Raw genomic sequence first — 207,895 nt, forward strand, 5'->3', positions numbered from 1 at the left:
CACTAAGCAGGGAGCCTGACATGGGGCTTAATCCCAGAACCCTGAGATGATGACCTGAGCCAAAAGCAGACGCTAATCTGACTGAGCCACCCAGGTGCCCTGAGACAATTTTTAAATATTACCAACTCACATGTATGCACTTAATAAATATCAACATTTTACTGACTTTCTCTAAGTTGCCTTTCTGCTTGTAGTAACTTCCAAATTTATATACGTTTTTAAATCACTTTCACTTACTGTATAACAATTTGTGACATAAGGGTGGTGCATGTAATTGACTCCTAATTGTTACGGCAGCAACACCATATGCCATCCCTATTTTGTAGCTTCCCATACTTGACCATACAGCCTTAAGTAACTCCAGATGTATAGGCATTATGCCAAGATAAAAAAGTTTTTGTTTTAGTGAGTACCCAAAAAGCTAAATAATCTTCTTTATTTGAAGATGTGGAGAGGAAAACATTTTTATTTAAAATATTCAGGGGTGCCTGGATGGCCCAGTCATTAAGCGTCTGCCTCCAGCTCAGGTCGTGATCCCAGGGTCCTGGGATCAAACCCTGCATCAGGCTCCCTGCTTGGTAGGGAGCCTGCTTCTCCTTCTGCCACTCTTGCTACTATGTTCCCTCTATTACTGTGTCTCTGTCCAAAAAAAGGGGGGGGGGGATCTTTATAAATAAATAAATAAAGTGAGCAGGCATCCAGTCTTGGACCATCTCAGTGCCTCAGTTGGTTAAGCATTAGACTCTTGGTTTCAGCTCAGGTTGTGATCTCATGACTCAAAGGATCAAGCCCTGCGTGGGGCACCTTGCTCAGCACAGAGTCTGCTTGAAGATTCTCTCCCTTTGCCTCTACCCCCACTCACTCTCTCTCCTTCTCAAATGAATAAATAAATCTTTTTTAAAAACTGTCTTCCCAATAAGTTTATGAGTGAAATGTTCCTTTTCCTCCTTCATTATGGCTCAGAAAGATTAAGTGATTTCCTAAGTCATAACTGGTAGAGCTGTGTTTTAAACTTTGATAAAATGGCAATGCACTTGATCCTTATCTCTTTCCCAGGAAATAATAACTGGTCATTTTGGTTCAGAAACATTTATTTCTTTAGTTTGTCAAGTGGTGTGAAATATTGACAAGTATTGGTTATCACATTGGTTGTGTGACTTTGGGCAGGTCATTGGACTTCTGAGTGCTGATAGCTTGCATGGTAAATTATAAGATTCAACTAGGTGGTTCCAAAGGTTCAGTGGGGGTTCCTCAGAACTGAGTGTTTGCCTCTTTACATTGTGCCTCATCTTCATTACCCCTTGCAGCTGTTGCCTTTTTTAGTTCTTTTTTTATTATTATTTATTTAAAGATTTACTTTAGAGAGAGAGTGTGTGCAGAGGAAGGGGCAGAGGGAGAGAGAGAATCTCAAGCAGGCTTCACTCAGCGTGGAGCCTGACATAGGGCTCCATCTCACAAGCTGGAGATCATGGCCCCAGCCAAAACTAAGGGTCAGACACTTAACTGACTGAGCCATATAGGCACACCCTTTTATTTTCTTATATAGATTATAGCCTTGCTTCACAATTTCAAACTTAAAGGATTTATGATTGAATCACAGGTCACTTTACTAAAACAAAACCACAATAATTTGGGTGCTTAGTGGGTGCTGCCATCTTGTGCCTACCATTTTACGAGAGAAAAAGTTAAAAATTAGAAAAATTATATTGAATTATTTTTTGGTTTTGGGTTTTTTTTTTTTTTTGTAAAAATTTTAAAAAAAGAAGTTATTTGATTTAGTGGCCTAGCAACCTCGGTGAAACAGAGAAGGCAATGTCAGAAAACAACTAGGGCATTCCTTGATTCCTCCTTTCTGTTATCTCTTAGTGAAATTGAGACATGAAAACTGATCTGAATTTATATCAGGGTTCTAAATTAATTATATTTTAAAATAGTTTTTGAAGAGCTAGTATAAGATGTGAATGGCTCTGTGATGCATGGTTGGCAATATTATTATCTCTTTGTGCTTACACCGTACTATTTTCAATTGTTTCACCTTTAAACTGTACTGTTCTGTTTATTGACAAGAGCACTGTCAAAGGAAAATGGGAAAGCTATGTAGGATTTTTAGAGCTGTTTATTTGCTGTAATAAATTCCTTTGCACTAGAGAAACATAAAATGAAAGTGACTTTAAAAGCAGATGACACTGGGGGCACCTGGGTGGCTCAGTGGGTTAAAGCCTCTGCCTTCAGCTCAGTTGTGATCCTGGGATCCTAGGATCGAGCCCCACATCAGGTTCTCTGCTCAGGGGGGAGCCTGCTTCCTCCTCTCTCTCTCTCTCTGCCTGCCTCTCTGCCTACTTGTGATCTGTCTGTCAAATAAATAAATAATAATCTTTAAAAAAAAATGACACTGAAAGAATTTTAGCACTTCAGATGTCTTTTAAAAATAGTGATTCTACCCTTTATAGACATTTGCTTTTTAACAGACCAATGTGGGTTTCTTAGAAAATGTTAAATGGTTTATTACAACCTTTTCTTCTTTGTACTCTTAAAAATCTAGAGTGTGATCATTACTGAAAATTATAGTCTTCCCGTAAGTCCATAGAATTGTAGCTCTGGAAGAAAACTCTTCTTGGAGTAAAGCATTCTTGGTCACAATCTTAGGCAAACCTTTTTTCCTTTATCTATAAAATAAACAGTTACCTCCCTTACAACACTGACCACATGCTAAATTCTTATTATATATTATATATTAGTTCCCTTGCTTTCTTCTCGTCTCTGCTTTTACTGCTAAATTCTCTAGGTGCCCTGAGTGATTTCAGGCTCACAAAACCAATACATGTCATAACTATTTTCTTGTTAGGACAAGAAAATAATAAATTCACCAATAGTAGCATTTTTAATTTCTAAATTACTAGATAGTGTTCTACTTCTCTTGGCTATTTTGTTAAAAGGTTTCCTTTTGTTTTAACTTTAGGACACTGAAAGGTATGATATATTTGATCCCCAACGGTCCATTTCAGCCCAGGAATCTACAGTGGTGACAAGGACATGGGACTCCTCCTGCCAGATTCCAGATGGTTCAATACACTTGACATCCTGGCTGACAACTGTGAAAAAGAACCTTGGATTACTTTATTTTATTTTTGTGGGACACCGCAATCCCAGTTCCATAGGATACTTCAGGTAATCTGTCTTAACACTTGAGAGAAAAACATATACCTTTTTCTTTCAAAATCTTAATAGAAAAAGCAAAGAGCCAGAGTATTTTAAGAAATGCCCTACCTCTTAGTAACCATATTGTGTTGAGAATAAGCCAATTAACTCTGGTATAGAATATAATTAATGAAGATTTAAATTCCATTTAGTCCGTCTGTGACTTTAGGATCTACTTCTCCCTCTTTTTTTTTGTTTTTTACCCTTTTCAGGTTGTCAAAAATCCATTTTATGGATTTCTGAAATTCAGATTTTTAGATATTTTTTAGATATTATTTAGATGTTTAGATATTTTTTCATTTATTTAGATATTTAATTGTAATTATGTTAAGTGATACATTATGGCAATCATTTCACAGTATATGCATCTATCAAATCATTAGGTCATGCACCTTAAACTTACTAGAAAAAATTAAAGTTGTTGACGTCAAGTTCTCCTTTTAAACATCACATTTCTTACAGGATATAAATTGACACCTGTCCCTCATACATTCTTATCTGATATATCCAGTATAAGGTCCCCAGTGTTTTCTTAACCTCACTAAAGATAGGAAATATATGGATGGAATATATAGGAATATATGGAAATATATGGCATCTTATGGATTTGATTTCCTGAGTGTCTGGCAATACTGTGTTGTTAGGCACTGATTCACATTAGTGAGGAGAGTTTTCAGTGCTTGATTCCTAAAGTGGACTGTTAATGCACAACCCAGCTATGTTTTGTATACCATGTTGCTGTTTATTTATTTATTTTTTTTAAATTATTTCCTTTTGGAATTGAAGGAAAATTCAAGAAATTTAGAACTTTAGGAACCTAAATGAAAGCTATAATAGGAACACATTTTTCTTACAGGATGATACTCCTAACATCCTTTTAGAAAAAAAGATTTCTCATGTTATCTAAGTATGTTTTTTTTATAACTCTACAACATTACGTTTCACTTTGTTATGGCTCACTCCTTTAATGTTTCTTAAGACCCTTTAAAAGTGGTAATGTGCAGGTGCTTACGTGTCTAAATTAGTTAAGTGTCTTCCTTTTTCATAATAATGAAGATCAAACCTGGCATTGGGCTCCCTGCTCAGTGGGGTATTCTGCTTCTCCCTCTCTCTCTGCCTGCTGCTTCCCCTGCTTGTGCTCTCTCTCTCTGTCAAATAAATAAATAAAAATCTTAAAAAAAGAAAAAGGGCGATATGTGCACCAGAATTACCTCGTATCCTTATTATAGCTCTTAGCTTGTTGTATTAGGCTTTTTTTAGATTTGTGTATTTCTGCCACTAAGCTCTATACTCTTTGAAAGCAGGAAACTTGCTTCTACCTATGTAAATTCAATGTTGTTCCTGGACCATAGAGGGCGCTTAGTCAATATTGTACAGTAGGTGAATTTAAGACATGTTTCAAACTGAATTTAATTTTTTTTCCCTTTCTTGCTAAGGCTTCAAGTTCCCTGTAGAATTCTAAAATAACCTTTGCTGATGAGGATGTCTGATACTGTTACTGTAAAAAATGAAACTGAAACAATGAAGGATTTGGAGGCAGAAATGAAAGATACAACCAGAGTTGAAAATCTTATCAAATCAGAAAACTATGGGAAGATTTTGGCAGAGAAGAATGAACGTTGTATTGACAACAATATTGATTTGCAGGTAAACAGGATTTTCTCTTTGGCTACAAATACTAAATACTCAAGATGTAGTTATACTCTTCATACCAAACACACTTTCAGAATTGCAAAAGGGTAAATTGACCCTTTGGGACATGTTGACCAGCTGGTTTTCAGTGTTCTGGAATAGCTTGTTGAGTGTAGCTCTTTGAATTGCTTATATCTTTAATTTGTTTTGTATTTACTTGTAATGTAATTGTTTTTATTCGTATGTGGCCAGTATGTTTTTTATTGGCTTTCTACTTTTTCATACCACTCTGCAACTGTTAGTGTCGTGAGAGTACAGAGTCTAACCTAAGAGCCCTTAAAGGAGAGCAGAATAAGCAAGGTTGAAAAAACTGTAGTTCTCTCAGTAAAAACAATCCTCCAGCGAAGCAATCATCCATGACTAAGAAAAGTGGTTGGTGGGGAGAAAAGAAGTCACTTGAGGCTTTTGTCACTACACATATATGATGACAGAATTAACTGTGGAGAAGGCTTTTAATTCCAGGCATAGATGGAAATTGATGAGTTAGTCAACAGATTCAAGATAGGTAAAAAATTATTTCAAGTAGTACATACATTCACTTCTAAGTGTTCCAGTTATCTTCTTGCTTTAGAAGACATTACTGCAAAACAAAGGACTAACAATTTTTAAACACCATTTAATTTTTTCATATTATATGATTCGTAAGCCAGGAAGACAGAATAAGGGCTTGGCTTACTGAATTTTCTACTGCACAAGGTATCAAAAATGTTTTTTGCTGGTATTTAACTGACAGATGGGCTGGCATAGAAGGTCCAGACTGTTTCACCCACATATCTGGCACCTTGGTGGGAATGGCAGAAATGTATTCTCAGCTGGAACTGTGAGCACCTACCTATGGCCCTTATAGCATGGGAGACTCCGGGTAGTTAGACTTACTGTGTGACGACTCAGGAGTCACAAAAACCATGTTCCAAAAGCCAAGCACAGCTGCAAAGGTTCTTTTGACCTAGGCTCAGAAGTCTCAGAATGTCTCTTCCTCTTTCTTCTTTCAGTGACATATGTCAATAAAGGTAACCCAGATTCAAGGGAAAGGGAATTACAGCCTGCCTCTTAGTAGGAAAGACCTTTAATCTGCCACAAAAACTTACCTTAAAATACTATTTCTAACTCATTTGTTTTAGTTTAGTCCTGTGAATAAAGAATTCTACTTTGGGAGAAAGTATTTTATTATTACTCTTATCACTCTTAATATATCCTGAAGATCTTGAGTGCTATATGAGGGCTATTTTTTTTTTTTTAATAAGAAGGTTCTTTTAAAGGTTATATCATTCCTTCATTCAGTCAAAAATTTGGTTTATTCTCCAGTATGTGCCAGAAATGTGTTAGAAAATGAAAGCAACTCACACAGCTATTAAAAAAAAAGGCATTTAGGCCCCACTGATTAAGTATAGTCAAGTGGTAATTACCTAAGAAATTGGGAGAAATAACATACTTTTTCTAGTCACTTTTAGTAATAACACTTTTTAAAACAAAAAATTGCTAAGCCTGCAATCACTATACTAGGTGATGGCAGTATGCCAGTATCCTAATTAAATCAGAGAAAATCTGCTAAAATTCTGTTGTATTCATGATTGAAAGAGTATATTTCCTTTTAGTCCCTTTTTTATACCTAATGTTCACTCATCTAGGTCATGCTAATAAACAAGTGATTAATTTGGATTATTACATTTCCTGGTATGTCTGTTGTGTTACCCTTGGTAATAGGCACAAGAGCATTTTGATGACCACAATTGAATCAAGGCCCCATTGTTGATATTATAGGAAAATTTCACTCATTCATCAGACGCTTATTGAAAGCCTGTTCTATGCCAAGGACCTACTATAGTAAGCAAAAATGGACATGGTCTTTGATATCATATTCCATATAGAATTATGACTGTAAAGATTGGAAAGAGGAACAAAGAGAACATGAGTATTCATTTTATGTTAATCCATTGAATACTATTTTCATAGTTTATTCAAATGTTTATTAAGAATTTACTATGGGTGAGAATATTTACTCTGCTTGGAACTTTTTGAGATCCAAGGTTCCTCCATACAAGGTGTCTGGCAAGAAGAGGCTTACAGTCAAAATAACTTATATGGGAGAGATTTAAGTAATGGGAATTAGGAATGAAAGTAGATTAATAAGTAGAAAAGGTTTTCCTGTATGTTCACCTAATATAAAGTCAACTGTGTTAGACATGAACAGAGAATAGAGTCTTGTTAAGAAGAATACGGCTAATACAAAGTTACCTTTTAACTTAATACAGAGTTCCTCTTTATGAAATGCCTTTCTTCTGACATAGTAGGAGACATTTCATCTTTCTTTGGTATCTCTAACATCCTGGCTAAAGATTTAATTTTAATAGCAACTATTATTAGGGGAACCATGGTGGCTCATTTGGTTAAGTATGCAACTCCTGATCTCAGTTTAGGATTATGAGTTTGAGCCTTGAAAATAGCAACTGTTTTTTTAAACTCAAATTTAGATGTATTTGCCAACTAACATAGGTTTCCCCTTAAGAATTTTGAATAAACGAGTAATTTCCTCCTTTCTTCTATATCATTCTGAAAGTGAACTACCATGAATAAACTTATGTCCATTGTCTTGCTTCAGCACAGTAACACTTGAAGTGACCTAGGGAAATGAAAATGTTTTCCTCAACAATCATACATTTTATACATCTCCAAGTCTTAATTTCCTTACCATCCCCTTAGTGTTTTATTTAGAAAAAGTCTTTTTTTTTTTTTTAAGATATTTATTTATTTGAGAGAGAGAAAGTGAGAAACAGAAGCACAAGCGGAAGGGGAGGGGCAGACGGAGAGGAAGAAGCAGGCACTCGCTGAGCAGGGAGTTCAACGCAGGGCTCCATCCCAGGACCCTGGGATCATGACTTGAGCTGAAGGCAGATGCTTAACCAGCTGAGCTACCCAGGTGCCCCTAGAAAAAGTCATTTTTAAATGAAGGGATATATTAGCTTCTTTAATACTATAAAGAAATCTTTAAGTTTTTTACTATTTGTTAAAGATAGCATTTACATTAAAATTTTCATCAAACTAGGGAGAGGCCAACAGACATTGGAAGTATGTAATTACTTTATCACCATGTTGAATTGTTTTAAGTAGAGACTGTCTCATAGAGCTTAACCTTTGCTTTGGGAAGTAATTCTCCTTGCATGACTCTCTACTTTTTAAAAATGTTAGTTGTGTTTTTCATTCAGAGTTTCGTTTCAGGTTATAATTTTTTATAGAATTTTAAGGATTACTTCCTTAAGAATACTTTAGTGCTAATTCAAGCAATCTGTGTACATTAATATCCAGAAGTTAACTTACCCATGTAATTGCCATGGAGTTGTTCTGAACTATTGATTATGGTTCCAAATAATGGTACAGAGTTTTTGCTTAGTAACTTTTCTACTGCCATACCTATTCCTGTTTCAAATCTTACAAGTTACATATTGGACTTTCTGTAATTATGAAGTATGTAGAAGTTGGAGTGGTGAGGAGCCAAGTTTCTAAATTTTGTTTGACTACAACTAATCCTTAATATGGGGTGAATGGTGAGGCCAGGGGAGGAAGTGTTTGCTTTGGTCTTCTTTGTATAACTAATTTATATGATGTCTGGCACTTCCTTTTTCTCAGCAATAGAATTTTCAGATAAAAGTTAGGGTAAATTACTTATCTTGATTTTTTGCAATAATTTATTTGAAATGTAAAATTAGGAATCTTGTATTCTGCTTACTTATTAATGGTTCATATTCAGCTTTCCCATTTTTATACAGTTGTATCTTTACTTGACAAATGTTTTGTCTAAGTGTGTTCATCTGTGTACATGTGTATGTAAACACGATCCAAAGCTTATTTAGAGCAGTTTAAACAATGGTCTCTCTTCCAACAAACTATTTATTGAACAATAGTATGGCCAGTTCAGTTTGTATTGGTTACATTTTTTTGTTTCAGTTTTTGTTTCTTTGCATTAAGTTCTAGATCTGTATACTGTACTTGTGTTGTCTTTTGTTAGTATTTAATGAGTTCAACTTTTAAAACTAAAATTCACTTCCCATAGTATACTTTAATTTTTTAATTATTTATATTTAAATTATAAAAATATTTAAATTATAAGGATTCGGTAATCTTTCTGTTGAACCTGGGTTATATGTGCATAAGATAGCTAGCACTTAAAAACATATTAGCTTTTCACGGTGCTCCCATTATTACATGTATAAAGTAGTTCATTTCTTACAAATAAAGAAATCTTTTTACGTAATATTTTACTTTCTTCAGTAATTTCCGTGTGTAGCACCAATGGGATGCTGAGATCCTTAATCTTTAATATGAGGGGTAACTGTACACCAGATAAGTCTGAGTTTCTCCATGGACTTTTCCTTAGAGTCTAAGATTTAGGTTTTTGGATATTTAATCTTGTGTTCTTTTGCCCAGAGTATTAAATGATGTATTAAATTACTTGGCAGTTTATTGATTTAAAAGTCCTGTCTTCCAACTCATTATTCCAGTAGAAATGATCAGCCCAACTCCATGGTTTTTATTGCTGCTGACTGTTAGCTAGACATTTGACACTTTAATTTATTATCTCCTCCAGCATAATTACCATAAATTCTTACTATTACCTTGGAAAGTACTGAGCATTAGTAAACTCTTCAAGATGTATTAGGAGTCTTAGTTGAAGCATTTTAACCATTATAATTTATTTTGTTCATAGTAATTACATATGAAAAGTGATCCCCTTTTTGAAATAGAGTTCCTCTTAATTGAGGGTCTTTAAGGTGGCTATTTTTATGTGAACACACAATATAACTCATAAAGATTATTCTTTCTTAGAGTACTTAATTGTTATGGTGGTTCATCATTTCTGTATTCCCACATTTTGTTTTTTATGTTTCTTTTTTTCAGTTTTCTTTTGTAATAAAGAGCCTTCAAACAGATTTAAACTGCCTTAGTAGTACAGGGAAAGGTAAAGAAAACTACTGAAACTATTAGACCAAAAGAGACATTTATGGTTAAGGGAAAAAAAAAAACCAACCCTATGTAACATTACTTTATATTAAGTTGACTGCTTAGATTTAAGTTTCTGTTTCTTTTGTTGTTAGTTGTAAAACACTCTGGTGTGGCTAAACAATTAAGGTACAAGTAATGTTTTGAGAATCCTTCCACATTCATATTCTGAAACAAATTTTAGATCTGTTTAAAGTTCCTTTCTTGTAAACAAAAGACCAAAGTACTAAAATCATCAATGATGTTTACTTTTCTTTGCCCTCAAAATTTATCTACAGGGCAGTAAATTTAATAATAGTCAACATTTATTGTGATATTACACCTTAACTACTTGTTACTAAATCTTGGTTTTTCTTCAGGCTAGTAGCTTGTAGTTCTGACCCATTTCAAACTGAAGTTCTTTAAGCATATGTCATATTCTGCATGCATTTATTGGCCTAATACATGTTTTGTATCAAATAATGCTAATTATAAATTGGGGACCTTGTCCCTTAGCATCTTTCTAGAGATGTTAAGGTTTGTTAAACAACCTACTAAACTTTTACTGTGCCAATAAAATGCTGGTAAAAATGAAAAACAAAACAATGGAGAAAATCAGTGAAACCAGAAGTTGCTTCTTCAAAAAGATCAACCAAATTGGCAAAACTTTAGCTAGATGGACTAAGGAAGAAAAGTCTCAAATTACTAAAATCAGAAATTAAAGTGGGGACATTACTACCAATTCTATAAAATGAAAGGATTACAAGAGGGTACTGTGAATGACTGTGCACCAACAAATTGGATATTGTAGATGAAATGAACAAATTTCTAGAAACATAAAACCTGACAAGGCTAAATCATGAAGAAACAAAATCTGAAAAGACCTGTAGCTAGTAAGGCAATTGATTCAGTAATCAAAATTCTTCCAGCAGAGAAAAGCACCAGACCTAATGGCTTTACTGGTGAATTTTACCAACCATTTAAAAATCACAGGGGTTCCTGGGTGGCTCAGTTGGTTAAGTGTCCGACTTTTGATTTTGGTTCAGGTTGTGATCTCAGGGTCATGCCATCAAGCCCTACATTGGACTCTGTGCTCAATGGGGAGTCTGCTTGATATTCTCTCCTCTGTCCCTCCACCCGCTCTCTTTCTGTCTCTAAGATAAGTAAATACATCTTTAAAAAGTAGTGCCAATCCCTCTCCAGCTTTTCCAAAAAATTTCAGAGAAGGATACTCTTCCTAACTCATTCTTTTTCCAATATTACCATGATACCAAAGCCAGACAAAGATGCTAGAAGAAAACTAAAGAACAGTGTTCCTTGTGAACATTGATGTAAAAATCTTTTTTTTTTTTTAAAGATTTTATTTATTTATTTGACAGAGAGAAATCACAAGTAGATGGAGAGGCAGGCAGAGAGAGAGAGAGGGAAGCAGGCTCTCCGCTGAGCAGAGAGCCCGATGTGGGACTCGATCCGAGGACCCTGAGATCATGACCTGAGCCGAAGGCAGCGGCTTAACCCACTGAGCCACCCAGGCGCCCATTGATGTAAAAATCTTTAGCAGAATACTAGTAAATTGAATTCAGCAACATATGAAAAGATTACATGCCCTGACCAAGTGGGATTTATTACTGAAATTCAAGGATGGTTCAACAGATGAAAATCCATCAGTGCAAACATACTATGTTAACAGAATGAAGGGAATAAAACATTTGACCTTCTTAATTGATGCAGAAAAGTCATTTCACAAAAATCAACACCCTTTTCTGATAAAAATTCAAAAAAGCTTCTAATGGAAGAAAACTACATCAACATAATAAAAGCCATATATAAAAAACCAATGTTGATCATAGATTTACTTAAAGCTTTTCCTCCAAGTTCAGGAACAAGGCAAAGATGCTGTTTTCACCACTTCTCTTCAACATAGTACTTGTAAATTCTAGCCAGAGCAGTTAGATAAGAAAAAGAAATAAAAGACATCTAAATTAGAAAGGAAGAAACAAAATTTTTGTAGATGATATGACCTCTTATGTAGAAAACTATAGAGATTCCCCAGAAATTCGTTAAAACTAATAAATGAATTTAATAAAGTAGCAGGAGACAAAATCAACACACATACACATGGGTTGTGCTTCCATAAACTAACAGTGAACAGTCTGAAAAGGACATAATAAAAGCAATTCGATTTGTAATAGCATCAAAAGAATAAAATACTAGGGCATCTGGGTGGCTCAGTTGGTTAAGTGTTCAATTTTTTATTTTGGCTTGGATCATTATCTCAGGGTGGTGAGATGGAGCTCTGCATTGGGCTCTGCACTGGACATGGAACCTGCTTAATTCTCTCTCTCACTCACCCTCTGCTCCCCCTTAAAAAAAAAATCAAGAGAATAAAATACTTAGGAATTAACTTCATCAAGGAGGTAAAAGATTTGTACAATGGAAACTGTATAACATTGCTTAAAATGACATAACTAAATGGAAACATCCCATGTTTATGAACAGATTTGATGTTAAAATGTCAGTACTACCCAAAGTCATCTGTAGATTTAATGCAATCCTATCAAAATCCAAATGACATTTTTTGCTGAAATAGAAAAACCCATTCTAAAATTCATAGGGAATCTGACAGGACCGAGAATACCAACGTATTTTTTTTTTTTAATTGTGGATTAGTTGACATACAGTATATTAGCTTGAAGTATACAACAGTGATTCAGCCTTTGTATACACTGTAAAATGTATACCTCAATAAATCTAGTTATCATCTGTCAGCATACAAAATTAATATAATATTGTTAGCTATATTCCCCATGTGGTGCATAATATCCCCTGTAACTTATTTTGTAACTGGATGTTTGTACTCCTTGATTCCCTTTGTTCATTTTGCTCCACCCTGCACCCACCAAAACAATCTTAAAAAAGAACAAAATTAGAGGACTCACACATTTCATTTTCAAAACTTTTGTGAAAGCTACAGTAATCAAAACTGTGGTACTGGCATAAAGACAGACTTACAGACTAATGTAAGAAAATAGCCCAGAAATAAACCCTTGCATTGCATATATGGTCAAATGATTTTTGAGAAGGTACCAACACCATGGAGAAAGGACAGTCCTTTTAACAGATGGTGACTGGGACAGCTGGATAGCCAAAGAAGGAAGTTGGAGCTTTACCTAATGCTGTATATAAAAATAAACACAAAATGAATGAAAGACTTGAATATAACAGCTAAAGTATGAAACTCTTAGAAGAAACAGGGCTAAAGCATCATAACTTTGGATTTGGCAATGATTTCTTAAATATTGTCACCAAAGGGGCCAGCCAAGAGGGCTTTTTCAGTCCCTAACTAACCCCAGCTCCAAGACACCCCAGTTCCCAGGGGTACCTGCTACAATCTGCATATCTGAGAGAGAAGAGGCGGTGGAGCTGGGGCTGCCAGACCTATTAAGAGTTGACTGCTTTAAGGAAGTCAAAGGGTGAATACCACAAAACATAATGAGGAAGGTATGGATTGATATCCCCAAGATTCTGCATCTCAACAACCTCCCAGCTGGTGTCTGTATTCGCTATCCCCAGGCCACTGGGCTTTACTTTGAACAATGAGGACATAAGATGCCTAAGGGAAAAGCACAACACTAATAAAGGAAAATAACCATTAAGCTATGGAAGCCACACCAACCAAATGATTAGTCACACCAGACACCCTGACCCTTGGGTGATTCCAGGAAAACACACACAGCCCAGAGCACGGATACACTGATCATGACCCCACAGACAACAGGAGGAAAGACAGTAGGCTGGTTCAGCATTATGAGAGAGGGACTCTGGCATTTTCAAGAAAAGAGTCAATACTGAGATCTGAAACAAGACTGTATTAGTCTTCTGGTGCCAGACCCAATGCCTGGGAACTGAGAGTATGTGTTCGGGTTCAGGGTGGAATATGGGTTTCCTTTTGAAAACCATGGACATCTGTGGAGGTTATCATCACCACCATTACTCATTAAGAACCTGAGGAAGAAATGCCTTGGAGGTGAGCTGCCCTCTGTTAATCCCATTGACATTTCTTCCCCCAAAAAAGATTCTGAGTTGACAAGAGAAGCTCAAAGTAATGATTGAGCATTTAGAATTTAAATTCATTAAACTCAAAAATTCAGAGCTAAAGTTTCCAAAGTTCATCTGAGCACTCCTTCCATTTTCCAGATAAATGGAAGTGAATTACCCAGGGTCACCTGGAGAGCCAGTGGTATAATTGAGACTCACCTCTAGTCTTCTACCTCCATTTGATTTTTCCAGAGCAGTGATATTCATTTTTGCTCAGCTACCCTAAAAGCCCCTTCTGTGTTTCAGTGCATTTTCTTGTAGCTGTTACAACATAGCAAAAAATGAGGACACTTCAGGGGGCATCCCTGTCCAAGGCTTGGACTTGCTTACTAATTTGTGTGACTTGGCTGATTAGAGTCAGATAAAATAGCCAGGTTGTTCTTAAGATGGATGGATTTTAGAAAGGGAAAATAAAATCCTAAGCTCACATGCATATATGCCACCAGTTGGCTCAGGAAAAGCTAATCAAGGCTAATCAAGGTTTGTTAGGCAGTGTTGGCTGTTGATTTGAAAGTGGTTTGAAGACCACCTTGCTTTCTTTTTCTTTTCTGAGAGCTTCTACTAGTCCATGAAAGGTGTCAACACAGATGATTCCACCCTAATCAGGATCATGGTCACTGAAGTTTGATCTTATACAAACAAAAGAGATGTTCAGTCAGGTGTATCAGAAGACTGTAGGCACAATTATTGCAATTGACAACTGTGGAGATTAGCAAAGTCTCCCTCTGGCCTTTATGGGCCAGTAGGAGGTATTTTTTTAAATGAGTGAAGCCTTCAAAGCTTATCCTTCAAAACAATGACTGACCCTCAGGCACCAGTATCAATTATCACCTAACTGAAAGAGCTTTTTACTAAGGGGCTGTGTCAGAGTAACGGATTTGCACTTGTAGTTATTGCCTTAATTCCAGTGTTAATTTTTCTCCATATACAACGTAAAGTATATGGAGTATTGTAGTATTTATAAAGCATAATTCTCACTGGTCTTACTCTAATCAGAATACCAAAGAGAACATAAATCAAAATCTCTAAAAGGGGGAGGAGAATTAAATTGGAACAAAACTTTGGATTTAGCAATGATTTCTTGATCTGACACTGAAAGTACAGGTAACAAAAGAAAAAAAGAAAAATTGGACTTCATAGAAATTTTTTTTAAATTGTGCCCTAAAAGCCACTGTCAACAGAATGTAAAGGCAACCCACAAGAGAAAACATTTGTAAATTGTGTATCCAACAAGTAATTAATAACCAGAATATGTAGAAAATTACTAAAAATACAACTATGAAACAAACAACTCTATTCAAAAATGGGCAAAGGACTTGAACAGACATTTCTCTAAAGAAGTTCTGTGAATGGCCAATAAGTACATGAAAAGATACACGTCATCATTAATTATTAGAAAAAAGCAAATTAAAACTACAGTGAGTACTATCTCATACCCATTAGGATGCATATCAAAAACCAGAAAACAAGTGTTGGCAGGAATGTGGAGGAATTGAAACCTTGTACACTCTTGGCGGGAATTTAAAATGTGACAGCCACTTTGGAAAACAGTATAGTTTTTCAAAAAATTAAAAATTGTATAACCATATGGTCCAGCAATTCCACTTTTAAGTATATAACCCTCAAAAAACTGAAAGCAGGATTTTGAATATATATTTGTATGCTGGTGTTCTTAGCAACATTATTGATGAGAGCTGAAGCGTTGAATGAATCCAAATGCATCCATCAACATTTGAATAGATAAGTACATTCTGGTATCTGCATACAATAGAATATTACTAAGCCTTAGGAAAGAAATTCTGCAATATGCAATAACATGGATAAACCTTGAGGTCATATGCTAAGTGAAACAACCGGTCACAAAAGGCAAATACCATATGATTCCATTTAACAAGAAGTACTTCAAAGCGAACTTAAGACAGAAAAAGAATGGTGGTTGCCAGGGACTGTGGGGAGAGGAGAATGGGAGTTATATTTAATAGGTATAGAGTTTTAGTTTCACAAGATGAAAAGAGTTGTTGGGGATGTGGATGGTAGTGATAGTTGAACAAAGTTATGAATGTATTTAATACTACTGAACTGTATACTTAATTGTTAAGATGGTAAATTTGTGTGTATTTATTTTTCTGGTTTAAAAAATGGCAAAAAGTTAAACAGTGCTTTAAATAATAAGGTACATTTTTCTAATAATTGTTTTCCTATTAAAGTCAAATCTGGCTGCCAAATTGATACCAAAATATAAATCAAAGGTTATTTACTCTAATAAACAGAACTGATTTTCTCTGCTTTGTTCTTTTGTATGTATTATGTAATTTCAGTTCTTTGCTATTTGAAGTGAAATTATAACTGATTTTTATTGAATAATGCTACTTTGGCAGGTAATAGTAATCTTATGTAGTAGTGTATTAGTTTTCTGTTGCAACATAGCATATTACCATAAACTTAGATCCTTAAAAGAACATCCTCTTGTCAACTCACAGTTCTGTAGATTAGAAGCTAAATTGTGCTCAGCCAAGTTCTTTGTCTAGAGTTTCACAATGCCAAAAGGTGCTGGCCAGCCTGGGCCCTCATCTGAAGGCTTGGGAGAATAATTTACCTCCACGCTCATTCTAGTTGCTGGCATAATCTAGTTCCTTACAGCTAGCTCTAAGTCTGAGATCCACATTTCCTGACTGACTTCTCAGCCAAGGGCCACTCTGCTCCTAGAGCCTACCTACAGTCCTCCCCTGGCCTTTGCATCTTGGAAGCCAGCAATAATAATGTGTCATGACCTTCTCACCTTTGTTTCTGACTTGCCTTTCTGCTCTCAAAGTAAACTTTCAGCTTTTAAAGGGCTCTCCTGATTGTATCCGAACCAACTGAGCTATCTGTATCTTAACATCCATTTACTTGGGACTTTAATGACATCTATAAAACCTCCCTCACAGCCTGACTTAGTTTGGAGTTTGATTAAATAATGGGGGATGGGAATTTGGGGAGGCCATCTTTAGTATTCTGTCACAAGGAGTATTTGATCCACAAAACATTTTTATAGGGCTGATGTAAAGTGCACTTGATTTAGATTCTGAAGGTCTTGGGTTCTGCTTGACTCCTTAGGAATTCCGAACTTGGGCTGTTATGTTCTTGAGACTGGAAACTGTCTTACTCATCTGTGTAGCCCCAGTGCCTTGGCAGTGTCTTGTATGTAAGCAGGAACGCAGAATATATCAATTAAATGAAATCATACTAAGATAATTCTACATCTCTCTTTTCATCTTCATTGTCATCAGAGGTTCCTTCTGAATTAAAACTGAGCTGATGAATGCATATATAAGTCTATGAAAACTCTAAGTCATTACTATAGGAATAACATACAGTATCCTCACTTAATTTTTAAGTTAAATGTTATGACTAGTGAGCAGAAGTAGGACATTGGTCTTCTGACACACTAGATTCCTAACCTTTAATAACTATATATCTCTCTATATAGATATATATTTATATCTATATAGAGAGATATATAAATATATCTCTATATATTTATCTATATATCTATCTATATATATTTATAAATATATAGAGATGTATTTATAGATATATATTATATATTTATATAATATAATATAAATACATATCTCTCTCTCTCTCTCTATATATATATATATAAAGCATATATCTATATTTTTTTAGGTTTTACAAAACCCCTTTTTAAAATATGCCTTTTAATGAACTTATTCAAGAGCCTTTCAAACTAAGTACAAATAGGGGCGCCTGGGTGGCTCAGTGGGTTGAGCCGCTGCCTTCGGCTCAGGTTATGATCTCAGAGTCCTGGGATCGAGTCCCGCATCGGGCTCTCTGCTCAGCGGAGAGCCTGCTTCCCTCTCTCTCTCTCTGCCTGCCTCTCCATCTACTTGTGATTTCTCTCTGTCAAATAAAAAAAAAAAAAATCTTTAAAAAAAAAAAAAAAACTAAGTACAAATAGTATGACCTTTTATACAGATGAGAATAAACTAAAAAATTTGACCAGGGTCATCTACTAATAAGCAAAGCTAGAGATTAAATGCAGTCCTCCTGCATAGGAAATACTGCTTGTACTTGCAAGTTCCTCATCTCTTTTATTTTAAATAAAATATTTTTATTTTTATATCTTTATCTTTATTTTATCTTTATCTTTATTTTATCTTTATTTTAAAGTGTTTTGTCTTAGTCACTTTGCCAGCTCAAAAGAAAACAAGATCCTATCTGTACTTGTGGAAGTTTATGTTAATATTGTGTAACTGATATTAAACCTAAATGTTCTGTCCACCCTGTTGGTATAAAGATATTTTGAGCAGATTGTAAACAAGAAAAAAAAAAATCATGCTTTATTAGCAAAATAACCTAGTATGTTAATTTGCTCAAAATTTGATGTTTGGTTTTATGCACTTTGTCGCTATTAACATCCTTCTGTTTTCATACAGATTTCAATAAATGAGTAATTTTAGAAGCATTATTTTAGAGATATGTACTTGTCACAGTCAACATCTTGTTCTTCTAAAAAGAAGATTTTAAGATATCTTAAAAAATTTTTTTAAAGATTTTAAGATATTTTAATATCTTTATTTTAAAGTGTTTTAATAGGAGTTTTGTACCCTTTATACTTAGAATTTTAAGGTATGTCTGAGGATGGGAGTAAGTTACAAATTCTTTTTTCTTCTAATGCCTTGGAACTCAATTCAGTTTTCTGCATTTTCTAGTATTCATTTCTTGATTTTTCTCCCACTTTTTTGCCTTAAGCCCTCATTCCATTATGTAGCATAACTCTTTTAATTCTATTTTTAGACTATTAGAAATCCTCTCAATCAAATTAAAGGAAGTAAATGGGAACAGAGGTCAGTCCCGACATGTAGAAGCTCTCGTAGGGAGCACTGATATGTGCATCTGCATGCACTTACGTGCTGTTTTCTTCTCTGTAAGACATGAAAAATCACTTTCCTTTATTTTTTCTATTTTCCTTTTATTGTCGCTATTAAATTTGTAGTATGCATAATCCAGAGACAAAATCCCCCCAAATACAGTGCTGCTTATCTTTCAAGAACTTTAGGCACAAAATGGGGGACAGGACACATTGGTACTGCAGATTCTCATTTCTGTTGGTTTTACAGAAGGCTTTCTTGGATATTAGGATGAGGTGGTGGCTTTTTTTCATATGGGAAGCGTAGTAATCTAGGTATTAAGGACTTTTTTTTATCTGTTTCATGTTTGGTACCAAACTAGCTTCTTGGTTTTAATATGTGTGGATGATGGATACCTGTTTGGTATAGGGGTTTGAGTGGTAGATTGGAGGAGGTGGGAGGAAGTACAGGGTGTTTAAAACCTATCTGGCTGTATTTCACAGGCACTTCAGCTGCTTTCCCGAACCAAAGCCCAGTATCACAAACTAGAGCTGGTTGCCTCAGCAGGTGTCCCGCTCATGTGACTGATGATCTTACAGTCCTGCTGAATGAACCTGCACATTGTAACTCTGCTCTCTTTTCTTTGATTCTGCTTCATTGCCTTACCCTAGATCAGGCAAATAGGATTCCGTCACTAATAAACTGGTGAAAAGTGTTGAAAAGATGCCATAGATAGGTGGTTGTACTCTGACTCAATGTGCATTTGAAACATTCTTCTTAGTAAGTTTGGAACTTTTCTAAGCACAGCTACATAAAATGCCTCAGAGTTGTGTGTGTCTGTGTGTTCTTCCTAATCTTAGTTAAAGTGTAATGTGTTATAAAATAACTTACGAAGTGTATTTTATTTTGGTACTACCTAAGAAGTCACCTTGCAAGTTCCATTTAGTTCAGTTAACATGGAAATTCTGGCCATTTGCTGACTTAAAGAAAATACCAACCCACAGAATGATTTTAGAGAATCTTCCTCAAGTGTGCTTCTGGGAGGAATCAGTATTTTTTTTACTTAAAACCAACTTTGATTTCCTTATTTCCAATACTTTGTGCAGGTAGTTTCTCTGTGGTTTAGGATTATGAATTAAGCAACAATCTCTCTGTTTCAGTATGAAATTTAATACAAATCTTTCTTGTGTGTTCAGCGGCCATTGCAGTCATTTGGACAGACAGGAAAAAGGTCTAAGGTATAGTAAATATTTTGTGCTGGCATGCCAAGGGCCTTCCTTCATGCTTGATGAATCCTTGTTTTCATACAGCGCTGCATTCAGTTTAGTTTTGTCATATTTTGTTTGGGGCAGAAAGCTTATTTTGTTTTATTTGGGGTTTTTGCCTTGCCTAGTCGCTTTTGTGCATTGCTTCTATATCTTTAATGGTTCTCTGTAGAGAAAATGGCTTTCTTACCATTCTTTGGGTTTTGAAATTGAAATTAGTCCCATCCTTGCTATTGCTACAGTTTTTGAAACTGCAGTTATTGTTTTCACTCTTAACAGCATTTTATGATATTTAATGATATATTTAACTTGCACATTTCACCTACTTTTATACATGGCCGAAACTATAAAGAAACTTAAGAAACTCTAGGGGGCTTTTGGATATGCCCTAGATTTGTGAAATGTAGTGTTAATTTTAAATACTTTTCTTTAGTCAAGCTCAAAGTTAAAGCTAGTTCGGAGCCTTGCAGTGTGTGAAGAATCTCCACCACCCCCTACAGCAGAGATATCACAGGAGAACCAGGTAAAACAAAAACAAAAACAAAACACAAAAACAAAAAACAAAACAAGAAAATTGTTATTTAAAGACATGGTGCAGTAACCTGCTTCCTGGAGAATATTTTTTCATTAGGTTAAATAAAAGTTGTATATGCATGTGTGTGCATTATGTATGTGTTTTCATTTGTTTGTTTTATTTTTAATGAGTGAAACTGATTTCATAATCGGTGCCACTGAAGATACAAATGAAAAGGTGGAAAAACCTTGTTATTTCAATCTGAGGCTTAGTGCAGTAGCTTCCCTCTGGAAAAATGTAGGAACTACATACCTAACTGGGAATATGGCTGTAAAGGAATATATATTATTGAAAAGTTATAAAATATTAATGTAATACTTAGAGTGATTGTAATTGTGGTGAAATTTGCACTTTTGATTTTGGCTTTTATGAATTTGTTAAACACTTACTGCTTGTGTGTGATGAGGAAACGACCCAGACTTTGGCTTGATGTATTATTTTACTTATTAACCTGAATGCATGGTGAAGCCAGTTTTCTAGTTAGGTTGGCTGTAATAGTTTAATACTTCTAATATCTCTTCTGTCTGTGCTTGTAAAATATTGAACAAGTGAGGTTTAAGCAAATGGTTCAGTTTGCTTTTTGTATTTTCTTTAATGCTATAACTTCACTTTTCTCATCATCTCAGCTATGCCCTGATCTTCGTCTCGTGTTACCTTTGGATATTTATACATAAATGTTTTAGGACCCTCTTACCAGTGTCATCAAGTGTAATAACTTTGCCTGTTGATGGTGTGTTCTACTTCTTAAGGGTTTGAGCACTGACATCCCTTTATATCCCAATAATCCACTTTCAAAGAATTAAAGCAACTTCCTGGCTATTTAAGAAACTGTGACTAAAAAGAGGAAGGAAAAAATGGTTATGGCAGGTTGTACTTTTTGTTTTTTTTAAATAAGTGCCAGTTGTACATTTATTAATTCAAAAGACTTATACTTTACCTTGATTTAGAAGCTGATACCTCAAAACCCTCCTATACATATTGAAGATAGTTGTCACATATTTAGAACGTGTTGAGTTCTTTAAAAACACTTCACTTCTTTGTTTCCAAAATACAAGAAAAGGAAGTTTTTAAAAATAAATTATTTATTGTCAGTGAGTATATACAGATTCATTTCCTTTGAAATTTGTTCAAGTGTCAGGAACATGGGGTTCAAAATTTGCGATTTTTATTTAAAATTAAACTACATGGTTAGAAGACAGTTACATATTCTATAAAGTAGATACACTTCAGTAATAAAATAATGAATGAACTTTCTAACAAGAAGCTAAAATATAATCAAAATATTTTATTAAGAATTATTGCCTGGAGAACATTTTTAAATGTTAACCTTTGGCTTTTACATGGTTGTTGACAAGGCTGAAGAGTTATGATACACTTTGGAAGAAATCAATGAAATTTTTTTGAAATAGCAATTTTAAAAGTTATATTGTAAAAGTTAGAGTAAACACCTTGTACAAGGTGAAACAATGAATATTATAAGGTTTTTTGAAAATTCATTTCTTCATTCCGTTGTCCAATATGTTGCGTCATCTTAGCCTCATGGAATTAATCCAAGGATACTGAGAAAATGAGAAGGGTCGGGCATTCATAAGTCTGTTAATATGGAAAAAGTACATACTTTTTGAGAAAAAGTGTAATGTGATCTTAGGTTTTATTCAGTATATTTTAACCTGATCTGAAAAATATTAGAGGGAAAATTCTCACAGTACTACAAATATGTCTAGTGAAAATTTATAGGAGAAAAAATTAATATCAAGAGTGTATGTTGTATATTAATGTATATGTTATTGATCAGAGATAATTTTTGTGTTTATATAAAGTTCAAGGAGCTGAGTTTATAGCATGTGAATAATGAATAAGGTATTCATGCCAGAGTTCAGTATTCCACTTAATAGATTCTTTCTCAGTTTCTCTTGGATACAGTAATTCTTTTCTTTTCAGATAATAACCCATTATTATTCTCTTAATAAAAGATACTGCTTTTAGTAGAAATTTATCTTCTTCTAAGCCTTGAGTTAACTAAAGTGCACCTAAATGGGTATTAGAAAATGAACTATTTCTCATAAAATGTGGTAGTATCTAATTCTTGGCAGTAGAGACACTTTCCAACTGATAATGCCTGCTTCAGAATGTGATTTTTGAGGAATTAATCCGGAGTAAAACTCATTATTCAAAAGGTTGAGAGGCAATTAAAAGAGAGATGTCACTTGTGTCTGATGAGAGCTTATGAGAGGGAAGTGACCTCAATAACAGATGTCAATGACAGTGAAGAGTAAAGGAATTACCGCTTTCTCTGGAGATGTTGCTATCCTTCCAGTTATTTATAGTGAGAAGAGTTCATTTAAAAGCACTACTGAGTTTAAAATATGTCTCATTTATTTGCTACTAGAAACAAGGCCTCAGTGTATGAAGCCTACTGGATTTTTAAATACGGTTCATCTTGATAAAATAATTTAATATCTGTAATTAAAACGTAGGGCTTTGGGAAGGGAATTTAGAAATGAAATCTGATCGTGGAAGTTCCTTTTAGTGAAGGTCTAAATGTGAAATCTTTTCTTCCAACATGGATTTCATAGATTATTCTTGAGTTGGCGTAGAATGTGTAAATCAGGAAAACTTCTGTAATGTTCTACTTCTGAAACATAGTTTCATTTTTAAATATCTGTTTTACATTTAGGAACAGAATAAGGAAAGTAGATTAGAAAATGAGTCATTATGAGAAAAATGACTTACCAGTTGATAAAGATATGAAGTTGATTAATGTATGAAGTTTGGTAAGCAAAACAAAGGAGGGCATAAAGCCAAGTATTCATCATTCTAATAAAAATTGCCCATGCAGAGCTTTTGCCCTATATTCTAAGCACAAATTTGAACTGTGGTAGGATGAGAAGCAGAAGTAAAAGAAAGTAAACACAGCAGTCAGCAAATCTATAGGAAAAAATGCATACGTATATATATGAGATCTGGAATTCTGCCAAATACTATTTGAAAAAAAAATATGTGCCGGGGCAGGGACAGGTTAATAAAATTCTTGTGGCTATAAGCTCAACTACTGAAACTTATATCCCCTTTGATGTTGACTTATTAGACATATTTCCACCACAGCTATCACTCAAAAAAGTGAAGTAATTGTCTGATCAATGTTTTTCATCACTAAAGAATAGTATTATGTAGTCAACATATAGATCATACTTCTGTCGTTAGTAGAAATGGTCTGGAAGTTATTCTACATTTATAACTTCGCCTGAATAAACAGAGCTTTGTGACTTTTTCTTTTCTTTTCTTTTCCTTTTTTTTTTTTGCCCTCTTAGGCTATGTGAATTCGTTTACAATTACTTGTTTGGTTTCTGAAATTACATGTAATGACACTATTTTTGAAATGAAATGTAGAATTCCTTCTTCTTTTCAGTTTTATAGGATATGATTACTTCCCAATTAAATATTACATATCCAGAAGGAAAACAGTCTTATTTGAAACCTGTCTCAATCTTTGTGGTGATTGAAGGAAGAACAGTAATGTGTAAATCATAAATTAAAAATAATCAGTTGTGTGGATTTGGTTTTGGAAAGCTTTACTTATATATTTATATGGCAAGAGAATGGAGGAATATGAGATTATAATGGATACTGAAAAATTATTTTTTAGGTATTGGCTTGTCAATTGTTACTGTCGTCATGATTGATGATAATTATTATTCTTTTCTTTGGCCAGTGATAATTATTATTCTTTTGTTTGGCCGTGGCTTCTCCAGTACAAAAATAGGTTAAGAAGACCTTGCTTCTGATCCTCTAGAGGTTTCACAAGTAGCTCTTTTCTGAGTAATATGGAAAACTCTCTGAAGTAATTTAGAGGATATGTTTCAATTGATATATTCAACTCAAACATTAATTTTAACATATTCTATCAAGACTTAGATAAAAGTGATAAAAATATTAAGTTGTATTCCATTTTGAAAAATCTAGTTGAATAGCATAAAAATCTTTGTCCCTTTCCTCCTCTGTACAGTTTTGTGTTACTCAAAAAATAAAAATATGTGGTATTAACTAAATTGCTTTATATTTTCATTTATAACCGATTTTGCCTTCCAACAGGAGAAAATTCAGATCCAGTTAACACAATCATTTGAAAAAGAGGAGAAGCCCTCAAAAGATGAAGCAGAAAAAGAAAAAGCCAGTGATAAGTTGCCCAGAAAAATGTTATCAAGAGGTTTGCAATTTATTTCTGTGTTTTCAAACAAAATTTTAATTTTAACATCAATAATGCCATCCTTTACCCCCAGAAAAATTAAAAATAGTATATCTGCAGTAAAAATGCTAACAGAACAGACCGAAGGGGTGATAGAATATTTGCTAATCTGGGCAAAATGACATAACACAAATCTGGACATTAGTAAGATGCTTCAGCCAAAAAACTGCAACATAGGCCAGAATCACTGAGGCAGGTAACTGTTCTTGACCTCTTATTGGTCTCTCATAATGAAATACTGGAATCACTGTAATTTGCATACTTGATTCCACTAAAAATAATATTGCTCTTTAATTCTTTATGATACAACGAGCTGATGCCAAAATATTCTGTATCCAGTAAGAATATTCTTGGAAACCCAGAATGTTTATCTTTCATAATCAGTTTCAAGGAACTCCACCATCATCTGGCATTGCAAGTTAATAAAAATTTCTTTGATTTATAAACTCAGTTACATTGGCCAGTGTTATAAATAACACAAGTATATTACATTTAGGGGGAAGAATGTAAATGTGCAAAACTATGCATGCATAGTCTGGAAAACTATTTTGAAAGCAAGCCTTTGATGATAGACCTGATCAAATCTAACTGAATATTCTTTCAGAAGTAGAATTTCTACCTACCTCCAAATTATTGTCTCTACTTATATTCGTAACTGAACTAAGCTGTCTTAATTTGCACTAAATTTCGATGATTATTTAACTCATTCTAATTTTTCACTCAAGGAGACATTTTTAGTCATGAGAATTGTGTGTATATAAAAGGGTCTTAAAAAGAATTTAGAGTAAACTGACACATGTGAGAAAAAATTTTAAGAACATGCTTGTATATGCAGTTACATAAATCTATGTCATGTTTATTTTATGGGAGTAGAAAGCTTGTGGTCATCAGAGTTCACCATAAATTCCCTTTTCCTAATTTGTCAGCTTTTTTTCCCGTGTGGGGCATCTCATTTTATTAAGATATGCATCATGTGTGAAAGAGAAAGGGATTTGTTTTCAAACAGCTTTATACTGGGTTTTTGTGTTGTTGTTTTTTAGATTCCAGTCAAGAATACACTGATTCAACTGGCATAGATCTACATGAATTTTTAGTAAATACATTAAAAAACAATCCCAGGTAAAAATTAAATTTATAAGGTTTACATTGCTTAGAGTACCATAATTTTGCTATGTTTGTTTTCATTACAGAGTTAGAATGTTAGAATAAGATTGCAGTGTTTGAAGTACACCAGAAACATTTTAGTTCCTTAGGGCTAAGATGTTGGTCTACTATATGCACATGTATAAATAGTTCTTTGCATTATTCATGTCCCATGATATAAAAATAATTCATCCTTTTTATAGGAATTTTTGGAAATACAGAATCACCAAGATATTTTGGCTCTTAATTGAGGTAGAGAGGTAATCATGAATCATGGAAAAGAAGAAGAGAAAACTTCCCTCATAATAATACTCTCAACCACATAAGAGCTTGGTGTATCCATTTATAGTGAGTTTTTGAATATAGCTAAAGGCAGAATTTTTGTTCCTTCTTACATATTAACTTTCAACTCATAGATTTTTAAGGTACTTATGTGGGTCACTGTGAAATCATTTGTGTTGCCAGGGTACTAATGAATAGACTCTAACTTTCTGGTGGGTCATTGACCCCTTTGTGGCATTCTCCCCACAAAAAGTCTTATCTACAAAAAAATCTAACAAACACGTTCATCGGGTAGAAGATTCCAAGGTTGAGAACCCCTCCTCCGGATGTTAGCTTCCCAAAGTGATAGTTCTTTAACATACACTAAAATGAAAATAAAACAGTTTCTTTGGGTATATGCACAAGGAAGAGAACAGGAATAACTCTCTTTATTCTCCCTGAGATTTATGTCATGATTTAACATAAGCTTTATTTTCATTCAAGATTTATTGTAGTCAGCATCATCTTGGTTTTCTATTTTACATTTAACATAAATGCCAAAAAGAGAACCACCAAAATGAAAAGTGGTCTCCTTGTAAAAAGGGCTGAACGAGTACCTAGTACGGAGTGAGAAGGAAGACAAGTCTACGTGACTTATTTTTTTTCTTCAGTTCAAGTTTATTTCTCAGTGGTCACAATAGAAGAATTAATTCCTTAGTTCATTGAACGGGCATTTACTGAGCATCTGTCATGTTCTAAACATTGTGCTAAAAACATTGTAGATAAAAAGAAGATACAGTCTCTACCCTAAAGTATTCACCATCTCTGAGCTGGAAAAAGAAACATGATATATAATTAAAATAGAATTGATATGTGGGGAGCCTGCTTCTGCCTGTCCCTCTGCCGGCTGCTCTGAATGCTTGTGCCCTTGCTCTCTCTCTCTCATCTTTGTCAAATAAATAAATAAAATCTTTTTTAAAAAATTAAATAGAATTGATGTAAAAGAGGTTTTTGAGTTTTATAAAAATCCAAGGAGGAGGCCTCAACCTCTTTTTGAAAGGTTATGGGAAGGCTTCACTGAAAATATATGCCTGAGCTGAGTCTTGAATTCACAGTGCTTTAAATAGAAGCTATCTATATGGAGAAATGAGAAAAGCATTCTAGATAGATACATGTGCATTGACAAGACACGGTAGTATACTTCCTCTCTCACACACTAGTGTGTGAGGTTGTACATTCTGACTCCAGCATGGAGGCATGTGGCAAGTAATTTTAGAAAGTGATGGGGAAGGTGTTGGTTGGGTATGAAAAAAACCATTTCTATGAATGGTTGGGCATCAAAACAACCCATTTCTATTTGTCCTTGACCTAAGATTGTACAAGCATTCTGGGGTGGTGAGTGTGGAGTGCTACTAGGACGGCAGGGATGCCAAAAAGATCTTTAAGATAGTAATGAACAGTGAAAAACAGTCTTCCTTAAAACGCCAATAGCGTACCATTTAAGAAGTATTGAATATGACATGATAAGTTGAGAAATAATTAATGGATTTTGAATAGAGCAATGACATAATCAGTCGTGCATTTTAGAAAGATTACTTTGGCACTGAGGGGCCAATACCATAAACAAGGATCGTGGCTAGGAGATTATAGGGAAGAATAGAGAGGGAAGGACATGTTTGAAAATATTTAGGAAGTACCATAGTGATGGTGTGATATAGTAGAACAGAATATATTCTTGGTTTCTGGCTAGGCTGATAGTCCCATTAACTGAGAAAGTGAGTAAGGAACAGGCTTGAATGGAATAGGGCATGTTCTGATATAAATAAGTATAGTTTGAGGTGCCTGTTGGAAAACTCAGGAGATAAGATCTGTCCAAAATTAAAGAGCTCTGGTTTTCAAGTAAATGAGCCTGAATCAAGTAATAGATTCGGAGTCACTACTAGAAACAAAGCTTGAGGATGATGTGTTTGCTCTGAGAGATGGAGTAAATGACAAGGACAAAATTCTGTGGAAAGACAGCATAGAAAATGTAGATAGACTAAGTCTTAAAAGTGGAACAATTATGAGACCATTTGTGTTGGTTAGCTGGGGCAGGGGGTGGTGGCCTAGATGGCTCAGTCAGTTTAGCATCTGACTCTTGAATTCTGTTCAAGTCATGATCTCAAGGTCATGAGATTGAGCACCTCATAGGGCTCCGCACTGGGTATGGAGCCTGCTTGAGATTCCCTCTCTCTCATTCTTTCACCCTCTCCTGTCATTCCCTCTCCCTGGCTCCACTTTACCTTCTCTTTCTCAAAACAAAACAAAAAAACGGGGTAGCCCCAGGGGTCAGAAGCCAGGAGCTGTTTCATGAAAGATAAAATAACACAGGGATCTGCTCATTAGGTTGAGAAATTAGGAAATTGCTGACTCTTTTAATAAATTGTTTCATTTGGGGTGGGATGGTAGAAACCTGAACTCAGTGCGTTGAGTAATAAGGGGGAAGGTAGAAAACACATAGCTAATTTCCATAAAACAAAATGGGACGCTAGAAAGGCAGAATTTTTCTTTCCTTTTAACCTATAGGAGAGACCTCAGTAAGGACAGCAATTAGAGATCTATTTTTATCCATTCCCAAATATTTTTCTATTTACAATTCTCTGATATCTTTTACAAAAGTGAAAGTTTTAAAGTTATCTGCGTATGTATTTTTAAATGTACAATTTAATGGCTTTATTATACCCACAGATAGGTTACAGTCATCACTACAGTCAATCTTAGAATTTTTTCATTCCAGAAAGAAACCATCTATTCTTTAGCTCTCACCTTCCTATGCTCTGAGCTCTAATCTACTTTATAACTCTATAGATTTTCCTGTTTTGAATATCTTATATGAATGAAATTATGTGTATGTGGCCTTCGTGGACTGGCTTCATTCACTCAACATAATATTTTCAAGTTTCATCCATGTTGTAGCATGTATCAGTACTTTTTTTTCTGTGTATGCATTTATATTTAAATAAACATATAAGTGAATAATTCATGTAATGGCTGGTGTATAAGTTATTAGTAATGTCGATGTGATTTAGATATTTGGAGCGAATGTTAAATTTTGTGAGAAATAAGATTTACTTAATTAATGACTCAGTGTTCTCTCAGTGAAACACACAATTGCCAGATATACATGGTACAGAAGTAGTAGTAAATATTGCAAGTTTCCACTAAAACTTGAAGATTCAGTATTGCTCAGAGTTCTAGATTTTAAGCAGTTTTATTTTTAGTAATATAAAAATTCAGTCAACATTTCATTTCAAAATTTTTCTTCTAATCATTAAATCTTTAGCTTATTCTCAACCAAATAAATAAACTTAGCTCCCAATGTAAACTAATTTATCTGGAATTCTTATTGCAAAAAATATTTGCAGGGGCTAAGCTAGTCATTGCTGAATTAGAACCTAAGAACCTAAAGTTGATTTTGATAGAAATTATATTCAGTGACATAATCTTCTACCTATTTTTGTATTTATTTTATACCCATTTTGTGTAAATTCCACATGTAGTGAAGAAATAGGTATAATACAGGCAACTGTGTTACATAACTGATAAAGGGGAGAAACTTTTGGATTAATCCTGAGAAGGGATATTTTAAAAGTAATGTGATTTGCTCTGGAGAATATCATATAATGGTTCTATTTTAATTTCTAAAATTGCTTTTATTGGAAGTAATGTTTGTTTTATTTCTTATCTGTTGCAAATGTTTGGCCAGCTCATAAGGAATATTGGGAAAGGAGTGGTCATATAGAAGCATTATTGTTTTCTAGTTTTTTTATTTGCCACTAGTATACCAGCTATGTACAGTTTCTCTAAAGTTATTTCTGATAAAATGGCTAGAATACTTAATAAGTAAAAAACTGATGCCCCTTCATTTTAGCTTTAGGTAATAGCTTATTGATTGGTTTGATTGAGATCCCTATTCTTATTATTTTTTAAATAATAGACAGCATACCTTGGTTCCCTTTAAAAGACTATACAATAATTTCAATAACTATGCCTACTTTGAGGTTTATGTGCTAAACCTTATGGCTTAGGATGAGTAATTTGTGGACCTATTAGTTTGAGTCCTATATTCACTACTTCTCTAAAGGTTATTAATTTTTAATTTAAAATCATTACAAAAATATCTAACCTTGATTATATATTATAGGAAGCATGTACTAAGCTATAGTGGACAAAAGGCTGGAGATGTAAATCTTATGAACTTAGGAAGATTACCAGCCTTATTTTTCTAAAAAGTTATACTTCTTAGTAACTAAAAGTTTAGTACACTAAATAGGGAGGCTTGGTTTAAATAGTATATGGTCCAGATAAGGTAAAAAATCCTCTGCAGCCCATAGATACACCTGTGAAAGAAAAAAAAAAAAAAAAAAAAAAGCCTGAATTTTTATTAGTGGCTAGTATAATTGTTAGAATTTTTTCTTTCCTGGAGACAACAGAAATTTCTTTTCAGTGGCAATGTATTCCCTGCAGAAGATTTCACAGATCTTTTGCCCACTGTTCAAAAACAGGAAACCATTTTTTTCCTATCTTGTCTGGTACAAGTATTCCTGACTTGGCTTCCCCTCCCCCTTCCTCCCACTCCAACACCTTCCCCCTCTTCACTTCCATTTGCATGGTAAATGTTTTTACATCCCTTCACTTTCAATCCACGTGTGTCTTTAGGTCTGAAATTAGTCCCTTATAGATAGCATATACATGGATCATGTTTTTTTAATCCATTCATTCAAGCATTTAGTCCATTTACATTACATTTAAAGTAATTATTGGTAAGTATGTAGTTTTAGCCATTTTGTTACTTGTTTTCTGGTTGTTTTATAGTTCTCTGTTCTTTTCTTCTTCTCTTGGCTCTCTTCCATTGTGGTTTGATGAGTTTCTTCAGTGTTATACTTAGAGTCCTTTCTTTTCTTTTTGTATGCATCTATTGTAGGTTTTTGATTTGTGGTTACTATTCTATTCATATATAACATCCTACAGAAGTCTATATGAAGTTGTTGGTCGCTTAAGTTTGAACATGTTGAAAGCACTAAATTTTTACTTCCTTCCCCCATGTTTTATGTATATGATACCACATTTTACATCCTTTCATTTGTGTATCCCTTGCCTGATTTTTATAGGTATAATTTATTTTACCAGTTCTGTGTTTTCACCTCCATATTAGCTTTATTAGTGATTAATCTACTACCTTTATTACATGTTCGCATTTACCTGTGAAACAGAAGACCAACTTGAAAGTAATATTTCATGAATGCTTAATAAATTTCCTGTCTCCAATTCCTTTCTTTTTTAAAAAAATAACTATATAAACTTTATATATATAACTATATATATAAAGTACATCAGAAAAGTTAGAATTATTTCATCTCAATATACATCGTACTCAAAAGGTTAGATGAAAAGTGGGTCTTACAGTTATATAAGTCCTTTTGTGCAGGGAGCCTTCTGAATTAAAAACTTCGTAACCTCCCTAAAAAATTTCAGGTAAAATAGATTAAAAGTTTTTATGAATCTTTTATATCAAAAGACTTTATAATTTGATTAACAGATTTCATGCAGATACATTTGTTGAGCTCTTCTATATAGTCCAAATAAATATACAATGATAATTCTGATAAATGCTTTTAAAGAAAAGTGTGAAAGAAACAGTTTCTAAGAAAGACTATAGGAAGTTGTTCAAGGCAAAGGAAACAGCATGTTCAGGTAACTAGAAACAGGAAGGAGTTTGGCAAGTACAGAGATAAGCCAAACGATAACAGTTTTGTGATTAAGAGACAGAAGATGAGGCTGAAGAGGTAGATGAATGTAGGCCCCATTACAGATGCTTATTGCTTTTTTTTTTTTTAAGATTTTATTTATTCATTTGACAGACAGAGATCACAAGTAGGCAGAGAGGCCGGCAGAGAGAGAGAGAGAGAGAGGAGGAAGCAGGCTCCCTGTTGAGCAGAGAGCCCAATGCGGGACTCGATCCCAGGACCCTAAGATCATGACCCAAGCCGAAGGCAGTGGCTTAACCCACTGAGCCACCCAGGCGCCCCCAGATGCTTATTTCTAACCAAAGAGCAGTGGGAAGCTTATCATAAATATTTAACAAAGGCAGTAACATGTGGTCACACATGTGTTTTTGGAAGATATTACGGATGTTCAGGTAGAAAAGATAAGGTGGGAATGAGGGAAGACAGAGAGAAACAATAGACTATGGTTCTAGTAGTCAAGCCAGAGATCCTGCTTGCTTGGATCCAGGTTAGCAGCAGTGAGAAACAGAAGAAAAAATAGAAGGTTGATAAAATTTGCAGTACTAATTAACTGCATAGGAGGTTTAGGAAAAGGATTATAGCAGACCACAGATGCTTCTAGTACAGTATACTGGGTGAAAGATAGTGCCACTTACTGAAATGAGGAATACTAAAGCTGAACCAGGCTTGGGACAGAATTGAATGTTGCTAGAATTCGTGTTAAAATGTAATCATGTTTTCAGCTTTGGATTTAAAGTCACCAGGTAGGCATATTTTCTCTTCAGTTTTCAACTAATGTTAAATATTTATTATATATGTGTGTGTGTGTCAAATATTACTTGGTTTTATGAGACTTCTTTGCAATCTAGAGGGAAGGTCAAACTCAGTGCTGACGTATAGTATAGACTTTCAAGCAGCTTGAGCAAAAGCACCACATCCTCTGTCCTATTAGAGGATTCTACTCTGTATTGTTTATTTGAGAGGCAAACATTAACCTTTGGCCTAGTTTTCTTGATCTCTAAAAATTGAGGCCTAGAACTGAATGATCTGTAAAGCTACTTCTAGTTTGAAAATTCTCAGAGTGTTTGTTTGTTTCACATGCACATGAAATTTCCAGTGAGCCCAAGAATACTGCTTTGAGCCATGTCCTTAGTATGTGAGCAAGGAGGTCCTTCGGGGAGTAGTGATACTGTTAATATTCGTTACAGCATATGCACATTAAATAGGACCCTAGTGGTCTAATGGAGCACATGCCAGTTTTCCCTAGAGTCCTTATTTATTTTTCATATTGAAAGCCTTGGGTTCATTTTTATTTTTGTGGCAAAAATTTCCAAAGTCTTAAAAATGTATAGTACAAGCTCATCTGATGATTTGAAAAGGCTTCTCCTTCTGAGTTAGAATTAGTAATGTAATTCATACTTCTCTGCCATAATTCCATCTGTATACTAGCATTCGATTCCCATAGGAGTATTCCTGTTGTTACTGGCATTGCATTTTCTTTAGAGTACTGTTTCTATAGAGTTGAGGATAACAAAGTCATGAGCCTAACTAACTAAAGATGCCTGTGTTCCTGCTATTTCTCAGCTTTATTAAGGAAGTAAAGATTAATATGCTCTTATTATCCATGTATCTACAGAACAGACTCTAATGTAGTGATAGTTAGATCAAAATATGTGTTTTAAGTATGGTCACATGTTTGGTAATTGTTGGTGTTGGGTAAAAGCTACATTGAGATTCATTACACAATTCTCCCTACAGTTGTGTATGTATGAAATTTTCCATTAAAAAAAAATTAAACAAAAAAAAAGTCATCTTTTATTTTTCCTAAACATTACTTTTTTAGAAGTCACGTGTATATTCTGGCATCAAGTTTGTGATAGTCTTCAAAGTGCAGTTTTTAGGGAAAAATTTAGTCATAATAATTCAGTGTTTATGATTATTTCAGTGTTAAGTTTTATATTTAAGAGCCTTCATATTTTTGTTTCAGGGACAGAATGATGCTGTTGAAATTGGAACAAGAAATATTAGATTTCATTGGTAATAATGAGTAAGTCCTGACATTTAACAAGAAAACAAATTGTCACCATGGTGCTCCTTGATTTACTAAATTAGTTTTTCTTCTACTTCTAGGTCTCCACGTAAAAAATTTCCCCCAATGACATCTTACCATAGGATGCTATTACACAGAGTAGCCGCTTACTTTGGATTAGACCACAATGTTGATCAGAGTGGAAAGTCTGTCATAGTAAACAAAACTAGTAATACAAGAATGTAAGTATCAACAATGTAGGCATTTGTTAAGTACTTCTGTGACCATACTTTATCTTTCAGCAGCACCTTTCATCTGAGGTTTTCCACGTTTTAGCAGCCTAATTAAATGTTATAGTAACCTTATGTGATAGGGCCAAAAAATACATAAAATTTCTTTTAGTGTACTAGATACAAAATGAACCAGTCTAGACTAAAATAAAGCAGGTCAATGAGGACTGGTTTAAAAAGCAAAAACAAAACTTCAGAAGTCATATCACTGATACTTGAAAACCATTCACTTGGATTTTTTAGTTAATGTATTTTAGATAGCTGTGGCCAGTCTTTGGCAAATTTGATGGGGTTTTGCTTGTTTTGTTTTGTTTTAATTCAAGTCAGTTAACATAGTGTAAAAAAATTTATTTAAGGCAGATTTTGACACCCTCCCATTCAATTAATCTCCCATCATTTTATCATCTTTTCAACCTTTGATTTTGCTTCTTTAATCCTACAAATCTCAAGAAACTGGGACTGTTGGCTAATATAGTATTATCCATAATGTTGTATCCCCCTTTTGAGCTATGTTTAATTGACTGAGGAAAAGTTTTTAAGAGCACCCACTTGTTTTAAAAAGTGATAGTTTTATCAGTCTACACGTTTAACGCAATCCCTATCAAAATACCATTCATTTTTTTTTTCAAAGAAATGGAACAAATAATCCTAAAATTTATATGGAACCAGAAAATACTCTGAATAGCCAGAGGAATTTTGAAAAAGAAAGCCAGAGTTGGTGGCATCACAATTCCAGACTTCAAGCTCTATTACAAAGCTGTAATTATCAAGATAGTATGGTACTGGCACAAAAACAGACACATAGATCAATGGAACAAGATAGCCCAGAAATAGACCCTCAACTCTATGGTCAACTAATCTTCGACAAAGTTGGAAAGAATGTCCAGTGGAAAAAGGACAGTCTCTTCCTCAAATAGTGTTGGGAAAATTGGACGGCCTCATGCAGAAGAATGAAAGAAACCATTTCCTTACACCACACACAAAAATAGACTCAAAATGGATGAAAGATCTCAATGTGAGGCAGGAATCCATCAACATCCTTGAGGGAAACATTGGACGGCCACATGCAAAAGAATGAAACTGGACAATTTCCTTACACCACACACAAAAATAGACTCAAAATGGATGAAAAACCTTAATGTGAGACAGGAATCCATCAAAATCCTTGAGGAAAACACAGACAGCAATCTCTTTGACCTCATCTGCAGCAATATCTTCGTAGAAAGATCTCCAAAGGCAAGGGAAGCAAGGGCAAAAACGAACTTGGGACTGCATCAAAATCAAAAGCTTTGGCACAGCAAAGGAGACAGTCAACAAAACCAAGACAACTGACAGAATGGGAGAAGATATTTGCAAATGACATATCAGATAAAGGGCTAGTATCCAAAATCTATAAAGAACTTATCAAACTCCTTGGGGAAGGTATGTACTATGGTGAGTGCTGTGAAGTGTGTAAACCTGGCGATTCACAAACCTGTACCCCTGGGTTAATAATAATATTTTAATAAAAAAAATTAAAACAAAAAACTCAATACCCAAAGAACAAGTAATCCAATCAAGAAATGGGCAGAAGAGGGTGCCTGGGTGGCTCAGTCATTAAGCATCTGCCTTCGTCTCAGGTCATGATCCCAGGGTTCTGGGATTGATTCTCCCATCAGGCTCCCTGCTCAGCGGGGAGCCTACTTCTCCCACTCCTACTCCCCCCTCCTTGTGTTTCCACTCTATCTCTCTGTCTCTGTCAAATAAACAAAAGAATATCTTTAAAAAAAAAAAAAAAGAAATGGGTGGAAAACGTGAGCAATCATTTATGCAAAGAAGACATCTAGATGGCCAACAGACACATGTGGCCAACAGACACATGAAAAAGTGCTCAACATCATTCAGGATTAGGGAAATACAAATCAAAACCACAATGAGGTACCACCTCACATCAGTCAGAATGGCTAAAATTAACAAATCAGGAAACGACAGATGTTGGCGAGGATGTGGATAAAAGGGAACCCTCCTACACTATTGGTGGGAATGCAAGTGGGAGCAGCCACTGTGAAAAACAGTATGGAGGTTCCTCAAAAAGTTGAAAATAGGGTTCCCTACGACCCAGCAGTCGCACTACTGGGTATTTACTTCAAGATACAAATGTAGGGGCGCCAAGATACAAATGTAGGGTGGCTCAGTGGGTTAAGTCGCTGCCTTCGGCTCAGGTCATGATCTCAGGGTCCTGGGATCGAGTCCCGCATCAGGCTCTCTGCTCAGCAGGGAGCCTGCTTCCTTCTCTCTCTCTCTGCCTGCCTCTCTGCCTACTTGTGTGATCTGTCAAATAAATAAATAAAATCTTTAAAAAAAAAAAAAGATACAAATGTAGTGGTCCAAAGGGGCACATGCGCCCAAATGTTTATAGCAGCAACGTCCACAATAACCAAACTATGGAAAGAATTTAGACGCCTGTCAACAGATGAATGGATAAAGAAGAGGTGGTATATGCATATACAATGGAATACTGTACAGCCGTCAGAAGAAATGAAATCTTGCCAATTGCAACAACATGGATAGAACTAAAGGGTATTATGCTGAGCGAAATAAGTCAATCAGAGAAAGACAATTATCATATTATCTCCCTGATATGAGGAATTTGAGAGGCAGAGCAGGAGGTTGTAGGGGGTAGGGAAGGAAAAAATGAAATAAAATGGGATTAGGAGGGAGACAAACCATAAGAGAATCTTAATCTCACAAAACAAACTGAGGGTTCCTGGGAGGACAGGGGGTAGGTATAGGGTGTTGGGTTATGGACTCGAGCGGGTATGGGCTCGGTGAGTGCTGTGAAATGTGTAAGCCTGATGATTCACAGTCCTGTGCCCCTCAGGCAAATAATACATTACACGTTAAAGAGAGGAAGGAAGGAAGGAAAAGAGAGACAAGCTCAGAAAGAAGAAAAAAAAAGTTTTATAGTATTACTGAATTATATCATCAGTGCAGCTATTTGGAAGTAAAAGGCCCAATCAAAGGCACCTAAAATTTTGTACACAGCACCTTTTTTTGCCTATTTGTAAAACTAATCCTAAAGCAACTGATTCAGCTAATATTTATACTTTGGTGGTAATCTGCCCATCTGAAGCATTTTCTTTATCAATTTTATATGTGGCAGCAGTGGGTCTTTGGGAATGAGCAGCAGTCAGCTTCTGACAACATAGATAATGCTAAAAATTAATTATTTTTATGCTTTTCTTGAAGCTGTATTTCTCTTAGGGTCTTATCTATGAACCATTCTGTTGACATGGTGGTATTTAATTCATTCATATCCCTTCTGTTATAATGGCCTTTACTCTTTTATAGCTGCCATATTGTTTACTGGAACAAACTTGGTTTTCTTCCTTTTCATATAGTATTGTGTCAACCAAATAGATAACGGTGGTGGAGGCTAGTAGTTTTAAATGTTTGTTCCTATAATTAAATTAATGAAGATAGATGTCTTTGAAAAGGATCTTGTCTTTCTTTAGAGATTATATTTTACCTACTGCAAATGTGAATCTAATTTAGTTTTCCTCTACTTGTCCCTTATTCTTTTAAAAATATCCTCAATTAGTCTGTTTCCAATTCATTGTATCATAGATCAAGTAACCATAAGATACGACCTGAAATGAAGGTGAATAGAAGTCTAATTCATTTAACCAGTACCTTTCAGCAATACTCAGAGCTGCTGGATACCCAACCACATGTACATTAGCAGGCATTTTGTCTAACATTTCGACTGATGATTCTCTAAGGTTTTCAATACAGTGTAACCTCGGTTATTTGAATGCTACCAATGATGTCAGAAAGCTTTAGGATTCTCTTAATCAAAGTCATCAAAAGCTGAGCTAAACACAGATGATCATGATATACTTAAAGAAAAATGGATCAGTAGTATAATTATAACTGGACCTTCAGATCATTGAAGTTACACTGTATTCTTATTTTATATCTCCTGGATTATGAAGAAAGTTGTAAATCAGAAAACCTTAGAGATCTGCTCCACATTGAATAAATGCAAACTTACCTTTTCCTCATAGGCAAATTACCCGCTCCAGCCTTGAACCAGTGGTGTTGTGGATGTCAACAACCCGGTGTCCACTGGGGTGTCTCAATGGAGCGGGAAGTTGGCGATTGCAGGGCAGTAATTTCAGGCATCAATAAAAGAGAGGTAAGACAGTCTTAAGGTTAGCTGAAATGCCTGCCAATGCTATTTGGTGTGGGAATCCAGCTGCTCTTAGAAAAGTTGCCAGGCCCTAGGTTAAACATTATAGTTGACTTTGGAATGAGAATCTCTAATCCAAGTATAGACTCCTTCAATAAGAAATGACTTCAAACAGCTATAGAAATAGTTGATAAACTTAAGCAGGGCAGGGACGCCTGGGTGGCTCAGTTGGTTAAGCAGCTGCCTTCAGCTCAGGTCATGATCCCAGGGTCCTGGGATCGAGTCCCACATCGGGCTCCCTGCTGAGCAAGGAGCCTGCTTCTCCCTCTGCCTCTGCCTGCCCTTCTGTCTGCCTGTGCTCGCTCTCTCTGATAAATAAATAAAATCTTTAAAAAAAAAAAAAAAACTTAAGCAGGGCAGTCATGACAGAAGTAACAACATACTGCCATCTTCAGAACTAATAGATAATAATCTTTCACACTCCTACTAAAGAAAGCAATCTTTTTCTCGTCATTTTGGCCATGAAATTGTTTTTACTCTTTTTATTGTTCTTCCTAGTTATGTCTATAGTTCTGTGTGGATATCTCTTTGTTTCACTTATCTGAGTATATTTTAAAATACAGATTTCTTCAGCTTACTTAGATAATTCTTATTTTTAAATCTCCTTTTGCATAATTTGACAGAATGTAGAAACAGTGCTTTATTAAAAATTCACTATGTTAAATATTCAACAGAGTTACTTGACTATTATATATAATGACATATATATGATCACATTTGCTGAAGATGTCATTACTTAGGTTTATTTGGTTTAGAAATTTACTTAGGGTGTTCACAATATATTATGCCACTATATAATATATATTTATATATAAAAATCTACTCGAGTTCAATTAGACTTTGTGCCTCCAAATGTATTTTTATGTATCATGTATTTCAAAAGACTAATTCCAATTTTAAATAGGATGTTATTAAGTCACAAGAATATTAAATAAATTTGTTGAAGTTGATAGTATATTTTAGAAAGTGAAGTTGTACATAGTTTTAATTTTCCACAGACCATAGCCTTATGTCTGTCTTCTGGATCTCATTGGAACTTACAACATTTCTATAGAGAAAAGACCGATCAGCCGTTTAATATATTGTTATGATTTCATAATTATTCTTTCAGGTTATAACTTTAACTTCCCCCAAAAAAGAAATGTTTCTTTTTTAACCTGTTTCCAGTAGTGTAAAACAAAGATATACCCTGTTATAATTAAGAATTCTTGGTAATTTGGTAGCATTTTGAATGAGCCTATTAGGTTTTAGGTAATTAAACTTCAGAATATTTTATTACTTTTAATCATGTCACACCAAACCAGGTATTGTAAGAGTGTACATAAGATGAAGTACCATATACTTTTTCTTTTTCTTTGAATTTTTTTTTTAATTTAGAGGAGGCAATGCAAAAGGATAAATAGACTTTGAGTCTGACGTACCAGCACTCCAAATGTGGCTCTGTCATACACTTGCTCTTGATCCTAGACAGTTACTTAAGCCATTGGAACCTCGGTTTTGTTTTGTTTTGTCTTTTTTCAGTAATATTTATAATAACAAACTTCTGTTGAGTGTTTACTGTTTTAAGTGCTGTTCATGTATTTATTCATTTCCTTTTCAGAGCAAGTCTGTGAAGTAGGTATACTATAATTCAATTTATAAATGAGGAAACTAGGGAACAGAAAGTTTAAGTAACTTGTGCACATCCTGAAGCAACTAAAGGGGTAAAACTGAATGTTTGAACCCAGGCAGTCTGATTCCAGCACCCACAGTGTATTTTTCATAACGGCCTTTAAATCATAACATAAAGTACTTAATATTTTCTCATAAGATTGTTATGAAGAGTAAATGAGGTAACACAAGTATTAATTATTAGTGGCACTAGTGAGTGGTAATTTTTTATTGCTTTGATTACTTTACATAAAATGTTGTATTTAACTTTTCTGTAAGTAATGTGTACTATCTCTTCTGTTCCTTTGGGGTTTTTTTTTTTAGACCTGATCAGAAATTCAATGAACATATTAAGGATGATAAAGGTGAAGATTTTCAGAAACGATATATCCTCAAGAGAGATAACTCCAGCTTTGACAAAGATGATAACCAGGTAATCTGCGACAATTGCAGCTTTTTTCTGGGTGCAAGAATTAACACCAGTAGGTCATTTTCCCAAGAATTAATTGTCCTTGTTTCTTTAGATGAGAATACGTTTGAAAGATGACAGAAGAAGTAAATCTATAGAAGAAAGGGAAGAGGAATACCAGAGAGCTAGAGACCGAATATTTTCCCAAGATGTATGTACTGACTTAGATTTAGATCTCACTATTAGGTATATGTTAATTTGGATTATAGGAACTCATTCCTCCTATCATCTATTGATCATTTAGTTGTAACCATATTTGTTATGTATAAAGTCACTTGTTAGGAATATTGAGGTCTGTCTTGTTCGTATCAATAATTTAATAATTTATAAAATGCTACATTGCAGCAGTTATATAAATATTTCAAAAGTTGCATGCAGGTAGACTATAGGAGCAGTATATCAGACTGAGTATAAAGTTCGTGTAATTTTTTTTTCTTCCAGACTTCTCACAGACTTGAGATTTTAAGAACTTTGGTCATAGTCTACAAAATCATGTCCTCTAAATTCTTCTCTGTAGTAGACTTTCCTCAATAAGTAACTTGTTTCTTCTTCGAAAATAAAACTAATTAGGAGCATCTGGATAGTTTTGTCAGTTAAGAGTCAATCTCTTGATCTAGGCTCAGGTCTTGATCTCAGGGTTCTGAGTTCAAGCTCCACATTGGGCTGTACACTGGGTATGACACCTACTTTTTAAAAAAACCAAATTAAACCAATTAATTTTAGTATTCTATCTGTTTTCTATTTTTAAGTGATTATATGAAAGAAATCTTTCAAGTGGCTAATTATTTTATATATGTATTTGAGAAGAGATTCAGTTTGGCTTTATCAGTGTCTATTCTGTACAGTACTAGGTATTTTTCAAGGATATATGAATGCAGGTAATCTGGGTTAACACTGCCAGAGATAAAAATTTCCTCAATATTATAAAAATAAAGAGTAACATTAAAATTAAACTATCAGTTAATATTCATGCAAACCTTATTGAGCACCAATAGTATGTGCTATATTAGGCCCTGGAGGACATATCCATGAACAACTAAAATGATTTATTCCCCCACACAATCCTATATATGGTAGATACTATCACTGTTTGGTTTTTACAGATAAGGAAACTGAGGTTCTAAGGGGCTAAGTAAAATAGCAAAAGATTGTGTAGATAGACAATGACACAGTTGAGATTTTAGCCCAGGTCTGCTATACTCAGAGCCTAAACTATATGTATTTCTCTCTCTAGTTTATGAAGTCTTAGCCCCAATAAATAGCCAAGTAATGACAATACAGTATATGATATGTGCAGAGACATGAAGGTAAAATAAAAGACACAGCTTAGAAGCAACACAAACCAGAACTGAGGCGTGAGGGAGAGAGTTGGGTTCCAAGAGGAGACCTAAAGGAACCCTCCAAGCAGAGGCTCAGAGATAAAGGAGAACTTGACAGATAAGGACTTAAAAGATTCAGAGAAGCTGGACTATAGCATAGGTGACAAGAAGTGAGGAAAATTTAGAGAAGTAAGCAGGAAGTAGATGACGTGACCATGAAAGCTGGTTAAGGTTGTTGGGCTTTTAGTTAGAGCAGGAGTCCGCAAACTTTTTCTGTAAACAGCCATATAATTAGTATTTTAGGTTTTTAGAGCCATCCAGTCTTTATTGCAACAACTCACATCTGCCTTTCTAATGTGTAAGCAGACCTAGAAAATACATAAATGAATGGGCATAGCTGTGTACCAGTACAACTTTATTTGCAAAAACAGGTGGCTGACCATAGTTTGCCATCCCCTGTGCTAGAACGTCAGGGAGCTATTAAGAAGAGAAGATGTGTGATCAGATTGACATATTAGAGAGACTTCTGTGGCTTCTGTTGTTTAAACTGGATGAAAGGGGCGAAAGTTGGTAGCTGGAAAACTAGTTGGAAGACTGTCATCATAATACAAGGAAGAATGGTGGTTGCCTGACCTAAGTTAATAGCATTAGAAGAGTGGCTATGAGCTACATTGACGTATAGCTCCTTACTCACTGCCACAGCCACAGCCAAACCACAGCTAAGCGAAGTATTAGTTGAGTGAATAAGGTAGAACCTACAGATTTGTGTATACCTTTAATATATAATCATGAAAATGGTTTCACTTGTTTAGAAGAGAATATTTGAATTTCCATTTAATCTGTACCACAAAAATGAATGGCTTCAAGATCTGTTGAAAGATCTTTATCTATTAAAAGAATGCATAGTACCTCCAAGCCAGAAATAATTTCATTATTACTTATTGTGTATCCTTGTCACCATTTTGGATTTTGTGGGCAGGGTGGGTAATGCTTTTTAAATATTATTACATACAATTTTGATTGTCATCATTGGTTTACAGATGCATGATGTATTTGACAAAAGCTCAACTTTTTATATCTATTCTTTCTTTCTAGTCCCTGTGTTCCCAAGAAAATTATATTATTGACAAAAGGTGAGGGAATTTTTAACATTCATTTGTTAACTATCTGACTGATGCTAATAAAAATAAAAATAAAAATGTCTTATTAAAATGCCAACAGAATCCAAGACGAGGATGCTAGTAGTACCCAGCAGAGGCGTCAGATATTTAGGTACTGGAAGCATGTTTTCATGCTGTATTGAAAAATCAAAGCATTATCTTCTCTATTTTTTCCCCTTTTGTTCCTACTAGCTTCTCAAAGTTGTATTTCTAAATTGCAGAGTTAATAAAGATGCTTCGGGGAGATCAACAAATAGCCATCAAAGCAGCACTGAGAACGAGCTGAAGTATTCTGAACCACGACCCTGGAGCAGCACGGATTCTGACAGTTCTCTTCGAAACTTCAAGCCTGCTGTAACCAAAGCCAGCAGCTTCAGTGGAATCTCAGTCCTGACAAGAGGTGATAGTTCTGGGAGCAGCAAAAGCATAGGCAGGCTTTCAAAAACAGGTATAAATATTTGTCTAGAACTGTGCAATCAAACCATTAGTTTCCCTGTTGTGGTCTTACCTCTTTATTTATCCTGTGGCTTCTGCAATTATCCTAACATAAAATTCTTACCAGCAGTGCATTGAGCACCTCCGCAGTACTTAAGAGGCAATATATGTATCAACATTAGGATTCATTCTCTGTGGAGAGAGATTTACAAACATCAGTTAAAGTAAAAATTCTCTGTTGTGACATAAACTTAAATCAAGTTAGTTCAGTGAAATGTCACATCTTATTTGAGTCCCCAGAGGTAGTTGGAAATTCTTCATTGCTTCTTTATAATAGGAAGGCCTCGTTTCTCACCCGAGATTATTTAACATTGATTGCATTTTCAGCTAATGCTATGAAATATTCATTGCATTTTTCATGAGAAAGTCCTTCCTTGCTATTCAAAAAATCAATAAAATTGTCAAGAAGTTTCTGAGGAATTTTAAAACTGAGGAAAAATAATGTGATGTAATTATAGTAAATGAGTAAAAATTTTAGTAGCATCCTCATTTTCTTAGTTTCTTTGCTTTTATAATGCCTTACATTTAGGCTCATACCTTTTCTCTTCACCTTCACCAACTGCATTCAGTACTATAAAAGCTCACATCTCTCTTAGAATCCTTATAGATCTTTATTTTTATCCCTAAATAAGCATTGAAAGTTAGCAAAAATGGCTCTCTATCTTTAGCCTATTTGGGTTAACCTAGACATATGGTATTGTACAGATAACAATCAAAGGGAGAGATTTGAAGGTAGCCAAGTATTTTTTTTTTAAACCTTATCTGTAGTCAGTTCTTTAAATTATCGAGGCTTATGAATTGCCCTTGTCACCCTTTCAGCTCATAATACGGTTATTAAAAATATCTTAGTGTCTATGATAGAATATTGCTAGAGATAGGTAAATTTTATTAATATAAATTATGCATATGCAAGATACACATTTATTTACAAAAATGGCCACTCAGTCATCACAACAGAAAAAAAGTACTATATTTTTGAGTATGTCACTTAGGCATACACTGCTAATTTAAACATTTAAGATCATGTACTATTTGTAATTTATATTATCTTAAGAGATGAAAAGAAACATCACCTCTTTTAATAGGGAAAAAAAATTTTTTTTAAAACTTCATTTATTTATTTATTTGACAGAGAAATAGAGATTACAAGTAGGCAGAGAGGCGGAGGGAGAGGGGAAAGCAAGCTTCCTGCCGAGCAAGGAGCACAATGTGGGGCTCGATCCCAGGACCCTGAGACTGTGACCCAAGCTAAAGGCGGAGGCTAACCCACAAGCCACCCAGGCACCCCAGGGAAAAAAAAAAAAATTTTTTAATATTTTATTTATTTATTTGACAGAGATCACAAGTAGGCAGAGAGAGGGGGAGGGAAGCAGGCTCCCTGCCAAAGCAGAGAGCCTGATATGGGGCTCGATCCCAGGACCCTGGGATCATGACCTGAGCCGAAGGAAGAGGCTTTAATCCACTGAGCCACCCAGGTGCCCTGGGAAAAATTATTTTTGATAGAGTTTGTATCAGTATTCATTTGGCACAACTTAAAATAGAAGTTATCCTTCAGAAGGCAGTGTATCACACATAAACATATTTGTATATTTCATTCATTAAAGATTAATTCTCCATTCCCGAGTCAACTCTTATTCAAAACATAATTAACTATATACATTTTCAAAATCTTTTCCTTTTTTTTTTTTTTTAAAGATTTTATTTATTTATTTGACAGAGAGAGATCACAAGTAGGCAGAGAGGCAGGCAGAGAGAAAGAAGAGGAAGCAGGCTCCCTGCTGAGCAGATAGCCCGATGCGGGACTCGATCCCAGGACCCTGAGATCGTGACCTGAGCCGAAGGCAGCGGCTTAACCCACTGAGCCACCCAGGCGCCCTCAAAATCTTTCCTTTTATTTGATTGTTTTATCCACTTTTTGCTGCTATTTTAAAAATCAGTGACATTTTCAGTCTCTAGGTAATAGAAAAGGAAATAAGATTGCAGGAATGAAAACAGCTAAAAATAAATTATCAAATTTAGTGAGTGAAAAATAAATTTTAAACTGATGCTAATATTAGTACTTGGATTATTTTTCATGCTGTCTTTGTCCCTTGATATGATAAAAAACAGAAAGTTGACTTTACATTATAGGAAAATATTATGATTATGAGCTTAAAATGAAATTCTGCAGTGAAACTTCACGATTATTTCTCTTGATAGAGAACTTATCATTTTTGTTATCTCCTACACTATTAATCTTTCTGTGTTCTTATAGATAAGGGATTTCTGATATAAGAGGTTTTGGGCATTTGGCTGTGCTATGTTCTTTTTCCTGGGAGAAAATTATAATCTGTATATTAATCTAAAGTGGTAAAATGTACATAACCTTGTGCTTTGGGGAATGTGGGTAATGTGCTTTTTGTGGCTGTCTGTGGCTGATGGGGTTATAAACTTGCTTAAGTTGCATGTGGGCTATGACTTCTCTGACAACTTATGTGATCATTTTGCTGTATTAAACTTTTTCATGATGGGGAGGGGAAACAAAATTATACAGTAAATCAAAATACCCAATGCTTTTATGTGGTAACTGCATGTTATGCAATGTGAATTTTATTGTTACATATTTAAAACCTGCACTTTTATATGAGGTTTAAAAAATCCATATTTTTCATTACTCCTCCCCTAGGTTCTGAGTCTTCTGGTAGTGTAGGGTCATCTACGGGCTCTCTTTCTCACATCCAGCAGCCTCTTCCAGGTACAGCTCTCAGCCAGTCTTCTCATGGCGCACCTGTCGTCTATCCAACTGTCAGCACTCATAGCTCTCTTTCCTTTGATGGTGGCCTAAATGGGCAAGTCGCATCTCCTAGCACTAGCTTCTTTTTGCTTCCCTTGGAAGCGGCAGGCATACCACCTGGCAGTATTCTGATCAACCCACAAACAGGTTGGTATCCAGAAAAAGGTGTTTATTTCAGTTGAGATAGCAGGAGTTATTGAAAATTAAAGAATGTGTGTTATTAAATGTATTTTTTGTATATGTATTATCAGCTTTTTATTTTTCATGAGTAATTAGCATTTTCCCTAGAACTTTAATAAAACATTTCTGCTAGAAAATGTTCAAAGACATATTTATATCAGGAAGCATTTTCTCTTTGAAGCATCCAGATGTCATCTTTTAGGCCAAATAATGGCCTAACCATAACTTTAAAAAAAAAAAAAAAAAGTTCATTTTCTAGAAATGAGATAACCACCATTGAAAGATCTTTACCTGATTTAAAAAGAATAAAAATTATCCTGGGGAAAATATTATGCATTTCATGAAGAAGGAGAAAATGAGCAGCGCTTATTCATTATGTAATGAAGTAGGAAGAACCTATAAGTAATTGTTCCTCTGAATATGGTAATTGTTTTCTCCTGAGGAAAAGGTAAGGGGATTATTATTATTATTACTATTAGAAAAAAGAATTAGATAGTCTTTATGAATTAATATTGAACACACCTATTCTTGCAGTTAGGTAATAATTCTCATTTATTCAGCATTTACTGTGTGCTATGTAATGTGTTAGGGGCTTTAAATACATTATTTATAAACATTATAACCTTTTAGGTAAGTGAAATCCTCATACAGAGAATGAAATTGAACCTCAGAGACTCCAACTACAGTCATGATATGTTTTGTTATGCATGCAATATGAGCAAATATAGAAAATATGATCTTTTGAAAGTTCACATGAAGTCTTGGTCTCTATTCACAGTATTATAGCCCAATAATTTTGTGAGATAATGAAAACAATCTTATAAATCATTTGATATCCTTCCTTAGAAATTCTCACACCTAACTGTTGTGGTCACATCAGTATGGTCATAGTTGGGCAAGGTAGGTACAGGTGAGAGTATCAGGGTCTCAGTGTGCTCCTGAACCTTTCTTTTTGTTGGTTGTAGAGAAGACCATGGCTTGGAACTCATTACCTTCAGATTTTTCGGTATCTCTTTTTTAAGATCAAAAGTTGGAACTATTATTATTTCTATTATAAGAATTGAATAACTGACTATTCAGAAATTCAGTTTTTCCTTAATAACCATTATCTTCTTATCCTTCAGATTTATTATATTACTAAACTTCTTGTTTTCCTGAAGCAGGAAAGATGACTTAATGTACTGTTTATTATTATTTTTCATTCAAAACGTCTTAGTTAGTTTTTGATAATATGAATGGTTCAACTGAATAGGAAATCAGGGTGAGCAGCTAACTGATCAACCTGAAATTGAATTGTAGTCTTTATTTTAAATGTGTCCAAAAGTGATCTCTGCTTTTTGAGAACAGCATTACAACATATCCAACTTTTCAGGCAGTCCTTAAGTTACGTTTTTTTTTTTTAAGATTTTATTTATTTATTTGACAGAAATCAAAAGTAGGCAGAGAGGCTTACAGAGAGAGAGGAAGGGAAGCAGGCTCCCTGCTGAGCAGAGAGTCCAATGGGGGTGGGGTGGGGGGCTCAATCCCAGGACCTTGGGATCATGACCTGAGCCGAAGGCAGAGGCTTTAACCCACTGAGCCACCCAGGCACCCCCTTAAGTTACTTTTAAAACACGCTTCCACCCAAATCTTCTCTACCATTTTTTTCATAATTATTTAACCAGCAATAAATACCCAGCATGACTTGTTTTCATATAACTAAATCATCAAGAGACTGATGAAAATTACTTGAATATGAAGGCCCTTTTCCTCTGGTTATCAGTGGAGCAGTATATTCTTCTCTCCCCACAGTTATTTTATTGTATTTCATAAGTTTCAAAAAAAAAATGGGGAGAGGGATTTACCATGGAAGAAAGGATATTATGAAAACAATTTTTAAAACTATTATTCAGTCAAATATCTCTTACTTTCTTCTATATTCCTCCCATTCTAAATGGATATAGCATAGTGTATTTCACACAGTCCTCTTCTTTTGTTTTTTTTTTTAAGTAAAATAATGTATAGGATAAGGAAAAATACTAATTTTTCGTGAATTTATTTACATGTGCATTGAAAAAAGTATGGAAGAAGGTATCTAAATTGATAACTATAAGATTATTTTCTTTTGATCTCTATTTTTTGGTTATTTTCCCACAATAAAAATACTACTTTCAATAATTTAAAAAAAGTTGTTTAGAACATATGTATAGAAAAGAAAATAGACTTTATTTTCTTGGGCACTTAGGATATCCCCCCAGTAATTAGTAAGCAATAACAACAAGCCTCAAAATCAATATTTAAGTTTTCTCTCTTAACCTAAGAATCAAGCTCACTGGAATTAAGAAGAAATTATTTTAGAAAATTCTTTAGAATTCAAAACTTATTTACAACTTTAGAAGTTTTTAAAATAAGGACTCTGGCATAGATCGAGTCCATGATTTGAAATTTGAAGCTGTCAACCATTTTTAATTTTCATCCACTGTTAATTTCACTAATCAAGTATATGCATTGCAGTCTATAAATTAGCTCTTTCTCACCACCTACTACAGGCTAGTTAATAATATTCCAGTATCCCAAAGTCAAGAATTTCTTCTTAAAACTAAAATGTGCAACAGCACTGCAGGACCGCAATCCTGTACCTGAGTCCCATGAGCAAGATTTCAGGATTCAGAGTTTTTCAAAAACTACTACGTATTATGAATAACTTCAGTAGGTTTTGGAGCAGCACCCCTATAGTAAAATGCTGCAGCATAATTTTTACATATTTACACTAAGTTACAAAAATAAAGAGTATTAAAAAAACCTCATGTAAGGTCAGACTTCTCTCCCCTGATGAGAAAATCTTTTGATTTTCAGAAACTTGGGTCTCTAGGATTGTGAATAAGGATTATAGACATTTTGTTATAAATTGTGCATGGAATGACCTATGTTCAGTCTCTATTGTAAGTGTTTTTTTCCTTCCTCTTTTAATTTTTCAGGTCAGCCCTTCATAAACCCAGACGGAAGTCCAGTTGTGTATAATCCTCCTATGACTCAACAACCAGTTAGAACCCAAGTGCCTGGACCTCCACAGCCACCTCTGCCACCCCCACCAACTCAACAACAAGCAGCTAATCACATTTTCTCACAGGTGCACATATCCATGATTATATAGTGCTAAGTTCATCTGCTTTTGCATATTTAAGACTTAACTCACTAATTATAATTGGGGTAGCCCAACTATGTTTTAGAACTCTAATATTCTGTACCAGTGATGTCCTGTTCCCTGCTTGAAGGAAGAGAGGTTAACTTCACAGGATTTTTCAGCTAATAAATACAGAATATATGTTAGAAAGAAATAAATTTTGTGTCTTATGAGCCTGTGTGGTGAGTATGTTCTCCCATTCTACAATAGCAAGAAATTAATTAAAACAAAACTAAGATTATCCCAGTGAGCAAAGTAAGTTGTGCTAAGTTTCAACAGATTAAGAAGATAGAAAAGACTGAGTTGAGTTGCTCAAGTTCTATAAGGTACCCTTCATCCCACCTACCCTATGAAAGAGAGAGGCAAAAACATTCCAAATTAGAATTCGCAGAAGCACTCTTAGTAATGTCTTGAATTCGTATACATGCTTAGAGTTGACACATACGCTTTCCTGTTCTGGCTTTTCCCTTATAGGTATGTTATTCATCCTTGGGGAACTTGATTATACCAGTGTAAACTCTTTTACTTTTATCCTATATTTTAAAGATTATGTAACATCTCAAAGACAGTTTGTACAGTTAGTTGTACCTCTTTTTCCCCTTTAGACTATCTTAATATTCCACTGGTGAGAACTTGCAGAATACTTTCTGATGATGTATGAAAGAAGTATGATGAGAAACTTGAACTGGAGAGATTTCATTAGTTTTGCTCACAAGTCATATTGTTTGTATTCCAAGGGTGAAGAATGTGTGAACAGTTTGATAAGATTATCAAATATTTTGATACTTGTATCGGTAATTGTACCTCTGGCAATGAAGACTCCTAATAGGCAAGGCAGTTGATATAAAGTAGAAGGATTTCTAGATTTTTGCTGTGCTTCTAAGGCAGTACAAATATATGTAGAGGAAGTTGCTTAAAACTGTTTCCAAACAGTTCCATATCTGCTTCCCAGCCCCATTTGATTACAAACGCTCAGGTACACGTTAGACTCTGTAAAACTCCCTCCCTGGCCTTCTGTGCCTTGCCTTGTTTGGTCCTGAAGTGTTTTTCCTTCATCATGCTGTCATGTAGTTGTCTTTGTAGTCCTATGTATTTCACCAGGAGCTTTATAGGCGTGATTTTCATTTTATTCAGTAGAAATAATGTTTGGCAGACTCAAAAAAGTCTCAGGGTTTATCTATGGTTATATATTTCCGACTATTATCTCTTAGAAATAATTTTGTCTGATTCAAAGATGAGATGATCCTAAATGAAGGCAGGTTACTTTAGGAATAGAGCCTTAATGGACTGTGATTTGAATCTCAGGATATGCGTCAAACTACATGGCTGATTTTCCTGGCATTGCCTCAGGTGTTTCAGGTAACACATCATTAGATATCAGGAGAGAGAATTGATGAACAAATGATACTCAGTAACCATTTTTTTCACTGAGATAATCCACCATGAAATTTCACATAACCAAACAAAATAATGCTGTGATTTCCAAAGTATTCAGATGGGCTACATGTCTTGAAACCAATCACTTCAAGTGGATGTTGTTTTGCAGCCAGTTGCAATTTAAGTAGGGAAAGAAGTGCTAAGGCTTTTTCTTTTCTAAGTGGTGTCAGAATTTCACTTTGATCTACCGGTGTTCTCACCCACGTTTGTCTCATGACTACTTGACACCTTGGGAGACATTAATTCATATCATTGGTGCTCCTAGGACTCCCCTTTCTTTTATTCCCCAGCAGTCTAAAGCTTTTGTTTCATCTGACACTTACATAGTAGGTCAGGATGTCTGGAAGAAAGTTATGTCTTAATAGTTGTCTGACTTAATAACAGATAGACTAGCCAGTACTTTGGGAGTTCTAGAGCGACTGAACCTCACTGAGTGTGATTTGTGCTGTCATCCATTAGGAAACTTGCTAATTTCTGATTAAGAGGTTAGTGAGGGACCAGTGGCTCTATAGATCTTTCAGCTTTTACCTTTTGTAGTACTTTTACTTTAATTTTAGATTTTTTTGTAGGATTCTGATATAAGCCTTACATTGATTGTATTGTAGAAATACAACTCATCATTACACATCTTAGTTGTCAGAACAATTTCTTCTTATTTAGATTATTTCCTGGGAAGTCTTATTCAGTTCATTTATTTTGCATTTATAAAGTATTCTTTTAGAAAATACTGTCCAGAGGGAGATTCATGTATGTACATTTTAACCGAAAGTAAGAGTTTTCACTGGATAAAATTACCTGGGTTCCTCTAGTGGTGGCTTTACATGACTATCTACAGGTCACTTAGCCTGAATGCCACCTATAACATGGATGATGAGTCTTCAAGCCAGTATGCCTATTACCCCTTTGGAATAAACTAGGGAATATAAATCCAAGACTGGGAAACTAAATCAGCTGCCAGTGTTAGCATAGATGGCCAGCTGTACTCCTTAAGGTTTAGAAATGATTAAAACATTTTTCATTTTTTTATAACACCTGTTTTTGAGTGTCCCTGGGAAACATAAAACTTATTTTTCTGAAATGCAGGAGTGTTTCATTACCAAAAGAAATTTTAAGTAACTTCTTTTTCAGCTCCTGGCATCCACTCTTTCAATAAAAATTTTTAGTTGTAGGAAAAATATGTTTATCTTCCTTGTGTAGAAGAGATATGCTTGTGTGTATGCAGGTGCCTGTATGTGTGTGTATGTATGTGTTACTCTTTAGGCTGTTATACTTAATGGTACCCACAGTGTATTTTTCTTTAAAAATTCAGGCAGTTTGGTCCCAAAGAGTACTTAATCATGCCTTATCAAAAAGGCCAATTGGTATATGTAGTATATAAATTTTTATTATCTGATAATGGGTGAAGTTTTACTTTTATTTTACTGTCATAATGCTAAGTATAGCAACTCTTCCATCAAATAAGGAAGTAAGAATGAGTGATTTTGCTTTAATGACTTAACCTGGGGGTTATAATAGTATAATAGTATAGTATAGTAGTATAATAGTATATATAGTATATATATATATAGTATAATAGTAGGTTTTAAAATAACTAAATTACCTGTTTCTGTGAATCTAATGAAGAAATATTTTTATGAAAAAATTACTCAATTGTATATTAAAGCATAGGGATTTTTTTAAAATTCTTACTATGCAGTTTCTTCATTTAGCATCATTTTTGTTGTTCCCTATATTGTTGTATAAGATGACTTTGTAAATGTAGTTTAAGTTACTGCCAGAAAAGTGTAACTTTCCATTTTATGCAATTCTTGTAACGTTTTATTCTGACATTAACATTGTTTGCCAACCTGTTATTCCTTAGCCTGTTCGTCCTCTGCAGTCCTCTTCACAGCCTGTTCAGTACTCTACAGCCCCTTACCCATCCCCGCTCCTGCCAGTCTCACCCACCCAGCAATACTCCGTGGTACTATATCTCTATTCACCTCCTGCATTGTTTCTGTGGGCTGATGTGTGGTGGATGGTCATGAATGTAATTAATGTGATACGATCTTCTGTGATTATTTAAAGTCATGGACACAAATATACCGAAAAAGTGTTTCTGACCTATATTAGAAATAATTTAATCTCTACTACATAATATTTGTTATATTGGCATATTACAGTGATGGTATAAATCCTAATCTTTTCCTGCCTTTTCATAATGAAGTGATTTTCAGATTGACTATTCTAGTCCTAAGATGGTTAGCTACTTTTTTCATTGAGATCAGTGGTATCTTTGCAATCCTGGAATGGCAGTTTTCATCTGGGTTTGAGACTTTCTCGTCTTTCCCCAATACATAGGTCCAGTAGACTTCATACCAGTTATTAAGGTGAATTGGATCTTACGGTTACATAATACATAGAAATGTATATTTCTAAAGAAGATCCCTAGATACTTAATCTATGACTGTAAAGAAACTGTATCTCCTTCAATCCAAAGCATGCACCAAGTTATACCTCTCAGTAAGAGCTTAGAAAAGTACCAGTACCATGTGTTCTCTCTATGACCTTCTGTAGTTACTAAGAATAGGAAACAACCGTGTAAAGTACTTCCTGCCAGTGACTAACATGAAATCAGTATTCAATAAGTGTTACTTTCCTTCCCTTAAAATGAGTCTCAGCCCAATATACTTTTCCCAGTGATGATGCTGTTACTTTTCTAGACTATATGGCATCACATTTTAACATTACTTTTCAAGTTAAATTGTAAGCTATATCTTAAAATCACTTGACACTTTTTAGAAACATTTTCTTTTATTTAGGAGTGTTTTTGTTTTGAGCTGGTGGCAACCTTATGTAACAGCATCAGCTCTGAATGATTTTCGAAATGACTTCCAGTCTGAAAGAATAAAATTTTTCCAGCATTGAAAAGATCAAAAGCATCATCAAGAATAGCATAAAAGTCTCAAAAATGTTTTGAAAGATAGTGGATTATTGGAATAAGAAAATGACTTTTTTTTTTTTTTTTTTTTGAGATGACACTGACGGTAGTGTATAGTTAAAATGTTTGGCCAGATTACTGTGTAATTACAGCTACTAAGTATATTTTGGTACATTTTTCCTTTTTGAAAATATTCGTTGAATTAGGCTAATAGTGCTAGAATATGTCAGAGCAGCATTGGGAAGAGTAAACCACATATTTTCAGTCACTGAATCAGGTTCCCCTTTTCAATCACTTGTCTTCTCCAGAGCCATAGTGTACTTTGCAAAAAAACAGCAGACTGTAGAAATTGCAGACATGTCAACTTTGATCTGACAACTCAATGACCACAATTTTTAAAGTAACTTTTTCAAAAATTCTCCTCTTAACAAATTATGGCATATACTTTTACCAATCTGTGGCTCTTTGGGAGCCAAGGGGATGCCATTTTGGTCATTTCAGTGATATTATCTAGACCAGTCAGGCTGTTGAGTCAGAGAAAACATATGTCAGATGGCATGTTAAATCGTAACTGTCTCTTGGCTAGACACCACTGCCTGCTCACTAAGTAGCAAAAGCAGTAGGAAACTGTTATTTGGATTAAATTTGTATTAACATCTTACTTTTGGAAGAGACTGAAAAACATTAGGGAAGAATAAGGTTTATGGCCAAATTATTTTTGAGAGATTAGAAGACTGGGGTAGGTAGATTTTATGTATTTTTTTTTTTTCATTTTATTTCATTTTGCACAGAAACAGAATCTTGTCTTTTAGGAAGAGAGATAAAGAGTGTAATTAGTACCATGCCTGCTAATTACCTGGTCCTTGAAGTCCCTTCAGAAAATGTTAACCGTATAATATAAATATGTCCAGTTTCATTTCCACATCATAATGTGCCTTTAATCATCATTTAAATAAGTGTCTTTCCATTTTTTTATTGTGAAGTGTTGCTACACCCTACTCTTCTGCATGCTATGCACTCCACTAGATACACTTTATAAGTAATTTGTAATGACAGCATTGTAATATTCCTAATATTACTAATTAATATTACTAATTTTATTGGAACTGTTCTATTAAATCATACCTGTTACAGATGTATGATATCCCTAATGCATACACTGCAAATTATCTTAAAATATATGAAGCGGGGTTTTTTTTCGTTAAGCTTGGTAAGCTTTTTGGTAGGTGTGTATGGAAGGCGTACTCATTTCTTACTTTTCCCTTTTTTAGCAGGACAGCCTTGGGTCTCAGTTTAGCCACATGAGTCTTACCCGCCAGCCATCAGCAGATGGTTCTGACCCTCACGCCACCATGTTCCAGTCCACTGTTGTTCTTCAGTCCCCACAGCAGTCTGGTTATATCATGACGGCAGCCCCTCCACCACCGCCACCGCCGCCACCACCACCTCCCCCACCTCCCCTGCCACCTGGGCAGCCAGTCCCTACTGCTGGCTATTCTGCCTCTGGCCATCCTGTCAGCCAGCCTGTGCTTCAGCAACAGGGATATATTCAGCAGCCCTCACCACAGGTACGTCGCTTTTTCATCTTTTTTCTCCCATGGAAACTTTTTCTTTTCAGATCACCTTAACCCTAATTAGAAAGCTTACTTTTAATTTCACATAGAGAGAATTTATGACAGTGTATAAACAAAGCAGGTCATCATCTTCCGTTCTCTGGAGATTCTCAAATCACACTAGACAACCACATGACTAGTAAACATGTCAGTTGGATGGTTAAAAGTATGCAGCCTTTGAGTTTCCTCTTGATTTATTTGTTTTGTTTTAATTAGCTTAAGAGAAGCACAAGGTAAACACACTATAAAAATAAAATGATGCATTTTAGGAAGAAGTAGGTTAGTTTAGAGAGAATTAACATCACAATACTAATAAAGCTTTATTGTTATTTCTTTATATTTACTTAAATATTTCTTACTTTTTCTCAACAGTATTTTTTAGTTTTCATTATATAAGTATTGCATATAGTTTATTAAATATATCTCTAAGTATGTCATGTTTTTAAATGCTTCATGGGGCACCTGAGTGGCTCAGTCAGTTGAGCGTCTGCCTTCAGCTCAGATCATGAACTCAGGGTCCTGGGATTGGGCCCCACGTCAGGCTCTCTGCTCAGTGAAGAATCTGCTTCTCCCTCTCTCTCTAACCCTTCTCCCCTCCCCCCTTTTCTCCTCCACCCCTGTTCTCCCCGCACCCCTGTGCATGCTCTCGCTCTCTCAAGTAGATAAGATCGTTAAAAAAAAAAAAATTCTTAGTGCTCTAAAGGAAATTATATTAAAATTTTATTTTCTGTTCATCATTTGCTCATATGTAGAAATAAGGTTGATTTTTGTGTTTTGATCTTGATCTTGTATCCTGTGGACTTTCTAAATTTAATTATTCTGGTACTTTTTTCATAAACTGCTTAGGATTTTCCAAATTGAAGATCATTTCTACATACATTATCCTTTCCAGTGCATATGCCTTTTATTCCTTTTTCTTGCCTTATTGAATTGCCTACAAGCTCTAATGTTGAATATACACACAACAGGTAGGCAGTAAAATCGCTAGAATTCATTTATTAACTTAAAGCAAAGTTTTTAAAAGCTCATATCCTTCCTTCTTTCTTAGGAAAAGTATTTGGTCTTCCATTATTAACTATGATATTATCTGAGTTTTTTGTCCTCTGTCATGCCCTCCATCAGGCTGAGAAAATTTTCTTAGTTTGGTGAAAATTTTCTTGGTAGAACTGAGTATTAAATCTTTAAAAATCTCCTTTTCTACATCTATTGAGATGATCATGTGGTTTTTCTCTTTTATTCTATCTCTGTACAGTGAATTATTGTGACTGACTTTTGAACGTTAAGTTAATACTTTAAGGGGCTCCTGTGTGGCTCATTGGGTTAAAGCCTCTGATTTCAGCTTGGATCATGATCTCAGGATCCTGGGATTGAGCCCTGCATCGGGCTTTCTGCTCAGCAGGGAGCCTGCTTCCCCCTCTCTGTCTGCCTGCTTTTCTGCCTACTTGTGATCTCTGTCTGTCAAATAAATAAAACCTTTTTAAAAAAAAGTTAATACTTTCATTTGAGAGCACACTCCCACTTAGTCATGATAGAATATCTTTTTATATATCACTGGATGCATTTTGCTTATATTTTCTTACAGATTTTTGCATGCATGTTCTTAATGGATATTGGTCTATTGTTTGTGTGTAATGTCTTTTTTCAGGTTGTAGCATCAAGATGGCAGTGATACTGGCTTCCAAATGAATTGGATATAGTTGCCTCCTTCATTTCCTAAAACAGTTGGTATAGGATTCTTCTAAACATCCTTCTTAAATATTTGCTAGAATTCACTAATGCATCCCTCTGGACTTGGAGTTTTTTTTGTGGGGAAGATTTTAAAATTACAAATTCAATTTTTTAGTAGATATAGAGCTATTCCAATTTCCTGTTCCTTTTTGGATTGAATTTTCTAGTTTGTGTCAGTTTGTCAAATTTATTGGCAAATGGTCGGTCATGATATCCCCTTATTATAATTTTAATATCTTAAGGATCGATAGTGGTATTTATTGCCTCTGTAATTCTTAATGTTGATAATTTCACTCCTATCTTCTTTTTGCTTTATTTACTTAAGAGATTTATCAATTGCATTGGTGTTTTTTAAAAACCAACTTAGGATTTCATTAATTTTGTATTCATTTTCTATTTGAATGATTTCTACTTTTACCATTATTTTCTTCCTTTTGTTTATTTTATTTGTTTATTTTGTTATTATTTTGTTTATATTCATTTGCTCCTTTGTGTCTGACTTCTTAAAGTGGAAGCATAGATCATTGATTTTTTTAGATTGTTCTTCCTTTCTAACATAAATTTTTAATGCTATAGATTTCCTTCTAAGCACCATTTCAGCTGCAGACCACAAAACTGAATGTGTTTTGTTTTTGTTATCATTTCATTAATAATGTTTTGTCTCTTTTTTGTATGTGTGTGACTTTTTTGACAGATGATTTATTTAGAAGTATTATTTAATTTCCAAATATTTCAGGCTTTCTAAATACCTTATTATTATTGATTCTGTTTTAGTTTCATGTGGTCAGAGAATCTACTCTAAGATTTCATTGTTTTGGGGGTGCCTGGGTGGCTCAGTCAGTAAGTGTCTGCCTTCCGGGGATCGACCCCCGCATCAGGATCCCTGCTCAGTTGAGAGCCTGCTTCTCCCTCTCCCACTCCCCCTGCTTCTTTTTTATTTTCTACATTTTAAAAATTTTTTAAAATATTTTTTCCATTTTATTTTATTTTGTTTATTTTCAGTGTTCCAAAATTCATTGTTTATGCACCACACCCAGTGCTCCATGCAATACGTGCCCTCCATAATACCAACCACCACTTGCCCTACTTCGGTTCCCTTCTCTCGCTGTGCCTACCCCCACCCCTGCCCCCGGTCAATTAAATAAATAAATAAATAAATAGAGTCTTTAAAAAAAAAAAAAAAAAGATTCCTTTGTTTCGGAATCTCAAGTCTTATTTTATGTCCCAGTATGTACTCTTTTGGGGGAAGATTCATGTGCACTTGAAAAGAATTTGTATTCTATCATTTTAGTGTTTTGTGATTTCTTTTGGTTTTGTTTTGAGATAAAGGTCACATAATGTAAAATTAACAATTTCAAAGTGAGCATTTCAGTGACATTTAGTACATACACAGTGTTTTGCAACCATCACCTCTCTCTAGTTCCAAAACATTTTATTTTTATCACCCCAGAAGAGAACTGTACTGATTAAGCAGTTACTACCTATTCACCCCATCCCCCAGCTCCTGGCAACCACCAGTCTCCTCCATTCTGTCTCTAAAGATTTGCCTGTTTGGGGTACTTCATATTAATGGACTCATGCAATGTTACCTTTGTGTCTGGCCTCTTTAGCTTAACATGTTTGATGGTTAATCCACATTGTAGCATTTAGCAGTACCTCATTTCTTCTTTTGTCTGAATAATATGTCATTATATGAATATACCACCATTTATTCGTCTTTTCAACAGTTGATAGATTTGAGATGTTTCCACCTTTTGCCCATTGTAAATAGTGCTGTTATGAACATGTAGGTACATGAACATGTAGGTACATGTTTTTATTCAAATGTCCACTCATTTATTTGAGTTTATACCTAGGAATAAAATTGCTGAATTATATGGTAATTCTATTTAACTTTTTGAGAAATCGCCAGCCTGTTTTTCACGGTGTCACTTTATATTCCCATCATAATGTATAAAGGTGCCAGTTTTTCCATATTTTGATAGTAACACTATTTACTTTTTTATTTTTAGAGATTTTATTTATTTATTTGACAGAGACCACAAGTAGGCAGAGAGGCAGGCAGAGAGAGAGAGGGAGAAGCAGGCTCCCTGCTGAGCAGAAAGCCCTACGCGGGGCTCGATCCCAGGACCCTGAGATCATGACCTGAGCCGAAGGCAGAGGCTTAACCCACTGAGCCACCCAGGCGTCCCGACTATTTACTTTTTTAAAAATTGTTATTATCCAAAAAAAAAAAAAATGTTATTATCCTAGCCATCCTGGTGATGTGAAATGGGTACTTCGTTGTGGTTTTTTTAGTAATTTTATTTATTTTTTATTTTTTTATTAACATATAATACATTATTTGCGTCAGGGGTACAGGTCTGTGAGTACAGGTCTTAAACAATTCACAGCACTCTCCATAGCCCATACCCTCCCCAGTGTGTTATGCACCACACCCAGTGCTCCATGCAATACGTGCCCTCCATAATACCAACCACCACTTGCCCTACTTCGGTTCCCTTCTCTCGCTGTTTCTTTCCTGAGATTAAGAGTCTCTTACGGTTTGTGTTGTTTTGACTTGTATTTCCCTAATGATGTGTGATGTTGATCATCTGTTCGTATATTAGACCTTCATCAGGTATGTGATTTGCAAATATGTTCAACTATTCTATCACTTGTCTTTTGACCTTTTGATAATGTCCTTAATGTATAAAAATTTAACCTTGATGAAATCCATCTTACCCATCTTTTCATTTTACTGCCCTTTGCTTTTCTATCATATCTAAGAATCCATTGCCAAATCCAAGGTCATGAAGATTTTATCCTTATGTTCTCTTTTAAGAGTTTTATGGTCTTTAGCTTCAATAATTAAGTCTTTTATCCATTTTGAGTTAATTTTTGCATATGATAATGGGGTATAAGGGTCTAACATCATTCTTTTGCATGTGTGTAGCTATCTGCTCTGGCATCACTTGTTGAAGCTACTGTTCTTTTCCCATTGAATGGTTTTGGTATCCTTATCAAATATCAGTTGGCCTTAAAAGTAAGAGTTTATTTCTGGACTCTTAACATTTATGCTATTCTCCATTTCCACTTTTGTGCCCATACTACACTATTTTATTACTGTATCTTTGTGGTAAGTTTTAAAATCAAGAATTGGGAGTCTTCCAACTATTCTTTTCAACACTGCTTTGACTATTTGCCTATATGACTTGTGATTGCATGTTAATCTGATGATTGGCGTTTCCATTTCTGCAAATGAGGCCACTGAAATTTTGATAGGGATTGCATTGAATCTGTGGGTTGCTTTGGATATCACTGCATCTTAATATTAAATCTTCCAGTCTAATAAACATGGGATGCCTTTCCATTTACTTAGGTCATCTTTGATTTCTTTCATATTTTACTGTTTCTTGCATTTAGTATTCTCTAAGTAAGTATCAGCTGAGCCAATGTGGTTGCTTCATGTCTTTCAGATCTTTTATCCAGTTCTATCAATAAGTGATAGTGGATTTGTCTATTTCTCTCCTAAATTCTGCCAGTTTTTTAAATAACACTGAAACCTATATTGAGCAATTTATATTTATCATTTCTTCCTGATAATACTGACTTGTCTCATTATGAAATGTTTTTCTCTCTCTAGTATTGTTTCTTATCTTAAAACCTTTTATCTGACTTTTATAGTGACTTCAGCACTCTTTTGGTGAGTGTTTCAAGGGTATGCCTTTTCCACCCTCTAATTTGTGATCTTAGTATTCTTTTTTTTTTTTTCAGATTTTGTTTATTCATTTTGAGAGACAGAGAGCAAGAGAACACAAGCCAGAGGGATAGGGAGAAGCAGACTCCTGGCTGAGCAGTGAGCCTGATGTGTGGAAGTCAATCCCAGCACCCTGGGATCATGACCTAAACCGAAGGCAGACACTTAACTGACTAAACCACCCAGGCACCCCTGTGACCTTAATATTTAAAGGCTGTCTTTTGCATATAGTTAATATAGTTCATCTCTGCTGTTCTATCTTGTCTCATTGGAATGTGTAGTCCTCTTAGCTTTAATATGTCTGTTGACATGGTTAGAGATAGGTATGCCACATTTCCATTTGTTTTCTCTTTGTTCTATCTCTGTTTTATCCTATATGCCTCCTTTCCTGCCTTTTGTATTACTTGAACTCCTTCAGTGTCTTAATTTAGTTTTTCTTTGGCCTTTTTACTACCACAGTCCTTTAAATCTTATGTTTGTATGGTTTCTTTAGGGATATGATATGTATCTTCAGGTTATTTCTATCTATTTCAAGTTCAAATGAAACTGCAAGTAAAATACAGTAGTCACATTAACAGTATAATTTTATTTACCTTCAGTTGTTTGTGCTGTTGTTGTCATATACATTATGTGTGTATACTTTTTAAATAAAAATACATCATGGTACAATTTTTGCATTAAACAATATTTTTTTTTTAATTTAAAGGTTTTATTTATTTATTTGACAGAGATCACAAGTAGGCAGAGAAAGGGGGGAAGCAGGCTCCCTGATGAGCCTAGAGTCCAATGCGGGGCTCAATCCCAGGACCCCGAGATTATGACCTGGGCGGAAAGCATAGGCTTAACCCACTGAGCCACCCTGGGTCTCCATTGATGTCGTTTTTTAAGTAAGGGGGAGAAAAGTATATACTCATGTATATATACACATATGAAAAGCATAATAATGATTACGATATGAAATTAAGACATACCTATTGTTTGCTGATACCTCCAGGAACAATTAGGGATCACGTATGTATTGTATCTAATGGTTCAAAAACAGAAGAATGTTACGGTAAATTTAGGAGATTCTTGGCTTATAAGTGATTTAGAAATTCTCTATTCAACTGCTTTCCAGACGAAATAGGCAATCTTTAAGATGTTTACAGATGTCTCTTCTTTTAGAAGAGCAGAACCTGAAAGAGCTTATGAAGCTAATAAAGTTAATTTACCACAAATTTCTACATCACTGAATTAATTGTTTATTCCTTATTCCAAACTAGGTCAGATTACCTTAAGAGAAATGCACAATTAATATAAATAGCTCCAGAAGGAAATAGAATCAAGCTAGTCTTACTGGTTTCTTCCCCAGCTTTGTTAAGATGCAACTGACAAATAAGATTTGTATTGGCATTTTAATTTACATCAGAGATATGAGAAAAAGAATGGGACCAGTGCAATAGATTATAGATAGACTGGCTAATTTGTACAGTGATTGCAGTTCAGCATTCAGATTGGATGAGCTAGCATTGTACATGTTTCAACCAAGATAAATCTTGGAAAAAATATTAATTACAAAATAAGTAGCATGGAGTTGTATATAGTAGAGCACCATAAATGTAAATTTTTTAAATCCTCAACAATTTTCTTTACAGATAACATATATATATAGTAGCAGTTTAAAAACATTTATAGGAATCATATATACCAACTATAGGATAATGTTGAACATAGGGCAAAAGAATGTTAGAGTGAGGCCTTAGCTATTTTAATAGTGTTTGGTTTTATAAAAGAAGGAGAAAAATCTGAAAGAAAAAAATGCCCAAAAACTTTAAACCTATTAAATCTAATTGCTAGTCATATTTGTAGGTGTCTTTTGTTACGTATACTGCATGCTTGAAATTTTTTTTTAATTTTCCAGTTAAATTTAAAGCTAAGAAAATCTGGTTTTGAATGATATTAAAAAGAAGTATTATTTATTACACTCTTTTGTTCCTCAGAGAAGACATTTCTACTGCAAATGAAATTGATTTTTTTTCTCTCGATACTTATCCTAGATGCCAGCCTGTTTCTGTGCTCCAGGCCACTATCACTCCAATCAACCTCAGTATCGCCCAATCCCTTCTGTCCATTACAATTCACATCTAAACCAACCACTGCCACAGCCTGCACAGCAGACAGGTGAGTAATATTTCTGAGGCTATACTCTCTTAGCTGTGGTTATTGCTTTTTTCATTCTGCTTTATTTCAGTCTAACTATCTTATAGTGCCCCAGTCTGTCAGGGGTCTCAGGTATGGCCCATATGAATATACAAACCACTGAGATTGAAAGAGTGGGCAAATCTTAGCACCTGCCAGAAAGTAACTCTGCCAGGTTTATATGATAAAGTGTTTAGAGCCATAAGGAGAAGACTGTATTAGGCCACGCAAAGTGATGATTGGCTTCCTGTTACTCACTGCCATTGTGGTAAAGCCTCCTTTGGGACCCGATAATCCACCTCTGTTAACAACAAAAGAGAGACAGTGAAAGCTACGATGTCTCATGAGCAGCTAACTAGAAGCAAGGACCCAAATGACCCAACTCTGAGAATCTAGCCTGGTGGAGATATTCTGATGTCTTGGTCTCAGTATGCTTTTTAAAGGAATAATGGTCAAACTTTTTTGTGTTTAATTTTTCGGTTTGCTAGTGAAAGGTATTTTTAAACCAAATGCAGTCTAATACTAGGCATATCACATATATTAAAACTCAAAAGATCCTTTTCCTTATGCTCCTCTTAAATTTTCTTTAAGCTTTCAGTGAAAACTATTGTGACCTCAGTGTAAAAACCTGTCTTAACTGAATTCATTTCTTTCTGTGCTTCCCACCTCAATTTGTATTTCTGCCCTAGATGTGTAATAAGATACTTTTCAGTCTTTCATAACTCTAGCAGTTGAAGTGTGATGTTTATTGGTATCTTTGAGGCCTTTTTAGTTGGTTGTCACTGTTGGAGACTCACACTATATCACCGTGACTCACTAAGGCCACATAACCCTCCACTAAGGCAGTTTCTTGCTCTTGATACTATGTGCAAGTTTTAAGGCGAGCCGCAGTTTTAGGAGAAAGACATCTGCACAGGGCAGGCTGGTGAGAAGTATTTTCATTTCTCCCCACTCATGCAGTTTTCAGTGATCATTGTGACTCACCAACTTCCTTAACCAGAGAGGATTCTTACTTATCACCCCATAGGGGACCTTTCAGGTTCTTAATCCATTGTTCCTAGGAGTCATCTTATACTTAACAGAAGATATTCTGATGTCTTGGTCTCAGTGTTACTTGCCCTGTATTGTATGTGTAAGAAATGTTCTTCCAAAGGATATTGAGTACAAACATTGTTCATTTTAGCCAACTTGGAATTAATTGGTCTTCTGTCTTAATTATGACTCCCTTTAGTTCAGGTTTTCCTGAAGTTTGATAAGACAGTGTGCTTCAAATACAGATTAGTACATGCTCAAATTTTGAAGTCATCAGAAGTTCTTTATATGGGAGCATTCATTGTGACACTGCTCATTCAATAGCTTTAGTTAGTTATTTTATTCTAATCGAAATTATTTTCTGAGTTTTCCTGAGCCACAGTGACTGAATTTCATATTGTTTTTGTTTTGATTTTCTTCTTTCAAAATTATAATACAGACTATAGTTAATGTCATGATAACAAAAAAGAAATTTACCTTCATTCTCCCCGTTCAAATATCTTCTGTGTGGCTGATTAACTTAGTTTATTAGTATAGCCTGTTAATGAGGCAAGCAGATATCCTTTGCTCTGTATTTGTGTGAGTTTATTAGTTTTATTCTTTTCCATCACTAGATTTTTATTCCTCTGCATTGTCAAACTCCCTGCAAAATTAAACTTTCACTCACAGGTCGAACCAGTGTGCTTTTACAAATGCATCTCAGCAAAAATATTCCCACTTAACGGGAAACAACTGAATACACCATTCCTCCCAATTGAGGGCCAAAATATCTATGTTACAGATAGTAGGTGTTTTTTATCATCAGTGATACTTTAATTGTGTATTTTTTTCTAATGCCAATTATGGTGAGAAGGAAGGAAACAAAAGTAAGTTAGATTGCATCTGTATAATACAGGCACAGAAGAAAGAGTATGTCTGAATAGATTTTGACATTGTGTTTGACTCTTAAAGTCTTCATAGTGTAACATGTTATATAGAATTTGTCCTTCCAGTTATTTTATGTATTGTCCTCTCAGTTTACAGACTAAAATTAGTGTGAAGAAAAAAAAGAGAAATAAATCCTCAAAGCATCCTTCTTATCTGAAAGCGAAAGCAATGTTAATAAGTACAATAGCAAATTTCTCTTTAAAGAAGAGTTCAGTAGTGCCAGTGGCAAGTATTGTGTTGGTAATTTTAACAGACCTTGTAATGGAATTAGTAGGATTTGAACTACTAAAAAAGTTACAATCTAAACACTTGTTTGTAGTTAGCTAATGGTTATTTTTTATGTTAAAGCATACGGAAAAGTGTGCATTTATGTTTGTATATATCCTAATAGAAAAGTACAATGCAGTGAGAAATGGACAAGGCAACTTTTTCTGATTTTTTTTTTTAAACAAATTTATAGCAATTTCTGTCTCCATAATTTACATTTTGATATGTATACATCATACTTTCTGGATTTCTTTTTTTTTTATTCTTTTCCTTATATTTCCCTACATTCCACCATTCTGGTTTGATTAAAATTGGAAATAATTTGTTAATGTCTCTTACGTTTTTGTTTCTTACCAAACATTTAGTGAAGAAGCATATTTTCTTTTATCACATTAAAGGGTAAAACTAATTGTTGAACCAAATAATGAAAACAATAGATTTGGAACAGTTCTTCACTGGGGCACAAATAAATAATTTTTAAATGTTTGTATATGAATTTAAAGAAATTGTCCCCTAACTTAACAAATTCAGTGGAATTAAGTGGTTGTTTTGAGAGTTTTGTTTTATTTTTTGTTCTTTACCTATTGAATTAAGTAGTCTTAAACCAGGGGATATGGCAAAAGAAATAAAAAATTATCTGTTATTTTCCCTTTTGGGTGCAGGAAGGTTGGGGAGATAACTCAAGGATAAAATGCTTTGGTCTTCTATCCCACATGTGTGCCAGAGGTCCACAGTAGTTATTGATCCTCTTAACAGTAAACCTCTCATCCATTAAGGGAATTGAATTGAAAACAGCACACTATTGCTGAGGAATGAATAGACGTATCTTGTATTATGTATGTGAAGCTGTCATGGTCATTAAAAACAAGGTTAAGTCAACCCCACTCAACAGAAGCAGAAAAAATTCTGGCTACATGAGGCTTTTCAGACAATGGATTGTATAGTGTGAAATAAAATAGGAATAAAATCCTGATGGCCCTTACTCATTTTTAACTGGTGCTAGATCTATCACTTAAAGCTTCTGGGTTTGTTTACTTACTTGTTTAGGGAGGTTTACTGTATTGTCTGTTGAAACCTCTGTGTACTCTAACATTCCATGATTCTGTGTTTCTATCATATGTGAGTCCTTTTTAGTTCAGAAAGGTGGAATACTGGAAGACTGGTTTGCAATAGTTTAGTGACTTACTGTCAGTAACTGGAGTCACACAAGCAACTGTTTCAATAGATATGGTTATTTGCGATTACAGTAGTAAGAATTTGTTATCTTAACCCTTTATCATAAAATTTACAGCTTAAATACTATAAAGTATACTACATGTAAGGAGATTGATATAAAGAAACTGTTCCTGCATATCACTTATAGCAAAGATTTTGGGTTTATGAGGCCCTGGCTGTTTTCTGTGTAGCCGCTTTCATTCTTATGACTCTTTTTTGAAAGGTTTGCAGCTTTACCATATATGTTTAATATTTTGCAATAATTGGCCTTGTTCCTGAGCTGTTGGATTCGGGGCCGTAGCACTGTCTGAGAGGTTTACATTTCTCACAGTGAACCGGTCTCTTTTTCAGCTGCTTCCTGGCTTCTTTTTACTCAGGTTTCCACTGCTTTTTTTCTTTCTTTCTTTCCTTTTTTTTTTTAATGCTGTATTAAAGTATTAATATTTGCTTATATTTTCCATTATAATGCCTTTTAGTCATGCATCATACTCAGAAAGAGGGATTTGAATTTAAATGACAACCTTGTCTTAATATAATTTACCTTTTAAAATTTTGTGAAAGCTATTGCTTTAATTTCTTTTAAAGCAGATTTAAATGGCAGTTTCAGTTTGGTTTATAGCTTTTCTTAAAAGTCTAATGTCTTAAGCATGCCAAACTCATTAGCAAAAGTCAAGTACATCTCTTTCTATATTGCTACATAACTTTTAAAGAATATTAGTGTGCATTAATGCATGCTATCTAATGGACCTATGACATCTAAAACCATCTGAAACTACTTGGGCTCTGACTGGGGATATAATTCAATTTTTTCCCCCCAAACTGTGATATTATATGCATGTGGGAAGCAAAATGACTCTGTAAAATGAAATGTCATTTTAGTTTTGCAGCCAGTTGATAAATTCAGAGAATATCAATGCATTATATCATCCGTGTTAGCTTTTCAAGTAACTCAGAACTATGTGGTTCCAGTTAAGCTTTGTTATCAGCAGACTATAGTAGGTTCCAGATGAACCACACATAGAAGGAATATTTTTAGGATAAACAGTCTGTAATGTGTGGAGAATATTGGCAGCATTGCAGAACACAGATTTAAAGCTGAGTTGGTGTAAAGGGCGAACAAGGAAGAAATGGACCCATTGAATAAGCACCTAAGGGATGATATTAACGGGGACTTAGCTCTCTTAAATAGGGACTTTGGTATAAAGTTAGTTTCTTTGCTGGCATCTTTTGACTCAAGTGATAGGAATTTTGTAATGATGCTACTTTTGATGGCCCTGGTTATCGTTTTTTCATTGATTCTATGAGCTTTCCTGAGTATTGTGTGACCAGCACAGATTCAGACATTGTGTAATACCTACAAATCCACCTATTTCCCTTTTCCCTTCTCCATTAACCTGCTGCCACTGAAACCTGGAGCCAAAAGTATCTGGTAAGTACCCACAGATTTCCTTGAGCTGTACAGACTTTTCCATAGGGTCATCATTTAAATAGCTGTGAGTTCAAACCTCTACGTGGCTGTTTTTATTAGATTCGTTTTTTGTGTGTTTGTGTTCATGATTTTTTCAGGCACAGAAATAGTGGAGCAGATGGTGATACAGGAGAAAGAATAGTGAAGGTGTGTTGGTCTGGTGCCTATGTCTTCTTCTAAATTCACCTAAGAGGCTATCCTTAGTTGAACTTGCCTGCTCACTAAAAATGTGCTGCAGGTGTGTAAGATAGACTCGGATTACAAACTGGAGGTTTTGATGATTTGGAAATAGTTCATCTAAACTAGATACAGATAAACTTAGAATTGGCAAAAATTGCTTATCAAAAAACAACAACAACAACACAGATCTACACTCATACTGCTTCTCCTGTACAAATTTTGTCTTGAAAAACTTAAATGAAATCACCTTAGATTTAGGGCCGTTCTGACAAAGCAGTTCTTCGGTTCTTTTTATTATCTTTCTCATTATATCTAATTCGTATTACTAAGAATGCTTTCCTTTAACAAAAATGCTGTTCAGGTCACCTGCTCAAAGTAACACTAGCCTGTTAAAGCCTGTGCAACACTTTTCTGCTGAGCACTGTGTTTTCTTCTTGCTCTCTTCTCTGTTGAAGTGAAAGAGAGTTAAAAATAGAATATTCTCTGCAGCCCTCCAGGGAAGTGCCTAAGCCATCAATTTATATTGTCCTAGTTCTCTTTGCTTGCAGAATTGATTGTGCTCTCCTCTGAAAGTGCTAGAAGAAATGGGGTAATATTGCAGCAGTGCAGTCCTTTAACAAAGGAGAATGACACTGTTAAATAACACCTATGTTGAGGTCTGGATATTTTTATTCTGTTGTTTTGTATCACTTATATGGCATGCTTACTTTACAAAATGCATGTTTTCCCACAATATTGACACAAATTTCTAAGATGATATAGATCCTATTTTCCTCTGACTCCCAGGTTAAAACCTAGACAGATCACAGGAAGGATTTGTGTTGTTGTTGTTTTAATTTCTGATATACTGAAACACTTATTATTAAAGAAAGAATAATTTAGGTGTAGCCAAGTTGGTGGTATGTGTTAGATTACTGGAAATACTCTTCGCTTAGAATTTTTTTTTCTTCTTCTCCCAAGTTTTTATTTACATTCCAGCTAGTTAACATAGAGTGCAATATTAGCTTCAGGGGTAGAATTTAGTCACTCTTATCAGTTACATACAACACCTGGTCCTCACCACTACAAGTATCCTCCTTAATATCCATCACCTATTTTTTTTTAAAGTTTATTTATCTAAGTCATCTCTATACCCAGCATGGGGCTGGATCTCACAACCTTGGGACCAAGAGTCACATGCTCTTCTGACTGAGCCAGCCAGGCAGGTGTCTCTACCCATCACCTATTTAACCCATCCCCCTGCCCACCTCCCTTCCAGCAACCTAATGGTACTTTTCATTCTCTAGGAATCTACTTCCTTTTTCTAGTCTTCAGCTTTCTCCCTCTTTTCTAGATCACTGGTTTTTTTTCCTCATACTTGTTGATCTTCAAACTATACCTTCTAAACTATCAGAACTATCCTTTAGACTGAATTTACATAATGAACTTGGACCACAGTGCCACTTCTCTACGAAATACTATGCTGTAACAGTTGATGCTCTGCAGCCTGAGATTCCTTTGCTTAAAAACATGTTCAGAGGAATTTGTGAGCAACTTAAATAGTATTTTATTTTATTTTATTTTTTCAAAGATTGTATTTATTTATTTGGCAGAGAGAGAGAGAGAGATCACAGGTAGGCAGAGAGGCAGGCAGAGAGAGAACGGAGGAGGAAGCAGGCTCCCTGCTGAGCAGAGAGCCCGACGCGGGACTCGATCCCAGAACCCTGGGATCATGACCTGAGCTGAAGGCAGAGGCTTAACCCACTGAGCCACCCAGGCGCCCTTGAATAGTTATTTTAAATGTAAATTTTATTTACCAAGTGTGCATAAAGTGAGGCATACTTGTGATTATATTATGTTGCTAATAATAATAAATTAATGACTTTGTCTTGCATGGACAGTGGTAAGGTTCTTATCTTTGATTAGTAGAATGATGTGGTGAATTTTTCTGTTTTTAGTGCTTTCTAACTGAATATTTCTAGTTTTCCCTGCAGTTATAGTAACTTTAACCAACATAGTTCCCGTGGTCTTACATCACCCAAAAAAGTCAATTAATCTTTTTTTCAAATCTTTTTTTTTTTTTTTAAGTAATCTCTACACCCAACATGGGGCTTGAACTCACGACCCCGAAATCAAATGTCACACATTCTTCTGACTGAGCCAGCCAGACACCCCAGTCTTTTTGTAACTTTTAATATCCTGCTCTTTAGAGAATATACTCTAAAATTATATACTTTTGGGGTGTCTGGGTGGCTCAGTCAGTTAAGTATCTGCCTTAGACCAGGTTATGATCCCAGGTTCCTGGGATCTAGCTCCATGGCTGCCTCCCTGCTTAGCAAGGAGCCCACTTCTCCCTCTATCTGCCACTCCCCCAGCTTGTGCGCTCTCTCTCTCTGACAAATTAAATCTTAAAAAAAAAAAAAATTATATACTTTTCAACTATTTACTAGGTTGTAGGTTTTTTGTTTTCATTATTGAAATGAATGGTCAAACATCTCATTGTGACGCCTAAAAAAAACGTTCAGGTACCTCTCCAAATTACCAGTAGAATTTCCCTGCTGGGGAGCTAGTCATACAGAGTATCAAATGTTAAATGATACCTTTTTTCAGCCATGACAGGCCTAGAAAGAGTCGTTAGGTCCTGACAGCTTCCTGCCCAATGTGGTTCATACCTGGTGAGTTTTCTTGCCTCAAACATAAACGTTAATGTAAAGCTACTCTGTATAGAAAAGAATCATTGCTTCACAAGAACTTAAGGCTTAACCTACAGAACATTGCCCTTTGTAACAGGCATCCGGGTTAAATCTAGCTTTTAACACCTGGGTGGTTCAGTGGGTTAAAGCCTGAGCGTCGTGGGATCACATCGAGCTCAGTGCTCATCAGGGAGCCTGTTTCCTCCTTCTCTGCCTGCCTCTCTGCCTACTTGTGATCTCTGTCTGTCAGATATATAAATGAAATCTTAAAAAAAAAAAAAAAAGTGAAAATTGTTACAGTTTAGCATTTAAAAAAAAACTTTACCTACCCCACTAGGTAAAGTCTGATTTCTTAGCAAAACAAGTCAACTTTGCAGAGAAGAGAACCAGGTTATGAAAGTTCTATTAAATCTTGTGTGCACTCATATGGGATATAGCAACAGAATGTACATTTTGAGCAAAGTCAGCCTTTGAAACAAAATAGCAAAGCTAAACACCAACAAGAAACATTGAAGATCTGTGTGAAAGTACACAGATCAAAGGACACGAACCAGAAACATGTCACCATTTGAGCCTCCTTTTCCTCTTCCCAACTGTTTCATATATGTGTGAGATCTAATTATAATAAGGCAAGGAAGTGTAACCTTGAAATACAGAAGTCACAAACTACGCATCTTGAGAGTAATGGGCAAAACAACTAAAGGAGAATACCTTCGAAGGGTAGGGCATTATGGTCTGATTGTTTAAACTCTTTGATATATAGTCTTTTTTTAGCTCCAAGTTTATCTAACTACCATCTGCACTAACTCTTCAACAACTTTCACTCTGATTCTTATTTTGGATAATCACATTTATATATACAAATAATCTTAAATTCAAGTGAAAGAGGTTCCCTGGTTGATTGACTATTTGCAATATTTTTTTCCTATAATTATCATGAAACTTAAGTATCTTAAACTACAGTAAAAGCCTTCATTAACCAACATACTGAAAAAATGGAAGGAGACCAAGTGTATAGTGTTCCACTTATTTGAGCAGTATTACCCTAATACTTTTTCTACTTCAACATTTGTACCTAAGAAAAGTAAATTTTAGAATCAGACTACTATGTGGAAATCCCACTTTTAACTTACCAGGAGGTAACCTTGGACAAGGTGTGAACCTCTTTGTTTTGTTTCTTCATCTCACTTCATATACAAAGTACTTAGAACAGTACCGAAAACCTAATAAATGTCATGTAAGTGTTAGCTACTAATGTTACTTTGTGGTGCTATAAAAAAAAAAAAAATGAACATTATGTAGTATTCTAAATGAAAAGGCATAGGAATTTGGGGCTAAATTTGTGTTTGGTCTGAATTCCAGAGTGGCTGGAGGATACTGACATAGTTGGTTCTAAAATATTTAGTCCTTTTGTCTTGTTAGCTTCTTAACACATGCCTTTTCCTTAAAGTACAACAGAGTTCACATCAGATGACTCCTTTTCTCATCCTTGGATTGTTAACTTGAGGTCTAAATATGTTCTAAAAAATTTCCTTTTCCTTCCCATCTTTTTTTGTTACTGTTTTTATTTAAATTCAATTAACATATAGTATATTATTAGTTTCAGAAGGAGAGTTAAATGGTTCATCAAGCTTATATAATACCCAGTGCTCATTACATCCCCCAGTTACCTAGTCCCCCTGCCCCCTCCCCTCCAGCAACCCTCAGTTTATTTCCTTCTTTTTTTTTCCTTAAAGATTTTACTTATTTATTTGCCAGAGAGATACAGCAAGACAGGGAACACAGGCAGAGGGAGTGGGAGAAGGAGAAGCAGTCTCCCCACTGAGCAGGGAGCTTGATGTTAGGCTCAGTTGTAGGACCCTAGGATCAGGACCTGAGCTGAAGGCAGACGCTTAACAACTAAGCCATCCAGGCGCCCCTCAGTTTATTTCCTATGATTAAGAGTCTCTTATGGTTTGTCTTCCTCTCTGATTTCGTTTTATTTTTCCTTCCCTTCACCCTATCATCTTCTGTTTTGTTTCTTAAACTTGACATGTGAATGAGATCATATGATAGTTGTCTTTCTCTGATTGACTTCCCATCATTTTTATAAATTTGTTAATCTTATCCATAGCTATGAAAAAGGTTTTAAAACAGTTTGTATGCCATTTCTATAAATAATGTAAGTGGATATTTATATCTGCATGGAAATAAGGCTAACTATATATACATGTAAATGGTGATTATCTGTAATTGTCTTACAGAAATGTTTTTTCCATAGTAGCTTTTTCCTTTTTTGTATTTTCCAAATGTTCTACTGTAAAAACCTATAGTATAAATCATGTAAGTAAGCCTTTTTTTAAGAGATGTCTTAAATGTCCAGACTTACTCAGAAATATTGAAATAAAACCTTTTTGTTTCAAACTTTATATATTAAATGTGAATCAGAACCGTTTTGTGTTATTCCTTATCAAGTAAACTGTTTGGGGTAAATGACATGAAATCTGCATTTCAGCTGCAATGCAGTTTCTAAGGAAAGGACTTGTGAGCGACCCAAAATTCATGAATTCACTGAGGTGATTCGTAATCATGCAGTCAACTTTCATTTTAATGAAATGGCAATTAAATGTGTTTAACCTTATTTTAAACACTACCTTAAAACTTTAAGTTCAGCTTTTGCTTACAGAGCCATTTGCTGAACATGGAGAATGAAAAACACCATTCTCAGTCTGTCTGTCAGCATGCGTAGTAATCTTCTGGTTTCATATAGAAACATATATTATTTTTATTCTATTCTGCTAAGAATATGTTTTTCTCTATTATCTATTCAGTGAGTGTAAATATTGAGTGTGCACTTACTGGCTTAGCTCTGCAATAGCTGATAGGGGTTTCTTTGTTTTTAATGGAAGTGGGGAAGGGAGATGTTAAAGTTTCTAACTTACTCTTAAAAAGCCCATCATTTCATTTTTTGTTTATTAAGGCATACACATGAGAAAACAATTAAAGAGATGAATTTTATATAATTAACATACAGTGTCATTAGTTTCATGCGTGCAATATAATAATTCAACAGTTCTGTACACTACTCAGTGTTCATCAAGATACCTGTACTCCTGATCCTGTACTCCTTCACCTATTTCACCCATCCTGCCAGCCACCTCCCCTCTCATAACCACCTGCTTATTCTCTTTATTTAAGAGTCTGGTTTTTTGTTTCAATCTTTCAGTTCGTTCCTTTGTTTTGTTTTCCAGATTCCACATAGGAGTGAAATTGTATGATATCCATCTTTTTCTCACTGACTTATTTCACCTAACATTGTACTCTCTGGGTGTACCCGTGTTGTAGCAAATAGCAGATTTCATTTGTTTTTACGGCTGAGTAATAGTCCATGGTGTACATATTTCATACCACATCTTCTTTATCCACTCATCTATCAATGGACATTTGGGTTACCTTCTTATCTGGGCTATTGTGAGCAATGCTGCAGTAAACATAGGGGTGCATATGTCTTTTTGAATTACTGTTTTCATTTTCTTCGGGTAAATACCCAGTAGTGGAATTACTGGATCATATAGTAATTTTATTTTTAATTTTTTGAAGAACCTCCATACTGTTTTCCACAATGGCTGCACCGTTAACATTCCTCCCAACAGTGTACAAAGGTTCCTTTTTCTCTACATTCTCTCCAACCCTTATTTCCTGTGTTTTTGATTTTAGCCATTCTGACAAGTGTAAGGTGATATCTCAGTGTTGTTTTGATTTGCATTTCCCTGATGATGAGTGATGTTGAGCATCTTTTCATGTATCTGTTGGCCATCTGGATGTCTTCTTTAGAGAATGCCTGTCATGTCCTCTGCCATTTTGTAATTGGATTTTTTGAGGGTTTTGTTGTTAACTTGTATAAGTTTCTTATATATTTTAGGTATTAACCCCTTACCAGATAGATCATTTGCAAATATCTTTTCTTGTTCAGTAGGTTACTTTTTTGTTTTGTTGATGGTTTCCTTAGCTGTGCAGAAGCTTTTTAGTTTGGTATAGTCCCAATCATTTAATTTTGCTGTTTCTCTTGCCCAGGGAGACCTATCTAGAGAAATGTTTCTAAGGCCAATGTCAAAGAAGAAATTAGTAGCCTGTGGGGAGCCTGGCTGACTTAGTCAGTAGAGCATGTGACTTTTAATCTCAGGGTCATGAATTTGGGCCCCACGTTGGCTGTAGAAATTACTTTTTAAAAATGAGTTAAGTAAACTCTTTTGAAAAAAGAAAAAAAATTACTGCATTTTTTTTTCTATGATTTTAATGGTTTCAGGTCTCATAACTCTAATTCATTTTAAGCTTATTTGTGTTTGGGATAAGAAAATGGTCCTGTTTCATTCTTTTGCATGTAGTTTTCCAGTTTTCCCAGGATCATTTGTTGAAGAGACTTTTTCCCATTGTATGTTCTTGTCTCCTTTGTCATACATAAATTGAGCATGTAAGTATTATATATTTCTGGGCTTTCTATTCTGTTTCTGTCTGTGTGCCAGTACCATACTATTTTCATTACTAGAGATTTATACTATAGTTTGAAATCTAGGAATGTGATACCTCCAGCTTTGTTCTTTTTCAAGATTGTTTTGGCTATTCAGGGTCTTCTCTGGTTATATACAGATTTTCAGATTATTTATTCTACTTTTGTAAAAAATGTTTTTGGTATCTTGGTATATAGGTTGTTTTAGGTAGTGTGGACATTTTAAACAGTATTGATTCTTCTAATCCATGAGCATGGAATATCTTTCCACTTGTGTCATTTTTTATTTCTTTAACAACGTTTGATAGTTTCAAAGTATAAGTCTTTGACCTTCTCAATTAAGTTTATTTACTCTTCTTAAAGCAATTATAAGTGATATTGTTTTCTTAATTTCTCTTTCTGCTACTTCATTATTAGTGTATAGTAATACAGCAGATTTCTGTAAGTTGCTTTTATATCCTGTGTCCTTACTAAGCTCATTTATCGGTTGTAGTATCTTTTTGGTGGGATTTTCAGGGTATTCTCTGTATAATATTATGTCATCTCCAAGAGTGAAAATTTTACTTATTCTTTGCAATTTGGGTGCCTTTTATTTCTTGTCTAACTGCTGGGGCTGGAGCTTCCATTACTTTGTTGATTAAGAGTAGTGGGAGTGAACATCCTTGTCTTGTTCCTGATCTTAGAGGAAAAGCTCCATTTTTCACCACTAAATATGTGAGATGCTAGTTGTGGGGTTTTCATATGTGGGCTTTATTATGTATGTATGTTCCCGCTAAACCTACTTTGTTGAGAGTTTTTATCATAAATGGAAGTTGTCCTTTATCAAATGCTTTTCCTGCATTCACTGAGATGAATAATGTGGTTTTATCCTCTCTCTTTTTTTTTTTTTTAAGATTTTATTTATTTATTTGACAGGCAGAGATCACAAATATGCAGAGGGAGAGAGGAGGAAGCAGGCTCCCCGCTGAGCAGGGAGACCGATGAGGGCCTCGATCCCAGGACCTTGGGATCATGACCTGAGCCAAAGGCAGAGGCTTTAACCCACTGAGCTACCCAGGCGCCCCATCCTTTGTCTTAATACGATATATCACATTGATCGATTCACAAATATTGAACCACCCTTCCATCCCTGTAATAAATTCCACTCTACACTGGTGAATGATTTTTTATTAAATGTATTGTTGGATTTGGTTTGCTAATATTTTGTTGAAATTTTTATATCTGTGTTCATCAGAGATACTGGCCAGTATTTTTCTTTTTTCTTTTCTTTTTTTTTTTTTTTTTTTTTGTAGTGTATCTAGTTTTTGTATCAGAGTAGTTCTGGCCTCATACAATGAACTTAGTAACTTTCCTTCTTCTTTTTTTTTTGGAGTAATTTGAGAAGAACAAGTATTAATTTTTCTTCAAATGTTTGGTAGACGGCACCCAGGTGGCTCAGTGGATTAAGCTTCTGACCAGCTCAGGTCATGATGCCAGGGTTCTGGAATTGAGTCCTGCTTCAGGCTCCCTGCCCAGCAGGGGGTCTTCTCCCTTTACACCTACCCTCTGCCTGTGATCCCTCTCTCTCACATCCCTTTTTTATCTTTCTCTCAAATAAATAAAATATTTTAAAATAAATAAATAATGTTTTATAGAATTCCCCTGTGAAGCCATCTGGTCCTGGAGTTCTGTTTTAGGGCAGTTTTTTGATTACTGATTCAATTTTCATTACTAGTAATTGAGAAGTTCAAATTTTCTATTTCTTTCTAATTTCATTTTAGAAGATTATGTGTTTCTAGAATGTATCCATTCTTTCCAGACTGTGCAATTTGTGGCATGTAATCTTTTATAATATTCTTTTATAATCCTATGTATTTCTGTAGCTGTCAGTTATTTCTCCTCCTTCATTTCTGGATTTTATTTAAGTCCTTTCTCTCTCTCTCTGTCTCTCTCTCGTTCTTTATGAACGAGAATCAGCTTCTGGTTTCACTGATCTGTTGTGCTTTTAGTTTCTATATCATTTCTATTCAACTCTATTAATCTCTAATCCTTATTATTTCCTTCCTTCTGCGGGCTTTGGGCTGTGTTTATTCTTTTCCTAGCTCTTTTAGGTCTAAGATTAGGTTTTTTATTTGAAATTTTTCTTGCCTCTTGAAGTAGGCTTGTACGGTGGTAAACTTCCCTCTTAGAACAGTTTTTGCTGCATCCCAAAGATTTTGGACCATTGTGTTTTCATTTTCATTTGTCTCTATGTATTTTTTGATTTCCTCTTTGATTTCTTGGTTGAGCCATCTGTTGTTTAATAGGATGTTATTTAGCCTCCATGTATTCATGTTCTTTTTAGACTTTTTCTTATAATTGATTTCTAGTTTCATACCATTGTAGTCAGAAAATATGCATGATGTGTTTTCTGTTTTTCTCAGTTTACCAAAACTTGCTTTGTGGCATAACAAAGTGATCTGTTCTAGAGACTGTTTCATGTGCACTTCTATGTATGTTACACTGTTTTTTGAAAAAAATGTTCTGAATATATCTGATAGGTCCAACGGATCAATGTGTCATTCAGAGCCACTGCTTCCTTATTTCCTGTCTGGATGATCTATCCATTGATGTACATGGCGTGTTATAGTCCCCTACTATTATTGTATTACTGTCAGTTTCTTCTTTGCTGTCTCTTAATAGTTACTTTATGTACTTAGATATTCCCATCTTGGGTGCATAAATATTTACAATTGTTATATTCTCTTGTGGGATTGTTCCCTTTATCATGATGTAGTGTATTTCTTTGTCTCATGTTACAGTCTTTGTTTTAAAGACTATTTTGTCCTATGTAAGTATTGCTACCCCAGCTTTTTTTTTTTTCACTTCTTTTGCATGGTAACTATTTTTGAATCCCTTAACTTTAAATCTGCATGATTATTTAGATCTGAAGTGAGTCTCTTGTAGACATCATATACATGGGTCTTGCTTTTTTTTTTTTTTTTTTTTTTTTAAGATTTTATTTACTCGTTTGTCAGCGCAAGCAGGGAGTACCATAGGTCAAGGGAGAAGCGGGCTCGGGCTCCCTGCTGAGCAAGGAGCCCAGTGTGGGACTTGATGCCAGGAAATTGGGATCATGACCTGAGTCGCAGATACTTAACCAGATCAGCCACCCAGGGTATCCCAGAGTCTTGCTTTTTTTTTTTTTTTTTTTTCCCTTAAGATTTTTCTTTATTTAGTCGACAGATAGAGATCACAAGTAGTCAGGGGTGGGGGGCGGAGCCGTCTCGCCGCTGTGCAGAAAGCCCGATGCGGGGCTCGATCCCAGGACCCTGAGATCATGACCTGAGCTGAAGGTGGAAGCTTAACCCACTGAGCCACCCAGGCACTCCAAGGATCTTGCTTTTTTATCCACTCATTCACCCTATGTTCATTGATTGATTGGTACATTTAGTCTATTTACATTCAAAGTAGTTATTGATGGGTATATACTTGAAGTTATTTTGTTTTTGTATCCCTTAACTTTAAATCTGCATGATTATTTAGATCTGAAGTGAGTCTCTTGTAGACATCATATACATGGGTCTTGCTTTTTTTTTTTTTTTTTAAGATTTTATTTACTCGTTTGTCAGCGTAAGCAGCGCAAGATTTTGTAGTTCTTCTCTTTTCCTTTCTTCTTTTGCTCTCTTCCCTTGTGGTTTGCTGGTTTTCTTCAGTGAAATGCTTAGATTCCTTTCCCTTTATTTTGTTTATCTATTGCAGGATTTTGCTTTGTGGTTACCATTAGGTTCTTATTTACATCATATGCATGTAGCAGTCTGTATCACATTGATGTCCATTTAACTTTGAACCTGTTGTAAGAGAACCAACCTAAAATCCCCTCGTACCTACATTCTATGTATATGATGTCATGTTTTACATCCTTTTACTTTGTGGATCCCTTGAATGCTTTTTATAGATAGAATTTAATGTAATTTTTTTTGCACGTTAACCTCTGTAATGATTTTATAAGTGATTAATCTACTACTTTTATAGTGTTTATATTTAAACACTTTTATAGTGTTTATATTTACTGATGATATTTTATTCTTTCATAATGTTGTTACTACTGATTATGGCTTTCTTCCCACTGAAAGAATCCCCTTTAACTTGTAAGTCTGGTTTAATGGTGATGAATTCCTTTAACATTTATTTGGCTGTAAAACTCTCTCTCTTTTTATTCTGAGTGATAATCTTGCCTAGGCAAAGTGTTCTTGTTGGTGGTTTTTTTCCTTTCAGTACTTTGATGTGTATCATGTCACTGTGGCTTGCAAAGTTTCTTCTGAAAAATCAGCTTATTGGTCTTCTGGGATTTCCCTCCTAAGAAACTATTTTCTTTTCTGTTGCTGCTTTTAAAATTCTCTCATTATCACTGCTTTTAACTACTAAGTATCTTGGTGTGAACCTCCTTGGGTTGATATTGTTGGGGGCCCTCTTCCTTCTGGATTTAAATATATATTTCTTGCCTCAGATTTGGGGATTTTTCAGCTATTTTTTTCTTCAGATAAATTTTCTGCCTCCTTTCCTCTCTCATTTCTTTCTGGGATCCCAAAAATGCAAATATTATTACACTTGATGATGTTGCTGAGCTCCCTTAACCTAATCTCATTTTTTATTGTTATTTTTTCTTTTTTATTTTCATTACCCTGCCTTCTAGATTAATGATCTGTTTTTCTGCATCCTCTAATCTGTTGATTCCTTCTAGTATATTTTTCATTTCAGTTATTGAATTCTTTATCTCTGACCGGGTTTTTTGGTTTTTTTTTCCCCTTATTATTATTTTCTCTTCGTTGAAGTTCTCACTGAGTTTGTCCATTTTTTTTCTCCAAGTCCAGTTAGTATCTTTGTATTATTACAAAGTACATTACTTTGAATTCTTTTTTTTTTTTTTTTTTTTTAAGATTTTATTTATTTGTCAGAGAGAGCGAGCGAGAGCGAGCACAGGCAGACAGAGTGGAAGGCAGAGTCAGATGGAGAAGCAGGCTCCCTGCGGAGCAAGGAGCCCGATATGGGACTCGATCCCAGGACGCTGGGATCATGACCTGAGCCGAAGGCAGCTGCTTAACCAACTGAGCCACCCAGGCGTCCCTACTTTGAATTCTTTATCCAGGAATATAGCTGATCTCACTTTCATTTATCTCTTTTTTTGCGATTTTGTCCTGTTCTTTAATTTGGGACATATTTTATTCTCCTCGTCTTGTATAACTCTGTGTTTGTTTATATGTATTAGGAAGGTGAGCTATGTCTACTGATCTTTAAAGTAGTAGCCTTATGAAGAAGGGCAGTGCCCTGTTGCACAGTGTCTCCTGTTTACCTGAACCAGGTTCTTCAGGGTGTCTCCTCCATGGGTTGCATGTTCTTTGCTGTTGTATCTGAGCCACATTTATCTTCACTTCTCTTAGCTACAATGGCCCACCTTGCATGCTGTGGGCAGGATTTAGTCCCTGTGCTATTTAGGGCAAAGATTAGGGCCACTGTGGGCTTGTAGTTGGGCATTCTCACCAATCAGACCAGAGGCCTGCCCTCATCCAGTTCACTGTGGCTACAATAGCACCAACCTGCAGGGTCCCTTGAGAGGCTTTTGTAGGTAGGTGGGGCCAGCAGTCAGATTAGATCCCTGCCTCCAATTTGTCTGGCATGGCTGCAGTGATCCCAAACTGCAGGGCTCTCTTCTTGTGCTGCCCCTGAGAGGTTTTTGTTGGTGGGTGTGACTGGCAGATCAGATGTCTGCCCCCATTCCATCTGCTGGGGCTGCAGTGGAGCTAGTTTGTTTGGTTATCTTCCCCTCTCCCCAAGGCAGGAGTCACTTTGGAGTGCCTCCCATCCCTGTCTAGGTGCTTGGAGGGTATAATGCAGCAAAAATCACTTAGGAGGGTTACCTATAGCTTTTAAAATGTCTGGAAATAAGGAAATGAACAAAATTCTGTGAAGATTAATATAAGCTTCTTAGGAAATATATTTTCTTTTAAAGTGTTTGACATTTTTGTTTTTAATAGCTCCACTATTGTTTTAGGAATATGCTACCAGTGTATTTATGCTACTTTTGAATGAAGTACTAATATTTAGACATTGTTCTATTTTCCAAGTCTTTCATATCTAGAACTTTGTGTTCTCACAACTCTTCTACTCTTCCCCACAGATATTATTCATTTTATACTTCTTTTCTATCATTTTTTTTTTTTTTAAGTCCAAGCTCAAATGTCTACCTCTGTCAGGGTTAATTTCTCCCTCCTATTTTCCTAAGTCCTATTTATACTGCTGTTCTAATAGCAGTGTCAGGGCTAAGCATACCTAATTCAAAGATAGGGACATTACTTATATTTATATCACCCACCAGTCACACCCCGGGTTCACAACATACTACCATCTGTTACAAATGGTGAGGTGCTAGAATCAGATATTTTAGATTTCATGTTATGTTGTCATGTTTTGAAAATGTGCGTGATGTTTGTGTGGAGATAATACTGTGACATGGATATTGATTGGGATTTGGTTGCATTAGGAAATCTAAAATACCACTGGAAACTTACTGGTGCAAATTCTATAATGTAGTATCCTGTGACATGGAATCTATAACTATTTATTAAAAGTTTTCTGTTAAACTTTTTTTTCATATGAAAAATTCTCCAATGCTCCAAGGCTCCAATGTGAATCTCCAAAAATTAGTAAATTTAAGTAAAGGAGATCAGAGCCACATTTGCCCATGCATTGACATTTTTTTTTTTTCAAAGTTATATTGCAAAGGTAAGCTATAACTTTAAAAGTACTTTGAATAAACTACAAGGGTAGTATGAGAAATAGTTGAAGTTCCTTGGGGGAATGTGACTGTATAAGTCAAGGTATTTTAAGTCAGGTTATGTTACAGTGAATTCTGCCAGGTTTCTACATTTTTCTTTTCAATTGTAGTGAACTGTATTCTCATAAGACCATTGTAATTTACTTAGAGCTGAGCCCAAATTCTGACACTACAGTTTATGCTTCTCTATGTGTATGTTCTGAGGTAGTGTTTCCAACACAAGGAAAGGTTATATCTTCACATCCTATTTCCATTCCTGCTCTTTATGTTCCTAGGAGTGGAAATGTATCAATGTGTGTTTTCATGGTGTTTGGAAGTTAGGACATGAATTTGAAGTACACGTGATTTGATAAACTGAAAAGAGGGCTGACTGTTAATTGTTAAGACTAAAGGGCAAGAAATGAGCTTCCCCTGGTTCTTTCTCTGCCTACAAGTTTAAGTATTACAGAAAATACATTCACAGAAAGTTGAGGAAATAGCATATTATCAATCACTTCATTACTGACTAGAATTAGAATTTAAATTTTTTGTACTAAGTTCGATTTGTCATTTGTAACATGGCCATAATGCACTACTGCCATAGAGATAGCATAATTTTACAAAACCCTTCACTGTAAATAATAGTTCACTATAACTGCATTTTTATTTTGTTGGTGTTAATATGTTCTTTAGTTAACAAATATGCTTTGTATTTCTATCTTTAGAGAAGGTTGATCCTAGACTTTATTAAATTATTTAGTCATTGAGCAGAATCATTGAGACTTCAAGGCAGCTACAGTGATGCTGTTGTCTATAGTTAAATACCTGAGATGCGATCTTTGCCATTTCTGTTGCTTTGGGGATTAATAAACATAGAAATGAACCGATATTTATAAGATAGTGAGATATATTTATGGTATTACCAGAGAAATCATTTAACTGACATTTAGTTGTGAAAGTTTGTATAGACAATACTATAGTTTTGTTCATCTTTTGTAGAAACTTTTTTAAATACCCTGAAGCTGGATGGTTAGTTATTTTTATCTGATTTCTTTTAAGAAAGAAAAAAATGATTTCTGATAACGTCTAGTAATTTACATAAGTTTTGAGATAATTGGTTTACCTAAAAGGAATCCTCTTGGGGTCAAGAAACAAAATACAATTCCTCTTTTCTTTCTTTTTTTAAATACAATTCTTAATTCACTACTCAAAGCTTATCATTGTGGGTTTTTATTTAAATAAATAATTGCTTTTTATTTAAAAAAGTAAATTTATACTCTCAATTTACTACTTAAGTAACTCTTAAGTAGTAAATACTTAAGTAGTAAATTACTACCAGTGCCTTTAGTTTAGAGAAGAGTTGTCCCTTAGGTGTCTGATTCGTGACTTCAGTCAAATTACTTAATCTCTTTAATGATCTGTTTCTCTGCCAAGTGACCTTAGTAATATAATAAGGAAATAAGCTAAAAATTTGCTAAATGACTCCATTTTCCTTGTGCTCTTGACACATTCCTAATATAAGGATTCCTATTTTAGTGTGACAACCATTCTGTAAAAGTAGTTCTCTTCTTTCCTGCTTTTGATATTCAGAAGGGCCAGCTTCCTGGGCATGCACCCTCTGAGCTAACACAGGGAAGGCCCTGGGTTTGGTTTAATGTTCTGCTCTTACCAACTCAAAATTCTCAGTAATTTTTAACAAGCAGTCCTGCATTTTCCTCTTGCCTAGGTACTAGAAATTATGTAGCCAATACTGGTCCTCAGAAACTAATTGTCTGTAAACCAAATCTGTGACCATATAAATTTCCTCAACTATAAAGGAAATCTTTGTACACAAAATTTACTTGAATGTATTTTAAGTGGGGAAAAATATAGCTGGGAGTTACCTATACAGTAAACCCTTTAAAAGTTAGCTCTCGGGACGCCTGGGTGGCTCAGTTGGTTAAGCAGCTGCCTTCGGCTCAGGTCATGATCCCAGCGTCCTGGGATCGAGTCCCACATCGGGCTCCTTGCTCAGCAGGGAGTCTGCTTCTCCCTCTGCCTCTGCCTGCCATTCTGTCTGCCTGTGTTCACGCTCTCTCTCTCTCTCTGACAAATAAATAAAAAAAAAAAAAATAAAATAAAAAAAAAAATAAAAGTTAGCTCTCATGATAGAGGGTTTTTAAGATTTGTTATTTTAACAGAATTTTGTCATTTCAAAACACAAAAATATTTGCTTAAAACACAAAAACATTCTATTAGATAAAAAAATAAATAAATAAACTCAAAGCAGGGCTTAACTCATTGTGCCATTACAGGTTATCAAGTTATACCCAATCACCAGCAAAACTACCAAGGACTAGTTGGAGTTCAGCAACCCCAGAGTCAGAGCCTAGTTGGTGGCCAGCCCAACAGCATTGGAAATCAGATCCAAGGAGTAGTCATCCCATATCCTTCAGTGCCATCATACCAGGTATGTTGTCACTATTGCCATCTTTGGGTGGAGGAGATTTGGAATAAATAAAATGTATAGCCACAGTTCATCTCCTCTCGTGTTAATATAGAGAAAATGCTTTTGTGATACATAACTTTATGGTCTCAAGAGTTTTATTAGTATAGCAGCTTTGTTTTACCCTCATGTACTGCTTTATTCATTCACTTCTGTAATTTTTATTAAAAATTATATGTGAACTACAATATTAACCACATTGATAGTAGCAAGTAAATTTTATTTGGCATTGTCTGTGTTTCCAATGATATAAATGTATAATAAGAAAGTATCTTATTCTATTCTTCAGCTTCTTATATAGTCTCTTTTGAGGGAAGAGTGGAATGAGAGGGAAAATAATGGTAGAGATAGGTATCTAAAAGAGTGAGGTAGAGTACAAACTATAAATGAGTGTTTATAGAGAAGAAGGTTGTTTTCCATGCTGGAACTGGTCTTTTTCCTCACCTCAGTCCCAAAAAAGAATGGCATATCATGTATATGATATCATGTATTAAAAATGTGGATTTTAACTTATAGTTCTAAAGTGGAAATATCTATTGTTCCATGAATAAGTGAAATATATCTAGTATAATATGGCATATTTTCAGAAATTTGTTTTATTCTTCTTTCATCTTTCTGGAATTACTTTTAAATGAGGGGGGTTTTTTTGGAATTACTTGCAAATAGGCCTCATGGTTTTCCATAGCTGAACCTAATGCTAAGAAATCAGAGACCGTCTTCATTCATCTCAACAAGGTAAAGACAGTCTAGTTAGGAAGATAAATGTACATGTAAACAAGTTGATGATAGTGCACGGACCCATAACTAAAGGGATTATGAAGTAGAGCCATGAATAGATTAGGAACCTAAATGTAGAAGTTCTCTAGAAAAATAAAAACCTTTAACTGTCTCTTAAAACAAAATTATGGGCATAAATTCATTAAGAAGAAATTCTGGGGATGGGAAGGGATATGAGTAAAGATGCTAGCATATTTCGTGTAATTCCAGAAATTTTAAATTGGAATTAAATGTAAACTATGGAACTGTCAGGGACTAGTGAGCTCTAAGGGTATGTCTAGTAAAAAAAAAAAAAAAAAATTATCTATCTATCTATCTATATATATATATATATATATATATATATATATGTTTGTCTAGTTTTCTAGTTTCTTACTAATAGAAAGCAGCTAAGGAAAAAAGAAAAAATGGAGCATGAAACCGGATTTTGCATCTTTGTTTTCTCTCCCATCTCCATGCTTCCTTATCCTCTGTGCTTGAGCCCAGGCACATGAGACTGCCCATTCCCTTCTTCTCCATAGCTAGACATTAGAGAGGATCAGTACCAGGCCAGGAAATCTCTTCTGTCAAGGACCTTGGTTGTGCTACCTAGCCCAGTACATTGAGCACCGGTTAGATGTCCAGGTACTGTGAAACTAAGATCTGCTTTACTTCTAGGGACTCACGGTCTAGTGCAAGTAATACAATTTTTAAATAAATTATAGACTTGTTAATGTAGGGTTTTGGGTTTTTTTTTTTTTTTAAGCTAGATACTGGAAATGTATCAGAACTAAGACAATAATTAAAATTTCTATAGTGTACTTTTTTAATAAGTTATAAATCATTTCTCAAAGTATTTTATATAATCGTCATACTGGGTAAGAGACTATGAGAAGGGTGGCCCTGTAGAGCAATTAGAGCCTGCTTTATAATTCCGGCTACCTCTGGTAGAGAGGCTGAGTGAGGGATAAAATGCTGTCTAAAAACTAAGAAAAATCATCTGTCCTCAGTAAACTGTATTTGGTGGCCATATGTCTCACATACTGTTCCCTCTCTTTTTTAGTTTTTCTTTACCACTAGTTACAGATTTGTTCTATAGCTTAATTGTCTGGATTGAACTGTGTCATTGTCCTTGGATCTGCATTGAGTATATATTAACTTAGATACAATCAGAAATAATAATCTTAGAATGTTACACTCCCACAGTAGGCACAAAAGACTGATATATATTATGTTATACAGAGTTGGATACATCAAATGAATAACTTCCTCTTTGCAATAACTGAGCCAAATTGAAAGTAATTTAGGGATTACTGTGTGTTTTGAAAAGACTAGTTTGCATTTCAGAAACAAGACTTATTAGAAGTTAATCACCTTCTAAATCATGGAAGCCAGGTATAGAGAATAATGAAATGGTTAAAGAGCTGAAGCTCTGGAACCAGAAGGTATAGTTTCAAATCTTAACTTCCCTGCTTACTAGCCATACAACCTTGGACAAGTTACTTAACCTCAGTTTTCCCCATCTATAAAATAGGGATGATAAAAGTACCTTCTTATAGTTATTAGGAAGACTTAATATTATAACATGCATAAAGTTATTAGAACAGAACCTGATGCATGGTGATAAATACTTAGTAATGTTAATTTGCATTATCATCAGTATCATCTGTTATTGCTACTACAGTTGCTAACATCATCATCATAACCATCAGAAGCTTTTGTATTGGCCTTACTTACCAAAATCAGTATAATCTACCTGTAATGTTATAACTCATTTATAAATTAAGAACCCATTGCAATAGTAAAAACAACAACAGAAGAGTCCATTGTGTCTGTGGTTTCTATTTTAGAAACCAGAGACCTGAAAAATCCATTCTGTTCATGCGGGTTCTATGTAGATAATATAGAAAACAGAACTGAAAGATCCGCTGTTCACCAGATGTCTACTCTGCAAGATCCTACAAGCAGAGATTACAGTGGAGATAATGCCTCCCATGAGATGGGGATAGCATCTCATTTTTTCACATAAGGAGTTGTTGGACCTCAAAATAGTTAAGTCATTTGCCTAACGTTTCATAGAAAGCTGAAGGATAAAGCCAGTATCACATCTAGATATCTTAAACTCCAAAACTCAGTCTTTCTGATCCAGTGTATCTCACTGCTGCCCTACCTGAGTTTTATTTAGCTCTGTCTAAGATGTACTGTATTATCTACTCTTCCACGTCAAATGATCATGCTTATTTGGAATCCACTTATTTTTTAAAACAACTTTTACTTAAAGATGTAAGTCACATTTTATTTTTATAATCTAATGCATCTTGCCTACTGTTCAGTTGCTAAATGCTAGCCAAAAGCTAAAGCTGGCTGAAAGGAACATAAATAAAGTGGTGGTACTGTGGCTAACTTATCATGACTATTGGCACTTTAGCTTATTTCTAAATGTTGATACTAGAAGTGTTTATGGAGGCAAGAGACATTATCATTTGCAAGGTTTTGAAGAATCTTTTTCCCTTTAAATTGTCTTTCAAATTTTAGGTTTCACTGCCTCAAACTTCTCAAGGAATTGCCCATCAGACTTATCAACAGCCTGTTATGTTCCCTAATCAATCTAATCAAGGATCTATGCCCACAACAGGAATGCCAGTTTACTATAGTGTCATTCCACCTGGCCAACAAAATAATTTAAGGTGAGTACAACTAAGAAACCTAATCCTATAGCTGCTAATTGTTTATCAGGATTATGATCTGTTACTAATTTTAAAATTGACTAAGGAGCATGACCTGAAATCATTATCTAGTATAATATAGAATTGAGAAAGTGGGATAGAGTCTCCTTTTCTCATAGATTTTCTAACAAAATCAAGATAAGCCAAACATTTCATATGTAACCTAAAAGAGGGTCACATCTTCTCTCAGGTGCCTAAAAGTAGGCCATTCTTCCCTTAGCCAGATGGAATAGTAGTTGGCCATAGACCCTGGAGTTGGAGCATTTACTATTTAAGACTTTTGTAGGAGTTGGGGAAGAAGGTACTTCTTGTATATAACCTCAGCAACAGAATTTCTTTCTGAAAATTTTCAGGCTCTAGAGAGCTCATTTTCCATCATTAAGAGGAAGCCGTGGGAGTGGAGGGGCATTTAGGAGAAGCAAAGATAGTAGTGGCTCTATATAAAAGCAAGTCATGAAGCTACTACTTTAGCTACTTCAAACTGGAGGAGCAGAAGCTCTTCTGATAAGCTGAATGTGATATAGAGTAATCGTCCTTTGAATTGGATAACTTTAGTCAGTTATTCAGAAAGTATTACAGGGGCTCAGTCAGCTCAGGTCATGATCTCAGTGTTCTGGGATCCAGCCCCACCTTGGGCTCTCTGCTCAGCAGGGAGTCTGCTCCCTCTCACTTTCCCTCTGTTCTCTCTCTCTCTGTCAAATGAATAAAATCTTAAAAAAAAAAAAAGAGGAAGGGAAGGAGAAAGAAAGAAAGAAAAGTACTGTAGTCTTTTATTTCATGACATCCCTGTGAGGTCACCAGAGGGACAGCAGTGCTCTTTTTAAGAAGGAAAACCTGTGTTCCAATTGCTGATAAGAGGTTGTCACTGGTTATGGTTCCAAATAATGGTATTTAAAGGTGAGAAAGGGATTGACAGACGTGCTTCATTGAATCTACTTGGGAGAATGGAAACTTGGCTCTTGTTTGTTATCACACACACACAAGAACTCACATATTTCCTCAGTCTTGGTTCTCATCTTATTTGTTGTCACACGCACACATGACTCACATACTTCCTTGTCCTTTCCACCTCTGTGGCTGTCACAGATTGAAATGTGCAGGCTTTTTAAACAGTGAGTTAGTTGTGAATCATAGGCAACTTTGGAGTTTTATATTCTAATGAGCCCCAGCTCTTTAGCGGTAGAGGAAATACACAATGAAAATAGAAATGTGTATTGTGTCAAATTTCCCATTTGTTGTTGAAGTTTAAAATTTCTAAATAAGAAGATACTCCCAATCTGAGCCTCTTTTCCCAATTTCTGTAAATTTGGGATTTGTATTGCCAGTTCAGGTTCAGAGCTATCAAAAGCAGAATTCTGTGCTAAAGCAGGTGAAATGGACAGTTTGAAAATGGGCGCCTGGGTGGTTCAGTGGGTTAAGCCGCTGCCTTCGGCTCGGGTCATGATCTCAGAGTCCTGGGATTGAGCCCCACATCGGGCTCTCTGCTCAGCAGGGAGCCTGCTTCCTCCTCTCTCTCTGCCTGCCTCTCTGTCTGCTTGTGATCTCTGTCTGTCAAATAAATAAATAAATAATATATATATATTAAAAAAAAAAGAAAAAGAAAATGGATGGTTTATCTACTTTTTGAACCAAAGTATAACCTTTTACCTGAGAGAAAATTACCAAAGAAATCATTCCGGTGTAGAACGGAGGCTAAGGGAAGTTGGTATTAATACAGTGACTTGTTCGAGATAAAAAAACACCTGCTTTTATAAGTTAACTTGTGTAGACCTACATGCTGGGTAGACATTCAATAAGCTTGAATTCTTGAAGGAAGATCAAGCCTTAAAGGACCTATATAAAATGACTTAGACTTTAAATTTCCCTGTGTTTGTTATATTTATCAATACCTTGAAATAGAAGCAATCTTGTCTCCTTGATTTGCAAGAGAGGTGACCCCAGGAGTATGTGTAGAGATGAAAGCACAGCTTTGTACTGTCCCCCACGTTCAACTTTAAATATGACAGCAGGCGCTAAAAACTGTCAAGTGTGGACACCTGGGTGGCTCATTTGGTTAAAGTGTCTGCCTTCAGCTCAGGTCATGATCCTAGGGTCCTGGGATTGAGTCCTACATTGGGCTCCTTGCTCAGCAGGGAGCTGCTTCTGCCTCTGCCAGCTCTTCCTCTGCCTTTGCCTCTCTTTCTCTGACAAATAAAGAAGATCTTTTTAAAAAACTAAATAAAAATTAAAATAATAAAAGCTGTCAAGTAGATGCTAATAACTACACTTTGAAAAGAACCATACCAACTTTTAGTTCCTGGGACTGCTTCTGCAAGAAAACAAAAACTTGCTGAGCTAGCCTTGGCCAGAGGAATAGCTTGGAAGCCCAGCAATTAAAAGAGAAGTGAAGTTCCTCTCCAGCTTGAATCTTGAGAAAAAGTTTTGGGAATTATTCACAGGTTATGACTATAACCTAAGAGAATTAAAGAAATTTGAAATAAGCTAGCTGTTACTTGATGGTAGTGATTATTACTGTGTAACAAACTAGCATTAATCTCTTCTAACTATGGATTACCAGTGTGAGAAATGGAATGAGTTGCACATAAATCAAAAATGTGTATCCTGTCAGTCTTGTATTCTGGTACTTTTATGTTAGTTATTAGATAGGAATACAAGTCATACAGAATTAATTAAGGATACCTTTGGGTGAAAAACATTTGTAACTAATGTTATTTTTCAAAATATAATAGCATTCTTTCCAGAAAATTTTTGTTTCTGATTCTGGGCAATATTTAATAAGCAAATTGCCATAATGTTTCACATTTCCGACTTAAAAATCAACTCTTGGCACTTATTAACCAGATCATTACTGTGCAAGGGCCAATACTGTAGAGACCATTCCTTTATAAATCTAGATTTACTAGCTTATATAAATTATATTTAATCATACATATTCCACGGTGTTTACATGCAGAGCAGAGATTTGTCTGAATATTCCAGCATCTAGAGCAGGGCCCAGCCCAGGATAGAAACTTGGTAAATGCATACTGAATGAACATACTTCCTTAATGGTAAAGGCCAATTTACAAATATGGATTGATACAGATATGTTCTTCATTCTTGTTTATGTATAATTAATGGCCTTAATAATATTTTGTTTTGGTAACCTTTATGTACTTTTAAAATTTTTCATTAATTTTTTTACTACAAAATAAATTATGCTGTTGACACAAGTTAAACAGTCAGTACAAAGATGTGTAAAAACAAAGTTAATCATCATGCCCCATTCTGTGCTTACCTCCAGTAAACAGTGTTCCCATGCTAGTGTGTGCATTCTGTCACATTAGTCTCCTGACCAAACAAACATATACACATATAGAATACATGTATATTGAAATTAAGTGGTGGATTCTAATGAAATAGACATTATCTTGCAATTTTTCTTCAATAGTGTATTGTGAATATCAGATTAGTAAAATTTAGTCTAAGACATTCTTGTCTTACGTGTGGCTTTTTTCCTCATTTCTTCACAAACATAATTTTGTGTAAATGAAATCATGTCACACAAGCAGTTTTCTGTTGTTATAACGTCCTTCTCTCCCCCAACCCTTTCAATGAAATTATTCCCCATATACACACATCCTGGGTAACCCATGTTTCTGTCCTGGTTTATATCTTTCCTCACTTTCCTCCTTGTACCTAATCATATGCTAACATGGATAATGGGTATAGAGACACAATTAAGATTGATTAGCACAGACACAAAATGGAATTTATAAATAATTTTTAAAATATGAAATGTCTATAGTTTGGGTTTTTTAAATACACAACCATATCACATTTGAAATATGATGAAAGAATTTAATTTGTATCTACAAATGATACAGATTTTTTTCCTATAACTTCATTTGTTTGTTTATTTTACGACACTGTGCTTGTAACCTCTGCCATTTTCTCAAGAGCCCAAATGTATGCGTTATTCCTTGAACTCTTCATCATGGAATCTAACCGCTTTGATATCAGGTTTTGAGATGGTCTAACTTAGCTGCTTTTTTAAAAAACTGAATCTTGTGCCTTTAGTCATTGATGGGGGGGCATGATATGGTTAGAAAGAAGATGAGATTTGGAATCAAACAAAACCTGACTTCAAGAAGCCTTTGTTACTTTAGGCAGGTTAGTCTTTTTGCACTTTGGTTTTCTCCTTTGTAAAATATGAGCACCTCATAGGACTGGTGTGAGGAATTCCATGTGTAGGACTTTGTGTGTGGAAATTATTCTAGTATATATACTTGCCTGTGTTCTTAAGTAGAGGACAATAAAAATAGCTAAACTTTTTATTGCTGATTCAGAGCCATAATCCTGAGCTTTGGTAATTACAATGTAATTATTGTGCTCCCACAGAAATTTGAAACATGTTGGAGATATCTTCATTTACTTTCTAAACTTAGGATCTTTCATTGTCATTATTGTCAATATAAGTGCTTTAAATCTGCAATGCAGTTACCAGAACTAAGTTTTTAAAAGAAACACTGTGAGTCAGATGTTGGAGGGCTCTACTTTGAAAAAAGATTGATTTAAAAAAAAAGATTGAGGAATTTGTGATTTTTTTTTTCTGTGAATTATTTTAATAGTTCCATGCCTTTACTGCTTACCTGGTTCCAAGCTCTCTTCCCCAACATCATGGTGGCTGTGCACTTTCCCGAAAAGCAGTAAGAAAGCTGGAAGAAACCATAGAATATCATTAGTCTGTCCTTAAGACAGAAAGTATTTTTACGTGTTATTCCCATGTAGACTAAATGTAGTAAAATGTTCATTTGTTTTGTGTATTGTGTTTTCTGTGTGAACAGAATTTACGTATTTTTTCTTTTCTAGTATGCCAAGCCAAGACTTCATAAAGGACACTACATTTCGTAAATTTTAAAAAATTTGTCTCTGTTTACTTCACTGAATTGGAAACCTGTATTTTTGCCAAAACACTAAGCTGAGGAAAGAAAAAATATATTCTCTCTTCAGAGTAACTCACATAAAGAGAAATATGTGAAGTTGATGACACTGCGGATTTGTATTTGCAAATTTTCATGTTCCCTACAATTTATTTGTAATTCCGAAGTGGATATTTACAGGCTTTTTCAGTCATTGTGGATATGCACAAAACAGTGAAAAATTTCAGTCACCCAATGAACACATTCTCAGCTGAGGTCAAACAGGTTGACCCTCTTCCTCCTTACTTTAGTTCTCATACTGTGAATATTCTTTTCAGCCTAGTGTCACAGTTTTGGCATTTTTGTGCTATTATTTGGTGATTTTACTGCTTAAAATTGCCTCCAAGCATAGTACTGATGTTCTAGTCTTCCTAATCAGAAGAAGGCTACGTGATCTGTCTGATGGAGGAAATATGTATGTTCTGGCATTAATTATATTGTTGGCCATCAGATCAATGTTAAAGAATCAACAATGCGGCATATTCAGAAAAAGGAAAAAGAAATTCACCAATCTGTAGGTGAGATCACTCCAGAAAATGCTAAAGGAACATCTAAAGTGTGTGATCAAGCTATGGAAAGGATGGAAAAGCAGAAAAATTTTTGGATTTCTAGGATGACAACCAATAAAAAAAAGCATAGTGACAGCATTGTTCTGAGGCCAAAAGCCAAAGAGATTTATGGTCACAGATAACTCTGGGTCAGGAAAATGTTAAAGCATTCTCAAATAATGTTTCATTAATAAGAAATATTGCATGTAATTAGTTATTGTAAGAAAGCTATTTTAAATAAAATGTCTTTAAACAGAAACAACACAAAAACAGGTTATGTATTGGACAGTTGATAAGGATATTGTGACCAGAGACTCTCAGTAACCTAACCCTGTATTTCCTTCAGGGACAATGGCCCGGTATTTGCTAATTCAGTGTTCATATGACTTTCACAACATAATTGTCTGGAGTAACAAGAACCAACTGAGTCTTAAGCCTAATACAATGTTAGACATTATAAGACATGCAGAATGCAATAGTAATATAGAATTTGTATTGTTACTGAGTTTTAATCATTACTACTGCTAAAGCCTACTTAATCTTAGTAAAGCATGACGGTCAAGTAAAGACTATAAAATATATTTAGATAATGGAAGAAAGATAGGACATAATCCTTGTCCTTAGGGAGCTGTAGTTTTTTATGGAAAGTTAAATTTAGACATAAGGAAAAAGAAATTCGTACAAAATGCATATAAGGAAGAGATCATTTGGGGCACTTCGGTGGCTCAGTCGATTAGTTTCTGCCTGGGGTTCACGTCATGATCCCAGAATCCTGGGATAGAGCCCCACGTCAGAGTCTGCTTCTCCCTCTCTCTCTGCCCCTCCCCACTGCTCATGCATGCTCTCTGTCTCTCAAATAAATAAACAAAATCTTTAAAAGAAAAAAAAGGAAGAGATAATTTGAGAGTATTAACAAAGTATTTATAGATATTAAGCATTTTGCTAACCAAATGGTATATAACCATATTATCATTTGAGCCCTAAATGGTCAACATTTCTTCACCTTCAGTTTCATTTCCTCTAAAATGGTGTTTCTATTACAAAAAGCTTATAAATGCAGATAAAATCTTTCTTCCAAAGTTTTTTCTTGTGTAAACGTTTTACTTGCCTAGAAGCTTGTCCTCAGAGTGTTCTCTGAGAAGAATGTGTGTTTGTTTTTATTTTACATATAGACTATGAAACATGGAAAAGGTTAACCATAGAATTTAACCTGAAGGCATAAACTCTTTGACCCTGATTTCTAGCACCCTACCTTGTTAACATATCTACCAATGATTCCTAATCTTATCACGTCCTAGAATCACTTATAGGGCTCTTTAAAAATACTGGTCATAACCCCTAGTTCTCCACACTACCCTTTCCCTGGCATGGGCCTGATGATCTTAAGCCTGAACATAATTATTTTTTGAAGTCCTCTGGGTGATTCTTCAGGCAACAAGAGTTAAGACCCATTGACCTGCACCTAACCAGCCCTTCTCCACTCTAACCATAGACTTGAGCCGTGTGTAGCCACAACTCAGTAATATTTTACACATTTGCAAGAAAGTTATGTCTGTCACTGTTTATTTGCAAACGTTCATCCAAGACCCAATATTTGAAGATTAAAACTGTAAATTTCCTCATACCAACAAGTATACTCAGTTTTAGATGTAAAGTGATATTAAATTCTGAGCTCACAGGGTCCTCATCCAAACATTCTTTATGTTTTTACTAAATGGACTGTAATGAACGTCATTCCATTACCAGATTATAAGAAGAGATAAGATTTCTGCAAAAACATTAAGTGAGACTTTGTTTTGACTAACGTCTTCCTTAGCTTGAGTTGCTTAGCAACCTCCCTCTCTCTCTCTCTTTTTATTTTTTTTGTAGCTCCTTATGCAGAAAAATAGAATTTGAATTACTATTTTTGCTTTCAGCTCAGCCTTTGAGTTATCACTGAGGAGACTTTGTGTTCAGATTAGATTGTGTTGTTATGTATACTGTGAAGTTTTGGCATAGCCTGATACACCTTACAGGTCTTGCCACTTCAGCAAGCCAAGCAAGCCATATAGTGGTCAGAGAAACTAGTTTTACAACTAATCGTGGGATTTCTCTTCAGTTTTTGGTATAGAGAGAAAATTAGCTCCATTCCTACAGTGTCTTCAAAAGTGGCAAGCTAGTTAGATAAATCTTCAGAATGCCCTCATTTTTGGTGGGTTTTTTCCTCCTGCTTTACCTTTCATTTCTCATTTTTATCTTGAAACTCAAAAGGAGAATATATACCTTTGTTTTTGATCTGTCATCTCAAAGGGCTAGCATACACGAAGAGAAACTTTGAAGAGACTGTAACCTCTATTTTTCAGTACTTGCTAAAAAATGCTTCACAGTATCTTTATGAGATGATGAAAAAGAAAACCTACTTTTAAGTCTTTTCCCTTTTTCCTCCCCACAGTATGTTTTTCCCCATTTTTATATTCTACTATTCGTATGGTATCCCCTTTGTCCTAATTCTGGAACCTGTCTTGAATTCATTTTATTTCTTCTAAACTTCTGGTTTTGCATTTTAATTTCTTCATTTGCCTCAGCCATCCTTTAAAATAATTGTCAATAACAAAGAATCAGTCTGACCCATATCTTTTGGTGAAGTTTTGCTTTTGTTGTTATTAACAAGGAAGTTAACACCTAGCCTAGAGAAATGTAATAAGAAAATGACTTTTAGGGACGCCTGGGTAGCTCAGTGGGTTAAGCCTCTACCTTTGGCTCAGGTCATGATCTCAGGGTCCTGGGATGGAGCTCCGCATCAGGCTCTCTGCTCAGCAGTGAGCCTGCTTCCCCCTCTCTCTCTCTGCCTACCTCTTTGCCTACTTGTCATCTCTATCAAATAAATAAATAAAATCTTTTAAAAAATCAAAAAAGAAAATGACTTTTGGAGCTAAAACATTGCCTTTCCATAACATTCATTTTCTCTTCACTGAATATAAAATCTTACTATTTTTGTAGGCATGAATTTATCAGCAAATTCATTAGTAAATTTTTACTGACGAAAACGATGTTAAATAGGAAGGAAGAAGGGTGCTATAGCTATTTCATTTTTTATGCATTCACCAAGATGACTGATAGTCGTAATATTTTAGATTAAAATAATAGTATTTAAATAATTGCGGGGAGCAGTGACCTTTCATGTAAAAATCTCATCATTTTATACATAAGTAAACTGACCATACTTTTGGCCCTCCCTCATTCACTCAGTGGGTATCTGTCAACAACAGAAAATATTTCTCCTACGTCTGTATTTTGTCTTTAAAACAGTCTTTTCCCTATTTCTCATGATATATGATACATAGTCATTGTAGAGAATTTGAAAATATAGAATTACAAAGTGTAAAAAAGGAAATTGACTACAGCCTCACTACACAGAAATAATTACTGTTAAATTTTGATGTGGGGGCACCTGCGTGGCTCAGTTTGTTGAGTGTCTGCCTTCATCTTGGGTCAGGACCTCTGAGGTCCTAAGATGGAGCCCTGCATTGGGCTCCCTGCTCGGTGGGGAGATTGCTTTTCTCCTTCTGCCCACCCCACGCCTTCATGTGCTTGCTCTCTCAAATAAATAAATAAAATCTTTTTTTTTTTTAAGATTTTATTTATTTATCAGAGGGGGGGGCGGAGCGAGCACAGGCAGACAGAATGGCAGGCAGAGGCAGAGGGAGAAACAGGCTCCCTGCTGAGCAAGGAGCCTGATGTGGGACTCGATCCCAGGACGCTGGAATCATGACCTGAGCCGAAGGCAGCTGCTTAACCGACTAAGCCACCCAGGCGTCCCAATAAATAAAATCTTTTTAAAAATTTTTTTGATGCACTTCTCAAGTCATCTCAGTGCACACATAATATGTAAACTTTACTAGGAACTAAATGTTTCTGCATTTTTCTGTATTTTTAATTGTATTATTCATCAGCTCTGGTTTAAAAATTAAACCACATAAAAATACATGGAGTAGAATTTTTAAAATTCTGCCTTATCCATTGCCCTTTGTGCAAAGCAATTACTGTTCACCAAAATAATCACAATTTAGACTTTGGTATGTACCTTTCTAATACTTTTACTACTTTTAAGTAGATATGTAAAATAGCTGTGGTTTGGAAAAAGAGCATCACTGTTTTTGTTTTTAGGGTAGAGAGATTAGGAATATTTTTGTTGCTACTGTGAAATTTTTTGCATACGTATATTTATTTATAGAAATGATTTATTCTGCAGCTTGCTTTTTTAAATTAAATGTTACTTTTGAACATCTTTCCACAGAATATTTTAATTTCTCCTTTTAGGTTAGGATGGAGAGAAACCAGCTTGTAAGAGGTTAGGCCAAGGAATTTGTTTTAGACATCTAATAATAGCAAAAAATGTGGTTTCTGAAGCATGAAATTGATGTGATAACGTGTTTTTGTTTGTTTGGGGTTTTTTTTATTGGCTCAGTAGCAATCACGGAGACACATTTGAATTGAGCAGAGACCACAAGCATCAAGTAGCAAGATCCGTGCTTGTGGTGGTCGCAGTAGGAAGGGGATACATTTAGGTGACCCTTTGAAAGAAGATACAAATATTTGGTGATATTATAAGTGAGGATTAGGGGCCCCTGCATGGCTCAGTGGGTTAAAGCCTCTCTGCCTTCGGCTCAAGCCCCACATAGGGCTCTCTGCTCAGCAGGGAGCCTGCTTCCCTTCCTCTCTCTCTGCCTACTTGTGATCTCTGTCTGTCAAATAAATAAATAAAAATCTTTTAAAAAAAGGATTAAAGAAAAAATTCAAATATCTTGGTGGAAAATGTTTCACTAACAACAATAGAATGCTAGGGTTGGAGATAAGTGTAATTATTATTTGGATATTTTTTACTTAAAAATACCTACTAGATATAGGGTCAACAGACTTTCTGTAACAGTCCAGAAAGGAAATACTTTAGGTTTTAAAGGCAAGAATATGAAATTGTGGATACTATTTTAGAAATTTATGTAATGAAAGGGAAAGTAGATTTCCAGGGGCACCTGGGTAGTTCAGTAGGTTGAGCATCCTACATTTGATTTTGGCTCAGGTCATGATCTCAAGGTCCTGAGATCAAGCCCTATGTCAGGCTCCCCACTTAGCAGGAGTCTGCCTGTTTTCCCTCTCCCTGTTCACATGCTTGTATGCTCTCTCTCTCTCTCTCTTTCTAATAAATAAATATTTTAAATCAGTAAATTCTAAAGAAATTTTATTGACAAAATTCAAAATATAGCAATAATTGAGCACAGTTTTTTTTTAACACAGACCTACTAATGAAAATAGTATTACTTAAGGTAGGGAGATAACATTTCATTTAATTGGTGCTCAAGTGAGTGTTCTCTGTCATCAAATTATTTGCAGGTGTTTATCAGTAAAAACCATTCTTGGCATGTGGGCTAGTCAGAAGCAGACATTGGGTCATAATTGGCCCAGTGGTCATAGTTGACCAGTACCTATAGTAGATGATTAGTAGCCAGCAAAAAAGATCAATAAGAAATGGTCTGAAATGAAGGCTGATCACAAAAGAAAAGAGGGAAGGAGAAGCCAACATACAAGGAGATTTCAAAGATTAACAGTCAGGTGTTGCTGGGGAGCATGAAAACCATTAAGAGGAAAAGACATTGGATGTAAGAAGAAGAGGTCATTTGCAACCCTCCAGACAGTGTGTAGCGGCTTGGAGACCCACTTGTTTATGAAGGATCCAGGGTATTTATTCAAAAATAGATACTAGTTTTTTGAAAGATATAAAGGAAAAATGCAGATTAAAAAGTGTATTTTTTAAACATTAGGGGAAAAGAAAATCTCTTAGTCTTCCCTGCCTACTTTTTGAATCATTAGATTTTTACCACTTTCTTCACCATGTACATTCTAAGTTTTTCCAAATTACTTCTAAATATCCACAGTGACATTCTGCACAGCCCAAGATTTTGAATGGCTCTCTTTGCCACATTTCCAGTGGCCTGGCATATAGTAGGTGTCCCCTCTAATTATTTTATATTTTACATTATTTTATTTTATGTTATTTTATTTTATATATATATACACACACACACATATATTTATTGTTAAATAAATCTTTAACAAAAAATATAAAAAGAAAAGAAAATGAAGGGAAAAGCTGCAAAACTAAGAAATCTTTAAAATTGAGTATTTTTAAGGAAACATAAGTAAATACTGCAGAGCATTTAACAGAGACATAGAAGTAGACCCACAATAATTGATTTTAAAACCTTCTACAGAATCATTTTGAAGATGAACTTTTTTAAAGATATTATTTATTTGAGGGGCGCCTGGGTGGCTCAGTGGTTAAAGCCTCTGCCTTTGGCTCAGGTCATGATCCCAGGGTCCTGGTATTGAGCCCCACATTGGGCTCTCTGCTCAGCGGGGAACCTGCTTCCCCCCACCCCCACCTGCTGCTCTGCCTACTTGTGATCTCTGTCAAATAAATTTATTTATTTGTAGGCAAGTAGGCAGAGAAGCAGACAGAGTGGGGCATGGGGAGAGATACGTGTGTGAGAGAGAGAAAAAGGGAGATAGCACAAGCAGGGTGAGGGGCAGAGGGAGAAATAGACTGAGCAGAGAGCCCGACGTGGGGCCTGAGCCTGGGATTCCTGGACTCCAGGATCATGACCTGACCAAAGGTCTTAACCAGCTGAGCCACCCAGATGCCCCTGAATAGTTTGGGTTGTTTTGTTTTGTTTTGTTTTGTTTTGTTTTGTTTAGAGAGAAAGAGCATGAGTGGGAGGGCCAGAGAGGGATGGAGAGAGAATCTCAAGCAGACTCCACAGTGAGCATCGAGCCTGACACAAGCTCTAGCTCAGGACCCTAAGTTCATGACTTAAGCCAAAACCAAGAGCCAGACCAACTGTACCACCCAGGCACCCTGGCTTTTGAACAAACTATTAATTTTCTATTTTTCTGCTAGACTGATGAATTGCAGCTTAAATTTATAGAGGCACACCAGGGTGGCTCAGTCGCTAGAGTGCACAACTCTTTTTTTTTTTTTTTTTTAAGATTTTATTTATTTGACAGAAATCACAAGTAGATGGAGAGGCAGGCAGAGAGAGAGAGAGGAGAAAGCAGGCTCCCCGCTGAGCAGAGAGTCCGATGTGGGGCTCGATCCCTGCACCCTGAGATCATGACCTGCATTGAAGGCAGAGGCTTAACCCACTGAGCCACCCAGGTGCCCCATCCTATACTGCTTTCTTAAGTCATCAGCCTTTTGGTGGGCAACTTCATGTGATAGAACTCCTTTGTGAATACCTTTTATATATATACCATTTTTGCCCCTTCTCCCATTTCCTTATTTGTTTGCACAGTATTATTGAGATAAAAATCACATACTATACAGTTTACCTCCTCAAAGTGTAGTTTTTAGTATATTCACTGATGTGCAACTGTCACCACAGTAAATTTTAGAATATTTTCATCTCTTCAAAAAGAAACCCTGTGGTGGGGGAAAATAAAAGCAAATGTCCATCAGCAGATTAATGGATAAAAAAAATGTGAGGTGCACATACTATGGAATATTATTCAGTCTTAAAAGGAAGGAAATTCAGACATGCTACATCATGGATGAATCTTAAAGACTTTATGATATATGAAATAAGCCAGTTACAAAAATACAAGTATTATGTGATTCTACTTATATGAGGTATCTAGTAGTCATATTCATAGATACAAAGTAGAGTGGTGGTTGCCCTGGGCTGGGGAAAGAAGGAGTGGCGAACTGGTATTTACTGGGTCCAGTTTCAGTTTGACAAGATGAAAAACAGTTCTGGAGATGGGTGGTGGTAATGATTGTACAAGAATGTGAATATACTTAATGGCACTGACCTATATACTTAAAAATGGTAAATTGAGAGTTATGTGTGTTTCACCACAATTAAATGTTTTAATGTGAATATACTGATGAAAATAAAAAGGAAAGAAACTGTACTCTTCAGCTTTCACCATCTGATACTATCATCACCATCATTTCCCAATCACTAATCTTTCTTTCTCCATAGATTTCCATTATAGACGTTTCATATGAATGGAATCATGGGTAGTCCTTTATGATAAGCTACTTTCACACAGCATAATGTTTTCAAGGTTCTTCTATGTTACCAGAATAAGTAGTTCACTACTTTTATATATTCCATTGTATGGATCTACCACATTGTGCTTAACCGTTTGTTAACTGAAGGACATTTGGGTTGGTTCCACACCAGCTGCTGTAAACATTAGTTTGTAAGTTTTTGTGTGGGTGTATGTTTTCATATCTCTTGGGTATATACCTAGGAATGGAATCCCTGAATCTCATGGTGACTCTGTTTAATCATTTGAGGAACTGCCAGACTTTTCCAAAGCAGCCATACCATTTTAAATTCCCTTAAGTAATGCATGAGTGATTTAATTTCTCCACATCCTTGCCAATACTTGTTAATTATTGGACTTGTTTATGATAGCCATTCTAGTAATGTCTCATTGTGCTTTTGATATTGATTCCCCTGATGACTAAGATATTGAATATCTCTTCATGTGCTCATTAGCCATTTGTATATCTTCCTTGGGAAATGTCTGTTCAGTTCCTTTGCCCAATATAATTGGGTTATGTGTCTTTTTATTATTGAATTGTTTAAGTTCTCCCTGTATTCTGATAAAAGTCCCTTAGCAGATATATTACTTACAAATATTTTCTCCCATTTTGTGGGTTGTCTTTTCACTATATTGATGTAGTCCTTTCAAGTACAAAGTATTTAACTTTGATGAAGTTACCTATTTTTCTACTGTTGCTCATTCTTTTGGTGTCATATCAAATAATTACCAACTCTAAGATCACAGATTCATAGTATATATTTCTAAAAATTTATAGTTTTAGCTCTGACATTTAAATCTTTGATCCATTTTTAGTTAACTTTTTTATATGGTATGGGACTAGATCTAACTACAGTCTTTGGCACATGGCTGTCTAGTTGCCCCAGCACCATTTGTTGAAAAGACTGTTCTCCCATTGAATGGGAACACCCCTTAACAAAAGTCAGATGATTGGAGTGCCTGGGTGGCTCAGTAAGTCACACATCTGCCTTTGGTTCAGGTCATGATCCTGGGTTCCTGGGAGCTAGCCCAACGCTGGACTTTGTGTTCAGCAGGAAGTCTTCTTGTCCTTCTCTCTTGACACCTACCCCCCACTTTGCTGTCTTGCACGAATGCTCTCTCTCTTAAATAAATAAACGCTTAAAAAAAAAAAAGTCAGATGTTGATAGATGTCTGAGTTTATTTCTGAATATTCTTCTCTTGCTCAATATGTCTGTCCTGTGCCAGGGCCACACTATATTGATGAAGTTTGAAAGTGGGATACGTGGGACGCCTGGGTGGCTCAGTTGGTTGGGCAGCTGCCTTTGGCTCAGGTCATGATCCCGGCGTCCTGGGATCGAGTCCCACATCGGGCTCCTTGTTCCGCGGGGAGCCTGCTTCTCCCTCTGACTCTGCCTGCCACTCTGTCTGCCTGTGCTCACTCTCTCTCTCTCTCTCTCTCTCTCTGACAAAATAAATAAAATCTTTAAAAAAGAAAAAGAAAGTGGGATACGTGAGTCCTCCCAACTTTGATTTTTATCAAGATTGTTTTGGCTATCATGTGTCTTTTGCAATTTTATATGAATTTTATAATCAGCTTGTCAATTTTCACAAAGAAGTCAGCTGGGATTCTGATGGGGATTGCATTGAATCTGTAGATTAATTTGGAATATTGGAATCTTAATTATGTGAAGTCTTCCATTCTGTGAAGATGGGATGTTTTCCAGTTATTTAGATCTTTTATTTCACCAGTGTTCCTGAGTTTTCAGAGTTAATTTTGTGTTTCTTTTCTTAAATTTATACCTAAAGTACTTCATTTTTTAATGATACTATAATGGAATTGCTTTAATTTTATTTTGATAAGTCATTGGAAATGTATAGAAATACAATTTATTTTTAGGTTTTTAGGATTTTTTAGGTTTTTCCATATATAAAATCATGTCATCTGGGAACATAATAGTTTTGCTTCTTTTTCAATCTGGATGCCTTTTATTTTCTTGCCTAATTTCTCTGTCTAGAAGTTCGGTACAGTGTTGAGTACAGTAATGAAAGCAGACGTCCTTGTTTATGATTTTAGCAGGAGAGCACACATTCTTTCACCTTAACTATGATATTAGCTATGGATTTTTTATAGAAACTCTAAGTCATATTGAGAAAATTGTAATTCTGTTCCTAGTTTGTTGAATATTTGTTATGGAAGAGTATTAAATTTTGTCAAATATATTTTCAGCACCTATTGAGATGATCATGTGATTTTTGTATTTTAGTCTGTTGATAGGATATATTACATTAATAGATTTTCAGATACTAAATGGCCCTGGCATTCCTGGGATAAATCCTACTCTGTCTTTTATATAATTATTTTCATGTGTTGCTGGGTTGACATGCTAGTTTAGTTTACTAAGAATTTTTTCATCTATATTCACAGGAAATGTCGGTCTGTTGTTTTCTTGTGATACTTTTATTTGATTTTAGTCTTGGGGTAATACTAGCCTCATAGAAGGGAGTTGGGAAATGTTCTCCTATTTTTAGAAGATTTTATGAGGAAGTATTAATTCTTTAAATGTTCAATAGAATTCACTGTTGAAGGCTTCTGTGTGAGAGCTTTTGTGTTTATCAGTTGGTTTTTGATTACTACTTCAGTCTCTTGGTTTGTTTTAGGTCTGTTCAGATTATATCTCCTTGATTCCATTTTGGTAGTTATATATTTCTAGGAATTTGATCTAATCTATTGGTATACAGTTTTTCATAGTGTTCCTTTATTATGCTTTTTATTTCTATATAGTCAGTAGAAATCTCCCCTCTTTGTTTCTGATTCTAATAGTTTGAGTTTTCTTTTTTTTTCCTTGGTCAGTGTTACAAAAAGTTTGTCAGTTTTGTTGGTCTTTTCAATGAACCATATTTGGGATTTGGGGTTTTTTTCCTATTTTTCTTTTCTGCATTTTATTTCCATTGCAATCTTTATTATTTACTTTCTTTCACTTGGTTTAGGTTTGGTTTGCTCTTCCCCTTTCCCCTCATGTCTTAAGATGAAAATGTAGGTTATTGCTTTGAGATCATTCTTCTTCCTTCAAATAGGCATTCACAGCCATGGGTTTCCCTCTATCTTCAATGTCATACATCTCAAAGTATTTTCTAGTTACCCTTTTGATTTCTTCTTTGATCCATTGGTTATGTAGGGTTGTGTTGTTTAATTTTTACTTATTTATGTCCCCAGTCTTTTCCTATTGATTTCTAACCTCATTCTATTGTGGTTGGAGAACATACTTTGTATTTTTTCTCTCTTTTTTAATTTATTGAGGTTTGTTTTGTTGCCTAGCATATGGTGTGTCCTGCAGAATGTGCCATGTGCACTTAAAATTATTGTGTATTCTGTTGTCCTTAGATAGAGGGTTCTGTAGATGTCTTCTAAGTCTGGTTGGTTTAGTGTTTTCCAAGTCTTTATTTCTTTATTAATTTTCTGTGTTACTATTTTATCCATTACTGAAAGTGGACCGTTGCATTCTTCACCTGTTACTATGGATTGTCAATTTCTTCCTTCATTTCTGTCAATGTTTGCTTCATATATTTTGGTGCTCTTTATTAGGGGCTGATATGTTTATAACTGTTCCATTTATGACTTATACTTTTTCATTACGAAATGCTTTATCTCTCAATCTGTCTTTTGTTTTAAAGTCTATCTTGGGGCGCCTGGATGGCTCAGTGAGTTAAAGCCTCTGCCTTCAGCTCAGGTCATGATTCCAGGGTTCTGGGATCAAGCCCCACATTGGGCTCTCTGCTCAGCGGGGAGCCTGCTTCCTCCTCTCTCTGCCTGCTTGTGATCTCTCTCTGTCAAATACATAAATAAAATCTTTTTTAAAATTTTTTTTAAAAAAAGTCTATCTTATCTGAGCCTGGGTGGCTCAGACCGTTGGGCATCTGCCTTCAGCTCAGGCCATGATATCAGGTTCCTGGGATCAAGCCCCATGTCAGCCTCCCTGCTCAGCCGGGAGTCTGCTTCTCTCTCCCAACTCCTGCTCTCTCTCTTTCACTCACTCTCTCAAATAAATAATCTTTTAAAAAGATGATAAAGTCTATCTTATCTGATATTAATATATAATTACTTAAGCTTTCTCATGGTCATTGTTTGTGTGATACATCTTTTTCCATCCTTTTATTACTGTGTGTCTCCTAGAGTATATAATCATTTTTTTTCTTATGACAGTCTCTGTATTTTGACCAAACTGCTTAATCCATTTATATTTAATGTTATTGATGTAATTAGCTCATGTCTACCATTTTGCTTTCTCTCTCTCATGCGTTTGTTTCTTCATTTCTACTTTTTCTGCTTTCATTTGCATTAAATGAATATTTTATAATGTAACATTTTCTTTACTGTTTCTTTTTTTTACTTTTTTGAATATTTTTTAGTGATTTTTTTAGGATTTACCATATACATCTTAACATATCCACATCAACTTCTTATTTATACTAGTTTAATTGTAGTGTCATACAGAAAAAAGTACCCATTATAATTATCACCTTAACATCTATAGGCATTTCTTTATCCCACTATAGCTTTGCTCCACCTATTTCCATTGTGCTATTATTGACAAATATATTACATTTCTATATGCTGTGGGTCCAACATTACATTATATACATATTCTTTTCTACAGTTTCTTTATAAATGAATTAGAAGAAAGGAAGTAGGGGCGCCTGGGTGGCTCAATGGGTTAAAGCTTCTGCCTTCACCTCAGGTCATGATCCCAGGGTCCTGGGATTGAGCCCTGGGATCTCTCTCTGCCTGCCTCTGCCTACTTGTGATCTCTGTCTGTCAAATAAATAAATAAAATCTTTTTAAAAGTAAATAAATTATAAAATTTTTTAAAAAAGAAGAAAGGAAGTAGAATATGCATTTCTACTATCTTGTACAATCACATAATTTCCTATATTGGTTGTGTCCATCCTTGTAGGCTGCCATAACAAAATACCATAGACTACTTGGCTTAAAAACAAAAACATATTTTTTCACTGTTCTCGAGACTAGAAGTCCAAGATTGAATAAAGTATCAATAGGGTTGGTGTCTGAAAAGGACTCTCCCCTTGGGCTGTCAGCAGCTACCTTCTTGCTCTGTGCTCACATAACCTTTCCTCGGTATGTACAAGCAGAGAGAGTGAAAAATTCACTAATGTCTCTTGAAAGAGTACTAAGTCCATTGGACCAGGGCCACATGACCTCATCTAACTCTAATTACTTCTCAAAGGCCCCACCTCCCAATACCATCACATTAGAATTAGGGCTTCAACATATGAATGTAGGAAAAGCAAACATTCAGTCCATGATCCCAATACTACTTATCATTTTACGTATATTCTAATTAGTATTTACTGTAAGGTAAATATTTTTATTTACTTGGGAAAGTTTATTTTACCTTTCATTTTTGAAAGAATAGCTTTGCTGGATATAGGAATCTTGGTTGACAGTTTTTTCTCTTTGACCACTCTGAATGTGTTATTCTACTGTCTCCTTACCTTCCGGGATCCCATCTGCTGTAAAGTCAGCTATTAATCTTAGTGGGATTCCATTCTAAGTTACCAGCAATTTTTTTTCCTTGCTATTTGTCTTTGATTTTCAGCACTTTTATTATGGTGTCTCTTCAGATTTTTGCATTTATCCTGTTTAGATTTCATTGAGGTTCCTGATGAGTAAGTCATTGTTTTATAATAAATTTTGGATGTTTTCAGCTATTATTTCTTGGAATTTTTTTTTCTCTTTCTCTTCTCTCTGATGATCCCATTATACATGTGTTGGTATACTTAATGATGTCCCACATTTCTTTGAGGCTCCTTTTTCTCTGTGTTCTTTCTTCTCTTGGTTCTTCAGCTTGCATGATCTATCTGTCTCCAAGTTCACTTGTTCTTTCTCTTGCCAGTTCATATCTATTGTTGAGCCCATCTAATGAATTTTTTATTTTATCTGTTTTTCAATGCCATAATTTCCATTTGGTTCTTTTTTATAATATCTGTGTCTTTATTAGTATTCTCTGTTTTTTAATGTGATATTGTCACCATTTTTTCTTCCTTAAACATGGTTTCCTTGGTTCTGTGAGCTTCTTTTCTAATGATTACTTGATGGTCTTTTTCTGATGAATGTGAAAAATCTGTTCTTTTTCACAGAAACTGTCTTTTCCCTGCTTTTATCTAATGTATAAGTCATACTTTGCTATTTTTTGCATGTCCTATGTTTTTTTTCAGTTACACATTTTAGATTATATATGGTAACAGCTTTGGGTGCCTGATGTTGTTTACATTTTTCATCTTTTCTTTTTCTTTTTTAATCTAAAGTAGGCTCCACGCCCAGCATAGACCCCAACACAGGACTTGAGCTCACAATCCTAAGATCATGAGTCGGACATTTAACCAACTGAGCCACCTTGGCACCCCTGTTGTTTACTTTATTTGTTTAGTGACTTACTGGATCTGGATCATTTTAGTGAAGTCTCCTTAAACTTCCTCCCCATTTCCCCACCTCCAAAGTTCTACCTCTGATGTTCCTCAAGGAAGGAAAGCTTTGGGTATTCTCATAGTCGTTCTAGGATGACAGTTGTTTTAGTAGGACTCTGTTCCTCTCTCCCTTAGAACACCCAGCTGTTGAGGTGCCTGTGTGGCTCAGTGGGTTAGAGCCTCTGTCTTCAGCTCAGGTCATGATCCCACAATTCTGGGATCGAGCCCTGCATCAGGCTCTCTGCTCAGCAGGGAGCCTGCTTGCCCCTCTCTCTCTGTCTGCCTCTCTGCCTACTTGTGATCTGTCTGTCAAATAAATAAATAAAATCTTTAAAAAAAAAAAAAAAAACACCCAATTGTTAAACTCTACTACCTGTTAGCCGGTTGCTCTATTGTTTTTAGAAATGCCCTGGTGCATAAATTGCTCTACAAAGTAATCCTTTCAAAATCTGGCTCCTTTGAAGGTCAAGTTTCTGGGGTCAGTGTTTGATTTTTATTCTGACCTCAAGAAGACTCCTTCCAGCTGTTTTTTTCACCTGATGCCCTCCTGCAAACTAGCAGGCCTACAGTTTAGCCTGACTCTCCCAGTTGTCTTTACACAACCTCTGCTGTTCTTGACCATACATGTAGGCTTGAACTTTTTCCCTTTCTGTTGCAACTGAAGATAGTTCTCTTGGGAGGAAATTAGGTCCTATCTGTTTTATGAGGTTTGCTGCTCAGAAGAATCTCCGAGTGAGAGCTCTGGAGATGGAGATATGGACATTGTAGGCTTCTCTAAAAATCACACCCTATCTCTCCTATGAGCTGAATATTTGGTGGAGAGTAAGGGGTCCTCACGTTACCTCTTCTGGCATGGAATCCTCACTTAAGGAGCTGGGACAAGAGTGATCAGGCCAGGGTCCAGAACTTGCTCAGCATGTCACACCCGAAGTAAACCCTCAGTTCCACAAATGGAGGTTGAGGGAATAGGAGTTTCCACCTCTCAACCTCACTCACTTTGGACTTAGCTTCAGCACAGGTACTTGAGGGCAGGATGAGAAAGGTGACATACCATTCCTCCTTAGAAGAAAGCCCTCCATCTGGGTGCTGCAAGGAGAGAAAGCTCCATGTTTTGGAGGCTGCAGCTCTCTGGAGTAGTCTATCCCTCACTAAACTGGGGGATCAAGGGGGAGCAGTCTTGGTTCAAATACCAGACTAACCTTTCCTGCCAGATTTTTATAGATGTTCTTAAGATGTTTCTTATATACTGGTCAGCCTTAGAACCATTTCCAGAGGCTTTAAGCGGTTGCTTTTTTATAGTTTCACCGGTTCCTCTAGGGAGCAGTTTAACAGAAATGTTGTCATGCTAGAAGTCAATTTCTAATAGGTGAAATATTGATTTAAACAATATGAAACGATACTATTCTGGCTTCTCATCTTTTGAAATTATATTTAAAAGATTTGATGAAACTATTGGAGGAACAGGATTGTGTTCCTTAGCTTACCCATTGGTGTATAAGAATTATCCTCCGTGTCAATGGCAATATTAGGTCACTCTAAGAGCAGACCTAATAAGTAGCTAAATTACTGCCAGAAAGAGCAGCTTAAGATCAACTATAATAAAGCTAAAACTATTGTTTGGCTGATGCTTTCTACCACTTCACTGAGTTACTAAAGTGGTGTATCCAACAGGTCCAATAATGCCTCTGCTTAATGATATCAAGTTCATCCTAATGGGTTGGTCAGAATATGGTCCTTCTCAAAATCATTCTCCCAACAGTAACAGAGATATATTTATGGTTGATTGTGTTTGATGATAGCTACCCTTACAGTGCTCAAGCCGAAGACATCTTTTATATGAAATATTATAGTGGACTTTTGGCTCTCATACCTGTAACTGAAGTATTCAAAGTTCATTTGTAAGGAAAATATTAGCTCTTATTGCAGAGGCTTTTGCAGCCTACCTGTTTATTTAATGGTAAATAATCTTATCGTAGGGCCAGTTTTCCACCCCAGTCCCTCAGTTTCCTAGTAAAATGTGAACTATCTCTCCTATAAGAAGACTGGATTCTTCTGTAATTAACTACATGCTTTAAATTCATCAAAGAATGTGGTTACGATATGTCTGTAATACAGTACCTACCAGAGGCTTAAATGCTTGCTTCTCTTACCATCCTGGCAGAGTTTTATCCTCTGGATTCACCATTTTGTCTTAGCTGCCAAGAAACACAAATTCAGTGTTCAGTGAAAGCATCAATGCTGTCTCCGGTGGTCTTGTCCCATCTTTGTTTTATTTGTCTTTTAAGTATTTTCTATTCTCTACTTTTAAGTCTATTGAGTTTTTAGAAATATGAGGAAAGACTTGGCCAAATAATTCAAAATACAGGTATAGGGAATAGGTAAGCTGTAAATGAGTATTTGCATTTAAGGGAAAACCTGAAATATTGTACGGTAAAATTTTTACCTGATACTATTTTTATTCATTGAGCGTATAGTTTGACCAAATTCTAATTAGTTGAGAGTTTTATTTATGTTGTCCTAAATAGATATCATCACCACAAAAATAGATAGGCTAGAAATCACCTTGACTTGCAGAAAGGTTATAAGGTAGAAAACTCGTATTTTCTTCTAGAGACAGCAAGCTCAGCTGTGCATTGACCCTCAGATGAATTGAAGGTTTATGTTGCATAGAATCAGTGTAACTGTCTCCAGATGGCCTTGCTCTGACATCTGCTGAGGAGTTCTGAAGGAGATTCAGATCATTCACTGGAATTAAATCCCCAAAGCAAGATTTAAAAGTCAAACTTTCCAGGCAGTTTTCATTGGATGTTTTTAGTGTTTATTTTTTTATACTTATAAAATGAATGCATGCTTTTTTGGAAAATAACAAACAGTATAAATTGTCAAGAATCAGCTGTATTCCTACAACCCTAAGTTAACTGTTGTTGTCACATTCATATTTTTCTCTTTTTTCTTTTCATACAGTTTCATATAGCTTTTTCTTTTCATATAGGTTGAGCACCTGGGTGGCTCAGTCCATTGAGCGTCGACAATTGATTTTGGCTCAGGTCATTAACTTGGGGTCATGGGATCGAGCCCCATGTTGGGCTCTGCGCTCAGCAAAAAGTCTGCTTATCCTCCCTCCCCAACTGTTCATCCCCCTGCTCACACTCTCCCTCTCTCTCTCCCTCTCTCTCAAATAAGTAAATTTGCAAATAAATAAATCTCAAATAAATAAATAAATATTAAAAAAAAAAAAAAAAACGAGGAAGAGGGGCGCCTGGGTGGCTCAGTGGGTTAAGCCGCTGCCTTTGGCTCAGGTCATGATCTCAGGATCCTGGGATCGAGTGCCATATCGGGCTCTCTGCTCAGCAGGGAGCCTGCTTCCTCCTCTCCTCTCTCTGCCTGCCTCTCTGCCTACTTGTGATCTCTCTCTCTGTCAAATAAATAAATAAATAAATAAATAATCTTTTAAAAAGATAAAAAAACGAGGAAGAAGGAGAACATGCAGGTCTTTTTCATCTTTTTCACTTAATTGAACCATTTAGTAAGCAATCTGAATTTCTTTCTTGATGTAAAGTCCTTAGAGGGAATTAATAAGTTAAAAAATAGGTCTGTTTTTGGGGCGCCTGGGTGGCTCAGTGGGTTAAAGCCTCTGCCTTCGGCTCAGGTCATGGTCCCAGGGTCCTGGGATCGAGCCCCACATCGGGCTCTCTGCTCAGCGGGAAGCCTGCTTCCTCCTCTCTCTGCCTGCCTCTCTGCCTCCTTGGGATCTCTGTCTGTCAAATAAATAAATAAAATATTAAAAAAAAATAGGTCTGTTTTTAAGGTTCTTCATGTATTTTGACAAAATCTTCCTTTGACTTACAATCTTTTTAGGTACTGACTTGTTCTCATGCTTCATAATAGAAACATATCTCATTTTAATTCAGTTCTTTTATCATTAATGAAGATGTACATTTTTACATTTGACTTTTTGTATTTTGAATTATTTGGCCAGGTCTTTCCTCATAGTTTAGTAAGGTAAGGATTAATGGCGCATTGATTGATGAGAGAGCTGAAGTTCAAAGACATACTGCAATAAGTGGACTTTGAACTCAAACCCATGCTGCCTCCTGACACCAAAATTCATGGTGCTTTCCACTGTATCAAGTATTAAATGTCAAAGCCATTAAAATAGATAGCAATGTAACATCACTTGAATTTGCAAGAGTACCCAGATAGTATATCCTAATTAGAATTAATTTCCACTCATAGTGTATCAAATAGATTACCATGATCTAATCAAAGAGGCATCGGGAGTACTACCTAAAAAGACTGTTTTAAGCATTCATAAATGGTAATAGGACATTTTTTAACATTCTTCAGACTTTGGTAGACTTCAGTGGTTTTCTGATTTTAAAAATACATAATGTGTTTATCATTTCTTCCATCATGGGTTTGATTCCAGAATACAGTAAGAATGCAAAAAACAAATGGCTAGAGAAAAGAGGAATTTTTACCTATGAATTATCATAGAACATTGTAGGAATAAGATGAACGTTACAGAAAACCCAGAAGAAGAAACCTTTTGGATATTTACGTCATTTATCCATTCTGCTGATCCTGGAGAGGCAGTTTTGCAGCAATTTAACTGGGCTGTACTATAGAATGGGAAGGGACAGCTCCTAAAAAATAGAGCAAAACAACTAGTGTAAACGTCAAGGCCAGTTTTTGTTGCAATGAACTCAAATCCTTTGAAAGTTGATATTATTAGTTTTAATTTACATTCATGGTTTTTAGGAAGCTTGGGACCAAATGGATTAATGGAATTGATGTTTTATTTTCCTGTTCAGTGGAAGTGTATGAACTTCTTTAAGAACTAGGCCTGGTGTTTTGCTTTAAAAAGTCCCCTTTCTGCTTATAACGTCTCCCAAAGGAAAAATTTTTGAAACTACTACAAAACGGTTTTTCCTTTTTGATGTATTATAAATATCTGCATTTTTAAAGTGAGAGTGGTATTTAAAAAGCTGACCCTTTTGCATTTCTTTTTTTTTTTTTTTTCTAACCTATTCTAGTTCTGCCTTTGTAAAAGACAAATTTGATGGTAATTGAAAGTAGGGCATTTAAGAAATTTAAGAGAGCTACTTATTGCCCGGTCCATATCCCTTAAAGTGTCTTCATGTCTTTTGAAGGAGATCACTTGGTCTTGGAACTCAGTTTTGTAATTCATTTACTTAAGGGGTAATCTGAGACTAGCAAGCCAGTTTATACTAACTATATAAAACTAAAACCCACTAAAGTGGTGAAGTAAAATGTCAATTTGTAGTTTAGTAGTATGGGATATCTCACTCATCTCAGTAACCTGAATATTCTTATTCCTATTCTGGGTGGCTTCCTGTCATTCATGAGCCTCAGAACTTGGATAAGCCATTAGAAAGAAGGTGCTTAGTAACCAAGATCAGGGTGAGGGGTACTGCATGGCTCAAGGGGGCATGTATCCCAATTAGAACCTAAAAATCCTACCTTCTAGAGAAACTTTCTCTTCTAGTAGCAGCATGTTTACAAACCATGTCTTGAGCTGTGTTATTTCCACTGCTTAGCTGAGACTCATAATGCATCCCAATCGTAATTTACATCAGGAAGTACTATTTTTACATTTTGTCTTGTAGTCCAGAATCACCTTTTGTGGCATACTCTCTTTACATCCCTTTTTTTTTTTTTTTATTGAACCACAATGAGTTACTGCCACAAAGAAGCCATAAAACTTAATGAATTTTTAGTAATTGGAGAATTATCAGCCTGATTTAAAGAAACATTTCTAACTTTTTATTACAGAAATTCTTCAATGTACATAAACATAAAGTGCACTGAACCACCATGTACCCGTAACTTCTACTGATATTAACTAATGACCCATCTGTTTTCCTCTAAAGCTCTACCTCATCCTCTTCCCATATGATTTTTAAATAAATTCAGATATTGTGGCATTTCATTCATGAGTATTTCTGTATAGAAATCCCTAAAAAAAATTTTTTAACCCATAAAACTGTAACACTTTCACATGTTAAAAATTGTAGTAGTTAACTTATTAGTTATATCAAATATCTAGTTGGCATTTTTATTTCCAGCTGCCCTTCAAATATTGCTAATGTTTTTACACATTTGTCTTTTTAAGTGTCCTGTAGTCTGGATTTTTTTTTAAGATTTTATTGATCTGTTTATTTACTTATTTGTCAAAAAGAGAGACACACACACACAGGAGCAGGAGGAGCAGTAGGCAGAGGGAGAAGCAGGCTCCCTGTTTAGCAAGGAGCCCCATGTGGGATTCAGTCCCAGGACCCTGGGATCATGACCTGAGCCAAAGTCAGACGCTTAACAACTGAGCCACCTAAGCACCCCTAAAATCTTTTTTTAAAAAGGTGGTTAAACATTATCCTCTGAGTCTCATTGTTGTCAAACTGCATATTCTCTTTTCTAAAATATAGCTAAGTGAGATCCAAATAAATTACTTTTCCATTTTGTAAAGTTATTTTTCTTCTTTTCTGAATAATTATTTGAATAATTAAAAAGTCATATTTAGAGTAATTTGTAAAGGACTAAGAGCAATGAAATTAGGAGTGGTGTTTCCTGATTTAAAAAGAATCAGTATTATTGTCATAAACATAAGGAGATTTTTATCCAAAAAGTAATTGTTTATAACTCACAGAGAATAGTGGTAGATTTTATTTTTACTCCTAACCACTTTGAAAAATAAATTCATTTAAATTTGTAGGATTGTTCATTCAGGGTCTTTACAGTCATCTCCATCTCACTGTGCTGTTTTTGTGTTTGTCTCATTTTTTCGCCTCTAGCTCATCAGTAGGTTACTTGCCACATCCAGGATCAGAACAAGTACAGTTTCCTCGAACTACTTCACCATGCAATTCCCAGCAGCTTCAAAGCCACCAGTGTGCAGGTATGAATATAACTGGAAAATAGGTAATGGTTTGTCCATTTGAGAAATTAAGTTCCTTAGGCATGTCTAGAACACAATTTTCAGCTTCTTATATGCTGAGATATACCCAAGGTATTTAGGGTGCCTTGCACATTCAGAGCTAACAGTTCCCATCCGCTCCTTCCTTTTCAACTGCTGTAACTCCCACACTGCTATCCTGTTTCTCTTCTCAGATTCTCCTTCTTTCCCCACCTCATAAGCATTGATGCTCTCCGGGATCATCTCCTTATTTTTCATGCTCTTCCTAGCAGATGCATCTACCTTCTACGCTTCAACAACTGTTTTTTGCCAGCGCCTCTCAAATCTTCTTTTGGCTGAGAAGAGGCCGAATACCCAACTGCCATCTGGGCATCCCTACCTGGTATTGTCAGAGGCACTTTAGATTTAATACTCCTCCCTCTACCTGCATCCCTCACCTCACCCTCTCTCTAGGGACCAAAAAGTTTGCAGAGTCATAATCACCTCTCTTCAGGTCTCTTCTTTCACATTCGTGCTGCCACCATTCCTTCAGATCTCATGCCTGCCTTCTTTCCCCACTGCCACCATTCTTGGTCACTCTTTTCACATCTTATTTGCAGCAGTCTCCTGAGTATTGTGCTCATTCCACGTGTCCCCCACACCCAGCTTTCCTCCTTCCCAACACACACACACACATACATACTGTTCAATAGATACTTTCCTGAAACAAAAGTCTCTTTAATGTCATTTCTCTGAGTCTAGAGTGCATGGATTCTCCATGTAAACTCCCTAGCAAGTAAGACTCCTAATTATGCTTACATGTTCATGTCGAACAGAACTGTGTTTTTGACAAAGTACCATGCTTTTTCATGCTGAAGATACTTTTGTACCTCTTCCTCTGCCCGGAATGCCCATCCACTGTTATTTGCCCAAATCCTGCTCATCTCTAAGGTCTGACTCAAAAATCACCTATTCTACACTGGCTTCCCTAGTACTTAAACTAGAGTTGGTTGCTTCTTTTTTTTTTGTTTTCATGCTTATCTTAAATAATCCTTTATCATGATACCATATTTTATTATAATGATTTATTGACGTATGTAAATCTCTGAGAAACAAAGAAACAGTAAATGATTATGAAATAAATGACTAATAGTGTACATTCAACATGGGCTTCTATAATTGAGGTGTCCCTAAGCAGTCAGCCCTCTGTGGTTTACCTAGCCAATCAGGCTGGATCTCTTTCTAGGGAACTAGAAACTACCATTTTGGTTACCGCGGTACAAACTATGGCCCTCAAGGCATAAAAATCCTACCTTATCTTACGCTGAGGGGGTGGGTGGCAGACAGCATACATGCCTAATACTAGTGGTGCTGTAGACTAGTACACGAGAGAAATAAGTCAGATAAGGAGTCAGATACAATAGTCTACTTACCTCTGCCATACAATTAACAAGTGTTTGTGCATACATATGATCATAACAACTTTTTAAAGTTAGCCAAGGAGGTCTTTGCTGCCTTTTTCAGATGAGAACATGTAATAAAAGAGGTTAAATGATTTTCCCAGAGTTACAAGACATTTCAGAGTACTAAAATTGTGCTTTCTGATTCCCACATCCCAAACTTTTTCTTCTTTGTGGATTTAATACCAATTTTTAAATTAATTTATTTTTTAGACTAATCGCTTTTATAGATAGATAACTATGGACCTGTTTTTAGAATAAGATGTTTAGGCCTACAGAGTCCCATTTTAATGCCTTTTTAAACACACACTTGTAGCATAAAGCTCTAGGGCTTAAATCTGGCTCGCATATATGATAGTAAAGTTTTGTTCAGAAGTGTAAAATTAATTGCCATTTTCTTAGTATTTAAAGATCTACCAGTTAGTTGGTAAAGTATACTGATACCGTTGTCCCAATTCTGCTTTCCAGCTGTGCCACCTCCGCCCCCTGGTGGAGGGATGGTGATGATGCAGCTCAATGTACCAAACAATCCACAATCTCGCGCCCACTCACCCCCACAGTGGAAACAAAACAAGTATTACTGTGATCACCAGAGAGGGCAGAAGTGTGTGGAATTTAGCAACGTAGACAATATTGTTCAGGTAAGATGCTTCTTTTGTTTAATACAATTTTAACACTTTCAACATTTTAGTCACATATGATGGATCTTAGTAAAGAAGTTTGAACATTCTCTGTATCCACACTATTTCTTTCAGTATGTAAATACTATCTTTCAACTTTTGCATATTCAAAATATTTTTAATATAAAAAAATCAGAAGATATACTAGACCTATAATGTGATAAAGAAAATTAAGTAGTTTTCCTACATTTCCCATATGAACTATTAGTGCAACCAGAAGGTTGATGCAAGAACACTCTTTATTGTAGAAGAAATATAGTCAATAAATATAAAAGTAATGGTGGAATTTTAAAATTACCATTTTGAAATTTCAATAAAATAATGGATCAAAGAAAATCATCAGCACATGTCAGGAACATAAGGAAAAGTTTTATGGGAGAATTTAAAATGGATAAATTAAGCAGACAACACTTGAAGCAACTGATCAATTATAAGATCACTAAAAGTGGGTCAACCAAATATTATTTGCCTCCTAATGTAGTGTAGAAGGAAGTACATAGCATCACCTATAATGTACTCATAAAAAACACAGAGCCTGAATCTAACCAAATCCCTAAATCTAGCTATTAATTACAAAAAATACGGGGGTGGGGGAGAACAGCTTATACCATGGAATATTTTTCTGAACAAATTGACCTAATTTCTCTTAAAAAAAAAAAAAAAAAAAAACAGCATTTTGAAATGAAGGCTGAGGCACCTGCACCCAATGTTTATAGCAGCAATGTCCACAATAGCCAGACTATGGTAAGAGCCCAAATGTCCATCTGGGTAAATGCAAAAAGAAGATGTGGTATATATATACAATGGAATACAATGCAGCCATCAAAAAGTGATATCTTGCCATTTGCAACAACATGGATGGAACTAGAGGGTATTATGCTAGGAGAAATAGATCAGAGAAAGACAGTTATCATACGATCTTACTGATAGGCAGTATTTAAGAAACAAGAGGATCATAGGGGAAGAGAGGCAAAAATGAAACAAGACCAAACCGTTTACAAGAGACCCTTATCTCAGGAAACAAACAGTGTTGCCAGAAGGGAGCGGGGAAGAGGGATAAGGTGGCTGGGTGATGAATATTGGGGAGTGTGTATGTTATGGTTAACACTGTATTGTGTAAGACTGATGAATCACAGACCTGTACCCCTGAAACAAATAATATATTATATGTTAGTAATTTTTAAAAATCTCATAAAAAATTAATGCTGAGTCTTTCATAGATTAAAATATACTCAGGAGTTATAATCAGACACAACCTGTGGATCTTCCTTTGAAATTGAACACTCAAAAGACATTTTTCAGCATAAAGGGAATATTTAAATATGTTAATTTCGTTAGTATGAGAATCTTTTTTTTTTTCCTTTTCTTTTTAGAAAATAATTCCTGGGGCACCTGGTTGTCTCAGTAGGCTAGAAGTCTGACTCTTGATCTCAGCTCAGGTCTTGTTCTCAGGGTCATAGTTCAAGCCCCTCATTGGGCTCTATACTGGGTGTGGAGCCTACTTTAAAAAAAAGTTCCATTAGATAAAAATATTTTTTTTAATATTTGTACATTAAACTATTTGCAAATGAAATGCTATAATACCTGAGATTTGCTCAGAACTCTTTTGGGGGAACAAAGCAGGGGAAAACACAATCAAAGCTGTGTGATGGGTTCATGGAAGTTCATTATGTTCATGTACATTGGGTTTAGAGATTACTGAGAAAAACTAAAATAAAATCCTGAAAGAAAATATTAATAAATAAATATTTTTAAAGATGAACTGAATAAAATCCACATGACAAAATTATAGCAGAATAAAAAGGGCAAAGATCATTTATAGGCTACTAGCTGTACTCCAAAACTAAATGGCCAGTGGCCATTAATCAGATGAAAATATAAAAATATTTTTATCTATATTGGGAAAACTGAAGAAGACTAAAATTTGCATTGTTGGCAGAGATGTCCAATTACAAACTCTCCTGTACATTCTTGGTGGTACTGCAAATTGATAGAACTCTTCTTGGAGGCAGTTTAGTGACATTTTTGAAAATGTAGAATGCACATAGCAGTTCAACACCAAATCCACAAACAATCCAATTAAAAATTGGGCAGAAGACTTCAGTAGACATTTTTTCCAAGAAGACCTACAGATGGCCAACAGATGCATGAAAGATGTTCAGTATCACTCATCAGGGAAGTGTAGGTCAGAAACACAATGAGATACCACCTTACACCTGTCAGAATGGCTACAATCAAAAAGACAAGAAATAGCAAGTATTGGCGAGGATGCAGAGGAAAAGGTAGTGTGCTGGTGGTGGGATTGCAACCTGGTGCAGCCACTGAGGAAAACAGTATGGACTTTCCTCAAAAAATTAAAAATAGAAATACCATGAAATTTAATAATTCTACTGAGTATTTACCTAAAGAAAATGGGAACACTAATTCAAAAAAATTTAAGTAGCCTTAAGTTTATTTCAACATTGTTTACAGTAGCCAGGATATGGAAGCAACCTAAGCATACAGTGACATACTAATGGATAAGGAAGATATGATATATAAACAATGGAATATTACTCAACCATAAAAAAAAGAGCTTGCCATTTGCAACAACGTGGTTGAACCTAGAGAGTATTATACTAAGTGAAATAAGACTGAGAAAGACAAATACCATATGATTTCACTCATATGTGCAATCTAAAAAACAAAACTAATGCATAAACATTAAAACAAAATAAATAGGGGCGCCTGGGTGGCTCAGTGGGTAAAGCCGCTGCCTTCGGCTCGGTTCATGATCTCAGGGTCCTGGGATCGAGTCCCGCATCGGGCTCTCTGCTCGGCAGGGAGCCTGCTTCCTCCTCTCTCTCTCTCTGCCTGCCTCTCTGCCTACTTGTGATCTCTCTCTGTCAAATAAATAAATAAATCTTTAAAACAAAATAAATAGAATTTTTAAAAAAGCAGAGTCAGGCCTGTAAATACATAGAACAAACTGATGGTTGCCAGAGGGGTGGGAGATGGGAAGGTGGAGAGGTGAATATAGTCAATGAGGGGGAGTGGGAGATACAGGAGATACATGCACGTGGAATGCGTATGTCATGGGGATGAAGCATTCAGCATAAGGAAGGTAGTCAGTGATAATTGTGATAGTACTGTATGATGACCGATGGTAGCTGTATTTGTGGTGAGTATAGAGTAATGTATATAGAAGCTGAATCACTGTGTTTTACACCTGAAACTAGTGTAATGGTCAGCTGTACTCAAAGAAAAAATTTATGTAGAAGGTACATAAGGTACATAAGCCTTTGATCCACAAATTTACTTTTAGAACTTTGTCCAGTAAAAATTGTGGAACAAGCACACAGGAATATGTGTACTTGGATATTTCTTTCTTACCTGTTGTTGACCTTGAAGAACTAAAAATATCTTGATATACAACAGTGAGATAAGTGATTAAATAAATTACTATACCATTTAGGAAAATATCTTAAGTGTATATACTAAAAAGAATGAGATACACCTACTACCCAAGTGGTACTTCTAAATATCATTCTCCACTTAAAGCAACGAGGACTCCGTAGTGAAATGACTGTTGCCAGGATTCATTCAGGATAAAATACAAGGTGATTTTGGAACATGTTGCTGTGCCAGAAAGTAATAAAATACTTAAAGGGTGATGGAGATGTGTCAAGAGACACAGGACCAGGCTCAAATACTTTGGAAATAAAATAAGAAATGAATGATCACCCTTAAAATAAAATAGAATCCATGAGTCCATCCTGATATAAATGAATGAATGGGGAAAGAGTGAAGCTCTTCTTCACAATAAAATATGAACTGTAAATAATAGAAAGAATGCTAGAATTAGAAAATCACCATCTGCAAACCACCAGGCAAGAATCATTACTGGATGAGAGAGGATTCTAGGAAAATGGCAGAGTAGAAGCATCAGGAGTCTCTCTCTCCCCCTGGAAATAATTGCGCTGGCAGAATCTGTCTGATATAACAGTTTTGGAGCACTACAATCTATTGAAGGCTTGCAATTGCCAGGGAAAAGCTTGGGTGATAAATTGTAATTAAATTCAGTCAAATTCGGTTTTTAGCCCAGTAATAGGTGCCTATCCTTACCTTCACCCCCTGACAGGCAACTGTGCACATTGTTACTAGAGCAGCTTACAGAAGCCAGGGTGGGCAAAAAAGGACCCTGTCCTCCAAATACAAAGGCTTTGTGTTCTCATGATGGGTCTCAGCTTCTGATCACAGAGCTGTAGACAAAGGGGCAATACCATTGTTGTTGCACCTCCCCACATTGTTGCACATCTCTCCCATGACACTTCTAGGGGACTTAAAGGACCAGAATCCTGTTTTCCTTCCCTTTATTTTTCTCTTTGAGTCCATTTTGGGAGCCACACAGTAAGGGCTGGGACATTCAGAAGCAAATCAATATATAGGGCACTTGCCCAGGAAAAGGCATAGGCCAAACCCTGAAAAGACCTCAGCGTTATACCTCAGGCCAATCTTTGGCACAGAGACAGTCTGCAACAGTCAGTAAACAGAAACCATAACAGCAACAAAACAGAACAAACCCTGGGAAGGGGAGAGAATCTGATTTCCACTTACCAACATGGTTAGATCCAAATGTCCAATTTTCAACAGAGAGGGGAGACAGGATGGCCCATTCAAGGGAAAAAAAATAAGTCAACATAAAATTGTCCCTGAAAAAGATCTGATGACAGATCTCCTGGACAAAGACCTTAAAATTGTCTTCAGACTGCTCAAAGAACTACAGGAAGATACAGGGGAAGGTAAGAAAATAATGTATGAACAAAATGGAAATATCAATAAAGTGATAGAAAACCTAAAAAGAAGACAGAATGAAATTCTGGAGCTAAAAATATAATAACTGCAATGAAAAGTTCACTGGAGGAATTCAGTAACAGATGCGAGCAGGCTGAAGAGAGAGAATCAGAGAACTTGAAGACAGGACAGTGGAAATGAACGAGTCTGAGGAACAGACAGAAAAAAGAATGAATAAGAATGAATAAGAGCCCAAGGGACCTGTAGGACACCATCAAAATGACCGACACATTGCAGTTGTCCCAAAAGGAGAAGAGAAAATATTTGCAGAAATAATGGTTGAAAACTTAACAAATTTGATAAACAGCATGAATATAAATGTGAAGTAGCTTGACATACTCCAAGTAAGAACTCCCAAAATACCCACACTAAAACACAATATAATCAGTCTCAAAAAATAAAGACAGAATACTAAAAGCAGCAGGAGAGAAACAACTTGACACATAGAAAAGATGCTCAGAAAAGATTATCAGCAAATTTCTCATCAGAAACTGGAGGCCAAAGGCAGCAGGCCAGTATATTCAAAGTGTTAAAAGAAAAAAATGTTAACCAAGAATCCTGTATTTGACAAAACTGCCCTTCAAGAGTGAGATAGAAATTAAAATCTTCAGATAAAAGCCGAGACCTTTGTGCAAGAAATTCTCGAAGGGGTCCTGCAGAGTGAAGTAGAACAATAGACAGTAAGACAAAGCTATATGTAGAAATAAGGTTCTCAATTATTAAGTTAAACACATGGGCAATTATATAAAAGCTAGTTGTATTGTACCAATGGTCCATAACTGTACTTTTTGCTTTCTACATAATTTTTTTTTTAAGATTTTATTTATTTATTTGTCAGAGAGAGAGGGAGAGAGAGCGAGCACAGGCAGACAGAATGGCAGGCAGAGGAAGAGGGAGAAGCAGGCTCCCTGCCGGGCAAGGAGCCCGATGTGGGACTCGATCCCAGGACGCTGGGATCATGACCTGAGTCGAAGGCAGCCGCTCAACCAAATGAGCCACCCAGGCGTCCCTGCTTTCTACATAATTTAATAAGAGACTAATACCCTTAAAGGAATTATTAGTTTATGTTCCTGGGCACACAGTGTATAAAGACGTAATTTTATGACATCAGCAACCAAAAGAGATGGGGACGAGCCATAAAGAAGCAGAGTTTTTGTATGTTATTGTAGTTAGGCTGGTATAAATTCAAATTAGGGTGTTAAAACTTTAGGATGTTAGGTGTAATATCCAAGCCAAACCATCCCCCACCTCAAAAAAAAAACCATGGCAACATATACAAAAGGAAATGAGAAAGGAATTTAAATATCTTACTACAAAAAATGGAGTAAACACAAAAGACTAATGCAGGAAGTGAGGGTGGGGAGGAAGTTAAAAGGCATATAGAAAACAGTGAAGTGACAAAGGTAAGTCCCTCTTTATCAGTGGTTATTTTAACTGTAAAGACAGAGATTGGCAGAATGGATTAAAAACACCTGATCTAATTATATGCTATCTATGAAACTCACTTTAGGTCCAAAGACACAAATGAATTACAAATGAAGGGATGCAAAAAGATAATTCACGAAAATAGTAACCGAAAGAGAATAGGGGTTGTTATTGCTAATATCAAACAAAGTAAGACTCTAGATCCAAAAAATTTTCAAGATAGAAAAGTTTAGTGTGTTAAAGCCTCTGCCTTCAGCTCAGGTCATGATCCCAGGGTCCTGGGATCGAGTCCCACATCAGGCTCTCTGCTCAGTGGGGAGCCTGCTTCCCTCTCACTGCTTGCCTCTCTACCTACTTGTGATCTCTGTCTGTCAAATAAAAAATTAAAAATCTTAAAAAAAAAAGATACAAAAGTTCAGTACAGCAAGAAGGTGTAATAGTTATAAGAACAAACCATCATGTAACAGTTGGAAACTTTAATGCCCTACTCTCAATAAGGGATATAACAACGAGGCGAGAGTTAAGGAAATGGAGAGCTTAAACACAACAATCCAAATAGATGCAACAGAGGTATAGAGAACACTCTCCCTGACAAGAACAGCACTTACATCCTTCTTGTGTACCTGGGACATTTTCTTGGATAGACCATCTGTATGTTAGGCCACAAGTTAAATCTCAGTAGATTTTAAAAGGTACACATCAGCCAGCATTGTAACTGGCAGTCCTACCTAGAGCAGTTAGGCAAGAAAAAGAAATCAAAGGCATCCAAGTTGGAAAGGAAGAAGTAATATTCTGTTTATAGGTAATATGATCTTCCACTAAGACACTTATAATGAGAAAAGAAAAAATTGTTAACAACAAAGAAACCTTGCAGACACCACCTTAACCAAATGATGGAAGTAAATGTCACCAAGATTGTGTTGACACATGGATGTCAAGTTCTTGTGATGCATTGAGAAGCACACATATCCCTTCTCTTAGTCCTCACTCAAATGTACTTTGTCAGTTTGGGCATGAGGAAGCAGCCAGCAAACCAAAGGGACATTCTGCAAAATAACTCATCTTCAAAATGACCTTCAAAAAAGTCAAAGTCAAGAGAGAAAAAAGACTAAGTCTCTGTTCCCAATTTAAAAGAAAAAGGAGACCTGAGTGATTCAGTCAGTTAAGCATCGAACTCGATTTGAGCTCAGGTCTTGATCTCTGGATTGTGAGTTCAAGCCCCATGCTACTTTAAAAAGAAAAAAAGATGAAAGAGACGTGACAACTAAATGCACCGTTTGATTCTGGACTAGAAGCGGAGATTTTTTTCCTTTTTGTTGTAAAGTATGTTAGTGGGACAATTGGTGAAATTTGAATAAACTCTATAGATTACATAATATTGCTGTATTGTTAATTGCCTGATTTTGATAATAGTTTTTCTTCAAGGACTTTTTTAGAAACATCTTTATTTCAAAGTGTTCTCAAACACTATTACGTAGAGAGTAGAATCACTTTTATATAGATTTTGATCAGCCTATGCTGGTTAATTATATAGAAAATGTCCTTGTTTTTAGGAAAAAGACACTAAGTTATTTTGGGATGGGGTATTGTAACCAACTCATTCTCAAATATTTTGGAAAAAAATAACTGTATACAGAGAGAGATAATAAAGATTTAAAAATATGCAGAGAGACATATAAAAATATAGGAAAATCACATTTGGGAAATCTGAGAGTTCTTTGTACTATTTTTTAGGGATGAATTGTTTAAAAACAAAATATTAAAGAAACTGTTAACATGACCAAAAAAATAAGATAAATGTATATTTTTTTGTCGTGGAAAAGTATCTACAATATTAATGTCCAGGTACAAAAGCAAGATTCAAAAGTTGGATTATAGGGCGCCTGGGTGGCTCAGTGGGTTAGGCCGCTGCCTTCGGCTCAGGTCATGATCTCAGGGTCCTGGGATCGAGTCCCGCATCGGGCTCTCTGCTCAGCAGGGAGCCTGCTTCCCTCTCTCTCTCTCTGCCTGCCTCTCCGACTACTTGTGATTTCTCTCTGTCAAATAAATAAATAAAATCTTAAAAAAAAAAAAAAAAAGTTGGATTATAGTCAGTCTACTTCCGTTTTTGTAAAGTGTAGATGTGTGGCTGCATATGCTTAGAATCAGTCTGTTCCAGTGTTTATCTTTGGGAGCTGAAAATTATAAATCTCTGTGTTTAAATTTTTTAATGATTAATTCATATTTGTAATCTGAAAAAAATAAGAAATTTGTTCAAAAGTTAATCTACAAAGAACATTACTAAAATGCTAACCTGTTTTTTTGTTGTGATTACAGCACAGCCCTCAACTCAGTAGTCCCATTATTTCACCAGCTCAGTCGCCAGCACCAGCTCAGCTGACCACCCTGAAAACTGTCCGTCCCTCTGGACCACCCCTTTCCATCATACCTCAGTTTTCTAGACCTTTTGTTCCAGGGCAAGGTAAGTGCACGAAACTAGTCAGCCTCAGAGGATTGGAAGGTATCCTCTCCCCTGGGTGTTGAGTGGAACTGTTGAATCACTGTATTGTACACCTGAAACTCTTACCACACTGTATCTTAACTACACTGAAGTTAATTTTTTTTTTTTAATTGAAGATAAAAGACATCCCTTCCCAATCACTTTGTGATTTCCCTTGGTACTACTTTCACTTGTCCACAGGACTGCATTTTCACCTCCACCCAGGCATATGCATTTATTACCATATACTCTCCTAACCTTAATGTTTCATCACTAATTAATAATTACTATCTTAGTAACTACTTCCATTCAATAATTACTTATGTGATAGAGTTCAAATGACCATAACTACTATCCTTAGACTCCATTTCTCTATAGTAGTAATATGCAATGCTATAAATTTGATTTTTTTTTCTAATTTCTCTATCAGAGTAGTATATATTAAAAGGTTATTCAAAAGTATATTCAACAGTTATGGTGTCCTCATTGTGCCCCTGATATACAAAGATGAATAAGGAGAAGTCCTTACCTGACCTCAGTCTAATTGGAGGAACAGCAAATGGATAATTCTAAAATAATATGGAAAACATTAATTTTAATTTCTGGAATTTATCCTAAGGATAATGCACACAATGATCTATCCACAGAAGAGTTTGGTCTGTAGCAGAAAAATGCAAAACAACCTAAATGTCCATCAGTAAGGATTAGATTTGGTATATCTGTATAAGGAATACTATACAGTTATCCACAAATCATGTTTTAAAGAATTGTTAGAAGAAATATTCACAGTACAGTGAGTGATTTTAAAAAACAGGATACATAAAGAGGAATTGGGAGATACGAACTTGCAGTTATGGAATGAATAAGTCAAAGGGATGGGGAGTCCAGCATATGAGAATATACTCAGTAATATTATAATGGCATTTTATGGTGACAGATGGTAGCTGCGCATGTGGTGAGCATAGCATAGCATATAAGTTGTAGAGTCACTATGTTGTATACCTGAAACTAATGTAACATTGTGTGTCAACTATACTTCAATGTAAAAAAGCAGCACTTGGCTGGCTCAGACTGTAGAGCATGTGACTCTTGACTTGATCTTAGGGTCATGAGTTTGAGCCCCATGTGGGGCATAGAGATTACTTAATTTAAATTTTATTTTTAATTAAAAATAAAAGTTACCTGGGCATTTCAAAAAAGAAGATCTATAAATGCCCAGTAAGCCTTTGAACAGGTGCTCAACATCATTCATTGTTGATTAGAGAAAGGAATATTAAAATCTGAATGAAATATCACTTCGCCCCCACTGGAATGGCTGTAACAAAAAGATTAACACAACAGAATGTAGGTGAAGTTACAGAGCAACTAAAATTCTTGACATGGGTGTAGAGATGTAAAATTTTAAAACCACTTTGGAAAAAGATTTGAGTTTCTTCAGAGTTAATCACTTACCTTGCAATGCAGCAATTCCACTCCTAGGTATTTACCTAAGAAAAATGAAAATATGTCTATGCACATTTGTACAACATATATAAAAACCTTATTATAATTGCCCAAACTGGACACGACCCCATGTCCACCAACCAAAGACTATTAAACAGATTGTAAGGCATCCTTAAAATGAAATATTGATTAACAGTTTGAATGAACAAAGCAAACTGACGTGCAACAGCATTGATGAAGTTCAGAGTCTTGTTAAGCAAAAAACAAGTCAGACACAAAAAGAAGATCTAATGTGCAATTCTAATTAAATGAAATCCAGTAAGAGGCAAACTAAGCTATGATGTTAGAAATCAGGTAGTGATGTGGATGGGATATGGAATTGACTAGTAAGGAGTTGAGGGAACATTTTTTCAGGGAATGGAAACATTCATTGTCTTTTTGGGGTTGTGATTACATGGACTTCTACAATTGTTAGAATTCATCAGACCCAACACTAAAGATGTGCATTTTATTTCACGTAAATTATGTCTCAATTTTTTTTTTTATTTTAAGATTTTATTTATTTGAGAGAGAGAGAGAGAGAATGAGAGAGATCTTGAGAAGGGGGGGGTCAGAGGGAGAAGCAGACTCCCTGCTGAGCAGGGAGCCCGATGTGGGACTCGATCCTGGGACTCCAGGATCATGACCTGAGCTGAAGGCAGTCGCTTAACCAACTGAGCCACCCAGGCGTCCCTTATGTCTCAATTTTTTAAAGACTTATAGAGCCACCTGGGTGGCTCAGTTGGTTAAGCATCTGCCTTTAGCTCAGGTCAAGATTTCAGGGAGATCATGCTTCTCCCTCTCCCTCTGTTCCTCCCCACCCCTGATCACATACTCTTTCTCAAATAAGTAAAATCTTAAAAAAAAAAAAAAAAAAAAATATATATATATATATATATATATACACACACATATGCACATGTGTGCATTAGTAGAACGAACACTGAAAAAATACACGCAAAAATGTTAAAGTGATGGAATTACCAGAGAGGTTTTTATTTTCTCCTTTGTAATTCTGTTTCCAAATTTTCTACAAAGCCACATACTTTAATAATTTAGAAAAATAGAACATGTTATAAATAATGAATTTAAACAGTATATGGCAATATGGTACTACCAGATATATGGTCTAGTACGAGTGCCCCAAGAGGAGCACAGCCTGGCCTATAGGGAAGAGTCTTTGATTATTGCTGTCTACAGCTCAACTCCATATTTCAAAAGTATACTGCTCCATGGGTCTAAACATAATTCTGACTCTTTTGCACTGTTTTGTATGCATCTTCATGCTTCTCTGATCTCAACATCAAGCCACCATGGCATATCTGCCCTTCAGATAGTGCTTGGGAAGGAGCAAGTGTGTTATGGGTGTGTCCTGCCAGGGAGCTGCCCTAGCACCTTCACAGTGTCCATCTGAAAAGAGCTCCATAGAGTAGAGAGAAGTCTATACTTTCCTTTTCTCTGTTAGGAAGCTTATAGGAGAAGGGATGTATGATTCCCTGAAGAGCTTTTCTAGCACCTATGCATAATCCCCTTCCAAATGCAGAATGTAGTGAATTGGGAAACTTACGGTTAAAATAAAATGAGAAGATTTTTTTTAAGATTTATTTATTTTAGAGAGAGAGTACACATGTGAGAGTGGGGAGCAGGGGTGGTATGGATGGAAGAAGAATCCTCAAGCAGACTCCCCGCTGAGCGTGGAGCCTGATGTAGGGCTCTACCTCTGGCTGAGGTGATGACCAAATCAAGAGTCAGACACTTAACCGACTGAGCCACCCAGTTGCCCCTAAAATGAGAATATTAACAAATGAAAACATTCTCCAGGACAAGGTTTTTGCGATCAGCATTTATTAATCCCTTTAAAGAGTGTTTAAGACTAGACCCAAGACCTAAAGTGTAAATATACCCATTGGTTAAGACTATAAAAATGTTTGTAATGGGTACCTGGCTGGCTCAGCTGAAAGAGCTTAACTCTCGATCTCAGTCATGAGTTCAAGCCCCACAATGGGTAGAGATTATTTTTTTTTAAGATTTTATTTATTTATTTGACAGACAGATCACAAGTAGGCAAAGAAACAGGCAGAGAGAGAGGGGTAAGCAGGCTCCCTGCCAAGCAGAGAGCCCGGTATGGGGCTCAATCCCAGGACCTTCGATCCCAGGATCATGACCTGAGCTGAAGGCAGAGGCTTTAACTCACTGACACTGAGCCACCCAGGTGCCCTTAGAGGGTTTTTTTTGTTTGTTTTTTGTTTTGTTTTTTTATTTAGAACTTTTGTTCTCTCTCTCTCTCTCTCTCTCTTTTCTTTTTTTTTGAGAGGGAGATAGAGGTGATGAGGAGTGACAGAGGGAGAGGGAGAAAGAATTTTTCCCTCCAAAGGCGTTATCTTTGTTTTATTTAACTTTTTTATTTAAATTCAATTAATTAATATATAATGTATTACTGGTTTCAGAGGTACAGGCCTGTGATTTGTCAGTCTTATATAATACCCAGTGCTCATTACATCACATGCCCTCCTTAATGTCTGTCACCCAGTTACCCCATCCCTCCACTATGCCCCCCAACAACCCTCAGTTTCTTTCCTGTGATTAAGAATGTCTTATGGTTAGTCTCCCTCTTTCATTTCATCTTGTTTTATTTTTTCCTCTCTTGAGGGAAAGAGAATCTTAAACAGGCTCCACACGGTGTGGAGTGGCTTGATATTACAACCCTGAGATCAAGACCTGAGCTGAAACCAAGAGTCATATGTTTAACCAACTGAGCCACCCAGGCACCCCAAAATAAATTAACTTTAAAAGAAATGTTTGTAAGGAGTATATATAAAAGTATAAGTGCACATATTTGTAGTAATTAATAGCTACCTTGGGGAGGAGCTGGCTCATTCAGTAGAACATGCAACTCTTGAGGTCGGGGTTATGGGTTTGAGCCCCACCTTGGGTATAGAGATTACTGGGAAAAAAATGTCTTTTTTTAAAAAGCAGTGTGACTTTGGGTAGATAGCTTAATGTTTTTCCAGGATTTTTCCTTCTTCTGAAATATAAGTTATATCAATTTTTTTAAAAGATTTTATTTATTTATTTGGCAGAGAGAGAGAGAGAGATCACAAGGAGGCAGAGAGGCAGTCAGAGAGAAAGGAGAAAGCAGGCTCCCCGCTGAGCAGAGAGTCCGATTCGGGCCTCGATCCCAGGACCCTGAGATCACGACCTGAGCCGAAGGCAGAGGCTTTAACCCACTGAGCCACCCACCTCCCAGTTATATCAATTTTTAACCATCATAGGAAATGTGGATTTTAGCATTTCAAGTGGGTGGAATGGGTATTAGACTTATTTTGGAGGATTTTGTATCAAATGTTAAGGTAAATTAGGGAAGTTTCTCTCCATCCTATCCCCTTTCCACCCAGTTCCCACCACTTACCTTCCTCTATAGCCACTGTTATTAGTCTTCATTCCTCTCAGAATTTCACCCCAGCTCTTTAAAGGGAAAATGGAAACTTTTCATCCTTTTAAAAAATATGTCAGTACCGGGCACCTGGGTGGCTCAGTGGCTTAAGCCTCTGCCTTCGGCTCAGATCGTGATCTCAGGGTCCTGGGATCAAGGCCCGCATCGGGCTCTCTGCTCACCGGGGAGCCTGCTTTCTCCTCTCTTTCTCTATGCCTGCCTCTCTGCATACTTGTGATCTCTCTCTCTGTGTTTCAAATAAATAAAAATAAAAAATCTAAAAAAATAAAATATATATATATATATGTCATTCCTACACTTTTTTTATTCTAACAAATGTGTTACCCCTAGTTATCTGAGCTATTTTGGACAATTTAGAAAACTTTGGGATGTACTTTTATAACTGAGCAGAGAACAACTTAGAAATGTTTTGTTATTGACTTTCAGGAGATGCCAGATATCCGTTACTTGGCCAGCCTCTGCAGTACAACCCTCCTGCTGTTCTGCACGGACACATTCCAGCCCAACAGGTGTGAAAGCTAGCTGTCTGATGACCTAGGCTTGGTTGGCAGAAAAGCATACTTGGGTGGTAGAGAGTGTAGGCGGCCTGGGCCCACCTGTTGGCAGTACACAAGGGAGACCCGTGTGCCTCAGCCAGCTGAGTTATCAGTGTCATCTGGCTGCATTGAGTCTGGGTCTGGCCCAGCTGAGAGCAGGCAAGGGAGAAGGTAGTGTGCTGTTTGCATGAGCAGTCACACACTCGTGCACTCCAAATAGGGCGGTGGACAGTGCTGGGGCGTCAGGGCACCCTTGCTTATGAAAGACGACAAGTGACTGGTCATAGTGAGGGACAGAAATGCCATTGCCACAGGGGGTATGTGTTTGAATTTTTTCTGCTGAAGTACAAAATCCAGACTGAGTATGTTTAGGTGTTAAGTGTTTAAACATTACAGTTATATTTTTCAGCACTATGAATTTTATTTCTCATCTGATTGTGGGTTTTCAGGGTCAATCTGGCAACAGGCATGGAAACCGAGGAAGGAAACAAGCTAAAAAAGCTGCATCCACTGATCTTGGTGCCGGAGAAGCAGGTATGTATGTCCCTGAGAGGCAACTGGTTGTGGTTCCACAAACTGCTGACCAGTTCAACAGTCTTTAAACAGAAAGGGGCTTTCTGCTTCCTAAAATCCTGCCCTATATGTTACAAGAAATGGTGCTGTCTGTTATATAGGGCTCTTAAAATACATTCTTTTAATTGTCTTATTTCAGATTTCAGAGTGCAGTTAGGTGCAAGAGGATTTAGGAAGGATGAAGGGACCAAAAGGAAAAGTTATGTGTGAAAGGAACAGGTAGAATGACACTCTTTGCCTCTGTGTCCTTGGAGAAAGGAAGTAGTCCTTCCACCCACGCAGAGACAGTCTGATGGACAGATAACTGCTTTTCTGTGGCAGAGGGCTTTCAGAGGGCACTCAGCAGCTTTGGGGGTTACAGCAAGTGCTGTTTTGTTCAGGAAACAGCCAAGAACACACACCTAACTTAGAGAATCCACTATACAATGCTGTGTTTTCTATGTACAGCTAACAGCCAGGACTGAGATGGGTAGTTTAATACTATTAGCTCTACACCCCCTGCCTTAGGGCTAAGTTGGAGTGATTTAAAAGACGGCCATAATTATAGTTTTGTGGGGTTTGAAGGGTTTCACAAAATCCCGTTCATTTCTTATGTGATATCTGGGTCTTCAGTACTTTTTGCCCACCATCTTAGTTACAGGGATTATTAATTCTACACCTTTTCCATTCTAGTTGGGAAGGTCTTGGAAATTACTGAACTACCAGATGGAATAACTCGCATGGAAGCTGAGAAGCTTTTTGGGGAACTCTTTAAAATTGGCGCCAAGATCCGGTGGCTCCGGGACCCTCAATCCCAGCCCCAGCTGCGTCGTCACCCCCTCTGCTGTGGCAGCGGGGACAACACTGTCAATCCTGAACGCTCTAAACCCAGTGACTTGGCCTCCACATACACCGTCTTAGCCACATTCCCCTCCATTTCAGCTGCACAGAATGCATTGAAGAAACAAATTAACTCGGTTAACAAGTTTAAGCTGAGAACAAGCAAGAAGCACTATGACTTCCACATTCTGGAAAGGGCAAGTTCTCAGTAACAGAGCCACCTTGGACCCTTGGCCTTTATGATACCCCTGTCCTCACCCATCTTTAATTGGCTTGGTATTTGGAGCTTCTGTTAACATGATAGAGACTCCTAGGACGTGTGGTCATGGCGTTATAGCTTTTGAAGACAGGCCAGTGATTCAGCAAAGGGGGAGAAGTACACATTTCACCCCAAATGACTGTAGGAATCCACATCAGAATGATACAGAGTTAGCAGCTTTTTCTGAGGAAATGCTGTTCAAATGCCTCCTAACTTTTATAGTTATTTTGTTTTATATTTCTGAATTCTTGTATCAGATCCAAAGCTCTATTGTACAGCAAATTATTCTTCAAAATGATTACAACCAGTTGCAACCTGTATTTCTTTTTTGCAGCCAGCACAGTGTGACCCAACATAGAATTTGGGGGGAAAAGAATGCAGGAGTGGAATAACCAAGTCAAAACCATGTTCTGTCTTTCTTGGAGGGCTGGAGGGTGCCTAAGGAGAGCCCATAAATAGAAGATTACTCTTCCCCTGTATCTCTAAACACAGAAAAAATTTTCAGAAAATACAGAGCTCCCTCATAGGGTCCTTTCCTTATTCATTTAGGTAGTATGAACATTGAGTGTAAAGTAAATTATGTTCTTAACACTTCGTAATCAAACCACTTAGATTCAAAGGGGAATAGGAATCATTTTAGGCAGGAAAATACTTCCACTTTTTTTTTTTTTTAAGTGTCCCTCTGATAACTAAATGCCACTTATTTGCATTCCCCTCCTTGTGGATTTTTTGTCACCTAAGGAAATGCATTTGATGAGTGCTGGAAACTTCTTAAGTGGTTTAAGATTTGTTTTCATTGTTTGCAGCGGATCACTGGACATCAAAGATTCATTGCACTTATGAACAAGGAACCTTTTTTTCAATTTCTGTGTAATTTGCAAGGCTGTACAATGTGTGCTGATGCAAGCCTTTTTCAGTTCAAGAGAATAAATGTTTACAAATATAGACCCACTTTGTCTTTTGTAAATTAAAAACCTTTTTTTTTTTAAGATTTTATTTACTTATTTGACAGAGAGCTATCACAAGTAGGTAGAGAGGCAGGCAGAGAAAGAAGGGGAAGTAGGCTCTCTGCTGAGCAGAGAGCCCGACGTGGGACTCAATCCCAGGACCCTGAGATCATGACCTGAGCAGAAGGCAGAGGCTTAACCCACTGAGCTACCCAGGTGCCCCCAAAACACCTTTTTAAATGAGTATTAGTATTGAAGACTTAACCCATCTTGGAGATTTCAATTTTAAATTATAAAACATGGTAGACAGTAAACCCATTTATTTTTCAAAAGTTCTACAAAGCATCACTTTATTGGTGGGAGTGATTCCTGTCATTTTGTTCTATCATAAGGTTAATACCAATCAATTAAAGACAGTTTTGAGTATGAATATACTTACAGTCAGACAACTGAAAATAGAACATGTGTTTGTTTGGATAAAGAATCCGTGATTTTAGCTGATACATTGAGCACCCCATTGTCCAGTTTAGCTCAACTGCTTTATAGAAAGCTTTTTCCATTTGCTAGCCGAGCACAGTCAGACTGCTTGTGACACCCAAAAAGTAGGAGCGTCTGCCATCTGCCACTTGCCTGGAGCCTGGTTTGCTTCTAGCCCACACTAAAGGTTGACTTTGTGACTTAAGAGCAGCAGGTGTTCCCAGATTCTGGTACAGATGCTCACTCACTCTAAAGCTTTTATGAAGCCCTACTTGGTCTCAGGGAATCCCAGGCCTCCTCGAGAGCTGGTATTTCTGATGTTGAATACTTTACTCCTGGGAGAAATTGGAGCTGCCTTTGAACCATGTCAGATTAAGGAGCCATGCACAGAAGAAGTAAGAATGAGCACTGTGAAAGTGCCTCACTGCCAAGACCAGTTGAATTTTTATTATTTTTGACTGGAGAGAGTCAAAGGAGAGGATACACAGGGCCAGCACTACAGCAAGAATTTATTACTTAGTCATCATACATGGGGGATGGAGACCAAAAACCACCACCTTCTAGTTTATTTCAGTTCTCTGAATATTTGACTCCTGCAATAGGATTCCTGGTAAACTGAAGTGGTTTGGGTTTTTTTGTTGTTGTTGTTATTTTTTAACATATATGTATTTTTGTTTCAGGGGTACAGTCTGAGATTCATCATATAGTGTTTTTTTAATATATAATTGACGTGCAACATTAGATTAGTTCAGGTATACAACATAATGATTTGATATTTGCACGTATTGCAAAATGATCACCACAATATCTAGGTAACATCTATCACTTCGTGTAGTTACCAGTTTTGTGTGCGTGATGAGAACTTTTTTTTTTTTTTTTTTTTTTTGATGAGAACTCTTTTTTGAGAGGGAGAGAGCCCACACAGGCAGTGGGGATGGAGGGGACAGCCAAAGGGAGAAGGAGAATCTTAATAAGCAGGCTCCACACCCAGAACAGAACCTGTCGCAGGCCCAATCTCACAACCATGAGATCATGACCTGAGCCCAAATCAAGAGCCACTTAACTGGGTGCCCTTTATGTGGGATGGGAACTTTTAAAACATATTCTCTTAGCAACTTTCAAATATACAATAAAGTACTATTAACTATACTGACCATGCTATACATTAAAGCCTGTTTTTTTTTTTTAAACCCTTGGTTTAACCCTGCCCAGAGAAAATGGGTCAGAAACCAGAGCAAAGCTATTGTGAAGTCAGTTCTTAGCCACCCCGCCACCACCCCTGCAGTTCCCTGACAATCACATGGGAATATTGGCAAACCCCCATTATTATAAAAAATATGCACACCTTCCATAGACTATATTCCCCTGTTCTTTTTGATCCTCTAGAATCTGATTTCACCTACAGAAAAAATGATGGGAGGAAGAAGCACACGCAGGAAGCTTTTAAGATGTGATTTGGCCCAGACTTTAAGCCTTCCTAAAGATAGCTTCAAATGTCCCACAGCTTTGGCTATGGATTTTCTCAGAGCACTGACTGTATTTCGGGACAGATAGTACTTTTGCCAATAAAACAGGCCATTCTTGCCTATGCCAATAATAGCGCCAGCAGCCTCTTTTTTTGGAATGATAAAGGTCACTTTACAAATTTTGGTCTACTTCCAGTTTATGTATTAGAAAGCTGAGGATGTAGCTTAATGTTTTGAGCCCTTGATCCATGAAGAACATGAATATATTGGGTATGTGTTTGTGAGTCTAGAGCACAAAGTGTGTTTGCCATGGTGCCAGCAGTAATTAATCATCAGCTTGTCCTCTGAGCTAACAAAATAGGTGTCTGAACCCTCACCCAAGCTAGCCATTATTCTGATCCACGGGAGGAGACCGCAGCCTGGGAATAGTAGGCAAACACTGGTCTCAGTAGAACCTATATTGCCAGTACATCCACAGTTAGCTGCAGAAGCTGGGTTCTCCACGTGTCATCAGCAACAGAAAAAATGCAAGGGTAAGACTTTAACAGAGGCCAGCCACAGAGCCTTTGTGAAGGCAGCCAGTTCCCCTATCCCAGTATACTACCTGCCTACATAATGAAATACGGTATGTCTAGTCCTCAAAAGCAGAAAGCACAAACTCCATCTCCTAGGGTCCAGTATGGTGGCAGCACCAAAGTGCTCTAAACATGCTGGTGTGATTCAAATCTAACCCCATGTTGCTTGGAATTCTAGAAGACTTATGAGTTGATGCTAAAAGAAAACCAGAAGCTCACATGAAAACATGCAGCCTAGATGTAGCCCTTTACTAGTCTAGAAACAGGGAGGTATGGTTGCCCTTTAATTTACCCCATGCCTAAATATGCTTAGGCTACATATTACATTTCAGTTATTTTCCCCTTTCGTGTCTATACTTGGGATCATTTTGGTGTGATTTCATCAGCATAAGAATATTGGAAATGTATAATGAAAAGATAGTAGGAACTTCTGTAAGAATAGAAGTTGGTTCTTAGCAAAGGGAGGTGAAAGTATTGAAATAGATAAATCATTAGCTACATGATCTCCCCAGTACCCCTTGAAAAATCCCAGACTGTTTCAGTTATCCCTTTCTGTTTAACAAACCACCCAGAATTGAATGCTTTAAAGCAACAATCCTATGGGTCAGGAATTTGGGTGAACTTCAAAAAGGATGGCTCAGCTCCTCTCTACTTGAAATTAGCTGCCCTCAGCTCAAGATGGGCTGGACCGGAAGTTCCAGAATGGTCTCGTTCACATCTGTGAACTATGATGGGGAGTCTCTCTCTCCTTGAGGAAGCTGTGTCCATGTGGCTTCTCCAACAGCAGAGCCTGGACTTGTCACCACGCTGAACATTCGATCACCTTTATCCATGGCCCCCCACCCCAGGATGCCTGGTTTCTGTAAGGGGTTTTTTAAGTGAGATCATAGAGTATTTGTCCTTCTCTGACTCGTTTTATTTAGCATAATACCCTCAAGGTTCATCCAGGTTTTGAAAATGGCAGGATTTCCTTCCTTTTTTTTTTTTTTTTTTTTTTTTAATGGTTGTATAATTAAAGGCCTCTTAAAACCCAGTCTTGGAGTCCCAGAATGTCATTTCTTTTGCATTCTACTACTAAAACAAAGTCTTGGAGCCAGCCCACAGCAGAGGCATGTAGGGTGAAAGACATGGCAGCAACCATCTTTGGAAACAATTTACCACAAACACAAATAGATCAAAAAAGTCTCATTGACACTGTCTCCCAACCCAGTTCTGAAGCTGACCTCTCTTCATCTCCATTACCCCCACCTAATCCAAGCTATCAACATCTAGTGTTTGAACCACTGGAATGGCCTCCCTACCCAGCCTCCCAGCTTCCGCTCTTGCTCCCATGTCCTCACATCGCCAGAATGGCGTAAATGATAATTCCCCTGCCAAAAAACCTCAATGGCTATTACCAAATAGCAAATATTTATCTTGGCTTACAGAACTCTACGTGATCTATCCCTGCCGAGTCTCTGATCTTATACCATCCAGAGTATCTGTACTTGCTGTTCCTTCTACCTGGAATGCTCTTCCCGTGAACTCTGCCAAGCCTACTCCTTTAAAGAGAGCTCTTTACTAGCCACCCAATCACCTTATATATGTATCATTTTATATCAATTTTTTTGCGTGTCATTTATCACTATTGGGTCTTTTCTTTGTTTTCTGTCTACGACTAGAGTATAAATTTAATGAGATCAGAGATCTTGCCTATCTTGCTTGTGGCTGTATTCCCAAGCACCTGTTAGTTGTTCAACAAATATTTAATGACAAAGAGGATCAGAAGAATCCTAACTTCCAGCTGTGGTCACTTTGCTGGTCTTGAGCTCTCCTACTAAGTGATGTCCGAGATGGCTGGGAGCTGGAATAGAAGGATGACTCACATGCTGTGCTCTGGATCTCTTGGCACTTAGTTTGATTCCTTAATGACCAAGACCACGGCAATGCTGCTTGGTCACAAAAGAAAATGGAATAAAGGGTGCATATAAATCCTCTGGGTAATCTTTTAGAATGCAAACCTTCATTCAGTAGTTCCGGGATAGGGCTCAAGAACCCCACATTTCAGAGCACCTGGGTAGCTCCATCTTAAGCATCTGCTCTGGGCTCGGGTCATGATCCCATTGTCCTGGGATAGAGCACTGCCTCCCTGCTCAGCAGGGAGCCTGCTTCTCTCTCTCCCACTCCTCCTGCTTATGTTCCCTCTCTCACTGTGTCTCTGTCAAATAAATAAATAAAAGCCTTAAAAAAAAAAATCCCATGTTCCTACCAAATTTCCAAATCAATGATGCTGCTGGTACTCAGACCACACCTGGAGTAGCAAAGCACTAAGGCATCCCTATTTTTGGAGAAGTCACTCTAAGCACAGGGCTAAACTAGGACTTGCCTGGATATCCTGAGAGGAAGAGGCTATTATTATTCCAGGTGTTGAGAAGACTCAACAACCCAATTCTGAAGCTGACCTCTCTCGAGTCTTATAAGACTCCTACGAGTAGTTGAAAATCACAGAGCTCTAACACATCATTAGTGTCCTTAACCCCACATGTAAACAGAAGAAACAAGCATCTTCAACTAATATGGACAAAAGCCAATGAAGTACTCATTTTGTACTTTGGCCCCCACAGTATCACATCAGTACAAATATCTTTGAGTTATTCCTCTTTAATTATGGTCTACATTATCCTGTATTCCACTGTCACCAAAACATCACTCTTGAGGACATTTGTCAAATTTGGACACCTTTTGAATACCCTTTCTATTCTTCTATTTGGGAAAATTCTCACATTACAAGTCCTTCTTCCCCCAAAAGAGTGGCCAGGATGACTCAATTCCCAGCTTCCCTTTTGCTCAGAAGACGGAGGCTGTGATAGGACCTGTGATAGGACTCGTGGCTCCACCAGCCATGTTCCCATCCAGGAGAATGGGATTAAGAAGAGAACAAGGACAGGAGGCAGGCACTGCACAGAATTCCCTATAGTTGTTTGTGTCTGTACTGCAGATCTGATCTCATTTCATTCTGAAAATAACCCATGGAGGTCAGTATGACTAGCTACATTTTAGTGAAGCTTAGAGAGATTAAACAGCAAATTAAGTCTTTTCATCACTTCTACAACTCTGAAGACTGTGCCTTAAACTCTGTATCCCTATCTTAATTGTATGTAACAGAGTTTATTCTTTTTTTTAAGATTTCATTTATTTATTAGAGAGAGAGAGAGAACGTGCGCATGCAAGCAGGGATGGGGCAGAGGGAGAGGGAGAAGCAGACTCTCCTGCAGAGTAGGGAGCCCGACATAGGGCTTGATCCCATGACCTAGGGATCATGACCTGAGCTAAAGTCAGACTCTCAACCGACTTGAGCTATCCAGGCGCCCCAACACAGTTTATTCTATTTTATGTGACTTATTTGGTTTTAATGATGTACTGTCAAGAATTGCTAGTTATCCTCTCATTTTATTCCAATTCCTGAAGCTCTATTATCCAAAATGGTAACTACTAGACACATGTAGCTAGTAAATGAATTACATTTAAATCAAATTAACTATAAATTGAGTTTTGCAGTTGCACTAGCCACATTTCAGATGCTCAATAGCCACCTGTGATTAGTGGCTACCGCACTGAATTGAGAGCTACAAAACATTCCCTCCATTGCAGAAAATCCTATGAGACAACACTGTCCTAAAAAAACTGCAATAATGTCTCATACATCCTCAATGTCCAGTAGAATTTTATATACAGTAGACTCAATAAATGTTGACTAGACAAAGACTGCAAATACAGTGAAAATCAAGTAGGGACTGTACAGTGGTGCCTGGCTGGCTGAGTCAGGAGAGCATGTGACTCTTGATCTTGGGGTCGTGAGCCCCACATTGGGTATAGAGTTTACTTTTTTAAAAAAGTGTGAGTTGTATGATTTGAGAGTAGAAGCTCAAAAACATGCAGAGATATGGGGTAGAATAGTCTACATGTCTTTTATCTTTGGTAGCATAGGAGAGCAACATCGTGTCTGAAGATCCCTGCCATTTCGTACCTGGCCATCTGTGACAGGTTCTGGGTGCTCTTTCCTCTGCAGTCAGGGTGAATTTTTAATTTTCTATTATTTTTTAAAATATTGTTTATTTGAGAGAGAGAGACACAGACTATCCTTGTGTGAGCAGGAGAAGGGCAAAAGGAGAGGGAGAGAGAATCTCAACAGACTCTCTGCTCAGCCCAAGAGCCTGACATGAGGCTGGATCCCACAACTCTGAGATCACTATCTGAGCTGAAACCAAGAGTCAGACGCTTAACCCAATGGACCGCCCAGGTGCCCCAGGGTGAACTTTTTAACACAGATCCTATTCATATCCCTTCCCTGTTTAATACCTTTCAGGGGCTTTCTACTGTCTAAAGTCCTTAACATCACCTCCTAAGTCTTGCATGCTGTGACCCTTGCCTAGGCTTACCTGGCACTTGCCCTCTCTCTTCCTATGTTCTGGTCACACTGGACCTCCCTAAGCTTCACAAACATGCCAAATTGTCCTCTCCAGAGTTCTGTACAAAAGTAATCTTCTGCCAGAAACTGGGGTTTTTCCCCCATCTATGGCAGAGATCAGTTTGTTTTTCCGCAAACCTATGGGAGGTGGAGTTGTGTCTCTTCCCTGACACATTGCCAGATTAAGTTTCCTGTCCTCTGCTCCTAGGTGGCCACGTGTCTGTTTTGGCCAACAACATGAGCAGAAGAATATGCCCGGTTCCTAAACCTTCTGAGACATTCCTTCTGTACATTCCTTCTGTCTTTGTTAATCAGAGTGGGGGCTAGAAACTAGCTGTTAATCAGTATCACCAGAGGGCTTAATGTAAATGCACAGTCTCAGGTCCAACTCCAGACCTACTTGATTCAGAATCTACATTTTTTTTTTTTTTTTTTAGATTTTATTTACCTACTTGACAGAGAGAGATTACAAGTAGGCAGAGAAGCAGGCAGAGAGAGAGAGAGGGAAGCAGACTCCCCACCAGGCAGAGAGCCCGATGCGGGACTCCATCCCAGGACTCTGAGATCATGACCTGAGTCGAAGGCAGAGGCTTTAACCCACTGAGCCACCCAGGTGTCCCCGGAATCTACCTTTTTAACAAAGATTTCAGGTGATCTGTAGACACTGAAATTTGTTTGTTGGCTGCATGTGGAGGAGCTAACGGCAATCTCAAGAAACGGCAATAGTCAAGAAAAGGAGCAGCTGCTGGATGGGAAGATTCAAGAGTTCTTGACTATATGGAGCAGAACCCCATGTGCCGATTCCCCTTTACATCTCTGATCGGCATAGTCTGTGAAATGAATGAGAAATAAGCCTTTCTTGTGTTAAGCCACTGAAATTTGAGGATTTTTTCCACATGTAACTTACCCTCTGCCTGGAACATTTATTCTTGCCACCTTTCCTCCAACTTCTGGTTAATCTGTGCTCACACTTCAGATCTTACCTCAAATACCACTTCCTTTGGGTAACCCGCTCTTCCCCCAGAGCTCCCCATTTTAGTCCTCCAGACTAAGTCACTCCTGCCAGTATTAACCCTAACGTACTTTATCTTTGAAGCATTAATCACAATGGTAATTGTATGAGTAATTGGCCAATTAGTTGCTAATGCTTTCCTATCCATCAGCATGCAATTTTCAGAGCAGGAAAAATGACTACTGCTTTTGTTTACTAATACATTCTCAGATCTTACCAGGCCTTTCTCAATAAATATTAGTCCGGTAATTAAATGAAGAAGTGCTCTGGCTGAATCAAACACTTCGGATCCTGAAAGGCACATATTTATTTTTCTGAAGCATGGTTTTGGCAGGCAGGCAGGCAGAAATAATAGCTAGCATGTATAAAGCAGGTAATTACTATGTGCCTAGCACTTGCTCAACACTTACAAAGGTCCCTATTTTATGACAATAGCTGTAAAAGGAGAGTTTCTATATTTATCCCAATTTATCAGTGAGGGAACTGAAGTGTGAGAGGGGTGAAGAAATTTCCCAAGGTCACACAGTAAGTGTTGGCTGTATAAATGAACCAGGAAAACCTAACTCCAGAGACCATGGGCTTACCTACTTCAATTACTGCCTTATGCCTTGCTAATAGAGTCACTGCCACTTTTTTTTTTTTTTTTTAAGATTTTATTTATTTGACAGAGAGAGATCACAAGTAGGCAGAGAGGCAGGCAGAGAGAGAAAGGGGGAAGCAGCCTCTCCGCAGAGCAGAGAGCCCGATGCGGGGCTCGATCCCAGGACTCTGGGATCATGACCTGAGCCGAAGGCAGAGGCTTCAACCCACTGAGCCACCCAGGCGCCCCTCACTGCCACTTTTTATTGGTCTTACTCACCTGGATCTCTACAAGAAGCCAGGAAAGAATCCATCCCATCTTTACTCATGAAAATGTGATTGTTGTGAGGTTTGGAATATATTCAAATGTTCCTTCTCTCCTTTTTAAATGTACATGAGTCCATAAGCCTTACATTATAACTAAACTATTCTCTCACTGGTCTATAGGCAAGTGATTATCCTTTGTATTATCATTTTAATATCTTTACACTTTTCCCTCTTTCACTCAAGAAAAAACAAAACCAGAGAATATAATTTTCCCTTTAGTTGTTTTTTATATAAATGGCTTCTCAATATACAAGTCATATAGCCTCCTCTGGTGGTAAACAGGTGCAAGCTTCTGTGGATTTAAAAAAAGGGGGGAGGGGCAGGTGTTAAAAAGCAGGTGTAGAACTTTATATTTCAAGGTTATATTACCAACCCATCTTTGACTTCTTTTTCAAGCAATGGTAAAGGGCTGGCACTGAATCATTCACCTTCTTGTGAATATTGCATGTCTCAAAACTTACAAATGGATTTATGTCTAATGTTATTTTCTTTCTCTTCTTCTGGTTAAAATGGAAAGGGTATCTCTTCTGCCTGAGCTCTGGGTCCCCTTCCAGCTTGTCTACAATAAGCAACATTTGACTTACAGTAACTGTCCTAGTTATCTCACAAGATAAGACTTGTGTCATCATACATACAAGTGCTTTCCATATTCCATTTTGTCATTCTCAGAGTGTTGGCAATGTCTTTCCTCGTGGCCACAAGATAGCTGCAGCAGTACCAGGCATCGTGTGCCCACAACCACTTACAGCAAGACGGGTTGTGCTTTCTTCCATGTGTCTCCTTTTACTAGGAAAACTCCTCCTAGAAGTGCCCCCTCCCTTACCATGAAGCCCTGAAAGGAAAAGGAGGTTGAAAAAATAAGTGTCTGGCAGTTTCCCCTCTTATTGGGGCAACTCCTCGGGGTTCTGGGAAAAGAATGATTGTCCAGTGGGCTATTAGCAGAATTTGCCATATACCTCATATTCCTTGCAGTCTTCATAGAGCCCTCCTGCTTTCCTGTGTTCCCATAGCTCTTTTCTATCAGTATCTAATTGTGTACACGTTTATTTAATCATTTAAATGGGTTGTTCTTTTCCACTCCAAATCCCTTTCTTCCCTCCCTTCACACTTACTGATAACCTCTTCCTTACTTCCCCCTTCTCTCTTCAACCCACCCAACTGCCATCTAACTTACACAGAGAAGAATCCAAAGTCCTTCTTGCTAAGTTGATAATCACCACTGTGTTGCTAAAAACAATGGACATTTAAAAATCTTCTCTAAATTGACCCAATAGCAGGATTCAACACAGCTGCTTCTCGCTCCCTTCTCAAAACTCTCTCTACCCTCTCACTTTCCTCCACACAGTCCCTCCGTCCAACTCACCATTTTTCCTGAGTTTGCTTTATTGATTTACACTTTTCCATACAACCCTGTAGATGTTAGAGGTTGAAACTTCAGCCAGATCCCCTTGTCCTCACCTCACTTTGCATACTCCACAAATGACAGCATCCTCCAGAGCATCATTTATCTGCTGTATGTAGAAATTCCTACCTCTAGGTTTAAGAACCGTTTTTTTTTTTTTAATAAAATCTTTTTTAAAGATTTTATTCATTTATTTGACAGAGAGAAATCACAAGTAGATGGAGAGGCAGGCAGAGAGAGAGAGGGAAGCAGGCTCCCTGCTAAGCAGAGAGCCCGATGCGGGACTCGATCCCAGGACCCTGAGATCATGACCTGAGCCGAAGGCAGCAGCCTAAACCACTGAGCCACCCAGGCGCCCAAGAACCGTTTTCTGAGCTCCAGTCCTAGCATATGCCTGTGTCTCCACTCTGTGTCTCCAGCACTCCAAAAACATGTCAAGTTTTGAACTCACATATTCATGCACTCCTCCCCCTCAACTTTCTCTTCCTTCAATATTTTCCCTCTCAGTAACACCTTCTATATAATTTCTTAAGACAGAAACCCAAGATTTCTTCCTGACTCCTCCTTCCTCAAATTCTGTATCTAATATCTAATAAATCTACAAAACTATTGGGTCTGCTTCGAAAACATCAAAAGTATCCACCTCTACATCTCCCTTACACAGCCTCTTCACATTCACCCATCCCCCTCCCAATCCAGTCCATTTAAACTGTAGCATAGTTGCATATTAAAAACACAAGGGGCGCCTAGGTGGCTCAGTGGGTTAAGCCGCTGCCTTCGGCTCAGGTCATGATCTCAGGGTGCTGGGATCGAGTCCCACATCGGGCTCTCTGCTTCCTCCTTTCTCTCTGCCTGCCTCTCTGCCTACTTGTGATCTCTCTCTGTCAAATAAATAAATAAATAAAATCTTTAAAAAAAAAAATAAAATAAAAACACAAGTCTTCTATGTAACTTCTCTGTTTAAAATTCTTCAGTGGCTTTCTGCAACTTTGAGAATAATGTCTGTAATCTTTAACATGATTTCCAAGGCCTTGTATGATATTCTTGCCTATCTTTCCAGCCTCATCTGCACCACACTCCCCTTTCTATGTTTTAGCCATTCTGGACATTTCAGTTCAAGTGCGCTGTTCTCAAATTAATGCTTCTTCTACCCTGATTAGTCTTCTCCTTCACCTGGTTAGATTTTCCCTGACATGTCATTTCCTCAGAAAGGACTTTTCTTAACCATGCTATCCATGTTTGGCCATCACACAATTTTAGTCATCATCACACATTTCTGAAGCCCTTAGAATCTCCCCTTTTGTGACATTCATCCTCACTTACAATCACTAGCTCAGTTGTCTGCCTTCCTATTTAGATTGTGCAGTCACAATGGCAGGGCCCTTGTCTGATTGCCTCACTGCCAGGTATGCATGTCTAGTTCAGAGTAGATGAGCAATAAATATTTGATAAATGAATTAAAGGCTATGAATGATTCTTTTTTTTTTTTTTAAGATTTTTTTCACTTATTTGACAGAGTGAGAGCCCAAGCAGACAGAGCGAGAGGGAGAAGCAGGCTCCCCACTCAGCTGGGAACCCAACAGGGGGCTTGATCCCAGGAGCCTGGGATCATAACCTGAGCTGAAGGCAGCAGACACTTAAATGGCAGAGCCTTAGGCGCTCTGGCTATGAATGATTCTTACATTGTTTAATTTTAACATTAGAAATAAAGACATCGTTCTACTGAAAGAATTTATAGGTTAATTGAGTTTTTAGAAACCCACTTAAAGTTAATATGGAAGATCAACTCTTAATTCTTCTTGAGAAATTATGTCCTATATAAGCAACAATGGTCTGTAGTCAGCATTATGTTTCAGTGTATAATAACACTATATAAGAGGCCTTATTGGAAAAAAGTAAATACAAATCAGAGTACAATCTGTTAACTATTTTTAGGTGTTTATATGGAATCTTTATAGTAAATGTTTAGAGGAATGTTTATAGGAAAGAGGTGTTTTCAGATGTAGCCCCTTAATCCTGCAAAGATTGCCAAATGCTTGTACTGCCGAGGGGACAATTCAATTGATGTAAAATGTATAATATAACATATGCAACTTTAAAAAATATATAAACCTTAGCTAATAGTTATTCGAGACTCTGTAATTCCAGAAAGTATTAAGTATGGGCCAGTTTTCATTTTATTAAAAAAGTTTTCACCTTTTTTTTTTTTTTTTTAAGATTTATTTATTTATTTATTTGACAGAGAGAGAGATCACAAGTAGACAGAGAGGGAGGCAGAGAGAGAGAGAGAAGGAAGCAGGCTCTCCTCTGAGCAGAGAGCCCGATGCGGGACTCGATCCCAGAAACGTGAGATCATGACCTGAGCTGAAGGCAGCGGCTCAACCCATTGAGCCACCCAGGTGCCCCTAAAGATTTCATTTTTAAGTAATCTCTACAGACAAGGTGGGTCTGGACCTCACGACCGCAAGATCAAGAGTCACCTACTCCACCGACTGAGTGGGCCAGGAGCCCTGGGATCTGTTTTTATTTTAATGGCAACCAACCACAACATGCCATTGTCTTGATTATGGAACATTCTCACGTAAAATTGTAAACAAAAGCATTACCTGTCCTCCTCTTTTGTATTACCACGGAGAACGAATGCTTATTCTCTGCTTTTCAGTCACTTTAGAAAGCAGCTGTGGCAATAGCATAGCCAGTGTTTCGAGGTTTTGGATTGATGTCTGGCCAACGACTAGGAAACTGCGGAGGCTTGCATTCTACCAACACCTCCCCGCAGATCACAGGCTGTATGGTATTACAGAGGTCGACGTTGCGGTTTTTATCCTTTCTCTTCTTCAGGGTTGAGCTAAGTTGAACTAAGCTCTTCTTCAGGTCTGGGTTAAGGTTGAACTAAGTTCAGCAGGAGACGAAGCCCACTTAGTTCCATACAGAGAAGCACCTACCCTATCACACAATGGCCATTAATCATCATAAAGAATTACATCGTCCACAATTAAGGTTTCAAACCGGGGCGGGGACGACTTCTTCCATACTTAACGTCTCAATGAGACGGCGGAGAACACCTCCTAGACAGTGGGCACCGTGTCCTCTCCTCCCCTTTACAGATTGGAAAAAGGCTCTCTCAGTGCTGCCCCCTTCAGTTGTGCCCCGGAAACCACAGTTACGTTTTCCCCATAGGAGGAAAAGAAGCCTAAGAAGACTACAATTCCCGTCATGCCTTATGAAGGCGTCGCCGTCGCACCGTAGCCGTTAGTCATCTTTCTCACTGGCTCTTTCCATTTCCGGAACTGCGGAGTCTGAGGCCTAGCGGCCGCGCGCCCACACCAACTTGCCAACGAGACAAGGCACTGGGGCGCCGTGCCCACGGCGACGTGCGGCGTCACGGGGCGCAGAGCGCGCCTGGTCCGCGCGCTTGCGCGCGTCCCAGGGGACTGCTGACGGGATTGCGTGCTTGCGCGGAGGCGGGGGCCAGATCAGCTTGGGCTGCGGGGGCCGCGGGGCCAGACGAAGGAGAGGGCGGGGTCAGCTTCGGGACCGCGGCAGCAACACTCCGAGCGAGCGCCTGGGCCAGAGGAGAGCGATGTTGTGGTTCCAGGGCGCCATTCCGGCCGCCATCGCGTCGGCCAAGAGGAGCGGCGCGGTCTTCGTGGTATTCGTGGCAGGTGAAGGGGGCGGGGGCCCGAGTTGTGGCCGGACACTCCTTCGGCCTACCTCCAGTTCTAGCTTTTCCTCCGAACTCCGACAGGCCCAGGCTGCCGTCCCTGGTTTCCCAGCGCTTCCCCCTACCGTTTGGGGCATGCCGGGCCTGGCGAGGCCCCCAGCTCCCGTTTCTTCCAGCACCCCGGCGGGAGGCTCGGTCCCCGCCTCGCCCCCACAGCTCTCAGAGCCCCGCCTACAGCTCTGGCAGGACACGGGGCCGCGTCCCGAAGGCCCTAGCCGCGTACCCCCGCTGCGCCCCCTGAGGAGTTGGCGCACTTAGACCCCAACAGCGCTCTCTCGGGCATCCTGGTAGATGTCTCTGCCCCCGAGGACCCACTTCGGGATGCTTAACGTTTGTGTAGCACAAGTGTTTGGGTGGTGATAGAGACAGGCCATTAGGCAGGCAATTGGGTTCGTAATTAGTTGTGGACTGTCAGGAAGAAAGCTGTGTCATCGGTTAGCAACAAAGAGAAACCACCTGATGTTCACGGCTACTGGCGATCGTACGTTCCTGAAACGCAAACTTTTGAGCTTTATATAGGTTGGATTTTTTTTTTTTTTTAAATTCTAACAGGGGGAGAGTCTAATGTGGAGTATTTGCTTTGTTGCAACTTGGTTTTTGTACCGTTTGTTTAGAAGAAGTAGCCTTTCAGTCTTTGGTTCGTTTTGTCTACCTAGTCTAATGTCTGTAGTTTCGAGAACCTGAGCTAACTCATTTATCCTGTGTTACTCTGGTTTATTTTGCTCCGTCTTTTATGACTACCCTATTTTATTACAAAAATCTTCTAGATTTACAGTAGACCTAAGCCTCTATGGTTTTGCTATTCTCATCATATGAGCCAAATTAGTGTTTGTGATTTCTATTAATTTGAGGTGTATTATTTCAGCAATTTATGCTTAATAACGGTGTACTCATTAACTTAATGACCCTTGGGAGACTAGATAGCAGCTCTATAACTTTATGCAACGCTGTGAACAGAGGCTAAAATATGAGCTTCAATTCAAATCAAGTTTGAAATTTATAATTGTTTTAAGTTATGACAAATTTTTAGTTAATTGTTAATTAGAAGAGCAGTTTGATCCTCTTATGTGTCTTTAGAGTTATATTTTAGATGCATAACTGCTATAATCCTAGAAGAAGAAAAAGTGGGATAAAAAGGGATTAAAAAGGAAAGGAAAATTAAATTATCTATACTTAAGAGCATAGTAGTAGTTTTATGACATTTTAAGTTGTTTTTCACATAAAATCTCCTTGATTCTTTATAAGTAGAGCAGATATTATTGTACCCATTTTTTTTTGATTGATTTATTTATTTATTTGAGAGAGACAGTGAGAGAGAGCATGAGAGGAGAGAAGGTCAGAGGGAGAAGCAGACTCCCCGTGGAGCTGGGGGCCCGATGTGGGATTCGATCCTGGGACTCCAGGACCATGACCTGAGCCGAAAGTAGTTGCCCAACCAGCTGAGGCACCCTGTACTCATTTCTTAGTTGAGGAAATTTATGTCCACAGTGGTTAAGTGATGTGCACCAGGATCACAAAATATTTCCATCTTGTCCTGACAAATTTTTTTTTAGCAGCTTCCAAAAGCTGTGTTTTTTGTTTTGCTTTTTGTTTCTTGAGAAAAACTGAGCAACTGTAGACCTCATGGATTAATGAAATTGATATAGAAGTCAGGAAATCTAGGATTATGGTAGTCAATTTTTAATTTTAAATTTGTTTTAATTAATTAATTAATTTTCATTTTATTTATTTATTTATTTTTAAAGATTTTGTTTATTTATTTGACAGACAGAGATTACAAGTAGGCAGAGGAGCAGGCAGAGAGAGAGGAAGGGAAGCAGGCCCCCCGCTGAGCAGAGAGCCCAATGCAGGGCTCGATCCCTGAACCCTGAGATCATGACCTGAGCCGAAGGCAGCGGCTTAACCCACTGAGCCACCCAGGCGCCCCTGTTTTAATTTATTTTTAATTTTTAAAAAAAAGATATTTATTTGACAGAATTCACAAGTAGGCAGAGGCAGGCAGAGGGAGAGAGAGGAGGAAGCAGGCTCCCTGCTGAGCAGAGCTCAATATGGGGCTCTATCCCAGGACTCTGGGATCATGACCTGAGCTGAAGGCAGAGGCTTTAACCCACTGAGCCACCCAGGCGCCCCTTTATTTTTAATTAAAAAAAAAAAGATTATTTATTTATTTCATGGAGAGAGAGACACACACACACACACACACACAGTGAGAGAGGGAGCACAAGCAGGGAGAGTGGGAGAGGGAGAAGCAGGCTTCCTACCCAGCAGGGAGTCCAGGGTGAGGCTTGATCCCAGAACCCTGGGATCATGGCCTGAGCCAAAGGCAGATACTTTTTTTATTTTTTTAAGATTTTATTTATTTATTTGACAGACAGAGATCACAAGTAGGCAGAGAGGCAGGCAGAGAGAGAGGAGGAAGCAGGCTCTCCGCTGAGTAGAGTGCCCGATGCGGGGCTTGATCCCAGGACCCTGGGACCATGACCTGAGCTGAAGGCAGAGGCCTAACCCACTGAGCCACCCAGGTGCCCCACGCAGATGCTTTTTGACTGAGCCACACAGGGTGCCCCGGTAGTCATTAAAAAATATATATATATATATATGCATATATATATATATATATGTATTTGTTTTATGGGGGAGGGGCAGAATGAGAGAGAGAGAATCCTCAGGCAGACTCCCAGCTGGGTGGGGAGCCCAATGCCAGCTTTGATCCCAGGACCCTGAGATAATGACCTGAGCTGAAATCAGGAGTCAGACACTTAACCGACTGAACCACCCAGGCTCCTTGATGGTAGTCATTTTTGAAACAAAAAACACAACTGATGGTGCCTAAATGTTCCTAGAAGATACTTTTGGGCTAAATAGTTAATTTGAAATAAGAAATGCTATATTTAATTAACAAACATTAGGAAACAGTGCTAGTTATTACTGTAGCAAAATAAAGTTAGAGGTCTTTGGGATTCTCTGTGTGTATGTGTGTGTATTCCATTAACAACTTACTGGTGAGCACATATTACATGTTTGCGGAATATCTGTGACTCTGTTGAATGTTTGTAGGAACTCCGTTAGCATCTGTCAAAGGAGTTTGCCTCTTGACCTGTTTAAAATACTGTTGGCTTTTCTAGAGTTTTCGTACATTAATCCCGAACACTAGGTGGGATTAGTTTCACTCTAGGAGTATGTAGTTAGTGGGGTCTTGAAACTGCAACCCTTACATATTGCCTGGACCTTTGTTATAGCCAGAACTCGTGATTTTTTTAGATGGGATACCCTGACAAAAGTAAAGCAATTCAGTAGAAAATTAGAAAGAAACAGTAAATCTTGAAACACTGAGAAAAATAAAATTAAGATGATTAAAAAAAAAAAAGAAGAAAATTAAGGGTGCCTGGGTGGCTCAGTTAGTTAAGCGACTGCCTTTGGCTCAGGTCGTGATCCTCGAGTCCCGGGATCAGTCTCGCATTGGGCTCCCAGCACCACGGGGAGTCTGCTTCTCCCTCTGACCTTCTCCCCTCTCATGCTCGCTCTCTTTCTCTCTCTCAAATAAATAAATAAAAATTTAAAAAAAAAGAAAATTAAAAAGATCTGAAAGGCTGGAAGAATGGTCTTGAGGACATACTTTGTTTCATATAACCCCTCAGTTGGGAAGCACTTTAGGCAGGTTGTTTAGTGAAATTTTCGTGGATGAATTAAAGAAAATTATAGAATTAAAACTGGAGAGATTACTACTAATTCAGACAAGAACTTAGCAAGTATTTTTAAAGTGTTATATCTTTGTAACTTGAAAGAAATAAAACTGAAGATTGTGATTCTGTTTTTGGGAAGGTAGAATATTCTGACAAGGATCCTGAAGCAAAGTGTCAGTTCACAGACTAGTGTTGCTAGTGGGCTGAACTTTTCATGACAGACACTATTTACTGCCTTTTTTGATTCAGAAAGACCACAAAAGCTTTTAGATTTTGACTAGTTGACATTTTCTGGGTTGGAATTCCTGGCTGTACTAAGCTCTGCAACTCTTTGCTTCTGAGTTTGTATTGTTCTTTTGTTTGTTTGTTTGTTTGTTTGTTTTTAAGATTTTATTTTATTTTTTAAAAAATTTCTACACCCAGTGTGAGGCTCAGAACTCACAACCCTGAGATCAAGAGTCACATGCTCTACCTACTGAGCTAGCTAGATGCCCCTGTATTGTTCTTTTTAAGTGTCTTTACTTTGGATGCTGCTGATACTACCAAAGATACAACATTTCCTACTAAAATTTTAGGCTGGCCTAACTCCATAGCATAGTTCATGTACTGATTAATAAGTAAGTAAAGATACTAAAGTTGGTTAGTAATTTTACTCTGTAGAATTAAGGTGGGTCTCAGTGAGTTAAGGAATTCCATTCAGCCTTACATCTCTGTTGGTCAAGCAGCTGTTGCTGCTGCCACTAAGCTGAGTTATGGACAGACACTGCTAGTGGGGATGTGATATTTGGGACTATCCCCATGTGGTACAACATACTGAAAAGTACCAACTTCAGAGGCAGGACATCCATACTTCTAGCTATCCCCTTGTCATCCCCACTTAGATGCCTCACAAGATCCTCAAGTATAAAAGTATATTTACGGCCTGAACTTGTTTTTCTCCCCACCAGTGTTGTTCATTTAGTAAATGGCGTGACTTTTACATCCAGATTGATAAACCGTACTGTGGGAGTTATCTTTGAATCTCAACTCTTTAGTCATTTCTTATCTCATGTTCCGTGTTGTTTATGACACACAGTCACACAGTCGCACAGGCCTTTTCCTACGCATAAAATCCTGCTTAGTGAACTGTTCAGGCTCTTGGCCCAGCTCAGCTTTTTCATCCTTTAGGTCTTACCTTAAATGTCACCCTAGAGAAGGCTTCCCTGTCTGATCTCAAAAGGTCTCATTATTTTCTTAGATCTGTTCTTTTTTTCATAGTATTTATTAGTATAATTATTTATAATTGTTTACCAAAAAAGTACATTTTTTGTAGCATTAGATTTTTAAACTCCACTGAGAGCAGACAGTGTCTCATTTGTTTCATATTTAGCTTATCTATAGCCCATTGCCTCGGACAAAGTAAATGTAGAATAAAATCGTGAATGTATGAAAAAAGAATGAATAAAAAGGGTCTTTCTTACCTCACATTCTTCTCTAAGAATGTTGGTAGTAAGAATGTTCCCATATAGCTATTTTCTAGGTTGATAATTTTGTCATTCACTTGGAATTTTACGTGCCACCCCACAGTGTTGGAAGATGTGCTCAGAATGATGTCGCTGCAAATGATAATTTTTCCCATTTGCTTTCTCAACATCTGGGAATCTGCTAATGGGCATTCTTTTTGGTCCTGGTCTGCGGGTGTGTTCTACTCCCTCTTTACTTCTCCATGGCCAGATTTGTCAAGCTCCTCTTCCTGGATCATCTCACATAGAAAATACTCAAATATGCAGCATTAGTCAATTATTATAGGTATGCCAGGATACTTACTCTACAAGAAATTTAGCTATTCGTTCCACAGAATACTTATTGAGAGCTTGCTATATGTCAGGTACTTAACATATGCCAGGTTGTGTTGTAGGCATTTGAGTTATATTAAAAAATTATATTTAAAAAGATATAATAAAAATTATATTAAAAAAATAATCCTTGCTCTCATGGAGCCTGCATTCTAATTTGTGGGGGACAGTAAATATAATAAGTAAACACATGGTCTGTTGGAAGGTCAAAAGTATTACAGGGGAAAAAAGACTAGGAAATTAGGGAACTTTGGGAATGTCTGAAGGCTGTCATTTTATTTTATTTTATTTTTTTATTTTTTTTAAAGATTTTATTTATTTATTTGACAGAGAGAAATTACAAGTACACTGAGAGGAAGGCAGAGAGAGAGAGAAGGAAGCAGGCTCCCTGCTGAGCAGAGAGCCCGATGTGGGACTCGATCCCAGGACCCTGAGATCATGACCTGAGCCGAAGGCAGCGGCTTAACCCACTGAGCCACCCAGGCGCCCCTGTCATTTTATTTTTTATTTGTATTTATATATGGGACTTGTGGGCCTTGAGCTCATGACCCTGAGATCAAAAAGAGTTGCATGCTCTACTAACTAAGCCAGCTAGCTGCCCCTAAAGGTTGTCATTTTAAAGTAGTGTATAGTCTACTGGGTATTTACCCCAAAGATACAGATGTAGTGAAAAGAAGGGCCATATGTACCCCACTGCTTATAGCAGCAATGTCCACAATAGCCAAACTGGAAAGAGCCGAGATGCCCTTCAACAGACAAATGGATAAAGATGATGAGGTCCATATATAAATGGAATAATACTCAGGCATCAGAAAGGATGAATACCCAACTTTTGTATCAACATGGAGGGGACTGGAAGGAGATTATGTTCAGTGAAATAAGTCAAGCAGAAAAAGTCAATTATCATATGGTTTCACTTACTTGTAGAACATAAGGAATAACATGGAGGACATTAGGAGAAGGAAAGGAAAAGTGAAGAGGTGGAAATCAGAGTAGGAGATGAACCACGAGAGACTGTGGACTCTGAGAAACTGAGGTTTTTTGAGAGGAGAAGGGTGGAGGGGATGGGTGATCCTGGTGGTGGGTAATTAAGGAGGACATGTAGTGCATGGAGTACTGGGTGTTATATGTAAGCAATGAATCTTGGAACGGTACATCAAAAACTAATGATGTGTTGTATGGTGACTAACATAACACAATAAAAAAAAAAAGTAGCATATAGTAGGGAAGCCTTTATTGAGAAGGTAATATTTGACCAAGAACTTAAGGGAGTTGAGTGTTGACCATGTAAATATCTGTGGGGAGAATATTCAAGGTAGAGGAAGCAACTAGTACAAAGACCTTAAAGTAAGCGTCTTTCTATATTAGCAGAATAGGAAAAAGGTAAAGAGATATGAGGTCAGAGAGGTAACTGGAGGCGTGAGGCCATTTGTAGGGACTTTGACTTATAATGTAAGGGAAATTGGGAGCCATTGTAGATTTTGAGCAGAGTATTGATGTGGTAAGACTCTTAATTAAAGTTGCCATGCTAATAATCGACTGAACAGCTTTGCCACATCTACTGCAGTCAGCAGTCAGACTTGGCATTCCAGAAAATGTCGACATCACTGTGAAGGGATGCACAGTTACTGTGAAAGGCCCCAGAGGAACCCTGCAAAGGGACTTTAGTCATGTCAGTGTAGGACTCCATCTCCTCGGAAGGAGAAAGAGGAGGCTCTGAGTAGACAGATGGTGGGGAAATAGGAAAGAACTGGCTACTGTTCACATAACCTGTAGTCATGTACAGTATATAATCTGGGGGACAGGTTGCTCCTGGCTTGCTCAGTCAGTAGAACATGTGATTCTTGACCTAGGGTGGTGAGTTTGAGCCCAAAATGGGTTTTAGAGATTACTTTAAAAAACAAAACAAAACAACATGATCAAGGGGGCTACGCTAGGCTTCCCTTATAAGATGAGGTCTTTGTATGATCACTTCCCCATCAATATTGTTATTCGGGAGAATGGTTCTTTTGTTAAAATCTAGAATTTCTTGGATGGAAAACACATCTGCGGGTTTGAATGAGGCCACGTATTGTTTGTTCAGTATCTCAAGTTCAGAAAGATGAGTTAATTCTTGAAGGAAATGACATTAGACTTGTATCAAACTCAGCTGCTTTGATTTAGCAAGCCACAACAGTTAAAAACAAAGATATCAGAAAATTTTTGGACAGTATCTATGTTTCTGAGAAAGGAAGAGTTCAGGAGACTGATGAATAAGATCTAAGTTGTCCAGCTACCTCAACAGCAAGATGCTGGATGATTTTTCAGACTTATTTGTGGTATTTTATTTTTTTAAAAGATTTTATTTATTTGACACACACACAGAGAGAGCTATCACAAGTAGGCAGAGGCAGGCAGAGAGAGAGGGGGAAGCAGGCTCCCTGCTGAGCAGAGAGCCCAACGAGGGCTCCATCCCAGAACAAAGACCATGACCTGAGCCAAAGGCAGAGGCTTTAACCCACTGAGCCACCCAGGTGCCCCCATTTGTGGTATTTTAAAGATGGAATAAAAACTGTATTGATTGGCATTGATGGGGCTGCTAGAATGAGCAGGGAAACCAGTTAGGAGGCTATTGTAATCATTTAGGTGAGATGTGGTAGCTTAAATCAGGGTGGTAGCAGTGAAAGTGGTAAGAAATAGTTACATTCTGCATATATCTTGGAGAGAGAGCTGAAGTCAGGGTTAACTAGTTTCTGGCCTAAAAACTGAAGGGATGGAATTACCTCAAACAGGTAACTGAGATGAGGAAGGCTGAGGGTGGATTGGGAAAATAGCTACACATGAGAAGAAAACAACTTACGGAAGAACAGATACAGAATTTTTTTTTTGGTATTTGTAATTCATTTTTGTTTGTTTGTTTGTTTGTTTTTAAAGATTTTATTTATTTATTTGACAGACAGAGATCACAAGTAGGCAGAGAGGCAGGCAGAGAGAGAGAGAGAGAGAGAGAAGCAGGCTTCCTGCGGAGCAGGGAGCCCATGCGGGGCTCGATCCCAGGACCCTGAGATCATGACCCGAGCCAAAGGCAGCAGCCCAAACCACTGAGCCACCCAGGCGCCCCTAATTCATTTTTGTTAAACAAAAAATTTGACCTGAGAACTTTTTAAATCTGTAAATTGGCAGAGGTTGTTCACCTTTGAGAAAGCACTTCTGCTAAACATCAGAAGTATTTTTCTTGACTTACTTGGGTAAGTTTCCTTCTGTCCATCAGTAAGTGGTTACATCAAAGTCTAGGCATTATAAGTCTAAAAAGGAAGTAATATCTTGATAGATAGAACTTTTAAAACATTTTGTCATTCAAGTATGACATACAGTGAAGTATATTAAGTGAGCAGCTAAGTGAAGTTTTTGTTTATTTGACAGACAGAAAGCACAAGTAGGCAGAGAGGCAGATAAAGAGAGAGGGGGAAGCAGGATAGAGCCCAACTCGGGGCTCTATCCCAGGACCCTGAGATCGTGACCTGAGCCAAAGGCAGAGGCTTAACTCACTGAGACACCCAAGCACCCCTCAGTGAATTTTTATGTATTAACACACTCATGTAACTCTCATCCAGAGAAGATATAAATATTTCCAGCACCCCCAGAAGGCTCCTTCATGCTCTTTCCCAATCAGTAGCACCTCTACCCAGGTAACTAATATGCTGAGTTCTGTCACCATAGATAACTTTTGGATCAGCATACCTTTTTTTTTTTTTTTTCTTTTGAGATTTATTTACTTTAGAGAGAGAGAGAGCATGCCTGCATGCTTGCAAGCAGGGGGAGGAGCAGAGAGAAAGGAAGAGAGAGAGGAGCAGACTCCTGCTGAGTGCAGAGCCCATCTCAGGTCTCTGTCTCAGGATGCTGAGATCATAACCTGAGCCGAAGTCAGGAGTGGACACTTAACCTACTGAGCTACCCAGGTGCCCCTGGATAAGTATATCTTCTAAAATTAATGTACCTCTGATAAAAAGCAAGTCCAAAACTGCAATCACAACTGCACCTGCTTCTGTCTACCTTGGGGGAATTCTGGAGAGTGATGCTGTGGTGTGGGGACATTGAGCTTGACAGAAAAGTACTACATAAAGGAAGGCTATTGCATATTTATTCTAAAATCACGTGTACAAAAGCCAGAATAGCTGCTGTACATTTCCACGATGACTTGTAATTACTGTGGTACTATTTGCTTCATAATTTGGATGTCTTTTTTTAGAAAATATTTTGTAAAATCTAGATAGCTTCATTCTTTTTCATTACATCTTCATATATATTTTTTTTTTGGCAGCCTAAGCTGTTTTTTGTTACTTTTTATAAAGTTAACAGTGCATATAATCATGCTTTTCACTTTATTGGAAAATTTTAGTTTTCACACTTGGTAGAAAATACCAATTTATTTGTAGTATTTATGGAATTATATATTTTATTTGAAATTCCATATTCCAAGGGGAAAGAATCAGCAGATATTGGCCTTATAAGTATCCTTGAAATGTTTTACAGGTGATGATGAGCAGTCTACACAGATGGCTGCAAGTTGGGAAGATGAGAAAGTGACAGAAGCATCTTCAGACAGTTTTGTTGCTATTAAAATCGATACCAAAAGGTTTGCTTATAAAAGTATTAATTTTTAAAGTATTATAATAATTGTCTTTTGTGATTTATGGTGATACTCTTAGACTTTAAGAATGTTGATTTTTCTGTAAGGCATATTGGGGACTTAAATTCTGATTGCCATTTTCCAAATACATCATGGTATCTTGCTGAAAAACTTTAAGTTCTGCTGGTCCACCAAACAACAATGTGACGTGTACTAGGAATGCAAAGGAACTGTGATCCTCAGCTTCTAAGAACTTAGAAGTAACTGTAAATTATATATCAGTTATCTCTGAAAGGTTGACCACTCTTTTGGATCCTATTTTTAGGAATGAAGCTGTTTACTTCAGTGGGAGTAAGGACTTTTTTAGGTCCCTCACAGTACTGGTTATCTGCAAGTCTCTTATTTGTCAATCCATTCCTTCTATCCCCAACCCTACTTAAAAATGTCTTTTTTTTTTTTTATTGTAGAAAATTTCAAACATACACAAAAGTAAGTGAATAGTATAATGAACTCCCATGTACTTGTCAGCTACTTTGGTAATTATCAATTTTTAGTCAGTCTTGTTTCATCAGTACCATGACCCATTTCCACCCATCCCATATAATTTTGAGGCAAATAGTCTTCGTGTCACTTCATTGATAAATATTTTAGTATGTCTCTGGAAGATATATTTTTTTAACATTAATCTAAATTTAGTATGTGAAAAACTAAATTTCTTAACATAGCTATAATACTAAAAAAAAATAATAACTGTTTCTTAATAGCAGATATCCAGCTACTGTTCACATTTTCTGTTGTCTTATCTATGTCAAAGTTGTATTCTAAATTTATTATAGTTTGTTTGACACAGGATCCATCAAGGTCTACACATTGTGATGTGTTGACCTCTCAAGTCTCTTTTAGTCTGTAGACTCCCCCCCCCCCTTTTTTTCTTTGCAGTTAATATTTTGGGGAAACTAGGAGATTCATTCTTTAGTTTCCTGCAGTATGAATTTTGTTGACTGCATCCCTGTTAGTGTTACCTAGTTTGTTCCTCTATCATCTATTTCCTGTAAATTGACAGTTGGATTCAGGTTAGATTTTTTTTTTCCATGATGACTACTTCATAAATGGTGGTATGTCTTCCATTCTTCCATTAGAAGACATATAATGACTTGTTGTCTTTATGATGTTAGCAGCAGGCATCAATGATCAGTGCCTAGAAACAGTAATTCATTAGCAGCTATAAAATGGTATTCCTGTCCTTTGGATACTGATAATATCAGAATGAATGAGTGATGGTTAAAAATTACTGTCAAGATCAAAATAATTTGCAATTTACCTGTAAGTTAGTAGGGTTTTTAAAAAAATTTTTATTTATTTAAGTAATTTCTACATCCATGGTGGGACTCAGAACTCATGACCCTGAGATTAGGAGTCACATGCTCTTCTGACTGAGCCAACCAGGTGCCTCAGTTTGCAAATTTTTCATTAAAAATTTTTTAATATAAAAATGTCATAAAACAAATCATAGTGGTTTGCCTCACAGTAGGAATTGTTGAACTATGTATTTATTGAGCTGTAATACTTTAAAAAAAAGAATCTTACCATTTTAATGTATATCCTATCATTTATATTATCCATTATTTCCAGAAGCACCAGTAATGGCAGGAGGAATATAGGGGTATATTGGAAACATGGAAGAAATGAGAATATCAGGATTTTTTTTTTTTTGAGAATATCAGGATTTTTATACAAATTTTTATACAGGTTATACACAGACTGATGTAACTACCAGTTTTTCTTTTGAGAAAAAGGAAGGGGGATAGAGGAGGGACAAGAGGGAGGGGGAAAGAGAATCACAAGTAGGTTCCATGGTCTGTGAGGAGCCCATTGCAGGACTTGATCTCACATCCCTGAGATCATGCCCTGAGCCAAAACTAAGAGTCGACGCTTAACCAACTGAGCTACCCAGGAGCCCTGTATTTAACATTTAAAAAAATAAATTTATTTTTTTTCTTTCTTTTCTAAAAACAAATTTCTAAAATCATTTGCAGGAATACCGTGTGTAGTGATGTTTCTTTATGGACTGTTTCTTTATGGACTGCCTGCTAATAGAATCTAATATGATGAAAAGTTAACTTTATTTACTATATAAAAATTATGAAATTAATGTTCTTGTAGTATTCTAGTGTGTATTTATTTATGGAGATAGCCCATGTTGAAAATAAACTGTTACAGAATGCATCAAAAGTTTACATTGGTGGGGCACCTGCCTGGGTAGCTCAGGGATTTTAGGGTGCCACTCTTGATTTCTGCTCAGGTCATGATGTCAGGGTCCTGGGATAGAGCCCTGCATTGGGCTCTGTACTCAACAGGGAGTCTACTTGAAGGTTTTTTTTTCCTCCTCTCCCTTTGCCCCTGCCTCCCCTTAAAATAAATAAAAATCTTTTTTTTAAAGTTCACTTTGGTTATTTTTGGGAAGATAGAACTCTTGGTACTTCTTTTCTTTATACTTTTCCCATTCAGTTTTCAGATGATTTTATGGTAATTATGGTTTATATTCAGAAAATGAAACAATTTTCTAATTCTTGGAAATACTAATTTGATTCTTGGTATTACTACTCTACATTGATTAGTATGTCTTACTTGTATCAGAATGTAAAGTCTCACTTTATCTCTGTCCCTAACCACCTAGTTCCCCTTCTCTGGAGTGACCAAATCAGGAAAATATATTTCCCTCCCCTCTCTTACATTCTTGTTTATTATCCTCTCTTTTTTACAGAAGTGGTAGCATTTTGATATACCTTTTTTCTGTCTTTTTTTAAGACTGCTTAGTTAATTTTTACTAGTGGATACTTAGGTTGTTTTGAAATATTAATACAAAGTACTGTATTATCATTTGCACAGGTAAATCATAAGCATTAATATTCTGTTGTTACAAGTTAAGATATTGTATTCAGGAATACTTGATGCTTAGGAAGCAACATGGCAGAGACCTACTTGATTTTAGTCATCAGATCCGGCCACCAGTTTGTGGGTTCCAGGAATGAATATAATCTGAAAATTATAAAACCAGAAAAGGTCTGTAAAATAAGAATTGTACTTTTCTCCTTCCATCTGATGAATATGAAAGAAATTAGTGCTTCAAAAAATCATTTTAATGATATCAGTAAATTTTTATGAAACAACTGAGTATTGGGGAAATGCATATATCTAGTGATTTTCTGTTTGGTTTTGTTTTACAGTGAAGCCTGCCTACAATTTTCACAAATCTGTATCCTTTCAATAAAGAATTGGTTGGACAGATATTTTGCTTGAGGAATTGCCTTTCTTTTGGTTAATTCATGACATTTTGAAATTAATCATTTTTATTTAGGAACTCTTGCATTCTTGTTTATGGGAAATTTATACTACTAAGTGTTCTTTGAGATAATACATTGTAGCAAAGGGGATCATAGGGATCCCTATTGTAGCAATGGGGATCATATTTACTATCAATGTCTGGAAAGCAATATGGGACAGTTTGGTTGGAATGTTAGAAGAAGCTGTCAAGCTGCAAGATAGATGTAGAAGTTACAAAAGAGGAGAATGTAGTGGATGATCCCCACTCCGTTATACAATACAGATAAATCATTAGTTTATCACATGTATGACAAGCATAATGATAAGGTAGTTGAAATTAATTGGTAAACATGTTAGCTGGTAACATTGTGAAATTCACAAAGACTTGTTTTGCTTTGTTGTCAGTAGTATTTCATGAAATTATCCCCTTGTTTTTCATGAATTGTTAGACTTAATTAAATTGTACAGATCCTGTAGTGTGTGTTCCATCCAGTTTCTTTATCGGAGACAGTGGAATTCCCTTGGAAGTAATAGCAGGAAGTGTTTCTGCAGATGAACTTGTTACCAGAATTCACAAAGTCCGGCAGGTGAGAAAGAACAGAATTTCTTTTTTATAAACATGGGAAAATGGTGTGTCAGAAACTTGACATTGGAGTATTTTTGGAGCTGTCTGTATAACCAGGAACTTGCCATGCCATTAAACTTTAAAGGTAGTAAATATTTTCCTGGATTGATTTTGAATATAGCATTGTGAAGTTATAAGTACCTGAACCTAATGAGTGACTTCTTACTCTCCTTTTTTCCTCCCTCAGTCAACTACTAATAAGCATCACTATTACTTTGTTGCAAGAGAAAGGTTTCACATTAAGGTCCCAAACTGTATTGCTTGACACATTTTAAGGAATTTAGTCAGTTTCTCATTAGTATCCCCTTTGGGCAAATGGCTAAGATAGCTTGAAACTTTTTTCCTTGAACAATTTGAAGGAAAATCCGTGTGCTTTGAAAATCTTTTTATGCTCTTGTCACATTGTAGTTGAATTCTACAGTGTGATTATGCCATGTTTAGGATTATACAGTTTATATTCATCTATTTAGAAGGTTTAGTACTTTTCCCTCTTATGGAGACAGTTGGCTTTTATTTTGGCATCATCTGCCAGGTAGGTTTAGATTCTTACCTATTTATTAAATTCCAGTGTATTTTTGCCCTAGATGCACTCATTAAAAGGTGAAACATCGGTGGCAAATGGCAGCCAGTCAGAAAGTTCAGTCTCTACTCCACCCACCTCGTGTGAACCTAACAACACTTCTGAAAACTCTCAGTCCAGAAATGCGGAGCTTTGTGAGACACCACCCACTTCTGACAGAAAGTCAGATTCTGCAACAGGTAATTTTTAGTGTACCCTTTTGGGTATAGGTAGAAGTGCTCCATCATTTTGTTTTAAAGGTCAGGGATTAATACCCTTAAAAAGAAAAATACTGTTTCTCCTCTGTCATATTCATTTAACTTAAGACTTAAGGGTTGTCTTAAATACATGTGTTGGTCTGATAGTCGCAGAAGAGAATGAAGTCAGTGAATATGCCTTTCAAATCCAAATAGGCAACAGTCCAGAATAGTTGAATTGTAATTTCTTTTACTGTGCTATATTCAGGGACTGTTATTATGACACTTAACAATTTTATAAATATCTTTCCAGCCAGAGGATTTTGAAAGGTTGAAATGAACTAATGTATTTGGAATTGTTTTTATGACCTGTAATATGCTATACACATTTAAAAAATAGTATTTGCATTTTTAGAGATTAGAATTAAAGGTAACTGTAAAATTGTGGAAATAAGAGATGTGATTGCAGAGGGGTTGATAGAAAAAGGCAAAAGAGAAAATTTATACCATACATTAGGGATTTGTGTTCAAAGATGCTTGGTGTAAAATATCTTTGTATTGGGCAACACAGAGTTATATAAAAAGTTAGAAGTTAGTAGATTAGTATCCTAAAAGATAATTCTACTCTAGCTGAAGTTATATGTAACAAGTTTTGAATATTTGAAGAATAGCTGCCAGGTCCCCTCTCAGTAGTCTCATTTTGAGGTTTTCATCTACAGATCGCTTAGGTTCTGGATGCACACAAAACTAGGGAATGCTATAATGAATGTAGCCCATATAGCTGTATAGCAGGATACTTAACTTTTACATTTACTTGGATACTTATCATTGCCAAATTCTTTGTTCCCTTTTGAATATGTTTTCCTCTGGTATTGTTTTTCCTCACCTGAAATACTTCCCTTAGCATTTCTTTTCTTTCTTTTTTTTTTTTAAAGATTTTTTTTTTTTTTATTTGATACAAAGAGAGACAGTGAGAGAGGGAACAAGCAGGGGGAGTAGGAGAGGGAGAAGCAGGCTTCCTGCTGAGCAGGGAGCCCAAAGCGAGGCTTGATCGCTGGACTCTGGGATCATGACCTGAGCTGAAGGCAGATGTTTATCGACTGAGCCACCAGGCACCCCCACCTTTTTTTTTTTTTTAAGATGTATTTATTTATTAGAGAGGGCACTCAAGTGGAAGGAGGGACAGGGTGGGGGAGAATTTTCAAGCAGACTCCCTGCTGAGCGTGGAACCCAGTGCAAGGCTCTGTCTTACCACACATGAGAATATGACCTGAGCTGAAATCAAGAGTTAGACATTCAATGACTTAGCCACCCAAGTACTCCTTGCTTAGTATTTCTGATTACTCAGGTCTTTTGGCAAAATAATTCCTTTGTCTCTGAAAAATGAAAGTGTCCGTTTTATCTTTACTCTAGAAAGATATTTTTACTAGACACAAAATTTGGGGTTTACAGTTATTTTTTTCAACACTTTAAGGATCTTCTGGGCTCCATAGTTTTCTGATGAGAAGTTTCTGTTGATAGCAGTGTTTCCCATATATGGAATATATTGCTTTTCTCTCTGCTTTCAGGATTTTCTCTTTCTTTGGCTTTTAGCAGTTTGACTGTATTCTGCTTTTTCTTTGTGTTTATTTCTGCTTGGGGTTTGCTGAGCTTCTTAAATCTGTAAATATATGATTTTTGCTAAATTTGGGGAATTTGGAGCCATTATTTATTGAAATATTTTTCTCTTACCTTGCTGGAAATAATTGCAGATATGTTAGGCTTCTTGATATTATCCCACAGATTCACATTTTTCTTTTTTTTCCCCTCTTATTTAGATTGGATAATCTTACTGATCTGTAAGTTCACCGACTTTTATCATCTTTCTACTCTTAAGCCCATCTAATGAATTGGTTTTTTTTTTTTAATTTTTGTTTTAAGATTTTTATTTTAAGTAATCTCTGTGTCCACTGTGGAGCTCAGATTTAAAACCCTGAGATTAGGAGTCATATTCTCTACTGAGTTAGCCAGGTACCCCTACTGAATTTTTATTTTTATTTTTATTTTTTTTGACAGAGATCACAAGTAGACAGAGAGGCAGGCAGAGAGAGAGGAGGAAGCAGGCTCCCTGCTGAGCAGAGAGCCTGATTCGGAGCTCGATCCCAGGACCCTGGGATCATGATCTGAGCTGAAGGCAGAGGCTTTAACCCACTGAGCCACCCAGGCACCTCTTGGTAATAATTTTTAAGTTAACTTTTTGTAATAGACTTTCAAAATATTTTTTATGGTTTTATTTTTAGAGAGAGAGAACTCGCACAAGTCAGGAAGGGGAAGAAAGAGAGAGAATATTAAGCAGGCTCCATGCTCAGTACAGAGCCCCATGTGGGGCTCGATCTCACGACCCTGAGATCATGACCTGAGTCAAAATCAAGAATCAGATGCTTAACCAACTGAGCAGTTCTATGTTTATAGCAAAATTAAGAGGAAGGAACAGATTTCCTCTATACCTTCTGGCCCACTATATACATCCTCCACCAAAGTGATACATTTTGTTAAAACTAATGAGTCCACATTTGACACATTATAATCAGGCAAAATCCATACTTTACATTAGAGTTTTCTCTTGATGTTAATACATTCTGTGAGTTTGGACAAATGTATTATGACATGTATCCATTGTCATGGCATCAGTATAGAACAAAGTATTTTTACTAGCCCTAAAGGTCCTTTGTGCTCAGCCTATTCATTCTTACGGATTTTTTTAGTCTTCGTAGTTTTTGCCTTTTCCAGAGTGTCGTACAGTAGTCTTTTCAGATTGGCTTCTTTCACTTAGTAATAGGCATTTAAGCTTCCCTCGTGTCTTTTCATCACTTGATAGCTCATTTCTTTTAGAGCTGAATGATATTCCATTGTCTAGATGTACCACAGTTTATGAATCTGTTCACCTACTGAAGAGTCATCTTGGTTTCTTCCAGGTTAGCAGTTATGAATAAAACTGTAAGCATCTGTGTGCAGGTTTCTGTGTTTACATAAGTTTTTTTGACCTGAGTCAAAATCAAGAATCAGATGCTTAACCAACTGAGCAGTTCTATGTTTATAGCAAAATTAAGAGGAAGGAACAGATTTCCTCTATACCTTCTGCCCCACTATATACATCCTCCACCAAAGTGATACATTTTGTTAAAACTAATGAGTCCTTGGGTAAATACCAAGCTCCTGATAGCTGGATTGTGCTCTCAGGAAATGTTTAGTTTTGTAAGAAACCAGCAAGCTGTCTTCCAAATTGGCTGTACCATTTGCAGGTAAAATTATTTTGGATTTTCTTATTCTTCCCTCTATCTCCTCCTCCTCTTCTAACTTTTTATTTTGAAATAGTGTGACTCATAGAAAGTTAAAGTAGTTATACTCAGTCCCGGTGTACCCTTTACCAACATTTTATTTAATTTATCTTTTAATTTATTTGATTTTCCTTTACCTCATTAAGTTATAATAGCTCTGTCTCATCTCAGGATTGCCCTTTTTTTGTCTTTTCTCCTGAGAATGGGTCACATTTTCCTTTTGGGTTGTGTGTCAGGAAATTTTTGTGTCTTGTACATTGGTACAGACACTTTGGATTCTGTTAGTGTTGATGCTTTTGTTTCAGTAGACACTTACCTTACTTCAACTCAAACTCTGTCTTATTGAAGTGTGAGGTGTGAGTAGAAGCTCTAATCCCAGTTCTTTGTGGGTTGTTTTTTTTTTTTTTTCACTTTGTTATGGGAAATTTCAGACCTCTAGAAAAGTAGAGAAAATAGTATAAGAAATCCCATGAACTCATTGCCTTTAGGAGTCTTCAATTCCTACCAACTCATGGCTGATACTGTTTCATTGGTGTCCCCTATTCCTCATCTCTTTGTAACTTATTATTTAAAACAAATTTTGGGCATCATATAATTTTATTTTAAAATATTAGTATGTAAAAGATGAGAACTTTATCTACCTGTCTATAGTAGGGTCCATGCCCAGTGTAGAGCCCAACTTGGGGCTTGAACTTGTGATGCTGAGACCAAGAGTGAGTCACTTAACTGACTGAGCCATGCAGGTGCCTGTAAAAGATAAGAACTTTAAAAAATAACCGCAAATTGGTATCCCTTATGAAACATAGAAAGTTGAACAGTAATTCCTATTTATCATTATTTATCTAGACAATATTTACATTATACTAAATTTTTATTTGTTTGGAGTTCAGTATATTGTTGCTGCTTGATGAGTCTCCTTTTTTCTTTTTCTTTTTTTTGAGTGTTTTTTTTCTTTAAGATTTTACTTATTTGAGAGAGAGATAGCGAGAGCAGGAACACAAGCAGGGGGAGTGGGAGAGGGAGAAGCAAGCCTCCTGCCGAGCAGGGAGCCTGATGTGGGGCAGACGCTTAACTGACGGAGCTACCCAGGTGCCCCTTGAATCTTAGTTTTCATTTCATAAATAGATTCCCATTCTCACTGATTTTTTTTCTGTAGCTTCCCACAGTCTGGATTTTGCTGCATTCTTTTTTTTAAGTTTGTATTTTAATCACCCAGTGCTCATCACAAGTGCATTTCTTAATTCCCATCACCTATTTCATCCATCCCCCCACCCATCCACCTCTCCTCTGGTAACCATCAGTTTTCTATAGTTAGAGTCTGATTCGTGGTTTGTGTCTGTCTTTTTTCTCCCTTTGCTTATTTGTTTCGTTTCTTAAATTCCCCATATGAGTGAATTCATTGGTTTTTTTCTTTCTCTGACTGACTTATTTCATTTAGCATTATACTCTCTAGCTCCATCCATGCAGCTGCAAATAGCAAGATCCCATTCTTTTTTATGACTGAATAATATTCCTGTGTGTGTGTGTGTTTGTGTGTGTGTGTGTAAACATATATCATCTTTTTAACAGTGCATCAGTCAGTGGACGATAGGCTGCTTCCATAATTTGTCTGTTGTAAATAATGCTGTATAGATATTGGGTTGCATGTATGCCTTTGAATGAGTGTTTTTATGCTCTTTGAGTGCACCAGTGGTGCAATTGCTGGGTCAATAGGATAGTTCTGTTTTTAACTTTTTGAGAAACCTTCGTACTGTTTTCCAGAGTGGCTGCACCAGTTTGCATTCCCATCAACCATACAAGAGGGTTTTCCTTCCTCCACATTCTCTGCAATACTTCTGTTTGATTTTAACCATTCCGGCAGGTGTGAGGTGATACCACACTGTAGTTTTGAGTGACATTTCCCTGATAAGTGATGATGAGCATCTTTTCATGTATGTGTTAACCATTTGGATGTCATCTTTGGAGAAATGTCTGTTCATGTCTTCTGCCCATTTTTAAGTTGGATTATTCATTTTTGGGGTGTTGAGGTTTTGTATTAAGATTTTTTTTTTTTTAAGATTTCTATATATTTTAGAGCACATATGAGTGGGGAAAGGGTGGAGGGGGAGGAGAAGGGGGCAGGAGAGGGACAAGCAGACTCCCTGCTGGACACAGAGCCCTGTGCAGGACTGTATCCCTGAGACCGTGAGTGCTGAGACCCCATCCACCCTGAGACCATGACCCAAGCCAAAATCAAGAGCTGGACACCCAACTGACTGAGCTACCTAGGCACCCCTAAGGTTTTATTTTTAAATAATCTCCATACCCAGTGTGGGCACAAACTCAAAACCACAAGATTATAAAGTCTTCTTTATAAGTCTTCACTGAGTGAGCCAGCCAGTTGCCCCATGGGTGTTGAATTTTTGTTAAGTTCTTTATATATTTTACTTACTAACCCTTTGTCGGATATATCATTTGCAGATATCTTCTTCCATTCTAGAGGTTGCCTTTTAGTTTTGTTGATTATTTACTTTGCTATGCAAAGTAGTCCCAATAGTTTTTGCTTTTGTTTCCCTTGCCTCAGGACAAGGATCTAGAAAGATGTTGTTATAATTGATGTCAGAGAACCTACTGCCTGTGCTCTCTTCTAGGGTTTTTATGGTTTCAGATCTCACATTTGGGTCTTTAATCCATTTTGAGTTTATTTTTGTGTATAGTGTGAGAGACTGGCCCAGTTTCATTCTTTACATGTAGCTCTCCAGTTTTCCCAGTACCTTTTGTTGAAGATTCTTTTTCCCATTACATATTGTTTCCTGCTTTTTCAAAGATTAATTGACCATATAAGTTGTAGCTTTATTTTTGGTTTTCTGTTCTGTTGATCTATGTGTCTATTTTTGTGCCAGTACTGTACTGTTTTGTTTACTACTACTTTGTGATATAACTTCAAGTTTATAATTGTGATGCCTCCAGCTTTGCTTTTCAAGATTGCTTTGGTTGTTTGAGACTTTTTTGTGGTTCACAAATTTTAGGATTGTTTGTTCTAGTTCTTTGAAAAATGTTGTTAGTGTATTAAATATGTAGATTACTTTGGGTAGTATAGACTTTTTTTTTTTTTAATTTTTTTTTAAAGGTTTTATTTACTTATTTGCCAGAGAGAGAGATCACAAGTAGGTAAAAAGAGAGGGAGAAATGGGCTCCCTGCTGAACAGAGAGCCCAATGTGGGGCTCGATCCCAGGACCCTGAGATCATGACCTGAGCTGAAGGCAGAGGCTTTAACCCACTGAGCCACCCAGGCGCCCCTAGTATAGACGTTTTAACATTACTCGTTCTTCCAGTCCATGGGTGTAGCATGTCTTTCCATTTCTTTGTGTCCTCTTTACTTTCTTTTATCAGTGTTTTAGTTTTCAGAGTACTGGTCTTTGACCTCTTTGGGTAGGTTTATTCCTAGGTATCTTATTATTTTTGGTCTAGTTGTATGTGGCAATGTTTTCTAATTTCTCTTTTTGCTGCTTCATTGGTGTGTAGACATGTAACATTACTGTGCAATGATTTTGTTACCTGCGACTTTACTGAATTCATTTATCAGTTCTAGCTGTTTTTTGGTGGAGTCTTTTGGGTTTTCTCACTATAATATCTTTCATCTGTAAATAGTGAAAGTTTTACTTCTTCATTGTCAATTTGGATGCCTTTTATTTCTTTTTGTTGTCTCATTGTTGTGGCTAGGACTTTCAATACTGTGTTGAATAAAGTGGTGAGAGTGGCCATCCTTGTTTCGTTCTTTACCGTAGGGAAACAGCTTTTTGTTTGTTTGGGTACATGAATATTTACAATTATTTTCTTGTTGGATTGTCCCCTTTCTTATTATATAGTATCCTTCTTTGTGTCATTATAGTCTTTGTTTTAAAGTCCGTTTTGTCCAATATAAGTATTGCTACCTAGCTTTCTTTTGACATTCATTTGCATGGTAAATGTTTCTTCATCCCCTCACTTACTTTTTTTTTTTTAAAGATTTTATTTATTTATTTGAAACAGAAAAACAGAAAAACTATGAGCAGGGGGAGGGGCAGAGGGAAAGGGAGAAGCAAACTCCCTGTTGAGCAGAGATATCACAAGTAGGCAGAGAGGCAGGCAGAGAGAGAGGAAGGGAAGCAGATTCCCCGCTGAGCAGAGAGCCAGATGCGGGGCTCGATCCCAGGACCCTGGGATCATGACCTGAGCCGAAGGCAGAGGCTTTAACCCACTGAGCCACCCAGGCGCCCCTTAAGATTTTATTTTTGAATAATTTCTGTACCCAATGTGGGGCTCAGACCTACAACCCTGAGATCAAGATTCACACACTCCACTGATTGAGCCAGACAGGAACTCCTTAATATTTTTTCTCTCTTACTATATTTTACTATTTTAATCGCAGCATGTCTTGTGTGGATCTGCTTTTACTGATTTTGTTGGGGATCGTCTGTGCATCCTGGATCTGGACATTTGTTTCCTTCCCCATATTTGGGAAGTTTTCAGCTGTTAATTTCTTCACATAAATTCTCTGTTCCCTTTTCTCTCTCTCCTTCTTCTGGGACCCATGTAATACGAATTTTATGTTTGATATTGTTATTGCGTTCCCAGTCACTTCTTGTTTTGCATAATATTTTTTCTTTTTTGCTCTTGTTCAGTTTACTTTCCATTACTCTTGTCTCCTAAGTCATTAATTCATTCCTCTGCTTCTTTCAGTGTGCTATTCATTCCATCAGTTGTGTTTCTCATTTCGTTTATTGAGCCATTTATCTCTGCTATGTTCTTTCTTTCTTTTTTTTTTTTTTAAAGATTTTATTTATTTGAGAGCATGCGTGTGCACATGAGTTGGGGGAAGGGGAAGAAGGAGAAGCAGACTCCTTGCTGTGCAGCAAGCTCAGTGTAGGGCTTGATCCCAGAACTCTGAGATCATTACCTGAGCTGATGGTAGCTGCCTAACTGACTGCGCCACCCAGTTGCCCCTCTGCTATGTTATTTCTTACCTCTGTGTTCATTTTCAGTGATGTCCTCTACTCTTTCCTCAAATCCAGTAAGTATCCTTATGATCATTGCTTTAAATTTTCCATCAGGCATATTGCTTATATCTGTTTTGCTTGGATCTCCAGCTGTGGTCTTGTCCTGTTTTCCATTTGTGACAAATTCCTCTGTCTTCACTTTTTGCCTAAGTCTCTGTGCCTGTTTCTCTGTGTTAGGAAAGTCTGCTACATTTCCTGTTCTTGAGGGTAATGGTTTAACGAAGTTGAGGTCCTATAGTGCCCTGCAGTGTAGCGTCCTTTGTTCCCCAGGGCCTGCGCTTCTGGGAGTGTGTCCAATGTGTGCTTCGTGCACTCTGCTGTTGTCTCCTGGTTGCTTTATGCTTCAGGCTAGTTGTCTGCAGATGCTCTCTTTGTTTCTCTGTCTTTTGCAGATAGTGTTTGGTTCCTGGCCAGAAAGTGATGCGTTTTAACTAGGTGTGCCCTGGTCTGCTTCTGAAATGAGACCTGTTACCACCGCTGCCAGAATAGAGGCCTCACTATCCTCTGGGATTAGGGATTATGCTCTGTGAGCAGGGATTTGGCCTGGTCTTTTGGGGAGGAGGGCTCATCATGCCCAGACTGAGGCAGATGTGACTGGGAAGAGTAGTTTTTCCAGAGTGTGACATGGCAGGGCTTGTTGAAAGCAAGTTAGGTAGCCAGTCTGGGTGCTGTGCTGCTTCCCGCTTATGGCTCTGTTTATGCTGAGGGGTGAAGGAGAGAAATGGCACTGGCCAGTTTGTTTGTTTCTGGAGGGATCTTTCTGTCAGTACTGCTTCTCTGGGATATAATCTGAGATGAGCACCTAACCTCCCTACTGGGACTCCAGGTACTATTTAGATCACTGTTTCCATGCTGAGTATCTGTGGGCTCTTGGCCCTGCCTTTTCTCCAAGAGCAGGCCCAGTGTCCTCTGAACTCTCCCAGAGCCAAACACAATGACCTTTAAAAACTCCAGGCTTTAAGCCCTGCTGGTTGGAAGAATTCATGAAATTTGGACCCTTTTGCTTTCCAGGCCAGTTGCTGTGTGGGTTCGTTTTCCCTGTGCACTCTCTTGTCTTGTTTGTTTCTCACCCTTTCTCTTCCACCACAGTCCTCTCTCCACCTCAACTTCCATGATTTGTTTCTCTTCCGAAGTGTGTGTCTGCATTTACTACCTTCTTCGATGTGACTTCTTTTCTGCCTTTAGTTGTGGAGTATGTTCTGCCAGTCTTCAGGTCAATTACTGGTGTATTTAGGATAAGTTGATAGTTATGTATTTGTATTTGTGGGATGAGACCAGCCTAAGGTCCTACTTCACCTCCATCTTCCCCTCCACGTGAACTTTGCTGCATTCTTAGGGTATTATGTAAATATTCTTCTAAGTTGGTAGTTAACATTACAGGCTTGATCAGATTTAGGTTCATTATATATTATTTTTTGGCAAGACTGCTTTGTAAGTGGGAGATACATTATGCCTAATTATCCAGTTATGTTTTTAAACCTGAAGTTAGAACTTCTAATAAATTTTCATTATGTTTGGGTGTTTATCGTTGTTTTAGCTTAAAAGTTTTTTGGAAATCTGGAACATTTCATTCATTGATTACCTGTTAAATATAAGCTCATATAAGCTGTTTCATGCATAAAGTTATAAATGTATATTCCATACTCATAAGTCATTTACACAATGCCAAAGACAACTCTGCCATGCCATTGGAATTCTTACTGTATATGACATCTATCCATTTTTCTTTGTTTTTAGTCATAAATCTAACTGTATTGTTGTTCAGCACCTTTTTTTTTTTTCCAACTACCTGCAAGTTATCTTCCAAAGTTCTGTTAAGTTTTTTGCTATATTAAGGTATGAATGTCCTTGGCATTAATTTAATTTACTAATGAAATTGATTTATTTCCAATTGAACACACACTGGATGCTAGTGGTTAACCACTTCTTTTTTTTTTTTTTTTTAAGATTTTATTTATTTATTTGACAGAGAGAAATCACAAGTAGATGGAGAGGCAGGCAGAGAGAGAGAGGGAAGCAGGCTCCCTGCTGAGCAGAGAGCCCGATGCAGGACTCGATCCCAGGACCCTGAGATCATGACCTGAGCCGAAGGCAGCGGCTTAACCCACTGAGCCACCCAGGCACCCGGTTAACCACTTCTTATTCAAGGGTTGCATTTAGTGATGTGCCAGTAAATATTAAAGAAGAGGCTCTGGCGGGGGGGGGGGGGAGGTGTAGGGTGGTGGGGAGCCCTTGCTGGGAGTATTTGCTAATTTCCAAGGTGTACTATTCCTACTATGGCTGATTTCACACTACCTAGGTGATGCCACTGAATGTAGAGGTAGGGATAGATGTGCATCATCAGCTCTGCTTATTCTCGTATTCCCACCACCAGTGTAATAGCTGAAGCACTTAGTTTGTGCTATCTTTGTAGAAGTCTAAGCTTTTTATGTGAATTAACATACATTAACATAACAATTCTATGAGGTTACTGTTCTCATTATACAGATAATACCCAGGTTAAGTAATTTACTAAAGTAATAGGATAAGATTTGAATCCAGATTTTGTTGCTTCAAGGTCCTTACTCTTTCAAAGATCAGAAATGTAAAGAATCAAGTAAGTTGCACGTGGTAAGGAAGACAATGACAGAGGTTCTAAAGGGAAGTACCAAAAAATAGCTGTTCTCTACAAGCCAAGTAGGAAATTCTGGCCTTAAGGAAATTTTTTTTTTCTTTTTTAAGATTTTATTTACTTTTTTTTTTTTTTTTTTTTTTGAGAGAGAGAGCACAGAAACTGGGGAAGAGCAGAGGGAAAGGGACAAGCATTTGTTATGCTGAGTGCTGAGCCCACATAGGGCTCCATCTCATGACCCGGAGATCATGATCTCGGGTTATGAGAGTCAGATCAAGAGTCAGATGCTTAACTGACTGAGCTACCCAGATGCCCCAGGAAATTTTTTAAAGTATGTGGATCTTCCTTGATTTATGATTGGGTTACAGCCCGATACATCCATTCTAAGTTGAAAATATTGTAAGTCAGAAACGCATTTAATACACCTAAATTATTGAATATCATAGCTTAGTCTAGCCTACCTTAAACATCCTCAGAACACTTACAGTAGCCTACAGTTGGGCGAAGTCATCTAACACAGAGCTTGTTTTATAATGAACTTACTGATGTAACTTACTGACTACTGTAGTGAAAGTGAGAACAGAATGGTTGTATGGGTACAGAATGATGTAAATGTGTTCTTTTTCCTTGTGATTTTGTGGTTGACTGAGAGTTGCCACGGTCTATCAAAGGCAGTAGCTTAGTGCATATCTGTAGCCTAGGAAAAGATTAAAATTGGAAGTATGGTTTCTAGAATGTATATCACTTATATACCATCATGAAGTCAAAAAACTATAAGGCAAACCATAGTTAAATTGGGGGCCATCTAGTACTAGTGTAGATACAGATAGCTTCGTTAAGGAATTACTCTGGTTTGCAAAAACAGATCACTTGAACCTGTGTTAATTCTAGAGTGATACCCAGGATCAGACTTTGCCTCTAGAGCTTTACATGTGACAGTGACTACTGTAGTGGACAGCATAGATACTGAACAGCAATGCTCTAGAGTAAAGCCTACCCATGGTCAGTTATGCTTAACTCTACTTTTGTTATCGTCCCCTCCTGCCAGATTAATACTTTTTCATGTTTTCTCTTTGATCCTGACTTTGGTGGCCCTCAACAGGGTAACTGCTTATTTCCCACTTATATATTGTTGTATCCAGATCCAAATGCCAGAATTAGGAATTGCTCATTCCTTCCTTCCTTCCTTCCTCTTTTTTTCTTTTCCCTCCCTCCCTCTCTTCCTTCCTTCCCTTTTTCTTTCCTTCCTTCCTTTCTCTATGTCCAGTATGGGGCTCAAACTCACAACATGGAATCGCATGACCGAGCCAGCCAGGTGTCCCAGTAATCACTCATTTCTTTTCTTCTCCATTATTAAGAAAAATTTGTAATGTTTAAGAAGATTAACAAATATAATCCAAAATATTTATACATTTTAAAAATTGGCATTAAATACAATATTATTCTTCTTTCTTTTTATTAAATAATTAAGGAGGAGAAGGTTCAGGCCATGCCAGTCCATCTCAGGATCCTGGTGGATGTTCAAATCAGAAATCTCCGGAGGACCTCACTGTCAGAGTGGAAAGGTTTGCTCTTATTTTTGCAAGTAATATTTTTAAGAGAGAGTGGTTCTCAGTTATTTCATTAATTTGAGTAAAAGTTAAAATTACACAAATGAAGTTTCAGAATTTTGGGCTGAAATTTTTTATGGGCCCAGCACTTCCGCTGCGCTACTCTGCTGGGTTGAAATTTTTTATTACCTGGCCAATTTGTATCCATAAAAACTATATTCTACAAGTAAAGTTAGGTATCTTTGAAGTCATCAGTCACCTTTAGGTTTGATCAGCCCAATAGTCTCTTTTTCACTGGTTTTTGATACATGTGTTTTTCTGTCCATTACTTCTGCTTTTAACTCTCTGTGCCATAGGATAGTAAGTTCCCAATGGGACGAACTTCAGCTACTTTTATGATTGTACTGAGCCTTGGTTTTGCATAAGTGGGTGTCTGTTAAGTGTCATATGTTACTGGTCTAATAATCAGGTACAGATTTCTGACTTTTTGTGGTTTGTACTTTAGTATTTTTAATAATACAGAAATTTCCAAACTAGAGCCCTTTATAGTATGATTCTTAAGTTATATGAATTGTATATGGATAAAGCAGGAATATTTTTTAATCTTGACCTAAAACAACTTAGCGAGGTTTTTTTGTTTTTTGAAGATTTTATTTATTTATTTGACCGAGAGAGAGCGAGTGAGAGAGGGAACACAGGCAGGGGGAGTAAAAGAGGGAGAAGCAGGCTTCCTGTTGAGCAGGGAGCCTATTGGGGCTTGATCCCAGGACCCTGGGATCAGGACCTGAGCCAAAGGCAGATACTTAATGACTGAGCCATCCAGGCACCCCACAACTTGGGGTTATATGGAAGTTAAGAAAATTTTTTAGACTTGAGTTTCTTGTTTACACAGATGCCATAGGGGAACAAGTTTCAAAATGATTACTAACATTGGGTATTTGGTTTTGCTCATGACTAAGAATCAGCTTTATTTCAGCAAAACCTGGATTCTGATGGTTCTTTGTAGGTGTCTGGGCAGGGCCAAGATCTTGAGTTAAAAGGATAGATTTGCTCACAGCGGTAAGAAGTGGTGTAGCAGAGAACCAAAGTTCCCAATGATTCATCCTCTTTGTTTCATTCTGTTTTGCTAACACCAAGTCCACTACTGGGTATCTTTATTTGCACCACATTTGGGAAGTGACAATAAAAGATCAGAAAAGGATTTGGAGACTTGGAGGGAATGAAAAGACACACAGCGGGTAGCCTTGTAGGGTGGCTTAAGTGCTATTTAATGGCAATGTGAAAGGGAATTTGCTGTTGTTTCATAATAGCTTCCATTCTTAAGAGAGTGTCTGCCCCTTTCTGCCTGCATGGTACTATAGCTTAACAATAACCCACAACCTTCCGACCAACTCTGCATGGTACTACAAACAAAATAATATACCATCTTTAATTAAAAGAGTTACATATAGTGATGGCACTGGTGTATATGTGTTAAATATAGTATATTGAGTCAGATAAAGACAGTTTAAGACATAGAAGAATATGTTAATATTATGGAAGGGAAATTAGGGACTTTTTTTTTTTTGCTTTGTTTTGAAGTTGCCAAACTGTCTTCATTGAGCATAAATTATTACTTTTATAATTAGCATATCAGGACAGAGTGGGTCTACAGGTTGTTTGAGATCCTTAAACTGAAAAAAACTTTTAAAGCACTCTTAGAGATACATACATGTGTATTTTTTAAAACCATATACCGTTAGAACCCGTTACATGAAATGCATGTGGGCTAGGGCCTTTTAAAAGAGTACTAGTATTAAAATTGGATGAAATGTTGGCATACTTGCTAATGAAACAGTTTTTATTGGAAAGTAACTGTTCTGTTTAAACAACTTTTGAAAAATCCACGTCATATAATTAAAACTATAAAAGCATTTCGAATTGGTGCTGAGATTAACTTATCAGACTCAGCTACCCAGTAGGGCCTAGGTCCTAATAGATTAGTTTCCTATTCTGTGGTCATATATTTTATTCATCTGAGTTGTACCCAATTAGGAATTTTGTTTTTTTGTGGAATTGGTTTCATTGACAGTGACAACTAAAAACAACATCCTGTATAGTATTCCTATCCCAAATGACATCTTAGCTCCTCATTTATACCCTTCAGGTGGCCTTCATCTCCACCATCCCTTGTTATAGACTCTGTAGTGCTTTTATGCCTTTGACTTACCCATCAGCTGCAGGTTATTCTACACTGAAACCCTAATGTGCTGTTAGTTTCTCGGTCTCATAGAACTGACCTGTGGTGCTTTTTCACAGCCCAGATAAATTTGACACATCAAATACCTGTGTATAATCTGATATTTATAGAATTTTGTAATACCAAGTTCTATAAAGCAAAATATATACATTTTTTTCCTCTAACTTTGATGGTATTTTAAAATTTCTGTCCTACAGACTAAAAAACTCAGCCTTAAAATTTGGAAGGTCGGGTTATTAAATATTAGGATTCTTGTCATCCTCTCAAGGTATAACATTTGTTTCCAGAGATCAAGTTTCTGTACTTGGAAAGACTAAGTACTTCTACTAGATCTTAGGCTTTTCCTCATCTGGCTTCAAGGATTTTGTTAGGGGAAATGTCACTAAATCAAATTGATGTCACCTCAGAAACATCCTATCCTATACATATTAAGAAAAAAATCTATCTTAAATAGTCTTTTCAAGGAAGTAAACTTGATTTTTTTTTTTAAGAAACAGATTGATTTGTAATTGTGAGATCTTATGTAATCTGTGAGAAATTAAGTTTTGCTTAATATTAAACTATATATACAGTTTTATTTTCAAAGCTAAAATTTGTGAAATTTGAATCTTCTTTGTTTCTTTTAATTAATCTCTATGTCCAATGTGGGGCTTGAACTCGATGACCCTGAGATCAGGAATTGTATGCTCTACCGACCAATCCAGCCAGGTGCCCCTGAAAGTTGAATCTTTTAGCGACTCACACAAAAAGATACATCTTTTAGTTAAATTTCGCTTATGTTTTTATGTCATTATGTTTAAAAATTGGTAGAATCTTTGGGAAAGATAATAAAGATATTATCAAATAATTACTGTCAAGGAGTGCCTGGGTGGCTCACTGTCTGCCTTCAGCTCAGGTCATGATCCTAGGGTCCTGGGATTGAGCCCCATATTGGGCTCCCTGCTCAGCAGGGTGCTTGCTTCTCCCTTTCCTTCCCACTCATGTTCTCTGTTGCTATTTCTGTCTCTGTCTCTCAAATAAATAAATCTTTAAAAAAAATTGTACCAATGAATGCCAACCTTTACTTGGGAAAAATTACAAACCTCAAAAGTTGAATAGTATAATGACTTTTTTTCTTCTTTTTTGCCAACTTATTTGAAAGTTGCAGGCATCATTTCATTTTACCCTAAATACTTCAGTGTATATCTCCTAAGAATAAAAACATTGTCTGATATTTTATCAGCTCTGAGTGGGGACTGCAGTCTAGGAAGGGGCCTGGGAGTCTCTGCCTACTGATTCACGCCCTACCTTTTCCTTCAGACCAATGAACACAATTTAGCAGTAGATTCCTGGATGCGGCAGTCATGAAACAGTTGGTCTTTCCGTCATTGAGTAAGATGCAATGGGCTTTTCAACTAGATTAGAACAAAATAGCATCTGTTTTTCTCAGAAGAGAATTCTGCAATTCACCAATTCTGGTGGGGTGTAATTAAAGACATTCAGATATTAATATGATCCCATTGTCACACTCAAATTATAAATACATGATACAGTAAGATTATCTGATAAGCGGTCATTCAAATTTGCCCAGTTACTTCAATAATGTCCTTTATAACTTTTTTCCCCTGATACAGGATCCATTCGAAGATCATTCATTGAATTTAGTGTAGTCTCTTTTTTTAATTCAAAACATTTCCTTTGTTTTGTTTTTGTTTTTATTTCTCATGACTTGGACATTCTTTAAGTGTCTAGGCTAATTGTTTCTAGGATGTCTTTTTTTTTTTTCTTTTGAGATTTTATTTATTTGTTAGAGCGTGCGGGAGTGGCAGGCTCTGCACTGAGCAGGGAGCTCGGTGCCTTATGGATCCCAGGGCTCTGGGATCATGACCTGAGCTGAAGGAAGATGCCTAACCCACCAAGCCATCCAGGTGCCCAAGTTTCTAAAATGTCCTTTAATTTGGTCCCTATTTTTCATTCTAGGTTCAGGTTAAAGTTTGAGAACCTTACCTAGGTAATGTTTGTCTTATTACTCACATGAGGAGGCATCTGATACCAGATGTTTGCTTATTGGTGATGTCAAGTTTAATTGTTAATTAAGATGGTGTCTGTTGGATTTCTTGATTATAAAGATACCTTTTCCCTAATTAATAAGTATTTATAGGGTGATTCTTTGAAACCATGAATATGCTGTTCCTCAAAAGCTTTTACCCAGTGGTTTGGCATCTGTTGATTTTTGCTTGGATCAGTTATTTCATTTGTAGTTGAAAATGGTGGGGTTTTTTTCCTAGTAGTTTTTTTTTTTTTTTTAAGATTTTATTTTTTTATTTGACGGAGAGAGACAACGAGAGAGCAGGAACATAAGCAGGGGGAGAGGGAAAAGTAGGCTTCCCACTGAGCAGAGAGCCCTATGCAATGCGGGGGCTCAGTTCCAGGACACTGAGATCATGACCCCAGCCAAAGGCAAATGCATAACGACCCAGACACCTGTTTTTTCTAGTTTGTACCTTCTAATTTTATGCCGTATGTATTTCTTAGCTGGCATTCTTCTGTAGAGAACTGCTTTTATCCACCTCTTCTGCTTTCTTTCCCCAACTTTTTTTTTCAGTAAACTTAAAAGATACCAGCACCCAGATCAAGAAATAGAAAATTACCAGTGTAGTCCATACATTAGGGGCCTGATAACCCTTTCACAGTAACTACTTTCCTCCCCAAAATAACCACTGTTTTGCATCAGCATCATAGATGAGTTCTGCCTGCTCATAAACTTAACTCATGTTCTCTCTCTGCTCTCCTTTGCTTCAGCTTTTTTGTGCTGCTGCATGTGACAGGAATTGGTACACTCTTGTTGCTGTATAGTATTCTTTTATTTGACTAATTCATTCTGTTGATGGATTTTTTTTTTTAAAGATTTTATTTATTTATTTGACAGAGAGAGATCACAAGTAGATGGAGAGGCAGGCAGAGAGAGAAAGAGGGAAGCAGGCTACCTGCTGAGCAGAGAGCCTGATGTGGGACTCGATCCTAGGACCCTGAGATCATGACGTGAGCCGAAGGCAGCAGCTTAACCCACTGAGCCATCCAGGCACCCCTGTTGATGGATTTTTGAATTGTTCTCATTTTGGGGGCTATTATGAATAGATATATATGCTATATGAGCATTCTTGTACATGTCTTGGTGGACATATCTTTTGGGTATATTTGCAAGAGCAGAAAAGGGTCATAAATACTTGGCAAACAGTTTTTCCACAGTGGTAGGTAACAGTTTATAACTCCCCTCAGCAGTAAGACATTTTATGGATCCCTTTTTTCCACTGTGTTACGGTTCATTTCTCTTACCATTCTTTTTGGTGCACTCGTTGCCATTGATTTGACTAGTGACATCCTCTTCATTTTTGCTTTTCTGTTGATATATGTCCCCATCATTCTTTGAGCATTCCCTTGATTTCTGGCTCAGGTTGTTTCAAGTGAGCTTTAGTAAACACTTAGGCCTTTGTAACCGAAATCCCTCTGAGGAAGTACCATTAATTTTTAAAAATTGAGGTAATTACATATCACAAAATTCATGGTCGATTTTAATGTATTCACTAAATTGCGCAACCATTACTACTCTTTGCTTTTGTAATTTTTTTTTAGATTTTATTTATTTGACAGAGAGAGATCACAAGTAGGCAGAGAGGCAGGCAGAGAGAGAGGAAGGGAAACAGGCTCTCCCCGTGCTCGCTTCGGCAGCACATATACTAAAATTGGAAACAGGCTCCCCGCTGAGCAGAGAGCCCGACGTGGGACTCAATTCCAGGACCCCGAGACCACGATCCAAGCCGAAGGCAGCGGCTTAACCCACTGAGCCACCCAAGCTCCCTATAATTATTTTTAATTGATGAACTTTTTAGAGTTGGGAATCAGTTTTGGTATTAGTTTTTATAAACGTTAGCCTTCAGCATTTTAGAATTTGTGCTATATTGCTGTTTACTTCTATGTAGGGGGAGAGCATTTGTAACTTACTAATTTATGTACTCATTTGAAGATGTGTATGTATATTTTTAAATCAGTATCAGATATAATGATGGGGGGAGAAAAACTAATGGTTAAGTAGGAGGTGGAATTAAGGTTCTAAAAGGCCCCCACTAAAATAAATAAATAAGAATAAATAAGTAAATAAAAATAAATAAATGAAAGGCTCCCACTGACTGATTATGGATTTCTGTTGGGGCTGGGGGCCAGGCAGATGAGTTGTTGCTTTGTCTGCATGAGCTTTTTTTGTTTGTTATTTTATTTCCCCGTTGATTTTAGCAAAGGGAGTCACCCATATGTTTTCATTATATTAATAAGATAAGTCTCCATTAATGTATTTTTTAAAAACTTTTTATATACAGACTCACTAAAAAACTCGAAGAAAGAAGAGAAGAGAAAAGGAAAGAGGAGGAACAGGTAAACTTCATGTACATCATCATTTTGCCCTTCCAGTAAGGAAATGTTTGACTCCCTGCTGAATTTGGCAGACCTTAGATGGCTTTCTGGTTACAGTTGAGTGTTGAAGCACAGTGAAGGTAATTAACCTGAATTCCTTAGTAGGATCATAGCGTATACTTCTTGTGGGTTTTTTGTAAATTGCTAGGAATAAGTTTAATCTTCTCTCTGCAGTGAGTCTTTTACACTAAGAATAAAGAGAATTGAAGTAAAATTGTATTATATTGATGCAGATGAAATTCTTAGCTCCTTTCTATGCAAAAGAAATTTGTAGGTATTTTGCTGTATTTTCCCTCTGGTGTTGCCAAATTCTGGTTCACCATTCATTTTTCTCATCGTGTGCTCCTAAACTATGTCATCTCTTTTGAGATTATAAGAAAGTTATTAATTCTTTATGCCAAATAAATGACTACTTTGTGTCCTTAGAGGGTAACATTTACTTTACAAACCAAAGACCTGTAATCCTTTTTTTCAAATTACATCACAACCTTAATAGAAATGCTGAGATTTGTAAATTGATAGACATTTGACCTTTAACCCATGCTATTAATAAATCCTTTTAGACCCTTACATTTTATGAAATTACTTTGTCCCTTTAGCTGTGCCCTACAACCAGCTTATATAAAATAATACCTAAGCAGATTAGTAAGTTGTCTTTTGGGCTTATAATACTTCCTTTCTCTTTAATTTAGAGAGAAATTAAGAAAGAAATTGAGAGGAGAAAAACTGGAAAAGAAATGTTGGATTATAAAAGAAAGCAAGAAGAAGAACTAACAAAAAGAATGTTAGAGGAAAGAAACAGAGAAAAGGCAGAAGATAGGGCAGCTCGAGAGCGCATAAAACAGCAGATTGCATTGGTGAGTAATAAGTTTATTTTTAATTCTTCACTCTCATGCAGTTGTTTTTCCATGCACAGTGGTTTTGGTTTACTACCAGGCCATGTACACAAAAATAGTAGACTTTAGTGACTCAAAGAGTACAATTTTCAGGTTCCTTTTAGTAGAAATTGTATATTGGATTAAAATATAGTTAAGGGATACACGTATGGCTCAGTCAGTTAAGTGTCTAACTCTTGATTTCTGCTCAGGTTGTGATCTCATGGTTGTGAGTTTGAGCCTTGTATTGGACTCCGAGCTGGGCGTGGAGCCTGCTTAAGATTCCTCCTCTTGGGCACCAGGGTGGCTCAGTTGGTTAAGTGACTGCCTTCGGCTCAGGTCATGATCCTAGAGTCCCAGGATTGAGCCCCACATCAAGCTTCCTGTTCAGCCTTGAGTCTGCTTCTCCCTCTGACCCTCCCCCTGCTCTGGCTCGCTCTCTCTCACTCACTCTCTTGTAAATAAATAAAAATTTAAAAAAAAAATTCCCCCTCTCCCTCTACCGCTTCTCCCTTCCAAAACAACATAACATATTAAGATTAAAATTGGGGGGCACACCTGGGTGGCTTAGTCGTTAAGTGGCCAACTCTTGATTTCAGCTCAGGTCCTTATCTCAGGATTGTGAGATTAGGCTACACATTGGGCTCCATGCTGGGCATGGAGCCTGCTTAAGACTCTCTCTCTACTTTTTCCTCTTCCCCCACCCCATTTGGAAAAAAAGATTAAAAATTGGGATTGGATAAAGAAGTTGTGGTATATATATACAATGGAATATTATTCACCCATAAAATGAATGAAATCTTGCCTTTTGCAACGACTTGGATGGAGGTAGAGAGTATTATGCTAAGTGAAATAAGTCAGTCAGAGAAAGACAAATACCATAAGATTTCTCTCATGTGAAATTAAACAAAACAAATGAGCAAAGAGAGGGAAACCAAGAAACAGACACTTAACTGTAAAGAACAAACTGATGGTTACAGAGAGGAGGAAGGTCAGGTGATGGGTGAAGTAGGTGAAAGGTATTAATGAGGGCACTTGTCCAATGAGCACCGGGTGATGTATGGAATTGTTGGGTTACTATATGTTGTATACCTGAAACTAAAAGAACAATGTAGGTTCATTATACTGAAAACAAAAACTTGATAAAAGATTAAAATTGAGATGCTTTTTTTCAAAGTAATTTTTTTTTGTGTTATGAGACCGTTGTCAATAGGTAGCTTTCAAAAATTCCCTAGGGATGTGAGGGCGATCTGGCTGCCACACCTGTCATACCATTGATCACCAAGTGATCTGGCTGGCTAGATGGGTGTCCCCTTCCTCCCTCACAGCTCCATGTGTATTCTTTCTGAAGCTGAGCTACCCTGCTAGAACCTCCAAAGAAGTTTTCAAGGTCCATTTGTAGGAGAACATAGAGTAATTAGGCTTTCAAGACTCAGACACATCCAAATGAAGTGCTACATATGGCAGTCTGCCTTGCTTTCAAAAAAAAAAAAAAAATCCCTAGAAAAGAAGCTTAGAACTGGTTATGTGGCATTCTCCTCTAGTCACAACTCTTCTTTTGTGGGACATTCAGAAGATTTACATACATCAAGTAGGAGGTTAAGATGGTTTTGAAACAGCTGCCTTTAGAATTGAGCAGTTGTAGTGCATATGAAAGCCATTTCTACCTTCATATTGTTCATTTGTTTATGCAACAAATATTTGTTGATTATCTACTGTTTGCCAGACCTTTTCCCAGGCTCTGGCGATACAGTAGTAACCAAAATTAAGTCCTTGTTTGTTCAATAAGCAACTTGCTGGTCTCTGATCATTCATAAAACTAAAAAATACCAGCTCCAGAGTGATAAAGTTTACAGATGGCTTTAAGGAATCTTACATACATTTGTATTTGTTCCTTATGTTTGTTCCTTGTGTTTGTTCCATTCTAGCAATGAAAGCTAATTAGTATCTAATACCTGTTTTAAAGGACCGTGCAGAGAGAGCTGCTCGTTTTGCAAAGACAAAAGAAGAAGTAGAAGCTGCTAAAGCTGCTGCTTTGCTGGCCAAACAGGCAGAAATGGAAGTCAAAAGGGAATCTTCTGCAAGAGAAAGAAGGTACTTTATTTCCCACTCAATTCCCTCAATTCATAGCCACTGAGGAGAACAGCAGTTGTAAGCTGCTTTTTAACACTGTTGTGCGCTGTGGCTCTAATAAGTAGTTCCAGGAGGACATAATGACCAATGTGGCAGTTGCCAGTGGTACTTGTCACTGAATGTTTTCAAAAGACAGAAAACACATATATTGAAATGATTACAGTGGTTATCTTACATGTATTGTGATTTTTTTTTTTAAGATTTTTTTTTTAAGATTTTTATTTATTTATTTGTCAGAGAGCGAGCGAGAGCGAGCACAGGCAGACAGAGTGGAAGGCAGAGTCAGAGGGAGAAGCAGGCTCTCCGCGGAGCAATGAGCCCGATGTGGGACTCGATCCCAGGACGCTGGGATCATGACCTGAGCCGAAGGCAGCTGCTTAACCAACTGAGCCACCCAGGCGTCCCTTTTATTTATTTGACAGATGCAGCAAGAGAGGGAACACAAGCAGGTAGAGTAGGAGAGGGGGAAGCAGGCTTCTTGCTCAGCAGAGAGCCCCGTGCCAGGTTCAGTCCCAGGACCCTGGGATCATGTTTTGATCTGAAGACAGATGCTTAAGGACTGAGCCACTCAGGTGCCCTATATCAGGATTCTTGAGGTTGTGATTATCTCAGGTCAAACAGGATTAAGCAAAAAGGGAATCTGTTGGCTCTGCAGTTGGAATTTCCACTGATGGTTTTGGTAGATATAGCTAGGTTCAGGGATTTAAAAGAACATTTTCTCTCTCTTTTTAATCTCTTGGGCTTTTTTTCTGTTTTAGCTTCATTCTTAGAGAAACTTTTATGATGATGTCAGGTGAACCCAGGGCCTCTTGGCACATTCAGAATCTTGAGCTCCTTATCCCAGAGAGGAAAAACTCTTTCTCAGATCCTATATCATTAAGTAGGGAGAATTCTGATTGGCCTTATTTGGCGGATGCGGCCACTTTCAGATCAATCCCTATGTCTACTTAAATTGGCTCCCTGGTTGGGGGAGTTCACATGCCTACTTTGGTGGCGAGGAGGTTAGGGAAATGTTACTGATAATCATACCAGAATGAATGACAGGTGGCAGGGATAAGGCATTTCCCAAAACAAAAATATATTGTAAAGAGAAAAATACAGATTTCCAGTAAGTCCTAGTTGGATTATGGTTAATATTTTCTTTCTTACTTTTCTGTCTTGTCTTTTTTTTATGATTTTATTTATTTGAGAGAGAGGGAGCATGAGTGTGCAGGCATGAGTGGGGGGTAGGTATGGGCAGAGGAAAGAAGGAGAAACAGACTCCCCACTGAGCACAGAGACCAGTGCGGGCTTCAATCCCAGGACCCTAGATATGACTTGAGCTAAAGGCAGATGCTTAACCGACCGAGCCACCTAGATAGTCCTTTACTTTTCTGTATTTTCTATATTGGAAAATTAATGAGCATTACTTTTGTTATTCAGAAAAACTTTATTTTTTTAATAATTTTATTTTTAAGTAATCTCCATGCCCAATTTGGGGCTCTAACTCATGCTTCACCAATTGAGCCAGCCAGGCACCCCAGAAAAAACTACTTTTTGTTTGATTTTTCAGTTTTTACCATGCTTATTTTATAATCATGATTATAAATACGCCCTTATTAAGTTGATACAGTTTGAGGAAATAAATACTTCCTTCCCTTTTTGTTGCATAGGTACTAGTGGAGGAAGGGGGAACAGAGTATGAGAGAATAAGCAAAGGATGTAGGCAGCAGAAAGATGAAGTCAAAGGGAGACAGTGAATGTTTATGTGAACCTTTCTGTAAGCAGTACCAACCAACAAAGTACAAAGCTCATAACATGAGTAAAAACTACTTTTTAAAAACTATTTTCCGAAAGTAATAAAATACTTAAGAATATATTTAATGAAGGTGTAAGACTCTTACAATGAAAACTAGAAAACATTTTTTTTTTTTTTTTAAAGATTTTATTTATTTATTTGACAGAGAACACAAGTAGGCAGAGAGGCAGGCAGAGAGAGAGAGAGAAGCAGGCTCTGCACTGAGCAGAGAGCCCAATGCGGGGCTCGATCCCAGGACCCTGGAATCATGACCTGGGCCGAAGACAGAGGCTCCAACCCGCTGAGCCACCCAGGCGCCCCTAGAAAACATTTTTGAAAGAATTAAAGCAAACATAAATATATGGGAAGACTTTCTGTGTTCATAGTTCAGAGGATTAAATATTGTTGAGATGGCAGTACAAAAGGGGCTTGAGAGATGAAAAGGAAAAGTGGGGAAAAAATGGCAGTACTCCCCAAACTGATCAGTAGAGTCAACACAATCCCCATTAAAATCCCAAGTGATTTTTTTTTTGCCAAAATTTTTGCATAAAAATTCATGTAGAAATGCAAGGGACCTAGAATAGTCAAAATTACCTGGAAAAAGAACAAACTTGGGAGAATCAGATTTTTTAAATTTTAAAGCAAAGCTATAGTAACCCAGACAATGTGGTATTGGCATAAGGATGAATATATGGATCACTGTAGTAGAACTGAGTCTTCAGAACTAAACCTATGCATTTCCCCAATGTTTATAACAGCAATGTCCACGATAGCCAAACTGTGGAATGAGCCCAGATGTCCATCAACAGGTGAATGGATAAAGAAGCTGTGGTATATATATGCAACGGAATATTACTCAGTCATCAAAAAAGAATGAAATCTTGCCATTTGCAACAACGCAAATGGAACTAGAGGGTATTATCCTAAATGAAATCAGTCAGTCAGAGAAAGACAAATACCATAGGATTTCACTTGTGTGGAATTTAAGAAACAAAGCAGATAAACAGAAGAAGGGAAAGAAAAATAAGATAAAAAGAGGGAGGGAAGCAAACCATAGGAGACTCTTAACTATGGGGAGCAAACTGAGGGTTGCTGGAGGGGTGGTGGGTGGGGATGGTGTAATTGGGTGATGGGCATTAAGAAGGTCACTTGATGTAATGAGCACTGGGTGTTTTATGCAACTGATGAATCACTAAATTCTACCCCTGAAACTAGTAATATACTATATCTAACTAAATTGGATTTATTTATTTATTTATTTATTTATTTATTTATTTATTTTAAAGATTTTATGTATTTATTTGGCAGAGAGAAATCACAAGTAGGCAGAGAGGCAGGCAGAGAGAGGGGGGGGGAGCAGGCTCCCCGCTGAGCAGAGAGCCTGATAATGGGACTCGATCCCAGGACCCTGAGATCACGACCCGAGCCGAAGGCAGTGGCTTAACCCACTGAGCCACCCAGGTGCCCACTAAATTGAATTTAAATAAAAAATTGAAATAACAAAATCTTTAGGAAAAAAAAAACCCATGCGTTTATGATTGATTATGATTGAAAATGTTACCAGGGTCATTCATGGGGAAAGAATAGCTCTTCAACAGATGGTTCTTGGACACATCCAAAAGAATGAATTTGAACCCTTTCCTCAAGTATAAACTCTTAGAAAAAATGAGAAATTCCTGTGATTTTGGAAAAGGCAGTGATTCTTAGACATGACGCCAAAAGCACAAGCAACAAGAGAAAGCAATAGATAAGTTGGACTTCATCAAAATTAAAAACTTTGTGTTGCAAGAGACATCATTAAGAATGTGAAAAGATAGCCCCCAGAATTGGAGAAAATATTTGCAAACCATATATCTGATGAAAGACTTGTATCTAGAGTACAAAAAAGAGTCTTTAATAACTTAACAATAAAAAGCAAACAACTCGGTTTTTTAATATGTCAAAAGGATTTAAATAGCCATTTATCTAGAGAAGATCTCCAAGTGGTCAGTTAGCCATATAAAAAGCTACTCAACATTATTAATCATTAGGAAAATTAAAACCACAATGAGATACTGTTTAATGCCCTCCAGGATTCCTAAACTTAAAAGCAGTAACAAATCTTGGTGAGGATGTGGACACTTTGGAACTCTCCTATACTGGTGATGGGATTATAAATACCATTTAGCAATTAAAAAGAATGAAATGCTGACCCATGCTACAAAATGGGTGAACTTTGAGAACATGTTACATGAAAGTGAGTTACCAGAAAGTCAAACATTCCTATGTTCCATTATATGAAATGCCTGAACTGGGCAAATTCTTAGAAGCAGAAAGTAGATTAGTGCTTGCCAAGGGGCTAGATGAGGGAGGAGTAGCAAGCAATTGCTGTTGGGTTCAGGGTTTCTTTTTGGATTGATGAGAATGTTTTGGAATTAAATATGGTTGTGCAACTATGACCATAATAGAAACCACTAAATTAATTGTATGCTTTATCTTTTATAGAAGATGTTATTTATTTGAGAGAGAGATAGCGAGAGGGGGAGGGAGAAGCTGGCCCCGGCCAAGTAGGGAGCCCAACGTGGGGCTCACGTCAGGACCCCAGGATCATGATCTGAGCCAAAGGAAGACACCTAACCAACTGAGTCACCCAAGCACCCCTAATTGTATGCTTTAAAAGAGTGAAATAAAATTTAGTCATTGGAGTGTGCAACTCTTGATCTTGGTTGGGGTTGTGAGTTTGAGCCCCACCTTGAATATAGAGATTACTTAAAAACCTTTAAAAAGTAAATAAAAGGGTGAATTTTATGTTATGTGAATTATATCTTGATAAAGCTGTTACTGAAAAATAATAAATGAAGGGGTCTGACATGGGAAAAACCTGTTTTTCATTTTGCACATTTTCACTTCCATTTTCTCTTTTAATGATACTGTTTGAGAATTTGTAAAGATGCTGATTTTAATTTTCTATTTTCATAGCACTGTTGCCAGAATTCAATTTCGTCTTCCTGATGGTTCTTCCTTTACAAATCAGTTCCCTTCTGATGCTCCTCTAGAAGAAGCAAGACAGTTTGCTGCACAGGTAAATTTATGTCTTGTCTTGACTTACAGTAAAGATAGATGAATAGGTTATTAAAATGTAGGAGGAGAAAATTTCCAAGCCTGGTTTGTAGAGTATAAGTCGTGACTTATCCCCAGGAGGGAAGCATCAGACCCCTTTGGAGTGTTGTGGAGCTTCCATCATGCATTAGTGCCACAGAGAGAAAGCACATCTGTTTGTTGTGTAGAAATAGGGATTTGCTAATAGCATACAATAGGTTTTGGAAACTTTTCTCACTGCTCTTGCAAATGATTCTTCAGAGGTCTAATCTGAGGGAGTTGTTGCCTGTAAAGGGATGCAGTTTTTTCTTCCTCTCTCTTCACATTTTCTGCAGGTCACCTTGGGCTGGCCATTTTCCTGCTATCTGCCAGGTGGCCAAACCTAAAGTAATCTTTCTTTGGTCACAAGTATCTTCTTCAGGAATTTACTTCCAGAATGTGGCCTTACTCAAAATCTGAGTTGGTGTGAGATTTTATATCTTAGAAAATAAGATATGAGTACTTTCCCAATTACAGTTGACCCTTGAACAGTGTGGGTATTAAGGGTTGCCAACCCACTGCACAGTTGAAAATCCATGTATACTTTTCAGTTCTGCATAAACAGAACTACTACTAGCTTACTATTGATCAGAAGCCTTAACAATAACAGTTAACACATATTTTGTATATTATATATACTATATATTATATTCTTAAAGTTAGCTAGATAAAAGAGAATATTAAGAAAATCATAAGGAAGAGAACATACACTTATAGTGCTGCACTGTAAAAAATCCATGTCTGGGTGGGCCCACACAGTTCACATCCATGTTATTCAAAAGTCAGCTGTAAGCTGTTTTTATTCTCTGAATGAGCCTTTTTCAAAAAGGATTCTAGCCCTTTAGGATCTGGGCTCATCATATGTCCCTTCATGTGACTTTTCAAGGTTGAAATTAGGGTTCAGATCTTTCTCCTAGACCTCATCTCCCCATTTACTCTGCTGTTTCACTTATGGATCCCAAGAGGGTACCTAAAAAGCTATTTGCCATTGCTGGGCTTTGCAATGTAAAAACACTTCTAATAATTCTTTTTTCCCTAGGGGCGCCTGGGTGGCTCAGTGGGTTAAGCCGCTGCCTTCCACTCATGTCATGATCTCAGGATCCTGGGATCGAGCCCCACATCGGGCTCTTTGCTCAGTGGGGAGCCTGCTTCTCTCTCTCTCTGTCTCTCTCTCTCTCTCTGACTGCCTCTCTGACTATTTATGATCTTTCTCTGTCAAATCAATAAATAAAATCTTAAAAAAAAAAAAAGTTCTTTTTCCCTAAGCTTATAGTGGAACAATCCCAGTAGCTCTGTTCTTCTTTTGCCTTGGAGCCCCACTTGGGGCCTCCCAAAAGGGAATAATTAGTCCTGGCCTGAATTGTACCATTTCTACCATAGGTAAGTGAAGGAGGAAGCCACATGAGAAAACAGAGCTTTGCATCAGTCCTATTAGAACTTTATTTCAGGGGTACCTGGGTGGCTCAGTCATTAGGCATGTATCTTTAGCTCAGGTCATGATCCCAGGGTCTGGGGATCGAGCCCTGCATCGGGCTCCCTGTTTGGCCGGGAGCCTGCTTCTCCCTCTCCCTCTGCCCTGCTTGTGTTCTCTCTCTCACTGTGTCTCTGTCAAATAAATAAATAAAATATTTTTTTTTAAATTAAAAAAAAAAACTTTTGTTTCAGTGCAGTAACCCAATTTTGTATTTTTTTTTTAAAGATTTTATTTATTTATTTGACAGAGAGAGATCACAAGTAGGCAGAGAGGCAGGCAGAGAGAGAGAGAGAGGAGGAAGCAGGCTCCCTGCCGAACAGAGAGCCCGATGCTGGACTCGATCCCAGGACCCTGAGATCATGACCTGAGCCGAAGGTAGCGGCTCAACCCACTGAGCCACCTAATTTTGTATTTTTATATGTCCTCATGTTAGAGTAAGAAGTGAGAGGTATGTATGTGATCTCCAGTTTTTAAAAAAATACAAAAATCTAAAGCATTAGTCTGTTTCTTTGGAATCTTCTAGGGAGAGAAAAACTCTTGGCTAAGATTTTACAAGTATAGGTGACTTAAAATTATGAAGGTGATCATGTTGTTGCCCAGTGTGGTGGGTTCCTGCATCTGGGATTGTGTGTATAGCACGGATTGACTATGGGACATTTATTTTTTTGGGACAAGGAAGACGTGAACTCCTGATTTTATGTATATGAGGAAAGTTCTGGAATATTCCAGATTTTTAATAGGGAATTCCTATAATTCAGATGTACATCAGAGAGATAGTAATAAAAGTTTGCCAAAGTATAGTGAAAACTAGTGGCAAACTGCAGGAATATTCAAAAGAGATGTTACAACTGTTCATTTTTGTTCAATTTGTTTAGATGGTTTTAGGAACTATAGTCTTGCTATGTTGTCATTTTGGGATTGTAAAAGCCTAGGTACTATTTGGATTTTGTAGCTTTGAGCTACTTTTTTTTTTTTTTTAAGATTTTATTTATTTATTTGACAGACAGAGATCACAAGTAGGTAGAGAGGCAGGCAGAGAGAGAGGAGGAAGCAGGCTCCCTGCTGAGCAGAGAGCTGGCTATGGGGCTCGATCCCAGGACCCTAGGATCATGACCTGAGCCAAAGGCAGAAGCTTTAACTCACTGAGCCACCCAGGCACCCCATGAGCTACTTTTTGAAGCACAGGGTTTTTATAAAGGTTTTTGTGAGTTTACATTTGAATGAACTTTTTTAAATTTACTATATTTTCTTAAGGTTTTCTTTTTGTCAGAGAGAGCAGAAGCAGAGGGAGAGGCAGACAGAGGGAAAAGCAGGCTCCCCACTGAGCAAGGAGCTGGATGAGGGATTCAATCCGAGGACTCTAGGATTGGGATCATGACCTGAGTTGAAGGCAGCCACTTAATCCACTGAGCCACCCAAGTGTCCCAATTTTTTTTCTAAGATTTTATGTATTTTTTTAATTAATTACTTTTATTAACATGATGTATTATTTGCCCCAGGGGTACAGGTCTGTGAATCATCAGGCTTACACATTTCACAGCATTCACCATAGCACATACCCTCCCGTGTCCGTCACCCAGCCATCCAACCCTCCCCCCTGCCCCTCAGCAACCCTCAGTTTGTTTAAAGTCTCTTATGTGTGGTTTGTCTCCCTCCCAATCCCATCTTGTTTAATTTTTTCCTTCCCTACCCCGCCAGACTCCCCACTCTGCCTCTCAAATTCCTCATATCAGGGAGATCATAGAATAATTGTCTTTCTCTGATTGACTTATTTCACTCAGCATAATACCCTCTAGTTCCATCCATGTCATTGCAAATGGCAAGATTCATTTCTTTTGATGGCTGCATAGTATTCCATTGTAGATATAGAGAGATATCTATCTATCTATAGACATATATATATATATATCTCACACATCTTCTTCATCCATTCATCTGTTGGTGGACATGTGGTTTCTTTCCATAGTTTGGCTCTTGTGAGCATTGCTGCTATAAACATTCAATGGGTGCACGTGCCCCTTTGGATCACTGCATTTGTATCTTTAGGGTACATACCCAGTAGTGCTATTGCTGGGTCATAGGATAGCTCTCTTTTCAACTTTTTGAGGAAGGATTTTACTTTTTTTTTTTTTTTTTTTTGAGAGAGAGAGAGAGCATGTGCAGGGCGGGGCACAGGAGGAGGGAAGGGGAAAGAGGATCTGGACCAGAGTCTGCTCTGAGCAGGGCCTGATACAAAGCTGGATCTCACAAAACTGAGATCATGACTTGACCCAAAACCAAGAGTTAGACACTTAACTGACTGAGCCCCTGAATGAACTTTAAAATTAAGGCAGTTTGAATTAAAGCAGTTGTTTTGGGGGTGCCTGGGTGGCTCAGTGGGTTAAAGCCTCTGCCTTCAGCTCAGGTCATGGTCCCAGGGTCCTGGGATCGAGCCCTGCATTGGGCTCTCTGCTCAGCAGGGAGCCTGCTTCCTTTCTCTCTCTTTCCCTGCCTCTCTACCTGCTTGTGATCTCTGTCAAATAAATCTTTAAAAAAAACAGTTATTTTGGATGCATTTGGTGTGTATTATCTTACTTTAAAAAGGCACCTTTGTAAGGTTTTAAAACTCAACTGTTATGTTACAGACTGTTGGCAACACTTACGGTAATTTTTCACTAGCAACCATGTTTCCCCGGAGGGAATTTACCAAAGAAGATTATAAAAAGAAATTGTTGGATTTGGAACTTGCCCCAAGTGCTTCAGTGGTACTGTTGCCAGTACGTATATATGTATTTTTTTTACTGTCTCTACAATCCTGTTTGTTCTACTCCTGATCATTTCTTAAAATCAATGGAAGGGATGGTAAAGCATGTACTATGGGTAATTAAATTCAGATTGTCCAAAAAATGTTAGATTAATTTATTGTTCCATTATCCTGTGCGTTTTATATTTGTATTGCTAATGAGGCACTAAATAAATACTTCAGTTTTCACCTTTTTCCTCACCTATTTTCATGTACAAAAAGGACCAGTACGAGAAGAAAATAAGAAATACATAGTATTGGTCTAATGTATATTTTAGTGTCTTTCATGTATGTATGGCCTTACTGGTTTAACAAGTTTTTTAAAAAAAATTTTAACATAAAAGTAACTTTGATTTTTAAACATATTCATCACATTTGATCCTCACAACAATATTTTAATCTTTGATAAAGAGGCTCGGAAAGTTTAAATGACTTTAGTAAGGAATCCCCTAAATTCCAGAGATGGAGAGCCTGGTCTTCTATATTTTGATTAGAATAGTTTTCCTGGTTCTGAACTAGAGCTCTACACCTAAAACAATTAGCCTTCCAGTAATAAGGATTAATTTGTATTCACTAAGGTTTTGAAACCTTTGCCTATTTTTTAATAAGCAAGGAAGACTTTTCTTACCAAAGTTGGTAATTTCATTACAAAAAGGTTAGTTTTCTTAAAACTGATTGGTTCATTTCACCAAGAACTATTTTCTAGTTTCATTGTTGTGAGTACTCCTTTAAAAAACAAAGCTCCTGGAGTTCCCAGAAGTTTGTATAAAATATACACCTGAAAAGGAGCAGAAGATGGTAATTTTACCTTCTTGCAGTAAACTAAAGTCAATAGGACTTTGTTTTCTAGATAAAAGGTTAATCTAGAACCTTGAGTGTGATGTGATTTGGCTCACATAGCTTTTTTTGAGGTTTATTTCTTAATTTTTAGGCCGGAAGACCAAATACATCCATGGTACATTCTTCCAGTGGAGACTTTTGGACATTGTTGGGGACAGTCCTTTACCCATTCCTTGCCATCTGGAGATTGATTAGCAACTTCCTATTTAGTAACCCTCCTGCACAGACCTCTGTGAGAGCAGCAACATCAGAGTCCTCAAACCTTGCATCAACTAGCAACTCAGAAAAAAGGTATCTGTGTTTTTCCCATTTACAGAATGTGTTAGTAATGCCCAGTGCCTTATTCAAAATGAACATTTTTGTTATGGGTAGTATGCCATCTTTCTACATAAAGGGAAAAATTTAAATGTTCTGAAGTTTTACTGTATCATCTCTCCTGGGAAGCTCACTACCTGAGTTTTTTCAACCACCTTTCTAGAACCTACTCCTACTACTTTGTTTATTGACTTCTCCTTATCCCATAACTGTAAGGGCACTTTTTTTTTTTTTTTTTTTTGGTAGGACTAAATAGTAGTATCTTTCTTGCTAACCATGTTTTGTCCAACAAGATATTTCATTTAATTAATTTCTCACATTATCTTGCATACATTTTTTTGGAGGTGTCACTGTGCTTTAGATAATTTTAATCCTTTGTAGCAGGCTTTGGTCTGCTTCTTTTCTTCTACTGGTCTTCATTCAGAGAAAGACCAGGCTGTGAAAACTGGATATTCATTTGAAAATGGTGCCTTCTTCAGAGTGTTATTTTACACTGGTCCCTTAAACAAGAGGCCTTCTTTTTATTGCAGATGGCCAAGGTTAGCATGGTAATTCTAAATAATACCAATGATGTTAGCTTATACCTCTGTTAAGATTCTGTGTATTTGAAACAGATTAATGGGAAGTATTTTCCTGGAAGGTAGGATTGTAGTTTTTCTGATTAAATAATAGCATGGTTTATTATAATATATGCCTTTTGCTGTTAAATACTGTTGAGGGGTGCCTGGGTGGCTTAGGCTCAGTGGTTTAAAGCCTCTGCTTTCTTTCGGCTTAGGTCATGGTCCCAGGGTCCTGGGATCGAGCCCTGCATTGGGCTCTCTGCTCAACAGGGAGCCTGCTTCCTCCTCTCTCTCCCTGCCTGCCTCTCTGCCTACTTGTAATCTCCATCTGTCAAATAAATAAATAAAATCTTTAAAAAAAACCACTTAACACTGTTGAGCCCATTAATAGGTGTTATAGCACATACACCAATTCTATGATTGGATTAGAATAGTTTTCCTGGTTCTGAACTAGAGCTCTACACCTAAAACAATTAGTTTTAGTAATGAAAATCCTTGCCTCTGCCATCAGTAAGTAAAGTCCTTGATTTTATATCCTTTTGACTCTCTAGATGAAGATTTAGTGAGTATTGTGATTGGGCTGATTCAGCCTTTATCTTGATTTCTTTTGTAACTATTAGGAAAACCAGTCATATTCTTAGTACTTTACTTAAGCAAGGATACAGGGAAATTCTTCTCTAGCCTGGGAATGGCATTCAGACTAGGTCTTATTAGTGCTGAATTTTACTGAGTAGTGGGTAGAAGCATTTAATTCTGAATTACTGTTACACAGCATAGCTTGCTGTGTGGGTTTTTGTGTGTGTGTGTGTGTTCGTGTTTTTAAAGTATTGCTTTCACGCTCATGACCCCGAAACCAAGAGTCACAAGCTGTTCTGACTAAGCCAGCCAGGTGCCTTGCTGTGTGGGCTTTTAAAACTTACTTCGAATAAGGGAAGAGATACTGGGATGGGGCAAAGGATGGGTGAATGCATATCTGGAGAGCAAAGCTTTGTGTCCCACTGTTTGTTGGCACCCCCCCGCCCATTCAAAGGAGATTGCCTTAGCTTAAATTTCACCCGTTTTTCCTTTCCATTTTCAGATGCTGAAAGCTTTTTTGTTGTGGGTTTTATTTTTTTCAGTTGTCATTTATGAAATACATTTATTCATTGGACAGTAAAACATTTTCCCACAAACCTTTTCTTTTCTATTCTAAATCTATTCATTTAGTCACTCAAGAAATAAAATCCATAGTCAACTTTTTTCCCTCCCTTTTCCCTTACTCTTCTATATCTAATCTGTCAAAATAAATATATTTTGTTTCATTCCTTTCCACTGCCTTAGTCAAAGATCTCATAATTTCTCACCAGAATCATTGGAGTAATCCAGTTGATCTTCCTAACGCTAGATTTGCGTCTGGCCCTTGGTTTAACCAGATTATTGCACGAGTTAACTTTCTTTTCTTTTTTCTGCTCTCCTTTCTTTTCCTCTCTCCCTGCCTCCTTTTTCTTTCTTGCTTTCTTTCTTTCATTATTAACATATAACATATAATTTGTTTCAGGGATACAAGTCTGCGATTCATCAATCTTACACTGTACACAGTACTTGCCACATCACATACCCTCCCCTATCTCCATCACCCAACCACTCCATTCCCTCACCCCCTTTCCCTCCAGCAACTCTCAGTTTGTTTCCTGAGATTTAGAGTCTCTTATGGTCTGTCTCCCTCTCTGGTTTTGTCTTGTTTCACTTTTCTCTTTCCCATTAAGTTCTGCTTATCAGTGAGATCATACAATAATTATCTTTCTCTGATTGACTTATTTTGCTTAGTATAATATTCTCTAATACCATCTACATCATTGCAAATGTCAAGATTTCATTTTTTGATGGCTGTGTAATATACCTGTGTGTGTGTCTGTGTGTGTGTGTGCGCGCGCGCGCTTGCGCGCACATGCATGCGTGCACGTGCATACTGTATCTTATTTATCCATTCATCTGTTGATAGACATCTGGACTCTTGCTATAGTTTGGCTGTTGTGGATCTTGTTACTGTAAACATTGGGGTGCATGTGTCCCTTCAGGTCAGTATATTTGTATCTTTGGGATAAATCCCCAGTAGAGCAATGGCAGGGTTGTAGGGTAGCTCTATTTTCAGCTTTTTGACAAACTTCCATACTGTTTTCCAGAATGACTGTACCAGCTTGCATTCCCACCAACAGTGAAGGAGGGTTCCCCTTCTCTGCATCCTCCTCAACACCTGTCATTTCCTGATTGGTTAATTTTAGCCATTTGGACTCGTGTGAGGTGGTATCTCATTATGGTTTTGATTTGTATGTCCCTGATGCCGAGTGATGTGGAGCACTTTTTCATGTGTCTGTTGGCCATTTGGATGTTTTATTTAAAGAAATATCTGTTTATTTCTTCTGCCCATTTCTTGATTGGATTATTAGTTCTTTGGCTGTTGAGTTTGGTAAGTTCTTTACAAGCCCTTTATCTGCTATGTCATTTGCAGATATCTTCTCCTATTCTGTCATTGTCTTTTGGTTTTGTTGACTTTCCTTTGCAGTTCAGTAGCTTTTGATCTTGGTGAAGTCTCTATAATTCATTTTTGCCCTTGCTTCCCTTGCCTTTGGCAACATGTCTAGCAAGATGTTGTTGCAGCTAAGGGTGAAGAGGTTGCTGCCTGTTTTCTCCTCAAGGATTTTGATGGACTCCTGTCTCATATTGAGGTCTTTCATCCATTTTGAGTCTATTTTTGTGTGTGGTATAAGGAAATGGTCCAGTTTCATTCTCCCACATGTGGCTGTCCAGTTTTCCCAATACCATTTTTTGAAGAGACTTTTTTCCATTGGATATTCTTTCCTGCTTTGTCAGAGATTAGTTGGCTGTTGAGTCAGGGATCCATTTTTTTTTTTTTTTTTTTTTAAAGATTTTATTTATTTATTTGAAAGACGGAGATCACAAGTAGGCAGAGAGGCAGGCAGAGAGAGAGAGAGAGGGAAGCAGGCTTCCTGCGGAGCAGGGAGCCCGATGCGGGGCTCGATCCCAGGACCCTGAGATCATGACCCGAGCCAAAGGCAGCAGCCCAAACCACTGAGCCACCCAGGCGCCCCCAGGGATCCATTTTTAAGTTCTCTTTTCTGTTCCATTAATCTGTGTGTCTGTTTTCGTGCCAGTACCTACTGTCTTGATGATTACAGTTTTGTAACAGAGCTTGAATTCCGGAATTGTGATGCCACCAGCTTTGGTTTTCTTTTTCAACATTCCTCTATTTGGGGTCTCTTCTGGTTCCATACAAATTCAAGATTATTTGTTCAAGATCTGTGAAAAAAGTTGATGGTATTGTATTTTCATGGGATTGCATTGCATGTGTACATTGCTCTAGGTAGAATAGACATTTACACATTTGTTCTTCCAATCCATGAGCATGGAACATTTTTCCATTTTGTGTCTTCCTCAGTTTCTTTCATGAGTATTCCATAGTTTTCTGAATACAGATCCTTTCCCTCTTTGGTTAGATTTATTCCTAGGTATCTTATGGTTTGGGGTGCAATTTTAAATGGGATCAACTCCTTAATTTCTCTTTTTTTTTTTGTCTCCTTGTTGGTGTATAGAAATGCAACTGATATCTGTGTATTGATTTTATGTCCTGCCACTTTACTGAATTCCTGTATGATTTCTAGCAGTTTTAGGGTGGAGTCTTTAGGGTTTTCCACATAAAGTATCATATCATCTGCAAAGAATGAGAGTTTGACGACTTCTTTGCCTATTTGGATGCCTTTTATTTTTGTTGTCTGATTGCTGAGGTTGGGACTTGTAGTTCTATGTTGAACAGCAGTGGTGATAGTGGATATCCCTGCCTAGTTCCTGACCTTAGGGGAAAAGCTCTCAGTTTTTCCCCATTGGGGGTGATGTTTGCTGTGGGTTTTTCATGGACGGCTTTGATGATGTGGTATGTACTCTCTATCCCTACACTGTGAAGAGTTATAATCAAGAAAGGATGCTGTACTTTATCAGATGCTTTTTCTGCATCTATTGAGAGGATCATATGATTCTTGTCCTTTCTTTTATTAATGTATTGTATCACATTGATAGATTTTTCAAATGTTGAACCAACCTTGCAGCCCAGGAATAAATTCCACTTGGTCATAGTGAATAATCCTTTCAATGTACTGTTGGATCCTATTGGCTAGTATTTTAGCGAGAATTTTTATATCGATGTTCATCAGGGATATTGGTCTGTAATTCTCCTTTTTGATGGGGTCTTTGGTTTTGGGATCAGGATAATGCTGGTCTCAAAAAGAGTTTGGACGTTTTCCTTCCATTCCTATTTTTTGCAATAGTTTGAGAAGAATAAGTACTAATTCTTTAAATGTTTGGTAGAATTTCCCTGGGAAGCCATCTGGCTCTGGGCTCTAGTTTGTTGGGAGATTTTTTTATTACTGCTTCAGTTTCCCTGCTGGTTATGGGTTTGTTCAGGTTTACTCTTCCTGTTTGAGTTTTGGTAGTTTATACGTCTTTAGGAATGCATCTGTTCCTTTTGTGTTGTCTAATTTGTTGGCATATAGTTGCTCATAATATGTTCTTATACTTGTTTGTATTTGTTTGGTATTGGTTGTGATCTCTCCTCTTTAATGATTTTATTTATTTGGGTCCTTTTTCTTTTCTTTTTGATAAGTCTGGCCAGGGGTTTATTAATCTTATTAATTCTTTGAAAGACCAGCTCCTAGTATCGTTGATCTGTTCTTCTGGTTTCTATTTCATTGATTTCTGCTCTTTATTATTTCTCTTCTGCTGGGTTTAGGCTTTATTTGCTGTTTTTCCTCCAGCTAGGATTAGGTTGTATATTTGAGACCTTTCTTGTTTCTTGAGAAAGGCTTGTGGTGCCGTATACTTCCTTCTTAGGACCACCTTTGCTATACCCCAACGATTTTGAACAGTTGTGTTTTCATTTTCATTTGTTTCCATGATTTTTCTAAAATTCTTTAATTTTATGGTTGACCAACTCATTCTTTAGTGTAGGATGCTCTTTAGCCTCCATGTATTTGAGTTCTTTCCAACTTTCCTTTGGTGATTGAGTCTCCAAGCATTCTGGTCCAAAAGTACACAGAAAATGATCCCAATCTTTTGGTACTGCTTGATACCTGATTTGTAACCCAGGTTCTGATCTATTCTGGAGAATGTTCCATGTGCACTAGAGAAGAATGTGTATTTTCTTGCTTTGGGATGGAATGTTCTGAATGTATATGTGAAGTCCATCTGGTCCAGTGTGTCATTCAAGGCCCTTATTTCCTTGTTGATCTTCTTAGACGATTGGTCCATTGCATTGAGGGAGGGGGTGTTAAAGTCCCCTATATTATTGTATTATTGTCATGTGTTTCTTCGATTTTGTTGTTAACTGGTTTATATAATTGGCTGCTTCCATATTAGGGATATAAATATTTACAGTTGTTAGATCTTCTTATTGGATAGATTATATCATAATTATATCATAATTATGATATAGTGTACTTCTTCATCTCTTATTATAGTCCTTGGTTTAAAATCTTATTTGTTTGATACAAGGATTGCTATGCCAGCTTTCTTTGATGTCCATTAGCATGATAAATGGTTTTCCACCCCCTCACTTTCAATCTAGAGGTGTCTGTGGGTCTAAAATGAGTCTCTTGCAGACAGCATATTGATGGGTCTTGCTTTTTTATCCAATATGATACCCTCTGTCTTTTGATTGGGGCATTTAGCAGTTTACATTCAGGGTAACTATTGAAAGATACGAATTTAATGCCATTGTATTGCCTGTAAGGTGACTGTTACTGTGTATTGTCTCTGTTCCTTTCTGTTCTATGTTACTTTTCGGCTTTCTCTTTGCTTAGAGGACCCCTTTCAATATTTCTTTCTTTCTTTCTTTCTTTTTTAAATTTTATTTATTTGACAGAGAGAGGGAGATCACAAGTAGGCAGAAAGGAAGGCAGAGAGAGGGGGAAGCAGGCTCCCCACTGAGCAGAGAGCCTGATGTGGTCCTCAATCCCAGGATGCTGAGATCATAACCTGAGCTGAAGGCAGAGGCCTAACCCACTGAGCCACCCAGGCGCCCCCTTTTCAATATTTCTTGTAGGGCTGGTTTGGTGATCACAAATTGTTTTAGTTTCTGTTTATCCTGAGAGCTTTTTATCACTTCTGTCTTTAATGACAGCCTAGCTGGATAAAGTATTCTTGACTGCGTATTTTTCTTGTTTAATACCTGAATGTATCATGCTAATCCTTTATAGCCTGCCAGTTCTCTGGATAGCTCTGCTGCCAATCTAATGTTTTTACTGTTACTGTTACAGACCTCTTGTCCTGAGCTGCTTTCAGGATTTTCTCTTTGTCTCGGAGATTTTTAAGTTTTATTTTTAGATATTGGGGTGTTGACCTATTTTTCTTGATTTTGACAGGCGTTCTCTGTGCCTCCTGGATTTTGATGTCGGTTTCCCTCCCCAAATTAGGGAAGTTCTCCACTGTAATTTGCTCCAGTATACCTTCTGCCCCTCCCTTATTTTCTTCTGGGACTCTGATTATTTTTAATATTATTTTGCTTTATTTTATCACTTATCTCTCGAATTCTTCCCTCATGATCCAGTAATTGTTTATTTCTCTTTTTCTCAGCCTCTTTATTCTCCATCATTTGGTCTTATATATCACTAATTCTCTCTCCTGCCTCACTTATCCTGTCAGTTAAAGCCTCCATTTTTTTATTGCAACTCATCAATAACCTTTTTGATTTCGACTAATAGGTTTTAATTTTTAGATTTTTTAAATTTTAGTTCTTTCATTTCTCCAGGAAGGAATTCGCTAGTGTCATTATAGTCATTATTCTGAACTTTAGTTCCAACATTATACTAACGTCCATATTGATTAAATCCTTGGCAGTCAGTACTGCCTCTTCTCTTTTTTGAGGTGAGTTTTTCCATTTTGTAATTTTGTTGAGAATAGATGAACAAGAAAACAAAATATTTTGTAATTTTGTTGAGAATAGATGAACAAGAAAACAAAATAGTTAGAGGGCAACCATGACCCCAGAGAAATGTACCCTAAACAAATCAGGAGAGACCTGAAATGGTTGGGGGGTGGGTAGAATATGATCAGGCTGGTGAATAGAACAGAGCCATACACTAGATTTTGCATATATTTTGTCTGTTAGAAGAAGCTGCATCCTAAAATTTTAAAGAAAGAAAAACTTACATATATATGTGCAAAAATAAGGTTAAATACAATATGGCTGTAAAATGCAAAATTAAAAAAGGATTTTAAGAAAGGAATTGATAAGTTGGTTGAAAAAGGAAAGAACAATATTTTAAGAAAAGAAAAAAATTCAAAGACCGTTTTTCAAAAGGTTCAAAGACTAAAGAATTATGGGGAAAAAGCCATGAATTCTATGTGCTGCATTCTCTTAGCACTGGAATTTTGCAGTTCTCATTGATCGGAAACTTGGTCTTGGCTGGCTATTCTTGCTGATCTTCCAGGGGAGGGGCCTGTTGCAGTGATTTTCAAATGGCTTTGCCCAAGACCGAACTGTACCGCCCTTGCCAGGGGCCAGGCTAAGTAATCTGCTCGGGTTACAGTAGTTTTTGTTCCCTGAAGGCTTTCTTCTTGGTTTTAGAGGCTGAGAATGAACATGTTAACATCCCACTCTCTGGCCCCAGAGGAACTGAGCTTGGGCTCCCCTCCTCAGTGCACTACTTTTCTCCTCAGAGAAAAGCAGTCCATCACTCCTTCTCCCTGGTCTCTGTCCACACGCCGTGCTCACCCAGTGTGTGACCGAGTGTTTCTGTCTCTGGCATTTGGCCCTGTTTGGACTCCCCAAACCCAGCAGATTCCTGGGGTGCACTCCCATTCTGCTTCTGCCAAGGGAGGAAGGGGAATCTCCCTGGATCTGCCACTTGTGGGTCCCTACTTGAAGAGCAGTGGCCCAGCTGTGCAGCATATCATGGTTTGTGGCAACCCTGAGCAGAAAGCCCACTCCTGGGCTCAGTGTTGGCAGCCGGATTCTCTGCTCTGGTACTTGGGAGCTCTGCCACACTCAGGCACCCCCAGTCTTTCTGTGACCTCAAGGGTCCTGAGACTGTACTCTTCCAATAAGGGTTCCACCCCTCGCTTAGCCACCAGGGTGATGTCCCTCAGTGGAGCAGACTTCTGAAAGTTCCAATTTCATGCTCTGCTGCTCTCTTGCTGGTAGCTGGCTGACCAAGGCTCCCTCCCTACGCAGTCTTTCCAATATGTCGTCCCAGATGCACTTCTCTGCACCTCCTACCTTCCAGAAAGTGGTCACTTTTCTGTTCATAGAGTTGTAGCTAGTCTTTTCTTCGATCTCTGGCTGAGTTTGCAGGTGTTGAGAATGGTTTGATAGCTATCTAGCTGAGTTCCTGGGACCAGACAAAATTTAGGTCTCCTACTCCTCCTCTGGAGCTATTTTGCTCCAGAACTCTTAAGTCCACACGAAGTAACTGGTATGTAACTGAGTGATTTGACTCTGAGTCAGAGCATTTTTAACTAGCCAATCAGATGATAACTTATGTTTAACTTTTCTCTTTTTGCTCATCACCATCTTGGACACAGTCAGCCTGTTTATTCTTAATAGATTTTATGTAAATCAGTCCTTACAGATTATGAAAGGATTAAAAACTGATAATTGATTGTTTTTGTAAATTAGGCTAGGAATGGAGCTTGGATAAGCTCTAGGGTGTCATGTAAGTTATTCACATTTTAGTTTGCATAAATAATAAAGCAAAGGTTATTTAGCAGGTGGCCCCTTTCTCCTAAGACTTAGAAAGTCATCAAGAGAAACATGGAGGGGCGCCTGGGTGGCTCAGTGGGTTAAAGCCTCTGCCTTCGGCTCAGGTCATGATCCCAGGGTCCTGGGATCGAGCCCCGCATCGGGCTCTCTGCTCCGCAGGGAGCCTGCTTCCTCCCCTCTCTCTCTGCCTGCCTCTCTGCCTGCTTGTGATCTCTGTCTGTCAAATAAATAAATAAAATCTTAAAAAAAAAAAAATTTTTTTTTAAAAAAGAGAAACATGGAAATGGAGCAGTGACTGGGCTGGTTTGGGTTGGAGAACAGTTGAAGTTAAACTGCCAAAAACGTGTATAGTCTTGTGCCAAGTTAGGAGATGCCATTATCTCCCCTGGACTCTCCATAAAGGACAGCTTCCTGTCCTGACGGAAGTGTAGAGGAGATCGCTTTGTGCGACTGCTGTTTTCCCTTTTTGTCACCTTCTGTTCTCTCCCTCTCTTCTTACGTCAGGGACCCAGTCAGGAAAAGAGTGCTGGAGAAACGAGGGGAAGACTTTAAAAAGGAGGGGAAGATCTACAGATTGAGGACTCAAGATGATGGTGAAGATGAAAACAACACCTGGAATGGAAATTCTACTCAACAGATGTAGTGTGAGAAGTACAGTATGTGCAATAATCATTGTTTTCCCTTATGATTTAATGCAACTAAAATTCTACTGGAGAAGTGGGGCTGCTTTTTTGTTTTCTAGCTGGTCTGTAAAGTGTCTCTGTATTCTTGTTTAGTGGGTTAAAGTTGTTTAACTCCTCAGACAGCTCAAGAGATGATATAACTGGCTGCTAGGTCCTTGCATATGGTAACCAACTGCTAGAAGCCTAAAAGAATCAAAACGTCTGCCACAGCCCCGTTATCCGCTTTCTTACCCAGTATCTCATATACCTGTTAGCCCCTTGCTCTCAGATGACAGGTTTTGTTTAGAGCTATTTTGCTCCAGAACTCTTAAGTCCACACGAAGTAACTGGTATGTCACTGAGTGATTTGACTCTGAGTCAGAGCATTTTTAACTAGCCAATCAGATGATAACTTATGTTTAACTTTTCTCTTTTTGCTCATCAGCTGCAAGCAAAATCTTGTAGTTTTTAATCTTAAACACTGAATAAAAAATCTTTTCCAAAAACCGAAATGATCTTAGTTTTGCTTTAAGTTTTGTTATCCTAGCATCTTTTTGTTGCACAGGGCTCTATTGAGGTCATGTGTTTGATTTTTTTCCCCCTGCCCAGTACTTCCCTGGAGCTATCTCAGAAAAGTAGCTGTGAGCACCCTACTTGACATATAACTGGAGGAAGACGTTTTCTGACACACATGGCTGCTATGGTACTGTACGTCCTAAGTCACTGAGGCATCACTTTGTTGGTGTCATGTTATATACAGTCTTTGTTCTTCTCAGATGCAAAATAGCTGCTGAGTTATAGGTAGTTCTCTTCTGCCTTTTTCCTGAGGTTTTGCTCTGGACAGTCACCTTTCAAAGACCTAAAGTACCTATAGGTAGGACAGGAAGTATGGAATAAAGATAGGACTTTTGCTCATTTGGTTATTCTTAAGAATTTTAAAGAGTTTTTTTCTTTTAATTTTTTAAAAATTTTATTTTATTTGACAGAGAGAGATCACAAGTAGGCAGAGAGAGAGAGAGGGAAGCAAGCTTCCCGCTGAGCAGAGAGCCCAATGCGGGGCTCAATCCCAAGACCCTGAGATCATGACCTGAGCCAAAGGCAGAAGCTTAACCCACTGAGCCACCCAGGCGCCCCAGAATTTTAAAGAGATTCTTAACCTGACTTACATGATACTTAATCCCTTTGTTTTTGGTAATGGGGACCACTAACTCCTAATGTTTGAAAAAGAGAGTAAGCTTGACAGTTCCTCTTTTAACCTTCCATTTTTAGATTGGAAGATAGCACTTCTGAGTGTACTTACTGACTGACTTAATTTTGTGACAGGAGGAAGAAGTTTTCTGAGAGCAAACTGTTTTTCACATATGAAGTAACAATTTTTAAAAACGGTAATAGTGTTGACAAGGAAACAGCCAGGCTATGATGTTGGTAAGAGTAAAGACTGGTATACTCTTTCCGGAAAACAACAACAACCTTAAATGTTTCAAACTCCTTGATCATTTTTTCTGAGGAATGATCATTAATGTAGACAAAATTTAGGCACAAACATACTCATTAAGTCTTCAACTGACCAAATGCCTTCTGCAGAAATAGTCAGCTTTTGATGAGGAGAAATGATACAATACTAATTTATAATTCAGTTTAACATATATTCAATGACTACCTGTTTTGTGTCGGGGGGAGAAAAGCAGAATACAGAGTTGTAGGTAGTCTGAGCTCATCTTTGTACACACGTTTTATATACAGATAGTACCTGTATTGATAAAATGTAAAGAAAACAACCAAACATTAGCAATGGTGAGATGGCTATATGTTCTTTTAATTCTTTTTGTACCCTATTAAGTTTTCCCAATTTTCTGCAATGATCATATTATTTAGATAGCTTAAAAAGTGAGTTTGGAAAAGAAAAATTTCCACCAAGCATCCTGTTTAAGTAAAGATTATAATCTTAAAAAATACAGCAATATGTGATTAAAAAAAAAACCCAAACCTTTAAAATGGGTGTGACCCTGCTAATAGCTATTAGAAATATGCTTGCAGAAATCTGGAGTACCTCAAGTCTGTTTGCTTGAAAAAAATTAAATTTCAGAGAAACATATGTAAGAGTAGGAGGATCTCTCTCCTCAGCTTTATAATTTAAAAAGTATACTTGGTAAAAAATTCCAAACAATATAGAAGGCTGTAAAAATAAAAGTCTCTTTCCTTACATCTTACCCCAGTTCTAGTCCCCAGGGGTAACC

General features: G+C 37.0%; 2 protein-coding genes and 1 long non-coding RNA gene across 18 annotated transcripts; all 3 read left to right on the plus strand.

Moving 5' to 3' along the window:
• The first annotated feature begins 3,030 nt into the window (after positions 1-3,030).
• Positions 3,031-134,349, plus strand: R3HDM1 (R3H domain containing 1). 14 transcript variants are annotated; one of them, XM_082689284.1, is made up of 26 exons: positions 3,031-3,168; positions 4,635-4,845; positions 20,012-20,053; positions 20,514-20,603; positions 24,747-24,861; positions 25,941-26,019; positions 34,057-34,116; positions 34,200-34,340; positions 40,594-40,702; positions 40,794-40,889; positions 43,153-43,190; positions 43,279-43,329; positions 43,439-43,665; positions 46,378-46,632; positions 49,623-49,774; positions 53,127-53,228; positions 55,457-55,753; positions 63,302-63,425; positions 84,757-84,911; positions 88,239-88,390; positions 115,304-115,407; positions 117,333-117,505; positions 126,119-126,263; positions 131,644-131,726; positions 132,203-132,287; positions 132,999-134,349. In XM_082689284.1, the coding sequence occupies exons 2-26, from the start codon at positions 4,675-4,677 to the stop codon at positions 133,355-133,357; spliced, it is 3,405 nt and encodes a 1,134-aa protein (XP_082545410.1). In that variant the 5' UTR covers positions 3,031-3,168; positions 4,635-4,674; the 3' UTR covers positions 133,358-134,349. The 14 variants fall into 14 exon arrangements, with proteins under 14 accessions (XP_082545410.1, XP_082545416.1, XP_082545417.1 ...); XM_082689290.1 differs by lacking the exon at positions 53,127-53,228; XM_082689291.1 differs by lacking the exon at positions 53,127-53,228 and having other exon boundaries at positions 55,460-55,753.
• Positions 134,350-147,477: 13,128 nt separating this feature from the next.
• On the plus strand, positions 147,478-206,170 carry UBXN4 (UBX domain protein 4). Of its 3 annotated transcripts, none has more exons than XM_082689331.1 (13): positions 147,478-148,879; positions 158,391-158,493; positions 161,715-161,743; positions 162,280-162,398; positions 163,021-163,195; positions 175,611-175,704; positions 182,281-182,335; positions 183,067-183,231; positions 185,216-185,343; positions 190,118-190,220; positions 194,375-194,506; positions 195,464-195,663; positions 205,501-206,170. In XM_082689331.1, the coding sequence occupies exons 2-13, from the start codon at positions 158,414-158,416 to the stop codon at positions 205,637-205,639; spliced, it is 1,419 nt and encodes a 472-aa protein (XP_082545457.1). In that variant the 5' UTR covers positions 147,478-148,879; positions 158,391-158,413; the 3' UTR covers positions 205,640-206,170. The 3 variants fall into 3 exon arrangements, with proteins under 3 accessions (XP_082545457.1, XP_082545456.1, XP_082545458.1); XM_082689330.1 differs by having other exon boundaries at positions 147,478-148,301; XM_082689332.1 differs by having other exon boundaries at positions 147,478-148,288.
• LOC309843686 lies at positions 154,173-156,841 on the plus strand. Its single transcript, XR_014300278.1, has 2 exons — positions 154,173-154,369; positions 155,711-156,841. It is a non-coding gene; the product is annotated as an uncharacterized lncRNA (long non-coding RNA).
• Positions 206,171-207,895: the final 1,725 nt, after the last annotated feature.

This window comes from Mustela nivalis (assembly GCF_964662115.1).
Source record: "Mustela nivalis genome assembly, chromosome: 11".
Taxonomy (NCBI): Eukaryota; Metazoa; Chordata; class Mammalia; order Carnivora; family Mustelidae; genus Mustela; species Mustela nivalis.

Bases quoted from the DNA above. Each gene is read 5' to 3' on its own strand.
- UBXN4 (XM_082689330.1), top strand. From the start codon at position 148,220: ATGTTGTGGTTCCAGGGCGCCATTCCGGCCGCCATCGCGTCGGCCAAG. The intron at 158,494-161,714 runs GTTTGCTTATAA...TTTGTTTTACAG, and splicing joins ATTAAAATCGATACCAAAAG to TGAAGCCTGCCTACAATTTT. The intron at 182,336-183,066 runs GTAAACTTCATG...TCTTTAATTTAG, and splicing joins AAAGGAAAGAGGAGGAACAG to AGAGAAATTAAGAAAGAAAT.
- R3HDM1 (XM_082689284.1), top strand. From the start codon at position 4,675: ATGAGGATGTCTGATACTGTTACTGTAAAAAATGAAACTGAAACAATG. The intron at 24,862-25,940 runs GTTTGCAATTTA...GTTGTTTTTTAG, and splicing joins CAGAAAAATGTTATCAAGAG to ATTCCAGTCAAGAATACACT. The intron at 63,426-84,756 runs GTGAGTAATATT...GTGCCATTACAG, and splicing joins ACAGCCTGCACAGCAGACAG to GTTATCAAGTTATACCCAAT.